The 228,401-nt window shown below is 37.2% G+C and overlaps 5 protein-coding genes and 1 long non-coding RNA gene across 8 annotated transcripts in view; 3 read left to right on the top strand and 3 right to left on the bottom strand.

Annotated features, from left to right (window-relative positions):
* Positions 1-3,287: 3,287 nt before the first annotated feature.
* Positions 3,288-44,155, bottom strand: iqce (IQ motif containing E). Its single transcript, XM_039775654.1, has 23 exons — positions 43,594-44,155; positions 40,451-40,498; positions 36,268-36,313; positions 35,834-35,980; positions 32,432-32,563; positions 30,034-30,104; positions 26,872-26,985; positions 26,691-26,741; positions 20,376-20,446; positions 19,353-19,425; positions 19,210-19,259; positions 18,944-19,098; positions 18,581-18,636; positions 18,011-18,213; positions 16,564-16,659; positions 16,314-16,413; positions 15,233-15,406; positions 14,352-14,390; positions 11,320-11,427; positions 9,784-9,914; positions 7,400-7,533; positions 6,349-6,483; positions 3,288-4,559 (listed from the first exon to the last, which is right to left on the bottom strand). The coding sequence occupies exons 1-23, from the start codon at positions 43,642-43,644 to the stop codon at positions 4,429-4,431; spliced, it is 2,316 nt and encodes a 771-aa protein (XP_039631588.1). The 5' UTR covers positions 43,645-44,155; the 3' UTR covers positions 3,288-4,428.
* Positions 44,156-59,517: 15,362 nt separating this feature from the next.
* Positions 59,518-123,744, top strand: snx8a (sorting nexin 8a). The gene is made up of 13 exons (XM_039773980.1): positions 59,518-59,647; positions 69,971-70,098; positions 83,098-83,227; positions 97,173-97,363; positions 109,299-109,419; positions 109,820-109,956; positions 110,403-110,483; positions 112,599-112,759; positions 113,782-113,914; positions 114,641-114,709; positions 115,890-116,039; positions 117,443-117,592; positions 121,091-123,744. The coding sequence occupies exons 1-13, from the start codon at positions 59,626-59,628 to the stop codon at positions 121,217-121,219; spliced, it is 1,602 nt and encodes a 533-aa protein (XP_039629914.1). The 5' UTR covers positions 59,518-59,625; the 3' UTR covers positions 121,220-123,744.
* Positions 67,510-118,976, bottom strand: LOC120541963. Its single transcript, XR_005636121.1, has 4 exons — positions 118,404-118,976; positions 101,783-101,867; positions 68,934-69,132; positions 67,510-68,587 (listed from the first exon to the last, which is right to left on the bottom strand). It is a non-coding gene; the product is annotated as an uncharacterized LOC120541963 (long non-coding RNA).
* A 6,447-nt stretch (positions 123,745-130,191) lies between the features above and the next one.
* Positions 130,192-146,279, bottom strand: nudt1 (nudix (nucleoside diphosphate linked moiety X)-type motif 1). 2 transcript variants are annotated; one of them, XM_039775103.1, is made up of 5 exons: positions 146,197-146,257; positions 144,423-144,566; positions 143,219-143,377; positions 135,495-135,640; positions 130,192-131,131 (listed from the first exon to the last, which is right to left on the bottom strand). In XM_039775103.1, exons 3-5 carry the CDS (start codon positions 143,368-143,370, stop codon positions 130,959-130,961), a joined length of 471 nt encoding a protein of 156 aa, XP_039631037.1. In that variant the 5' UTR covers positions 143,371-143,377; positions 144,423-144,566; positions 146,197-146,257; the 3' UTR covers positions 130,192-130,958. The 2 variants fall into 2 exon arrangements, with proteins under 2 accessions (XP_039631037.1, XP_039631036.1); XM_039775102.1 differs by lacking the exon at positions 144,423-144,566 and having other exon boundaries at positions 146,197-146,279.
* A 43-nt stretch (positions 146,280-146,322) lies between these two features.
* On the top strand, positions 146,323-162,163 carry mrm2 (mitochondrial rRNA methyltransferase 2). 2 transcript variants are annotated; one of them, XM_039775935.1, is made up of 3 exons: positions 146,323-146,398; positions 156,937-157,239; positions 161,702-162,159. In XM_039775935.1, the coding sequence occupies exons 2-3, from the start codon at positions 156,939-156,941 to the stop codon at positions 162,124-162,126; spliced, it is 726 nt and encodes a 241-aa protein (XP_039631869.1). In that variant the 5' UTR covers positions 146,323-146,398; positions 156,937-156,938; the 3' UTR covers positions 162,127-162,159. The 2 variants fall into 2 exon arrangements, with proteins under 2 accessions (XP_039631869.1, XP_039631870.1); XM_039775936.1 differs by lacking the exon at positions 146,323-146,398 and having other exon boundaries at positions 161,702-162,163.
* A 30,786-nt stretch (positions 162,164-192,949) lies between these two features.
* The window catches only part of mad1l1 (mitotic arrest deficient 1 like 1), an 898,611-nt gene continuing 863,159 nt past the window's right edge, over positions 192,950-228,401 (top strand). Inside the window, exons 1-7 of the mRNA XM_039774048.1 lie at positions 192,950-193,012; positions 199,017-199,190; positions 200,574-200,714; positions 201,640-201,819; positions 207,793-207,917; positions 212,077-212,158; positions 213,178-213,308. Of these exons, the coding sequence (XP_039629982.1) occupies positions 199,053-199,190; positions 200,574-200,714; positions 201,640-201,819; positions 207,793-207,917; positions 212,077-212,158; positions 213,178-213,308 (797 nt within the window). The 5' untranslated portion in view covers positions 192,950-193,012; positions 199,017-199,052. The remainder of the gene's footprint in view (positions 193,013-199,016; positions 199,191-200,573; positions 200,715-201,639; positions 201,820-207,792; positions 207,918-212,076; positions 212,159-213,177; positions 213,309-228,401) is intronic.

The raw sequence follows: 228,401 nt of genomic DNA, 5'->3' as shown, positions 1-228,401 counted from the left end.
CATGGCTGTAAGTCTTTACAACTGCAGGTAAAAGCTGTTTTTTCTAGCACATTGTAGATGACAGCACTTTGAACCTGGACATTGAACTATGATAAAGGTTTGCAGATGACCAAATCATCCAAGTCCAAGGAGAAACAAGCCATATTAGAGAGGAGATGAAGCTGTGCACCAGGCCATCAATCCTATTGACTACTGGACTCCAATTCCATCCAAGGGAACACAGGTTCCTGCTGCTAATAACTGAACTGTGCTGGTGACCGTTGACACCAAAAGATCATCGTGAGTCTACAATTGTAGAGGGCAGCCTGTATGGCATCCAGACCAGAGCCACATTCATTAGATCAAGAGTTCCAGATATTGATACCCTTTGTTTTGGGGCATTGGACCCCAAGGCCTGATTCACACTGTTACTGTGCAGGGTACTATGCTCTTTGCCAGAGCCTGTTTTAACACTCCTTGATTTGCCTTACAATTGTTCCACTTGTTTGCAATTTAATGACATTTGTTGACCAAGTACTTGAATTCTTCTTGCCCTAGGAGTCAGAACCACAACCTAATCTCTATTTGTCTGCAGCAGAGTCTTTAAAGGAAGATTTGAACCATGGAGTTATGGATGGTAATGGAGGAAAAGCTAATTATCTGCAAGCAGAGCAAGGCAAAATGAACTCTTTTTCATAAGCAATATGTATTTATTAAATATTTGTAACTATTGTTTTATTGGTGGAAATACTGCACAATTACTATGAATTTGAATCGCACTGGATTAACCTGCATAGTAATTGGGATAGTATAATTGGACAAACTTAGAAAATGTGACTAGCATAACATGATCAGCACTTAGAGTAAAGGCAATGTTTAAGAAGAAATATTTTTGGATAGATGCATTTAATAAGTCTATTGATACCTGGTGGAAAAATACTTTTAAAAAATTAAGGTTTTTTATGTAATTTGGACTGTTAATCAGAATTTAACACATGATTACTAGCACTTATAACATTACATTATTAATTAACATATTAGCACTTGTAGCAATATTTGCCATTGTTAATATATCAAGAAGTTTTCAACTTAACAATGTCAAATTTTCTGTCACTGGTACAACAGAAAAAAAATCAATACTTGTTTTTGCAAAATGTTACAGCTTGATATACTGTACAGGTATCCTAGGGCAATTCAGTGACATTTACAGATCTATAAATTAAATACTTGCTTTTTCATTCTTAAAAAAAAGACTGCCCATAAAGGAGAATGAGTACCAGACCTAGAGGAAAAATAAACATTTATATACCAGTTTTGTTTTTATGAAATAACTAGGGGGCTTTGCCCCCTGCTCGCTTCACTCGCCAACCCCTGTGTTTGGTTAATTGGATATACAATTAAAATTTTTTTTTCTTTGTAATTGTTTCAATTTCATTATTTGCACTTTTACTTAAAAGCTTCATTAAAAACAATCTTTTTTGGAGACATATTGTGACAACGCAACGTATAACTGCCCATGAGTGACTATTGTTTCTGTTTCTCTAATAAATAATCCGACTTTTTTTAATGTTTGTCCCTGTGATTTATTGATTGTCATAGCAAAAGCTATTCTCATGGTAAACTGTAAACATTTTAATACGAATGGTATCTCACTATCTCCTTTGATGTGTAATGATATTCTCGGAATATATACATTACCTTTCTTTTTGCCTGTTAAAATTTGCATCGCTTCTCCGTGATCATAAATATACACCTGACCGAATTGTGTATTCTTTGAAATTCATCTTGTCGTTGCTTTATCTGTTTCGGGGCCACAGATTCTCATAGCGTATGGTCTATTATTGTGTAAATCCACGTTTTGTGCATTGAATGATACGAATGCAAAATGACTTTGTTGTCCACTCTTTCCTTTTATTTCTGACCTCGATTTGTCCTGCTATTTTTTCAATTACACCTGGTCCTGATGATTAATGTCCTTTTGTTTTTCAGTAATGCGATCTTTTTTATCTTTTCTTTGATACTGTAGCGACTGACGTGATAAAGTGTCACAAAAGTTTTACTTGAACAATCACTGACTTCATAACCCCAAACACAACTTTCTAGCACCCTCTCCAATCCCTCATCCACCGCGACTCCCCCCCCCTTATCGCATCAATCAATACCCCGCTATCAGTCTTCCGTGCTGTACTCCGCCTGTACCGAACAGCCACTTAAAACCAAAAAGGTCTCAACCTGGCTGGTACGCTGCAATACTTTCAAATTTTACGGGTTTCATATTCTGTACCTTTCTCTACATGTATCGAACCATCCTTTGTTTGCACCTTTCGAATTCCACTGCTTTCATAATCTCTTATCTGCCTTTTTTTTCTCTCCAACGCCTTTGGGACTCTATTCTCCGTATTGTCCTTATACACTTTATATGTGTTGAGAGCACATGATTTGTGTGCACTATGTGTTTTTACTGCAACTGACTGTTTTTTCAAGGGTCTCACCAAGTCTCATGTTTAAGGTCTTACTTCTGTAAGAGGTAAACCAACCAGTCAGGTGTAAATCATGCAAACTGCTTACACAGGCTATGCCTGGTGTGGATTTCATACACTGTATTAACAACAGCAATCACTGTTAAACTACAGCTTCAGCTGTTCCCGTCAATGATACTGCACATGGATATGTACATGTTAAAGAAAATAGAGCACACCGATAAAAACAGAGTATTCTAAGTTCACAAAACCTTTTTACATATACAGTAGCTGTGAGCACTTTATTACATTTCAGAACCCCATAGTCTACATTATTTTTATTAAATATGTATGTTATTAACTTACTGTTTACAACCTGAGGCGGCTCAATGTTTCTAAATAATGTTTAATTACCTGTTCTGACAGAGTCAATTCAATTTGCCTCTTGTGTTAAACGGTGCCCAAGGCACAACAAGTTCAACGTCAACTCATATCTGTCCTCTAAGGCTGATCATGATGCCCCTTTACACATATTCCAGTTATACACAAATGCAAACCCTTTGTACAAAGTTCACAGATATTAAACTGTGAAATGTGGACACAGTTTCCAAGTTAATTCATGACCATATTTTCCATCTAGGGTCTAATTTTTGAGGTGGTACAAAATGTAGCCCCGACTTAATCAAACATATGTTGGACATCAATTTATTCAACATTGATATTTTTTTCAATAACCACATTCACACAGGCACCCTTAGCAAAGCACTTTCAATAACAAGTGTAAAGAGTGAATTTGCCATGAAGCAGACAGAAAAGCAAGCAATGAAAACATGGACATAGAAGACATTGTTCAACATTTCTCAACATATTTTAATGTCAATGGCATAACACCAAGTGGCAACAGACCACAGGAATAAATCACTACATATTATTCTTACGAGACAATAATATATACTGTTTTTGTGAAAATCATACATGATGAAGAAAAAAGAATTTATTGAAGGCACATATTGAGATCAACCTCTGAACACAAAGAGTGTGATATATCAGAAGATAATAAATTTATGTCTAAATAAGACATAAAAAGATGATTAATAATGTAATTGTTTTTAAAAAAACATTTTTGATTGGCCCATACACACTGTATATCACATATCATTCTATGTTGTGAAATGAGGAACTGCAGATTGTCAAGGTTAAAATAAATGAGCAATTGCAACATAAGTTACATGTGGATCTTTTCAATAACAGTGAAAAGAAAATTCTCTTTTGTAGAAAATATATGACTGTACTTTTTATATTTTAAATAACAAGAAATTAACAACAATGTTAAAATAGACCACCTACTTGGTTAGGCACTTCCAGAATCACCCAAAATGGTGGCATCTATTAACACCAAATATGACTTACAATATGTGGACGACTAAAATAAGTATCCTCATAGAAAATTCAATAGTTTACTGCTTCATTTTTGATTATTTGCTGAAACCAATTCACTTGTAAATAAAAAGTCCTTAAGCATCATAAAAGTGTGAGGTATATACTGTAATTATTTAAGTGTTAAATTTACACAAAAATAAACTTTATTTATATTTAATTTCATAGTATTGCTTTATGGTATAGTTATATTTATTGTAATAAAACTATGATCCAAGCATAAATGGGACTTGTTTAATTAAAAAGGAAAAATTTGGCCTTGTAGTTTACAGATCGTTAAACAATCTCCAGCTTACCTTATTGCTGTCTTCTGTTAAACAGAATAACAAAAAGGTCAAAATTATGTATATTAAGCACAAAATGTTCCTTTGGTCACATAAACATGTTTTTTTCTGACAAAGCACCTTAATGGTCCACTTGCAAAAGAAAAAAATACACTAATTAAAAGTAGTTTTTTTTTCTTTTTATGTAAGGTTTTACCTGTTAAGTGCACAGCTATGTTTAACACATAGTTAAATGAGCTGGCAGAAATATTTATGGAAGCAAGTCTTTGCTAAAAGTAGGAGTCTCTTCTTTTTAAAGGCCGGACTGGTGATACTATAATGTCATCTGAATCATCTGAGACATCATCTTTTGATGGCAAAATGGGGTCACTTCTAGACTGCTTCTGAATATGTCTTGGAGCTAGAATAAAGAAGAATATTTTTAATTTACATTCAGCTATGATATAAGATTCAAGCAATGAGAAACTAGATGCACAGTAATACATTCAGTATACTGTAGATTCAAATAAGATCTCTATATAAGTAAATAAAAAAAATTGGTTGATTTAAATATATAAGTTAGTGTAAAGTGCACAGCATATATGTAATACAAAAAGACATTTGCAGGGTTAGCCATATAAAATCATTCCATAGCATTTAAAATTGTTACTATGGAGCTACCTGACCAGATTCACTGGCCTAGTTTCTCTATTAAATTTTCAAAATCCAAGTGGACACATTGACCTAGTTTTCAAACATCTTCAACTATGACATGCAAATCAAACTCCATACAGTACTCAAAGAAATAGAAAGTAAGTTAAAGATGCTGAAATAGATTCACACTCGGACAAACAAGCAGACACACAAGCCCTTCAGTAAATGACACCAATCTATTTTATTTAAAAACATTTGTAGGGAAAGCTAAGAAAATGTCTGGCTTTGTAATAAATGGATCAGGTTTCTGACAATTTATTTTATTAGGTACATGCAAAAAGCATATATCCATCGATGAAGACAGATATGGGAAACAACAGCAACTAGATTTATTGAGATAAATACAAGCACGGTACTTCAGCCATCTTTCTCACACTTGTACATCCCTGAATTGCACAGAAGAATCTTGATGGACAACTATTTAAAACTCTTGCCTTTATAGGCTAAAAATGAATGGTCTGCACAATTCCTCCACAAATCATCAACTATCGGATCTTCACGTCTCAAAGAACTTACAAAGGCTACGAATAACAGACCATAAAAAAAGATCACAAGGAGGAAACAGAGCAGACCAAATGAGTAAGTGTAGTTCAAATTTAGCTCACAACATTATACTGTTGTGAAGTGGGAATTTACATAAGTAAACAATAGGTTTTGTGTGTGGAGATGCACACAATTGCCTTAAGAAGTGTATGTTAAAGAGAAACAGTCACATTGTCTATATTTTAATACCAAAAATTTTATGTGGTAGCTGTGAAAAAATATTGGTGTGAAACAATGCAGCAGCATTTGTATAAACCATGAGAAAAGATCGCTTTGGTCATGTCTGCTCCACTGCTCCTCGGTGCTGGTGTTAGAACTCTGAAATCTAGTAATCAACTTGGCAGACAGGAGCAGGCCGACTGTACTCTGCTCAATCCATTCCACCATGTTGATTCTTGGGATTTCAAGTTTTTTCACCAGCTCAACAATATACAAGTGATTTCACCAATCCAGTCTTTTCTGGCACGTTATATGAAAGCAAATGCATCATTTCATGGCATGTTTTTTTACAAAGCTCCAACGTGAAAGATATTGGATATTTGCTATTGAAAGATAAAAAATTGTGACTGTTACTATTTAAAGTAAGAACCAATATAGACTGATTAAATTTTACAAAGAAATGTGATGTAAAGAAAGCAAAAGTCTGACCAAATGACCATAAACATTCTGTAAACTAAACCTTAACCTGATTTGGAGAGTAAAATTAAATTAATTAAAGTGGAGTGCCCTTCCAAAGGAGCAAACCTCTTCTCCTAACCATCAGGTACTATTGCTGATACTTCTGTTTCTTATCTACAGCTCTTTTACGACAGTGTGAAGGTCATAAAAGCTGCACGAGACTTTCCCATAATGATTAATTTCTGCCCAGAACTTACTTTTATGCTAAACTAATTCAGAACAAAAGAGGTAGGACTGAAGTAGGTAGGATGACTTATGTATAATGCAGTTCTTACCTGGAGAAGGCCTCCTGTTAGATGGGCTTGAATTTCGAGGTGTTCCTTTCATATTCAATGTTTTGTTCCCATGGTTGTCACGACTGCTAATTTCTGAAAGATTTTCATCATCATCTTCATCACTTTCTGATAAAGCTATTGAAAACAGAAGGAAAAATACTTCTGTTTTTCTCATATGTAAATGTTATACTGTGGATGATAATGTTAATCTATTGGTTTTTGTTCATGTTACTGTCTGTGTAGACTTTAAATGGTCTCTCTACTTGTCCATTTTTTTAATGCACTGTAAATTTTCCTCTGCACCCCAATTATATGTGTATTTGCTTAAATGGTAGCCTTAAACTGATGTGTTCTGACTGAGTGTGGACATGACCTTAAGTGTATTCTTGTGATGGCATGATAATGCTATACCAAGTTATGTCTAAAGGTTTTATTTCACTTTTGGGCTGTATGATATAAATATGTGTAATCTATGAAAGAAGCCATCACAAGCAGAGGTCAAGAAATGCATATTTCAAAAGTGAGTACAGCCCAGACAGTTTGTCAAATGGGCCTTACCATTAAGAGGTAAAAATTCCACCTAAAGTATCATTGTGGAAATCTGCCATTTTATCATGATGTCTTAAAATTGTCCCTATGCAGGTATGACTGTGAGTTAATTGTGATTGATGATGGGATCAGCAATTGTTTGCATCCCATCTAGAGTTCATTTCTGCCTTTTGTCTGATGAATGTGCTAGGACAGACTGTGGCTCCCACATCCCTGAAATGGATTATTTGAATGGTTTTCAGATCGTTAGGTTACATGTTAATTTACTTACTCTTTCTGAAACATCTGTTAAGTGAAGAATATTGACTATTTTGGTATATCACAATCCATTAAATACATTTTAGTTCAGATTTACTGTTGTATATTAATGTCACATACATGCCACTTACTTATTATTACAAATGTAGACAGATATTGGCAGATTAAAGCTATTAATAAACCAGAATACCGCACTGGCATTCAGGAACAAATGAAAGCATTTTAAAATGTCATTTAGAATTACCAGTTTCTTTGATTTTATAAGATGATGTTAAGGAATTTCTCTTCTGTGGTGTTTGGGATGGTTTTTGGATTTCATTTCTAGAAATTGAAGGGCTCTTTCTTCCATTCCTTCCAGGCATATCATAATCTGATGACCTATGTTAAAAAATGTATGCATACATAAACTAAGCCTTTAATTTTAATATCAGAAACAATAAATAGTGCACTCAATTAAAGCAATGTGCACATACAGGTACAGTAAATCACACTGCAATTAGTCTAATAGCAACAATGAAAAGCCTAAAAATAAAATAAACTCCAAAGTTACTTGTTAGAAATATTATGAGTTTGTAAGGTGGCACACAACATCGATTAGTGTTGAGCAAAGATGGAGAGGTGACTATACAGTAATAGTGAAACTATAATAGTCCAGAGTTGAAAGAAAAAAAAAAAAGAAACTTGATAATATAATATAATATATTAATAACTTGTAATATTACACATTTTTCCCAGAGAGTGTCATTAGAAACAAAACTTTAATAAATTGATTCTTCAGGCAATAGCTCTAAGTTTGGATACTCATTTCATTAATGTAATAATAATAAAGTTCTTCAGGGCCCAACTTAACATAATACTGTAACTGGTTTTGCCATTTTTAAAAGCAAATTCTAAAACTAGACCCTGTCCTTATTTAACATCTTAGAGTGCTATGGAAGAAATTTGTCCCACCCCATAAATCCAGTAGCATTTTAAGTTTGCAGACTACTCACTTCAGGTTCCGCACAACATTTTAACGGGGTTTACAAATGGAAATAGAAAAAGTATTTTCTTCATTATTCTGAAGTAAACTAGATTAGGAGAACAGAAGTACCTGTATTGTGGAAGACCAGTTTGCATTTCTGCTTCAAGTCATAGACAGATACCCTAATATGTAACAATAATGACCCTATAACCAAGAATATTATCTGACAAAAACATTCAATACAGAGTAGAAGTTATTGGTCATCCTATCATTAAAAGTCACCCAAACCCTGATCCTCAAACTTGGAGAAAACAAATGCAAAGACTAGTCTAAATTGCTCCAGTATGAATGAAGGTGGAAGTAGGTGTGTGAATTGACTATGCGCTGTGATGGACTGGTGTCCTCAACCAGTTGCTTCTGATATTTCCAGGATTGGCTTCTGTCCCTCCAGATTTCTGGAAATGGATTAAGGAGGCTGGGGAATGAACAGATGAATTAGTCTGAACTGAAATTAATCTTCATTCTTTGCCTATCATCTCAGTTGCTGCTTTGTGGGGAAGTGGAGATACCGTTTATAGCATTATATTGCCAATGACATTATTTTAAACTTTGGTCACCACTGGCATTACTTTGCCAAGCAGAGCCTCATTTTATTTGAGAAACATTGATTTTATACTTGGTGGCTACTATGACATTAATACCACCTTAATGAATATTTACTCTGAAGCACCACATGAAGCTCTATATAAAAGTAAGAAAGGGAACCTGTATGTGGATAAAGTGCACCCATGAATTATCCTGCGCAGCTATAGGTACCACATTTTATTTGATATAGTTAGTACAGTGTGTTAATTGGAAGTATTCAAATAGTTACAGTTAAGTGCCTTTGCCACAAGCCTGCCTTACTCAATACATATGGTATCATATGCTCAGAATATACTTCAACTTCCAGATGTGTAATAGTGGTACAGGCATTTACAACAATAATTACAACAGTAATTACAACTACAATAGCAATTTTTTCTATAAATGTTTTAGTAACAGCAATTTGTTACAATAGTACAACAGTAAACAGTAACACTTGTATGGTACAATTGCTCTTAGTCTGACAAAGCAAAAGTATAAAGTTAACATCATAATAACATTTCAAAAAATAAATATTTTATGCAAAGAATCATTTAAGTAAATCTGTTAGTGGTAAAATGTTTTGTGATTCCAAAAAATAAAAAATACATTTAGTATAGTGCGTCACATGGCTTACGCCATTCTTAATATGAAGCAAAATGACAATAACTTAATAAAACTGGGTACCATTTCTGTTGGAATTTGTATATTCAGCAGGAAAATCTCCAGTTTATCCAACACCTAAAACAACCCAATGCACAAAACCAAATCTATACAGCAGACATACCAAAAAGGCACTTAATGTTATCAAAAAGGGCCTGCATTATTATTTTATGTCAAAAATGCCTCACAATTTAGTGAAGCAGGGTGAAGTTTCACATTAATGCAATTTTGACATTTTAAACATTTGAATGTTACCAAAGGAAAAAAAATTCTGATTAAAAGTTCACTTAACACTGCATATTTAAAATGTTTTATTTAACAAAATAAGCAGCTCATTACAATTTACAAGATAAAATACTGTGCTTTTTATAATGTACCTGTTTGTTAGTTGTCTGGAGCGACAGAGATGTCCCCTAAGTGCAGACTGCAATAAAGTTACAGTCTCCTCATTGTCTTCTTCAGACTGCGACGAAATGCGATCACTCTGATGCTGAAGTGTCCGTGGACTCTGCAAAACAACAAATATTTTACTATAGCAGGCATGCAAAACACTGGATTAGTTTATTTGTACATAGAAGATAAAGAATTACATGTACAGTGGCTAAGCATCTTCCCAAAGGACTCATCAAGTGGTGCTGGTAATATAATAATACTGTATGTTGACCAAAAATATAATTACCCCAAGTCAAGTCAAGTCAAGTTGGTTAGCATGCACTGGTACAGTGTGTTGCCGCACCCACTTCACGATGAAACAACTCGGGATCCTGGTTAGCAACCCCCCAGGCAGATGCACAGTCCAGTCCCACCCTCCGGAAATGACCCTCTATCTGTTGCAGCCAGGTGTTACATGGGCGACCCCTTGCCCTGGTCCAGCCACTCAGGTCCCCAACAATGAGGATCTTACGAGCAGGATCACCCTCAGGGAAATGCGCCACATGGCCATAGTGCTGTAACTGACGCTCCCTCACAATGCAGGTAATGTGCCTTTGTCTCAGGTCACTGGATAGCGTCCATGTGTCACTACCATATAGCGGGACGGGAAGCACCAGGACTCTAAACACTTGGACCTTCATCCTTTTGCATAGCTATCGGGAGTGCCACACACCCCTTTCCAGCGACCTCATGACCCCCCATGCTCTCCTAATCTGTCTACTGACTTTATAGGAAAAGTCACCAGAATCATGAATGTCACTGCCAAGGTAAGTAAACCTCTCAACAAGGTCAACACTCTCTCCACAAACAGACACACTGCTGATGGCTGTGCCCAAGAGGTCATTAAAGGCCTGGATCTTGGATAATTACCCCAGTAAGGCACTAATTGATAGACATGAATAATAAAATACTGGAATAATTTTTATATTTAAAACCCCAAATGATATGTAAATAACTCCCAAAATTCTGGTTCATTTTACAGAAGCTAAATTCCCTTTTGTTTATTTGTATGTACTGAATGAATGAAAGGGTCCCTCCTGTGGTTATTTTTAGGAACTGCAGAGCTAAGTCACTTAGTTTTTACATAACGTAAATGTGTAAATTAATTTTCCCATGGAGGAATAGATATTGTGCTATTGATATAGTGTGTCAATGATGCATTAATCCATGGACCATTCTGGCAAAAAAAATTTAATCTGTGGGGAGGGGAGAGTGGGGTTAACATAAATAGAAATAACATCGGAAACACTAGAAAATATTTTAAAATAGCCATATCATTTCCCATTCTGCCAAGTTTTATATACACTGAATTTCCATTCATAACATATAGTTGCACTTTTTATTTATTTTTTTAAATGATGTTAAAAGATTTAATTGGTATGTTCACCAGGATAATCACAGACGTTCAGAACTATATTGTGTGCAGAAAGTTGGAACACAATATTAATTAAGTTAAAGATTTACTTTTCTTTTATGATTACCTTGTTTTGAGGTCTCTGGGGTTGTTTTTCAGTTGTTCCCTTAATGCTGCCTAACTGTTTCTGTCTTGTCAAATGTCCCCTGAAAGCAGACTGGATGAAAATTGCAGCCTGGAAAAAAAATAAAAGTATAAAGTGTGAAGCAGAATTTTTTCTCTAAATAAAATTACATGTATCAATCAACTAGCACATTTACTTTTCAAATGTAACCATACTTATCCAATAATTCTATGGTACATATTAAGAGTCACAAAGTAAGATGAATCTTGAATGTTTCAAGTGATTTCTTCATATACCAGCAATGTAATCATCATTTAAAGTCTAAATTGCATAAACCAGGGATGATCTCTCAAATCAACAATATTTTATGTTCAAGCTGGAAAATGCATACCAATATTTTCTAAAGTTAAGCATCTGTCAACTAAGTTGGAAAAAGTTTGTTGGATACATGCAATACTACACATATGTTTTAAATATTACTGGTCAATACATTGACAGTGCCGGCAGTTATTAAATTCACATCTGATTAACATTAGTCAAATTTTACAATTAATAGTGCAAAAATAGAAATATTAATGAGTGTAATAAGCAGCCACAACCACTATACATCAAATAATGTAATACCATAAACTTTAAGTGTTCCATTGTTGTTTTAAATTTCATTTTAAACCTGGTTGTGCAATTCAAGATCAAAAGGGCTAAAATGTATTTCAACAACTTCAATCAGGAGGCAGGAGGCATCCCCAATCGAGATCTACATTTATTCCAAAGTGCTTTCAAATGCAACCATGCATACACTGTCACTGGTGAGGTTCAGAGCTGCCAGCAGGACTGATACCAGACAGAAAAACATGGAGTGCATGCTAATTTCACAGAATAAGGCCTAAAACTGAAACAGGCGCAAAAACATCACACTGAGCAAAATTACAAAATTAAGAAGTCAACGTAATTTGCTGTTAAAACATTTGCATCACACAGATGAGGAGAGACATGTCAGAATGTCTAATTTACTCCTTTTGTGTTAAATGCAAAAACACAAAGCACTTTATCATTCTAACCTCTAGTTTAGAACAATTACAACATATTTTAGTGAGTCTCAAATGACTTATCTTCAGATGTCCCTGCCTATACATTTCAGTCCAATTGCAAAATTACAAAATTGAAGGTTTGTGAGCTTGCATATTTCCAAACCCATAGTGTAGGATGGAGAATGAACATTTGCTAAGTTCCTCAAGTCATGAAGAGGTAAAGAAATAATGACAGAGCTTAAATACTCTTACTGAATAAAAAAATATTTTGTACCAGATAACAAATCATGTTTCAGTTGTACACCTGTAAGTTTTTTTTGTTTATTTTTTTATTGCACTTTTAACATACATTATTGCAAGTGGTTTTGGTGAAGCTCTCGGGATAGTCCTACAGAGGATGTTGTCTGGGTGGAGGATAGAGAAAGTCCTGAGAATGGGATTGCTGTGAATATTCTAAATAACCAGCTGTGGACCAAACACCAGTTTATCATTGGTCTAATCACCCACACAGGCTAAAAATGATTCAGAGACATAAAGCAAATCTCGAAAAACAAATGGTATAACCAGTTACAAACACTGGATAAAGAAAGGTCAACAAATGAAGCAAAAGACAGAAAAAATATACAGTATATCAATGTCTCAAGACCCCAACATCATAAAGTTATAAAGGGAGAAGATAAAGTAAGGTGTGTTTTGGTAAAGACAAGATTTGACACAATCATGTTAATATTTTGTCCTGCCATCTAGTTTGAAGCTTTAATGTTATTAAACTGTGCAATGTTTATATTCTATTTTATTCAAAAATGCATCAATTACAGGTAAAATTTGTTCAAAATTAAATAAACTTGGTTCTAAACAAGAGGGCAATATTTTTGTCTGTCATTGACCACTGTGTTGTTATTAAGAATAGCACTGAATAGAATAAAAAATATTTCTAAATCAGAATTTGTCGTATCTGTCGATATTATGGATTTTCTATTGGTACTTGCTATTAGCTTTGGTAGGTTTTCACCTAGGAACCCATATTTAATATTTTAACCTTTAAACCGCCAAAACCGGCTATAGTCGCCAGCACGCTGAAGCCAAGTATATTTGGAAAAATACATTCGTTGAACGCCGCAACTGGCTAGAGTCGGTTTCCAGTGCAATTTGGAAGCATGTCAAAGCCGAATATATGCGGTGTTATACATTCGGCAACATACATTCATTGAACTCCGCAACTGGCTAAAGCTCTTCCTCAGGGCAATTTGCAAGCACGCCGGAGCCATGTATATTCGGTGATGTATATTCATTGAATGCTGCAACTGGCTATAGTCGTGTCTCAGTGCAATTTGCCAGCACACAGGAGGCCAGTATATTCAGCAAAGTGCATTCATTGAACGCCACAACCGGCTATATTTGCTTCACAGAGCAATTTGCCAGCACGCCGGAGCTGATCAGTCAGTGCCGTATATTCTTTGAGCATCCAGCTCACGACCACTGCCGGCCCCGGCAGAACTGCAGCACCACTGTCTCTGGGATTCAGCTGCTGCACTAGACGAGCCTGCAATCATCAGCATTTACCTCTGTGTGTTTGCGTGCAGCCAGTTCAAGCACAGTTGGCTCGGTGATTTACTGAATTTCATCCATGGTGTCAGTTGCACCTTGTACATATTACTCCAGTAGTTTTTTAGATAGTTTTAACAGTTCATTAGCAGTGTGTAAAATGATCAGTGTTGCAGTAATTGTGATGCTCCTTGCATGAAAAAAAATACGTGTTCCATTAAAATTTCGCATTTTCTTTGTGAATTGTGACATTTGCTTAAAAAGTGCAGCAAAAAAGTATTTGGCGTCCAGGGGTGCATTAACCCCTAAGTATGTGACGGTTTAAGGGTTAATAGTTTCAACAGAGATTTTACAATTACACTGTTACTAGTTTAAAGTACGCTGCTACCAAATCACAGTAAACTCATTAAAAAAAAAACAAATCAAGGTAACAAAATAACAAAACATTGTAAATACACATACTTCAGTACCATCATCATCCTCCTCATCTTCGTCTTCACTCTAAAATGAGAAAAAAATATTTTCAGCCTTTTGTAATAAACGTTTTGCTTCATTAATTAGATCATTTACAAGAACATTGAAATAAATAAATACCTTTCATACACTGTACTTTCTAACACAATACAAATTGTACAGTAGTTAAAAATTGAAATACTGTATATCATGAAACAGTAGATTAGGGGTAAGACCAGTGTTGTGTCATCTTGTATGTAATCATCACAGTGGGTGTGCCAAAACAATATGAAAACAACATATATTGCTTGGAATATCTGCAAAAGATTTAAATATCTTTTTAAATAATAAGATTTCTATTCCTAAAACTACAAAAAGAGAACAGGCAAAGCCAGGAAGTCATATTTTTGCAGATAAGATCTACAAGAGTACAAGATATTTCAAATGCTTCTATCTCAATTAATTATTATATATAACTCTTACAGTATTGCCAAGTCTTAGCTAGGAGAAAAGGCATTTATTACACATGTTTAATCTATAATATTATTATTACCCAGCCATCACAGTACTTTCCAAATGAATATCTAATACAATATGTTAACTTGTAATAAACAGAAATACAGTACATTACCTACAACTAACTGATCAATATGACATATGTATTAAATTCTTAATTTTTAAACTTTAGATAGTGACAAGAATATTTATAGTGCTTTAATAAAAATAGATCACTATATATTTGGTATCTTTTTTTATGTTTTAGCTTTTTTATAGTAATCCTTACCTAGTACTCATGCTTCTGTGTTACAATCAAAGATAGCTCTGTTATTGGAAATTTAAATCACATGAAGACCAGCTGTAATAGTTGCAAAATAACAGGGAAAACATGCCTTATCTTTGTCCTCATGCCAGTGTTTTTGTATAGTTCGAGCAGCCTTTTCCTGTTTTTTGTCTGATTTTTGCTGACGAGTGCGTGCAGAAGATGATCGAAAACTATCGTCCCTCTGATCTTCATTATAGCCATGGAGGGAATTAGCTGCAGGTGAAACAGATCTACTTCTGTCCTACAATAAATAACACAGTTATTAAAGTTAGAGATAAACTGTACTTATTCACAAACAATTAATTAACTTGTATATTTTATACTACAAACTGAACACAATATACTAATTACTATTTTGGAACTTTATACTTTCATAATGCTTATTTAAGAAGCAGAAATGTCAATTTATGGCAGGTAATCTTTAAACTAAAGATACACTCTATATTTGAAAACATTTAAGTCAAGATTAAACAACTTTTTATCTTTTGTTTTCCAGAACTGCTTGTCTGATATTAATTGTCTGTCGGCAATGACAGATGTGTCTTCTTTATCTGAAAAGGTCAACAACACAGTTGCTGTGCTACTAAGTAAAATTGTTTTTAGTGGACTCCACCCTTGATTTTGTCAGTTGATGACAACAAGGACGAGAAATTAAAAACAAAAGATTATGCCTGTTACTTGAGAGCAATCATTAGCACTGTGTGTTCATAAAAACCTGTAGCACAAGAGAGGAATCACTACCTGAATGAATAAGATGTGTAGGGTTTTCATGAAAAGTAGAGATTTGACAGTTTCAGAAAGTTAACAGGGATATTCAAGTACTTGTAGGAATGTCTGTTGGCAAGACTCTCACCATAATAAAGCATTATTGTGATTCAACTAATCTTAAACAGATCATACGCAAGTCATATACGTCTGTATCATAGGACAGGATAGGATAGGTAGACTTCATTATCCCAGAGGGAAATTTGTTAATTTCATAGAGGAAAGTGGTTTAAATTCAACCGGAAAAGTTTTTATTCCATGTGTTTTTTTCTGTTACTAAAAGATCTGTATCACATATGATTGATAAAAAGTGTCACTTTTAGTTACAGTCTCAAATAAACATCTTGTATTGGATTAAGTATGTAATTGTGTCGTTAATTCACCTTGCTAGTAACAAGTAAACTTTCTTCTTTTACTCGTCGTTCCTCTTTTACCTCGGCTTCTGAACGTTTTACTCTTTCAGTAAGTTTTCTGATCTCTTCCCTACAAGACAAAATGTACATACCATATAATTATTACATATTAAAGTACTATATTTTAAAAAAGGTACTTTGTACCCATTACTTTGAAGTAGATGCTGCATCCATGATCTTAGTAAAAAACAAAAAGTGTAGCTAGAAATGACATACTTACTTAGACTCTTGAGTTAATTTCTGATGAGCCAACTTAAGTTTCTGGTTTTCTTTTATCAGTTCGGCTTTTTCATTTGTCAACTGTTTTATCTCCAACCTGGTGAAAAAGAAACCTAGGAGAGGTTTGCAATTGAAGATAAGGGTCTTTTGACATTTGGTTCTATTATATATAGTTTCATTAGTTGTCAGTTATAATCATCAAAATTAAAATAAATAAACATTTGAAATACATCAGTCTGTGTGTAATAAATGAATCTAATATACAAGTTTCATTTTTTGAATGGAATTACTGAAATAAATCAACTTTGTCATGATATTCTAATTTTATGACCAGCACCTGTACTTTTTTGCTTTATATTTCCTTTATATATTTTGGAGTTTCCACTGTATTTATTGCATTCAACACCTTGTCTCTGTTGCTGGTATCAGTGCTTGCCAGTCAGTATACATTGGTCTGTCTCTCTCACCCCCTCTCTCTTTGTCTTTATGCAGTATATGGCTTTATAATTTACATCATTTGCAATGGTATAAATTATATATGTGTTTTCACATTTGCACTTTTTCTTGTTTGTAACAGCTTGTGTGATGCATGCAGGTATTTATTTTATGAGAATTACCATCATCAGCCCCTCTCATTCCCCAGGGAGTTTTTATGTATTGGTTTTGTCCTCTTGTACTGGCCTTCTGGTCTCTAATCTCTTGCTCACTCTATTCAGTGCTATCAGTTTCCATTCATTTCTTGTTGCATATTCCTGTATTTCTAGACCTTTCATGGCTTGCTTTGTCATTGTGCCAACATATTTTTTTATGTCTGGACTCTGCAACTGCTAAACTTCTTCTTGCTTCTGGAAGACCCCTGAGACTAACCCTACCTGTTCTAAACTCTCCCTTATCTGATCCTCACTCCATTTTTTTCGTATGCACTAACACCAGGCAACATGGGCAGCAACAAGGACAATGTCATGTTTACAAGAGCATGAAGATTTTGAACATTTTATTTAACATTTAGAAGAAGTTGTTGAAAATCAAATAAAAGTACTAAACATAACAGTACTGGCTTTTGCCAACTGGTTATCGTTAAATTTCGCATCACAAATCTGATATATTGCCCAGTCCTACATGTTTTGTACTGACCAAGTTAAAATGTGACTTTGTGTCCTGGGTCCTGCCTGTGTGGTGTTTGAATGTTCCTTTTGTGTCTGCATGGTTTCCTCCAGGTGCTCCTCCCACTGACTAAAAACATGCAGGTTAGGTGAAATGGCGATTCTACATTGGCCCTAGTGTGTGCTTGGTATGTGTAGTTGTGTGTCCTATGCTAGCTGGGATAGGCTCCGGCAGACCCCTACAACTCTGCTCATGACAAAGCAGGTCAGAAAATGACTGACTGACATTGATTATGTAAATTGCCCTACCTAATATGAAAACAAAAGCTGACTCTGCTCACTTACACTTTTGCAGAAAGTTGTTCCTGTAAATCACTGCGATCTTCTTTGAGTTTACTAACCAAACCTCGTAGACGAGTACACTCTTGTTGAAAGTCTGTTCCTTTAGACGTTGAGGAGTTCAACTGATCTACAACAGTGACTACTGCATTAGTAACAGTGGTTCGATCACCAGCATTAGAAATATTTGGATTAGTTTGCTCCCCCTTCTAGAAAATAAATAGAAAAGGCAACTAAATCTTCAAATATTAATTTCATGTATTTTTAATAATCTTTATCAACCTGTTCATTTCCCGATTTTCAGCATTTACAGCATTTAATCAACAAAGTTTATTTTGTGGTACAGTGCTAATTGACAGGTCACATCAATGAGCCTGATGGGCCCAACTTAGCTGGTATTTAACCAAAGTATTGTTTAAGGATGTTTGCATAAGTAGTCCTAATACATTTAGTACCACTAGACAATATTAAAATCTCTGCTTCTACACAGAGCTTAAAGTAACTAGCTACACATAGCATACTTTACACATTCTGGAAAACTGCATCTCACAATATTTTATTTAAGGAACAACTTACTTTTTCCAGTTCCACAACACGTTTGATTGATCTTTGTTTGTTCAATTCATTATTATCTATAGTGTAATGAAAAATTATGTTAATACAGCAAATCTCTACAGCCATAAAACTACATAAACAAAAAAGAAAACCATTGGTCACTTTCTTAAAAAAATAAATCATAAAAGTAATTCATTTTAACATTTCTTTTCAGGAGAACTTAAATAAATAAATAAAAACTTATAAAATGTGTGCTAAAAGGTTGTATATGCACATTTGCAGACTGAATAAGATATTTCAAATTAACTGTAAAGATTAAGTTGCACAGATTATTAACTTATATAAATATCAACAATATAGAATATTAATTTACAACTCATATACCTCGAGATGTATTCGGAATGGCTTTGTCTAATGCTTTTTCTAGGTCCACTTTTAGAGATTTATTCTCCTCTTGCAGCTGTTTGATATTTTTGGACAGTCGTAATATAGTGGTGTTTAATAGCTTTTGTTGTTTCTCAGAGTCTTTAAACTCGGACCTGTTTCAATGAAGAAGAGAATATGAAAGTTGGAATATCTATATATTTACAGTGGGACATGTAATATACTATATAGGAACTGTGAACACAGAAATGTGTATATTTATTTACTTTTTTTCAGCTGATTCTGTATTGGCTAATAAAACCCGAAGCCTCTGAATCTGAAAGAAATAAAAAAAAAGCCTTTGTTTATTTTAATATATTAAAGGACAGAAACACTAAAAATGATGAACCTTTATCATCTTTTACACTACCTCATCATAATAAGTTTCCATTGCAATCTTCATTTCTTCAATATTAGTTGTCTTTAAATCTGTCTGTAATTTACTGAAACAAAACAAAAAATACACATAGACATTTTCTGTAGGGTATCTACTATACAGGGTGATCCAGATCTAATTATGCAATTATGAAAAGGCGAGCACATCACACTCGCTGTTCAACTGACAACCATCTCCCCGCCATTTTGTAATGCAGGGCAGGTGCTGCCATCTATAGGCAACAAAAAGAATTTATTGTGAATTCTCTATGTAATAAACTTTATAAGTTATAGCTTAATGAAAATTGCATAATTAGATCTGGACCACCCTATATATTCAACCAAGCAGTCCTTAAATGGTAAATGAATCCAAGCACCAAATGCTCATGGGGCTTTAACTGATAACCGAGTTAAAACAATTCTTTCAATATCATTATTTTAACACTCTTGCCTTAACAGGCAGTTGTATTCTACCTTTATCAGACAAGATGTATACTGTAATAATCTTTAGTAAAAATTAATTTTGGCCAGAAAAATCAAGAAACTGACTCTTTTATGGGTTTCCTCTCCTTAAGAGTTAATTGGGATTTTAGCATATACATTATTAAATATATCTTAACCTGTATAACTGAATACATCAACAATTCATTTATTGAAATACATTTCAAAGAAATTACATTATATTTATGAAAAATCAAATAATGTTTGCAGTAAGTTAGATTGCAAGTTAATAGTGCAAATTTATTTCAAAAAGAAAACTACTATAGGCTAAAAACTACAGTAAATTTGGAACCCAATTTGTAGAAACCACTTTCATTTGGGCATTTAGTCAAGCATAGTTTAGCTTATATTTCTTTTCGCCAACACTGTAGCAAAAATCTTATACTTATTTTTTACTTTTATATGCTCACCATAATTGATGCTGACAGAAGTTTCAATAGTGTCCTGACCAATCCTTACCCCTGAGCCAAATGCAGAACAATTTAACAGTCAAGCTTTTCATCCTCCAGTCACTTACTTAATTACATTGTCCTTTTCTTTACACTGCTGCTCTAGTTTCAAAATCTTCTGTTTAAGTCCATTTGTAATCTAAGAAATGGAGAAAAAAACATGTTTCAAGTCCATCATGCCAGTATTATATTACCTTTCATTTCACACAATTGGTTTCAGTGTCACAAAGTGCACATATCTGATAACAGTTTAAGTTTATCTTAATATCTTACAATAAATGTTCTTATAAAATTTACATTTTATGGAAAATAGCAATGCATGCAGCATCCATGTAATCCAATACTTTTTTTCCATGAACTAAACCCAACTATACATGTAATATTTAATGAATTTTGAATGCACTGCAGACATTCAAATGACTAAATAATTTAGGTTGAAAAGTTTTTGAATCATTATTCTTTCTGGTTAATTAATAACTATTGTTTAGTGATCCTCCGCCTATCCCTGAAGTTACGTTCCAGACTCATCAGCGATAGGTGAAAATCCACGATATAGAAAGATCATATAAATAAACATTTTTTTATAGTTTAAGCCTTAAAATACCCCTCCCACACACTTTAAACACATGTAAACTTATTAAAACACACTTTGTAAACACATATGATATGTGGATGTAGGACTAATGATGTGAATAACATCTCTCTATTATAAAACATTTTAACGTCACGCAAGACAAGGCAGTGAGACAGGATAAGAGCTGCTCTACAGGCTTTTAAATGATCGACACACAGAGCAACAAGCAGAACAGGCATCTTGGCAGAAGCAGCACAAAGCCAGTAGCTGATCCATCCGCTTCTCCTTAGGGTGCATTCAGCTCCCTCCTTCACAACATGAGTGGGAGAGACACGGAGTGGCAGGAGCATAGCGCGCCTCCGGGGGGTTGGGCGAAGCGTTCGAGACCAGATCATCTCAGAGAGACACTTTGACGACACGCAAGACTAGACATTACAACCTTAGGAAGCAAAACCCGTGAGATGGTGACTTTTGCACGTCACGCCCTACTTACAAACAATTTAAAACAAGTTCACTGACATCCAACCTAGCGGTTGTTGAAATGCTTTTGGCAGACAAACTTCAGGTGCTCCCAGCTCTTAAAACAACGACAAGCAGAACACGCAGCTTGCCAGCAGCAGCTGCAGCAACCCAGCAGATGATCTGAACACTTCTCCTTAGCGTGCGTTCAGCCCTCACACACCCCTGGGGCAGGAAATAAAGGACAAATATTGTTTTTACAAAAGTTTTAAAGTAAAAAATGAAAATAATGCATATGTAACAATTCCCATGAAAATAACAATTTCTTTAAATTGTTTATCCGGTAAACTAAACCCGGGGGTGGCCGAGCGAAGCAAGTGGGGGCGGAGCCCCCTAGTAGTAATAATAATATTAAAAAATCCAGGATGTAGCGGGGGCGCGATAGCTGAAACGCAATATAGCGGGGGATCACTGTATTTTATTTTTCAGCCTTCCAACTTTTTTCTGAAAAGAGTACTTTTAACAGTTTTGCTTACAACCTAGCAATTGTGAAGTCATATTTATTTTGACAAACAAACAACAAACTATTTGGGAAAAAAGCGCACTCATTTTAATTTTAAGTCAAATCAAGTTGGGGAACTTGCACTGGTACAGTGTGTTGCCGCATCCACTACACGGTGAAACAACTCGGGATTCCGGTTTGCATCCCCCCAGGCAGACACGTTGCCCAGTCCCACCCTCCGTAAATGACCCTCTATCTGCCGCAGCCAGGTGTTACATGGGCAACCTCTTGGCCTGGTCCAGTCACTCGGGCTCACAACAATGAGGATCTTATGAGCCGGATCACCCTCGGGGAAACGCACCACATGGCCATAGTGCCGTAACTGATACTCCCTCACAATGCAGGTAATACATAATTATTAATTTTAATATTATAATTATTAATTTTAGCTATTAATAATTAACAATTATTAACAACTATATCCAAATATTAACAATTATTAATTTTAATCACACCAAATCAGAAAAATGGAAATTAAAGACAGTTGTTCTCGGGGAATAAGTGCTCATAAGCATAATTTCACAGAAGAAACCCAGGAAGCTGCATACTGCATATGCTTTGCCCCCTGATTTGTCAAAGATCAATATCACAGGAAGTGTAAATCTGGCTCAGTTGCAACTAGCAAAAAGAAAATAGGTTGAAGCCCTTTGAAGAAAATCACACTGATACTACACTAATATATGACAACCAAACAGTTCTCAAAACCTTTTGTCTGTGGGTGGAAAACAATAGACTAAGGGCATGTACCACATTGAGGAAAATGTGTGTATGTTGACCACTATATCTTATATACTTATTCATATAAATCACTCATATACAGTATATTCAAACATATTTTAAACCTGAAACAGTCTCTTTTTAATTGATGGTAACACTACTACAGATACAGTATAAGGACAGTTTTGACAAGGACTCCTCCATAGCAAAACTTAAGATAAGTTACCAATGTTTTCGGTGAACCATAATTATATATTCCCAGTCTTACCACAAAGGCTGCGAGATACACAGAATACATTTACACTGTTACAAAGACTTTTAAATTGAAAGAATTAACTCAAGTTTTTTTCTTATTTGGTATATAACCAACATATTTTTTTCTGAATGTGCACGGTTTCAACTTTTAGTAAACCACAAAACATTTTTAAAAATTGCAATATTGCTGCATTGTGACTCAAATATCATAATATCATCGTACTGTGTTGCCCGTGGCGATTTCCTCCCCTACTGACTAGCCAGAGTAAACTCACAGAAGCAAAGAGAGGAACATGTTTCTGTTAAATTCACAGACAGACTAGATAAGGCAAACTAACAACATTTGCATTTATTAAGCAATGCGTCAAACATTATTAAACTTTGTGAACGCTGGCCCCGGCACAGACAGACGGACATCATATTTTGCTCCCAACACACTTTATTTAACACTCCAAACAGTCACGTGCACTCACAATAACCCCAGTGCCTTCTGCACCGATTCCCCCAAGTCCAGGGCCCACAGTCCTGTGCCTTGCTTCCTGGCCGCCTCCTGTCCACGCTCTCCAGCTCAGTCCTTCTTCCTCCCGACTTCCACCCTGACTGGAGGGAGGCGGCCCCTTAAATAATGCCCCGGATGAGCCCCAGGTGCTTCCTCCATCCTTGGCCACGCCCCAGCGTGGCGGAAGTGTCGGCTGGCCTTCCTGGCGCTCTCCGGGCGCCACACAATGTCTTCCCCCCGGCACTTCCTGGTGTGGCGGAAGTGTCGGGTTCCCGGGATAATCAGGCACCGGGGCGCCGCCTGGCGGTGGCCACGGGTCCCTACAGGGCTGGGCTTCAAAGCCCTGTACCTGAGGCCCGATGCCTAACCAGGACGGACGCCCCACTCTGTCTGGAGGAGGCACTCGCCCTCCTCCGGTCCTCAAGCGCCCCGCCGGGCTCCTGCCCGACCGCAACCGCCGGGATAAACCGGCATCGGGCGCCGCCTGGCGGTGACCACGGGCCCCTACAGGGAAGGGCTTCCATGCCCTCAACCCGTGGCCCCAACAGAACCAGGACGGACGCCCCCTCGCGGTCTGGAGGAGGCACAAGCCCTCCTCACGTCCTCCTGGGCGTCCCGGCCGGGCTCCAGCCCCGGCCGGGGGCCACAGTGCCCCACCGCTAGCGAGGACACGTGGGTCCGAGCGGCACAACCGAAGGGCAGCACGTCCCCAGCGAGGGTCCTACTATGTCCCCAGGGTCCAACACGGCACCCTGGGACATCCGTCTTCGGCACCCTCGCCGGGCGCAAGCGCCCCTGTGGTCTGCGCCGCCTCGCCTCGCTGTTCCCCAGCGGGTCACTGTAGGCCTCCCGGCATGGAGCACTCCAGCGAGCCTCCGCTCCAAGCGGGCAGGTCCCCGCCGGCGTCGGCCTCAGCGCTCGTCGGGCTTGGCCTGTAAAATAAAGAAAAGAGGGCCAGAAGCACAGCGAGGACACTCATCCCGGCGCTCCGTCGGTCTCCGTATCGACCGTGCTTCTGCCCCCTCCGACAGCCCCAACTTGCCTGCTGAAGTCCGCCGCCGCAGGTTCCATGCCCGTCCGCTCGTCCGCGGCACCGCTCGCAGGCGGCTCGCCCAGCCGTCCAGGGATCTCCTCTGCTCGTACAGAGGACGGCCCTTCTCCGGACGCGCGCACCCAGCGCCAGCGCCCTCTCCTATCGGAGGAACCGGCATTCACCCTTCGGTTCCTCCTTCTTTTCTGGCGCTGACGGTCTGGGTCTGAGCACAGCAAAGCTCAAATCCAGCCCGTCTGCGTCCAGGCAGAGCGACAGGAGACAGCTGCGGGCTTGAGCGCAGGGCGCTAGGACCCAGGGCACTCAGCAGCCCCGTTCCTACCAGCCCTTGCGTGTTCGATCTCCCAGCCTCGCTAGCTGTCTGCACCGCCGCATCCGCTGTTGGGAGGTTGCCTACTCGGAGCCGCTCGTCCTGTAAACAGTCACGGCCATGTTCGGCAACCCCCTTGCTTTACGGGAACGGCAACACTCACCACTCCCGCCGTGTTCTGTCTGCCTCCGGTTCCAGCGCCGCGCCGTTCCTCCGTCTCACGCGGTGTCACTCCCGACGCGACCGCCTTCTCCATCAGCTGCTCGCACTGAGCGACTAGAACACGGCAGCAACTCCTCAAAAGCGGCTTGGCGGGCGAAGGACTCCTCCGACGCACGCCGAGCCGCTGGTGGAAAGAGAGACAGACGTCGGTGGGCTTACCTGTCCATCAGCTCCACGCGACGCCTGCCTCCTCTGGGCCACTCCCTCTGGCCCAATCGGGTCTCGGTTTGGCACGAGACTGGCGTTCCTTGGGCCCGCCTCTATCCAATCATCGGCGGGCACGCAAGACACACCGCCAATCCGTGCCTGTCAGCGGGCGGGACTTCCAGCCCGCGGCCATCTTGTCTCCCCTGTTTTGGCTGCGGAGACGTGCCTCTTCGCCGCACCGCGGCTGCGGCTTCGACTTCGCGGTCTTCTCAGCGGCCGTCCGCCGCTGCCGACAGCCCGTGGCCCGGCGTGCTCCTGCCACAGACGCGATCCGTTCGTCCCTCCCCGCGGAGAACAAGGTACATCCAACCCGCAGGGCAGGGTACTCACCTCCCGAATCCCGTCGTGCTGAGGCCCCTGCCTCGTGTGGCCTTCATCGGCCACGCCGGCCTGGCTGTCCGTCTCAACAACGCGGCTCTCGGAGCCCGCTGCGCTCCAGCGAGGTCCGTTCCTCCTCCGCACCCGGGGATGGCCTTTCTTCGGTCCGGCGGCGGTTTCCGGGTAAACGCTCCGCGTGCCGCACGGCCGCTCCTGCGGCCAGTGTGTGGGGTCCGCTGCTGCGCCGGGCCGTTCACAGAAATATTTGATTTTGAAGCAGGTCCCGCTTGTACCAGACGGATCATCCTGCCGGCTACGCCACTGTGAACGCTGGCCCCGGCACAGACAGACGGACATCATATTTTGCTCCCAACACACTTTATTTGACACTCCAAACAGTCACGTGCACTCACACAACCCCAGTGCCTTCTGCACCGATTCCCCCAAGTCCAGGGCCCACAGTCCTGTGCCTTGCTTCCTGGCCGCCTCCTGTCCACGCTCTCCAGCTCAGTCCTTCTTCCTCCCGACTTCCACCCATGACTGGAGGGAGGCGCCCTTAATAATGCCCGGATGAGCCCCAGGTGCTTCCTCCATCCTTGGCCACGCCCAGCGTGGCGGAAGTGTCGGCTGCCTTCCTGGCGCTCTCCGGCGCCACACAATGTCTTCCCCGCACTTCCTGGTGTGGCGGAAGTGTCGGGTTCCCGGATAATCAGGCACCGGGCGCCGCCTGGCGGTGGCCACGGGTCCCTACAGGGCTGGGCTTCAAAGCCCTGTACCTGAGGCCCGTGCCTAACCAGGACGGACGCCCCACTCTGTCTGGAGGAGGCACTCGCCCTCCTCCGGTCCTCCAAGGCGTCCCGGCCGGGCTCCTGCCCCGACCGGCAACCGCACGGGATAAACCGGCATCGGGCGCCGCCTGGCGGTGACCACGGGCCCCTACAGGAAGGGCTTCCATGCCCTCAACCCGTGGCCCCAACAGAACCAGGACGGGCGCCTCGCGGTCTGGAGGAGGCACAAGCCCTCCTCACGTCCTCCTGGCGTCCCGGCGCTCCCGCCCGGCGGCCACAACTTATATTAGATAACAAAATCACTTAAATACGCATCTTTATATCCAATTCAAATTTAAATACAATTTAGTAAATATAGACAATATTTAAATACAATATAGCAAATCTAAACAATATTACATATCATAAACATTATACTCACTACACTCGCATCATTTCTTTTATCAACCAAACTCCTAGTAAAGTCAGAGCCCTGAAAAATTAAAATGCACAACATAAATTACTGTTAAAAAAAAAGTTTGCATTTGACTAGTAATTGACGGCTGTGATTATGTTTAAGATTAACAGAGTACTGTTACAGTTTCATTTGTTTTAAGCAATACCTTGGTTGGATCAAGCAGTTGTTCAATCTGTTTTTCTTTTTTGCTGTTGTCCTCTTCCAGCCGCCGCAACTTGGTTTTCATCAAATCAGCTTCAGATTTCTGGGCCTGTAAAGTCTAGATGTGACATGTATAACGTGAAATCCTAGATCTGAATCATGTGTATTTTGTAATACTGACTTTAATATGATTAGTATGTTAAATTACTATAATTATTATACTACACAATGTAGGGAAAATATTGATTTAATAAAAGTTGAAAGTTACTAATAGAACATATTTAGCTTAAAACATAATAACACAAAATAAATTAGAAAAAGAACATTTGGCATAAATGTGGACATTTGTAATGATAGCTTACAAAGGTTCAATTTTTATTGCCTGAATCAAGACTGATATACAGTAAATAAGTTATGAGAACAAAGAAAATTTCCTAACACCAAAACTTTAACTCAGTATATTACTATACAATGTACTGAACAATGTGTGGGTGTAGAAACATGTTTTTATAAAAACATAATTTACAGCAGAATAAAGGAATAGCAAATCTTTTCTAAATTAGTATACATTTTAAGGCAAAGCAAGGGGTGTAGAGGATATTCACAGCATTTAAAATATAGTACAATACAATACAATTAAAATGTATATATTAGGCCTGGGAAAGTTAACGCGTTAATGTGCCCTGTTTAATGCATTAAAAAATATTGTCACATCCAAACCAGAAACGAGGCAAACGCCTCAGGTGGTGCTTTGGTCAGGGCAGTATTTTCGTGATTGTTTTTTTTTAACTTTACGAAACAGTAATACAAATAAGTTAAGTGTGTACCTAAAGAATGACATACATATTCAGTACCATATTTATATGCCACCTTCAAAAATTTCATAAAATAAAATTTTAATTCAAAGGTTTAACATTCCATATTACATAGTTCACAACAATACACCACAGGTCAATACGTAGCGCTGATGTTCAATGTCTTGATTTATACATACTGACGCCAGTTTAAAGGGGTGGGGGGACGGGTTTATGGCAGTTCTGGTGGAATGGTAGAGAAAAGTTGCGATGGTAAAATATGCTCTCTCTTTTTTTCCATTTCATATTTCTGTAAGAAGATCAAATCAGTGTCATATCACATAAATGCTAAATAAGTTATCTTTCAATGGCACTAAAACTAAAATAAGTCTCTAGTACCTCTGTATTTAACTCGCCAGTCTGACAGCCAGCTTAAAGTGCTGACTGCCCTAATATAATGTCAAAATTCTATGAAATAGAAGTGTAATGATTATCCTTGCCCATTATTCCAGTTTGCAGTATCTTCAGTAATTTATGAAAAGAACGCAATACAATCATCCTAGCAATGTACGGTGTCAGATTTAAAGCAAGATAGCTGCTACGGAGACATTTTTTTAGCATGCCAGGAGTAAAGGTATAGGTAGAGCAGTGTCTTCTGACCATTTTTCTGTGGTGACACACTTTTTGTAACCCAAAAAATCTCAAGGTATACCATGATTCTAGAAACCACAAAATAATTAAATTTATACATGTGCTAAACTGTTTGCAAAACAGAGATTACAGAGCTGCTTTTAAGTTAGCTTCTTTAGGTAGTCCCATCTTTCTTGGACAGATCTCGACCACCTGAGAAGCATGTCTCTCTCAGGTCTGGACACAAGGGCACTACACTATTATTTCCACAGCGCACCAGTTGAAAAACACTTATATTGTGTGTAATTATCAAGTCATTGATGGTGATGAACAACTGTAAATAGTATTTATGGAGTTTTAACACACATTTTAATGTATGCCCATTTAAGAGATGCTTATTCTTTCAATTAAATCAGTCTTCAGCAGTGCATTCAAACTCTACAGTTGTTTTTATAATTTTTTACTTTGACATGTCTGTGTCTCATATGCCATGCCAATCTGAGAATTAATACATTGGCCTTGTTTTCTTATTTTCTTCTTTTCAGCTTGGCTTTTGTAGAGAAAAGCCAACCAAAATGACACCTTTTATTAGGAAGACATTCAAATTGAGGTTGTACTTGGGTCATTGTTTAAGTTTAAACTATGCCAATCATTTTTTTAATTTCTTTTTGTTAATTCTACATTCAATTTGTGATTCAGTGGGTATTTAATTCATGATTTATGTATTGATTATATATTTACATTTTAATGTTAGATGCAATTAATCGAGATAAGTTACATACATTTATGCAGTTAACTCATTTTTAAATCAATTCCCAGCCCTTTATATATATATATATATATATATACACACACACACACACACACCCACCTACCCACACATAACATGTCCAGTATGTCAATCCATACACAAACTGTCATGAAAAGTCATATTTCCACTTTGTCAGCAGAGGGCAGCATAGTCCTGTTCTGTAGCATCTTTGCTAGTACCTTAGTCGAAAGCAAGTCACTGTATTGAATAGTAATTTTAATGTTGTAGTGAGCAGTCAATGATGTGATATAAGCAACATGCCATGATTTACCAACAAATGCAAGTTGTCTATTACTTTGTTAAACTCAAAACAGTTTTTTATAATGCACAAAACACTCAAATGTTATTTAAAAGGAGTTTACAGCCACAAGAATGAACTGCTGCAACATCACAACATTAAGAAACAAACTTTATAAGAAATCATGGCAGCAATTAATAAGTTGTTTTTGTCATAATCTTACTACATCCACTATGCAGTTTAGACTATGTACTATGCAGCTTCAATCTGGAGTTTTATGAAGCCATGAAAGCTTTACAGAACGCATTCAACATTAGCAGATACTGTATATGTTGAGCTATATTATTTTGTGAAAGTCATTTTTATAAGAATCATTTTTTGGGCCTCATGTACTCAAATATCCCTATTTAGTTATAAGAAATTTAGATTTTTGAGTCCACATATATATGTCTAAAATTACAAGCAAGGCTCACACAAGAAAATTAAAAAAAAACAGATCTATCTGTACTATTATAGTAACTGCACAACCTTTTGCTCTATATTCAAAAGCCCAAAGAAGAAGTGAAATAGCCAAATTTATCATTTTCATTTCCTAGCATTCTAATTCTTTGAAATTCTTTATTTAAAACATATTCATGAACTCAGAATCCCATCATGGTAGGTAGAAATCAGTAGACTATTGATTAACTTTACCTTCTTAAGTTCAATAATCTCATCATACATATCCTCCTTCTCTTTATAGTCCGGGGTTCCAGGAACATATCCTTAGAAGAAAGGTGGAAGAGCATTAACACTGAGTGAAACCAAGAGTCGTCAACATTACTATTGTATGATGTTACAGGCCAAAGGCTTCAGACAGCTTGAACTTGGGCCATGTAAATTGAGAAAGCACAAATAGCTGATTATTAAAAGAATACCAAATGTACAACTGTGAGATGATAAACAAATTAATATATTTATATTATTTCCAGCCTTGTAACAGGTATTTGTTAGATGCAAAATACACTATTCTTATTAGTCAAAGAATAATCTTCTATATAATAATATGATGAATGTTCAGCATTGAGTGCACAGCAATAAAAAAGATAAATTTAAATGAATAAACTACACAACACAGGATTTTGCCTGCTCTATAATTTCAAGAATGTGACCACATAGATTAAGAACTATGCACATGCTCTATTCAAATTTCTTTTGTTCTGTTGTTAAGATGAACAGCCCAAAATTAAGATGAAAGTGGATCAAGTAACAAAGAGGCACAGCACAGTCAAATAACACAGTCTGCTAAAGTCAGTATACTTGCATTATTTCTGCTGAATGTCATACAGTTAGCTGTCATACAACTATCAATTATCAATTGCTCCTTGCATCTTGTTTTAAAAATTACTCTTTGACAAAATATTGACCCATTAAGAGAAATACATGCCATCCTCTGCTGGGATTTAAAAAATATGTTACAGAAATACTTCATTTCTTTTATTCATCATATCAATGAGTCAGCTCCCAGTTAGTTCAATGTTGTCTAAAATTATTTGCAGAACCAAATATCCAGAATGATTCAATGCTTTATTTATTCATTAAAAGGTTTATGTCTATTGAGGGGGGTATACTGTATTATATTAATCAGCTGGGATATATTTCACAGTCATTTAGTTTACTAATCCTTGATGTGTAAAGTTGTTGCCTGACTTGGTTCTTGCCAAAGGCTGAAAACAGCATCTTAATTTTGATGATTTTAATTGAAGTTTTGTTCACATTCACTATTTTTCAATTTTGTTTTTTAGATGTTCTCTAAAATGAGCTTTAAAATGAGCACATTTGCATTTACATGAAATATATATTTTCTCCTGGTTCTCTGTTAGAAATGTAGTCGTTTACTAAGGATTGGTTAATCTAGACAAGGCCCCAAACATATTAATTAGGTACTAGTTATACCTGGCTAACTTATAGTCACCAATTAACATAGCAAACATATTTTTGGGATAAAGGGGCTAAAAAGAAAACAAATCCATGTAGAAACAGACAAAACGTGTATACTCAACAGAGACAATAAAATTAGGCTTGGATTCAGCCTCCTCACAATCTGTGTGGTAGTAAAGGAACATGAGGCATTGGTTACTACTAAACCACCATTCAACCTGCACGTATTATGCCTCTGAATTTTGAAGATGCAAGATTAACAATTCAAAAGCTCAATTATTTTGTTATTGAGATAGCTCAATAGAAAATAATTGATAAACAAAAAGTTTTAGCCCACAAATCTAAACCACATCAAATGTAAACAGCTGATAATCCTAATTACAGTAAGTTTTGCAAAGCACAAGTTTTGGATCTGAATTTAATTAGCAAATATGTTATTGTCCAGATGTTTACGTACATATTATCTCATAGTTAACATTACCATAAAATTTACAATACCACTTATTTCTGTACGTTTATCATAAATTGTGAAGCTTTCAGCTCCAAAGGTCTACACAGATACAGCAATCAAAACAAACAGAACAATAATGACAGAACTCAACAACTACAATAAAGGTTTCATGCACTCACAGTATATGTCTGGCAGCTAACAATTAAATAACATTCAGTAAAAAAAAAGTTCAAGAGGCAAAAATGAAAAGGACAATGAAAGTCTGACAAGTATGTGGAATAATAAAACACAGTGACTTAGAATTTATAATAGAGTGAACTGAATAGCCTAAATCATTTAAAGTGAGGTTGTTAATGGTAACATTTCATATTTATAATTCTTAACATATTGATTCTAAAATCATTGGTAAATATCAAAAGGTTTTGTGTGTATTTGCCAAGTATATGGTCTGTTTTTTTATAGACTTGTCTTTTGAATGGGCCAGATCAGTATATAGAACAATAGTAAAAATGAAGTTCATCAAGCTCCTATTTACAGTAATTTTGCACATTTATATTTGTTTTAAGTGCAAACTGAGAAAATGTTTGTTTTAGAATGGAACATTCCTTCACTTTATTTAATAAGTAAGCAAATACAGAGCACTAGAGTGATTTAACACTGCCAAAAACGTAAAATGTTAAGTAAACATACATTACCAGCCAATTAAGTTTTTCAACTCACCAGTGCTGGCAGATCGTGAATGTTTTGGCTTTTTCATGCCAAGTGCTTCTTTTAGATATTCAGGAGTGCTGCTGGAAGCAACAAGTCGGGCCTGAGCATAGTCATATTCTGCTTTGACAGGCTGTGCTGTTGCTGCAAACAGAATAACATGGTTAAGGCTACAACACATTACACTACAGAATGTCCACCAAAGGGATAACCGATAGAAGCTAAAGTAAAGTTAAAAAGTGATTTAATCAGTACAATTACATTATGCAGAAAAACCCTGATAATGACAAAAATACATGTTCTATTATGTTTCAAGCTGTTTTGCCTAGCAGGTAGAACCCTAAAAGTGGCATTCCATGGGACACAGCAACATAAAGGATTCAGGGCATTTAAAATAATAGCAAATTATATAAAAAAACATTCCTCACGTTATTTGTGTCACATAATTCAGATGCCACTTACCCAGTTGCTTGTTCACAGAATACAAATGCATACATTTTTTACTAAAATACTGTTAAGTAGATACTAGGGTAAATCAAAAACTAAAGGCAATTAGAAAATTATGGCGTAACCCTAATGGATATGAAGCAGAAGTAGTACAACACGTTCATGATATCTTTTGAATAGTTCGAACACACACAATGCAGCTCTGTGCCATTAGTCTAGCTGAAATCAATGTCAAATGAACATTGACACTATGCTGCGGGATTGCACCACTGCTTAGCAACACGCTGTTGTGCGATTTCTTTGGGCAGTACTCAACAAAGGTTTACTCAAAGTTTATGAATGATGAACCTCAATCTGGTCAGCTATCAATATCGCACACACAAGTCTACGTCGAAATGGCAAAGCTCTTCATCAAAGAAGACCAATGGACTATGATATCCGCTGTTGCTCTACATTTGAATATCAGCTATGGATCTGCACATGCCATAGTGCATGATGATTTGTTGTACAATAAAGTTTACACAAAATGGGTACCCAGACAGCTTACTGATCTGCACAAGAAACAGTACATTTGAAACAGACTGTAACCAGAAATAAGACATGGGTCCATCACTGTGAACCAGAAAGTAAGAGACAAAGCATGCAAGAAACACCCATCTTCTCCAGTAAAGAAGAAATTCAAACAATATTTGGTCCACTTAAAGAGGTTCTTCACAGTCGCACGTTCATCTTTTATGAGGTGGTTAAGGAAAAGGGGCAGACCAGGAGCAGCCAAAAAACTACTCTCAAGGAATCAAGAAGTTAGTGGAATGACACAAGAAGGGCATCAACCTGCAGGGAGACTATGTGGAGAAGAGATATAACTGTTACGTTCATCTGCTCACAGTTACCAATATTAAAGGGTAAGTTGCCTTTTTCTATTTTCCTTTGTACTTCCAGAAAAATCAGCACACATCATGAATAGAAAAACGCATTCCCGTAATACTGCATTTTGAAATCAACACCAGACTTGATCAGTGAAAGGCAGGGTTGGGGGTTTGTCAGGTGTTAGAAGCAAATCTTCAACACAATTTACTTGGGTTTGACTTTTTGAATTGAAGTCAGGAATCTTGCTGCTGAGTTTTGAATAAGCTGGAGCTGTGATATAAGATTAGAAGGGGCACCTGCCAGTAGGGAATTACAATAATCGATGCAGGATGTGATAAAAGCATGGACAAGTTTCTCACCATTAGAAAAGGAGATGAAAGTAAGAATGTTTCTTAATGTGATTTATGTAGGCGGAATAAGAGAGGGAGGAATCAAAAATGACACCAAGATTCTTTGCAGTAGAGGCAGGTCTGATGAGATCACCGCCAAGATGGACTGGAAAGGAGCTCATTGTATTAAGTTGCACTTTAGTCCCAATTTGCAGGAGATAAGTTTTGTTTCAATTTAATTTTAAAGAGTTCTGCTCCATCCAGGTTTTAATTTCACTGAGGCAGGTTGTGAGTTGAGAAAACTCTGATGAACTTCCACTTTTAACATTGAAATAGAGTTGAGTATAGTCTGCATAAAAATGATAACCCAGTCCAAAGCTATGAATAATATGGCCAAGGGGAAGCATATAAATACAGAAAAGCAGAGGGCCAAGGACAGAGCCCTGAGGAACTCCTTGTATGACTGGCACAGTGCTGGACCTGCTGTTGCCAAGAATAACAAACTCTTGCCTATCAGTCAATAAATTCAATAAATTCCTTGATATTAAAAAGTTCCGGTGAAGCTTATGAAATGTGAAAAATACTATGATGAAACACTGTTAATAGAAACTTAACACAGACAACACATTTTATGAATAATGCACTCCAAACAAGGTAACTGTGTTGAACAAGAGGCTCAGGTTGAATGTTGCAGATTCTACCCTGGCCGTGGAACAAGAGACTAACTAATTACCCCTTGCACTGACACTTCAAGGTTGGATTTGTAGTTAAAATAAAATGGGTAGCCCACTTGAATAAAACGAACGAAGAGAACTAGAACAAGGAGCACCATTAATCTCTCTTAATTATCTTGGGAGAGTGTGAGCATCCTCCGAGAAGGTCTGGAGAAAATTAATTGAGATAGAGAGGCTTGGTTAGCATGTTGCTATCACAACCTTTACCAGCATAGGTGGAAAGTAAATTATTATGATATGGAAAAAAATCCAGATGGCCTCAGAGATGTCTTAGAAAAAATTAGGTCTTCTTCAATGTTAAGACTTTGGAGCCTGCATTATTTGATGGAGATCCACTTCTACTGTCCAAAGGAGCTTCTAGAAACTACATAATATGTCTAAGGCGTGTACTTGTACTAGGAAGCCAAAGGCCAGGTCGGCTGTTACATTTAGTAAGACAGTCAGACAGTCTTGGGAATGTAACTCAAAGTATGTACATTTATCTGTTCACCGAATATGGAAGTCATACTCGTACCAAATTCAGATATTCATTTAATTTTTTACTTTCTAGTCTTCCTTTAACAAAACAGAATCTCTTGACTACTCTCTGAAGCAATTATCAGGCAATCATAATAAATGAAGACTAAAGACTATTCACCATGAAGTTCAGGATCTTTTGTGCGTTCAAGCTATGTCTCTTTTGTAGATATGAACAATATGAAAGCAATTGCACTTTCGAAATGTATATTTGAGTATAACACTCAAAAATGGATCCAACTATCCATCAATTTTCTAAACTTGATTAATCCAAGTTAGGGTTACAGAAAGATCAAAACCTACTGCCACTGTATTGGAGGCAAAGCAGGAAACAACTCTACATGGCATTGCAGGACACACTCATATGCCCACCCAAAATGAGCCAATACACCATTGACAATTAAAGTAGTATGTATATCTATAGGTTGAGGGAGTAAAACCTGTAAACTGAGGAAGTAAAATTCAAATTTATATTTCTTAATTTACTCATAAGTATTTGAAAAGCTAAAAATCTCACATACCAAACCCATTTTTAAGTGAGGCCAGCCACAATTCTCTGGGAGTCCGAGAAGAAGGATTTTCCAGATGCATTGAACCGCTTCCTTTCAAAGATCTCCAAACAGCTGCCTTTTTTGGATGCTGGTATGTGTTTGATAAATATGGTGATTCTAGAGAAAAGCAGCTGGCTTAATACTTGTAGATATCTTGCACAAAATATTAACAACTTTAACTTTCTTTTATGCAATAATAAAAAAATACAATTTAAATAATAAGCCTGGGATAAAACTTAAAATTTGAGTACTTAAAATTAACTTTATAAAGAACAAAATGTAATATGAAGTTAACTATAGTTTTAACTAAGCATTAGAGTACCTTTTAGCAGCTTTCTGATAAAAAAATAAATAGAATATAGAAAATTAAATAAACTGTGCATCCAAAAAAATCTAAATCTTACTTGGAGAACGAGGAGGTTTATGTAAATTCTTTTTTTTCTTTGGTTTCTAAGAACAAGAAATATAAGCAATACATTACAGACTGAAATATTAAAAGCAATAATTCAATATTACATTAAACACAGATTTAAAATATTTTTCATGACATTTAATTTGCAAAAGCAAACTGAAACCTCTGTGATTTTAAAATAAGGTCATCATCCCTCCTGCGTGACAAAAAGGCAACTAAAAAGACTTTAAAAAGTCCTGCTCCATTATGCCTTCAGATGAAAGATGCAAAACATGAGTGGGGGTACATTGATAATGGTTCTAGACCTCATACTTTGTGGGGAGCCCAGTTTGCTACCAAGGGAGATGAAGGAGAGGGAGCAAATAAGACATGTAAAAGAATATGTATGAAAATGTAAAAGAATTGCACCTTGGCATATTGGAGTATGAAAATGGTGGAACGTTAAATGTATGCTGCATACATGAGATAAGACCGACAGTTACAGATGTGACTGCTCAGTAGTGGTGGTAGACAGTAAAGACATTGCTGGGTGTTGAGTACATATTCCAGAAAAGTGGGTGAACAAGGTGATGAAGTTGAAGATGCTATGAGAACGTGTTGTGGTTTTTAAGACGTTTAACTGTATACAGTATTGGCAGAGACCCACAGGCAATAAAGAAGAAGATGAATTTTATGACAGGTTGATGGAGTGATTCTGGGTTGCAGAAGAAAAGGTGAAGAAGATTGTACTGACTGGTGACATTCAGTTTTTTGGTGGGGAATGTTGAAGGCAGTTGATTCTCAAATTTAATGACATGAGAGAAACTGTTTAAGCAAAAAGAAAAGAAGTTGATTGCATTTGAAGCTAGTGGTCTAAAAAACATGATAGAATATTGCTGGTGAGAAGAGGCGATTAGGACATGGTAAAAAGCACAGGTGATATCATAACACTTGGCTGTAGACTGTTTAGTCAAAAGTACCAAATAAAGCAAGAGGCTGAAGTTCCGGAGGCTGACCAAGGAATGTGTGAGATTTGAATCTGCAATTGTGTGAGAACTGAATTGCCGCTATACACATGCAGAGCAGGTTAGAGATTATGAAAGCAGTGGAATTCGAAAAAAAAAAAAAAAGGCGCGGTACACATGTGGAGAAAGTTAAAGAATATAGAAGTAGTAAAATTAGAAAGTATAAAAAAAAAGAAAGTAAAGATCACAGTAGCGCAAACAAACGGAAATTATTACTCGAAAAAGGGAAAATAATCACCACAGACCAGGTGTCACTGAAACAAAAGCAGGACAAAGCGAGTTCAGAAATAAAAGACAGAGTAGAAAACAAAGTAAAACATCATAAAGAGGTTAAAAAACAAGGGGGCCAAACACTTGCAGAGCAGGTTAGAGATAATGAAAACTGGAATTCAAAAGACTCATAAAAAACGTAGGCGCGAAACACATGCAGAGCAAGATACAGAATATGAAAGCAGCAAACAAAACAAAGAAAGTAAACATTGCATTAGCGCAAAGAAAGAGAACATACTACTCGGAGAAATAACAAAAAGGCAAATAGAGATCAAATATATGGTGTGAGAGATGGCCGGCAGCTTATCCTGGCCAATACATCCACACCACTAGATGGAGTCCTCCCTGCAACATGGAGGTGCCCTGGATTCCCAGAATGAGATTATGTAATTAGCATAACGGAAGGAGAATACATGGAAGGGAAAGCCAGTAAGGAAACTCTGCTATTTAAGCACATGTTGAGTGTGCATGAGGGTGACAGGTGCATGAAGAAACTTCTGAGAGGTTTATGACTTCTAAAGGGTCTCTCTGGCAATGAATGGAACATTTTATGAAAGCTGTGAGCATCATTACACTGTATTGGAGTGAGACAAAGATGGTGGAACATGAAGCAAAGATAAAAATAACAGAGGTGAAAATGATTGGGTGAATGTAAGCAGTGTCACAGAATTAAAGAAAGACAAATACCTAGCTGACAGCAGAAAGTCCTGGTGTGGAGGTGACAGATATTGTGCTGGGGAGAAGCAAACTGAGGTGGTTTGGTGATGTGGAGTTAAAGTAGGAGGATGACTGGATAAAAATAAGCACTTTGATAAAGGTGGAATTGATGAGACCCAGAAGATGCACTTGGAGGTGGTATTAGATGACATGAGAAGAAGGAGTTTCACACCAAAGGATGCCCAGACACATGGAAAGTGAAAAAATAAGATCTGGAGGCAACTAGACAACCGGATTAAACCTGCACAATGGCCACTAAACTTGAAATGATAATGATGATGATGATGATGATGATGATGATGATGATATAGACGCTAACTACAATAATACTGTTACACTGACACATATCAGTGTAACAAACCTGTAAAGTCAACAAAGATATACAGTTCCACTGAGGGATATGAAAGTATCCTCAATTTAAAGCATGACTTTAACATGGTAATAAAAGGTGTGCTTCCCTAGATTATTTTATAATGCAGTCCCTATACAAATATTTCAAACCCTGAGGCCTGACAGCCTGAATATCAGACACTTTAAAATACAATTTCTAACCATCTATACCTAAGCATTTTAAAACAGATTGTCCAATTTGAAAAATAAATAATAAAGCAGTGGGAAATGTAATTGCATTTGAAAAAACAAAAAAAAAATGGGTTGGCTAAGCATATCCACCTAAAGGTCACAGCTCCAGTAAATTATGTCTGGTGCAGAAATGATTAACGATGAGGCTGATTAGTGAAGCCACCAACCATCTATTACTAATTTTGAAGAATGTGCAAGCCTTTGTTTAAGCAAAAACTGGTCAACGTGCACATCTTGACGAACACAAGCCAAGTTGTGTCCACCTGTGGACCATCTTTGTGATTAATAAGAAGAAAATCACCAATTAAAAAAGGTCATAGAGATTGCTGGCATCTGTAATGACACTTTAAATATAATAAAACCTTACAGAAATAGTTTTGTGATCCAGTCAAATCAAGATCGAGTCTTTTTTACTAAAATTAAAAAAAAAAATTGTAAAATCCAAATAAGGTATTTCTAGTGAATGCAGCATTATCTTACGGACTACATCTTCATCAGGGTGTGGAATATTTGGCAGGACAGAAGGGAAATGAAAGGATCAACATACACAAAAATTCTATAGGCAAGCTGAAAATAGGAGAAATGTTAAAGGAATACTCCACCCAAAAATGATATATTTTTTTATTAGTTATTTAACCTATGGAGTTTGTAGTAATGACTAAGAAACACTTTTAATCTCATGTTTTCATACAGAATGGAGATTTAAAAAAGTTTCTGACAAAAGACAAGCCAATGGTGACCATGGGATGACTTTTTGAACTGAAGATCTGCCTCTCCCCTCATTCACTGGTCAAGAGTCTTACAGTATCTTCAACGTCACCTACATTTCCTGTGTACGATGTGCGCTGATTTTTCTGAAAGAATCGATTTAAGAATATTTTAGCAATAAATGCATGTTTTGAACATTTTGGGCATATGACTGGATAACTGACATTAGTAATGTGATTTTTTTTTATCCATGAACTTTTTTTTACATTGGTCACTTTTGGCTTGTATTATGTCATAGATTTTTTTTTTTTATCTCTGTTCTCCAAGAAAACATGAGATTAAAAATATTCTTGATTATCACTAAAACTACGTGGAATAACATATAAACATTTTTGGGTGGAGTACACCTTTAATCTTTCAATATGACTTTGATCCTAAGCATACAGTAATAACAGAATAATTATAAAATGCAAAATAAAAAAAAATATACTACATGGTCAAGTCAAAACCCTAACTACAATCAATTAAAAAAGTCCTCAGATTTTTTGAGATGATATCATCTATCAATGGCACATTAGCTGGTACCATATGCACCCAAATAAAGAGAATTAATGCCCATAGTTCCATTAGCCTCTATTAAGTATTGAGTCATAGTGTGAACCCTAACCTAATCTTTAAACTATTTTCTGAAAATGTGAACATTAAGGATTTCACTCAGAATTTGCATTTTTACCATAGATGCAAACATTAAAGAATCTAAAAAAACACAGCGTTGGGCAAAAAAATGACTATCTTTAAAGTAAAAGTGTGGATTTCTATTGGCATCATTTATGACAAAAAGCTTAAAGTCAATTAAACTACTTTTAAGCAAACAATAAGGAACAATAAACTCACCTTATCTGTATCAGATTCATAAGTTGCAACCGACAACACATCATCTCCCTTCAAATACAGAGAAACATTAAACGAAAACAAAGATTCATACTGTGATTTTAAAATGCATCCTCAGAAAGACACACTACATGGAAATAACATTTCCTTTTTTTTTAGATCACATTAGTTTATACAAATGTTATTAATCCCAAGAGGAAATTTAGATGGATACAGCATTAGAAATATAAAAACAAAAATATATACTCACAGGACAAATAATATAATTAATCAATCAATAAACAAATACATATTGTGAAGAAATAGCAAAATAAATACAAAGTGATCTTAAAGAGTATAAGAATTTAGGATGTAGGGAGGAAGCACTGATTTGCTTGATAGCGGCAAGCAGAAAAGATCCCCAGAGGCACTTCTCTGCACACTGTAAAGAAAAGAGCCTGCGGCTAAAAGTGATCCAAGAAAGCACCTCCTGGAGGTGATGGTGGGGATTTTTCATGATGCTATCTAATTTTCCATCATTCCTTATTCCACAGCAGTTTACATTCTCTAACAGACATAAGAAATAATATGATGTGTGGCCTAAAACTGAGTGCTCTGAAAAATAAAAGAAAAACTGGTTATGATGGCTAACCAGTACTATATATACTGATGGGAGATTAGAACTGTTATGATTAACACAGTATCACTCACCATTAAAAAAACATGAGGGACAGAGAAAGAAGCAGCAGGAGATAGACAGGAAGACTGAAGTTGTGAACCCCATTTTTAAAAAGAGATACGGTGCATGTTACAGTTAACAATTAATACAGTTTGCCTGTTTTATTTTGAAACAACTGTGTGGAACTGAACTCTCAATATGTTCTGATGGGTTTTCTCCACTTTTCCTCATAACGGATGTGCAAGTCTTTTCTGTATAGGTGAGTTTTCCATGTGATTGAACCCCATGATGGACTCGTGTTCTGTCCTGTCATACTGTACATAGTACTCAGAGGGTTTGGAAAGTAAATGAGTTATTGTTTAAGTAACTGAAGATATGTGGCTACAAAGCTGATGAATTTGCAATTCTGAAATTACTGTATGTGCATATGTAATACTATATATGCAAGCAAAAATAATTTTGACAAAGAAACCATCCACCTATTTTATGTCACCAGTTTGTTCAATACAGGGTGAAAAGGAGCCAGTCACATTCACTACAAATGGACCTCAAAGACCCCGCAAGAAATCCATATGAACACTGTACAAAGATAACATGAAAATTCAGCAATCTCAGCTGATAATCAGAACACAGTCTAAGATATTTGGTAGCAACATTAAGCAGTGGTCTATGGAGCCATAAATACATATTGTACTTCTCAGATGTTCCTGTCTTTTGTCAGGTTTCATTAATATAACAACCATGTTCTAATTTAAGACATTCTACATTGTTAGATATTGTCTGAAGCTCTTAAAATCAAAATGTTACTAAAACAATTAAGAAAGGATTACAACAATTGAAGACAAGATAGGATCAGACCTACATTTCAAAAATGCAGAATTATGGGAATGCTTTTTCCTATTTATGATATGCACTGATAATTACAGAAGTACAGTATCTATTTGTCCATACAACTAGATAATGGACATTATGGTTACATGAGATTTTTTTTTCTGGGGTTATTTTTCACATCATTTGCCATAGTACAGCATTGGTCACAATTTGATTCTATTATAACATAAACTTTTTTCTCTCAATTCTACATGAAAACATGAGATTCAAATTTTTTTCTTGGCCATTATTGTATAATGTTATGTACAGTATGTAAAAATATAACACAATAGAACACATTTAATCCAATTCAGGGACCAAAGCTGTTTCGGGCCAGTAGGGTCTGTGCATTTCAAGGCCACCTCATATTCAAACCAATGCTCACAGTCAACCAATTAACCTAACCTGCACAGTCCCAGTCTCCAGTGAAAGACACACAGAAACATTTGTAAATTCCACACAGACAGTGATAGGCACAGGATTCAAACCCATGACCTAGAATGCTAACCATTGCACCACATTGCTGACCTGAAAATAACTACTAAGCAATTAAATGTTACATTCTGCAGTGTTGCCAAATATTCATCTAACCATTTCAAACAGGAATTACTTTTAATAATGTAAAAAAATATTGTTTCAAGACATAGGGAGGGTACTAAATAATAAATTCACAATACACTGCTTGGATAGGCTTCAGGTCATCATCCTAAACTGGAATAACCAGTTTTAATAAAAAGAATAGATAAATAATACCAGAGTTGTGTTTATCATGTCATTCCACACAATACACAGAAATCATCCATCTCTTCAAGATATTCACCCAAGGATGAATAAAGTCTAAATCCAAGGTGGCTGTGCAAACAAAGTTCATGCTTTGAATACATGGAAAGCTGGCCAGAATGTTTAAAAGGGACTGTATACTGATAGGTCACAAATAAATTATAGGAAATGAGGAATGAACTTAACTGCAAACTCATTCGTTATAATACAGTATCTGTGATCTTCTAATTGTATAAACCTCTCATTTATAGTACAGTATCTGTGTGCTTCAACCTGTGTGAACTCCTTATTTACAAGTTACAACACATTACCTGTGGGGTTCTACTTGTGTAAACTTCACATTTACTACACAGTAAGCTTGTGCTTGTGCTTGTGCACACACCTTATTTATAACAAAATATCTGTGAGCGCCAACCTGAGTAAACTCCTGATTTACAACATATGATCTGTGATGATTAATTGATGCTATCTGTGAGCTTCCACTTGTGCAAACTTCTCATTTACAACACACTATCTTCGAGCTTCAACTTGTGTAAACTCCATGTTAACAGCACATTATCTGTGAGCTTCTGCTTGTGCAAAACCCTTATTTCTAACAAAACTTGTGTAAACTCATTTACTACACAGTATCTCCGCGCCTCTGCGTGTGCAAAATTCTTATTTATCAATGAGCTTCAACTTTCAGTACTGCAAGTCAAAAGTTATTCATGACATGTATATTTCTAGATCAGTGAGGTATTATGTTGGCCTTGTGATAGATTTACCGGATAGTGCGAACATTAATAGATGTTAAGAAATAAATCAGATTACTTAAATGTGTACCTTTTTATTCACTTACCAGTTCTTCCAACTCCTCGTCAGTGATAAAATCACTGGCTGTCACCGACATTGTGTGATCCTTATTCTTACTTCTTTATTTAGGAGAACAAACACGTACCCCAACCCAGGATAAGCCGCAGAAGCAGACTCAGCTTCACAATGCCACAAACTGCGAAGCTGCATGTGCCAAAAAGTACCAGTGCCGAGCCCTTCACTGGACTTCCATTAGATGTTCCTTTAATTGTTATTTACTGTACGTTAATAAGCACGTCGGAGGATGCATCGGAGCCATGGTTTTACAGGCTAACAACTGTTTGGTAAGGTTTAATCTTAAATTAAAAGTTTAAAATGTAAGAAAGTATATTAATAACACGTAACTTTCTGAAGTAGACAATGACTTTTCACGCCTTCTGACAGTAATAAGGCAGACTTGATCTGCGATGCCTTCTTCTTGAAATTGTTTAAACAATGTGACCAGAAAAGTAAGCTCATCAACAGATTTCAAACTTTGGTAAAAGTTTCCTACTGTTTTTATTATTGAAGTAAGTCTCTGTTCTTCTGCCTGCCTGCGCTTCTCTCGCTTAGCGTCACTGTTGTAGTAGTCTATAGCAACCAAAGACACGCGAGCGTGGCGGGGCAACTAAGTCCTAACACGGAGTTTACACAAGTATTAGCACACTGTGATGTCGTTTATGAGCGGAGATGAGATGCAAAAGTTCAGCGCTAATGGGCGATAAAAGGATTATAATCACGCGATCTTTTATTCATTAACTTTTATCTGTAACACTATTAGAATCTCCGTTTCTTGAAACTGTGGATGCCATAAATTACAATAACATCATTGCATACCTCCATAGGGCTTTACAATACACTTTAAACTATAAGAACAGAAAACACGCCTGCATCGGACTACCGTGGAAGGATTTAATCAGTTTAGCCTGATACGTTAAATTAGGATCCGTAAAGTGTAAAGAGATTATGTTTAGCTATGTTTTCTCCATTCCTTATATTTTTTAATTTTTTTCTTTTTAATATATTCTTCTCAAATTCTGTTATTTAGCACCTTTAACAATCTGTATTACTGTCTCATGGCAATTGTAGATGAAACACGATTGCATTAACAGTAATACTATTTGCAATGAACCTGCTACAACTGGCAGTGTCTTTCTAATAGTAGAAAATAAAGACAGCCGCGCTAATATAAATGAAAATAAGTGTAAACTCTAGTAATAAACAGGAAAATAAAATAATCCATTAATCTATGAACCCACTTAGATCACGTATAATGGTGGGGTAGGAGCCTTGAAAACTGGACAGGATGGCAATTCACCACTGATCACATTCACTTATATACAATATGCCAGTTTATACTGCAGTTCCGAATCCTAATCAACCTATGCACGCAGAACTTTGAAATGTGTGAGGAAAAAGTAATTCAGACATGGGGAGAATGTGCAAACTCTATACAGATTGTGACAAAGCTGAGATTTGATCCCTATCTTTTAGACTCTGGATCAGATAGGTTGCAAATGTCTGGTTTTAACAAGTAACTGCCCTACACAAAGACCTCACTAGGGTCACAAACAAAATTATCAAGGATGCAAGTAGTACTCCCAAGGGTCTGTTTTCTGGAACCTATCTGTAAGTTCCTACTCTTGAAAGACAAGAACAGAGAAGACTCAAAAATCTATCATCTGATTAGAATTTAGAACATGAAACATTTGACAAAGAAGAGGAGAACATTTAGCCCATCAAGCTTGATTGTTTAGCTAAGATTACTGAGATTTCTGTTTGAACTGTCTCAGTAGTTTGTTCCAGATTACCACAACTCTTTGCATAAAGAAATGCTTCCTGGTTTCAGTCCTAAATGCTCTTCCCCTTAATCTTGACTGGTGACCTTGAGTATGTGATTCGCCCTTAAGTTGAAAGAATTTGTCTGGATCTACTTTATAAATGCATTTGAAAATTTTGAAGATGATCTGGATTACATCCCCACACATCCTCCTCTGCTCTAAGATTAAACATTCTCAGAGTCTTTCAGACTACAACATGTCCTTCAGTCCTGGGATGCACTCGGTTGCTTTCATCTGAACAACTTCAAGTCTTTCTTGTTAAGTGGTGACCAGAATTGCACACAATACTCCATATGTGGTGTCACTAGTGCATTATACAATCAGAGCATAACATCTCCTGATTTATATTCAGCTGTCTTTATTATATAACCTAACATTTTATTTGTCTTTTTAATTGCTTCTGCACATTATGTCCAAATAAGCTCCTAAGTCGATTTCAGAGGTTGCTTAATTTAGGTACATTTTCTCCCATTGTGTATTTATAATTAATGTTCTTTTTGCCAACATGTAGCATTTTGCACTTTTATACATTTTCTCAGTGTTCCCCCAGTTCTGAATCATGTTCAAGTCTTCTTAAATTGTTTTTGCTGCCTCCTCAGTGTTTGCCCTTCCTCCAATTTTAGTATAATCTGTGAATTTCTCATGTTTACTAACTATACTGAAATCTACGTCCTTAATATAAATCCGAAAATGTAATGGTCCAAGGACAGACCCCTGAGGAGCTCCACTAATGACCTCACTCCATGAGAAGCATTCTTCTCTTATCTGTACCCTTTGTCTCCTATCAGTTAACCAACTTGTGATCCAGTTTTGTAGGTTATTTCTGATGTCTACAGCTTCTAGTTTTACAAATAATCTTCAGTGTGGGACTACTTTAAAGTATTTTTGAAACTCTAAGTAAATTATGTTATATGCTTTGCTTTTGTCAACTATTGTAGTTGCCTGTTCAAAAAAAATATAAAAGATTGCTTTGTAGAGAAAAGCCAAACAAAATGACACCTTTTATTTTCATAACAGTTTTAATCGCGCCCCCTCCCCAATGTTTTTTGAAAGGAGCCCACTAATACCAATTTGTTCTTTTTTATTTAATGATATATAATAGATGCATATTTTATTATACCTACTTAACTTTTATTGACATTTATCTAACTCTATATTTATTTTTCTAGTATCAGAATGTAGTTTAAGTTAATTTGGTTTGGTTTCAATAGATGTATTTTTCATATTTTTGATTCTTGTTTTCTTTTTTTCACATCTTTGCTCCCCCCCTTTTATTACTTCGTTGCCCCCCTGGGGGGGGGCGCCTCACAGTTTGAGAACCACTGGCTTTGGTAATTATTGCTTAGTATCTCTATATATAATCCTCATTTGGATCTTGATCTTTGTTTGTCCGTGAATGAATTAGAAAAAGAAGCACTAGATGGCAGTAGAGAGACAGCTAAAACATAGGCATTGCATTAAGAATCTCCTCCAGGCTTATACTACTGAAGACTGTAGTACTCCAGTCACACCTCAAAACACAGACATTCAAACTAAACAAATTGTTGTGCTTTAAATTAACTAAAGAGATTTTCATTTAGATCTTGATCTTTGTTTGTCCGCGAATTCCACGCATGCGTAGATCACCTTCCAGTTTAGTACGTTGTTGTTACTCACGGATGTCAACAATGTGCCAGAATAACGAAAGGGGTGGTGGACAGTATTACGCTGGTTAGCTCCCGAGGCCTGGTTAGAGAATGAGATTTCCGAAGATAAAAGGTACGTGCCTACGTAACATATGAGTGAAAGAAAGACAGTGGGCAAAATGAATGACAATGTAACAGCATGTTCCGGAAATTATTATTGTTACATTGTAGCCGGCAAGTGCTGCGCGTCTCACAGTTGTACCGTGGCTTGCTCACATGTAAGTGAAGTGATCCCTATTTATGCTTTAAAGAGCCTGGATACCTATGTGTCCCCCTTTTATAACCATTGCTCCGTGTATATTGCCTTACTCTTTGGATTGCCACAAAGCAACCTGCGAGATTGGAGAAAGATTGAGAAGACATCGTGAGAGGAAACGACAGCGTCGTGAAAACGAGACGGACTGTGAATGGACAGAAGCAGAAATGCTCCTACACCACCACATAATTAAGATTCGGACAGTGATTCCCAGTAGGCAGTTCCTATCGAATCAATGTCCAAGGGTTTTCTTTTGTAATTTTGTTTCCCTTATAAAAAATCATAATGACAACTTTAACACGCGCAACGTAGTTGGGCGCACATGGCTAGTATGATTTTAATATACAATGGGTGATTTTCTAGTTTATTATTTTTTACAGAAATATGGATCCACTTCACCAAAGGCCATTTTTAAATAGGAGCCATTACTATCTAACAATGAATTTCACAAGGTGACTACTTGTCTCCATGGTGTTCTGCCTAGCACTAAAAATTCTGAATTTCCCCATGGGATTAATAAAGTTTATCTAATCTAATCTAATCTAATTCTTGACCAACATGCTGATCTGATACGTTATAAGTGTTGAAGTGTTAAAACAGCTGTTAAACTGGTTTCTTGTCTGTAGTGTTAAACCAAGCTTATAAAAAGTTAAAACAGAAGACTTTAAAACAATAATTTCAGGTAATAGCGCATCTCTCTGTTTCAGAAGGAGAGGTAAGGTTCAAGCCTAAATATATAACAAATGACAGGCTGACATGTAATAAATGAGAAAATGGATTGATCAATGGGTGAATGTCAGTATAGACAGTAGTGTGCTGTGCGTTCACCTACTCCATAAAAAACAAATATTTTCATTTTGGTGACTTTACAATACTGTTTGGAGAAGCCTATGCTTGGAAAAGAAATAGGCAGAATTTTAGTCTGTCAGTCTCGGTTCAAGCCTGAAATGTTTTGCTCCTGGAAAAAAAAAGAGGAGTCAACTGGACTGATTGACCCTTTTAATGAATTGATGAAGATTTGGCATGACAGATGACTGACCTTCTTCTGCATGTGTCATATTTTCTTTTTTCATTATGTTAAGTACATAAAAAACTATTTTACAATATGTATTAAAATTAACAAAGAATCTCATCTTATACTCAAGCTTGATTAATTTAATTTTGGGTCACAGGGGGCCAAATCCTATTGCTACAGAGTGGGACTCACACTTGGGCCATCTTTGAGGATGCTGAAGGAAAACTGATACAAACAAGGGCAGAACATGCAAACTTAACGTGGACTTTAGCACAGGATTTGAACCAAGGATGCCAAATTTGTGAAGCGGCAGTGCCACCTACTGCACCAACATGATGGCTATTTATAAAAAACACCAAGTTTAATTTTGTACTCCAGCTTCTTCACACTTACAATGCAAGTGACCCAAAATTATACACAACTTCCCAGCTGGACTATGCTTCTTCCATTATAATCTAAAATTTAGTAATGGATTCAGTGAATGGAAGTACTGGTGATGGGTTAACAAATTAAATGAATGCAAATACTGAACACATAGTGTATCAAACAATAACAAATTGCTATATGTTTAGTTTAAACAGTATTGAATGTATAAAGTATAACATATACATCAAGAGTTAAAAATTGAATTGAAGAAAACGTACCAGAAAAACTGACATAATAGTAAAAAAATGATAAAGAACAATAGTGGAAAATCTGGAGTGGTTTCCCCTAGACTTTCTTGTATAATCAGAATTGGGGATGAATATTTGAGAAGTAAACCACAATACAATGTTTATATTTTTATATTATGTACATTAAAGAACCATCAACAACAAACCAAATTAATAATATATTGAACAATTATTATAAAAATAAAGTTGAATAAATTGGAGCAGCTGCATGAATAAAAAGTACTGTTTCAGTTAGCGGAAATAGCTCAAAAGTTGATAGAAATCTACATTTTGTACCTAATACTTGTATGCAAAATTATAAATCTATACTGTCTGTAGGTTTAAAAATGGTTGGCAACCGTGCTTCTACCTCACAGCATTATGAACCTGAGCTCCATTTCAAGTCTGCCTACTGTCTGTGCAAGTGATACAGTACATGTTAGCCTTACTGGTGTCTATAATGTTTGTGATTTAATTTCAAAAGGGCCAAACCTGAAACAATAATATAAGTAATCTAAAAAAAATCTAATAAAGGGTAAAAGAATACTCCATCTTTCCTCCATTCCTATATACAAAATCTCAAACTCTGAGCAATACAAACTAATTTCCTACTGTATATCATTTAGAAACAAATCCAGAATATATGTGATAGATAGACTCCAATAACTTCATCCCATGCAATCAGCACCACAAGTTCCTGCATAGTGTATGGAGAAGTTCTAAGTGCAAAACATCAGACTCACCAGTAATAATAAGTCATGGGTCATTATTTTGCAATGCTGCAAGTGCCAGGACTGCATTCTCCCAAATAAGTAAGGCTTGCAAAGATGTTTTTTATCAATGTCTGATGTTGACCACTCCATATAGATGAGACTACAAAATTAAGTTAGGCAGTATTTGAGATTAAACAGCTTAGAGGATTTGCATCTGTAAACTAAAAAAATATATGCTGCTGTAGTTGCTAGCATAAAAAATTTATTTGAGAAGAGGATAACATAAGGGCGGCATGGTGGCGCAGTGGTAGCGCTGCTGCCTCGCAGTTAGTGGACCTGGGTTCGCTTCCTGGGTCCTCCCTGCGTGGAGTTTGCATGTTCTCCCCGTGTCTGCGTGGGTTTCCTCCGGGCGCTCTGGTTTCCTCCCACAGTCAAAAGACATACCGGTTAGGTGGAATGGTGATTCTAAATTGGCCCTAGTGTGTGCTTGGTGCGTGGGTGTGTTTGTGTGTGTCCTGTGGTGGGTTGGCACCCTGCCCAGGATTGGTTCCTGCCTTGTGCCCTGGGATTGGCTCCAGCAGACCCCTGTGACCCTGTATTTGGATTCAGCAGGTTGGAAGATGGATGGATGGATAACATAAGTGAAGATGTATCTAATAAATTTGAGATACGTGGCGATAAAAGAAAACACACCCCTGAATCAGTAGAAAGTAAAGGCCAAATTGTGTTAAGTAGATAAAGGTATCAGGAATAGTAGATGTACTGTCAAGCAGAAAATGTCAGATAGATCAACTGAAACTGAGCAAAATAACAGTTTAGGTTTCTAAATCAACATTTGATGTTACTGAAGACAGTGTTCCAAAAGCCAAAATGGGAATAAGGGGGTAGATCTCTAGCTCAGATTTCACACATAAAGGTTGGGTGACACAAGAAGCTACAAATATGGAATTTTTTAACCTTTTAAGTCCGGACCTTGAGGGAGGGTTTTGAGCCTATCCCAGTTAGCATAGGGTGCAAGGCAGGAACAAACCCAGGCAGAACTCCATCACAAGCAAACAGAAACACACACACACACATCAGACAAACACTGGAGACAATTTAGCATTGCCAATCCACTTAAACTGCATGTCTTTGGACAGTGGGAGGGAACCAGAGCACCCAGAGAAAACTCATGGAGACATGCGGAGAACACGTAAACTCCACCCAGGTAGGTCCAGGAATGCAAACCCTGGTCTCCTTACTGTGAGGTATCAACACTTTCACTGTGCCACCGTACCACCCCAAAGAAGAAAATACTGAGCAGAAAGTAAGTTACTGACAAAAGGTAAAGATGTAAAGTTTGAATAAAGAGGGTGAACAGATAGCAGGGCTATAAAAGAGAGGCCACATGATTTTGGTAAAAATAAAAGGAGAAATGAGAAAAAGGAGCTAAACTTGCCATACCTTGCACTCATGTTGTGGAAAGTTCAGAGAATATGCTGATCATACACAGCATCAACTAAGATATTGATCCCACACTTTGACCAGTGAAAAACTAATCATGGATGTCCACCTGTCAATATTGCATTGGTATTAAAAGAGGTAGTTTGAGAATGATACAGTAGTTTGTTAATGTGCTAGCTTCTTTTCTCCAAGTTGCCAGATTGACAGCACACTTGTTACTTTTGGACCAAAGTAATGCCAATTTTAGTTTATTTAATTCAAATCATGATTTAATTCCAAATGGAAAAAAAACACAATCTCATAAGGCCAATATAGAAAATAAAATTAGTATATTCATGTATTAGCATAAATAAATATAGGAAAATATAAGCATTAACCGTAGTGCAAATATTAATGCAAGTTAGGCCTGCTAAACAAATGGTTAAATAAATGCCCATGCCATATTTCTTTTTTAATTGCAGCTTAGCTCTAGCTGCTAAAAAAAAACCTAGTGAGAGGACCCAGGAAGAGAGAACGATGAGATAACGACAGCTCAAGGATGGAAGAAGGGAAAACACCTGTTGGCTCTCAGCCGACCTAAAAAATAAGCGAAGCAGAAAAATGAAGTTGAATAACAGAAAATAAAAATACCTTGGTCATCATAAAAGAATTTGACAGGCCAGCTACAGGAAAAGGGAGTCAGAATAAGTGGTGAATGAGCTGGTTTGAGCGAGATCAGGATGATAAGAAATGATTATATAAACTGTGATTTTTGGTCTGTTCGGGGCTCAGCTTGATTTGTCCGAATTGGGTTGAGTCTGTGTTATTGTTTTATTGCAATAAAGCTAATTATTCTGTTTGATCATCCTACGACTCCTGAGAGCCTTCCTTCAAGGTGACAATCTTCGGCGTATTTTACACTTCTACACCAATCACACAGGCTCAGTGAAAAAACTGGAAATCAGAAAGGGATTCACCAGCATTATCTCTGCATCAGGATACGTGAAACTCATCAATGACAATTGAAGCAGGAATACTTTTCCTGAATTTCAAATTCCTAAATGCTATGTTAAATTTTATAGAGTGAACAAAGGTAAAAAAAAATGTACACCTTCTAAGACACAGGGCTAAAAGACTTCCAGGAGAAGCCCTAAATAAATAATAATGAGGGAACATGGTGAACCAGAAATCTGGCATGTTGTATTAGAAGGACATTAAGATCTTTTTTTAACACCGCCATCAGCGTTTTGTGACCTTTATCAAAAACTAAAGGACACATACTGTATGATGCAAATTCTGGAACTTATTTTCAAGGTGAGAGATACGAATGTTTAATGTAGGAAGAGATAAAGGAAAACCATATTGCCAAGTAATTTTACAACTGGCTATGCAACAGACTTAAATCTTAACAACAATTCTGAGAAGCTAGGTACAGAAATGTGAAATAAAATAAGTAGGGAATGTTCCAGATGAAGATATACTAAATATTTTTATTTAAATCACTGGCAATACACAAGCAACCATAACAAAATAAAAGAATTATGTTTATGATGGAAGACCACATTAAGGTGAAAATACACCAAGCAAAAAGAAAATATTTTCTGACAGTAAAAAACAGTATTGAACCAAAATATCTCTCTCGCAATGAGAACACATAATTTGATATTTATAATTAATCGTGCAATACTATTTAATCGGAGCTGAAAATAATAACATTACGCAAAAGTGCTTGCTATTGCATCTACCACACCAATCATCTTAAGATGCATTTCTTGAAGCAGCACAACATGTATTTTATTGTGTCTTTCTAAAAAAACAAAGTATGTAGACAGGTGAAAAGGACAGTTCCTGCCTCCAGTGTTACATGAGACAAAAATTAGATCAGCTATACTTTATTACAAAGAGGAAAACAAAGAAACAACTATAAAAACATAAAGATGAAAAAAGAAAAGAGAAAGGGTCTTGGGTTTACAATTCACATAAAGGGACCCAGTATCCCACCCTCACAGCCATGAGACCCCACATGCAACAAATAAATTCCTTTTCTGCAGATTAAATTTAAACAGGAACAGGAATATGAAATGCTAGTGTGAAGCCAAAGGTGAGATCATTCTGTCTTCATGCTAGAATCAAAAACCCTAAATTCACTGTCAAAAGTTTTTAATTCTATTAACAAGGAACACTACACAAAATGCATTGGCAAAACTTAAAGGATCTATCCATAGTCAAGGAATACCAGGAACTGCTTGGCACAACCTTTACACTGTTGCAATGACGACTTCATGTGGCACACACTTCTGATCCATGTTTCTTAGCCATGTAGTAGCAGAATCACCACAAAATACAAACAGCCATGAAAAAAAAAAAATACCATCAGAAGAAGGCATGAATATTTCTTATAAATATTAAAATGAAAATGAAACAACAAAACTAACATCAGAAATTAATTAATTAAATAGATGCAAAAGATCAGAGTAACCAATTGATTATTTAAAGGAATTCTTTACAAAAGCAAGTAAAAAATAAATAACATATAACATTGACAACAATTGCACTTGCTTCAATTCACCTGCCTTAAGAACTGCTTCCTAAAAGCAGTCCTGCTCACAGTTCCCTCCACAACGGCCCAACAAGAAACAACAAATAACAAGATATATCTAAATATTTCCTGTAACAAGAAAAATAGAAAGGGAACACATAAAGGTGAATAAATCACTTGACAATAGACTACATCCAAACTACTGTTTAAAAACACTGACATTAATGTCCATTTTCAACTTTTGTCTGCACAATGCTTAGCTGTCATGGACTGGGAGTCCTAAAGTATATAAGTCCCAATAAATTCCAAAAGCAGTTCAATAATGCCCACTAGAGAGGGTATCACAGTTAAACCCTGGCTAGTAATAAGGGCAAGCACCACATCTTTATAAAACAAAATGGATTATTTCTCAAAAAGCTCTGTGAATATAAAAAGCTCTGTAGAGCACACAAGGCAAAAAGGAGTTGCCAGCAAGAACAATCCAAGGTGAACAAGTTCCAATATGAACTCCCAAGAATAGCAGAAATACAGAGCAATAGGCCAACAAATCCACTAAGCATCCAAAATTCACAAAAAAGCACAAGAACTCACTCCCCAAGACCACATTCATAATGAACCATCAGGGACTGTTGGAGACCCTCCAGTTTTATACAGTGGTGGAGAGTTCCTGGAAGTGATTGGCAGGTGGTCCCAACTCCTGGGGTTCACTCACAAAACACATGGAACATAACACAGGCAGCTTGCATACATAAACAAAATCAAACACAAAGAATAATGAACATAAACAACATAAATTAAATAGTCAAAAATAAACAAAAGAAACATAAAAAATGATTCTGATTTTAGCATTGCATCATGGATGGGTGAAAATGAAGACTTTGAAAACCCAGACTCTAATTCTTTTGCTCTTATAATGTGGCCCTTCCCTGACTGAATCCTGCTCTTTACAACATCTCATTCCTTGATTGGTCACCTTTTGCAGAAGAAAACCGTAATCCAACATTGTGAACACAGAGGAGTTGGTTTCCATGGTGCTTTTTTGTGTTGCTTACCTATATGCATCTAAATTGCGTTTTGTACAATTTGAATGCTGCATACATGCACAAAACACAGACCATTTACCGATTGCTACAGTTTTCCAATAAATCCTGTGAACAGCACTGTTAACATTTCTTCATGGATTTTTCTGTCATTGCACGCATGCCCTTAGTGCAGTGAAACGGTTATATCATATGTGTTTTTGGTCATTTTATTGTGAGAGGAAATACTTTTGTAAACAATGTGAAAATGGCAGTGTGGATGGAGATTGATTGTCTTTATAAGCACCATTTTAAATGAAAATGTATTAGTGTCAATATAGCCTAAGAATTAATCTAACATAAGATGCTTGAGTAACCCTAGCAATGTTTATAACTACCACATTAAAACAACACTGCAAAAGGTATAAAAAAAGACCACAAAAGAGTTCAAGTCTCTGCCACTAGAACATTATAAAAACCTAAAAGGGGAGGAATACAAATGCGACAAAATCATCCACCACTTCAATTGCTTTTCTGGGTGACTCAAATACACTGTGAGCTAAACCATGTTATGGCCTCAATGAGCAAGGAAGATCAAAATATTTTGCATCCAAACAGCTTTAGTCTTCTGTATTACTGGGTTAAATATTTTTCTTCTTAAGCAGTGATCACACTGAAATCACAAAACAGAAAAAAAAACATGGCTCCTTCCCATAATAATTTAAGTCATTAGTATTACAGCTATAAACCTCATTCACATGGCCCAAGCTGGGGTAAGAGATTCACTACCACGCTGCTGTTGCCAGCATATAACATTGAACAACAAAATAGGCTAAGAAGTCAATTTTTTTATTTTTAGATTCTTATTTGGCATTTTTATTATCACTTTATATTTTTTTTCTCAATTTTTACAGTTTTCTTCCAAGTAATATCAACTTGATGGACACACAGATACACAGGCACTTGTTCTTTTATTAAGGTGGATAAGCTGATTGCTGTCTGTCCAGCAGTTGCTCTCTGTTGGACATATTCAGTATTAATGTTTTCAGTGCACGCTCTATTGAAATGTATATTGTAATGCTTGTAGTATTAAAATACATTGTATTTTTCATTCCAACAGATGGAGCATCACAAAATATTAGCACTGTATTTACAAATCCCATACAAAATGGCATATAACAGAGACAAAGCAACAAGATGGGCACACAAATACAAAGACAGACACAAAGACACTTGACCTTTTCTTACATTGAGAAAAGAATATTGAGGAGGGAACTGTCAGACAAGAGGAAAAGAAGAAGGCCAAAGAGGAGGTTTATGAATGTGGTGTGGGAGGATGTGAAGGCAGTCAGTGTGGCCAAAAATGATGTGAAAGACAGGGATAGATGCAGAAGGATGATCTGTTGTGGCGACCCCTAAATGGAAGACAGAAGATTTGGCAAGAATGAATTAATTTTATTGTGATATATCTTGCCAAGTCTTTGCTGGAGTTCCCTGTGTGAAAGTAATAGTCTCAACACACAGAAAAAGGTTTGGGGCAGCCACCCGCATATTGTCCCTGCCTGCAAAAGGGTCTTGTGAAAAGCACTGATGTGCATAGGTCATCTTCCAGACTTAACTGATTTGACTGAGGAAAAGAAGTGACATCTGTCGTGGCGTTGGAAACCAGAAGTGATGTTAAATCAGGCAGGTTTTACTGGATTTGGCCTGCAGAGATAACAGAAGTAGGTTTAGCGCACCCCTGCACCCACTGGCCTGGCGGGTAATTACCTCCACTTGGTCCACTCAGCTCCCTCCTAATTGGACATATATCATACCTGCTATTTTAATATATGAGAAATCACCTTGGGTCCTCTGGTTATTTCATAAAGTTCTCCGATGTCCAGAGAATATGCGTTATATGTTTTCTTTTTGGTGTGATTGTTTATTAACACAATGAGCATACTTGCTTACATGACTGTATCTTTGACTAGTTTTTGTTACTGTATAGTTTGTTCTCTAAAATAAAATTATAATTGTGGCTACTAGTGGGTGTCACAGACTCCCAAACCCCAGACAAAACTGTACTAACTCCAGCTCTGGGTTCAAATATATGTTTTTTTTTTTTGCACAATACCTTTCAACAGGTCACACAATCAACTCTTTCTTTCTTTTCCATCCTTTCCTAACAACTTCCTTTACTTCTCTAGGCAAGCATTGTTCTCCACACAAGTCTAACTGCCCAGATGAGGTGAGGTGGTCCCTTTTATGCAGGACCTGGGAGTACATTCAACATCAGGACACTGCATGGAGGAAGCACTTCTGGGTCAGATGGAAGCCCAAAGAAGTAGGGACTGCTATTCCCCAAGGCTCCCCCTAGCAGCACCCACAGAACCCAACACAGCTGCCCACAGGACTTCAGTTTCCAGTACTGAATGTAGGTGTGTGTATGGGTATAATGTCCCAGAATGTCCCAGAAATGCTGTCACATACAGCATCAGGAGAGCATACAATCTTGGAAGGCTGTCTCCCCCTGTCCATCCATTATGCTGGCCTCCTGACTGGGTAAGGGTCTTCTGTTAAGTCCCAACTCTGGCTCAATGTAGCTTTAAATCTGCCCTCAGAGATCCCTCTCCCACTTGGACAGAGGCAGTGGTGCTGTAAAAATTATGTTTCTGGACTTCTCTAGCGCCTTCAACACCATCCAACCTCTGCTCCTTAGGGACAAGCTGACAGAGATGGGAGTAGATTCACGCCTGGTGGCATGGATCGTGGACTATCTTACAGAGAGACTTCAGTATGTGCGTCTCGTGAACTGCAGGTGTGACATTGTGGTCAGCAATCACAGGAGCGCCGCAGGGGACTGTACTTTCTCCGGTCCTGTTTAGCCTATATACATCAGACTTCCAATACAACTCGGAGTCCTGCCACGTGCAAAAGTTCGCTGACGACACTGCTATCGTGGGCTGCATTAGGGGTGGGCAGGAGGAGGAGTATAGGAATCTAATCAAAGACTTTGTTAAATGGTGCGACTCAAACCACTTACACCTGAACACCAGCAAAACCAAGGAGCTGGTGGTGGATTTTAGGAGGCCCAGGCCCCTCATGGACCCTGTGATCATCAGAGGCGACTGTGTGCAGAGGGTACAGACCTATAAACCCTGGGAGTGCAGCTGGATGATAAATTGGACTGGACTGCCAATACAGATGCTCTGTGTAAGAAAGGTCAGAGCCGACTATACTTCCTTAGAAGGTTGGCGTCCTTCAACATCTGCAATAAGATGCTGCAGATGTTCTACCAGACGGTTGCGGCGAGTGCCCTCTTCTACAAGGTGGTGTGCTGGGGAGGCAGCATAAAAAAGAAGGGCGTCTCACGTCTGGACAAACTAGTGAGGAAGGTAGGCTCTATTGTAGGTATGGAGCTGGACAGGTTGACATCCGTGGCAGAGCAACCGGCGCTGAGCAGGCTTCTGTCAATCATGAAGAATCCACTGCATCCACTGAACAGTGTCATCTCCAGGCAGAGGAGCAGCTTCAGCGACAGACTACTGTCACCATCCTGCTCTACTGACAGACTGAGGAGATCGTTCCTACCCCACACTATGCGACTCTTCAATTCCACCCGGGGGGTGGGGTAAATGTTAATATTATTCAAAGTTATTGTCTGTTTTTACCTGCATTTTTATTCTCTTTAGTTTAATATTTTTTTTGTATCAGTATGCTGCTGCTGGATTATGTGAATTTCCCCTTGGGATTAATAAAGTATCTATCTATCTATCTACTTTTGAGAAAGCCTCACATTCATTTCTATGGACAAGGGCTGGACCAAGTTAAAGCTGCCCCTTGTGGTTCCTGGTAACTCTGTATTCTTTTGTGGTCCATAAAAGTACCAAATCTATTAGGCAGCTTCTAGTTTACCCCACCTAAAGGCAACACAGTCCCATTACTTACAATGTCGGGATGCTGTGCTGCAATTTAACTGGCTAATGGGTTACAACTACCTTCCAGTTTGCTCTTAATAAGGTAACACAGTCCAGCTACCATGTAATACCTTCAATCACTAAGAAGGTATTCTGCTCTTGAATACCAAATGTCTGTAGTGTCATTCTCTATGTGATCATTCATCCTGAACGCTGTAAAGGTTAACTGAATCTTTTGTACTATGTTGCCTACAAACTTATTTCGAGATATCTGTAATTTAATTTTAGATCTCAAAATGTTCAGGATCATTTTGAATCTATAAGTTATCTTTAAAAAAAATGCCGAACCCCCTGCTCAGGATAAAGCGGGTTCAGAAGATGGATGGATAGTGGATAGATGGATGGATATGTTCAAATAGACGTAATCCGTTATGTCTATAGTTCATTTTCAGATATCTAAAAATGCATTTTGATAGGTCTCTAAATGTTAATTCGGCTTACCATAAAATATATTTGTATTTCTTGACGCATGAACTTACGATAGTTCCTTTGGGTTTACATATGGAATTGCTCTTTTAATTGGATAACACAAAAAAAATGTATTACCACCGACTTACAATCTGGAGCGAAAACCACTTATGCGCAGCTGTCCAACTACATTATAAATGCCGATTTACCCTCGTGACTGAGTTTTTGGCAGTGTGGTAAGGTATTTTTTCTTCGGTATGCGTTCGCCAACTCTAATTTAAAGGCAACGTCAGCAGAAGCGGTAGCGTACAATCTGGTGTGTTTCCTGTACAGACCCAAGACGCTCCCCTCGCCTAGTTGAAACGCACATACTTGTATTCTCGTCACTCCGGGTAACGTGTTATTGGCCCGCTGCTCTCATTAGCGTAGAAGAGCGCAGCCGCTGGCCGCTGGCCGCCTGTGTTTCTGTTGGCTGTTCTCTTCGCACGATCACATGGAGGAGCTGCGCGGTTCACATGACTGTTGAACTATGGAGGGGGCTATCAATGAAGGTAAAGTAACTCGTTTTCCGATGCTATTAAGTTGCTTGACGCCATGCATGTGTTGTGGTGAAATTGAACGACACATAGATGTCTGAGCACGTCTTAATTGCTGCGATAATTTACCTGGGAGTGGTAAAAATTATAAAAGCGACATGATTTCTCAGCCTTGGAATGATTAACTGTGCGTGTTTGTTCTCTTCACGTTCATTATTTAATTTTGCTATATAGTCGACAGTACCAGCGCAACACTTGGCAGAATTAAATTGCTTATCATCCCTGGTGTGCTTATGATGGATTCATCGACTATTGACTTCTTGCTGGGGCAGCTCGTCGATGTTTTCGGGGGGAATCCTCTTTTGCTCATCCCGACACATATAACAGTTCTGTGATTAGCTTTGCTGCAGGTTACAATTTTCCTATTACCCGAGTCCGCTTCCCTTCAGACATTCTGAAACTGGGATGGCAATGTGTCGGAGAGGTGAATCGTTAACGTCCAAACTTTTTCTTTTTTATTTACATTCTTATTGCGTTTTAATTAAAACCAAATAACAATCTATGCATTCAAATCAAACTTAACAAACCGAAGTTCAACCCCCTGACCCAAAAAGAAGGAAAGGAGAGCCAAGCAACAAAGCAAATCTTTAAAAGCAGCAAGGAAAGTATCCTTTTCCTCGATATAGAAGCTTATTCTAAAATGTTATTACAGTATTAGATCCTGTCTTTAAACAGACCCTCTGAGTGAGAATTGATTTTTTTGCAATTTTAAATAGTATAGGACATCAGTTACCCACTGACATGAAAGTGGTGGGGTATGGGAAATAGGTCTATTTTCCTAATGCGGTTATTCAGAGCAGGGTCTTTTGGAAATGTATAAAATTGGTCTAGACGAGAGGTAGGTTCATTTCTGTTTTGTTCTGGCTGTGCTGAAGATATTTGATTTCTTGTCTTAATCGATTTGTCTGTTTTAGGTCTAAAAGACACATTTGGGACCTAGATGAGGATATTTTGCACATGTTCAAAGTGGTCTAGGCTGTAGATATTAATGGGACAACTTGGGCTAGCTGGTCCAGCACAGTCACTTTACTATCGTTTGTGTTTTATCAAACTGTAAGGGCCATTATCTCTGGCACCAGTAGATTCAGATACCAGACTTAATCTTCTCTTACATGTATTTGTTGCGTTCATCACTTTTCATTGTGGTAAAATCAACATCAAATTTTGTCTGTCACATACAGTTATACATTGTGCATTATGTAGTGAAATGCATAGTTGCTAAACTCTTAAGTCTGCATTAAAGGATCTATACAAGGACATTTAACAGTAATGCATGACTTTTATATCCCTAAAAATCATTAAGGGACTGCAATAGCATGTATTATATTAAAATTATAAAAGTATGTAATAAGTAAATTATGCATAGGTGTAAGTAGGGCATCATGTAGCTCTAGGCACCATCTTCATTTAGGATGTGGATTGACTGCAGGGGGAAAAAAATCTCCGTCTCTCTGAACTGGTCTTCAGGCAGTGGTGGGGTTTTTCTGAATGTAGCACAGAGAAGAGGTCATCATTGGGATGGATGGTATCTCGTGATAATTTTCATTACCATCGTTTCACATCACTTTGTCTATAGTAAATCTCCTGGAAGGCGGAGAGTGCACACCTAGTGATATATTCAGCTGACAGCACTGTTGTCTGTAGAGCCTTGTGATCTTGCTACATGCTGTTTTCACTTTCTGTCAGGATATTTTTCGATGACAGATACATAAAAGTTCTTTAGGAACTGGAAGGGCAGCCTAAAATCCCTGAGGTGTCAAAGGTGGTAAAGACGTTGTAATGCCTTCTTTGCAAGGTGTCGCTGTGCTTTGGACCATGTCGGGTCCTCTATAATGTGGACACTGAGGTATCTAAAACTGTACATAATGATATGCCTGAACTTGAATTCCAGTATTAAATGCATGTTAAATGCTTACGGAAGTGGTTAGTGGTATCTTGATTTATAATATGATCTTTTTGTTACATACTTGCCCATTGTTTTCTTTAACAAACCGTGGTGTTTCCACCTGTATTAGTTTTGATTTGATCTGTTCTCCATTTGGTTTGTTTAAAAAATAAATAAATACAAGCTACCAATTCTGACTGAAATGCAAGCAACTCAAAATTAAGAGGTGCCACTATTAATAAGTGGGTGGTGCTAAATATGGAGGACAGCAGCAAATGGTGAGTGAAGAAATGGAAACTACAAAGGCAAAAAAAGTCTCACTCCTAAGTGTGCTAATGTAGTGTTGCAGAGAGATTGGGAAAGAGAGTTTAATCCTTGAATTTTATTTTTAGAAAAAGTTCCTTATTTAAAGGAGCATCATTTCTAGATAGGATTCCTGTTCCAAAGTTGCAGATAAGAATTTGTAGTTAAGATTAAAGTGCTCCTTGAAAATCGGCTTCCTTGTAGGTTTTGCACAGGTTAACTGGGGCAGGCTCCTTGCATACATATTCCCACTGTACTACCTAAACAATTAACATAAATTGAAATTATCATGGGAATATATACTTTTTTTTTTTTGTTCTTTTTAAAGCAAAAAAAATTTCAGTGCAGAATGCTATTAAAATCACTTAACAAAATATTCTCATTAACACTGGGCCAACAGAGAGTTGCTAACTGCGTGAGGGAAAACTGGAGACCCTGGATGAAACTGGTGTAACCGCGAGTTTCACATGGGGGGTATCCAGACTCGTATGTAAGTACAGTATATCTATCTATCTATCTATCTATCTATCTATATCACAGATTATTTCTCATGTGATTTGCAGCAAGTCTCACGGAGACGAGGGCAGGACACTTATACTACACGCTTTGGCAACCCAAGCAAAAAGGGTTAACTGAGTGGAATAACTTCTATATAGGCTTTTAACTTCATGGCTCCGTATACTTGAGTACTGTTACTTATGTAACTTAAATCCAATTTTAAAGTAACATTTTGTATTTGCACCTAATAATGCTCCTGCCCAGTGATGGGAGATTCGGGTGTCCAGTGCGATTAAGAATCATTTGGTTCAGTTTACTAAAAAGATTCAAACCTCTGACTCAGTGATAGAATATTTATTTAGTGATGATTTTTATTCCAATCCTACCACCATCCTATAGGGTTGAGGTGACTAAGTACAGGGCTGTGCAGTCGGAATCAAAAGCAATTATTCGGTTCCTGGAATCGGTGTTAGGGGGTGGTGGGGGGAATTATACAGACTCTGACTAAATGTAAATTGTAATATAATGTATGAAAATGTCCAATTTCACATAAACTAATTTAACTGTTTTTTTATTCTAGCCATTCTATAAAAAGTCTCTTTTTTTAAACTTTGTAAGTTTTGATTAATGTTACTCAATGTTTGAAATGTCTTTAATAAATAATATAAAAAGTCGCAACAGCCTTTAAGCCCAAACTTAAATAGGTTACTGTGCTAAAAAGTACCCTAATGATTCATGTTGGCAGTAATATGCCTTGTATCTTGTGTTTATATGCTTTGAATCAAAATAGTAAATATGAGTCGAAGTACAAATTGTGGAGTCAAAGTTGGTACTGTAATTTGATAAATTAATGAGTCGAAGACGCAATGTGCCGAATCCACAGACCTAAGGAAGCAAAAAAGGTTAAAATAGAATCAAACTGGCTGCTTTCCAAAAGAAACTACTTACAACAAGTATGTTAGGTGTGTGATATATAATGTGAGTGCATGTCATGTATGTGCACTATTAATTGGCATGTACTACTTAAGAAAGCAACCTAAATTGTAGAACAGACTAGGATGTTCTATTTGTCTTGTGCAGTTGCACATCTGGGCCTTCCCCTACTAGTAACCTGGTAAGGTCTGGTTTGGCCCCTTGTATCAAGACAATAATGGATACCTTTGTGTGAAATCTTCAGTTTCTTGGCAATCTATTGCAGGGAATAACCTTTATTTTGCAAAGCAACACTCGACTGATTATTTATTGAGGAATTTGAATTGTTTTGTCAATTTCTTAACCCAGAATTGAACTTTGGGAATGTCAGTACCTTGCAACCCAAGGAAAGGCAAGTTACTTGCCATATTATTCTCCTAAAACATGGGAAAAGTGCTATATAATAAGTATTATTATTATTATTACACAGAATTGGCTCTTCTAGCACAATTGCAAAGGTTTGTCTGTTAACCAGTTAGCATTTAAGACGATTAAGCATGAGCTAAGAAAGTTTGCCATTAATACAATGGATTTGTGACAGCTGAAAATGGGACTTTGCAGTCACATAGGAATAATAAAATTTAAAGTGGTCATTTTAAACAGTAATAGTTATTCACAATCTTTTGAAAGCTAGTGTATGTACCCTATGATATATTTTTAGCCCACCGAAGTATTGTTCTTGCTGTGAGCCCTGTACAGCTGGAATGTGCTTGACCCTGCCCTGATCCAAAAATGAATTAAGTGAAATCTGCATATGGATTCATTTATGTATATAAAAGCAAGTTTTTTTCTTTCTGGCCAAGCATAGCAAAATTAGTTAGTTTATATTTCATTTTCTGGATTATTTTATAATTTAGAACACCCCGTCTGTTAGTAAATTAAAAGAGAAACAAAAGTGTCACAGGCTTCTGAAATTTCCAGTATTCCTCACTTTTTTTTTTTTTTTTTTTTATTTTGAGTTTTGATTTCTTCATGGTTCCTAAAGAAAATAAAGCGAGGAACAAATACTTTAAGCCTTGCTGAGTGTGTTGTCTCAGACAGTTGATAAGAAACCATGCCATTCTTTTCACACTCACACAAATGTGTCTTTCAGTTATGGGAAAAGTACAAGTGAGCACAGAGAATACTTGTGAAATCTACACTGAAGGCATCCGAGGCTAAACGTGACTGTGTGTGTGTGTGTGCGCATATGTATTGTGTGTGTGTATACATAAATACAGATATGTAAAAAAACTTGATCACATGTCATTTTCATATTAAATATGCCAGTTGTGGGAGTCTCTCCAAGTAGATGGAAATCGTCGATTTAAAGTTTCTTGTTTAACAGGTTTTAGTTGTTGTGAAGAATGTTAGCAAGATCACTGTTCACTGCAATTTTACATCCATAGATTAAAAATGTTTTTTAAATACCAAAACATATTTCTGCAAGAGATTTTTTAACAGCCTGAAAAAATATATACTTAAATATATCACTAGGTAAGGTAAGCTACTTTTTCTGTTATCTTTTTTTTTTTTTTTCTTCTCCAAAGTAATGCAGTGTCTTTTAAGCTTTTACTTGCCCAACCTTCTTTTATAATTTATTAGTGCTATAAACATTTCTATGTATGTATGTATGTATGCTTTTTTAGGCTTATTATTACCAACAGACACCCTTTCTGAAAGCATTTTATACTTTGTTCGGTGTCCACCAGGTTGATCTTTAATTCTTAAAAGACTTGAAACACAAATCATTCTTGATCATTTCAACTAGATCTGTAAAATGTAAAGTTGCTTGAAATGTATTGGGCAGTGGTTGAGGTATCGGTGTTGCATTTTAAAGTGCAGCCTGTTTTGAAGCCAATGTAAATGAGCCTTATCTGTTAATTTGTATTTTCCTTGGAGAGACTCCTTAAATGCCTTTGGGGCACGTGAGGTTTGTATGCCACTGTGGCCTTGCTTCCCTTATCTGTTGTTACTGGTTTCCTAAAAGAAACCGTTTTTACCAGGGGTTGGCAACCTTTTCCATATTAAGTGTCAATTTACAAGCATTAAACAACTGGTTGCCAGAAGACAATAGCATATAGTTTTTCAGTTTTTGCAGTCATAGTTGTACTATTGATGGCTAGTTAAGCTCATCTTAATTATTACGTTAACTGGTGCACACATAGAACATGTCCATATTTACAATCGGTGTGTTTCTGAATAGTAAATTGGACATACAGTTTTAGTGTGATCCCTATCCCTGTCTTTGACGGCTTAGTTGTCCTATGTCTGGCGTGCAGGATGTTAATTTCAGCTACACACGGACCTCTGAATAATCTGTGTAAGTTGGCTGCAAGTTGGATTTAACCTTGTCTTTCAGGTGTGAAAAAATCTGTTTGCACATATACCGTAAGTGCAGAAATTAGTGCAGTGGCTTCCATTTATAAACATGACAGTTTGTCCGGTAAACTCCAACAGGCCAAAATGGATTCTACTTTTTTATTGTCAGTGTTTACAGGTGGTTTTTGGAGCTCTGTGAATTTACATATCCATAATGAAGATAATTTGAGCCCAGTCTGCTGAATATCAAACTTCACCATCCACTCAGAGGGGTAAAGCCAGATTTTTCTTCTCAAAGTTTTCCATATCTTATAAAAAAGAAAACATTGGGCTGTTTTTAAGACTTTGAGCAAGTCTGGAAGAGAATCCACTCTTAAGTTCTTAAAAATACTTAATAATGACATCAGGGTGGAAGGGCTGATGTAATGACAGTGAAAGAATTACTATTATTAAAACAACAAAGGTTCCAGTTTGATTACTATGAGCGAATACTTTAATTTTCACCAGAAATGCCTTTCATGCATCGAATGAAGCCAATATAGTTTGATAGTGATATGTCCTGAGATGTCCATCAAAAACATAACTGTTACTAACCGTCACTCATTCTCTAGCTCCAGGTAGTTCAAAGCCTCCTCTTCTAAAAATGCGCAGATCACATCAAAGCACTTGACAAACCACTCCAAAAAGTTCCTACCACTGAGCCTTGTCACAGGACAGTGGATAGACAAACGCTTGTAAACAGTGATCATCTCTTCTAGTGGCAGTAGAAAAATGTTTGGTGCATTAATGACAAGCAAGCAATAAGAAAGTTAACAGCTGTGTCCATAACCATGGTTAAAAATCAGGATTTGTTATTTTGGAAAATAGATTTTTCCAGGTGAACAATGCAATGAAACTTTGTGACTAGTTGACCGATTTTTATTTTCAGTTAAGCTCTGAAACCTTCTCTGCTTCCGCACCATCATTTGTAGTGGCAACTATTTTCTTCATGTCTAGACCTCTTCTTTCAAAATGGTCAGTAAAAGCTCTTGCCACATCTTCTCCTTAAGTACTATAGTGCCATACCTAAATTCTGCTGTGTGCCTTATCCTTGAATTTTTTTTCCTCATTCTTTGTTTTAAAGTGACTCCATAGGCTTGAAGTTCAGCGCACATTTTCACACTGCACATATTTATCCCCTCTTCCAGTAAAACTGAACTCCTTCATCCACTCGGGTCAGGAAAAAACTGACTGCTACATTGACTGCCGTTTTCCACAATATTAGCATAAGACCATGACAATGAGAGAGTTTTTCAATGATTACGGCTGCTATAGGTAACGCACACATGCTAAATATTGCTCTTAAATATCATTTTTGATTTATTCTTTTATTTAATATGTAATTACTATATAATGTTTCCACTTCCTAATAGATGATGATTAGCAGACTTTGCTACAGATCTGCTTTAATGAGAAATGTCCAATTTTTAGACATGTATTGATCTGGGTTCGAGTGAAAATGGTACATGTCTGCTATAGCGTGCATGTCTTGAATTGCAGACCCCTGGTTCATACTGTGTGACAGTAGGGGTTGCTGTTGCCCCGTGAAACCCGCAGACAACACGTCCAGACACCAGGTAAATGTATAAGAAATGAATTTAATTTCTGTAATATTGTGCACAAAGCACCTGCACCTCCACTCTCCACTATACACAATAACAATAATCTCAACAATAATCAATAATACAATAAATCCTCCTCTCCACCCAGCAGCTCTGTCACACTCCCTCCCAAGTCCAGCTCGGCTTGCTGGGTTTCCCACAGTCCTTTTTATAGTCTTTGACCCGGAAGTGCTTCTGTCCTTCAGTCCATGTGTTTCCATAGCACTTCCGGGTCAGATGAAAACTCTCTTCTTTTTCTTCAGCCCGGAAGTACTTAATTTCTCCTGTCCCTGTGATGCTCTGCGGGAATTCGGGGCACCTCTATGTTGCAGGGAGGATGCCATCTAGCGGCCTGAGGGTGTTGGCCAGGATAAACTGTTTGTTTGGAAGTTATATATTGCAAAAGTTTAGAAATTAATTTTAAAAGAATTCTGCAGGATGTTTTAATCACATGTATTTTTATGCCGTGACAACTGCCATATTTACAGCTGGAGAGCTCCAGCATATGTGGGGATTGACATAATATATAGTGACAGACTGCTTTTAAAGTTCATATTTGGATTCATCCTTCTAATAGGCATTACAGTTGCCACTTGTGTCTGGTAGTATTGATTTAATTTACACTTCAGTTTTTTAAGCTATGGCAATCCACATAAAATGGAAATACTTTATGTCAAGAGTTACTACTGTGCCTATTATCTTGTCTAATTCTGGCAGAGTGCTTGTTGTTATAACAATTCATTCACCTACCAATCATGATTCCAATATTACATTTGAATCCTCTTGGTTTTCTGTACTCGGAAGTTCAGTTCACTTTAACTTTATATAGCATTCTTCTCTGAAGACTAGCTTAGAGGACACAGACAGATTTATAGATATGAACCAGTAATATCCATCCTTCATTTCTTGCCTAATCCAGTTCAGACTCCCAAAGAACTAAAGACTGTTTCTCTTACATCGGGCCTCACCCATACTGGGTGTCAGTACCTCGCAAAATACAATTCTGCACTCACTCATACAATGTCTGACTATAACTGCTAACACCAATTCCTTTTTTATTTGAGAAGAGAACTGGAGCACCCAGAGAAAACCCCACAGGAGCATGGGTGTCTAGAACAGCATCTTATGTAGCATTCCTGTCGTGATCATCTTCCCATTGGTCTCTTCTTCATTTATATCTCCCAGAAGGAGTTGTTCCTCAGCTTTGTGCCTGATCTTACTTGGCCATGCTGGATTCTCTGGCCTTCAAGCCTTCCTTCTGGGGTATGTCCTAGACTGCACACTTCTATGTTCTGCCTGGGTGGGAGAAAAAAAAAACGGAGAACAGTTTTTGAGTCAACCTGTAGTTCTCGGGGCCAGTTGCTCTTCTTCATGAAGGTTCGGTTTGAGATTCAATAAGATGTGAGAATATGCCTAAACATAAAATAACTATCAAATCAAACAATAAATGACTATGCTTTTCTCAGTTGCCCCCAAAGGAGGGATTCAGGAAACCTTAATCTATTAAATTAAACAACGTTAGGAATGTAAGAGGAAAAAAAATTGAAGATTAGTTCTCTCGAGAAAAGATAAGACAAATTAGTATCAAAAGAAATGGAAGCTGTAACTTAGTTTAAGTAGGTTCCTTTAAAAAAATAACTACCTCTAGATGTACCCACAGTTCTTTGAAATACACAAAGTCAAAATCTGGCCATCTGTATGCTGGTCAGCGATGCTACAATCTGGTACGGCTCTTGTAATTGTGATTTAATCATATAATACATGGTCTCAGTCTTTGCCAAAGGTTCCCAGCCATTCTGCAGTTTCAATATATGTCCAAGGAGAGTAGTAGTGGTTCCAAGCTTAAGAGCAAAAATAAAGAATGGTAAACAGCCCATCATGATGATCACAGCAGTTTTATTTTATTAACTTAAGAGGTGAATGTTTTCTGCCTTAAAAGTAGCTGAGCCACCAGTTACATTAGCAAAGCAGTTTGGAAACCTATATTCTTCATTCTCAAAGTGTGGTCTATAGGCGTGCATCATATGGTCTGGAATTAGACCGTCTGGTACTTGCCGTTTTTATATAGGTATTTTCAACAGTCAGGTTACTGCCAGACATCTGCATTACAAAATGAACTTCAGTTCAACAAGAACTGATCTGAAACAACCATTATAGAGCACACCATCTGACTTTACTTGCTGTTATTAACTGTTGCGTATAATTAAATTTGTCTTGCATGGGCATGTGTTTGTGGAATTTATTTCTATAAAATAAGGGGAATTTTCAATGCAAATGTTCTTCTTTAGAATTGCATCATTATCATGTGACCCATCTTTCATACTCTCTAATGGAGAAGTGTAGGAAATGTAAAGCCTTATGACTGGGGACTTAACGCTGGTGAATTTCCCTTTCGGGGCACACTTTACAATTGATCTTTTCTTTTTTTTCATTGTGTTATTTATCTAACAAAGCTCTGCATAAAATTTTATTACATAATTCTAACTAGTCTCTCTTTCATTTTTAATCATCCTTTTGGTAGAATTAGAAATACTGATCTTAATACTGATGCTGCATACGTAAATTAATATTAATGACAATTGAGAGTACTTAATGAATTGAATTCTGTTTTTTTTTTTTTGTTTTTTTTCTTTCTTTTTTTTGGCACTTTCCATTCTTCCTCCTCCTCCCACCTCTCAGGCTCTGTACCTCCTTATTACCGAGAAGTATATGAGGCAGTCTGCTGCAAGCAGGATGACAGAGTGCAAGCTGAAGTGTTCCATAGATTGTTGAGCAGGACAGACCTCCCAGCTTCTGTACAGACTCAGGTAAAGAAAGAAAAATCACTTGTATCTCATAATTGACTTTTGAGTCTGACTGACATTTTTGAAAATGTAGATGTCTGTTTTGTAATAAACTATATATTTATCAAGTTTATTTTAAATATTTGAGAGCTGTATGAGGATGTGCATTTGCTCTGCTTTTATAAAATGCTTATGTTATACTTTTAAGTTGTTATGTGTGTTTGTGTTTTTCATGAACAAAGGGAAGCACTGGCAGCCAATTTTTTCCAATAATTTATAAAATGTTACTTTTTTAGGTATTTTACATAATACATTTATGAACCTTTCATTAATTTTACCTTTGTAGTAATCTTTACATTTTCACTGTAGTGTGAATAGCACTATAATCTTTTAAACGGGGTTTTTCTGCTGTATAGCACAGATACTGTCTTGATGAGTGAGACAGAAAAAGTTTAAATAAAAGGTAAAAAATTTTGAACAATTTTGCGAAAAAGTTTTGCAAGTTCAATACAATACTGATTGATTACTACTTTTTAATTTTTAAATTACAAAGATATTACAATATCTTTGTACACAATCATTGTATTGTGTACATATAATATCATCAATTGATTATGCTTTAAACAACGGGAATAAATTGGTCAGCCATATTGGTGTCTCTTGATAATCAGGATTTGCTGTTTTTTTATATACACTGATATAACTTCTAATGCTCTTGTGGCAAAGTGCAAAGTTTGCATATAATGCTGTTTCTTCCCAAAGTTGCTATTTTTCTTGTGAGAAATCAGTCTACAATAAAGGACAATAATGTTTTGAAGTGTTTTGTGGCTGATTTCTAAATAACACAGGAATAACAAAACTCCAAAAAAAATTTTCAGTTACAAATCTCAAGTATTAATTTGTAATGTTGCATTTTAAAAGGATTAGCATTCACTGATGCAGTGCTGCTAGAAATGTTTATTTGATTATTAGTAACTAGTTTCTTGGGTGGAGTCTCCATTCTACATTTCTTTTGAAATTATCGCTACTACAATCAAAGCCTTATCATCCAACTTACTACACAATGTGAGAGTTTGACCCAACTTAATTAGGTCCAATGCTTCATTTTACAATTCTTTTATGGCTTCTGAGCTGAACTACTGCCTTTCAACAGGTTACAGTATGTTTAGAATAATGCTGATAAAACCTTGTATGTAATGTAACATTGATGATTTTATTCCTCTTTTGACTTCTCTACTGTGAATTCCTTCTTCATATTTGATAATTTTCAGAACTCTACTGCAGGAATTATAAAGGCTAAGACATCTGAGAATAACCTTCAATGCTCCTTGCTACATAACACCATATTTATATTTTACCTGGAAGCTAGCTTCTAATGGTTTAGGTGAAAACATTCACTGCTTTTTCAAGTGAGAAGGGTTCATAGTCTGTTGCTTGAGTAGTACATAAACAGTGTAAACCTGTCAGTGGCTCTCATCATGAAATTTAGTGATAAGCTGGTCCGCTCCCTCAGTCTTACATCCTCAGACATTTGAACAAACCCCAGATGCCTTCATCTATGCTTACCAAGTTCTAAAGGTGTCATAATATCTTAATGTGGCACCTGCTCAGCCCAGGACAACTAAAGTTTGTAGATTTTGAGGGGGTTTCTATCCTTTATGTTGTATCATCAGTGATTGCATACAACTGAATAAGTGTGCCTAATGTGTGTGCTTGTATGTGTTATGTGATGTATTTAATGTATGATGTTATACTTGTCTATTGGTATTGTGCTACTGACATAAGTCTGTGGTAATTCTACAAGTAAGAATGGCTGTGTATTGTGTGCATGTATGAGAAAATGTGAAGGTAAACTCATACCACTAATAATTAGAATTTAATCAATTAATGTATTTTGCTCCATTTGTGTAAAAGACAATAACTTATGATGCTCTAGTCTGTACACTATGATATTAATAGGTGTAGTTGCAATGCTGATTGTGCTTATTTACATTGAATCAGAGCTCCAGATACTATTTTATTTGAAACCTTTATTATCTAAAGCTGTGTAGAAAAGTATCAATTTTGAATGCCATTAATATCATGTTAATTAGTAAAGCTGCAAATGGAACTCTCTTGACATCTGCACATACTCTACTGGTTTCTTTGAAAATTACATTAAGTAAATAACTATTGCTAAGCAAGGTTGATACCAGGTCAGATTAAACAAGGGGCAATAGTTTTTCACAAAGGGCCAATACAGGATTACAATACAAATAAAGATTGTATTTTCATCTAACAAAAAATATGTCTAAGCAAGTGTATAAGCAACAGATTATAGCAAACGGAAGCTAATATTTTTCTGTGCAGCACTGTAGGATCTCTGTAACAAGCCAAATGCAGGTTACGTTGATCAGATATGTAACGTTTTTGTTATTCATTTGCTTTTCAAATATTTGTTTTGAGTTCACTTGTAATTTTGAGTTCCTAACTGGCAGAAACATTCTTGTGCTCTATTTTGAGTCACCTTCTCTGGCCATATTTTTGATGTTAATGCTGAAAAAATTGTTGTTATAAAAAGCTTGCCAGGTTCACACTAGTTGTATACTAAAAAAGAGATTGGGAAGTGATATTGTGTGATTTAGATTCAGTCGGCACATTGGTGGTATAATGGCAAATTAGAGGGGTCCAAGTTAACTTTGTATGTGTGTTAAATGTCTTTGAGAAGTCATTACTTGAATGTGCCATAATTTTATGCACGCAGAACAGCTGAAGTTCCCCTCTATGTAATGTATAGATTAGTCTTTACCCATTTAGGATCTTTTCATTTTGGCCTTCTTGCTTGAATAAGCTTTGCAACAGCAACTGTCAAGCAAACCATTATTCAGCTGTTTAACTTTTGTTCTGTAAAAATATTGTCCAAGAGTTGATTGTATCTGTTTTGATAGTCAAATTCACATGAAGACCCACCTGTTACTTGGTTTATAACTATTGTACAGTACTACTTGTACAGATTTCTGCCATCTCTTCTGTTCAAAGTAATTGTACTAAAATGGGAGTTTTACCTCCAATTTCTTTTTTATTTTTGCCTCTGTTGTCTTTGCCATGTAATTTTCTTTGACGTTGTAGCTGTTTGGATTGTAAAGTACATTTTAATGCAACTTCCTTTTAAACAGTGTTAATTCTGTTGATAAAAACTAAGATGAAAAATACTCGTCAATGACATTTTTTCAGTGACTAAAACAGAACGAAAAAAATTCACACCTTTTAATGATAAACTAAGACGAATGCTTTTAAAATTATTGTTCATGAAAACTAAACAAAATTAAAATATTGCAGGCAGACAACTGAACTTTGAGCGATGTGAAGCTCATTGCACATGACATTACACAACAAATAACGAGCATGAATGCAGTGGTACAGTTTTAAAAATTTGTAAGCACGCTTGTAATTGGATAACACTAAGTTTGGGTTCCGTCAGGAAATCATATCAGCCAGAATCCCGCTCCATTCTGCTCTACTATGGTTGGCCAATGTGGTTTTCTTAAAAAGCTGACAGAACTAAAACTCAATGTAAGCTGCTGTTTTATCTTGGTAGAGTAATATATATTGCTCTACTTTCCCCTATTGTATTATTAATATGTAGCCTTAGAATACCTAATCTCACAGACTTACCACTGTATATAACTTATCCCCACCTTCCCTTCTATATCTATAACCTCAGGCAATTAGATGTAGTAAAAAGACCAGCAGGAGTTAAGTTACACATAAAAAAATGTATTACTGATAATATTCATAAATAATAACAAAATGCAAAGTACATTTGAACATTGGCAACCATACAACCTGATAAAATGGTGCTGTGTAATTCAGGTGGCACACAGACTTGCAGTTACTTAAAATGTCTCTAGTTAAGGCATTGTTGGTGCTTAGGTTTCAGCCACATGTCTGTTCAATATGGTTGCTGAGCTGTGCTCTTCATTGTGTTGTCTTCATCATCACAGGTTAGCAAGAGAGATGCTTCATCATATGTGGGTCAGAGAGAGAGAATGTGGTTGAGCAAGTACATTTATAGATGTTCTTTCCAATTCCTAGAACCAATAGAATATCATGGTACTTAAAGGCCTCTGAGACAAGCCAATTCCAAACAGCCATATCTCAGACCAATGGGAGAAATAGTACATTTTAACACCTCAACCCCCCAAGACCATATGTTAAGCTAACCTGGCTTTGTGTGGGGGAAAACTGGTTTAAGACATCCCCCAAATCCTGTCATAAAATTACAAAGAGACAGTTGTAAAAAGGGTTTGGGGGGAAGGCAAACATGAATACCTCTAAATTACATTGGTTTGCCTAAATTATAAATAAAGGCATACAAAACATTTATCAAATTATATGCAAAATCCCACATCACAACAGCTGCATGGAAAGAATCTCGCAGGAAAGAACACAACAAACCTGAAGAGTTGTCTAAAGGTGCACCATCCTGAGATTCATGCCAAGGTATATAACATTATCTAGGTGGCGGCTTACCCGATGCCAGTACTGTTACCTCTGGCTCTTGTTCACTCTGCTAATACAAATGTGTCAAGTGCTAATGGGTAAAACATACATATTAATTAAAAAAAAGCCAACCCGCAGACACACACAGGATTTTGTTATTGCCTGTTTTATCCCTTTACGAGTTACTTAAACAGATTTGCATAGCTTTGAGAGCGCAATCAAATGCGCAATCAGATGCGCTTAACCTCAGATGAGTTGTAGCTGTTTAGCTTGTATTGTCTCACATTTGTTACAGTAGATGAACTGACTTGGGGGAGATTAATCGCTCTTAATAGTGTCCTGTGCAGTCCAGATAAAGGAATGGAAGCTTTGCAGTTCTTTGATTGTAATGAGCAACTTACTGCTTTTTGTCCACGTATCCATCCATTTTGTAACTGGTGCATACAGTTCATGGTTGAGGGTGAAACCACCTTGCACAATCCACTTGCACATTGGGGCACAGTCATAGCAGATAAACATCGAGGCAAGTTTCAAATGAAGTGACTTTTTGGCTTGTCTACATCACCGATGAAATGCAGCTGCTCCATTTGTTAATACTAAGATTTCAGTCCTAGAAGTACATCACCCAATTAATACGATATGTGCAGTACGGCAAAACAGAACTGGTTTGTTGCTGAATACAACTCTAAAGACAGTAAATTTGTGTTGGTTGTTTGGTTTTCAAGGGCAAACTAATGTTTATGAGCCTAACCCCTAAAATGTGAATGTAGTAAAAACACTTGCATATTAGAATGGTACATTAGTGAATGTAATGCAATCTCTCGGTTATAATTAATTCACAACAGGTAACTTTTGTAATTGTGGATTTGCACACAGGCTAATAGCAATAATAAAGTGTGATCACTCATGTCAGACACTTTGGAAACAACGCAGCAAAGGCTCTTTCACAAGAGTTCTGAAATATTGGAAAAAAATATATTCTGTAAAAAATGACTCATTCGTTAAATGTTACTATTTAGTAAGTTTAACTTGCTAATTGTGTAAATATAAATCTTATAATAGCAAATGTTGCAAATCTGAGAGATTCTTTGACAAACCAGATTTTAAAAGTATTGTTACAAAAACAAGTTTTTAAATGTAAATATCCTAGAATTATTTTGGAATTTACTAATTCAACAGTACAGCTATAATAATGTTTGAATTTTTATTTTTAGATACTTTATTAATCCCAATTTTTAGTATTATTTTAAGCAATATTTTTCATTTGCTGGAGAAAAATTATCAGAATATAAATTTAAAATGTGCACTTGGTCAGATAAATCAGGTAGTTCATAATGATCTCATTCTTTATAAACCTGATGTCAAAGTGAAATGTGTATTGGTTGGTCCAGCCTTTTTTGATAAAATCTTCTAGCAGCATAACTACGGCATATTGAAGGCCAAGACTTTGATGACAGACCAGAGCTGTCATTATCTGATCAAGAGCTTTTAGAGTAAATGCTTTCTACACCTACTATTCATTTTAGGTTCAATTTTTCACTACATGTGGTTTGGCTCCTTAGTCTACATGTTAGTACAACTGTTTTAGAGGTACAGTATATTCTGTGCATATTCATGTTTTAAACATGATATCCATACAATATTAACTTTCTTTTACTTTTAGTCAACTATAACTGATTTACTTTTTCTCCACTAAAATTAGTTTTGTTGACTAAAACTAACAATAATTAAATGACTAAAATGTGACTAAAACTAAAATGCAGTTTAGTCAGAAGAATAAAACTAAGTCAAAAACAACACTGCTCTTAAAAGATAAGCTTGGTAGTTTTGAAGTTATTTTTTCATGGCCATAATGTACGTTCAGTTTCCACAAGAAATTGTTTTCTACAGTGAAGTGTTTTTTTTTTATGAATTAAAAAAAAATTCAGAGCCTGTGTTTTCATTTTAAAGTAATCAAATCCAAACATAAGAAAAATCTTAACTTGCTGAATGTCAGCTGCTTTTTTTTTTTTTTCCCCAACTCGAAAATGTTCTTGAATATTATTCAGAGCCTTGAACAGATGTAGTAAAACAGGATATTACTGCAATTTTCAGGGGAAAAAATACATTTTTTTTCAATATTCAGGCATTTTAAGAGATTAATGGCAGTGCTGTTCACATCATTGCCCCATCACCCTCTGCAGCGGTCCTTCATCCCTTGTGGTGTATTTCCTGCTGCTTTTAAATGGTAGTTATTTTTTGTGTTTTCAGCAGTTGGAGCTAGATTTCCCCCCCCCCCTTTAAGTTTATGTTTACTGTCACGTACATGTAATACAGTGAATTTCTTACTTGCAGATCTCCTCTGAATAGTGACATTATGCAATACCAATAGAAATAAGCTCATACAACACCACTCATAGAAAACAGCTTTACAGTTATATCTAATAAGCACCAAGGTTATTATAGTTTTGCCTTTTTATATTAGTTTTTATTTCTATATTTTGTCTGACCTTACTTGGAAATTCAGTTTAGTTTTAGTTTTCCTTCATCATGTAGTTTTAGTTTAGTTTTTATTTCACAAAGACATTGCTATTTTATTTTTATATATATATTAGTTTTAGTTTTAGTAATTATGGCATGGAGCGCCTACAGAGTTGGTTTTGTGTCACAATCAGACAGAACTGTACACTTAACAGATTTGGATATGAGTTTAATGTTAGTGGAAGCTTGCTATACTGCCTGGTTTACTATCTGGTTTTGTTTTTGTCTGATAAAAACGAGCATAATCAAAACTAGACACTAAATATGAACGATTTTACATAATTTTATAATTTTTAAAATATCTTTTCTTGAAAATCACAGGGGCTTAGGAAGAACAGTGCTGTTAGACTTGAATCAGTGTGCAGACCCCACTTAGCTGTATTGAGGGAAACAAAGAACAACAAGCATGCAGTGTCAAGGTTAGGGGTGGTGAGTCTTGAATAGCCCACCATAAGAACCGTAAACCCATAATGAGCATGGCAAGAGCAGGTAATAAGAGTATGGACAGGCACAAAACAACAGAGACCGCGTCTGAGATTAAGAACAACATATATACATTATCTAAATCTGTTTATCCAGACTAGGATTGTAGGAAACTTGGAGCCTACCGCAGCAGGTTTGGATGCAAGGCAGGAAAAATCCCTGGCATGCAATGTATATGATATGGCTGATGTTAAAAGCAAAAAGAATATGATATTTCAACTATGTATTTTAAGAGAGAGAGAAAAAAACATTGAAAAAAGGGAGACAAATATTTTAAAATATAATTCTGCTGATGAATTACTTTCACAATATCAGGTATTTTTGAGTTGTGAATATGAACTAAAAATGATAAATGAATAAATATGGAATAAATACAAAAACCCATTATTAGTATTTCATCACTTGTCAGGCCCTACCTTTGTTTGCATCGCATCATTGTTAAATGATGTTTTTAAAGCAAAAGTGATTGGTCAGTAACAATATGCTGATCTTGTATGATGACCTAGTCCTTATCTTGATTAGTGGCATTTTATTTTCAAAAACCGGGAGTGGTCTCCCCTCAACTTTCTTGTATACTCAGATATGGGGATGGATATTTGAGGAGTAAACCGCAAGACAATGATTATATTTTTATATTATGTACATTAAGGAACCATCAACAACAAATCAAATAATATATTGAACAATTATTATAAAAGTAAAGTTGAATAAATCGGACTCTGCAGCAAAAATAAAAAACATTGAGTATGTGTTCAGGTAAAGTACCACTTCCGGGTGATGGATTTGGCCCAAAAGTTAATACACATCTACAGTTATGGTGTAACAGCCACATGCCGAACTTCATCCATCTGCAGTATCTAGTTGCGTTTTTGAGTTATCGTGTATACACACAGACACACGCACACACAATTCCAAAAAACAGTATTGTTGGACACTGGTTAGTCTAACGTTCATCATTCATCAAAATATCGAGGTCGAATTTTTTCATGATTACTATACCTTCTGTATACTTCGTACAGAAAGTAAAAACGATTTCTCATGTGCGAAGTGGCAGGTGAATTGCTGTCAACAAAAAGCAGACGCCTGAGAAATAAACTGAAACGTTACTCACTCGTGATTTTTCTATCCAAATGGTAAACATTTTGTTGACCAGCACATTCTGATTTCAGCCATTTCAATTACATCTTGATATACAACAAGCACAAAGAAAGGCGGCACACAAATCGCTTTCTATTTCTCACACTTTACGCACCTGCACTCGGCTCGCTCTGTCACCGCAAGTGCTGTGTGAACGGCCGCCGTTCACTGGATGAATATGTGCGGGCGGCTCGTGGTGGATGACTCTGTTTTAGAGTTAAAACTTGCAAGGTTTGAAGGCTAACGGTAAGAATATTCATTCAAAAACGAAAACTAAAAATATTTTAGTAAATTATTATTTTATTTCAGTTAGTTTTGTTTTTTATTTTATTTCAGTTTACGAAAATGTTTTTTTAATAATAGTTTCAGTTTTGATTTTAGTTTTCGTTAACTATAATAATGTGATAAGCACATACTGAATTTATTATGAATGGCAGTTTAGTAACCTTAAGGTCTATGGGTAGAAACTGTCTCTAAAACTGCTGGTGTAAGTTTTATACCATCTGTCAGAGGGGAGCAGTGGGGAAAACGACTGTGTTTTTAATAATCCAGTGCATGTTATAGATGTCCTGAGCAGAAGGCTGCTTAGTGCTGGAAGTAATCTCTGACAACTCTTATTTTATGAATTTGACCTTAGTAAGTTCCATAAAACAAGATTTATGCTGCAAGTAAAGATGGACTCCAGTGTGCATTTGTAAATGATGCTTAGAACTGACTGTGAAATACAAACTTCATTGGAATAAAGGTGTTGGTGAGCCTGGTATTTTGTAATTTTATACCAGCAATATGTCCAATTATGAAGACCAGGATACATTTAGCCTTCCTGCTGAACAGATTTTTAAACTAAATTTTGGGTTACACATTCACTGGTTTTGCACATTTGTAAATTTATTAGATGTACAGTACATGCACACCATATTAGATCTTTATGATGGTCATGTTACTATGGCACTATCTTGCATGTTTTTCTTGTGGGCACCACTATCTTGTTATAGTTTTATGCAGGCAAGTACCAGATTGCTTTAAGCTGACGGTGTTTGTTATCAGTCTTGTGATCGGATATCACCGTTATGTATGACTTTATCATGCACTCATTCAAAATTGTGGTGTGGCAAGTACTTTTATCTGTTGATTTAGTAAGCAAATGTTTTTATTTTAATTTTATTAAAGGGAAAGTAAATCTAGATAATGCAAGGACCTTTCCTGCTTGTCATCTTTAAACTTTTTTGTGCATAGGGCATGTGTGAATTGGTACATTATACTACTCTTGGGCATTTTGGCTTTTTTTTTAAACCTACTCCAGATGTCACCTCTGAGTTTTGTGCATTTTGGCACCTCCCTTAGTGTTAGAAGAAGCTAAAATGCAATTCCTGTGAGGCTTTACTGCTAGAAATTTAAAATTTTCCATCCACTAAAATATTGATACTTGTTTCTTTATAGCCAATGTTCTCCTTCATCGTGGTGTAAGACCCTTGCCTGCTTCAGTCACATTTAGTGATTGTAACTGCCTCCTTTTGATCTCCATGATATCATAGGACATACAGTAACTGTACACAGAAGAAAAAAAGAGAGAAACAGAATTTGAAAGACAAAAGGAAGAAAATATATAACCTGAAGCTATATAGAGGCTTCAGACAATAGGTGAGGTCATAAATATCATAAGAGTTGACAGAAAACTTTTTTTTCTTTTCATTTTTTGCATGTTCAATATGCACATTTTCAAAATATTTATTGTATAAAGGCAATATTGCAATAAGCAGCTTGACCTGTTTTTGTGCTGTTTTATTTCTCAGTTTATATGAAAACCGCAACCCACAATAGTCTCATTTGAACAGAGTATATACATACTTGAGGTAAAACAGTACCAATTATCTATAGTAACAAAAATTATTCATAATATGTTTTCACTGTCATCAATGTACCCAAGAAGCATATTTTCTGAAACTTTTGCCGCCTATAAGCACACACATTTGGTAAGTTTTTAAGGCATTTGTTATGCATTTGAGCCCTTTATACTCCATTTTAAATAGCAAATGCTTTTTTTTTTTTAAATTTAGAAAACCTGGTTCACTTGGTACATAATTTCCCAAGTCAAATTATTGTACAACTACACCATATTTGAGAAACAAAATTAACTTTTGACTTGTAAAATAGCGAATGTATAATTTTAAAGCATGCATATGTGTCTAGTCTTGTATGCATAATTTGTCCATTTTTATTACTGTTCTGATCTGTTTGTATATACCGTATTTTCCTATAATCTTGTGTAGTTTGTAATGCACCTTGTGATCGTGAGTGCTAGGTATGGTAATATAATGTAAATATTAAGTTAACTTTCTCAACCTGTAGTTGACTTTTCTCTTAAGCGTCATTTTGCTTAACCTGAAAAAAACATGCCTTTGTTACAAACTCTAATCTTATTGGTAAAACAATCAATTTGTTACTGTGCCTTTATTAATAATACACATATAAGTATTTCTAATTGTAGTGATCTTAACATTTCATGGATGATATCCAGTTAGGTAGATCAGAAATTGATTTTTTGTGTGTAGTGACTGCTACAGCTCAAGTGTTGCATGGCACAATAAGTTGTGCTTTTTAAGATGCTTTTTAATAGGCTTCTCTTTGCACATCTTTCATATTCATCTTCTGACTGTTTTTCGGTCAAATCGGGATCCTTTTAGGCCTTTTAATCAATGGCCTATTTTTGACCATGGGACTACCCGTGCTTGAATATCAGTTTGTTTTTTTTCTTTTTTTTTTTTTTAATGGATCATGGCCTTTTTCTATCCTGTAATTTCCTGATTACTGACATTATCAGGTAACACAGGAAGGGATGGCATTGCATGGCATATTAACTACGTGGACTTGTTGCTAATTATGTGAAGTGTAAAAGGTGAAGTCTGGATTAGTAATTGTGTACTTTTACCTACCTTACCCACACTCTGCTTTCTAACATTAACTATTACATTTATTTGTCTTTTTTTTACCATGGTAGCTCCCAATGACAACGTTCTGGCAGTAATTATGGTGATGGTTATGCAACTTTTGTCAAATGAGCAACCAAAGACACGGGCTACACACAACTGACACATTTTGAAAGCCAAGGATTTTAAAACTAAACATGTCTTGATTCTTTCTGGTTCATTACTGTAAACCTGTGTTAAACAAAATATAAAACTCTGCATGTGACAAATCTGTTTTTTTGACCAATAATTTAGACTGAAGTATTTCATATTATAAGTGTATTAGCTCTATAATGTATCACGTAATGTATTAGTTTAAACTTTTTTTTGCTTTGGCCTCTAACACTCCATTCCCAAAACAACCACTGTGCTTGACTTTTCTTAGAATGCTGGAAGTCTTGTGGTTTCATCCTCCCAGCAGCTGACACTGTGCTTTGTGGTGGCACCTTTGTGATTATAGGTGTAGTAAACTCTCTGTCCCTAGTATAGAATGAAAATGATGTATCTAATGACTACAGAGCTTTTAGATATGCTGTGTTAAATTTCATATCTACACTAGGGCTGGTATTAACTACACTGCCCTTTACATAATTCAGATGTCTCAAAAATTTAAAGTCTTAAGTGATAATTAACCAGTTTACTAACAGCTATGATAAAGAAGTCCAGTTTATACAAAAGCCTAACTATGGATATGATGCCATGCTTGAGATCCCTTTGCCACCGACCGCTCCAAATGAGATTTATGTGTATTTTTTCAAGAGTAAAGGACTAATGTTGAACCTATAAAAACTGCCATATCTTAACTGCTGTCAGAAGTAGAGGTAATGGAGCACACCACTCCTAATGCCAGTGAAAATTTCTTCAGTTTACTAATGTATAAGCAGTTGTGAAATGGACAAGGCATGGCTACATGAAGTAGAAAAATAATTTCTTCTTTGGTTTGGATATAGTTTAGCCCCCTTACAAACATGCTTGTACAATAGATGACATTTATTTCTTTGTTCACTTCGGTTCCTGGTTACGGCATGGGAAATAGTGGATAGACCTTTGCGTCATAAATTGTTTTAAGTGTCCCACAAAATAATTTTATTATCACTGTGCTATGCTTAGATTTTTCTCCATAGCATATGATTTGCACATAAAATAGACATTGGCTTGTCAGGTTTTGTATGTGAACATTTAAACTCATACTTGAATGATCTTCATGTAATTCTTTTTAAGAAAGTTGTAAATACAAGATATTTTGTTTTCTTTGCCAACTTATTGATATTTGGTTTGAGTCCAAAGTGTTACCAAATGTTTCTTCGTCCTTAATAAAGCTTTCAACTGCTTTTTTTTTTCCCATGTCCAAACCAAGATGTAACTTGAACTAAAAGCTGAAAAATATGGACTATGTCGGCATTAAAACCCCAAATATTTATTATTTATTTTCCAGATTGGAAGCCAGCTGGACTGTAAGGAGGGATTCCTTTCAAAACTGTCTCTGTACAAAGGCCTGGCTCTTATTGCATTGGCTCAGCAAGGGAAGCAACCAAGCCAAAAACTCCTGGAGAACTATACGCAAGGTATAATTAGCAAAGACCCAATGTGTACGGTATTGTTCAGTGCCCTGACATAGCCAGTTACTTATTCGGCAAATATCTACAATATTTCTGTCAAAAACAGGACTGCAGATGAATGGAAGTTGGAATGATATTTTTTTTATCTACACGGTGTGTTTTGTATCAAGTTCACTCATAAAAATTTCTCTCTACCTTATTGTATTATAACAAATTATTAGTTTAATAATAAATTATAAAAGGATTCGGCTGCTGTTATAATAAAATAACAGTAAAATCCAGCTAAATTCTGCCCATTTATCACTGTTTTATTATACTGTGCATGCTAGGTAATTGCTGACATTAATTACCAATATTGAGCACTTGGTGTACTAAGATTCATTAAGTCATTTAGTAGGTGCGGAAAACAACTGTTGTGGTGGCAGCAGACAAGTGAGCTATGTGAGGGCCTCAAACAATAACAGCTGTACAGTACAGCATTAAAAAGTGAGCAGAGTTATGGCTACTGCATGTGTGATGTATTCAATACCTTTATGCTTCATTGAGACTGTCACTTCTTTGGCATCATGTTAAAATGGTATAGTTTTCTATGTCCGTGTGGCTGTCAGCTTCTTTTCACGATGGGCGATTACAGAAGCCAGGTTCTGTTCTAACTGCCTGCTATGCACAGTGCTGTGCTGACAAACACAGTTGACCAACAAGTCCCCAAGTCGTATGTAATGGGAGTGCAATGCGCACATTGTGTCGACACTGGAGATTTATTCTAATCCCAGATGTAAGATGGTTTCCTTGGAATTGTTTTCATTTTATATTATTTATTAAATGCATTTCTTTGTCAAGCAACCAGCATTTTCATCATATCTTGATGAAAAGAAAAAAATCCAGCACTATAAAACTAAAATCAGTTGCACTTGCACTTCTATAAATATGGAATTTTTAAACACTCCAATAATAACAGCTCAGATTCCCATTGAAAAAGTAGATGATACTTAAGCTAATTTAGAAATTTTAAGAACTGTAGTTAGTAAATCATACTTTTAGTTCATTTTAATTTTGACTGACCCATTTTAAATTAACGGAGGAGTTGTATCATGTAATTTTCTAACCTGCTTAAATTGAACAGCTTTAAAATAATCATTATATTAGTCAGTTCTTCATGCAAATGAATACATTTTCAAGGATTCTGCAAACTTAAGACACTGCATTAGTGCTTCAGCATATCGAAGCTAAGAAAGAAGTTCTTCATATGCAGATATGACCATTAAAAGTTCAATCAGTAACAATAACACATACACATTTTGGGTGGATTATGTATAGTAAAAATTCAAAACATTCCAACTTATGATTTTCCAGTCTTTTCTTACTTTTAGCAGAATTACTGCTCACTGAAAAAGTACATTTTAGTTTTCTAAGAAAATTTTCAAATTGACCATTTCATTTTTAAAATCTTTTAATAATGATATAGTTGCAAGTAGCATCATTTTTGTGTCATTAACGCACAGCTGAAAATCATCATAAAAGTGAAAACTAGTGTTTTTGAGTAAGACCCTTGTAATGGCCACTAAAAAGGAAAGAACACATTTCTTGTATTCAGAACTGAGTGGGCAGCAGACAAAATAAGAGAATATTGCAATCTTATGCACAGACTCAAACAATGTTAAGTAAATCAAATGATTTTAAAATGAGAGAAATTTAAGGATGCAAAACTTAGATACCTGAATTATGACTTTAGTGTTCAAGCAACAAACCTACAATGGAAATATTGATTCTTCAAAACCAAAGAAATGGGTCCAGCCCTGCATTGGTACTGTTGTATTGACAATGTTAATACATTGGCTTTGATGTTTTCTACAGTCATTTAGAAAAAAGTGGTGAGGATGAGTTTTGGCGATTTTCCCCATTTACTTTATACCTGTAGCCTTGCCTCACATAAGGTGGATTGCACAGGCTGCTCAGTGAAATTATGGATTTGAAGAGAGAGATTAAACCCATCCTACTCTCCCGACTTGCCTACCATATGGCGGCCGCTTGTTTCCCATTCCATTGAGCTACCTCCATTGGACATGTTCTTCCAATGATGATGAAAGTGTCAAATTTGATATAAAAGAGAAGTTGTTCAAGGAGAAAACATTTTATCTGAGAGGCATAGAAAAGCTTTGTGAATGATGTAAGAAATATGTTAGTGTTCATTATTAACATAAATTTGTTTGTTTCACTGTTGTTTCTTTTTCTCAAAATGTATACCGGATAGATCTAATGGCACGTATCCATGGAAGCTCAACAAATTAGACACTTAGATTATTAAGACTACCATGTAAAGTTCAGGGCAAAGTTGTAAACAAATACCAGTACATGATAAATTGGTAAATTATTGTGAAAGATTTCAGAGTTGTTAATAAGTTGGGCGATCACACAAAATGTTAGTGAATATACTATCTCCGTAAAAAGCAGGTATTGTTGAAAGTAGTAAATAAAGGGATAGATATTTACAATATCACAGAGGACAAATGAATACTTCAGTCTAGTACATGTAATAAGAATCACCTACAGAGGTCATGAAAGATGGAGTAACGTAGCTGAGTGAGTGCCAGCAAAGAATTGCAAAACTATGTAGAACAGTAAGAAATACATCATCAGGACTTACTAAGGGTCTAACACCACTGTTGGGCCCTCTGTTAGTCTTTACTACAGCTGATGCTTAGCTAGCTTTTTGAATTTCTGCCTTAGTTCAGCATGGAGATTCAAATATTTTTTTCAGACGTTTGTCCATTCAGGTATGCAGATGGGAAATGGATAAAGAGTTGGCCCAGCTGCCTTTCTTCAGAAACCGGCGCTGCATATTCATCTTAGGCCTGTTGTAGCAGTGAAGATGTCATATGCCACTGATAGTTTAATAATAATAAAAAAAAAAAAGTTCTAAAAGATCTGTAGCCTGTCTTGAACAGATATTCAGGATCCTTTGAGAGTAAAAAAAATACTGGTTAAAAGAAGCAAAATGAAACAAATGTTAACACAAACATTATGCTCATAAACCTTTGAATAAACTTTTTAAATATATAAACTAGTCTTTAAAGGACTAAAAATAGATCCTGAACATTTCAGAAGGAAGCTTTTTAGATATCACTGTTAAAAAGAACAAAGAAACCAAACAAGAATGTGCTGATGCATATTTTTTTTTTTTTGGTGAGAGGGAATTAAAAAAAAATTCCTGGAAACTGCATAAATATCTGGACAAGCTCCAAAGAACATAATCTAATACAGTGTCATACTTCATCTTGAGAATCGACAACATAGCGTTCATTCTCTGAGACTGGAAAGTACTAAATAATTAAAATATTCCTACATATATGTGGAATGATAAACTGCTAAAAGTTTCTAAACCAGCTTTGTTAACTACATATTTGTGGGGAGCCAGAATCTATCCTAACATTGGACAGCTGCTAGGAATCTGTTTAAATGTACAACTGAGCATCGTTTACATGCCATAGCCTACCTGAGTATTGTTGCTGACCATGTCCATCCCTTTATGACCACAGTGCACCCATCTTTTGATGGCTACTTCCAGCAGGATAATGCACCATGTCTCAAATCATCTCAAGCTGGTTTCTTGAACATGACAAGAAGTTCACTGTAGTCCAATGATCTCCACAATTTTGGATGTGGTGGAATGGGAGGATATCATCATGGGTGTGTGGCCGACAAATCTGCAGCAACTGTGCGATACTGTTGTGTTGGTTTGGCCCAAAATTCCGGAGAACCATTTCTAGGACCTTGTTGAATCTATGCCATGAAGAATGAAAGCTTTGAAGGCCAAAGGGGGTCCAACCCAGAACTAGCAAGGTGTAACTAATAAAGTGGCCTGTGAATACATGTGGTATCAAGGACTCCTTCTCTTTTACTCCCATGGGAGTCACGATTGCTACTCCCCCAGGACATGATGCCTTTGTGTTCAGAATTCACAATCGGGTGTATATTATGTTGGTGGACTACACCCCTTTCAATTCTCTTTTACTTGGTGACCAGAGATACTGTATGTATGTTTCACTAGTCAGTAATGGAGATTAGAGTCGCCTATTTAAATAATTGTTTAGATATACGTAAATGTGCATTTTAAAATTCCCCTGGCTATATATTTAAATAATTGTTTAGATATACATAAATGTGCATTTTAAAATTCCCTTGGCTATATAAATGTACATTACCTTGAAGTACAAATAGACCATAAACATGCTGTTCTTTAGTTATTAAACTTTCATCATTGCAGACGAGATTTATAACTACATGGAGATGAACTTTGGCCAGTGATGTCTGGGGCAAATAAAGCATCCATAGGAGCTTCTGCAGACTGTGTTCAAATAGAATACATTCATATAAATGTTCTCTAGCAAATGTTAATAATACTGCATGTACTCCTAAACACAACATAAGAAATTCCTGCTATCCGTCTTCATTGTATCAATCCTATATCTACAAAATGTACAGCAATTCTCTGCTATATTGTTTTTCTAAACAAATGAAAATGTATTGGAGCTTTAGCTTTCCTTTAAGACCTGTATCTAGGCAGTGAAATTGAAAGAATAATTTATGTGAATGTTAGAAAACGTAAAACCAATAAAAGGCACCTTAATCACTTCTGACATTTGATCTCATTGTTTCACTTTTGAGGTTTAGTTTCATTACCTCAAACCATATTTATATCTTTAGTGTTTTGCTGTAGTAGATTGTTTTTTTGTTTTCTTTTTGATGGTGAGATAATGTTTTAAAATTTTTAAATATTAAAAAAAATCTTCCATATAATCTTTAGATATTTTCATGTTCACATGCCATATCAATCACCATCCTTGTCATATTGTTCTTTTAGAGAAGAAAAGTGAAGTAGATCGTTGATGGTGTATTTAATCTTTGGGTTTTTTTTTTTATGGTTGACATTGAGTGGATATTTGTGGAGTATGAATGTATAATGAAGTTACTGAAGTATTTTTTTTTTTTTTTTTGGTCGTCATTGGTCCTTTTTAAATGTTATAAAGAGCCCATACATCAGAGAGTATAACTTCCCATTGAAAATAAAGGGAAGTATAGAACAGGTAAAGTGGGGCTACCTATGTTTAAAAGCTACTTGGACTAAAGTAGATTGTTTAAACGGAAACAAGAAGCGAACATATTTAATTTGATAATTATAATTTGATTTGCAATGATGCATGATTTTTTATGAACTCGTGATTAGTAGAGTACAGCCTAAAGGCATGAGGGAGTTGGTGATTAGAGCTGAAGAAGTCTGGTCTTTTCCCTTCACCTTGTTATCATCATCAGTATTAAGTTCTACAGAAAGTAGCATTCAACTAGTGCTATAAGAAATAGCCACCATTCAGTATGTAACTCGGTCATGGTGTTTTTAACAATAACACCAAGATATGAAGGTTGGAACCAGTCCACAGGGGGAAATGGAGGCATTCCATCACTGGGGTTATTCACACACATATCACACTCACACACACCATGGAACTTCAGAGTTGCTAGTTAATTTACCACCCTCACATGTGCGTGGCAAGCACTAGAAGAAACAACTTGTATATCAGTAAATCTTTTTTTTTTTTCTTTCTTTCATTATAAGAAGTGCTTGTCATTTATTTTGGATTTTCTAGTTGTTGATAAAAGTAACTATAAAAACATAAACATTTAGCTATTAAAACATGCATTCTGCATTTATATATTTGCCAGATAGCTAACTTATGTCAAATGTGCTTGACTTGTGGCTTATTGAATTTAACAAGAGAGTATAGAGGAAGAAAAGTACTAAAGAGGGTTTTCCCACTGTCTGACTTTTGTCAGATGGTTGGTTGTTCCACAATTGCCTATGCCACAAATGAGGAAAAGTATAATGTTACACAGCTGTTTCTTGTATATCTACTGTACTGTGAGGACATAACCAAGAACTTCTCATTTATTAATCTTGTTTTTATATATTCGGAGGCGGGCAGGGTGTTTATAACATATAATGTATCACAAACACTTAATGTGTAGCTTTCCTGTGAAATTTCAAACCCCTTCATCGTTTAATTGTGATGGAGCTACAATTTTGTTTTTAAAAATGGCATATAAATTAAAAAGAGAGAAATGGCAGAGTGAGCAGTAAAATAGAAATGTGGACCAGCACTACTTGTGAATGGTCCTAAGTCAGGATCTGTAATTGCCCCTGAAAGCATCTTGCATAATAAACTGGAATAACATAACATTGCCTGAAGTCGAAGCAACAGTCAATGGTGGGTTATACATGTGACAAATAAGAGGCCCACCCTCCAGAGGTCACCTCCTTGTTCCATGGCAAGTGTATGGAGTGTTATTGTACACCAGAGTGCCATGTGGGTGGTTGCAAAACACAGTGGTATCTCATAGCAGTAGATTTTCTTTTTCTGTCAGTTATTTGCGTTTACTTGCAACCAAAAAAACTTGACTAATATGAAGGCAACATTTATTTTATTTTTTTTTCCCATTTCTCTTAAACTATTTTCTTATTCTTACCATGAAAGCTTCTGCTGTTTCCCTTTAACAAGCTTGAAACTTAATGTTTTTACAGGTGTTACTGGGATATAAACATTCCACTCATTTTAAAATATCCGTGTAGTAACTTTTTTTCCCCTCATTCTCAGTTTTTATTTCCTGTTGGACAAATGGTCTTTACTACAATTTTTTTTTTTTTTTTTTATATAGTTATTGGATAATACCATAGCTTCAGGGTTACCAGTCTTATGACCTATGGGTTATATTCAGCTATTTTCTTAATATGGTGCTGTTCTTATTTTGTTTAAGCATTGTAGACCTTTGTCAGCTTGTTTCTGCTTTTGTTATTTGTTACTTTAACAATTTGTGGACAACATTCTCTCTGATGGTAGCATGTTGGCACAGTGGTTAACACTGCTGCTTCATGAATTCAGTATCCTAACTCTGAATCCTGCTCTCAGTCTTTGTTGTCATGGAATTTTCACATTCTTTCATTGTCTGTGTGGGGTTCTCCCCCTCCCCCCATTCCCAAAGACTGGTGGGTTAGAATAATTGGCAACTCTAAACTGGCCTTGTGAGTATGAATATAGATGTGTGCATAAGGGTGCCCTGTGATTGGTTGCTACCCTATTTTAACGCTGCTTTATGCTTTCTGCCTTATGATGACAGGATGTGCTTCAAACCCCCTTCACTCTGAATGGGATTAAAAAGATTGAAGAATATTTATAATCTCTCAATTTATTGCAAAGAGTTTGGTAAATTGTAGGAGCTGGCTTCTGGTCAAGCGTTTGGTTTTTGAATAAAATCCAGTTGCAACAAGTTTTCCTTAAAGAGAGAAAATGTGTGTTTATATAGATTATGTGTGTGCAAACTATGCAATGCATTTTAATGAACCTAGTCAATCCAGAAAAAAGGTTATATGCTGTGAATAGCACTGTGGCACAATAGTTGGTTTTGCTGCCTCAGTGCTTCAAGACACTTGGTTTGACCTGGTCACTGTCAGTTTGGAGATTGCAAGTTTTTCCAACATCTTTCTGAGTTATTCTGTGGGAACTCTCATTATTGTTTTCCCACATTCTGAAAAGATATGTGTTGGGTTGATGGTTAACTGTAGAAAGTCAGTGTTGTGTGGTTTAAAGTCCAACACTTTAACCATTACAAGGATCATTTCCATTTCCTACTCCCTGTGTAAGCATTAACATGCAATTTAACGTGCCTATACTCCATTGTTTTAGTATAAGTAAATAAAGAGGTTCTGCTGTGTTATGATCTTGTAAGTCGCTTTGGATTAAAACCTCAGCCAAATATAATGTAATATTATAATAGTAAATTGTCAAGAAATTGGTGCCTTTTGTGTGTGAATTGCTATTCTCTGTGATAGACTGGTGTTCTTTCAACAGTTTTGTCCTCTGTTTCCACTCTTATGATATGGAATGGACTCTGGTACTGGTACTGTGTAAACTCATGTGTTATCTATAACACCATACTTGAGATAGTTCTGTGCCTTTTAATTAGAACTAATGTAACTCTGAGGTACTTACTCTTTGGAACTCTACATCTAGGATTATCTGTGAAAATTCTTTTAATCTGTTATGTAATTTTGAGTTAAACCACCTACCTTTTTATCTCGCACTTCCAAAGGTGTTTATATTAGACTTTTGAGTACAGTACTTGCTTTGCTGTCTGTGTCCATTATGATGTAAAGATAAATGTAGTCTGTACATCTACCTCTGGTTTGGAAAGATCCAGTGTACCTCACTATGAAAACTGTTCAGTCCTCCTTTATTTTACATATAGCTATTACCAAAATATACAATAACTAGGCAATTTAATGGACTAAGAAGATAATACACTTTAAAGTTTAACGATTGAAAAGAACAAGATTTAAAAAAAAGTGCAGACATAAGAGTTGCCCCATGGTAGACACCTGAAGGATCATGACAGATTTTATACAGTAAGTTTATAAAAAGGAACTTTACAAATTCATGACCACTGCGGTGTATAATAGAAAAAAAATAGCAATATTTATAGATAAGGTGACATAAGAGTTATGTTGTATTCTTTATCACCATTTTAATGGGGCCAAAATTTTAACTGCTTGTTTGCAGTGGATTTATGTTTCATGCATTCCAGAACATGATTTGACCTTTCCAGGGATGTCTGTGTTAGAGAACATATGTCAGCACGTCTGTGAGTAGATTAGTAGATTGCAGTTAAATTTGGCACTGTTATTACAGGGCTAAATCAGTGTTGATTTCTAACAAGATATGATTACAGGAACACCCGACAAATAACAAATAAGTTTCCTTATGAAAAAGTGTCTGAAATAAGTTATAGAAAATGAGAAAATCAACAAATTTTATTCAAAGCACTTTTCAATGGTTTCTACTATGTAAGTCAAAGTGGGGAAAGGTTAGCAGCTGTTGTGCCTCTGCATTTTAAAAAAAATTTTTTTTTTAACAGAAAAAAAATGTTTCAGATAATGGAGAGAGAGAGATAGGGAGCATGCGCTGCACCCACAACATATATTGGGACCCGAGGACAGTGGGTGACACCTCGGCACCACACTGAAACAGTGTGAGGTGTTTTTTTACAATGGCCGATCCTGCCACCAACCTCCAGGGTTTCCCTGTAAATTAGAGCTGAATGCAGATTAATGTCATACCCAAGATGAAACTGTTCTAGTTTAAGGACTTTACTCAAGGGCCCAACGGAGTAGAGTCACTTCTGGCATGTATAGGATTCAAAATATCCAGTGCAGATCTCCAGCTTCAGAGCCACCACTAAGTCCAGATGATAGTGGCCAGGAAACAAATGTCTGCATTATATGTTTGAATTGTTTAATTCCCAACATTTTCTTGAGCAATGGAAGATGTTAAAAGTTAGTGGCAAGTGGAACCAGTGTGTCTAAACGGCAATGCAATACCCCATCTATCTTCAGTCTCATTAATTTATTGGATGCTTCTACTCGGCTGTGATGGATTTTTTTTTTTTAATTATACATTTTGACTGTGGAGTACAGGTGTACTTGCAATGAGAGCACAGAGAAGGCTGTTTGACCTTGGGCCAGGTTTATATAAAGTTTTAATAAAGTTATGCATAACAACATATTGTATTATTTACCACGCAGAAGAGAGAATGTGGAGAGGAAGTTGGAAGAATGGAGAAGGACTTCAGAAGATAAATAGGAAGAAGACAGAGCACATGAGGTTTAATATGATCAGGGTTCAGAATTTAGGCAGCAGGGAGAGCTATTGAAAAGCATTTATAAGTTCGATCAATGAATACGCTTGGGCTCAACCGTGATGGGAATGGAAGTACAAGGGAAGAGAAAGCAATGGAGGCCAAAGTAGAAATGGGTGGATGGGTAAATTAAAAGAAGATCTGAAGGAAAAGCGTTTGACTGAGGCAGAGGTGCAGGACTGAGCTATATGGAAAAGGGTTCATTAAGCACATTGACTCCACGTAGAAGTGGGAAAAGATGAAAAAGTAGTTCTTAATAGTTAGTCCTAAGTGATTTATTATTATTTGTGTATTGAAGGCAGAAATGTTCTTTTCATAGTAGAGTTACAAATCTGAATAATATTCCTTTTAAGTGCACTCTGTTAATTTGAACTGAAGGTGAAAAGTGCCTATACATAAACCTATTTGATGTTTATTTAAAATGATTCTGCAACCTTGAACACTTCTAACCCTATGACATATATACTGAAAAGCAGAATGTAGTAATGCAGGTATTGGTATGGGATGATACTGCTTTGTTTTTTTTTTTTCTTCCCTCTAAACTCTGTATTTTGAATGAACCACCTTCATCCATCTTAATGTTCATCTAGTTGCAAAGGAAGTTTATAAAAGGAAGGAGAAAAATTCTAATTGTTTTTATTAGTATTTATCTGCAACTTCTCAGCACCATGTAGACTGTACTATCAATTTACTTCCTTCCTTCCTTTAGTCTGTAAATGCACTCTCTTCCTTGAGATGGGGAATATAGCTATGCTTGCCTTTTCCCCTTGACTGTAACTTGGAGCCACAAATCTCTAAATAACTGTTTTAACTTTTAAGTGTCAATACATAGAAACAAATTTCCAAACACTGACTTTAATAATTGATTCAACAAAGTGTTGCAAGTGCCTTTTATTTCACATATATATAATTTTTGATTTTTTTTTTTTTCTTTCAGCTTTTAAACCATCCGTTACAGTTTGTTAAAAATTCTAGTCAAGGGCCTTAAATGGCATATTTATAAGAAGATAATTCTTTTTACTCTACCAGTGTTCACTTATTTATGTTCTTCTTTGTAGCTATAAAAGACTAGCAGAGCATCTTAAAATGAAAATAACTCATTAAAGAAATATTTAAGTTGATTCATGATATGTTTTTCCAGACTCTAAGTGAAGTTGTCTTTAGTAATTTAATTAAAACAAACAATGTACCTCAACAAGTGGCTTAGTATTGCACACAGCAAAACACTAACCTTAAATAAAAATTTTAAAGGTATTCAATGTAATTGCTTTGAAGCAGCAGACCTCCTGGTTTCACAAAACATCAATATTTCAGAGATTTGTGACAGCAAAATTAACAATTTTATTTTTTGCAGATTTTAGGGAATTTGTTTTTTAGATGGAAACATACTAGTTATCTTCTTGGTTCATAATGATTAGCATCTCTGCAAATATTAGAAGCTCAGATTTTATGAATATCTTTTAATGATATAATACATAATGTAACAGCTAAAGTCTCTCAAATCTACTGTTGTAGTGTCATCTCTCTCCACCAAAGACAAATTTTACTTTTATAGCGCATCAGAAAATAACTTTAATTTCTGAATTGAAACTAACTGTCCATTAGATCTAGTGCCATCACTCATCTTTGAAAGGGGGTTAACTGGTGAAAATAATGTAGATGTGAATTTCCCCTTGGGATTAATAAAGTATCTATCGATCGATCGATGTCACTTAATTTGGTAGGCTTACATTCTGGTTTTACTGAAAAGGCACACAATTCAGGTGTTCTCTTTGACACCAGTCTTTTAACTCACACTTTACAATATGATCTAACCTGCTTTTTACAGTTTACTAAACAGAAGAATTAAAATATTCTCCCATGTATAAGCAAACCGTAACTTTTACTTGAAAAAAGTGTATTAATTAAATTCTATAAGGCAAGGCATTATTATCTAAATGTTCAAGTTATTCTATTTCTAAACTTCACTTAATTTATGTTGCTATTCTAAACGTAATTAAATAAAACAAGGAAATGTGAAAACCTGCTGTAACTCCTGTTAAGTCTTTGTATTGGTTTTTGTTTAAGCTTGGGACCAATTGAAAAGAAAAAAAAAAAATCTGCTGCCTTACATATAAAGCTTTAGACAGCCTACTCCCAACTGATCTGAACATGTGATCCATTATTTATGTATTATGTTACAGTCTCAAGATGTCAGTCTACATACAAAACTGATCATTAAAAAAAAAAACATTGCTTTATTAAGGATTTAATTTGGTGAAATTGTAGAAGGTCAGGCTTTAGCTACAGGGCCCCAAAGTTTAATGATTTGCCTGCTCATGTAAAAAGCGCATCACTGCGGTGAACATTTAAATCCAGGTTGAACACCCATTACTTTAGTCTAGCATATCCAAATTAGAGCTGCCGATTAGCTGTTTTATATGGTAACTCTTATTGTGTGTCACACTTATTTTTTTTATGCAAATGACAATCATTTGAACTGTTACTGATTTTCCTCTAGTCTCTTTTTGATATCCTACTGTGGCATGTGGTACTGCTACTGTATTGCAAAGCTACTTCTCCTGCCAATGGAAATGTGATGCTGGGATTCTTGGAATTCAGGAATAAAAATTAACCTTTTAATTAGAGTTGCCAGTACAAACTCCTAATATTTGTATAATGTCCATAGGTTGGTCATTAAAGCTAGACTTTGTGACAGACATAGTTACAGTAACAGTTATTTTCTCCAGTAATGCTGTTTACTACAGACACATCTCCATTGAATAGTACAGTTGGATTGAGTGAGCTTAAGAACGTTATGAAATAAGAGGTTTCAAATCAACAGAATTATAGTTGATGGATACAACAGAGTCAGATGTGCACTGAGGCAGGAGACATCAGAAATTACCTGGAAACCATTATAAGTGTCAGTAGTTATTTTGTGGTATAGCTATAGTGTTTTATAAATGCTCATCATGAAAATTAGTATGCCTTATTTCCCATGAGTGCCACCATTAATTTTGGAACTTGGGAGCTATGAGTAGTTTGGATGTCAACGGAGTCAGTGCAACAACAGTGTTCCAGAATGTGCATTATGGTGCCACTGAGATCTTGCATATGTTGTGCCATATTCTAGCAGGTAAGTAGCCATGCAACCATACTCCAGTTAAAGACAGAAAATTAAATGTATTCTTGTGAAAGCTGGCCATTTTGATTGCTGTAGCCCTGATCATTTCTTCCAATTTGGTTTTGGGGGGGGGGAACTCCTAAATTTGCATACCTAATGATGGCTAGAAGATTATCAGTAACAGAAATTATAATGTGATTGGAGACAGAGGTCTCATGGCTAGATATGTCCATACCTTACAGTGGTGGCAAATAGCTACTGCCGCTCCATATTCATTGCTTTCATTGGGTATTATTGGACTTTTTCCACATGTGCAGTACCGATCAACCTCTTTTACAACAACTAGAGTCTGAGTATCCGGTTATGCCTCTCTTTACTATCTTTGTATTCTGTTTCATATGAGTAATTTCCAATTTTGCAGTGGTACATATCATTGATGTTAGTGACAGTATGGTTGGTGCAGCCTGTTGTGAGTAACACTTAAGGGGTTAATTAGAATCATTAGAATTATTTCAGTTGGGTGGAATCTTATATAAATTTGAAAGGGTTTTGGACAAGCAGTTTTCTAAAAGGTGGGCATCTTCAATAAGCGAATCAACATACAAAATGGATTGATTGAATTCATTTTAAAGCTGCACTTTAATGTTTAGACTACTGCTGTACTAGTTTGTTGTAAGTTGCTCATGTTCTAGATTTTTTTAATTACTAATAAAGTTTCACTTTACAAACAAGATTTAAGAAGTAAATGAAGCACTCAAACTAATACCAAAATTGGTTTCATTTTGATTAGTTCATATGACGTACAAAAAACTGTTTAAATAAAGAAAAGTATATTTTGCTGATAGATTATTTGGCAGTATACTTGTATCTATGGTAATGGTCATATTTAAAAAATGTAAAGCAAAAGTGAGTAAATCAAACAAAATAGACACTTAAGTTTTTAGTTTGAAAAAATACAAAATTACTAAAATTGAGTGTATCAAATGTTATACAGTATTGATTATTGTGACTTTCCAAATTTTCACATAAAATAAAAGTGGTGTTTATGAAATGTATGCTGTAATGTTATATATATTTTTTTCTTTCTAATCTTTCATACTTTAGAGTTTCCAAAACCTCATTTGGGTGAACTGGTTGATCTTCAAGCTCTGAAAATGCAGTCTACTTCTGATAACCCTTTACTCCTTACACAAACACTCCTGGAACTGCAGGATATAGACACCATTCAAGTGGAGCTCATTCCAGAGAAGAAGGGACTGTTTCTGAAACATTTTGAGTACGAGGTCACCAGCCAGGTACAGAAAGACATACTATATACACTGCAAAGAATTGTGCTCTTTACACTATTTGGAACATAATTAAGTCAAAAGTTAGCTTAAGAGTGTCTGATGTAATGTTTAGAAGGTGAACAGAACAAAAAGAGTTGCTTCTAAAGTGCCACTATAATAAGTGGAGTGTTTCATGTTACCTTTTAACCTCCTTGGCATTAATCCCAAGCGTGATTCAGGTTTTGTGTGTTATGGTTATGCCGAAGTCAGACTCGGGGTGACAGTTAATTATTCACTTTACAACATAAAGCCCCAAAAACTCTCAGGAGAGTATTCTGCTGACTTAGAGTGGATGAAATAACATTTTGCTGCAAAAAATCATGAATATTTGTATGTGCTTTGCTACTTTAATGTAACTCATCAATATTCATGAGGAGGGCAGAACCTTTAATCAAAACACAGTGATGTGTAAATGAGAAGCTGTAAAACCAGTTTTATAACAAATTGAAACTGAATCATTAGTCGAATCCAGCCATAGTGATGACAATGTGAATGGATCATCAGATGTTGACACTGATAGTGAAGCTATTGCATACAGTACAGCACAACCAAACCATCCTGATATGTCTGGTAATTCAGTCTCATGAAGCTTCAACCATGGTAAAAGTAGCTTTGTGGCAGAATAGTTGTGTTTAAGTAAAAGGACAAGAAAGACGTTGGGCCCAAAACTGTTCTATAGCAATTCAGTAATTGTTTACTGCTCTGATGCCAATCTTGCTGATCATAAAATATGTCATTATGATAGCAGTTGACAAGAAGAATTCATAACTAATTGCAGAATTACTGCAGTTAAGGGTTCTTCTATAGCAAGAGTTCCCAAAGTGGTTGATATCGACCCCCTGGGGTCGATTTGAACTTTCTAGGGGTCAGTAGTTTCAATAAAAAAATGTGGGGGTTGACGACAGCAAAAATAGACCCCCTTACTACTGCTATTTGTTTGTTACTTCAAAATATCTATGATTCCAATTGGTACCTAATTAAGAAGTAAAATAATTCAAAAAAACACTTTTTTGAAAAAAACACATTACACACCAAACTTGCAAATGAACAGGTAAAATGTGTTGTTATAAGAGTCACACAAGAATGCATGAAAATGCATGTAGCACAAACATGTCTGTGCATTGTCTTATCGAACGTATCAAAGCAAGTGCGGACATGAAAAACCGTTGCATGTCCACACTTGCTCGCGGTGGGATGAGACGACGGGTATTCGATATTAGCAAAATCTATCGGTCTTGTACGGTCATGCTTTCATAAAATACTATAAATTGGTTCGTTTGATGTGACAGGTACTTATTTGTGATTTGAACTTTGAATATAATTATTTATTGAGGAGCAGTACTACAAAAAAGAAAATCCGACACAGGGCACAGTTTATTTATTCGTGTTTAAATAAAAATCTTCTGTTTCAAGTAAGTACATATTTTATTGTTGGGGTTTTTTTTTTTGGTTTTTTTTATCACAGGGGCTGTTGAAATTGTTTGTTGTTAAAAGTTTTTATTTCTTCAAATGATAATATGACTGAACCAAAAAAGAAATGCAGACAGTACAGCTTGGACTTTGTTTTTATTTTGAATTTACGTATTTCTTTCATAAATGTCAAAAATGTAAAAAAACTCTGCTCATATTTTTTTGCTTTAATTTTCGTTAGTGCAGGTTTCGATATTAAATGTTGCACAAGATAATGCCATATTCCGTAGTCCTTTTATCTTTTTCAGTTATTAATTACAAGTGATCAAAATGAAAAGTTTGATATCTAGTGAAATATTTAATATTAAGTGCTGTACAAATGTATTAATCTGAGTAAGTAAGGTAAATGACTAGGTTGACGGTTGTAAAGGTTTTGGTAAAGGGGTCTGCGGCCGAAAAAAGTTTGGGAACTCTTGCATGATTTGGCTCAAAAACTAATCAGCACATTGTCAACTCATAACAAGCTTGAGTTTCGAGTTTGGTATTTTTCCATCCAGCCGTTTTAGCTCTAGACTGTCCTCAAACTGTGACACACAGACACACACCCATAATCGAGATATGGATGTTTTCAAAATCGGGGGCCCTAAAATGTCACAATCCATCAAAAACCCGAGATCATAATTTTTGACAAATCTAAAGCTTTTGCTCCTTCCTCATAGGTGATAAGTTATGGTGGAAGAGGGCTCAAAGCAAAAATATAAGAAAAGTGTACCAAAAAACATGCTTCTACTGTCCAGGTTGTCAGGCAGGTTGGTGACTGTTTCAAAACTTGTTGCATGAAGGATTTGTACTAAATCTGCATCAGTACAGCAATGCACATTAGATGTGACTCTCCTACTGTATTTGTGTTGACCTTTTAGTTTTTACTTGTTTCTGTTGCACATTTTTTCTTGTTGAGCTAAAAACCTTGAATTTTTTTCTTTTTCTATATGGTAAACATAACACTAAGGAGATTAAACTATTTGTATTGTTAACACTTTCTATAGATTGAAGCTAAAGTATTTTTTTATTGTAGTTTTCACATTTTTGAATAACCTGGTAGAGTTCATGTAATCGCACTCAGTGTGACTTCAACATCAGTGTGTCTTTTCATTTTGAGGTGCATTACATTAATATTACCATAGTATTACACATTGGGTGTGATTCTACCTGCTTACCAAGTGCTTTCATACAGCCTCCTGAAATTATTCCTCGATACTTTTAGTTGAGAACCACTAACCTATAATCCTCTATCTGTAAATACTATACACCCCACTGAGTACAATTACTGTTATTACGAAACAGGTAAATGAATAAATAAAGGAAAGTGCCATCCTACAGCAATGCCAATAAGTAAATAAAAATTGTATTATGATTTTTTTGTTAATTGCTATGCAAGCATTTGGATATAGCCAATTTAATATCTGAAAGAATTTAAAACCTTTTCCTCTTTACTATTGAGTAATTATTGCAAATTAAAAAGCAGATGCATGGGGTTTTTTTTTTTTTTGTTTTGTTTTTTTAAAGAAGTCCCTTCACGGGGAATTACTGTAGCATTTCACTTCCTGAAATTCTAAGAACGGGCCATACTTGGGGACCCAGGCAGGATATCCTGAAGAAGACACTGACCCTTGTACTCTGACACATGCAGATCCTGCCAACTGTGCAAAACAGAACTTTTACAGTGTATTTTAAAACCCGTCCTATCAGTGTGCTTTTTTATATAAAGAAAATATTTCTAATTTGAAAAAAGGGTATGTGTGCTTACACAAGTGGAAAAAGGAATCTCCGATGCTTATACAGTGTGATGATGATTGTGTGGTGTTTAATTTTGGATTATTTCCACTGTACATTGGGCCAAATTTGTAATAAACATTTTGGTGCATATTTTATTAAGCTGTATCAGCACTGGAAATGTCTTTATAAATTATACTAAAGAAGCATTTTTTTTTTTTTTTTGCTCAAAACCTTACAATACTGAATGGTTAAACATACCATAGAGAAGATTTATGTAAATTCCTATCCTTAGGAGATGGCCATGCTCAACTTTTGAATAATTGATAAATTGTCTGTGACACAGAAAGAAGTAAGCATCTACCAATACAGACACAGAACTCCAGTGTTGTATTCCTGAAATTATTTTTAAATTAATGACTGTTGTAAACAAGTTCGGCAGTATACGCATGGTGTAATATTACTTGGTTAAATGATTTGAAAGTTGTACCTTTCTCATTTTTAGTTACTTTATGAAAGAGTCTGTTAACACATTTTTGTTAAATATTTTTGTAATGAGTCATATTCAAAGTAACAGCAGTAATACCTGTAGAATACAGTTACTTGCATTAGTATATTTATTTAAATTCATCCATCCATCCATTTTCTAACCTGCTGAATCTGAACACAGGGTCACGGGGGTCTGCTGGAGCCAATCCCAGCCAGCACAGGGCACAAGGCAGGAACCAATACCGGGCAGGGTGCCAACCCACCGCAGGACACACACACAAACACACCCACACACCCACGCACCAAGCACACACTAGGGCCAATTTAGAATCACCAATCCACCTAACCTGCATGTCTTTGGACTGTGGGAGGAAACCGGAGTGCCCGGAGGAAACCAACGCAGACACGGGGAGAACATGCACACTCCACGCAGGGAGGACCCGGGAAGCGAACCCGGGTCTCCTAACTGCGAGGCAGCAGCGCTACCACTGCGCCACCGTGCCGCCCTTATTTAAATTCACGTTTATTAATAGTACTTTAGTACATTACATATTTGAAAACCAAGCAAAATTTTTATTTATTTTTTGCTGCTTTGGACGATGTTTGAATACAGGTCATATTTGTTCATCTAGACTAAAGGACAAGTGCTTACATACTTTAATTCCTTTCCCCTTATATTAATTTCTAGGTAGGTGTCTTTTATGGTTAACTTACCACAAGCAGCAAGAGAAGTAAGCTGGTGTACCAGTGCCTGACTGCCATCAATTCGGTATCTGTTTTACTCGTCTGACAGTCACTCCTGACAGCAAAAGAGGAAAATATACAACATATGAGTGACCATGAAGTGACCTCTCTTAAAAGCTATTTCTGAAGTAGTTAACTAATCTGCAATTGAATTCACACATAATGCTTCTCTTTTTTTTTTTAAGACAGAGTTTGCAAAATTACCAATGGTATTAAATTGGAGGTTTTGAAATTTCAAAACTTCACATGCACAACTTAAGATATCTCCACAAAAATGATACTTTCCTGGCAAATTTCCTTTAGGAGGTAAACATGCCAGATTTCAACAAAATCAGCCCATTTGTAACAAGGTTGTTTCATGCGAACAGACAGACATGGCAGCCGCAGTAGGTGCTTTTCATGTTACATAAAAGGTAATGAGCTTAGGTATATTATGTTCTATGGAAGTTATTTTCTTTTTCCCTTAAAATTTTCTTTGTTTCATCATTATGGCTGTTAAAAGATGAGTTCATAAGTATTAAGAAGTTGTTCCAGGATCTTTGCCTTAACATACAGTTACTGTTAAAACCTTCATGTTCTACCCATACCTGCAGCAAATCTACTGACCTTTTTCTGCTACAGATCTTACATTGGTAACCTGCTTTGAAGGTTACTTACCCATTGCCAGATCATTTTCATTATCTAGAGTTTACAAAGTTGTGGACTTTACCAAATGTGTATAAAATTGTAAAATGCCCCATGGATGGTGTAAGTAGGCTGGTAGCCTAGAGACTTATTTATTCAACCAAGCTACAGAATAGAGTTTTTCCTTCCCACTTCTTATTTGTTAAGTAGTCAAATCTCATTTGTTAAGTATAGTAGCAAAACTTTGCTTGTGGCTGCACAATGTTGCCATGGTTACTGCTGCTGACTCACAAATTTGGCATCCTAAGGCCTCAGATCCCTCACGCAGTCGTTGCCCCTATTGACTTTGCATGCTTGCAGGGGTTTTCCTTCAGCAGCCCCCGAGGTATGTGTTTTAGGTTAGCTGGTGAGTCCAGGTTTGGGTCTGTGTTAGTGTCAGTATGGGTGTGCTCTTAAGTGAACTCTGCAAGATGAACTTGCTTTCTTTTCTTGTGTTTTGAGGTAATCCCAGAGCATATCTGATTTTGCTGGCATAAGTGTCTGGTTCATACTACTTAGAAAAAAACTACAGGGAAAACTGGCTGTTCCACACTCTTTATAGAAATTAGTAAAAAGGGTAGCTCTTCAGACTATAGAACTGTTGCATTAAAATGATTTGAAAGCATACAACTTTTTGGAATTTTTTTTTTTTTTTTTAAACAGTTATTTAAATTTATTATATATAGTGTTAGTCAGTGGTTCTCAGACTTAGTCATGGGAAGCCCAAGTGGCTGTGGGGTTTTCTGTTCCAATCAGCCTGACAATCAAGGGAGTCATTTTACCTTTAATTGTTCTCATTTTGAAGATAGTTGGAAATATTGGTATTTTTGCTATAGCTTACAACCCTTACATTTTTGTTGTTTTTAAAATGATTAGGCTTTTTACTCTGAAGTTTCTTCTGTTAATTGTATTCTAATGATGACAGACAACAATCCGAGCAGATACTCAAGCGAAGGACACTGAATGCTGAAAGGCTGCAGCTGTTTTAAGTGTCAGACTATTGTGCTCTTTAGCAGATCATGGATTAAATGACTATATATATATATATATATATATATATATATATATATATATATATATATATATATATATATATATATATATATATATATATATAATAATATTGTGGTCCGGCCGGGGACGCCCAGGAGGACGAGAGGAGGGCTTCTGCCTCCTCCAGACCGTGAGGGGGCGTCCGTCCTGGTTATGCAGGAGGCCTCGGGTAGGGGGCTTGGAAGCCCAGCCCTGTAGGGACCCGTGGCGCCCCAGTGCCTATTTATCCCGGGAGCCCCGCACTTCCGCCACACCAGGAAGTGCCGGGGGGAAGACGATAGTGGACAGGATGCTCCACCGGGTGCAAGGCGGGGACCTGCATCAATGAGAAATATTTCTGTGAACAGCCTGGCGCAGCAGCGGACCCCACACACTGGCCGCAGGAGCGGCCCGTGCACAACCCCGCGGGAGCGGTTAAGCCCCGAGACCGCCACCGGACCGCAGAAAGGCCATCCCCAGGTGCGGAGGAGGAACATACGTCACTGGAGCACAGCGGGCCACGAGAGTCGCGCTGTCGGGACGGACGGCCAGGTCGGCGATGCAACACAGAAGGCCACACCGAGGCAGGGGCCTTGGCATGACGGGATCCGGGAGGTGAGTGCCCTGCCCTGCAATACTCGGCCCTTTGGGGTCGTACATACCTTGTTTTCCACGGGGGGGACGAACCAGATCCGCGTCCGTGGCAGGAGCACGCCGGGCCACGGGCTTTTGGCAGCACGGCGGCGGCAGCAGAGGAGGCTGCGTATTCGGAGCCGCTGCGGCTCAAAGAATCGGCGGACCTGCGAGGAGGCACGTCTCCGCACCCAGAGTAGGGGAGACAAGATGGCCGCGGGCTGGATGACCTGCCCGCTGACGGGCACGGAATTGGCTGGTGTGTCTGGTGTGTCCGCCGATGATTGGATGGAGGTGGGACCTAGGAACACCAGTCTCATGTCGAAGAGGGACCCGATTGGGCCAGAGGGAATGGGCCACAGGAAGCAGGCGTCGCGTGGAGCTGATGGACAGGTAAGCTCACCGACGTCTGTCTCTTTCTTTCCACCAGTGGCTCGGCGCGTGTCGGAGGAATCCCTTCTGCCCGCTGAGCCATCTTTAGAGCAGATGCTAGGTGATCTCGTGCTCCGCTTGGAGCAGCTGAAGGGGAAGGCGCTAGCTTCGGGAGAGACGCCGCGTGGGACGGAGAATCGGCGCGACGCTGTAGCCTTTGGCAATCGGGACACTGCGGGGAAGGTGAGTTGTACCGTCCCCATAAAGCATGAAGGGGGATCCGCCGAACATGGTCGTGACTTATTTAAGGAGGACCAACTTCGAGTAAGCGATCCCCCCACAGCGGATGTGGCGGTGCAGACGGCCGATCGGGCGAGGAGAGCGAGCACGCAGGCGCTGGCAGGACAGGGGCTGATGAGTGTCTTGGGTCCTAGCGCCCTGCGCTCCAAGCCCGCGGCAGTCACCTGTCGCTCTGCAGGGACGCAGACGAGGCTGGATATGAGCTATTCCCATGCTCAGACCCAGACCGTCAAGGCGTCCAAGAATAGAAGGAGGAACCGAGGGGTGAAGGCTGGGACCTCCATTACGAAGGGGTGTCTCGCTGGGGGCGAGCGCCCGGAGAAGGGCCATCTTCTGCGCGGGCAGAGGAAATCCCCTGGGCGGCTGGGCGAGCCGCCTGCGAGAGTGGTCCCGCGGACATCGAGAGGACAGGCATGGAACCTGCGGCAGAGGACTTCGGCAGGCAAGTCAGGGGCTGTCAAAAGGGGGCAGGAGCACTGCCGGTACGGAGACCGGCAGGACGCTCGGGGTGAGTGTCCTGGCAGTGCTTCTGGCCCTCTTTTTCCTTTTTCCACAGGCCCGAAGCCCCGACGAGCGCTGAAGCCGACGTCGGGGACCTGCTCTCCTGGAACAGGCTGCTCCGTGGGAGAGCTCCACGCCGGGAGGCCAATAGTGACCCAGCTGGGGGGGACAGCGGGGGCAAGAGCGGTGCAGACCAGAGGGGCACGTTTGCGTCGGAGGGGGTGCCAAATGGAGATGTCCCAGGGTGCCGCGTTGGACCCTGTGGACATAGTAGGACCCTCTCTGGGGACGTGCTGCCCTTTCGGGACGTGCCGTTCGGGCCCACGTGTCCTCGCTAGCGGTGGACAATGTCAATCATGTTACGTTATTATTAAAATGTTTCCTTTTCTTTTTACTTCTCCGCTGCCAAGTGCGGGTATTCTGAGATATATAGATACAGATAGATATGAGAACAACACATATCAATGACAAAACAATTACATTAACAATCATGTTACGTTATTTTTAAAATTTTTCCTTTTTCTTTTTCATAACTTCTTTAACACACTACTTCTCCACTGCGAAGCACGGGTATTCTGCTAGTGTGTGTGTATATGTGTGTGTGTGTGTGTGTGTATATATATATATATATATATATATATATATATATATATATATATATATATATATATATATATATATATATATATATAAAAAGAAAAAAAAAAAGTCTAAATTCTCCTTCGATTATCCAAACACAGGGTCACGGGGGGTCTGCTGCAGCATATCCAAGCCAACACAGGGCACAAGGTAGGAACAAACCCCGTGCAGGACGACGTAATATACATAAATGCTTCATACACTTTAATAAAATAAAATTGCTAAACTTGGTTTTGTACTTTCTACACTGACCCCAAACCATAGAATCTGAGAAAGAACAGCTTGCCTAATTAGGCTATTGGTACAATTTAAAGAAGAAGTTGGTTGGAACAAAAAGCTGTGGCCATATGTGGTCTCTAGGACTGAGCTTGGGAACCACTATGTTGGATGTTTGCAAATATACATTGTCGTCTGAGACACAAATGGTTGTACTCCTGACAACCAGTGGAATTCAGCTTCTCTTGTTTTGTAGTCTACAGAACACAGTGCCTTTCTAGGTTTGTCACAATGTGTGACACAATAAACATGGCCAGTTAGGCCAGAACATGTGCTTGCAAATCAGTTTCTGTATTGCTGAAACCCACTTTGTGTCCTTTTACGCTCTGCTGTACAGAGTTCCAGTTGGGCAGGCACAGTATGACTTTGCACTGCTGCTTGGCACACTGTACTTGTTTTACAAACTCTGCTGTCACAGTGGTTTCCACTTAAAGCACACAACATTCGTTCACTCAAAAACCTTTGAATGTACAATACAATGTAATGTAACCAAGAAAGATTTGAAGCAAACACAATATTGATGCAGAGTATACACTACACACACTAGTAGTAATGACATCGGTCATTCTTATGTTAAGCTAGTTATGTTATTAATAAAGCTGATTTAGATCAATGTACCATTTGCAGTTAAAAATACTCTTCAGTTTAACTCATTATTAAACAACTAAATTTAACATAAAAAGATTGCAAAAGAAAATATTTTTTAAGAATAGGCTTGTTTCTATGCATTGCTTTTATTTTGCTTGTCATTAAGGATGCACTTTTACTTTCTCATACACATAGCAGTAAAAGTGTAGGAATCGTGAAAAAATTGGACCTCAAGATTTTGATGAATCTTGACATTTCAGACCTTCCCAAGTCTGAAAATACAATTTTTGAAATTGTCTGTCTGTGTGTAAACATGATAACTCAAATGCTTTGACCTAAGTCAATGAGATTTTTGTACACCTGCTTTATATCAAAAATATGGAATCCTATCAACCTTTGGGCCACTTCTGGCAATAGAATTGGTAAACTGTGGTTATAATTACAGATAAGATTATTCAAATTCTTTAGATATTTATAATGATAAAAAGCAAACTGATATGAAATTTGAGAAAAATTACTCAGTCTGAAGTAGTATTGTATTTAAACAATCATCCAAATTTTTTGTGTCATGGAAATATAAATGTGTACATGTTGTTAAAAGCTGTATTCAATCTAATGCATATTCTTTCAATAACTATTATTTTTTTAATTTATACATCATCAGTTTAACAATAACATGTAAACATTGAACATCCCATGTAAATATAAAGATGTAATGGGAACAATAAGCTGCTACATCCCCGTGGTGTTCCTGGTAATACATACACATTTTTTTTTTATTTCCGCCATCATTATCATAATTAAATTTAGCTAAATGCAGTTTTACCTATAGCAATTTATTGCAACAAATATAAAATACGAACACTTTTTGTGTGTTTTTAGGCGACTATAACTCCTTTTACTTTGCACATAATGTAGGTAATGCATACGTAATTATGAAAAAAAATTCCACCACTGTTTTTGATCTCTCCTAGTGCAAAGATATCATTTTAATATGCAGTTTGATTATAAATAGAGAGAAATGATTGTGTATTGATATTTATCAATTAGTTATGATAAACAGATATGATATTTGAAATATTGCACAACTGGAAGTGGTTCTGATGGCCTTTTCCTCTATCTCAGTATACGAAAAAGTTGAGGGGAGTACACTCCCGATTTTGCTTCTCATCTATGGGAAGACTGGTAATTTAGGTTAACATTTTATCAGCCTAGCTCCTCAGAATGATTTTGTACTTAAATAAGCCATTATTTAAAAAAAAAAAAAAATTGCTTTTATATTTCTTAATGCTATGGGAAGAACTCAGTTGCTTGAACAACAATAAAATGTCAGTCAGTCATATTGTCAATCATATTGTCACATCCAGCTTAAAAAATAAAAAAAAAAAATTGAAGGAGAAAGCGGGTTATAATCTTGATTTAATACTTCGCCAGTCCTGGCGTTTTACAATGAAATTTATGGGGCTCCACAGGAAAATAAAAGCATAAAAACTTAATGAATGTGTCCTCTTTGAGTTTTGATAAAAGAAAACATTCCTTTCTTGTTACCATCGCATGTTTGTGACAACAGGGATCTGGAAATAATCGTAATCATCACGTATTCCTGGTACTATTTTTCTTGACGTAAGGGTATGTTTTCTATTTGCTTGTGTGAGATCTCACATTAATACAGAAGTAAATCGAAACAAAACCAACCACATGGCACAAACAGTTTGCTGTGATTTTTGTCTTTTGAAAGGAAACTATGCCTGGGGTATGATAGGTTATTGTGGAAGAAGACAAATGCTGAGGTTACATACATAGCTGGTCTCTTTTAAAAAGGCTTAATCTTGTAATACTGGGGTTTAGGTTATATAAAAAAATACATATATAAGCTATTTTACAGTGGGTATGTAATCGTAAGATGCGGATCAATACACAACAGTAGTCTTGGCTTGAAAAATGTATATATTCTATGCTTTATGCCCTGTGCCCCACAGGGTACATTGAATAACACCAGGACTTGCTGTGTATTTTTTTTTTTATAATTTATAGAAAACTTTTAAAACACAATTTCACATGACAAGTTCATATATAACATGTTTATAGAAATTTAATTTTGACTTGAAAAATTTTGAACTTGTACTTTAAGATATTTGACATTGAAGACCTGTATGGAATAAGTGAAACAACATAATGCTGAGTATACAGTGAGTGGTGTATTTTGTAAGGGCTTATTAATTTGCTCATTTTCTTGAGGGTTTATTTACTTGTCTTTATCAGTGTACGAATCAACTGAAAAATGTTTGATATGAAGCACACAATTATAAATGTGTGTAAAACATGTTTCATTTGCTAATACCATCTAATAGAGTGATCGTAATTTGTTTTTGACCATTTTGTGTATTTAGTTTTTTTGGCTGCATTAAAAGGATGGTTAAGAATAAATGTAATTAAAAATGTGATTTTCAGATTATTAACATTTGTTTTCATTTCCATGCAGCGTTTTAGAACATCAGTTTACCGTAGATACAGTGACTTTGATGTATTGCATGAAGTCTTACTCCATAGATTTGCCTATCGCATGGTGCCGGCACTCCCACCGAAAAGAGTACTAAAAGGAGGTAAAAAAAAAAAAGATAAATTTACACAAACTGATAAATGAGGTAGAATAATGGTTTACCATCATAAGTCATTTTTGTTGCATTTATTTAATAGTTTTAGGCAATAGAATATACAATAGATGTAACTTTAGATACAGTAGCAGTTAAAGCAGGAAAGGTTTTCACGATTTATGTGTAAATTTATTTTTATAATAAACTGATGAAGTGATGAAACCTGGAGACTTATTATACTACTTACTCTTCTGAATAGAAGTGACCAAAGTGTGTCCATATGTGATGTTTTCTTTAAGAAATGACAGAAAAATAATAAATATGCACAAAATGTTATCTGTTAAGCATTAGTTAAGTAAATAATCCCCAAAGGGAACAAACTGTATTTTGTCTTGCTTGCTGTTAACAGTTTTGACTTCAACATCTGAAAAGGAGTTCATTGAAGGTCGACGGCGTGGTCTTAGGCGTTTCATTAATCTTGTTGCCCGGCACCCTTTTTTTTCAGAAGATGAACTCATAAAAATATTCCTCACATTGAACAGTTCTGTAGGTAACTCTTTTCAATGAGCATTGTATGTGTGTGTATTATTATGGTTGTAGTGGTTAATATTTTTATTATTGTTATTATTAGCTGACTTTGGTTAATAGCATTAAACTACAGACGTGTATATGATGACAATATTTGGAACATGAAGATTGTTTGTTTATTTTTTACTTTTAAGCAGATCTAATATGGTTCATTTCAAAGTGTAAAGATTGAATTAAGCTTTACTATTTCTTTTAAAAGTTTTGTAGCACTAATTTTTACTTGACTGCAAGTAAACATTTTTCCAGTATCTTAAGCTTTTTAAGATGTAGTACAAGTGAAGCATTTTCAGTGTTTTCACAGCATGATTACAGAACTGTCTTTTTGCAGTTTTATTAATAAGTAGTAGCTTAGTTTGATTTTTGGAAATACTTTAGGTTTAATATTTACTTATGTATTCTACTAGGATGTGCAAAACAAACTTCGTGAGTCTATTAAAAGAGCTGGTGATGAATTCTTGACTTGTAAAATTGCAACAAAGGCTAAGGTATTTGTATATTTTTTTTCTTTGTGTTGAAACTTTTAAATGTTAAGTAATACAATGACTTCTGATTGCATAGATTTTGTTTTTGACTTTTCTGTTTTAACCATATTTAAATTTTATGATTGACTTGAGCATTAGTCAGGACAATACGCTGTATTTTTACACTAGGGATATGTTGCATTATATGTAGTAGCAAAAAGTATTTTAAGAGATGTTACAGTGTAAATTATTTTACAGTACATACACTGGCTTCCATTTTATTATCTTCAAAGGAGTTTATTGTCATGTCTTCCTGTTAATACATTTTATTAGATAGTGTTTTCCTTCTTCAGCAACTTATTTAACCTTTAACCAGAAATATACCCTGCTTCATCCTTTCACTTGTGGCTGTGATTGATAAAAAGGAAAAAATATGCCATTCGTTTACTGGAAAAGTTGTTGTGAGTTCTTCCTAAGTGAAAGTTTTCCACCACAGAAGTGACTGTTTCTACTAGGAGTAGATCGGTGTTCACAGAACAGTGTGTTTCTGTTTTTAAAAAAAAAAAAAATGTATACTGTAAATACACATACACCAATCAATACTATACATGTTAAATGCAAAGTTTAACGATTTCCTGTTTAGTTAAGCTGAAATTTGGAAGAATGATTCATCTAGGGAACCCCCTAAAAACTAAATGCCTATAAATCTTAAAAACACCTTGATGGATCTGATTGAAATTTGGTGACCTTCTAGAAAAAAGAAATAGCCAGCAAGTGTTTTTGTGTTTCTCGATATTTGTCAATAATAATGTTGTAGCAAAGGGGCTGTTCTACCTGACCATGTCCTGTTCTCCGCACAATGCCTAGAAGTGATTGCATAGAGTTATGGGGCTTCCCATGTTTGCAAATGAAGGCTGCTGGCAGAACAGCAGCACTAATAATAGGATGGAAAGAGTGAAGAAGGTGAAATGTTCTGCACAGGATAAACAGAGGGGGATCATGGCTTGAAAATGTCTTTGATTTCATATACTAACGTCAGGATGCTCCAGTCTCAAGTCAACCCTCTGTACTATATGATACACTAAAATACCAGGTGTGGCAGAAAAGTCATGAGACTGGCAACACTGCAAGCGATCTGGCAACGCTGCACTGTTGTCCTTGATAGAGCACGTGTATCAGTACCCTCCCATAGCTCAGTGCGAGTTTCAACTCCTTCTGTTAACTACGTGACTCTTGTGAGATCAGACCGTCGTTTAACATTAAGAATGTTGAGTGAACAATTAAATTTGAACAGATTTACCGTTCATCAAATTTTGACTGAACATTTGCACATGCGAAAGGTCTGTGCCAAATTGGTGCAGAAAAACCTCACAATTGAGCAGAAGGACAATCGAAAAAACGCATTCCTGTGGTTCACCTGACCTCAGTCCGTGTGACTTTTTTCCTTTTTCCTAAACTGAAAAATGTCCTCAAAGGACATTAGAAAACATCCAAAAGAGTGTAACAGACATGCTGAAGACCATACCGGTTGAAGACTTCCAGCGCTGCTACCAACAGTGGGAACAACGTCTCCATCGGTGTGTAGCTGCCCAAGGGAACTACTTTGAAAAGGATAACATTGATGTTTGAAAAAAATAAAAACTTTGGTAAATAAAAAATCAGTCTCATTACTTTTCTGCCACACCTCGTATACTACAGCAAATTAAATTTCCCTAGTAGATTATTAATATAGTATCTATTTGTCAATCACAAAACATAAATTTGGAGTAGGCTCCTATGTGAGGCAGGAACGCACTCTGGACTGCATGCTAGGCCATCACAAGGACCACTCCTGCACAGGCACCCACATTCATGCAGAGCCAATTTAGAATTGGTAAATAACCTAACCTGAATTTATCTCCCACATTTCAAAGAGATGGAATCAAACCGGTTGGGAATGTACAGACTACACATAGCAACCATGTGTACAATTCAGACACAGGATACTAGACATGCGAGTTACAAGCACTTGTCACCAGACTGTCAAGATATATTCCTGTATATTCATGTTACTACTTGTCATTTAATTTTCATAATTTTCATGTTTATCCAACAGTAGTTTGCAGAACTTCCTCCTAATTTGTTGTATTGTTATTTTAGGAATATCTACCACCTGATATCCAGGCTCAGTTTTCTGCCAGTAGAGAATTAATACGAAACATCTTCAACAGTTTCCAGAAGCTGCGTGATCGTGCAGAGAGGATGGCTATACGGTCTGTGGAGAATGCAACTGATCTGATGATGTTTGGGAAAGAACTAAGGCATGTAACCCTGAACAAAAATCAATTAGTTTACCTTCCTGCAGCTCTTCTTATTTGTATGTTTGTTAATGATGAGTGTAAGGCTTATTCTGCACAAGCACTAAAACTTAAAAATGCTGTTTTCGTTTTAAAGGTTTCTGATCACACTGGCATTTTCATACCATTTTTATTATCCACACTGAATTGGCTAAAAATGCATAGATCTTTTCTGTTGGTTATATACAGTTTAGCAGCCAAGCATGACATTTATTTATGGAGCAAATCCAGAGTAGATCAAAAACCAAAACAAAATGGACTTCTTTGTGGACAGATGCTGAAGTAAAATTGGCTCCAGTGGTTACACGCAAATATAAGGTTGCCAAAGGCTTTGAAAATAAAGACCAGCGGTCTGGCTAAAATAAATGCAGCAAAATATTCTTGTGTATCAAGGCCCAGTATCCATCAGCTAATGTAGAGAAGCTAGGAAAGAATTATCATGACATTAAAGATGAGATCACTAAGTGAATTATCGGAGCAAACTAAAGTTGGTACCTGGTCACAAAACAATTACAATGTCCGTGTTTTCAAAAAGCTCAGTTTTCAGCAGCCATACTGCTGTGCTAGACCCTGTATTTTTATATCTGCACACTTTGAAGAGCTTTTTGAAATGATACCTTTTTTGGTTGTCTAAAATAATGTTTCTGTATGGAAGAAAAAAATGCTTTTTCAGATTTATCAGTGTTAGTGTTGATTATGGACCATATTCTGATACTGTAACAGTGCTGCCTAGCCCTGAATGTAGTGTGTTGTGGTATGCACACTGCCCAAATAATTGTACACTTAGATTGCAACTTTTGAAATTACTTATCTAAATGCTACTGCTTTCGGTCATTTAGCTGACGAAATTGTGAAAAAGGTGCCTTTTAAAAGTGAGAGAAACTATAAAGTACCTAATAGCAATTGAAATGATGTACATATTATCAGAAGTTGCATCAGAGTGAGATTTACATCTGTACCCTAATATTGATGTTTTAAAATTGCAGTGCTCTGGGGTCAGATACCATTTCAGTTCCATACTGGGCTACCACAAACAACAACACTTGGGGTACCTTGAGACAGTCTTTGAAAGGACTGTCTGTGGAGTTTGCAATATTGGCAGACAAAGCTGCACAGCAGGTATGTGAAACGCTGAAAAAAAATCAATGGATCATAACTATTTCAACAAAAATAAACTTTTATTACATATGTCTTCTGTTGCTGTTCAGGCATATTTATCACCTTTTACGTTTTTTCAGCAATGAAACCTTTTATTTATGATTTGCTTATTCCACTTAGCAGCATTTTCATATCTATTAACTTTTTTTTTTATTTTTACTTATTTATTTTTACTTTTGTTGGTATTGTGAAAATTCTGAAAGAACCACACATCTTTAATTATTTTATTCTGTTATTCTTCAAGACTTTGTTTTCTTTCTGTAAGGTGGTGGTTCTGCCAGTTATTGCAACCCTAGACAAAAATATGAGATGCTCTAACCATACTTTAAGTTGGATATAGGGTGTAGTATGAGTTATGCGACATCAGTACCACACAAATAATTTGGCAGTATAGATTACGTCTGTTAACGTATGGTTTTGCATTACACAAATATTTGCTTTTATCCTTTTGCAAAAGATGAAATTTGATGGGTCTGCTTGCACTGGTGCATCTTAGAATTCATTCTGTGCATAAGTGGTTAGCAGACTTGCCAGTGCTTGCATCTTTTACTGTAAGATTACTAAACCAAGACTGAACGTTAAATGATTGCAGCAGACTTCAATTATATTGATGAACATGAAATCCTGATGTTCATTATGATGACTATTTTTTTTTTAAATTTAACAATATTTAAAATATTTTTTTAGGGTAAAAGGGAAGAGGATGATGTTGTTGAAAAATTGAATCTTTTCTTAGATTTACTACAGTCATACAAGGTGAGTTAGGCTTATTAATGCAGAAAAATCATTTTTAAATAAATGTTTGTCTTTATATTTTTGCATTTATCCCTGAACAGATTTGTGTTTTAACTTTGCTCATCTGATTATATGTTTTTTTTTTCTGTTTTCACTCTACTAATTTATTTATTTATTTAAGAAATTTGGGAACGATGTACATGCGATTTTTACTTAAATGACGAGAGTACATTCATTTTCCGAAGTTCAACAACACCCCCACCCCGCCCCCCTCCAAAAAAACACCCCACAAGCCACCTTCCTAAAGAAAACAATACCATGTTTTTACTGTATGGGATTCTTCTTTGAAAGCTAATAAGAGTTAAATGCACATTTGTATAATCATTTAGTTGAAGACCTCGAGGCATCATCCTGACATATGACAAAATCAACATAAATAGCCTGACTACTAAAATTGTGTGCAAGCATTTAATTGTTTCCCTAATACATAAGAAAAGTAAATCCAATTCTCATTTGCATTTAGTTGTGCATAGCAAGAGGAGCAACAAAACATCCCATTAAACAAAGCGTGTTACTAAAGACGAGAGAGTTTTAATGAAAAAATGATTGTGCATTGTTTAAGCCCAGAATTCCTGTAGACATTCTTATTGTTGCCCCCTATACATGGGCCATAGAGTTAAATGTGCTTATTGTATACAGTAGCACTAAGCAAACAGTTATTCTACACAGATGGAAAAATATGCAAATTTTATTTAAAAAATTACAGCAGTCTTTGACAAAAAACATTTCAAATACAGGTTAACAGTTTGACAGATGGGCATTACTGACAAGACAGTTTTTACTAATCATTGAAGCCTGATAAATGTAACCTTTGTAAACTAACGTGATGAAAGAATTTTATTTACTTCTTCAAGCCAATTCCTGAGACACAAGTTTGCTAAATACTGTCCATGTGGTTACTAGATCCCATCTTACTAAAGTGATTAGGACTGTCAGAATTAATGAAAAATGATGAATTTTGAAAATAAAATATTTCTGCTTCCAAGATTGACTAAACTAAAATGATACAGAGCTTGTGCATGTGTGATAACATCTGTTTTAAGTGTAAATAAACTATCCATTTCTACCTTCTTTGCAATTTATCCATAGTAATTAAATTGTTTTTGAACTGACCAAATTATTATTTTTTTTTTTAAACTAGGATTTATGTGAGAGACATGAAAAGGGCGTTTTGCATGAACATCATCGGGCTTTACAGAAATACAGCCTAATGAAGCGTCAGATGTTATCTGCTACCGTACAGAGTAAGGAGCCAGTGTCTGTTGAACAGCTGGAGTCTCGCATTGTACAGGTACAGCTGGAAAGAGAACTGACAAATACTGGATGCTAGTTTGTTGTTAGCTTGTTTTGTACACAGTATTGGCTTTTTCAGAGCCCCAAAAATGTATAAACACATTTTATACAGAGCAATTTAAAAGATAATCTGGGCCATATTTCCTGAAGAGTTGTTCATTTCCTCTGTTTTTTATCTCTGGTTTTTGTGTTTTTTGTAAACATGCCAGTTCCAGAAGTCAAACTCTTTAGGAAAAAAATGCAGGGTTATGTAAGTATGGCCTACAGCGTTAAGTGTCCAAATAAGAGCTGCTCTTTAATTTTTGTAAAGTAATGTTAAGGTAATATGTTATATAATGTTAAGGTATTATTTTATTATATCTCTAGCTTGTTGCTGAATGCAGAAAATTGAAGCATCTTTTGCATAAGAGTAGTATTCAGCCTCCATTAATAGCAGTGGTGCTAAAATGCACCATCTTGGAGAGGTACAGTAGAATGTTACACAGTCAAGTCTCAAGTTTAATTTATGTTTATGCTAGTTCAGAAATGCACCCTGATCAGGAAGCCAAGCCTACACAGGGCACACATACCCACCTACACTTACTTGCGCATGGGAATTTAGAATCATGAATGTGGGAGAAAATTGTGAGGACTTGGAGGAAATCTGACACAGACACGGAAGGAATATGCAAACCGCATACAGGTGATGGATTTGAACCAAGTACACTGGACCCGTGAGACCGCAGCATTTACCTTTGAGCCACCATACCAGAGGAGAATAATGAGCTTTCTTTTACGGATAATATTTTATGTCCTGAATATCTAACATTTTAAAGATGAGACGACTATTAAATTAGTTCTTTAACACAGTGGACAACGTGCGATGCAGTAAAGGTCCTTTCTTGGATTAACTCACAGAACACACTACGTAGTGAGAATAACAGAGCATGGCAGCCCAATCAAACACATTATTTCTCATATACACAGGATGTATCAAAGTTATAGTCAACCTACAATCCCTCATTTAATACAGTACAATCGATCTATTGGGAGAGCTTGCTGTTCCGTGTTCCCAGGAAACTAAATACAGTATGTATAAAACAGTGCATGCGTCATACTGGTATGTATGTGGCACCAAATCCTAATCCCTGGTAAGGAGGATGAACCAGACCCGAATTAAAGTATAACAACTCAATTAACTGATGAATGTTGCAAAGAAAGGATTAGCCGCAGTGGCTTTGTAAAGCTAAATATGCGTTTTGAGTACTGAAATCTGTATCTCCTGTTGCTCTTCATTATCATATCTAGTAACAGTGGTCAGAACAATAGTGTGGTTAGTAAATAGTGCATTCTGTACAGCTACAATGTAAAACACTTTTGATAGATGTTTTTTTTTTTTTTGTTTTTTGTTTTGTTTTTTAGCAAGAGAATGCAATATTGACAATGGAGCTCCGGAACTACTTTTCCTTGTTCTGCCTTTGCCAGGAGACACAGCTGATATTCATCTATCTTCAGATCACTTGCTACATAATTGGGGCACTTGTAAACTCGCAGATACAAGGACACAGAGAGGTATGAAGACATTGTATTGCATTTATTCTGGATGAAGCACATCATGCTGTATTCTGTAGTGGTGCTGAAAAGAAAAGCTGCCATATAATGTAAAATGTAATATATAATGTCAGTTGGCTCCTACAAAGTTAAGGGTTGCTCCCATTCTTCTTTAGTTTGTTTAGAAAAGTATTCAGACACCAGATGCTGACATAACGACAGACTTGCCCACACCTGCCCATGAAATAGCCTTTGAGTCAATTGTCCAATTACTTTTGAGCCCCTGAAATGAAGGGATTGTGTTAAAATAAATACTTTAGTTGCCTCACATTTTTATGCAATCGTTTTGTTCACCCCACAGAATTAAAGCTGAAAGTCTCCACTTCAACTGCATCTGAGTTGTTTCTTGTAAAATTCATTGTGGTAATGTACAGAACCAAAATTAGAAAAAAGTTGTCTCTGTCCAAATATTTATGGACCTAACTGTATGTGCATGGCAAAAAGTCAAAATAATTGTGATCAAGTAGAAAGTCAAAGACGTTAATAATTGTTTCAAAACATGTCATACAAAGGACATGTACTGAATCCTCATAAGTACAGCAGTGCTCACTCTACATACCTTTCCTACTGTATTTGCATTGGCATTTTGGTATTTACATGTTTCTGTTACACACAGTAATATTTTTAACTCCTTTTTCCAGGGGTAAACATAACACAACAGAGGTTAAACAGCACTCAATTCACCAGAAGGGCAAAGTGAAAAGATAATATTAGAAATATTTACAAATTTGTGAAGGAAACAAAATAATTGACATATTTTTAGACCATTTACCTCATATTTTGTGGAAGCACCTTTGACAGCCATTCCAGCCTGAAGTTCTCTTGGGTATGATGTGACAAGCATCAAATACTTGAATTTGTGACTTTCTAACTTTCTTCTCTAGAAAGGAAGTACAGAAATATTAAAGAAAAAATTCCTTCACTTTTCTAAGGCTTCTTTATCCTTTGTATTGTATTAACTTATTTATGTTCTCATGGTGCAGGATAGCTTGGCCTGGCAGCAGTACCATTCAGTAGTCACTGTGCACCAAATTCACTGTCTTCATTCATCCATACTAGAAGTGTACTGAAGTGCTTAATAAAGATTGATTGCTGTTAGATGGTGGCCAAGCTTCCCCCATCCTTCTCCAGTTTTGTCCTCTAATTACAACTTATCTTCTGTGAAAAGACAGAAGATGCTCTGACTTCAATGTTAAAATACGTTTGCATGCTAGGGCTTAGTGGGCTAATTCTAAAGTCAAATGGTAGGAATAAGCAGCTTTTTGACTTGTGTAACCTTTTTTTTCTCCATGGTACAATTCAGAGTTACGGTCTATGAAAGCAGCTGGACGACGCCTTGAGAGAATGTCATGTAAGACACACAAGCCTCACCGTGCACATCCTGACTTTCTCTGACCATCAAAGGGCTTACAGTGGTGCACTAACTGCAGCTAAGAACACACATGGCAGAATAATAGAAAGTGGCCATGATGACCCAAGGGTTTTGTTCTCTGTAGTTAATAAACTACTTCAACCTGTATCTGGCCCACTTATCTCCTCTACCAAAGTCTGTGAAACGTTCCTCCACTTTTTCCACAATAAAACTAAAGATCTAAATAATTCAACTAACATAAATCCATCATCCATTTATAGCTTTCCCTGTCTTCCCTCTCCATTCAGCTCTTTTTCTAAAGTTTCACCAGTCACATCTGCAGTTGTTAATGGCCTGCTTTGTAAGATGAGGCCCAATATCTGTGTTCTGGACCCCATCCCCACCACATTTCTTAAATCCTGCCTTAATGCCATGATCTCGACTTTTAAGACAATAATAAATACATCCCTTGACACTGGCTTTGTGCCAGCCTCCCTTAAGATCACTTCTTGGGAGAAAAAAAAAAGTCTGGCCTTGATGCTGACAGTCTTAAGTGTATTGTGACTTCCCAGCTCACCAATTACTTAACTTCTAACAATTTGATGGAACCCTTTCAGTCAGCTTTCAGGGCACAGCACAACTGTGAAACTGCTCTACTTCGGGTAACCAGTGATTTGCTTATGGCAGCAGACTTTGGACATATCAGCATATTAATTCTGTTAGATCTTAGTGCAGCATTTGACACTGTCAGACATGACATTCTACTGTCCAGAATGGAGAACTTGCTGGGTATCTGTGGCACTGCCCTCCAGTGGTTTTAGTCCTATCTGACTGACAGGCAAGAGTTTGTTAGTCTTGGCAAAGGCAGATCCTGCACCGGTGTCACAGGGGGTTCTTCAGGACTTTGTCCTCTGCCCTTTGCTCTTCTGTATCTCTATGCTTCCCCTTGGCCATATCATTCATAGCTATGGACTGGGTTATCATTTTTATGCAGATGATACTCAACTCAGCTTTATTTCAATGTTAAAAGTGAAACTTCATCAGGACTTCCTCCGCTCACAACTTGCCTGAGTGAAATTAAAACCTGGATGGAGCAGAACTCTTTCACATTAAATTGCAACAAAATTGAACTCCTGCAAACTGGCACCAAAGCACAACTTAAGAAAATGAGCTGCTTCTCAGTCACTCTTGACTGGGTTCTCATCAGACCTTCTAATGCAAGGAATCTTGGTGTCATTTTGTTATTCCTTCTTTTCTTGTTCCATCCACATTAACCAAATTAAGAAATATTCCTGCCTTCTATAACATATGCCATGTTTGCTCACTCCTCTCTTTTTCTAATGCTGAGAAACTTGTCCATGCTTTTATCACATCCTACATTGATTTTTGCAACTCTCTGCCAGGCTTCTAATCTTATATCACAGTTGATTCAAAACTCTACTGCAAGAGTCCTAACACAGACCAGCAACAGTGAGAACATAACATCCATCCTGCTTCACCTCCACTGGCTTCCTGTGTCTTACAGAATTAAAAATAAAATTCTATTAATAACATAAACCTTTAAATGGCCTTGCACTGGAATATATCAGTGACCTTCTCCATCGCTATGCTCCTGTTTGCAAAGTAAGGTCCTCTGATTCTGCCAATCTTGTTGTGCCCCACACTGACCTGCATTTTATGGGTGACAGGGCCTTTAGCTGTATTGTGTCCTGACTTTGGAGTGACCTCACTAAATTAATTCGATCAGCTGACTCCATTCTTTCTTTTAAAAAACACTTAAAACTCATCAGTTCAGGAAGGCTTTTAACTTAACTTGACATTCTGCCTCCTTAAGTCTTCCTCTCTATCCAGATGTTGAGTATAATTTGTGTGTGTGTTAAATCACAAATGATGTGTTTTGCTAGGCTTTCTTGTAGTATTGAATTTATTATTTTACTCTGGCTTATTGTATTTTATTCTGTTTAATTCCCGTTTGTATATCCTGTATCTATTTTAATGTTCTATCTACACCCAATGTTACATATACCTTCTGTTTCTTTATGAAACTCTGTGAAACACCTTGAGCATGGGAATGGCACTTTTTAAATTATTCTTCCCTCTCTTTCTAGATGAGTGAGGTGTGGAATGATCTTCAGCCTAAACTTGGCTCCCTGTTTGGAGGATGCAGCGGACTACTTTCGCCACCACTGACCCCCCAACAAGGAGATTGGAAAAGCCTTGCATTTTTTACTAATTAAAGCTTAAGACTGTCACCTTCTGATTTCTCACTGCCATGTTGTCCTTTGACCAGAGTTCTGCGCAAGCAGCGAGAAGATCTTAGTGCAGCTCTCTGTGTTCGCAAGGAAAGGACTATCGCATGATACAATGACACAGGTTCTAATACTCAGTTTTGACACATGTTATAATACACAATTTTTCCCCAAACCGCTTTCTCCATTCTAGGAGACAGGCTACAAAATAACATTTGTAAAGCAAGATCGGATTAGAAAGTATGCCTGAATGAAGGAAAATGTACAAAAATGTAAATGAATTCATCATATATTTAGTGAAATACAGAAACGTAAATGTAGCGATTTTCTCCTGTTAGCTGACCAAGTTGCAAGTTTAGAGGTTTTCATAATATTCCATTATGATGATGATTTTTATCCAAATACTTTATTATTTACAATTTACATCATATAGATAATTAAGCAAATAACTGCCTAGTATGAATAAATGTGAAATTGTACATATTGCATTTTTTGGAAATTGGAGGGATTTAGAAATATTTGTAATGTAATTTAGTGCCAACACTAAGCTGAAAAGAAGGCAAGCTAAATACAGGTGTGTGTTAAGTACCGTTTATACCACCCAAGTGTTCACTCTCCTTTTAAAGAAATGGGGTGCCAAGGTTATTTGTCAAGATTTAAGCAGAAATGTCATTTCTGAATGAGCGTTACTCACTAAAAATAATGTGTTGTTGAGTCTTTGTGTATTTATAGTAATAACAAGGCTCAGATCAGATTCATTCAATCATATTTGTCTCTTACTATAGAAAAAAATTAAAGTAATCTGTGTCATTTTTTTTTTTGTCTGAAATCGAAACACATGGAGTCGTGTACTTCACATCATATTGATGTCATTTCAGAGTTCTATTTTCTGTATAGTGTAAAGTTTCAAACAAGTAATTGTATTTTGAATATTTAGAGCATGCCTTTTGAGAAAGCACACAAGGAAAATGCATTTAGCATTCAGAAAAGTGCCTTCACTTGCTGTTGGGTTAGAAGATAAACTGGAATTTGAGTTAATGCAAATGCAGACATACCGATTATGATTAGTTAAATGCATAGCAATGTTCAAACAGCAGCCTCGTGCCAAGAGTGTCCGAGGATGATAGATAGATGATAGATAAAATGTGACCTCATTCCCTGCACTGCAGTGCTTTAGCTTTCACTCCTCAGCAGTGTCTACATTAGTCCAGCAGGTGGCACTGTTGTACAGGAGATTGTAAGATCCTGGCATTAAATGTGAATTGTAGATTGCTTTGGGGTTCACCAATGTTGCGTTTTTATCTAACATGACTTTTGGGGAACTGCAGTAGGTGCAGGACCTTATGGAAATGAAACCATGTTGGTTGATTAACATGCGTTTGGTTTTGGTTGTATTTCATGCTGGAGATCTTGCTCACTTTGGAGCGTCACTCCGACTTAAGGAACAGAAATCTTTCTAACTGCAGTCCAGAGATTTCACCATGCCTGGTCCACTCTCTTTTTTTCTGATCATCTGCACAACACAGAACTAGGCATTGCATGCTTTATTAACACACTATGCATCTGCTTTTCTGGAAGATTTTTTTGAATTTGTTGGTGTGTCGAGTTGGGCTGCCAGACATTTATTGCTTGTATGGTTTTTGTGCATTTATTTTAGTGTGCTGCTTGCCTTTGTTGCTTTTTAACTCCAGTAATAAATACTTAACTCTGGCTTAATACACTCCAGTTTAGACTTTCCACTAATTATGCACCAATTTAATCTTCTTAACTATTGATACCTAACCATGAATTAAAGCAGTTTTATTATGTTTTGCAGACCAATAAATCTGCATGTATACAAAAAAAGAGGAAATCATGATAAGCTATATTTTGAATTTTATAGATAAAAACATCAACCGATGATTTACTGGTTATTTGACTGCTACCTCTTGAGTACATTCCAGGCAGAGATCTGTTTATGGTCATTTTAAACTCCTTGTATCATGTTTCCTTAAAACAGATTGCCACTTACCAAGCCTTTTAAGCACCTTCTGAACAGTAGAACACGTCCAGAGTCAGTCTGTAGTTTTCCAAACAGTAAGAGTGCCACTTTAGTCAAGTGCCGCTGCTTTTTAGACTGGACTTTATGACTTTGATGGATGGGTAATGCACAATGTTATTCTGTACAGATGTGGCAAATGGTTGCATTAACACATTTCTTTTAATCTGCCCTATGTCTGTAAAACGTGAGTAGCAGAGGATTATGGATTTTGCCAAAGTTTCTAATGGAATTACAAGGGTTGGAGCAAACTTTGTAGTTGACCTTCCGGTGTCCAACGGCCTTTAAGCGGCAAATCAGTTTGGGTGCATTAAGATGAGGTAATCCTGAATAGCACTTTATTATGAAAAAAAGAAGGTATTCAAATATATAAATATATAATTGATCATGTAAGCTCTTGATAATGTATTCTTAAAATTTTGAAAGTCATCTGCTAAAATAAACTATATGGAAAGTTCCTGTTTATCTCATTATTTTAAAAAACGCTGTATGTTCTACTTGTTCCAGGAGTACAATAAATTGCATTTAAGAATGAGGCCTTCATTTTAACTTGGTGAAGCTTAGAGATTTCATGTGAATTAATGAAGGTATTGTTCCTCATACTAATATTTTAATTTTGCATTATTTCAGTTCTTTAAGCTTTGAAGGTACCAACCAAAGGACAAACCAGGATAACCGTTTCTTTTAATCCTTTCAAAAGGCTCACAAAGAAAAAGGTCTTTATCTCTGCATTTTTGAAGATGGCATTACTGTGGCAGACGGTACGGTTTATTTGTGGAAGGTATTGTGAAACACATTTTCAGTACTTAACCATTTTTCAAGTTTTAATTAATCTTAAATAAAACAATTATGTATGTTTTAGCAAAATTCTGTCAATCAAAAGTGAAGCCCGATATTAAATCTTTATAAATAAAATGGAATTTTACAAAAGCCGCTGCCTACCTCGGAGAACGTCTTGCTGTATTCTACAAAACACACACATATGAACAAGAATTATTTAATGATCGTATAGTAAGACGGCTAATGCCACTGCCTCGTGTCTCCAGAACATGGTCTCTCTGGGGAGTCTGTATTTCTTCCCCTCTGTTTGCTCTGAAACTAAGCAGGTGAGGTTGTCAACATTAAGGGGGCACCATAGTGTCTATAAATAAAGTATTCATCCACTTGGAAGTTTCCACATTGCATTGTTATACAGCACTGAATCACAGTGGATTTTATTTGGCTTTTTTGACACTGACCAATAAACGACTCTTTAATGAGTGAAAACAGATCTCTACAAAGTGGCCTAAATTAGCTATGAATATAAAACACAAAATAATTGACCACATCAGTGTTCATCTCCTTTAATGTGCCACACCTAAATCATCACTGGTACAGCCAGTTGGTTTCAGAAGTAACAGAATCCACTAAATGGAGACCACGTTTGTCTAGCGGCATTTGTGTGCTAATATACAGTTGAAAGTGATTAGATAAGTTGGAAAAATGTTGGCATTTACAAAAGTTTGGGTACCCTGCTAAGTCAGCAATTGGTAACACACGCCCTTTGGTTAAAAAAAAAAAAAAACGGCTTAAAAACATTTTATGCAGGCAGCCATGACTCTTTGAAGGCTTGTTTTGGAATGAATGCTTTCAGCTGTGGGGAACATCATTGCACATACACCACGTTTAAGGTCTGCCCACAGGTATTTAATGATGTTCAGCTTCGGGGCAGTTCTGCAAGAGCCATTCTAGAACAGTCCGCCTTGTTTTCTTGAGGTACTTTGTAGTAAGTTTAGAAATGATTTTTAGTTTCCTCACTGACTGATATTCTTAAAGATTTGTTGATTATTTTGAGGAATCAATTCTTTCCTGTACCACTATCTGCCATGCAACCCCAAAGCAGAATAGATCCCAACACTTGGCACTGTGTTTCTTTTTGTTTTTTTAACCCTTTTTCCCTTGTTGTGGTTTTGGCGGGAGAGTTTGATTTTTAACTTCATCTGTTTACAGCGCTTGGCTCTAAAGTGCCTCAGGATTACGCAGATGTTGTTCTGCATACTTATGATGAGATCACAGGTGAAGTGTCATGTGGGTGGCTCTTCTCTGAAGGCCATGTCTGTGCACAGTAGAGCAGTGCACCACCACTCAACTAAATCTCCTTGCAGCCATGTGGTGGTTTTGCATAGCCTTCCTGCACAGTACACAAGCTGTATTACCTGTCGGCTTTCTTGGTCTTCCAGATGTTGTCTTGACCCCCATGGTTTTCCTAAACTGCCATTTCTTAATGACATTTCAGACAGTGCTGCTATCTAGAAGTACTTTGATATCTTTTTAACAGCCATCTGCTGCATTGTAGTCATCGGATATTTTAATTCTTAGACCCACAGCTAGTTGCTTAGAAGAGCCTATGATTGTTGGGTGTGGCACAGTGTTTCAAGAATTGTAGAAATTACTAGGCTCTGAAACTGACATCAGCTAACAATTCCTAATGAGGATTTTTGACCTGTATGCCTCCCTGGTGAGGTGTTCCAGGCACGTCTAACCGAGAGGAGACGGCCCTGGGGAAGACCCACGAAACGCTGGAGGAGCTATGTCTCCCGGCTGGCCTGGGAATGCCTTAGGATTCTCCTGGAAGAGCTAGAAGAAGTGGCCGGGGAGAGGGAAGTCTGGGCCTCTCTGCTCAAGCTGCTGCCCCCCGCGACCCGATCTCGGATAAGCAGAAGATGGATGGATGGATGATTTTTGACCTGACTAAACCTAACGAGCTAAGCCAGACAAAACTAATTGCAGAACGAGGTATGAGACTATACAACTGAAAGAGTGCCCACACTTTTGCAAATGCCGCATGTACATTTTTCCCTCTTATTCAATATATTAAATAAAGTGCAACTGTATATTAAGAGTTGTATGTACCTTTTTTTTTTTTTTTTAAAACCATCACGTCAATATAATTTGGCCAGGATATCCAAACGTTTACATGGAACTGTATATTCTGGTACAGTATGGTTGATTTTTACAGTTAAGACAGTAACTTTAGTTATTTGTTTAGGCGTGCAGTTGGTGAGGTGAGGCCTCAACAGCGGTTCTGCTGGATTAGTGTCAGTGTCATTGTGAGGAGGCACATTTACTGCTTCAGACATATTGACTACAGAACTCTGTCTGTCCTTTGGCTCTCCATTTCCAAAAGGAAAAAGGACTTGCTTAACAGTAGTTGGTTCTTTTCTCCTCGTTTTAACTTGTGGGCATACCATTTAGCTTGACTACACCTTTCTGAGCAGGGGTCCTCAATGTTGGTCCTGATAGACTGTAGGTTTTCATTCTAACCAGTTTTGTAAATTAGAAAACCGTCCGCTTTCATTCTTCAAAGACAAACTGTAGATTTTTTATTTTCTTAAAACATCATTCATGTTTTGTGTTCCGGTCTGAATTTTAACAAATAAGCTAACTAAAATTTCTGTATAAAACATTGCTTTAATATTTACAAGGGTTCTAATTAAGAAACTGATTAAAGTAAAAGCCTACAGCCATTGCTGCCCTCCAGGATGTTCATCTTTTGACAGACATGGCTGCCCGCTCTTTGAACATCATATTTACTCCCAACTTTATCTGCGGGACTATGAATGACAACATACAACTGGCAGCAATGCATCATTTACCTTTTCCTTTAATTCAGTGGCTGCAAATGTAAAAGCTTGAATTAATTTTACAGAATGGTTTTTACTTTGCAACAAGTTGTATATTTATATGCTTAATAGGTGTTTTTGAGGGTCTTTTTCATCCATAGACTGTTTACCCATCAAAACCACAGCCAGCTATTGGCTGTATAACATTGACAAGAACACCATCGCTCTTTGCTGTTTAAATCCCCTTGACATTCATGAGGCATTGGATTGGATGGTTCACAGACTGTGACATTTTAAAGCAATTCTTCACACCCGCATTTAAGCTGGACTCACTCAAGGGTATCAACAGCAGGATAATGTGCACTTTTGGCCTTGTGAGATTAGCTATCCCATAATATTATTTTCAGCTGTCCACTGCCACATTCTTTTTATATGTTGGTTTTCAGGATTTAAAATTTTCTATCCCAATCCTAAATGAGCATAGCCACAGCTTATCTAGTGCCCTCCACTATTATTGGCACCCTTTTTGAAAAATTAGTAAAATGGGTTAGGAAAAAAATCACTCTTTGCTGAAGAACAGTCATCTTGCACTGAAAAAATGAGAAACATCTGACTTTTAATTGAACCAAGCATTAATTGGTTGTCAATAGAACACAGCCAATTTCAAGATGAACATTAGTTTTTTTTGTAGAATTCAGTGGAAATGCCATCTGTCTTACATGCAAAGAAAAAGTTGCTGCTTTGAAAGAATATAATCTCAAACTTCATTACTTGACTAAACATGGAGCTGTATGATAAGTATCAGGGAAAAGAGAGGGAAAAACGAGCTACGCGGCTACACAACGGCCTGAAATTACAGCAAAGTCTTTTCCGCAAAGCAAAGAAGGATGCTGCTGATGCAGTGGAATCAAGTTATGTGGTAAATGAGTTAATCGCTAAGGCAGGAAAGCCATTCACCAAAGGGCAGTTTCTTAAGGACTGTATGTTAAAAGTCGCTGAAATATTGTGTCTAGAAAAGACGGGCTTGTTCAAAAATATCTCATCAGCAAACACCGCGGCAGAGCGAATAGGCGAGTTATCAAATGACAGTTATGATCAGTTACGCGAGAAAGCTAAAGTTTTTACTGCATACTTCGTGGCGTTTGACAAAAATACCAACAAAACTGACACTGCTCAATTAATGATTTTCATTAGGGGTGTTAATTCCCACTTTGATGTAAAAAGAATTGCTAAGTTTATGTCCAATGCACGGCCGTACCACAGGCAATGATATACGTGTGACGCGATTGAGCGTGCTGGTTTTCCACGGAACAAAATGGTAGGCATCGCCACAGATGGAGCCCTGGCCATGACAGGCAAACAAAATGGACTGGTAGCGTTGGTTCAAAAAAAATGAGAAGAGGAAAAAGCTGATCTGGTAGTGTTTTACATTGCATTATTCATCAACAAGCACTATGCAGCAAATGCTTCAAATTTGAACATGCCTGTTGTTCTGAAATGTTTTAATTACATCAGATGAAGGAGTTTACAGCATCGCCAGTTCACAGCCTTTTTAGAAGAAATTGAGTCAACTTATTGTGACGTACGTTACTGAGGTGCGCTGGCTGCAGCAGGGAAAATATCCTAAAGAGATTTTTTGTGTTGAGAACAGAGGTGATACATTTCATGGCATATCACAGAATGGATGTTCCCGAGTTGGAAGATCCACAATGGGTCATGGACCTAATTTTCTTTGTGAACATTACACAGGAGCTGAAGCTCCAGGGCCCTGATCAGCTCATCCCTCATCCCAGCAGCTTATGAAAGACTTCACCAGAAAACTGAAATCATGGAAAACACAGTGTTCTGCCAAAAATCTCACTCATTTCCTAACATGTAGATCTTTTGTGGATGATGGCACAGCATTCGGGAGTGATACGTATACATCTGCCATTGAAAACCTACTGTGCGAATTTGATCAGCGTTTTGCCGACTTTAGGTCTCACCACAACACCTGCCAGCTGTTTGCAGACCCCTTTTCAGCCGATGTGGAGAGAGTTCCAAGGTTGTTCCAAATGGAACATCTTGACTTGCAGTGCAGTAGTGAGCTAAAATCTACGTTCAGAGAAGTACAGGGAAAAGCAGACTTGACTGGACAGTTTCTGAGGGAATTACCTCCATCCTCTCCACAATGTTCAGTCGGGTAACGTGCCTTTTTGGAAGCACATCTCTGTGTGAAAAACTTTTCTCAACTATGAACTTTAATAAATGCAAGTACAGGTGTAGGTTTACTGATCCTAATCTTGAATTTGTACTCAGAGTTTCAACTATAGACTCCATTTGGACAAATGTGGTGAGGCTGTGTGAGCAGAAATGCTGCCAGGTTCCTGGACAGAAATGGAATATAAGTTCAAATGTATTCAGGTATTGCACGTGTTAGGTTAAAGCAAAGGCTTGTTAATTTATTTAAGTTAATTTAATGAAAAATGAATTGCACATTTAAAAGTAATGAATTTAGAGTACAGCTTGCTTTTTGAAAAAATGTTAGTAATGGAAATAAAAATAGATTTAAAGAATATTAACAGTCTCTTGTTGTACTTGAACATTCATGTGCCCCCTGTATAACATGATAATACCAACAGGGGCCCGAACCCAATTTGAGTTTGAGACCCCGGAGTTAGAGTATCTGCCGAGTAATGAAAGTATAATCAGATCTGAAGCTCCAAGTACTGCTTGGTCTTAAAACCCATTTTGGGTTGGTAAGGAAATTTCCACATAGTGTATCAGGGAAGTTAAAACTGGAAAGCAGGGAAGTGTATAATGTAAACCGAAACTAAACAAATAAATCACATGTCCTGCATGAACTCAAATATACATAAAACAGCAAAGCAACCCACAGGCCTGCAAGGCAGCGTGTAGTAATAAGATCTTATCAAAGTGTAGTTGGGCATCACCGTTCTCACCTTTGTCTCACCTGTAAAAATGTGATTCCCCATTCAAATCAAGCTTTAAAATTAAATCATTTTTCACAGTGCCATTTTTTTTGTCATATCTTAAATAACATAGATAAGTATTCAAAGGGGCAAAAGTGAACTGTTCTCAAAATTGGATTACATTTTCACAGTTGTGTGGGACCCATTGCCCTACAAATTGTGTTTAATTATTAAACCACTTTATCTTATCTTAGTTTGACTACTTTTACATCTTCTACCTTTTTTTTCCTGCTGGTAAAAAGCTTGGCCCACAGTAACCCCGAATTAAGCAAAGTTTTTATTCTGTTATTAATCTTTTAATTTATGACTTGCATAGTAATAAAAATGATAATTTTCTCAAACTATATGGACTAGATCAAACGACTTGCCATTTTATAGTTTTTATTAAAACCAAATTGAAATTAATACAAATTATGGACCATTTTTCTAACACTTTTCATTTTACAGTTAATTCACCCTTCATAATCACATTTTTTTCTCTTAATTTTATGTGGCCCGTTTGTACTAATTTTGTTTGGCAGCTGAACCTTACTTGGATTATACCCTTAACTACAGAGGCACCTTTTATTTTTATTTTTTTTACAGCACAGTTTGGCGTTGGCCAGGCTTGCCTTAATTTCTAGGTTCCTGCTGGAGTCCAATTTCTATGCTCCCATCTGCTATTAAAGCAAAATTAAAGTCACACTGCGAAACTAATTCAACACCACTTACAGGTGTTAACTGGCGCTTTTTGTGACCTTTGAAGAGTGGACTCCTGCCACCCATCAGTTGGTGTTTCAGCACTTCAGGCTTCATTGCACTATGTAAAATGTTATTTTCTCCAGCTCAAGTGTGAAGTGCTTTAATGACAAATGACTTTACGCTTACTAGTTTTCTTCAATATTTAGTGAAATAAAAGATGCTATCCAAAATTTGCCCTGAAGCCATAACAGGGCAGGCACCAAACACTGGAAATAACTTACAGTTGATGAAAAATTATTAGGAGAGAGCATATAAATGTTTAATTCTTTTTTTTTTTTTTAATTGGCCACTGCAGTATTTTCTAGAGGGCCTGGAATCTAGAAACTGCTTCACCCTCCCACAAATGGTGGAAATCCTTTATATTTTTTTTTATATTAAAGATGTTCTACTTCTTCTAACTTCTGCTCAAGAATGATGTCGTGTCCTTGGAATTTAAAATAGCCGAGAAATTTCTTTTTTTTCAGCATTAAAGGAAACCAATATATGTCATCTGGCCACATCTGATGGAAGGGGATTTTATCACAGTTGAACCACTGTGGCTTCATCTCTGGAAAAGATCAAAAATCAAAATTAGGAAGTAACCTTAGTTCATATTTAACCTGAGACTAAAATGAAGTCTAAAACCATGGCCATGTGAGAGATCTCAGCTTTAAGCTTCATTATGTATAACAGGCATATGAAAAAGTTTGGAAACCCCTCTTAATTCTTTGGATTTTTGTTTCTCATTGGCTGAGCTTTCAAAGTAGCAACTTCCTTTTAATATATGACACTGCTTATGGAAACAGTAGTATTTCAGCAGTGACATTAAGTTTATTGGATTAACAGAAAATATGCAATATGCATCATAACAAAATTAGACAGCTGCATAAATTTGGGTACCCCAACAGAGATATGACATCAATACTTAGTTGAGCCTCCTTTTGCAAATATAACAGCCTCTAGACGCCTCCTATAGCCTTTGATGAGTTCAGTTCAGTTCAATTTGATGGCTGCCGAGCATGGACAGCCTGCTTCAAATCATCCCATAGATTTTCGATGATATTCAGGGTACTGTGACGGCCATTCCAGAACATTGTACTTCTCCCACTGCTTGAATGCCTTTGTAGATTTCAAACTGTGATTTGGGTCATTGTCTTGTTGGGAATATCCAACCCCTGTGTAGCTTCAACTTTGTGACTGATCCTTGAACATTAACCTGAAGAATTTGTTGATATTGGGTTGAATTCATCCGACCCTTGACTTTAACAAGGGCCCCAGTCCCTGAACTAGCCACACAGCCCCACAGCATGATGGAACCTCCACCAAATTTGACAGTAGATAGCAGGTGTTTTTCTTGGAATGCAGTGTTGTTTTTCTGCCATGCAAAGTGCTTTTTGTTATCACCAGATAACTCCATTTTTGTCTCATCAGTCCAAAGCACTTTATTCCAAAATGAATCTGGCTTGTCTAAATGAGCATTTGCATACAACAAGCGACTCTGTTTGTGTCGTGAGTGCAGAAAGGGCTTCTTTCTCATCACCATGCCATACAGATGTTCTTTTGAAAATTGTGCTGAATTGTAGAACGATGTACAGATACACCATCTGCAGCAAGATGTTCTTGCAGGTCCTTGGAGGTGATCTGTGGGTTCTCTGTAACCATTCTCACAATCCTGTGCATATGCTGCTCCTGTATTTTGCTTGGCCTGCCAGACCTGCTGGGTTTAACAGCAACTGTGCCTGTGGCCTTCCATTTCCTGATTCCATTCCTGGCAGTTTAAACCTCAGACATAGCTTTTTGTAGCCTTCCCCTAAACCATGATACTGAACAATCTTTGTTTTCAGATCTTTTGGGAGTTGCTTTGAGGAGCCCATGTTTTCACTCTTCAGAGGAGCATCAAAGGGAAGCACAACTTGCAGTTGACCATCTTAAATACCTTTTCTCATGACTGGACACACCTGTCTATGAAGTTCAAGGCTTAATGAGCTACACAGCCAGTTTTTCACATTTGATTTAATTTCATACAACTAAATACTGCTTCACTAAAAATCTTTGTTCGGAAAACACCCAAGTACTCAGATGTTACTAGGAAATGAAAGACATACCACTGTTATCTTTTTTGTCGAAAGTAGATTATTATACAGGCTGAGAGGGGTTCCCAAACTTTTTCATATGACTATATAACAGTCATAAGAAAATAAAAAATTGTTTTAAAAATACAGTGATATGCTATCAGGTTGAAGCTGGTATCATAAAATTACCAGTACAATAATTCACTACAAATCACAACCTTAATTTTCATATGAAGCTCTAAATTAAGCAGTGTAATAATTTTGACATATGTATAAAGTTACATACATTAGATCCCCAGTTTATCTTTTAAATATTTAGCATTTTCCTTCATTTAATGTTTGCTAATTTTAATATAAAAAAAACACTTTTGTCGGAACTAGTACAGACCTTGGTTACTTCACACTGCAGTGAAAAGTGACATCATTCTGACTTTTGCCTTGTATCTTTTTTTGTTTGTTTGGCTGTTCAGATTAATTTTGCAAGTGATTAGATCTGTCATAAGAGAGTATCCTGAATGTGCCCAACATGCATAAAATAAATAAAACAATTCTGTCAAGCAGATGCGAGTTGCTAAGCAATTTCACATCATTTCGATGCAAAATGTCTGTGAATTCATCAGATCAGGATGGCAACAAAGACGAATAGAAAAAAAAATGGCTGCTGTTGCTTTGTGTGTGGTTATTACTTCAGCATCTGAAAGTAGGAATGTAAGACACACAACAGGACTGGTGTACATGAGATGTTTAGGTGTTGGATGCAAAAAGTGGTGACGAAAGTAGCTTAAATTCTTTCTAAAAAGTTGTAAATTTTATGGCATTTTTCCTAAAATGATCATTTTCATGCCACATATGAGTGAAAAATGGGAACTGAGCTGCACAGTAAAGACAAATTATTTTGTTTTCACTAATCAAGGCTGTACAAACCATACTGCAGCCTGACTTCTTGTTGCCTTAGTTCAACAACAGCACTGTTGCTATCAATGACATGCCTGCTTTCATAAAAAAAGAAATAATTTAAAAATGAAACGGACAACAACAGAAATGAAACAGAACAAAGCAAGGTATATTCACATTGGATATATGAGAGAAAGTGAGAGACAAAAAGGTAAAAAATTAAAGGCTAATCCGATGTCACATTACGTGACTTCTAGTTGCTAGGTCATGCCACCTTAAAAGGGACAGTTAATAATATTGCCTGACAGAGCACGTGATGTACAAAGGGTAAACAAGTACAGTGAGTTAAGCCGCACTTTTTGCCCTTTTGTTCCCATTCTGTCATGGCAAGTAAAACATGAAACACCAGACAAGATTAGCTTCTCTGCTGTTTGCAAGGTCCAAAATGCCTGCGTTCCTTATTCTTCTTTGCTGCAGTATAGGCATTGTTTTCTAGATGAGCATTCATTAGTTATCTTGTAAGCCCACAGAGCCCACATGACTAGAGACGGATTCAAACCTGTTTGATTTTGTTGGGGTGAATGGAGGACTAATTGGACTAAGCTGCTGCTTATGTCAGAATGCACAACTGTCTCAGACTTACTAAAATGATGTAAATAAAGGCTATGACTGAAAATCACTAGTAAAGTTGTCTGTGACATGGCCTACACTCCGTGAACCCTGCCCTATACTAATTATCAAATAACACTTTCCACAGATTTAACTTTTTTTTGGGTCCTAGAAAAATCCTAAACCAGGGTTCTACTCTATATCTCTCTCCTCGCAGTAAAAGGAAAGCCCTCCTTATTAAATAAGTAAATAATAAATGCTAACTTTGCACTCCAATATTTGAATGCACATTACTTGGAAAATGTGAAGAAAGACATTTTCAACCAAAGCGTATTTAGTGTTGAGAGAAATCCAGTACACAGGTTAACATAAAGATGACATCTGAACTTCTGATACATTATCTGATCTCACTAAAAGCCCTACACTCATGACTGGTCAAGTGCTGAAGCTTACCATCCCTATACCATGTATGCTGTTTAATCAGCTGCTATTGAAAACGGATAACAGCATATACTGTTAAAGCAGAATGATCAATAGTAGGGGCATATTTGTTTTTAAATGATGCAGGATATTGGGGAGGGCAGTGTGGTATCAAACAACACTGTATGGCTTATAATGGCTGAACATTCTTTTAACTCACACTGCTTTACATAAAAATGTATTTTTATTAGTGAATAGTACTCCTGAAAAACATAGCTTTAATTCATCAAAGTTAGGCAAAGCTACTATGGACCTGTTTTGATGTACCTGTGCCTTGTAACTGACACTTTACTTATGCCTACTCCCATTCCTCTGTTCTGCAATCTTGACTACACATCCGGGTATTTGTTATAGATAGATATGTAGACGGGTAGGATTTACAGTTGGTCATCAAATGAAATAACATCATTTTGCATTGACATGAATGATTTTTCTCTCTGCTGTAAAAGTAACACACAAGCAAATAGTATTTGGTGTTTACTTTGTGTATCTGAATGGCTATAAAAACTGTAACATATATACTTGTCTATATATATATATATATTGCAGGTTAATACTGTTTTTACTCAAGACATGCATTTTGCATAATTTTTTCCTTTAATTTCTGAGAGTTATTAACACTGATGAAAGCGAAGTGCTGCCATTGTATTCTGACACTACTAAAATGGCATACAATTTTAACAATCGACAAGATACAAGTAACAGCCAAAACTATATTATCATAAGAGTATCGCATGTCAGAATAAGACTGCTTATGCTGAACAAACACGAAGGACTTTTAGTTTGATGGGAAGTACATTTTCTTTGAAGTATCATCCATAAAAACAAAATAAATATTGTAGCACATTTTTTTTTTTTACCCCCTGCCCGTCTTACCGTCTGACTCTGCTGGTTCTCCTTGGTAAGTATCCGCTCTAAAAATGTGAACATCCATTATCTCTGTTTCACCAACAAATTCAAATTTAATCTGTCCAATCTTCTCCAATGTGTCACATGTCAAGCTGCTTTCCTCAAAGAGTTCCCTACCACAGCAAGAGAGATATAGATGAACCATGTTGCTTTGATTAGGGCAAATATTTTTAATATCCCACTCAGGACTAGATTTAATGGAAGCTCTGAGTAAGTAAAGAGAAAAGAGTTCAGGATTGCAAAGCACATGGCAAAAAGAAATACCCTCAGTCTCATAATGGGAGAGAATATCTGAACCTGTTTTATTGCGTTATCAAATAAACTCTTGTGTACTTTTGTTAACACAAAATAGGAAGGAGTGTCAAAACTAGCTATACAACTGTTCCCTGTGAACTCTTACCTGGCTCACCGTCCAGATCTATTCCCACATATTTAACTCTAGTGGCAAGCTAATCGCTCACTGCCAACATCTTTACTTTCAAACCTTTAGTTCAACCTGGTTTATAACCTAAAAGGACATCCCAAAAGCGTCCGCTTAAAACATTGACTTATATTTTCAATTGAAAGTTAAATTTATTTGCATTGAAATCTCATGCAGCAACTATAAGCAATATAAACAATTGCATAATCTGGGGAGGTTCATGCAGTCCCAGATGACTACTTTATAGTTTAAGTGCAAATTATATATCCTTAATCAAAAACTAAAAGAAATATTTCTTGCAAGACAGAGTGCTGTATTTCAAGCAGCAGATTACAAGCTCCATGAAAGTGTTCAAGGCTCCATTCAAAGTGACAATTTTCAGTTGTTGCCAGATAGAGAACAGCTTTTTACAAGTGTCCTTGTTTGCAACTAAATTTAACTCTCTTCTTAAAACAAGTCTAATAAAAGGCAGTCACCACCCCAGAACCTGGCTTTGTTTCTGCCAGGCAGACGGACACTTTCTCAAAACACAAAGAATGGCACCAAGCCATCACCAAGTCAAGTTCGTTTCCCATGGGAATCAAAAGCTGCTTTAAACTGCAGACAGACTAGCTAAACAAAACATTGTAAAGGTCCTGCTTCACTTTCAATAAGCTGAATCATGCATTGCCTTTGAGCTTTCCCAGAGCACACTGCACTTCTATTGAGCATTAGAACTTTCAAGCTAAGGCCTCTTACTTTAATCTTTTCAGGTTACAGAATTCAGGTATCTCCCACATAACATTTTCTGCACAGTTTTATGACCAAGGAATGCTCGCACTTTTAGGTATCATAAAACAGGCAATATATTAACCACAGAATGATTTGCAGAAATTTTGTGTTACATTTGACTAAAGTACAGACTGTTTTGCAAAAACATTTTGGACAACACTTGTAGATGGAAGATGAAAACTCATCCACTACAATTTCTTTCTTCAGGTATGAAAACCTAAATGTTTACCACAAATTTTGCCCTGAGTACACTGTAGTCACTTAACATTTTTGGAAATGTTACAAAAAATACATACAAGCATAAGACTATGGCCTTTTTTTTATTTTGACTTATTCTTTTTATCCATGGTCTAAAACAGGACATTAACAAATTGAACTTGTGTCATTTTGTCGGTTTGAGACTCAGACTACTTTGATGCTATCCATTCAAAGACAACTGAACATTTAATGCCAGTAGGTCTATCAACTCAAACAGGCTTTAAGAGCATTTGTGTTCAGTTCTGGGTTAATAACTTTAACGGTGATTACTCTCCCCCAAAGAACTAATGGAAAATGTAAAAAGTGAGGTAAATCTTAGGCAGTGCAGCAAAATATATAAACTAAAAATATAGGACACAGAACAAGAAAAAAACACTAAATATAATTTAAGAATCTACTGAGAGTATAAAATGTGTGTTTCATAAAATCCAGTCTACAGAAGTACTGTAATTCAAACTAGCATAGACAGAACAGTTTGTGAAATCTGGATCTACAACATATTATAAACATTTTTATTTTTTAAACAAAATAATTAAAAATGTGCCAATTAGGTATGCCATATGCATGTTTGCCATTTATTTTGAACCACAAATTTGCAATTTGCTACTGGTGCAAAGGGAAGTCCCAAGAACTAGATTTTTTTCCTCATGAGAAAATGAACCAAACTACATATTTATATCTGAAAATTAATACCAATTATCAACTAGAGATAATGGAAAGTATTTCCATCAGAGAATTACATTCTTCACACACATCCAAAATAACTGTAGTCTAATTAAGAGTAAATTTCATCTCTGACCTTTACACTCTTGTCAGTTTTAGTTAGAGATCGCTACAGTTATAACCAGGCTGAGTATGTAATTAGATTTTCTGGAGGGTTTTCTTGCTGTTCACATTCAACTACGGTTCTCCTCTTAAGTGACCCCATCTTAAATAATTCATTTTAAAGATATTACATTGATAGTATATTTAAATTACTGGGGCATGAATAAAATACATAGTTCTTAATTATAAAGAGGGAATGGAAAGTACCAAAAAGTTCACAGATACTTTAGCAGAAAGCAAATACACAATTTTACATGTATAGATAAAAGCATGTCAGCCAATCCATTACATACTCTTGATGAACACACCACCTTGGAACTTTACATATATAAATACCTGAGACACATATTATATCATATTTTGAAGAGAAGGAAGGTTGACTGACTAAGCAATGGGTGAGATTTTCAAAAGAACATTTAAGTAAAATGTTAACATGAATTAATTTCAATCAGAATAGTGCCATTACAAGAATGTGTACATTACGGTTACAATGACTAGTTGATCAGTAACCTTGCATGCAAGAACACGTATGGTATTTCTTATTATGATCAGCTGTTTAGTAAACTTTAGACCTGTGGATGGAAACCACGTGTAAATCTAGTAGTACAAGTGTGAATGGGCCCTGTACTGTGTGCGTGAAAGGAGGAGTAAAAGGAAGTGTGTATTATAATTTTTTTTTAAAAGAAGGAAGCCGGTTGTCCATAATATTCTGTGCCACATTTATCATCCTCTGCAGGGCTTTATGATACTCAGCCAAATAGGTGGTGTACCAGGATGTAATGCAGACAATGAAAATAGACTACACTGTACTTATACAGAAGCTAGCTAGTGTGAGTGAATGAAGAAATATTTTTTGTACAACATCTGAGAAAGTAAAGGCACTGAGGAGCCTCCTTGACAAGAACAACAATGTATTGTGCCTTTTGCACTTCATCAGTGATGGTTACCCCAAGACACGATTTAAAAAATTATATAGGTGAAATAACATCATTGATCATATAGCACTTAGCTAAAAAAAATGTTATTTGAATACTAATGGTGTGAATTTCTCAGTAATGTGTCTGTTGCCCTGTTGGTTCTGAATAAACACCAAAGATTTTTGAAGAAAAAAAAAAACACATAACAGTGAAAAATAATTGCATTTTTTGACTTTTCAACTAATGGTGTTTTTGCTGGGAAATCTGAATTCATTCTGTTTTCCCATATGTGAGCAGACATACTGTACAAAGATGCTTTGGCCATTCATTTTTGAAGTGCAGATAGCAACACTGACAAATGATGTACAGTATCTGCTGTGAAGTAGCTTGATATAAAGAAAAGTGTCTCTTTTATCATTGTTTTCTGAAACGGTTTACTATTCTGGTGGTCCTGTCTATGATAACGTATCTACTTTGTCATGTCATGCCTAAGAGTAGATTCCTGTCTCCGTCTTTCTTTGACTCATTTTTCCAATGGAAATTGTGAGTTTAAGATAACTTAATAATTTTCCAACCCAGTCATTCTTATTGATTCTTCAGTGTCATCCTGCAGTGTGCAGCAACATTCTACTTAATTTCTTATTATTAAGAGCACTTCCACTTATGTGCCTGGTATGCTACACGATAATTACAAATATAATATGAAAAAAAAAAAAAAAAGAAATACAAACGTCTTGTCTGTTATATATACATCCACTAGCAAAATACCCGCGCTTCGCAGTGGAGAAGTTTGTTAAAGAAGTTATGAAAAAGAAACATTTCTCTCGCACTTTCTCTGAGTTTGTGCCAAACACTAGACCATCTCATCTTCGTTTGCATAAGCATAGTCCTTCACCCGCGAATATTTACCTTATATGAGCAGGCACTCAATTACGTGGGAGGCGTGATGATGCGGGACGCAACTCCGCCTCACACGGCGACTGAGCTGCAGGCTATGGCTGTATACATGGTCGAAAGTAGGTTCCAGTTATGGCCGTTACGCGTAGAATTTCTCCTGAATGAAACCTGCCTAACTTCTGTAAGTAAGATGTAAGGAATGAGCCTGCCAAATTTCAGCCTTCCACCTATACCGGAAGTTGGAGAATTAGTGATGAGTCAGTCAGTGAGGGCTTTGCCTTTTATTAGTATAGATTTGTGTACCCACTTATTCCAAGACAGAGTTCTGGAGAGCAAACCTTAGCATTGTAGTTAACAGGAAAAATTCAGGAATCAACCTTGAAAAAGTGCACACAATACACACAGAGTACCCAAGCCAAATTTTGAACCCTAAATTATGTGGTTTGTGAGGCAGCAGATATAAAAACTGAACCATCTGCCTTGTGTACCATAATGGTAAGGAAAGCGTACTTAATAGTCAAATTTTCAATTTCTTGAAAAAGCAGCTGTTAGGTATTAAAAACACCACTATCAAATAAGGCACAAAAATATGGTTCAATTGACTCAACTAAATTAACCTATACTGTACAAACTGTTTCACATATGGTTAAACACATGCTACCTACATTTCTTATTACAAATGGAATGCAGTATTTACGAGAAAAAAAATGAAAGGATTTTCAGAAAGATAGATAGATAATTTATTAATCCCAAGGGGAAATTCACATAATCCAACAGCAGTATACTAATACAAAAAAACAATATTAAATTAAATAGTAATAAAAATACAGTGGAACCTCTAGATACAATCACCTCTGTATACGAGAAATTCAAGATAAGAGGAAAGTATGAGCGAAAAATTCGGATCTAAATATGAGCATTGGCTTGCGTTAACGAGCCAGGCTATGGTTATGTGTGACTCGGGGATTCACCCAAGCTGACGCTGCCAGCCCGTACGCTCACTCAGTGTTCCTTGTTCTCCCGTAGCATGAGGATCTACGTGTTTGTGCGCTTGTGATTTCATTGTTTCGTTGTAGCAGTTCGCTGTATAAGCGTATCCAAAAATATCGCGGACATGCAGATGGAGAATAGGAGACGATTGCCCTCAAGAGGAGAGAGAGAGAGAGGCGCGAGCACGCGAGAGAGATAAGGAGAAAGAGAGGCGCGAGTGAGTGATAGAGATAAGGAGAGAGAGAGAGAGAGAGAGAGTGACACGTGCGCGAGCGAGAGAGATAAGGAGAGAGAGATGCGCACGAGAGAAGAACCATCAGCTCAGTTATGCTCACATGACACTCAGCAGACAAAGTGTATCCATACTACTTGTATTGCAAGACAGCGCTCGTTTTATCAAGTCAAAATTAATTTAAAAAATTTAGCTCGTCTTGCAAAACACTCGTAAACCAAGTTACTTGCAAAACGAGGTTCCACTTGTATATATTATTTATCAGTGTTATTTGTTAGGAAAATTGATTTTTATGTTCATATTTTTGGGGATGCGGAACGGATTAACTGGATTTCCATTATTTTCAATGTGGAAGTTTGTTCTAAATACGAGAAATTCGCTATACAAGCTCAGTGCTGGAACGAATTAAACTCGTATCTGGAGGTTCCACTGTACATGTAAAAGCAGGTAATACCTTTGAGTAATGTTAGCATTTACTCCCCCGGGTGGAATTGAAGAGTCGCATAGTGTGGGGGAGGAACGATCTTCTCAGTCTGTCAGTGGAGCAAAGACAGCTAAGAAGAACAAATGAAGCAAAGCAATAATGTGAATGTCATTAGAATACCTTACCATACCTACGGATTAGTGAAATCAGAAAACTTATAATGTTCCTCCTGATCTCCTTTTTACAGAATCAATTTTTTAAACTTTTTTTTGCAAATTCAGTTTAATATGATGTAAAGTTTGTATGTTTCTTAGGAAATTAATGGGACTGTCAAAATCAGGTCCACTAGTTACAATAGACATACACAAAAAGAGACCACTGTAGTTTGAGCACAACTAGGTACCCAAGAAATATATCTTTTATTTTCCCCTGACATTTTCTTTTGCATTGTCTTTCATGTAACAGTATATTAAGTTATAGAAAATTATTTATATAAGTATGTAAACTAAACCATATCACAGTTACTGTCTTAAAGGTGATATGATATCATCACATCACAAGTAAAACAGTGTTGTGACACTTACTTTAAGACCTTGAATATAATGTAGTTTATTTATGTTTGCTTATGTGATTTAACAGCTGACTCTATGCAGCAATGATGTGTTGGCTTTTGGTTTTATTTTTGACAGGAATGCTCAGTACTTACTATGGATTGATTGCTTATATCCCTATGAATAGCCAACGCAGAGGCTGAATGGCCCACACTTGTCAGGAAATCACTTTATGTGAAGATTGTGGGTTCCCCAGGTATTCACATAATCAAGAATTGTATTTCCCTCTCCTCCACAGTCACTAAGACTTTGACTAATTTATTTTTTTTATTTGCTACTTTTTTTATTTGGTTGTCTGCACAGTACTCTAGGCTAGAACTCAGCAAACATATTGCTTCAGATATGACATACAGAATCCTTTTTTGTAACTGTTATACAAATAATGCAAATATTATGTCTGATCTTTTGCTGAACAGATTAAACAACTTTCTATCATTATTTTCCCTTTTAACAATATGGGACACATTGTACAAATAAAAAGGAATGCTCAGATGAAAAGTGTGCAAAAATAGTGCTTGGAAGTAGCTGATACTTCAAAATAGTTACTGAAAATGTTCCTCGTAATTAGCTTACCAAATACAACACAGATGTATGTTTATTCTTACAAGCAAGATGTCTGTATTTATCAGCTCCTATTTGGGAAATCTACAAGGTTCGGTTACTTGGGCATACCCACCCATTCACTCTGCTATGATTTAGTCACATAATGTGGCTCAGAGTTTCCTTCTGCCTAGGTAAAACTCAAAGAAACTTTAAATTATGGGGTTAATAAGAGATATTGATATATTTTACAAGTTTTACGCTGGTATGGGTGAGTGTATATAAAGCAGCAGATCAATCAATAAAGTACAATTTACACATAAATAAGGGAGAGCACATGGGTTAATTGACTTGCTCAGGGTCACCCAGAAAGACAGCAGTGATATTTGTACCTACATCTTTGGGATTTCAGCATAATATGATTTAAGTCTTTTTAAGATTTGCAGTCTTTAATTTTCAATCCTTTCCCATAGGACTTAATCACATTGACTACTTTTACACTTACCATCAATTTAGTAAAAGTATCTTTTGAAAAATGAATATTTATATTTAATTAAATAAAGCATTTGCCTGAATGTGAATTGAATATTACTACAAAAACATGTACTTACCTGGAAAAAAAGAAACCAGAATAGAAGATTTCAGTCAGGGAAGGAATACAATGAAAGAATATGACGTTATATTTAATTTCTTAAAAAAAAATTCTACTGTATGTTTGATGGGGTATACAACATCTGTGGAAACAGATGATAAAAAGAAACAAATAGACTAATAGAATTAAACGTTTTGGTGCAAATAAACCTACCGTTTTGCTGCTTGTTCAATAGTCTCTCCTGGCTGAACTTTTCCTCCAAAACCATTCCAGCGTCCTGCACCAAAGCCTCGCTTTTTCATGCCCAGAAGAACACGACCAGGCTGCACCACCAAGACCAAGGTCAGCAGTTTGTTTGTGAACATATTTCTCCTTCATAGGAAAGATGTCAGATTGATTTACATATTAGACTAGTGCTTTCCAACCCACTACTACTACTACAATATTCTTTAATAGCAGCTAACTTGTTGGAACACAAATGTATGGTTAAAAAAGTTCTAATATTAGGTCATCTGAATCTACACAACCATTAAAAAGGAAATTATTTAAAATTTGTAGGCAGCAATACACAAACCGTGAAATGCTAAAGAAAAAAGTACTATAATTGGTTGTACTGTATTTTTGTATTATAACTTTCAAAGCATGATGATTGGAAACAAGTAGCATAATTGGCAGGTAGGTAGATGTGGCATTCTTGGGGTTTTAAATAACAAATTAATACACTTTTGTGGGATAAAAACATGACTGATTGAATATAACACGGTATCTCTGCATCATTTTTCTTACAACTTGAATAATTCCTAGTGCATAAAAAATAACTGAACACCCTTCTTTATCTGCACCATCAAAACACCAGTAATGCTCCATACTTCTTTAGTTTTAATATTTTAGGCCTGAGGTCATAGCGCATTTCACTTCTAAAGATGCATTGTGAACACAGAAACTGGGTAACTGTTATGAGACAAATGGTTCACTAACAATACATAAGGGAAGGCTGCAATGTGTTTTTTTTTTTTGCAACTACTTCCATGCCTATAAATGAGCTTCTGATCTGATTTGCCTTGCTGTTGAGATGTTGGTAATCACACTACGGCATTACATTTCTATTATTTTTAAAGATCTAAAGTTATTTTTTGTTACACTATGATAAGTGAGGGAGGGTAAGGATGGAAAATCACATATGGTGTCATAAAAGTCATGAAAGAGGGCAACTATAGTTGTATGTTGGTAAATCAAAAAGTAAAGGCAATTTGAAAATTAACAGTAATGGATAGAAGAGGATACAATACAACATGTTTGCGACAGCTTAATGGTATTTCAGACATGCACAGAGCAGCACTTTGCAGTTAGTCTAGTTCAAGCCAAGGTCAAATGAACAATGCCACAGGAACAGACTGCATACTGATTTTATACTGACCTTTAGCCACGACACAATGTCAAGTATTGTTTCTTTACCTCAAACAGGTAAGGACTTGATTTTGTCATTTGTGGGCAGGATAATCCAGAGGTAAACTCCAAGACGAAGAAGTATCAGCTGCATCTCAGCCCAAAGATTACACCACTATTTCAAATTATAAAATGAGCTTGTTAATACTTTCTGCAGTGCATCCCTGAATGGGAAAAGCTGGGCTCTGACAGGAAGTACCGGTTACTAAAGAGATGCTATGCAGTATTAAGAGATCTTTTGTTGCACATCACTTTTAAGACCAGCCTATTCAAATGTTTGAAAGGTTCATTTGGGCTGTGATTAGGAAAATGCACAGCCTTCTGATTCTTAAGTGCACTCCTTCATAATACACTTTGACACAATTTTTTTCTGGCCTACTGCTGTGCTCCTGAATATACAACTGTACTAAGAACAGATTTTAAAATACTTCTCCAACACTCTAAAAATATTATTCTGCTGCTGACCTTGTTCTGGATCATTCTTGAACCTGAGGCTCCCAATGTACTTGGTTATGCTTGAGCATCCATCAAAACAAGCAAAACCTAGATCTATTTCTCATTAAAAGCAATTGAAAATAACTGCCATATTTCTCATTTGTTACTATAACCATTTTAAAAGGCCTTTTTAATGTCAGCTATACTTATTTTACCCACCCGAGCCATCACATAGTGTGCAAATAAATCAGTAGGCTGTTGACTGTACATTTTGGTGTACAGTATATGTAAGGAGGAAATATTTGTATGTTTGTTTTTTCAACTAGCTAATTTGACAGCCTTAATCTTTACATTGTCACAAAGGCAGCACAATGACAATGACAATGAGAGTGAGAGTGGATAGCACAGCTGCCCCACAGACCCAGCATCAAATCATGCACTGTCGCTGACCAGCGATTCTAAATTGGATCCATGCGAGTCTGCGCATGAGTGTACCCTCTACTGGACTAGGCACTTGTCCACGGTTACTTCCAGCTCTGCACCCAGTGCCACTGAGATAGACTCTAGCCACCCACAACCCTAAACTGCATTAAGCTCGTTTTAAAATGTTACATGATTTGCGAGGGAGAGGCTCTCTATTCAGGGACAACTATGAGTGCCATTAGACCAAACATGTCCAGGAGGGGGCCCAGATACTATAACCCAAGAGAGTAAAAAAATTTTAAAAAACTGACCCTTCCATGTAACTTCATCCCGGACGGTGATAAAAAGAGAACGGAAAGACAGAATAGCAGTTAGCCACCTGTGAATAGTAATAAGGCAGGGATTTGAACACAAAACAACTTCTCTTTAAATGCAGAAAAAGGCAAAATACTCTTATAAAGGTGCATAAGGGTTAAGGGTGCTGCTGCCTCAAGGATCCAGCCTCCTGGCTTTAAACCACATTCCTGATTTCTACACACGGGCAGGCCAGGCGACTTACTCATGGTCACACAATGCCAGTAGCGGGATTTGAACCCACACCATCAGGATCTGAAAATGCACAGCCCTAGTCCCTACGCCATAAATAAGATTTTTTTTTATAAAATACCCTTGTTGTGCCTGATACAAACGTTCGTGCCCGTCCATTGTTCATATAAAACTGCAGTCCCGTTATCTTCGGATAATGCTTTTAGATTGAATGGGAAAATATGATTTCCAGCTTTATTACCGTGCAGAAAATTAATCACCTTGTTTAATTAATGCGATAAATGAAATGGTAAGAGAAGTCACTGAAATCTTAAAAGAATGTTCTAACACTAAAATCCTACCTCAACCGTTCAACCACTGAGATTCACCCGCGAAAACAGTAGGCGCGACTGCAACACACGTGCATTTTCCGCAACTACGGAAAATAATAAACGTCACTTCCTGTCAGCCTCTGCTCCCGCCTACTGCATTGCCTCTGTTGATTGGACGCCCTTACTTTCTGCGTGTCGCACCTAAAATGGACCGACAGGGTATATAATAAAAGTAAGATAAATATTTTCATTTATTGATAAGCTATCATAACATCAGAGTTTGACATTGGAAATATACAGTTTATTATATTGTGTTTATACACTTAATACAAACGCAAATTCTGTATTTGAGGAAGTTAATTGCATAAACATTTTTAGTTTAAAATGAGATTGACCAAATACAAAATGTGACAAGCTCGTTAGTTGCGTGGAAATGCGAGAAAGATCAGAGCCTGTTGCAATGTTTGTGGTGTGGAGGTGGTCAGAATTAACTGTATGACAAGTGTGGGTGTGTAGTTAATAAAATGCTCTTCTTTAACACAGTCTCACACGCTCAAATCGCAAGAAGGACTTTTTTTTAACGATAAGTAGCAGTAACTTCTCTTATCTTCTAAAATGACTTTCTGGTGTGTGGCGTAGTGGTCATGGCTTTGACCTGAAAGCCTAAGGTTTTGCATTACCTTTTTACTGACATTGTATGACCATGGCAAGTCACTTCAGTTTTATGCTCCAGTTGGAAAAAACTAAAGGAATGTAACCAGTTGTATTTCAAATGTTGTCTTAGATAAATGTGTTAGCCAACTAATAATACTGTGTTTTAATACGACGCTGTTTGTCACCAGACAGTCCAGCAATGGAATATTGTCAAATAATATTTCAATAGTATATAAAGATGTGGAGTTGTACTCCGGTAAAAAAGGCAATACAACTTATGGCAAAGTATTAGTGCAGCAATAGCTCATTTTTGCACTCCCAATCGATTAACTGATAAGAATATCTCAAAAGAAATGTGTCTTTTTTCGAAACAAGGTAATATTGCAGTTGCCAACAAGAAAACAAGAACTCACTCGTGTTCACTGCTGCCAGTGTGTCGAGACGATACTGGAAGAATAGTCATTTATAATGTGCAAGTACGAGAAGTAATGGTTAATTGATTGATTTTATTTTTTCTCCAGCCGTCTGGAGTTTTTTTGTTTTTCTGTCCCCTGGCCATTGAACCTTACTCTTATTCGATGTTAATTAATGTTGATTTATTTTGTTTTATAATTGTGTCTTTCATTTTTCTATTCTTTAATATGTAAAGCACTTTGAGCTACTCTTTGTATGAAAATGTGCTATATAAATAAATGTTGTTGTTGTTGGATTAAACTATGTATTTCTATATTTCATTTTGTCAATGCTGAAATACAGTAGAGTCACTTTACTGATTTCCCATATTGCACCATTGTGGCGTTGGCAATGAACTGTTTTACTACAAATGTAATCTTCAATAATTTACACAGTTTACTCCAAATGTTGGAAACCAATTGCAACAACAAAAATTATACAAATAAACACTTTCTGGATCACCAGGAACATTCTATGGCATTAAGTGTAACTGCTTTATTTAAGTGTAACTGCTTTATTGATTGTAAATGTATGACTCATTATATCTTCACTTGTTGCAATCAAGTTTTGTTACCTGTCCTATTACACTTGCTGAACAAACAGGCCCTGGCCTAATGTTACACGATTGTTTACCTCTTTTGTAAGCCACTTTGGATAAAAGCATCTGCTAAGGAAATATGTGTAAATGCAATATAAGGGGCCCATAGCCATAGTCAAGGTGGGGGGTGGTACCCAATGAAATAAAAAAGTCAAGTCAAATTTTATTCAATATGTGCAATTATATATAGTATGTAATGAAATGCTTAGTTGCCGAATTCAAGGCTGTAGAAGGATATTGAAAGATAATAATTAGTAAATACTGAACTCTAAATAATAATACATATCAATGGTTACAGTGACAGCATTATAGGCATATTATAAAATGCATAATTAATAAGTAAATAACCTAATGCAGGAGAATTAACAAAGGGCATCATGTACCTGTAGGAGCTATGCTCATTTAGTATGAAGATGAACACTGGATGTAAGGTCCTCCATACTCTGTCTGAACTGCTCCTCATGCAGCAGTAATGTTCCAATGAATGCAAGCATTGTTGGCATGGCTGGTATCTCTGATAATTTTCATTGCCCTTTGCACACATTGCTTGGTATAGATGTCCTGCAATTTGTAGAGTGCCTACCAGTAATGCATTCAGCTGACCATACCATACCACACTCTGCAGAGCCTTTACAGACCTGCTGTGTGCCGTTTCCAGACGAGATGGTAACACTTCCTGTCAGGATACTTTCAATGGTGGATTTATAGAAAGAGTAGTATTTGAGCAGTTGAATGACATTTTCAGATTTTTCAGGGGCACTCACTACTGGAAAAAAATGGTTCCTTTATCTTGCAGTTCACTCCTTGCTCAATAAGCATCTACTCTCAACTAATAACAGGTAGGATAGAACAAAACATGCAAACTTTAGAGGAGAATAGCACTTAACTTGGCTTTTAATGTTGATTTTAGTCTCTGTAGAGTCTCTGGTACTGCAGGAACAGGCCAAGTTTCTTTTCTGTTTCCAAGGCAAACTTTCAGTTATGCTTAGATGACATTGTTCAGAGAAAAGATCCAAAGGTTGGGTGGCTTGACAACAACCCACAAGATGCCATTCAGGTCCTAACCACTGCAACAGAAAAATAGCCAATCAGCAAGTGAAGGGTGTTGTAGCTGTGCTATTTAGTCCTATTACTCAAATATCGCTCACAATAAAAACAGCACAGTAAGCAATTTGATTCCGTATGTATCCATCTCTCCCTTTTTGTCTCTGTAACAAGAAATTTCCAGTGTGTCCTTTGCCATGTGAAATATTTTATGCCTGACTTTCACTTCCTATTTTGCCTTCTAATTTCTCTCTTGATGTTTCCATTTAAATGGGGTCTTGTTCTGCAGCCCTACAAGGTAAAATACAAATGTTCCTTTATATTGTGTAAGTATAGGTACTAATCACATATTTACTTAAAGCCTTAATTATCGCACCCTGCCAGTCATTAAGTACATTAAGCACACTATAGTACAGGTAGTGTGTAATAATAAGAGTGACACACAACACATGTGAAGTAATATAGTGCAAATGTTTGTTTTTTTTTGTTTTGTAAAGCAGATCTACACTGCAAATTCATAAATCAGTGATTTGAGTAGGTCTTTAAAGTTCTGAAATTTCCAGGACATATTTAAAGTATTATTCTGTTTGTTTGAGATGTTAATTATTAGTAATATTTCATTATATTCTTTACCTTTGAACTTACTCTAAATTAGTCATAAGCCAACCTTCTGAAATGTACAGATAATAATTTTATATTTGCTTGCTTGTCCTTCAAAATTGTTTGTTTTTTTTGACAAGTAAATTACTTTGTGTTATAATTGAAAGAAAAATGTGTCTAGACATTAATTTTGGGTTTGCCAGAAGGTGGAAAGGTGAAGGCCCCAAAACAGGTATACCACATAGTACCCCCAAAGGAGTAGAAATGGCCCTGTTTCCGCATACATGCAATTTTCAATTTTTATTTATATATTTTTTTATTTCTAAACCCGTTCTATCATGATGATCTCTTTTTCCTGAGCTAGTTTATTTGCATTTGCACCCTCCACATTACTCATATATTTAAATACAATAAACAATACTCTCTCTCTTAACAAAACCCTCCTCCTCGCCCATACACTTGCTCCTCTACCTCCCAGCTCAGCTCAGTGTCTGGACTGAGGCACCGTTCTTTTATAGCCCCTGACCCGGAGGTGTTCCTGTCCCATCAATCCATAGTTCCTAATTCCTTCCGGGTCAGGGCAATCAGTCCTTTTACTCAACCCGGGAGCACAACATTTCTTCCCGTCACGTGACTGTGATGTACTCCCAGGTCATACGGCCTCACAGGGCCCATAAGCCCCCCCACAGCTACTCCTGGTGGTTCCCAAGGTATCCAGCAGGGCTGTGTATAGACACTCTAAAGTCCATAAGGCCCTGCTGGACCTCGGGGCATGATCCTGCTGTAGGGAGAGCTCCTCCTGGCGGCCTGGGGGTGCTGACCGGCATGGGAAGCCGGCAGTCCTCCACATGTAATTGCTCAGAATAATTTACTAAGTTAAATCTTTGAATATGTTAAGATATCTTAACATTTTTAAAAAACATATTAGCATAATAGATGAAAAAATATTTGCAAATGCATATCTCTCTATTATAAAAAAAAAAAATCCTGGAGAGAAACAGTAAGGCGACGAGACGTGAAACATAAGACTTTGTGCCCAGAGATTGACCCAGGACCGTCTCGCAATGACGTAGAACATGAGATTCTTGCAAGACACGCCCTACTTACAACCAAATAAGAGCGCTAGTAGCAACACACTCAGTCGTGTTTTGGCTGTGAGCACACACAGATCCAGGGCTCTCAGTGCATATAAAACGCATAAGGACAATACGTTATAAATGAAACGTAGATGACTAAGCGAAGTAATTATCAGCCTGGAACAAGTGGAATTGGGGAAAAAAAAAGCACGTCCAATCCAAAACGTTGCCGCTATACACATGCAGAGCAGGTTAGAGATTATGAAAGCAGTAGAATTTGAAAGGCTCAAAAAAAAAAATGTTGGCGTGATACATATGTGGAGAAAGTTACAGAGTATAAAAGTAGGAAAATTAGAAAGTATAAAAAAAAAGAAAGTAAAGATTGCAGTAGCGCAAACAAACGGAAATTATTACTCGAAAAAGGGAAAATAATCACCACGGACCAGGTGTCATTAAAATAAAAGCAGGATAAAGCGAGGTCAGAAATAAAAGACAGAGTAGAAAACAAAGTAAAACGTCATAAAGAGGTTGAAAAACAAGGGGCCAAACACATGCAGAGCAGGTTAGACATAATGAAAACTGGAATTCAAAAGACTCAAAAAAAAACATAGGCGCGAAACACATGAAAGCAGAAAAAAAACGACAGTGTCAAAACAAAAAAAGTAAACATCACATTAGCGCAAAGAAAGAGAAATTATTACTCGGAGAAACTAACGAAAAGGCGAATAGAGATTGAATATATGGACATAGGTGATATGTCAGAAGTATGTAAATATTGTAAGGCTTTGAAGTTTAAGTCAAGAGAATTTCAAAAACTGAGTTTACCTCACATGCATTTATTGGTTACTTTGCAAAAAAATTATTAACTGCTAATGATGTAGATTGTTTTGTCTGTGCTGAAATTTCAAACAGAGAAACCTATCCTGAATTATGGTACAAGGTCATTAAACACATGTCTCACTGACCTCATTAAAAAGATTCAGCACGTTTAGACTCAAAAGATTCCAAATATTGTTTTTATAGAAGTTCTGAAATAAAAGGGAAACTAATGAAATAGCAACAATTCAAAGAAAAAAAAGCTTAAAAGTGTGTATCTGGAAAAACAAAAACGGGGGTTGGCGATCGAAGCGAGCAGGGGGCAAAGCTCCCTAGTACATTAATAATTTTAATCAGAATTTGACCTGATACATTTGTTAAAAATGAAATCATTTTAGCTCTATGAACTAATAATGTATGTGAGAAGCAGAAATGTTTGAGCAAGACAAAAGGATCAGAACTGTATTTGAGTACTGTTTCTGCATACATCATTCACAACAGAATAGTGAGAATTACATAAGGGTTTTTTTTTAAATGAAAATGCACATAAACATATATTTCTTAGTTTAAAGAAACAATAAATATTAACAAAAAAAGGTTGCATTTTAATATGAAAACACAAGCTGCCAATTTTTAGTGACATTTTTCATTACAGCTCTCAAAATCTTTAAGTCTTAAGCTTATGTGTAAGATGACTTTGATCTATGAAAGTTTATAATACTATAATTCTTACAAATTCAGTGTTTTTATTTAAAGTTGCTAGGATATCTTGAGATAATTAGATACCAAATAAAGGTGGCCAAGCTGAAAATACACAAGTGTGAAGGGAGTCCAATTGTATAGATAAGCACAGAACATTGGAGGTGCCTTCATCAGGTAGAAGAATGTATGTTAGCAGCTCTAAGTAGAGTATAATACGTTGCAAATGGAAACTAAACAAGTTATGTCTTGGGACCTTATTTTAGAATTAGTTTGGTGCAGTGTGGTTAGTACTGCTACCTTACAGATCTAGAGTTCAAATCATTTCCTGTTTACTGTGTGGAGTCTGCATGTTCTCCCTCTTTTAGCATTGTGTTTCCTCTGGGTAGTACTCTGGTTTTCCTCACACACTCCAAGTGACTTCTATATTGGGTAATTGGCAACTCAGAATTAAACTGGAATGAGCAAGTGTGTATGAGTGTGCCATTCAGGATTTCTTATTGCTATGAAGTCTATACTGCTGGGTTAGGCTCACGCTCCCAAGAATGCTAAATTATATTCTGAACTGTCAGGTGTCAGATTTCCTTTTCCACTGGCACAGTCACATATGCTCACAGCACACTCTGGTAGCTTTTTTAGATTTTTCACTACCAGCTAATCTGCTAGTATGCAGCATTGTTAATGAATGTTTGTGTATTGCTTTAAGCACAGTAAGGTGGCTGTTTTTGTAAATAAAATGACAAATGAAAATTCTAAGTGAGTAAAATATTTTGAAACACAGGGAAGAAAATGGATTTTAGATGTTGTAGTATACTTGTATTTGTGTCAAGAAGAACAGGATAAAGCCTACACTTTTCTTTGTTGCTGTTACAAAGCAAAGCAGTGAGTCTTTAAGAGCTGTGTCAAAGAACAGCATACTTGAGGAAGGTTACAGACAGTGTGATGCAGCTTAATTCTGTCCTGCTAGCACTCGTTGCAGTCGATAGGCTTCATCCATATATGCCAATTAAAGAAAGTTTTCATGACAGTTGGTTGTTTTACAATTTTTCCATCCTGCTATTATGAACTGTGTTTGGATACCTCAGGAGAAAAAGTTGACTGTTGCCTTTACAAAGTGCATTTAGAATTACACGTCTTTTGAATGTCAAAGCCTTTGATTTTTCCAGGCTTTTAGGTCTTGTGAGATATTCTTATCTGTGACTTATATACTGAATGAGGAGATCTCGGTTTCACTGTTTTTTCACTTGTATCATATGTCACTGAAGCCTAAATGTTACCTGACCATAAAAATAGCCACCATTATACAGTAAGTCTTATTAACTATTAGGAATGCACTATAACATAATCTAGTAGCTGTTAGTTAAATGTGTGAAGTTCACAATAGGTTCATTCTGTTATTAATGATTGAATCGATCCATTAACAAAGTTACTATGTCTAGTACTTTTTACATAAAAGCTGGAAATACTTATATTGTGTTTGTAGAAAGGCATTTGTATGTATAATACATTATGTACATATCAGACAACTAAGTCACCTCTCGATGTGGAAGAAGCTGGGAAATGGTATTCTAATAGCAACACTATGCAAATGATTAATGTACATCTGCATCGGTCCCAATGAAGCTGTTGTTTTAATGCATTTTTAATTTTGCCTAATTTTTATTGATTAAATGCTATATTATCTTGTCAACATTGTACAGTTCTGTTTTTGTGATTTTTACATGTGCCATTTCATTTTTGTTTTTGTTTTTTTTTTGTTTTTTTTTCATTTTTTTGTTTGGTCAGTTTGCCGTCTGTTAGGTTAGAGCCCTTTTTTGTGCATTTGTCATAATTGTTTAATAAGAGTGTTTTAAAGAAATATTTGGGACAAATACAACATTGAGGTAATTTGCTTTCCATTTTCAATTGACATTAATGTCATTTTTCATATTTAGCACTTTTCATTTTGTATTTTATTATGTACTAGCCAACCCACGGCGTAGTATATGCTGCGTAATTATTTATTGATGGGTGAACACTTCCTGAAAGACACAGTTGTCCAAATGGGGTGGGTTTGAGGATACGACTGCGAGTGAATGAAAAGATGGAACTCTGGAGAGATCAACATACAATTGTCCGTGACTGAAAACTGGTTTTGGCAGATACAGGCATATCTTTTTGAAAGGTTGGCCCTGTGCCTTATTAATTGTCATTGCAAAGGCCAATCTAACAAGAAATTGTCAGCGTGTAAAAGTAAAAGGTAAATTTGAATCTGATGGGGTCAGGGAAATCCGGGGAATAAGGACAGTTTGTGAGGTAGCAGCTGCCTTGAGAGTGAGGGTGGATGCGGAGGAGGGTTAGAGTTGGGCGGGCGGTGCTCTGTCGTGCGTTCCCCATGATGCGAGAGGAGGGTTAGATTGGGCGGGCGGGGCTCTGTTGTGCATACCCCATGGTTGGGCGACTTGGTCGATTATAGAAAAGCAGCCAGAACTGAAAAGAACAATCAAAAGTCAACTTGGCACAGAGGTGCATGTGGAATGTAACAGAGACGAAAGCGACTGAGGCTGTGTTTGGTGAGGTGTTGCATGCGGGCACATGAGCAGGCAGTGCGCATGCCTCAAGAACAAGGGTGGACGCGGGAGGAGGGTTAGAGTTGGCGGGTAGGGCTCTGTCGTACGTATCACATGACGCGGGAGGAGGGTTAGAGTTGGCGGGTAGGGCTCTGTCATGCGTATCCCATGACGCAGGAGGAGAGTTAGTTGGTGGGCGGGGCTCTGTCATGCGTATCCCATGGTCTTCAAGGTACTGGACGGGGCTCTGTCGTGTGTACCCCATGGTCGGGTGACTTAGTCAATTACATATATACAGTATATATAGATGTCTTATCATGTATCTTTTGAAAGCAAATCTAAAAATCAATAACATATTGCACTAACCTCTTTTTCTCCCCTGATGAGTGCAATGACTTTTTTTTTTTTGGAAATCCGTAACGAGTTGTTAAAATATGCTGCTGGTACAGGCATGCTTTGATTGTTTTAATGGTGACACATTTGTTATCTCTGTTTTCTCACAGCTAATAGGGCCCAAGTCACTATTCCCAGTCTGCTGACTATCTGTGAGAAGTCTGTATGTTCTCTTAGTAAAACATTGTCAGACTCACTTAATACAGTACAGGGTTACTTGTCACTGCAGCCTATGTGAGCAGCACTGAATTCAGGTGTTGCACAATAAGTAATTTTCGGGTTTTTTCTGGTGCTATAAATTGCACATACTACCTGTTTGTATTTGTCTTCTACACATTTATCACAACATACTTTTGCCGATGTACTGTGCACAAGGCAAAATCAATATGAGCCCTGGACAGGGTGACAGTCTCTCCTAGGGTATACTCATGCACACACTCACAGAGGACCAATTTAGATTGTTCATTTAGCATATCCTGCAGGTTCTGGAGACGTGAGAGTAAAACCAGATCTACCAGGGGAAAACTATGCAGCTTACACACAGACAGCAAACAGACATATAATTTGAACCAAGGATGCTTGAACAGTGAGGCAGCTACACTAACCACTGTGCCACTTATTTTCTCTCATTCCATGAATTTTCTCTAGCTTCAACAGTTTCCTCCAATGACTGAACATCTAGAATAACTAACAAAGGTAAATTGGCTGGACATGATTGAGTTTGTATATGTGTGTGTGTGTGTGTATGTGTGTGTGCGCATGGCTTGAGATGGACTGGAAATCTTGCCCTGAGATTGATGATGCTATCAACATAGTAGAGAATACAAAGCTGTTATTAGAAATATTTGATGATGTTTCCTTTCTGAGTAAAACATTTTTGAGTTCAGACAGAAGTAATCTCACACCAGTACATGTAAATCTTTTCAAAATTAAGAATGCATGCAGTTTTGTTTATTCATCTGTTTGCACAGTTTGGTGTTGTAGTGAGCCAGTGTCTATCTTAGCAGGAACTGAAACAAAGTAGAATTCTAGCATGAAGAAAGTTGCAGTATTTCTTGGCCTGCATTGTTTCAGTTACTGTTGTACGGACCCAAACAGACCATGAGACAAACGTCCCAAAAACGCACGTTTATTTTTGTCTCCTGCACACAGCACCACACAATCAGCACAAGTGGCTCAAAGTCCTTTCTTTCCTTTTCCTTTCTTCTCTACTTCACCTGCCTCCACTCCACTCCCGCAAGCCCTGTCTTCTACCTCCCGACTCTGGCTCCCCAAATGGAATGAGATGGCCCCTTTTATAATGCACCCGGAAGTGCTCCCTGACACTCTTCCTGCAGCACTTCCTGGTGTGGCAGAAGTTCTGCCATCCAAGGCTCCAGGATTGTCTTAAGTGCCCCCTGGCGGAGGCCACGGTCCTCAACAGGATTAAGCTTCCAAGCTCCAGTCCCGTGGCCTCGATGCAAACCGGGGGGCTGCCCTCTCATGTCCCAGGGAAGGTATTGCCTCTCTCCTGGTCCTTCCACTTTCAGGCGTCCTGGTGGAGCAAGGTCCCCGGTCGTCTGCCACACTGTCTTAAAGGAATTTAAAGTCAACCTGTTTATATTGTAAATGAAACTAAGTTTACATTTTTCAGTTTGTGGCACGTCATATTCTCTCTGTTTTTATTCCTGCCTCTTGTGCTGTCCCAATAACTTAAAGTTAGTGTTTTTATGGAAATAATAAGGAATCCTTCCTAAACATGCAGAACCTTAAGAGTAAGAAAGGAAATCTGTAAATCAAAGAATGATTGCCTTATATTTAGTAATGTAATGGTGTTCTAACCTGAGTGAACAATAAATGGCAAAAACTATTATTATAATTTTCCTTATAAATAATTTTTTCTTTGCAGAAATGTTTTCTTCTCATCTGCTGATCAGATCATTACATAGTTCATGCCAGTTTTGGAAGAAGTTCCCACAGTCTTTGAAAGGCAAGTCTGTGGTAGAGCAGCGCTGGTTGGTGAGACAGCTAAATGACCCTTTTGTGAAAGAAGCTAAAGTGAAAAACTATCGCTGCCGCAGTGCTTTCAAACTACTCGAGATTCATGAAAAATATAAAATCCTTCAGCCTGGACTGCGCGTGATAGACTGTGGTGCAGCACCAGGAGCGTGGAGCCAAGTTGCAGTTGAGAAGGTTAATTCTGACAAAGCAGGTACTGTACAGTAGTTGTTAAACTCGGTCTGTCTTTTAATACTATGACTATCATCTCATCTTATTTTCTTATCCACTTTTCCTGGTGAGAGTTGTGGCAGAAACTATAAATGATTTCAGTAAGTGCATGCTTCCCCCCGCCCCCCGTGTAGTGAATGATATCTTTAAACATACATTAACATAAACGTCTTAAGCATACTTAATCCATTCCAGGACATACAGGGTGCCAGTCCATGGCAGAACCTACTCAGTTATACGAGTTCAGTTTTTGAATCACCAAATATCTTAACACACATGCCTTTGGATATCTTAAAGAAAAGTTAGAGTATTCTGAGAAAATCCACACAAATACAGGGAGAACATGCAGACAATACTGTATATATAGTAGACATTATCCCTGTGTGGGATTCAAAAGCAGGGCAGTGGACCTTTGAGGCAGCAGCACTCAATAATGCACCAGTGTGCTGCTCATCCTTAAATTTTATAGATATAACTGTACCAGCTTAATTATCTATTAATACTAAAGTGCTTGATTTGGATGGTTTTCCACTTGTTTTTATAGTAATGGAAATGATTCTTTTTTTTTTCTAAGTCAAATTTGTGTTGTGTTTTTTTATTGGATTTCCACTGCACATGCAGTGTTTTTTTCCTTTTCTTACTTATGCCACCCTTATGAATATGCAATCCATCCGTTCAGTTAATTTTCATAACCTCTCCATTAGTTAAGTTTGAATTGTAAGGTCCATATATTTATCAACATAAACTGTTTATAATGGTCCGGGTAACAAGTTTACTCTGAAAGCAACTGGTGCAACAGTATACAGACAAACACAACAAGTTGTCATTCACATTTAAATAAATATAAGATGAACTTCAACTCATGTGCTTGCCAAACATCAGTTTTGCAAGCATTTTGTTTAGCAGTAAAGTATAATGTGATTCAGATAAAGGCTAATGACTCGCTCCCCCACCATGACCCCATATGGCAAGATTTCCCTGGAGGCCCTCTGGCTTATAGCTTTGCTAAAAACTGACTTCTTAATAAAAGGTTAATTTCAGCCTTTAATTAAACTTCGTGCTCAATTAAGTATGTTGTTTGTTTGCTTTCTTCATTAAGCATGTCAGTTCACAAACTGCCAACATTCTTCAAGCCCTTGAATTGCCTACAAAATCTAGCAAAGGATTCTGCCTGCGAAAGCAAACACATATTTACACTTGTGCATAAAAACAGTTAGGTATAAATAATACTGAGCAGCCTTACTGCTCATTAGGGTAGTAGGTACTAGATAAATCAGTATAAGATTATTAGGAGTAGCAATACCAATGGGATTTTCTCTCAAGACAGGGTCGCAGGTTTATCAAGACTGAGATGACTTCTAAAAACATCCAACTAAAAATTGTCCTGTGGTTACAAATAAACCATTAATAAAAAGGACTTACAAATGCTGGCATGACTTGTGCAGAGCAATAGAAAAATAGGGTTTATCTATTAAAGTGTACATGAAATGAGGGCTGAGAGAGAGATATCGGAATGCACAACTCATTATATCTTGTTATAGGCCAAGGCAACCAATGACTCAATAGAGATTCACTTCTGTCAAAAAAAAACACAATGTTGTATGCTTTAATGAAGCCAATTTTTTGCTATTCCAGATGAATCAGAGTACCATGATATTATTATGTAAACCCTGTGAGTCCCTGGATCCTTCTTATCATTTATCAACAATGTTCTTACACTGCACTTTTTGACATGTTTTTCCCTTTTGGAGATGAATGCCTAAAAACCCATGCACAAACTTTCCGTTAGGTGTAAATAGTACGTCAGCCTTCCAGTTTACACTCTCTGTTTATTGGTTGCAGTTTATTAGCAGTAAACATTGCCCAATTGACATTTTGAGCAACGCATTTTTTTCTTCCGCCATCTTTATTTGTTAGCTATATATATTGTCTTGGGTATATAAACTTAATTAAAATGTAACAGTTACAGTTAACAACAAGCTTCAAAAATTCTGATATCTTATGATTCAGTTATTCAGTAGGGTGTCTTTGTCCAAAGTTTTTCCTATTTTAAACAGTTCTGCTGTTGAAGCATACAAATTAAAGTTTTATTCCAACTTCTGTTGTCCGAAAACATATGAGAAATATGTCTATTGGTCCTACAATGACCATACTAATAAATTCTGTTAAATTAGAATTGTTTATGACATTATTTCCATTACAATTTGTGTGATTACTATTATTTTTTTTTTAGTCTGCGTTTAGTCACCTTTCTCCTTTTTGGGCATCAACATGTTTTCATTTTTTTTTTATGTAAACTATATTTTATTATGGTTATATACAAATGATCATACTTTGTATGTTTCTTGTTAACTTATTAATTATTTGTACACCTCATTATAAGAATCCACTTTCTTGTTTACAGATTCTTTTCTTAATTTCCTTTGTTGTTTTTGCACATAATTCTTTAAAAATAATAGTTAAAACACAAATACAGCATCTACTCAACTGTAAAAGGCTATCTTAAAAAATAACATTTTGAAAGAAATACAATTAAAACCAATCAAGCCCAGAAATTCTGCTGTGAATTTCTGTATTCACATATTAAATATCTGGACTGGTAAATAAGATGTTCCATTAAACCATGTGTAAAATTAATGGATAAAATTGACACTAAAGCAATAACTGCTGTGCACTTTAGGGTTTAGATTGAGGAGCATTGTCTTGGCTTCTATAGACTACATAAACTTTTAATTTTAACTGATTTTCCTTCTTTTCAATAAATCTCATTGTTGTGATCAAATGGAAGAAACAAACCCCCTGTGCAAAGTCATAAAGAGTGTGGACTTACTGCCCCTGTGTTCAGTATGATCATCTTCTTCTTTCAGCTGCTTCAGACAAAAAGACTTAACAATATTTCTCAGAGTTTGAGAATGTTTGAAATTAATCTATGGACTTTTATTTCCTTGACCACCCATGGTTAAAATGAAATATTATATATAAAATAATTTTTATATATACAAAAACGTGCTCCTCAAGGGAGCAAGAGACAATTCTAACAAAGAATCTTTACAAAGGAAGGAACCTAATACAATTTAAGAAAATGACAAAAATGAGGCAAAAAGGGTTTGCCTAACAGACAACCCACAACTAACAAATCCTTGCCCATAGTCCAGAAATGATAATCCAAAGACGCAAAATATTCAGAAACCAGCAAAAAAGATAATGCTCACAAAAATGCACTCTTTGACACTCAACAAAGTATTGAGGGACATACTCCCAGTGGGGGCGGCACGGTGGCGCAGTGGGTAGTGCTGCTGTCTCACAGTTAGGAGACCTGGGTTCGCTTGCCAGGTCCACCCTGCATGGAGTTTGCATGTTCTCACTGTGTCTGCGTGGGTTTCCTCTGGGTACTCCATTTTCCTCCCACAGTCCAAAGACATGCAGATTAGGTGCATTGATGATTCTAAATTGTCCTTAGTGTGTGCTTGGTGTGTGTGTGGCGCCCTGCCCGGGGTTTGTTTCCTGCCTTGCACCCTGTGTTGCCTGGAATTTGCTCCAGCAGACCCCTGTGACCCTGTAGTTAGGATATAGCGGGTTGGATGATGGATGGATGGATGGATGGATACTCCCAGTGTGAAATATATAGGCTGAAGTTGGTCCCTCATCACTGACATGATTGTGGCCCTGCCTCCTGGGGTTCTAAACATAGAAAACAAGACACATAAGGGAACACACAGTACATAAATAATAAATAAAAGTGAATAATATTAGCAAAATATTAATATTAACAAAAATTAATCCATAATTGGCAAAAAAAATACTTCTGAATAAATGAAAATTACTGAAAAAAGGAAAATAAGCTTACGCAATGGTACATACTCTGGCTGTAACACAGGGGTGGGCAAAGTAACTTCTGGAGGGCCGCTCCAAACCACTTGCTTAATAAGAAGCACTTATTGCTCAAGTAACACTTCAGCTTCATTTTAGTTGTATTGCTTGTTAAGATTTTGAACCCTTATTGCTTATTTTAGTCTTAAACAGCTGTATTTTTTGTTGTTATTTTCTCCTTATTAACAATAACATGCAGAAGACAAAATAAACCAGCATTTCTCCATTTAGCTTGTTACCATTTATACCTGTGTGTATTTATTGTGCACTGTTTGATTTAATTAAATACCTGGAACGAAAGTGAAGCGAGCTTTTAAAGACATGATGATTAGTCCCAGCCCAATAAATTATTTAATATGTGTCTATTATTATTTTAGCTATATCTGTTCCATTCAAGAGGATGGCTGTTGGAGAGTGTGAAATAAAAAGATGAAGAAAGAAACATACGGGCATTTATATTCATGAGCAGATGGCAGTGTAACCAGTGTGAACGTGTTATATGCCAGTTTACTACATGATAACACCCTTTCTCATAAATATGTTAATTTTTCTTTTTTCTGTTTTTCTTTTTGCAGATCTGAAAGCCCCTGTTGGTTTTGTAGTTGGAGTTGACCTTCTGCAAATTACTCCACTAGAGGGAGCCCAATTTTTGTCAAATACAGATGTCACCAACTCAACAACCATAAACAAACTCTGTGACCTTCTTCCTTTGCAAAGAGCAGATGTCATCCTAAGCGACATGGCTCCTAATGCCAGTGGAGTAAAAGAGATGGACCATGAGAAACTTATCTCCATGTGCATGTCTGTGCTTGACCTTGCCCATAAAGTACTACAGCCTGGAGGCACCTTTTTATGTAAATATTGGGATGGGTGGCAAGCGCCACTTCTTAAAGCTCAGCTGACCAAGTATTTTCAGCATGTGAAGACTGTTAAACCACAGGCAAGCAGGAAAGATTCAGCAGAAGTGTTTTTCCTTGCATTACGTTATAAAATAAAATAATTTTCTGTTGTATATCTGTCATTGCTGTTTGGACTATGTGAACTTTAAGGTAGGGCCAGTTTGGGACAATATCTACAGCATACCTCGGATTAGTTGGGTAGAAGATGGGCAATAAGGTTCTTCAACAGGAAGTGCATAAGTAATAGCAAATTGAGTAGCTGTGAGCATATAACTAAAACAATAACAACATCTATTTGTATAGCACATATTCATACAAAAGATGTAGCTCAAAGTACTTTACAGGATGAAGAAAGAGAAAAATGATGAAATACAATTAGGGAATACTAATTAACATAGAATAAAAGTAAGGTCCGATGGCCAGAGAGGACAGAAAAAAAAAACTCCAGACTGCTGGAGAAAAAAACAAAATCTGCATGGGTTCTGAGGCTACGAGACGACACAGCCCTCTCTAGGCATTCTACCTAACATAAATGATCTAAATCAGTCCTCGTGGTTTTCAGGCTTCACATGGAAGAATTTGATGATGATGGTTATGTGGACATCTGGCCTTCAATCTTGGGACTGCACAGCGCTTTGATTGGGTGGTGGTGGCACAGATCGCCACCATGGAAAACCGTAAAAAGAACAACAGAGAAAGTAGTGGTTGGTACAGATTTCGGAGCCAGCAAAAATGATAATGATAATGATAATTAAATGCATATACAGAATACCAGGGTTAAACTGAAATGAAGCTAAGAGAAAGCCATGTTAAAATAATGAGTTTTTAACATTTTTTTAAAGTTCTCCACCGTTTTTGCCTGGTGAATTTCTATTGGTAAGCTGTTCCAGATTTTAGGTGCATAAAAAAACAGAATTTTGCTTCACCACTTCATCTATATGGGATGGGACATAGTTCTCCTAACAATGAAAGCATCCATGGAAGAAGTAGGTATTTTGTAGACGGTAAAATATAAGAATGGTGAGGAATCCTTCGGCATAAGAGATGACCACAGGGATGTCTGTTATTTTATGAATGGTATCCTGCTATTGATTGTATTACAGTGGTTGTTGTTCACGATTGCAAGGTCCGTTGTAGCCTTGGGGTAAGTTGTACGAGAACAAATACAGGGATTCCAGAAGACACTCTGGAACCAAAAGAGCTACAGTAGGTAAACCTGGAAATGATTCCAGGTTGGGGGCTTAAAAAACCCACTTAGTTATTGATGCATTGAAGTTCTATTTAGAACAGGAGTTGGTGGCAAGATTTAACATGCAGGAAAAGAGAGGACAAATGTTGCAAAAGAGATACGGAAGGGGGGTGTTGAGTACTAGTGAATTAACCTACTAGGTCAGTATACTCTATGGCAAATCCAATTTGTACCTTACTGAATATACTCTTCTGTCCTTAAACCCTTCCCTTCTTTGAGTGATTTTAGAATAAATCCACATTTTTTCTTCTTTTGATTTATTTGCTTATTTTTTAGGTTCATTGATGACTTAAGACTGTGCACTGTGTCATACGCAACTTGACATCGTTAGTTTGTGAGCAGGTTAGTAAAATTAACTTGTGAAATTAGGTATGAGAGATTGCTGAGATGTTTATTCTGAGAGAAAAAGCATTATTATTGTGTTTTATTATGGCATTTTCCAGTCTAACTAATCATTACCCTCAGAGTTTGTTGTCTTATACATTAATTTTCTTCAACAAATTACCAAGACAAGGACTTGAATTTAATTTTATTAAAGCCTTTTCCCTGTACAACAATAACCTGTGATGGGAGTGAAAGTTCGCTGCTCCATTTCTAGTTTGACTGATATTGAAACCTAGATTTGGCGTCCCATTACTGTACATAAAGTGAAGGATATGTATTCTAATTGGCAGTGTTCACTGATCACTGCTGTTTTTAGCTACTTTACATCTTAATATTGGGGCGGCACGGTGGCGCAGTGATAGCGCTGCTGCCTCGCAGTTAGGAGACCCGGGTTCGCTTCCCGGGTCCTCCCTGCGTGGAGTTTGCATGTTCTCCCGTGTCTGCGTGGGTTTCCTCTGGGCGCTCCGGTTTCCTCCCACAATCCAAAGACATGCCGGTTAGGTGGATTGGCGATTCTAAATTGGCCCTAGTGTGTGCTTGGTGTGTGGGTGTGTTTGTGTGTGTCCTGCGGTGGGTTGGCACCCTGCCCAGGATTGGTTCCTGCCTTGTGCCCTGTGTTGGCTGGGATTGGCTCCAGCAGACCCCCGTGACCCTGTATTCGGATTCAGCAGGTTAGAAAATGGATGGATGGACATCTTAATATTTTATCTACTTACCATATTTCATCATCTGCCTAAAGGTTACACTGGGAAGTCTGGCCTAAAGCCGTTGTCACAAAACAAGGATGTCAAATTACATGATTTGAAATCGCGTATTACACAATTCAGAGATGAGTTTCCAGCATGTTTTCACATTTATAAAGTATTGTTAGCTTGATTATTTTTCTGACAACTAATAACATATTACCTAATAGAGCCAGTCTTGTACAAATGCTTTCTGAGTTTTGCAAGTACAGCTGCAATCCTGTTTGTTTTTCTTTTTTCAATTCTGTCATGGTACATAAAACACAAGACATCAGAAAAAATCTCTTCAGTTTGTACGGTCTAAAACACCTGTGTTCCTTATTCCCTGTAGCTGTGATCATCAGCTCTCGCATGCACACAAGCCCTAAAACTTAAGACAAAATCTTTGTCTGGGCAAGCTGCAGACTTGCTGGACTAAGTTGCTGGGTATTTCGGACTGCATGACTGGTGGTTTTGCTACCATGCCATGACTGTCACTGACTCGCTAAGATTATGTCAATGAAGTCAGAGACTGAAAAATCACTGGAAGAAGTTGTGTAACGCGACAAGGTCTTCACTAAATCAAATGCTCAAGATTGAAGACCACTTGTGTTACTCAAAGAGGGGGGGTGGGAGGTGCTCAACTTAAAATAGACACTTTTACAAATAAAATCATTATCATACTACCAAGTATGAGCTTTGTAACCTCTTGTGACCTGAATGCTTGCAAGTGAAACGTGAACAACATTCTGACTAAGCAAACTTTGCATAACGTGGTCAGGTCTAAGTTGTTGTATAATGACCGGCCTAAGTGTGCTTAATTAGCCAAGCATTTCTCAACCTGAGAAAACCTTGTATCTTTCTCAGCAAAAAAGCCGTTCCCACCATCTCAGTCTGTGAACTGACCTCCTGCTGCAAGATTACAAATGATAATTGTGCTTGTGGGGCTATTGGCCCTAGGCTGTAATTGTAGCAAATATCTTAATTTTAATATGCACATTACTCATTCATAATGAGCTTAGGTACAACAGGGATATAAATGACCTCTAGTTATTAATGTTAGAATGGATGCTGTCATCCTCTCAGTGTGGCACATGTGACAATTTTTAAAAATTCTACTACAGCAATCATATAAACTTTAGTTTCTTTCTGTTTCTTGTTCAACAGTGCATGATGAAGAGTAAACGATGCACAGAGGGAGAAAGGAAACTGTGCACACAATCCAAAAATAGTATTAATCTTGCATTATATTTTTGTTTTTTGTTTTTTTTAAATGTTTTTTGTCATACTGTATTTTTAATTAATTGTATAAAATATTGAGCTGTTAAGTGACAGTGTTAACTTACCAAGAACAAGCTGAACTGAAAAGTGTATTGTCGATGTACTATCCAGATATAAAAATAGGGAGATTAATGATTTTAGCTGACATCTCCATTGATTGCCCAATTTATCCTTTTAAGTATAAGGTGCAAATGCAGGAATGAACTCTGGACAGGGTGCCAGTCTGTTGCAGGGTACTCTCACACAGCTAGTTTAGAGTCATGAAATAATGTATCTTGCATGTTTTTTTGATGTCAGTAGGAAAAAAACAAAGCATTAGGAGGAATGTCCACACAGGCACAAAGGAATTGTATTAGAAGTTGGATTATGACAACCAGCACATAACGTGACAAAGTGGTGTAAGGCCTTTAAAAAACCTGTAAAATAGTCCAGGACCCTTTGTAGCCTGCCAAGAAAAGACCTCACCCAAGGTATCCTGACCCAAATCTCCACAGACAGGATGATAAATATTGCAACCGTAGGTTAAGGTTGATTAGCAGACTCAAAAACTAAGGGTCCAGGCTGAACCTAGAAGTGGAGACCCAGAAAAGGAGTGTAGAACAGACTTGGAGGGCATAGCAAAAGAGAATATTGGGGGCAAAATTTCAACAGTATGCAGGATGGGAGTTTGGAGATCAAATAATGTTTCAGCAAAAACTGGAGTAAGAGGCTGAAAAACCCATACCGTGAGATAGCATACCAGGGTGTAAGTAAACCAAGGTGTGGAAATGTCATTGGAGGAGATGATCCAAAGAATTCAACAGCAAACACTTGGGACTTAGACTTGGGTTCAAGGAAAGTGACTGCAAACACTAGAGTAAGTGGATCATTGGTAGCAACAGAAAACACCTAAACTCTAATATAACAGCAGCAGATGCAGAAGGTTTGGGCTTGGAAGTACTCTGATTGGATTTGAGGTCCACACAGGTCTAAGAGATACTGGATGATTGGTTGACTCATGCATGCGTAACCATTAGTGTCACAGAAGTTGTTATCTTTCATTTATGTGATTTGGCAATGAAAAAAGTTTCCAGTGAGTGTCTTGTCATTAATTTGTGTAAATGTGTAAAATTTGATGACGTCACTTTCAGTCCTGAAGACATCACTTCCGATTCTGGCCCTGATGATGTCACTTCCTCTCTGAGAGGCGGAGTTCAGTCAGCAGGAGGACGGACTTAGATGCTGCCTTCCGCTGAGCGAAGTACTGTGGGTAGCAGGAAGAAAGAGAAAGCATGGTTGATTCCACTGTCTTAAGTATTTGCACTTCACAAAGTTAGAGAGTTCCTTAGAAATAGTGTGTGTCAAACGAAGGAACGTAAGTTCTGTTCATTTGTTTTTTGTTTGTATTATAATAGTTGCGCTTGTAATTTCATTAACTCTAAAACGTTTCTCAATAGTTCCTTTAGTTACAAAGGTGCCACCTCGTGGCCAACTTCAATATCGCAACTTTAAGATTAATAACTGTAAGATTTGCAACGTGATTTTCCTTTATGTGTAATTTGAGAACTAAGAAAAGATCTACTTTATTTTTTATTGTAGACCACACACACACACACTGTCATATGTACAGTACATCTATATCTGCAAATTAAAAGTTTGGATTTGAAATCTACCTTCCAAGTGTTTTTATGGACACTCTACTGTGAATGCCAACTATTCCTGCACAACCAGAAGTCCTTTAGTTGTTTCTCTATTTCACTTCCTGTCCCAGGCTTTAAAGCCGCCATATTTTCACCCTGTAGGCAGTTCTGTTTTGGACTCAAATCTGAATACAACTCCTCAAAATAATCCTTTTGCAGCCAGGGCACAATATATGGATGGCTGCCCCAAACCTTTTTTTATGTATTCGTGTATTTCCTGTGACAATACAAAATGACCAAATGGTATGAAGCCTCTAAAAGACTAAAAAAAAATCTAAAAAATCAGGCCAGGGGTCTCAGACATGTGCAAAAAATGGGATTTATGAAACACAAATATGGCTTAAAGCTATGGAAAGTCTTGACCATCTGTAAACTTTTTAGATGTTTTCATTATAGTGATTCTCTGCAGCAGGACAATAAAGTGAACAGAAAATCTCATTTCATTTCATATTTCAATGACATATCAGTGGCATTCTGGTGTCTGTCCATCAGGTGGTCTGTGAGTGGTGCAGGAGTTCTCCCAGGACTCTTCTCATCCATTCACAAGGATTGTCTTTCTTTAAAGGTGTGTATCATCTCACGTGAGCTTAAGAAAATTCAGATTCGTTCAGGTACTCACAAAAAGCAGTCCTACTGTATGCACTGCTTATATTCACAGCAACTTACAAATCATGCATATGCTATATTCGTGTCCTGATATTTAAGTAATTAGATTGCTGTCTGGTGGACTGACTTGCTCACAGTCACATAGGGAGTCACATATTCTCTCATAAACTTAATGAAGTGCACAGTGGTGCCATTTGGAATAGTCTGTTTTAATTTCTGGAGCATAAATTTCAATGTCATTCTCATACTGAGAGTACTTCATATTTTAGACCATTCACAATTAATTTTTTTAATTGTCCGCTCAGGGACAGATTTTGCACAACTGGACTGAATTTTTATCTTTTATTGTGCATATTTTGTCACCAAGAATATCTGTCCAGAGCAGTAGTTTAATTTCTTGTGGATTCATTTAATGCATGGTAAGTAATTTATCAAACAGAAATAAAAGGAACTGTTCATACTGATTTTAACCAAAGGAAAAAAAAATACAGAAATGGTCAAATGGCTCACACTCATATCAGTTTAGAATTAAACATTTTTATATATGTTTGTGCATTTTGGGAATTTAACCTATGAAGTTTCATCCATCCATCCATTATCCAACCCGCTATATCCTAACTACAGGGTCACGGGGGCTGCTGGAGCCAATCCCAGCCAACACAGGGCACAAGGCAGGAAAAAAAACCCGGGCAGGGCGCACGCGCACACACACACACACACACACACACACACACACTCACTATGGACAATTAAGAATCGCCGATGCACCTAACCCGCATGTCTTTCCACTGTAGGTGGAAACCCACGCAGAAAACATGCAAACTCCACGCAGGGAGGACCTGGGAAGTGAACCCAGGTCTCCTAACTGGAAGGCAGCAGCACTACCACTGTGCCGCCCATGAAGTTTCATATTTTGATTTTTATTTTAATTTGGAATTAAGGTTATGAAGATTCACCTGAGTTCAATTTCCGTAGCCACCCCCAGGCCTGATTACTGCCACACCTGTTTCAATCAAGAAATCACTTAAATAGGAGCTGCCTGACACAGAGAAGTAGACCAAAAGCACCTCAAAAGCTAGACATCATGCCAAGATCCAAAGAAATTCAGGAACAAATGAGAACAGAAGTAATTGAGATCTATCAGTCTGGTAAAGGTTATAAAGCCATTTCTAAAGCTTTGGGACTCCAGCGAACCACAGTGAGAGCCATTATCCACAAATGGCAAAAACATGGAACAGTGGTGAACCTTCCGAGAAGTGGCCGGCCGACCAAAATTACCCCAAGAGCGCAGAGCGACTCATCCGAGAGGTCACAAAGACCCCAGGACAACGTCTAAAGAACTGCAGGCCTCACTTGCCTCAATTAAGGTCAGTGTTCACGACTCCACCATAAGAAAGAGACTGGGCAAAAACGTCCTGCATGGCAGATTTCCAAGACGCAAACCACTGTTAAGCAAAAAGAACATTAGGGCTCGTCTCAATTTTGCTAAGAAACATCTCAATGATTGCCAAGACTTTTGGGAAAATACCTTGTGGACTGATGAGACAAAAGTTGAACTTTTGGAAGGCAAATGTCCGCTACACCTGCCGTAAAAGGAACACAGCATTTCAGAAAAAGAACATCATACCAACAGTAAAATATGGTGGTGGTAGTGTGATGGTCTGGGGTTGTTTTGATGCTTCAGGACCTGGAAGGCTTGCTGTGATAGATGGAACCATGAATTCTACTGTCTACCAAATAATCCTTAAGGAGAATGTCCGGCCATCTGTTCGTCAACTCAAGCTGAAGTGATCTTGGGTGCTGCAACAGGACAATGACCCAAAACACACCAGCAAATCCACCTCTGAATGGCTGAAGAAAAACAAAATGAAGATTTTGTAGTGGCCTAGTCAAAGTCCTGACCTGAATCCAATTGCTATGGCATGACCTTAAAAAGGCGGTTCATGCTAGAAAACCCTCAAATAAAGCTAAATTACAACAATTCTGCAAAGATGAGTGGGCCAAAATTCCTCCAGAGCGCTGTAAAAGACCAATGCAAGTTATTGCAAACGCTTGATTGCAGTTATTGCTGCTAAGGGTGGCCCAACCAGTTATTAGGTTCAGGGGGCAATTACTTTTTCACACAGGGCCATGTAGGTTTGGATTTTTTTCTCCCTAAATAATAAAACCATCATTTAAAAACTGCATTTTGTGTTTACTTGTGTTATATTTGACTAATGGTTAAATGTGTTTGATGATCAGAAACATTTTGTGTGACAAACATGCAAAAGAATAAGAAATCAGGAAGGGGGCAAATAGTTTTTCACACCACTGTATATATATATATATATATTGTGACAGGGCGCTGTCTTCCCCTTGAACCCTCAGATCAGACGTCAGACACCAGATAAAAGTCCAATAATTATTTTTATTCGGACAATAATGTGCACAAAGCACCCTCTACTTCACAATACTCATAAACTATAACAATAATCCAAACAATAATCAAATCCTCCAACTCCCAGATGCGTTGTTGCCTTCCTCCCAACTCAGCTCGCCCGTCTGGGGTCTCCCACAGTCTTTTATAGTCCAGGGCCCGGACCTTTTCTTCATCAACCTGGAAGCACTTTATTTCTTCCATCCTTGTGACATGGAAGTACTTCCGGGCTATATGAAAAATAAACGTCTCTGAGCCTCCCTGCAGCGTCCCCTAGCAGCCCCGACGTTATCCAGCAGGGCTGTGCACTAAAACTACATAGTCCATGATGCCCTGCTGGAATTCGGGGCATCTCCATGTCACAGGGAGGGCTCCCTCTGGCGGCCTGGGGTTATTGGCCGTGATGAATGGCTGGCCATAGTCCACAATATATAGTGTTAGGTTCTTTTCAAACAATCCCCAGTTGTAGGATTGTATTTTTGGTTTCGATTTTGCTTTGCCCCGTTTCACGGTTAACATCTTCTCCCTTTGTTTTCTGGTTGCCTGGTTTGATCCAATCTTTCCATTTTCATCTCCTGGTCATTTTTATGCTCGCAGTGCTCCTCAGGCACACCTTCATGTTCATAATGTAATGGTGCTATACATAAATATTTCCTAGTACTATGATAAGTTATGTGGTCATGCAGTTTTTAGTACTATCACCTCAAACCTCTGGAGACCCTGACTATGTGGAGTCTCTCTCTCTGTCTATTAAGGTCCAGAATGTAATTAACCATCTGGACCCCGCAAAATTCTGAAAATCATACAAGGGGATGGTCTTTGAAAATATTTTTTTACAATACTTGAGTTGATATAAATCAATCTATAACCATTACTGTTTGCAATTTGGGCTCTTTATTATCAAATTAGTGAGCAATACAGTAGCAAAGTAAATCATAATATTACATTAAAATAAAATGAAACCAAAAAGAGAATTGATAACGAAATATAAAAAACATTTAAATAGCAGCAAAAGGAATAAATTAATTAGAAATAAATGAGTCAGGACAACAACGCTGGCTGTCACATAACTGTAAGTAAGTAACTAATATTTCAGTGTTCAGCCAACAGTAGACCCTAACCCTAACCCTAACCCTATATTTTGCACACTGGTGTCTATTTGGAATGTTTCTTCAAATAATTGGGTTTCTTTTTCTTTTTCTTCATATACCCATGATGTGCATGTTAAGTTAATTGTAAACTGTAAGCGGCCCCATGTTAGTGTGTCTTATGATGGACTAATGCCTTGCCCAGATGTGGTTACCACCCTGCAGCCTATACTGCCCTGTTATGATGAACTGCATTAGTGGGTTAAAAATATATTGATAATAAAGAATATATTCTGATAAATGATGCAGAGGCAGCTGTGTTCCAACTTTTTTCCTTTAAGTGCTGCAGATAATCAGCATCAGTTGATATGAAGTAATATTTCAGCACAGCAGGGGAGGATAAGGAGGACCATATTTGAGAACAAGACAGTGTCAAGGAGCAGTTATTAGGTTGTTATACTGTTAGAGGTGACCTTGAGAAGTTTAATTACCAGGTGCAGAGAGTCGAAGTGAGCAAGTCATCTTCACAGAGAGTGTGGGGGAGGCACTAGAAAAAGAAGAAAGTATTTGGATGCAGAAAAGGAAGGTACTTGCTGACCAAGTGACCACTTAATAGACAGTGACAATGCAACTCTGGATGGGGCACACATAGTGATAATAGGGTGTCATGAAAGACCACTGACCACAATGAACATTCTCATAAATTTTCCAAGTGTCTTAAACTGTACCTGAGAGATGTAACACCAGTGTTGTATAACAGGATGTATTATTTATCATGTTGATGATTGTCTTAACTGCTGATTTGATTTGAGATCTATTTACTAGGATGACCCTGATCTTTGGTTTATATTGTGGTCGTGTTCTTCTTTGACTTGTCATACTGACTGTCATCCACAATTATTTTATTACAGAAATGCTTCCTTCATAAATTCTTTGTATGTAATGACTTCAGAGGGAATCAGGTCAAAGCCAAGCCAGGAAAGTGCAACCTTTTGCAAACTAAATATTCCATAAGCCTTAAGAACATAAACATTTGACAAATAAGGGGAGACCATTCAGTCCATCCAATGTGTTGTTTTAGCTAATAGCTATGCTGTCCAAATATTTCATCCAAATACTTCTTAAAGATTGTGAGGGTTTCTGCTTAAACTCCACGTCTCTGTACTGTAGTTTGTTCAGATTCCCACAACTCTTTGAGTAAAGAAGTGCTTCACGGTTTCAGTCCTCCTAATTTCCATTTGGCGTCCTCGTGTATGTGATTCACCAATCAGCTGGACCTACTTTATCAACGCCTTTAAGATTTCTGAAGACTTGGATTAAATGCCCATGCAGTCTCCACAGGCTGAGACTAAACAGGTTTAATTCTCTGAGTCGGTCCGAGTAGGATATGTCCTTAAGTCCTGGGAGCATTTGGTTGCTCTTCTCTGCACATCTTCAAGTGAGGGCCGTTTCTGAGCTATTTGGCGCCCCAGGCAAGAAAATCTGAACCCCCTTACTACCCCTGCTGGCTGCGCATCACATGGCAAGACCAGGGGGTAAGTCCTGACTCCTGGTTCCCTGGTCTTGGCAGCAGGTAACTGCCAAAGTTGAAACAGCTCTGCTGAACTGTCGCACGTGTGGCACACAGGTAACAAGGTGACGGCACGTCGCACGAGATGCCTGGCGCACTACTTGCACTAGTGTGTGCAACAGCACTCAGATTGTGCTGTGCGTAGTGCAGACAGAGCAGGTGCTGCTGAGGTGCACAACATTGACATTTCTTTGTGCTATGCCCTGGTCCAGGCAAATTTTTCTAAACAAAATAAAGCTAGGAATCTCTACGGTGGCCTGCAGTAATGTGCCTTGCCCACTATAGGCCCTTGCCTAGACGGCTAATGCCCAGAAATGGCCCTGCTTCGAGGGCTGCTATGTCTTTCTTGTAGTGTGGTGACCAGAATTTTACACAATAATTCAGATGCATTCTCACTCGTACATTATATAGTCAAAGCATAACATCCCTCAATTCATATTCAGCAGTTTTTACAATATACCCTAATATTTTATTTGCATTTTTATGGGCATTGCTAAGATGATTAACACTTTGTGCCAACATAAGCCCTTAAATCTTTTTTCAGAGGTTTCTTCCTTTAGGAGTGTGTATTTCATGTTGTATTTATAGTTGATGTTCATTTTGCCTGTGCATAACACTTTACACTTTTCTACATTAAACTGCATTTTCGAAGTGTTCCTCTGGTTATGAAACTTATCCAGGTTTGTTTTTGCTGCATCCTTAGTGTCCTCCCTTTCTCCAATTTCAGTACCATGAGCAAATTCCTATTAACTATACAGAAATTAATGCAATTAGCATAAAACAGAAAAAGTAAAGGTCCCATTACAGACTACTGATGACCTCACTCCACGTGAAGCATTCTTCTCTCATCTGTACTCTTTTGTAGACTCCCTTGTTTTAGTTTCAGAATTAATCTTTGGTTTGGGACTCTATCAAAGGCTTTTTGAAAGTCTTAAGTAAATTATCTGGTATGCATTGCTTTTGCCAGTATATGTAAAATATTGGTTTGACAAGATCTTCCTCTCATAATGGACTTTTTTTGCTTGTCGAGAACAAGGTGAAAGTGAGTCATCTAATTAAATACGTTTCTTTCCTTGCTTTCTACATTGCACTGTTGTGATTCAGGGCCCACAATTACAAAACACAAAAGGCCTGAACCTTTTAAATAGATCTGCTTTTTCATTCAATTAAAAAAAAAAAAAAACCTGAATCCTGCACTTAAGGGAGTGGGGAACCACAAAAGCCCCAGACGCAAAACAATTAATACTGTAATTTATTGAATTACGTAAAGAAAATGTTCAAAAACTAGAATGGATTTCAAAAAAGTGCAAAACACCTAAAATTCAAGAAAAGTGTAATAGGTGCAAAAAAAAAAAAAAGAAACAAGATATAAATAGTTAATACTACTTTTAAATAATAGGCAAACTAAATTACAAACTAAATCAATTTCATAATCCAATGTCACAATAACGAGACATCCTCTGATAAAGGTTTGGGGCAGCCACCCGTATATTCTGTTTTTCTCACAATGCACAGCACTGATGTGCATACAAATGAGTCCAAAACAAGACTGAGAGAAAAGGGAAAAAGGGCAGGCTTTTAAAGGGGAAGACAGGAAGTGAGGTCATAAGGATCGGCCCATGTTCTTCAATCATTGGATCGAGCCCGGACGTGACATCACAGGGGCCGGAGCTGGTAAGCTCTACTTCCATTGGCTCGGTCCCAGAAGTGACGTCAAGAGAGCCAGGTGGAATCGTCTACAGGAAAGAGAGAAAAAGAGTCAGTGCACTCTGCCACATCCCAGCATGCCTCAGAACTGCCTTCACTCAAGCCCTTTAGCTGCCTCCCATGCGCACGTGTGTGACACCAATTATCAAAAAACAAAAGGGAGAACAAAAATTCCAAATCCAAAGAAAAAGAAGAAACAAAAGGAAAGCCAAACAATGAGTGTAAAGAAATAGGTAGGCTTTGATGATTAGAACACTGAGAGAATGTGACCAAAACAGAAAAGCATGCGTCAAAAGCCAGGAGAAAGAACAATAAGAAACAACTAAAACCACAGGGTGCCAAGCAAGAGTCAGAGTCAAGAATGGGATTGTGGATCAAAGTGAGAAAATCAAAACCTGCTATTAGAATTGACGCTAACTAATACTAAAACTTATAGTGTTCTTCGGTCGATCTTTGATCATTTCTCAAAAGGTTTACTTTATTTTGACTTTGTTCTGGCATTTTTTGTTTTTTAAGAATACAGTATGTATAAGTTAGGAATTCAGAGTATTGGAGTTTGCATTTTTGCCTTTATTTCTGTCCATTTTTTATTTCTCTATTTTGTTTTATTGAATGGTACATTCTTAAGTTTTAAATTATTGCATGTGTAACTAAATTAATAATTAAATAAATTGATTTAATTAAGCATTGAGTTTGAATTATTTTATGCAGTTCTGATCTTGTGGGAAATATCATAATACTATAGTATCATTGCTAGACACACATGTATACTCACACATTATGACCAGCATGTATTGTATTGTATGTCAGCAATAAATCGGTTACAGGCATTGGAGTACAAAAAAACTCTAAAACTATATAAATATATCAGGGTCAGCTTTACTTTCTTTTTTTCTTATTAGTGCATCCAATGCATGTAACAAATGAACTGATGACTGCAATATCACATCTGTGAGAAATCAACTTTCTTTAGATAGTGCAGTTAACAAACGTAAACATTTCTAAGAGTCTCATGTCATTTTGTAGCAGAAAGGTAATATGAAACTGAACATTCTGGGTTTTCATATTCACATAAAATCAAACAAAAGACTGTAAAAAAAATCAAATTCTCTGATTTGTCGTTGTTTTGTGAATCGTAGCTCCTGCAGTGGTCTTGTTGTCTTCCATATTGTTGTTCACGTTTATGTCGGTGTGATCTGACTGCAGATAGCTGTGATTTTAGCCTTTTCCTTATTAGTCTCATTAGTCTCAACTGTGGTATGTACAACTTATTTAAATTATGGTAAAGGTTTTTTTTCTTTTTTTGAAAGACAGCAGCATTGAAAAAATTGTGTTTTGTAGTTCTCTCTCGTTTTTAAATTCTTTAGCTGAACCGCTTGAGCGTCGTTGCCCAGAGGGGGCTGGGCAGTCTCTTGGTCTGGAATCCCTGCAGATTTTATTTTTTCATTTCAGTTTAACCCTGATAATCTGTATATGCATTTAATTATCATTATCATTTTTGCTGGCTCCGAAATCTGTACCAACCACTACTTTCTCTGTTGTTCTTTTTACGGTTTTCCATGGTGGCGATCTGTGCCACCACCACCCAATCAAAGCGCTGTGCAGTCCCAACATTGATGGATTGAAGGCCAGATGTCCACATGACCATCATCATCAAATTCTTCCATGTGAAGCCTGAAAACCATGAGGACTGATTTAGATCATTTATGTTAGGTAGAATGCCTAGAGAGGGCTGTGTCGTCTCGTAGCCTTAGAACCCATGCAGATTTTGTTTTTTTCTCCAGCAGTCTGGAGTTTTTTTTTTGTTTTTTTTTTCTGTCCTCCCTGGCCATCGGACCTTACTTTTATTCTATGTTCATTAATGTTGATTTATTTTTCTTACTGTGTCTTTTATTTTTCTATTCTTTATTATGTAAAGCACTTTGAGCTGCATTTTTTGTATGAAAATGTGCTATATAAATAAATATTGTTGTTGTTTGTCACATGGGCTTTGGTGAGATTTTGATGGTAATTCTCTGCCTTTCCAGGGGATGGCACTGTACATTAATGCTCTCTCTTTTCCTACCTCTGTAGACCAGAAGATTGAGAGCTCTCCACCACCAATGTCGCTCCCAGTCGCCATATGACTGGAGGAACTGCCATCGTGGGCAGTCACAATAGATCTTCAGTCTGAGAAGACTTGATTTTGCATTTTCACATGCTTTATTTGAATTTATTATTTTTCAATTTTTAACTTACTTTTTAATTTTCAATTATACAGGGCTTGATTAAGGGTGTCCCCAACACTCTGACTGTCTCTGTTCTTGTATTACACTATCGAATCTTAAAAACATCTGAAAATATTTTTAATAAAGTTTTGGTATCAGGCGTGACGTCAGCAGAAGCTGTAACGCTCCACCTGAGAGAAAAACTGTAACGCTAGTCGCCAATTCTGATTGCTGCACAGCCGAACAGGACACGGTAAAAAAAAAAAATACCAGATATTATACAGTAAAATCGAGTCCCGACTTATCCGCAGGAGAACTTATCTGCGAGTATATACGGTAAATAAAATGTATCATATTACATAAAATGTATTAATAAATGTATTATTATTATTTTTATTTAGGTTTGATTGGATAGATTTATAATTGTGAGGATTGAAGAAGGGCAGGGATGAGGGTGAGATAGTGTGAGTACCTGCATATGCTAAGACTCCTTTGTGAGCTGGGCCCCAGCGTTTACACCCAAGTCACCCTGATGGTAGATTCGGCCATGTGTGTGACAGATGACGTCATCAGCATGACCTCCTAAGCATGATCATCTGAGATTTGGATAATACAATAGAGATTACATGTAATTCTCTCAGTGACTCAATACAAGATAATTACTTAAGAATAGGATTTTGAATTTTGGATCAGTGTTAGTTGCTTTGGTGACAGTACTTCTACCTTCCCAGTTTCGAGCATTGCTTTATTTTTGACCACATCTTATCTCTCAGCCCTTCCTTACAGTCCTGCATCATTGGAGGTGTGGCAATTTGTTCATGGGTCGTGGCTACATGTGGAGTGTGATGTAATGGCTGCCACTTTATTTATGTGTAAGCCACATACTATGTTGCTTGTTAAAAGGAAGATCTTGTAGCAATAGAAAATTAAGCTTTAAAAAATTAAGTTGTTTTTATCTTTACTTGTTTTTTTCTGATTTTGAATCTGATTCGTTTTTCCGTTTTTGTTATTCATGTACACAAGCTCAGCTTCCTCCTGTTCATTCAATATCTAAGCTCCAATTATTTGCTTTCTCACTCATAGCAATATTATTCTATGAAAAGGTCGGCCTTGTTGTTGTGAATATTCATAAGGTTCAGTAGTAGTATTACAGAATACAAAAAAAAATCCTACTTTTTTTGTTTTAAATGGGATTGTTTTTTTTTAGAATTGGGTCACATTGCCATTGACAGTTAAGTCTCACTTTTTTTGCATACTTATTATGTCACACATTCATGATTTTTGTTTGCTTGTGCAGGTTGTTATAGTGCTGACCAGTGCTTGAAGATGAATGGTACTCACATGTCTTCCAATTTCAACACAGAGTACCAGTACTTTTTCTCTGCATACCATTGAATACTGGAAATCTTGATGAGGAATCCCCTACCCCCTCCACTGCACTTCGATCATTGATTAACATTGTATCACAACTATCTACATTTCAATGTCTCAGTAACTTTTGAATACATAATGGGAGATGTGAAAATCGAAATTATGAGAAGGATTTAGGAGTCATAGTGGACTTGATACTATCAACTTCCTGACAGTGTTCAGAAGCCATTAAGAAGGCTAACAGAATGTTAGGTTATGTAGCGCCCTGATGTGTGGAGTACAAGTCCAAGGAGGTTCTGCTCAAGCTTTATAACACACTGGTGAGGCCTTATCTGGAGTTCTGTGCAGTTTTGGTCTCCAGGCAACAAAAAGGACACAGCAGCACTAGAAAAGGTCCAGAGGAGAGCGACTAGGCTGATTCCAGGATTGCAGGGGATGAATTATGAGGAAAGATTAAAAGAGCTGAGCCTTTTCATGTTAAGCAAAAGAAGATTAAGAGGAGACATGATTTAACAGTTTAAAATTATGCAGGGAATTAGTGCAAAGCATCAAGACTGTTATTTTAAAATGAGTTCTTCAAGAACACAGGGATACAGTTGGAAACTTGTTAGGGGTACATTTTACACAAACTTTAGGAAGTTTTTCTTCAGACAGAGAACCATAGACACTTGGAATAAGCTACCAAGTAGTGTGATAAACAGTAGGACTTTAGGAGCTTCAAACATCGACTTGATGTTATTTTGGAGGAATTAAGTGGATATGACTGATGAACTTTGTTGGGCTGAATGGCCTGTTCTCATCTAGATTGTTCTAATGTTCTAACTTTTCTTAGAGTAGGAGTAAATACTGACACTTCTTCATAAATCTTCACCGGGGAACCCTCCCTTGTTCTTTGATTGATTTGTATTTTTAGGTATTTTGTACACTGCATTAATCCCACCTAATTTTCACCTAACCTTTGGGGGTCAGCCATTGAACGGTGCCCTTGGAGTAATTTTCAGGTCAAGAGCATTGCCCTGACGGTGTAAGCTCCCTTCTGGCAGTAATGAAATTTGAATGGGCAACCTCCCACATGCCAGCACAGATCCTTAGCCTCAGAACCATAACTCCACCTCAAATGTTTTGTCATTATATTGTCATTATGTAATGATTTAAGATTCATTGTACCAGTACATTTTCTTACACTTCCAGTGTGTACTGACACCTCTTTAGAAATCTTCACTGGGGAAACACCCTCTACAACTATTTGTCACTGTATTGCCAGTAATTTGGTTCTGACTGGTGCTGACTTTGTAAAAGGAGAAATCTAGTATAGATCAGTCACAAATATAATTGATATTGAATATCTGAAACTAATTAATCTAATTCTAGTCATGCAGTTATTTTACTAGCATCATATGCAAGGGAGAGAAAATCCTTGGATGGAGTGCCACTGACACTCACTTGCACCAAGTCAATTTTGAGTCACCGAATCTTTGAGATGTACAACTAGTATCTAATATATAAAGCAGAGTCGATGTATGTATGTGTGTATGTATGTTTGTTTGTCCGCCATACAAATCTGCACCAGGCATCCAATTGCCACCAAACTGGGGATTGGGGCTCCTTTGTGACCAGGACAAGGTCATGGGGTATGTTTGGTTGGGAAAAATGTTCGTGGTGAACCACAAGACACCTTTTCACCTACACAATGTTCTGCACACGTCCCCGTACTTATCATCGACAAAATGGCCGCATGTTGCAACGGACGTTCACCGTAGCGCCATCTAGCGGCAGCTTTGGTCTCTGTGCGTCAATCTTTACCCATGTTTCTTTAAATTGCCAAGAGATGGCGCAAGTGTCCAAGTATGAGAAGGCCGACTGCTTTGATCAGGTGAAAGGGAAATGCCGTATGGATGTAAAACGTGAACGACCTAGTGCGGGTGACCGACTGATAGTGCTGTCTTTCATTCGCCAATGTCCGTTACATGCAAGCACGTTTAAACAGAGACTCAACTTAAAAAGACAACATCCTTCCCTCACCAGTTCCCCAAACACAGCACCAGTGTTATGACATTTCAGCATACTTTGTCAGAATAGCATACCGGTAGTGCAAACTGATAGCTATATCTATCAGTTCAAGATACCTTATCAGAATAACATACCTACCTGTTGTTTTATAAGCGGTATGACGTTCTGATGGCTACATGTACACTGTCAGAATAGCATACCTGTTTATAAGCGGTATGACAGTAGCTATATAACAAATGGACAGTAAAAATGGTACTAATAAGGTATCCTGAAATGATCGACAAGAGCAAAACAAAGCATTAGCCCACAGTATTCCATTCTGACAGGTATGCTGAAATGTCAGAACACCGATTGTATATCACTTCTCTCTGTAGTTACCATCGCCATCGTCCGTTACATGGCAGCACGGTTCAACACAGACACTCCTTAAAAACAGAACACCCCTCCCCACCATTTTTCCCAGTATGGTTTCAGTGCTACTCTTTCTCACTGGCTTTCCATATTTGTTGTGCTATATGCTCGCTTTCCAACTCACAGTACGATTTCAGTGTTGCTCTTTCTGACTGACTGGTTCTATTTGTTCGCTTTCCGACGTATTGTAAATAAGGTAAATTCATCTCACTGTGGTGCTTATTCTGTACGTAATACCATGTCACACATTATAATTGTCCTGCTTTTCGTTAATATACCCATCTCACAGAAAAAAAGACGTAGAATTGGCAGGTCCACTTCAGATGCCGCAAGAAAGTCTATTTCAAGGGCCTCTGAAACACCACAGCGCACAGAATCCATAGTGGAGGAACTTGCAATAAAATGTGAATCAGAAAACGGTTTGTTATATTTCTATGTTCTGTTTCTTTCATTTGGGAAATTCACTGGTTATAGATTCCTGAGCAACGCCGGGTACTCCTGCTGGTACGTCATAAAAGAGACCAAGCCAATGGTGTATAAAACATTTTATCCCACTGCTGTTCTTTGTGGTAGTGATACCTGTATTTGTGATTTGTGGAAATCACTCCCAAACATAAAGGACAGGATTCCTCAGCCATGTAGGGTTGCACATATAATCTTGACAGGCATCATTCTAGTTTTCAGTGAACCCAGCGAGAAAAGTATATGTATAGAAAACCAGAATGATCAGAGAAAGACCTACATGGATGCAAACAGAATATGCAGACTTCACAGAGACAGTGATCAGGTGAAATTTCAACCTTTAATATCTTAATTCCACATTTAAACACATTTTAATTTCTTTATATTCTCTGGTATAACAAGTACTGTGTAGTACATTGAACTGGGTACAATACTGATTAGCCTTAAATGCACATTTAAATGTTCTTTTTTCACTTTCTGTGTGGAGTCTGTACATTCTCAGCCTGTTTCTTGGAATTGTGGCTAATGTACCAATATATACTTGTGGTATTTGTACAATGGGCGGCACGGTGGCGCAGTGGTAGCGCTGCTGCCTCGCAGTTAGGAGACCCAGGTTCGCTTCCCGGGTTCTCCCTGCGTGGAGTTTGCATGTTCTCCCTGTGTCTGCGTGGGTTTCCTCCGGGCGCTCCGGTTTCCTCCCACAATCCAAAGACATGCAGGTTAGGTGGATTGGCAATTCTAAATTGGCCCTAGTGTGTGCTTGGTGTGTGGGTGTGTTTGTGTGTGTCCTGCGGTGGGTTGGCACCCTGCCCAGGATTGGTTCCTGCCTTGTGCCCTGTGTTGGCTGGGATTGGCTCCAGCAGACCCCCATGACCCTGTATTCGGATTCAGTGGGTTAGACAATGGATGGATGGATGGTATTTGTACAGGAAGTTTTTCACTGAGTGACACAAGTTCACAAATCCTTTTACTGGTGACTAGTGACTTCCTGGTCCTAAGAATGGAAGCAGCAGTCCAATGTGAAATGAATGACTCACTGGTAGCACACACGTTTTCCTCTCAGTCATGTTTTATTTCATCCAGGTAGTTCTGGACAGATGCCATCTAGCTTTGTCACACCTTCACAAGTCTACTAATGTACATTAGCCACACACACTAATCTGCAATGTAGTGAGAACGGCTGGAAAAAAATGTAAATGATGGCACATATTGCAAATCAGAAAACAGCTTTGGGAGCATCTCCACAAGTTGCATTACACTGTAACAGCTGAGTATGAATATTGTTATTAATTGGGCAACATTTCTCAATGCATATATTTACATATTTGCGCATTATATAATTCACATTTAGTCACTAAAATAAATTAGGTAGTCTGTAGACTAGCATTAACTAACTAAAAGAAACATCATTAATATGTAACATTTGCCACCTTTGTCCTACTGGCAGAAAAATTTATGATCTGTCATTTGTACTGCTGTTCCCAACAAAATGAATTGCTGAGAACTTTAAAATGATTCTGTTTTCATCCATTCATCAATGAGTTTTATATCCTCTGTTTGTTTAACTAAATGTTTATAGTTTGGCCTGGTAATGTATCAACTTTTAATTTCTCGATTGTCCTTTTATTTGTGGGAAATTAGTTGTGCCAATCCAACACTGAAAGGTGGTTTAGCTACCCTGCTATGTGCTGGATTCAGAAAACATAAAATTAACATTTTATTTATTTGCATTTTTATCTGTTGTAGCAAGCTCTCAGCATAATACATACTGCATACAATGTTTTGAACATCTTATATTATATACAGCTCAAAAAAATGAAAGGAACACTTTGAAAACACATCAGATCTCAATAGGGAAAAAATCCTGCTGGATATCTCTACTGATATGGACTGGGTAATGTATTAGGAACGAAAGGATGCCACATTGTTTGATGGAAATGAAAATGATCAACCTACAGAGGGCTGAATTCAAAGACACCCTGAAAATCAAAGTGAAAAAATGATGTGGTATGAGGCTAGTCCATTTTGCTGAAATTTCATTGCAGCAACTCCAAATCATACTTAGTAGTTTGTATGGACCTCACGAGCTTGTATGCGTGCTTGACAATGTCGGGGGGGTTGTGCATGCTGTTGATGAGACGATGGATGGTGTCCTGGGGGATCTCCTCCCAGATCTATACCAGGGCATCACTGAGCTCCTGGACAGGCTGAGGTGCAACCTGGCGGCATCAGATGGACTGAAACATAATATCCCATAGGTGTTCTTAGGTCAGGTGAGCATGGGGGCCAGTCAATGGCATCAATTCCTTCATCCTCCAGGAACTGGCTGCATATTCTGGCCACATGAGGCTGGACATTGTTGTGCACCTGGAGGAACCCAGAACCCACTGCACCAGCATAGGGTCTGACAATGGGTACAAGGATTTTATCCTGATACCTAATGGCAATCAAGGTGCCGTTGCCTAGCCTGTGGAGGTCTGTGCGTCCCTCCATGGATATGCCTCCCCAGACCAACACTGACCCACCACCAAACCGGTCATGCTGAACAATGTTACAGGCAGCATAACATTCTCCATGGCTTCTCCTTTCACGTCTGTCACATGTGCTCAGGGTGAACCTGGTCTCATCCGTGAAAAGCACAGGGCGCCAGTGGTGGACCTGCTAATTCTGGTATTTTATGGCAAATGCCAGTCGAGCTCCACTGTGCTGGACAGTGACCACAGGAGGACGTTGGGCCACCCTCATGAATTCTGTTTCTGATTGTTTAGTCAGAGACATTCACACCAGTGGCCTGCTGGAGGTCATTTTGTAGGTTATGGCAGTGCTCATCCTGTTCCTCCTTGTCCAAAGGAGCATATACTGGTCCTGATGATGGGTTAGGGACCTTTTACAACCCTGTCCAGCTCTCCTAGAGTAACTGCCTGTGTCCTGGAATCTCCTCCATGCTCTTGACACTGTGCTGGGGGACACAGCAAACCTTCTGGCAATAGCACGTATTGATGTGTCATCCTGGGGAAGGTTTCAGGCATCGCCTCATGCTACCAGTAGTGACACTGACCATAGCTAAATGCAAAACTACTGAAAAAACAGTCAGAAAAGATGAAGATGGAAAAATGTCAGTGGCCTCCACATGTTCAACCTTTCCTGTTTTGGGGGGTCGTCTCATTGTTGCCCCTCTAGTGCACTTATTGTTAATTTCATTCATACCAAAGCAGGTGAACTGATTAACAACCCCCTCTGCTACGTAACTGACCAGATCAATAGCCCAGATGTTTCATTGACTTGATGCTATACTATACTGATTAAAAAGTGTACCCTTAATTTTTTGGGCAGTTTATTTATCATGGAGATATTATACTGTATACTGTATTTATGTTTTTAATAGAAATTCATGCCTTTTTATGAAGGTACCAGTAAATTCATTTAAAAATACAGCTAAGACGTTGCTAATGTTGCTAATGACTATTACTACTTGAAATTACACATTTTGTATTTATTATTTACATATCAATACAGAGCGGCATGGTGTCACAGTGGTAGCGTGGCTGCCTCGCAGTTAGGAGACCTGGGTTCGCTTCCCAGGTCCTCCCTGTGTGGAGTTTGCATGTTCTCCCCGTGTCTGCATGGGTTTCCTCCCACAGTCCAAAGACATGCAGGTTAGGTGCATTGGTGATTCTAAATTGTCTCTAGTGTGTGCTTGGTGTGTGTGTGTGCCCTGCCCAGGGTTTGTTTCCTGCCTTGTGCTCTGTGTTGGCTGGGATTGGCTCCAACAGACCCCCATGACCCTGTAGTTAGGATATAGTGGGTTGGATAATAGATGGATGAATATTATTGCAATGCCCTATTTTCAACAGCAAGACTCTTCGGTGTCCTAATGGTCAACTTTCTTAGCCTATCCTTAATTAGTCATGCTTAAATACTATTTGGTTATTAGAGAAACCATTGTAATTGCATTAGCACCACTGACACCTGTTTTTCTATTCACTTGGGTTGCAAGGTACTGGGATTCCAGGTCTGTGTTCAAAAATGGCCAAAATAAAACAGCTTTTTCAAGAGACTCCCAAGTCTATTTTTTTTGTGCAGAATGAAGATTATTCCATGTGAGAGAAACTGAAGATTTCAGACAAAGAAGGGGATGCTCATGATACACAACTGGATAAGAGGATAAGTACATCAGATTATGTTGTGTGAGAAACAAACACCTTGCAGGTCCTCCTTAAATTTATGCCAAATACCAGTTCACCTGTCCATAATATGCTCTTTCCAGTCTTTTTCCTTCCAACATCTGTGTTCTTTTGCACATTTTCATCTTTTTTGTTTTACTTACCAGTTCCAGATATTGCTTTTTCATTGAAACTCTACCTCTAAGGCCAGCATAAAGTCAGCAGGAATGGAGCTGCAGCCATAAGCAAATAATAATTTAAAAACCAGTCATTTCAGCAGTAATAGCTGATTGGCAACAATAGTAACATCTCATCTGAAGGATGGTACCAATTTTTACATAACAGTGTCCTCATTACACATCCACATAAAGACCACAGGGTAAGCGCCTCCTACTGGGCTCACCAATACCTTTTTCAGCAGCTACCCAGGCTTTTCCTAGATTAGGGGTGTCCAACTCCGGTCCTGGTGGGTCGCAGTGGTTGCAGGTTTTCATTCCAACCATCTTCTTAATTAGTGAGTCGTTTTTGCTTCTGATTAACTTGATTTGCCTTAGTTTTAATTGATGTGATTCACACTCCTTTGTTTTTCTTTTTCCTTAATGAGCAGCCAAATGATAATGAGGCTCAAAGCAAGCTGCCACATGAAAATAAATAACCTGAAAATAAAGAAATGTGAAGGTCTCGGTCATGTTGGTCTGCTCAGGTCACCAAAACATAGAAAAAAAATAAAATCAACAGTCTGCTGTGTCAGAATGAGAGCAGCAACAACTCATGATATTCAATAATTGCGTTAATTAACAACAAGAATTGTCTTCTCATTAAGAAACTGTCAGTCAGTCATTACCCAACCCATTATATCCTAACGCAGGGTCACAGGGAGTAAAATTGGCCGGAGTTTGATGTTCCAATTCAGCTGGTCATCTGTTGGCTCATTTCACATCTCATTTCTGTTTGGTTGCCATTTAATGAACAAAACGAATCAATTCAGAGGACTGAATCCTTAAAACAGGGCTATGAAATGAAGGGAAAAGTAGTTAATTAGCTGTGAAAATTGATTAGGAAAAGGGTTAGAATGAAAACCTGCAGCCACTCCGGCCCACCAGGTCTGGCGTTGGCCACCCCTGGTCTCCTATACAAGTACTGGCTGGGCCCAAATGTGCCTAGCTTCAGGTATATCTCAGTACTTGATCTGAAGTTCAGGTGGTATGGTGTTTCCTGGTCCCAAAAAAGGTCCTTGTTTTGTTTAAATATCACCAAACTACATGAAAATCGACAGAAATAGATTAAAAACAATAGTCATCAACACAAACCCTAATAAGTCATTGCCCTTCATTAAATAGCATTTAATGTAGTTTTTTTCCTACACATTATCATTTCTAGTTTCACATTCAATGACCTTGGGCTTTTCCAAATGTTTCATGATCTACTTTAGTTCCTAGGATACAGTAGCTACAGTGGGAAGTCATGTGAGCGACACAGGTGATAGGATTGAGGATGAACAACACTAACATTCATCCTCATCCCAAACATCTAGCCCCGCCCCTTTGGATGAGGTATACTTGAAACGTAAGATTGCTTAAAAAATCTGGCGTAAGCACTAGTAGTGCACATTCATCTACGTGAAGTTTCGTAAAGCAGTTGTTCTTGAACTTGTATTTTATGTAATTGACTGAGTAAAGCATTGTATGTTTTTGCCTTGTCTTTGTTGTTTTCTGGTTTAATATTGCAATAATGAATGTGCCTAGGAAGATATAGTATATCAGTGTAAAAATTTCCATTTGCATATGAAAATGTGGAGGAGTAAAAGCAAAAGTAGACAGCAATTGTTTTTCTCAGATAAAGTAGAAATATTCTCAGAACATACTCAAATATAACGAAGTAGAAATAGTGGCTATACAAAAAGATATCTGACGTATCTGTAAATGTTAATACATCCTGCCAAAGCAAGATAGCTGCATGTTAAATTAACTGTTGGAAATACATAAGAAAAGTATAACGGAGTTCAGGCTGCAATTACAGTATATGTGTCATATGAATGAATTGTATCGTGTTAAGTGTGGGATTCTGTCTTGCACCTGATGCTGTCAGAGTAAGCACTGTGTATACATAGACAGAACTGATTTTGTCCATGGGGGAAATTAGTCTTTTACAGATGCTGTCTAAATAAATAAATAAATAAACAAACAAAATACGATCTGAACACACGTCAAAATGACTAAAAAGGAAGAAAATTTAAAAAGAAATAAAACTTTGAGGCATTATGCAGGCATATTGCTGTTGGTATAAAAGAACCCCAGTAGCTTTTCCTGACACACTTCTGCAAATTAATTCATTGGCTGAAAGTCCTCAGTGTTAGTGTGTCAGAGAGAGGATATGCAGCATTATTCATAATAGCACTAAGTTTTACTTTATTTCTCTCTTTCACTATGACCTCCAGGGAGTCCACATTACATCCCATAACTAAGCCTGTCCTTTTAATTAGCTTGTTGAATCAGTGGGCCTCTCTTAAAGTTATGTTACTGGCCAAGCACACCACAGTGTAGATAATCACACTGGCCATCACAGAGTTGTAGAAGATATGAAGGATGTCACTTCCCTCATTAAAGGAACATAGTCTCCTAAGGAAAAAGAGTCTGTTCTGCCCTTTCATATATAGTTCCTCTGTGTTATGAGACAGATCCAATGTGTTATTGATGTCGACCCCCAAGTACTCATAAGAGTGGATCACCTCTGCATCCACCCCTTGAATAGTGATCAGGCATAGAGGCTCTTTGGTGTGGGTTGGTTTTGCTGATGTTATGTTGCAGATACTTTTCTTTGCACCACAAAGTAAACTCTCCACATGACTCCAATACTTTCTCATATCCCTGTTACCAATACACCTCATAAGTGCATAATCCTCTGAGAATTTCCGCAATTGACATCAAATAGTGTTTTACTTATAGTTGGAGGTGTATAGAGTTAAGAGAAAAAGAGACGGAACTGTCCCTTGTGGTGCTCCAGTGCTGCTCACATCCATATCAGAAAAAGAGTCTCTGAGCCTCACAAACTGCTGTAATTCTGGCAGATATTTAATTATCCAGGACACCATAGGCACATCCACCTGCATGTATATCTATACTAATAAAAGGCAAAGCCCTCACTGACTCACTCACTCACTCACTGACTGGCTCATCACTAATTCTCCAACTTCCCGTGTTGGTAGAAGGCTGAAATTTGGCAGGCTCATTCCTTACAGCTTCCTTACAAAAGTTGGGCAGGTTTCATTTCGAAATTCTACGCGTAATGGTCATAACTAGAAGCTATTTTTCTCCATTTACTGTAATGGAGTTGAGCTTGAAAGTCGTGGGGGCGGAGTTTCGTGTGACATCATCACGCCTCCCACGTAATCACGCAGTACGTAGAAAACCAGGAAGAGCTCCAAAAACCACTGAAGAAAACATACATTATATAATTAAGAAGGCAGCGAAACAATTAGAAGTGAGCGAGTGACATATAAAACCATATTCAGTGGCTCAAGTGAACTGACGCAGTGCGCAGACAAAAAGCAACAGTTCCAAAGAGTGCTGAACAAAAACTGAATTACACTGCTACGCACAAATAGACAAACCACACGCTGTGGCGCAATAGTAGAGGCTTCTCCTCTAGCGCCGGCTTCCGAGGTTCGATTCCTGAGAGGGGATGCATTAAGTATTTACGCGCGTTTCCCGATACATTTTAGCCTCGCATCCCCTTGGTTTGAGACGTATGAAAAATATGCGGTTAACGAGAAAGACAGATCACCAATTGAAGCTTTATGAATAATGGATACTTTATTCGCCATCAATGATTGTTTTGGTAAAGCCATACTCAGTGTATTCATTAGATGAACGGTAAAAAAGAGCGAGGGGAGGATGACTTATTGAGGCACACAGGCAAAACCACAATAGCATGCAGGCTCGATGTACTGTAGTGCGCGTCAACTCGATCTGAATTGCGCGATCACATTTGAAAAAATATATCTTTTCAAGTTCTATTTAGTCCATATGTGTCAAACTCAAGGCCAGCAGGCCACATCCAGCCCGGCGTGTAATTATATCCGGCCCGCAAGATCATTTTATATATTATTGTTATTAATGGCCGTTGGATATGAAGCGCTGGTAACACAATAAACTACAGATCCCATAATGCAGCGCTTCAGCTGCCTTGCCGAACACTTACGCGTTAATCAAGTCTAGCTTATGATGCTGCAAGTTATTGCGGCTAGCCCACACGATGCCAAAGAGAAAAGGTGATTCTGAACATAGAGCCTTTAAAAACCGATGGGAGGCTGAGTATATGTTTACTGACATTGCCGGTAAACCCGTGTGTCTCATTTGTGGAGCTAATGTGGCTGTAATTACAGAATTTAATCTAAGACGGCACTATGAGACAAAACATCAAGATAACCTGAAAGACCTGAATGCAATGCACAAGATACAGAAAGCAGAAGAGTTAAAGAAGAATCTGACACTTCAGCAGACGTTTTTACCCGTGCAAAATCACAAAGTGATTTCAAGTGAAGCTACTTTTATGGGAGACACAAATGCACCAGTGCAACTTGCCCCACTTTCCCTGTTGCGAAGTAATGTTAAACCAAGTCGGCACTACGGTGTTCCCAAATACACACTTTGTTCATAAACTGAGCGCACTGTGCACTGAGTTCGCTCGGCGCTTTGGTGACTTTGAAGAACAAAAAAGAATTTTCAGTTGTTTCGCAACCCATTTGCTGTCGATGTGGAAACTGCACCTGTGCAGATTCAGATGGAGGTGATTGAGCTGCAGTGTAATGGCACACTGAAGGCAAAGTACGATACTGCACGGCCCGCACAGTTTATTCACTCCATTCCCGCAGAAATGCTCCAGCTCCGTCTACATGCGGCTCGAACCTTGTGCATGTTTGGTAGCACATATCTGTGTGAGAAGCTCTTCTCAGTCATGAAGACTAACAAAACAGCACACAGGAGTCGCCTCACTGATGAGCACCTGCAGTCCATCCTGAGAATCTCCAGAACACAGAACCTCACACCAAACATAATGAACTTGTTGCCAAAAAAGATGCCAGGCTTCCAGCTCTGATAAAATGACATAAGAGCAAAGACAACTGAATGATTTGATTTGTTATTGCTGAAAAGAACAAATTTTATTTATATTTCCAGGTTTTGTTATGCACCATATTCATATCTGAATTTGTATAATTTTGACAGGATATATTTTTATGGAGAGAAAAATATTATGTTATTTAAGGTTTGAGTTGATTTATTCCGGAATAATATTCTGTCGACTAAATAAAAATTCCTTCTATTTAAAATTTAAATAGAACTTGAACATATACGATAGTTGTGTGTGTGTGTGTGTGTATGTATATATGTAGATATGTATGTATATGTATGTTTATATATGTGTGTGTATGTATATATATATATGTATTTGTGTGTATATATATGTGTGTATGTACCTGTATATGTATGTGTGTATATGTAGATATATATGTATATATATGTGGATGTATGTGTATATATATATGTATATATATATATATATGTATATATAAACTGCTCAAAAAAATTAAAGGAACATTTTGAAAGCACATCAGATCTCAATAGGGAAAAAATCCTGCTGGATATCTCTACTGATATGGACTGGGTAATGTGTTAGGAACGAAAGGATGCCACATTGTTTGATGGAAATGAAAATGATCAACCTACAGAGCCCTGAATTCAAAGACGCCCCAAAAATCAGAGTGAAAAAATCATGTGGCAGGCTAGTCCATTTTGCCAAAATTTAATTGCAGCAACTCAAAATTGTACGCAGCACTTTGTATGGCCCCTGTGTTCTTGTATACATGCCTGACAACATCGGTGCATGCTTCTAATGAGAGGACAGATGGTGTTGTGGGGGATCTCCTCCCAGATCTGGACCAGGGCATCACTGAGCTCCTGGACAGTGTGAGGTGCAACCTGGTGGCATTGGATGGACCAAAACATAATGTCCCAGAGGTGTTCTATTGGATTTAGGTCAGGAAAGTGTGGTGGCCAGTCAATGGTATCAATTCCTTCATCCTCCAGGAACTGCCTGCATACTCTCACCACATGAGGCCAGGAATTGTCGTGCACCAGGAGCCACTGTACCAGCATAGGGTCTGACAATGGGTCCAAGGATTTCATCCTGATTTCTAATGGCAGCCAAGGTGCCTTTGTCAAGCCTGTAGCGGTCTGTGTGACCCTCCATGGATATGCCTCCCCAGACAATCATTAACCCACCACCAAACTGCTCATGCTGAATGATGTTACAGGCAGCATAATGTTCTCCATGGCTTCTCCAGACCCTTTCACTTCTGTCACATGCTCAGGGTGAACCTGCTTTCATCTGTAAAAAGCACAGGGCACCAGTGGTGCATCTGCCAATTCTGGTATTCTATGGCGAATGCCAATCGAGCTGCATGCTGCTGGGCAGTGAGCTCAGGGCCCATTAGAGGACATGGGGCCCTTGGGTCACCCTCATGAAGTCTTTCTGGTTGTTTGGTCAGAGACATTCACACCAGTGGCCTGCTGGAGGTCATTTTGTAGGGCTCTGGCAGTGCTCATCCTGTTCCTCCTTGCCCAAAGGAGCAGATACTGGTCCTGCTGATGGGTTATGGACCTTCTATGGCCCTCTCCAGCTCTCCTAGAGTAACTGCTTGTCTCCTACAATCTCCTCCATGCCCTTGAGACTGTGCAGGGAGACACAGCAAACCTTCTGGTAATGACACATATTGATGTGCCATCCTGGAGAAGTTGGACTGCCTGTGCAACCTCTGTTGGGTCGAGGTATCGCCTCATGCTACCAGTAGTGACACTGACTGTAGCCAAATGCAAAACTAGTGAAGAAACAGTCAGAAAAGATGAGGAGGGAAAAATGTCAGTGGCCTCCACCTGTTAAACCATTCCTGTTTTGGGGGTCATCTCATTGTTGCCCCTCTAGTGCATCTGTTGTTAATTTCATTAACACCACAGCAGCTGAAACTGATTAACAACCCCCTCTGCTACTTAACTGACCAGATTAATATCCCATAAGTTTCATTGACTTTATGCTATACTCTGATTAAAAAGTGTTCCTTTAATTCTTTTGAGCAGTATATATGACAGCAACACTCATCACTCATAACAGTGGCAAAACAATTACATTGACAATCATGTTACGTTATTTTCAAAATGTTTCCTTTTCTTTTTCATTGCTTCTTTAACACACTACTTCTCCGCTGTGAAGCGCGGGTATTTTGCTAGTGATATATATTAGGTACTGCCATTTACTTATGCTCTGGTCCACTAAGTGAGTATGATTTTTTTTAATTCTTTTTTTCCTTGTAGAGAGAAAGTAGAGTGTGTGATTTCCCATTAGGTACATATTCTGATTCATTGCAAATAAAAAACATACGCAATTTTATGCCTGCTTTTTATAATGAAAAAGATTGACTATCCTGTTGAAATGCGAAATTACAGAATTGCGCCGATAATACACAAACTAGCTATTATTTACGGTAAACGACAATAGGAATCCACCTATTCTAGTAATTACGGTAAACGTGAAGTAAAGCTCGCGATAATTTGCGTTAGCGAGACATATTTTTGGTAGAGGAGGGAGATCCAAGCCGGGAAGAAGAGGTAAATATGATGCATATTTTGACGCGTGTTGGTTTTGGTTTAAGTTATTGCTGTTGGAAAAATGGACAGGAAATAACTTTGCCTACTGTTAACAGTTTTCAGTTCTCATGTTGGAGTTCAGCAATGGGTGTCTTGTTTCTTGTTTTGGCCTCTCTGTTTCGCGCGTGTTTCTTCCTGGAGATCAGACTTCATGTGACAGTGTCACGCAGTGCAGTTACAAACTGTTTTGCAATGCTTTGGTCGGTACTTCGTCAATGGCCAGACCAAGGGAGACCTCTTGAAATGTGTCTGTAATGCACGTATGCTAATATTGCGGCTGACTGCTAGCTCACTAAATAGGACTTGAGCAGTATCCCGCCGTGAGACACACATGAAGTTATACATAGACACCAAACTCAGCTAGGCAGGCACTGATACGCATAAGAGAGCTCAACATACACGGACAACAGCTTGGCTGATGCTAGGGAGAGGCGATACATACAGATCACGAACACACTGCCCTGTAACAGCGTTGCTGGCAGTAAACCACACTACAGAATCTCCAGCAACATTAGAATCTGTTGGTTTTCAACCCCGGTTAAATGTATTTAAACTTGGCAAGAGACTAATGCCTTTTCGGGCGGCAATGGGCGTAAGGTGGTAACTCGCGGTACACGAGATGGCAGGCCATAGCTGGCTACCGGAGACACCCCACTCAGTCCCCGTTAGGAGTCAGCAAGTTCTAAACTGGCAGAGCCTGTATTATACATGTGCACTGTGATATTAATTGCAGGATTCGATTATGCAGCCATGTGCGTTACGTCTGCTTTTTATGAGATGAGCTTGATTGCTTTGGTCTGAGAGGTGTAAAAGAAAAAGGGGACAATTTAAAAGGTTTTGAGGGTGTTGCACTTACCAGGTGTCAGCGTCTCTCTCTTAGACATAAACGCCTGCTCTGCCTTGTCTTATATAGCACCTCCGTGTTAGGTGACCAGCCCAACCTGTCACTGCTGTGGACCTTAAAGTAACTGTAGGAGTGCACAACCTCCATATCTAATCCCTGAATAGTGAGCGAGTGGTCCAGCGAAAGTCAATAACCGGTTCCTTGGTTGTGCTTATGTTAAGTTGAAGACAATTCTCTTAGTTTCTATTTAGTCCCTGTACGAAGTCTGCACATACTATCCTAGCAGAGCCTGCTCGGTCCTTTTTTATATGGCTTCTCTGTGTTGTAAGACCAGTCCAACCTATAATTTATGTAGACCCCCAAGTAGTTGTAGGAGTGCATTATTCACTTAGTGACCAGATATAGCTGCAGATAGTAAGCCATCATGGGGTCCACAGTAGCATCCATTCAGTCCCTGAATGGAGTCTGCGTGTGCTACCTTACACACACACAAAAACAAGAAAAATACAATAATAAATGGTTAACCATTTTGCCCACATTTAAAACAAAGTTTTGATCAGGTGTTATGTGCTGTAAAATACTGTTTTTATTCATGTTTATGGATTTCACCAAGTCTAAGCAGAATAATCACATACGTTTTTAATTATACATGACATTCATCTAGGGAGGCACAACGTTTATTGCTGCTGCCTCTTTATAGGTGGAGTTTGTCATTTTGTCTTGGGGGAGGCAGTCGAAACTTAAAGCATAATGCTACATACAGCATTTATATCATATGTCAAGTTGCATATCATAAGTTGTTCCGAATACAATCTTATAGCCTAAATCTTAAATTAACATGTATACTTTTCCATAATGGGCAGCACGGTGGCACAGTGGTAGCCCTGCTGCCTCGCAGTAAGGAGGCCTAGGTTCGCTTCCCAGGTCCTCCCTGCGTGGAGTTTGCATGTTCTCCCCGTGTCTACGTGGGTTTCCTCCGGCTGCTCTGGTTTCATCCCACAGTCCAAAGACATGCATGTTAGGTGCATTGGCGGTCCTAAATTGTCCCTGGTGTGTGCGTGCGCCCTGCCTGGGGTTTGTTCCTGCCTTGTGCCCAGTGTTGGCTGGGATTGGCTCCAGTAGACCCCTGTGACCCTGTAGTTAGGATATAGCGGGTTGGAAAATGACTGACTTTTTCATAATTTAAAAGTTCCATTGACAATTTTTTCCCTGCTTTTTAAACTCATGGTAAAATAAACTCATTTTGGAATAAGTTGGAAAATGTGTGCATGGTGTGATATTCGAGACATGCAGGTTAGGTGGGTTGGGGATGCTAGCTTGGCCCTGATATATATGTGTATTCACCATACATTCTTAAAGATAAACCGTTCATCAATAGCACTATACTGGGTTGTGTGGTTCCACAAAGAACCATATCATTCTGGGAAGAGTTCTTTGCATATGAAGTTGGTTCTTTGGGACTTGAAAAGGTTCCTAATATGTGGACAAAATAAATCTTTAATGTATACTAGGCTACCTCAAGTTATGAACAGAGCAAGAAAGGAGGAGCTAAGCTGGCATTATTTTATGTGCCAGATTCTTCTTAAAATTAAGATCTCACTGCTGTTTGACAGTTTTGTTACCATCTATACATTATCATTTATAGATGATCTAAATAAAGGATAGCATTAGCTGATACTGTATGTTTTAGGAATGTCTTAATTGTCTGATACTGCCTAACTTTAATGTTGAAAAGGAAGGAAGGGGAATTAAAGATTCTTGTACATAATACAGTACAGCCAAAGCTTTCTAATATATGGAGGCCAATTTGGATTGGTTGTGTAAGAAAGAAATTCATTATTTTGTTGGTCTTGCAGTTTTGGAGCGACTTAGTATGGCTATGCGTAGTACCTTTTCTTATTGGAGACTGTTCCATATTTTAAATAGCACCAACTTTGCTACAGCATGATATTTACTGATTTTTCTGGGTTATAGCTAATCTTCAGCATCTATTAATTACTAGTCATAGTACTTGTCAAAGACAGGTAATCGCAAATATTTTTAAATTATTCTGTCTCTTGGCTTATGTGTACCTTTTGCCCCGTACCACTGTATTTGTGTGTGTATGTGTGTCTGAACGTGTCTTACCCAGCCCTCCGTTCCTGAGGATGTTCCCATAAAGCCTGCTTCTCAGACTCTGTCATTATTTTCAAGTCACCTTTCTTGCCTCCTGTCCAATTTTATACTTGCTGTCTTTGAATGTGACTCTTTCAGCATGCCTCATATGCCTTTATTCCTTCTTGTATGTCTCACACTCTCTCTTCCTTTTTTGCTACGTCACCAAAGTTAAAATGACCATTCACCTCAAAGCCAAACTGACCAGTCGAATTTCTCCAAGGGACTGGACACACAGACCTTACTGTTTTTATTATGTAGTAGATTCAAACTGCCAAATACATTTGTATCACTGAATCATTATTCCTTCTCTATGTATTTATTGGCCTGTTGATGATTTATAAACTTACTGTGGACACTTGTAGATAAATTGGCTTTTCAAACACATGTGCTTAGATGAATGCAGCAAGTGTGTCACTAATGTAATGTCAAAGGAGTTTTTTTTGCTGATCCCTTTATGCGACCAATTCTTGGGTGTTGCATGTTACGTGAAATGTAGCCACTATGCACTCGCCATTAAAATTCTTAGTGTTAGGTTTTTTTTCTCTAACTACGCTCAGATGGTAAAACCAAAATTTTTTGCAAGCACACATATTCTTATAAAGCAAATAATTGCTTAATTTTACAAACTTACCAAGGCACTCTACACAAATTTACTAAGTGGTATATACTGTATGTATTATGTACTGAAGGTGACCACCTTTTTAAATATGGTTCCATCTGTTATACCAGCTATCTTTTTGAATGACTGGGCACTGCTTTGTTTGCAGCAGTAAGTGGTTGTGAGAAATATATTGCAGTACAGTATTTTCACTACAATTAACTATGGCTTTTTTTTTTATTTTATTTATAATTTTATGCTGTATTAGTTGTATTTCCTGACTTTGCCATGTCAATTTCATAAGACAGTGGATCTCTGTTATAGTGCCATCAGTCAATCAGTCATTTTCCAACCCGCTATATCCTAACACAGGGTCAGCTGGGTCTGCTGGAGCCTTTCCTAGCCAGCACAGGGCACAAGGCAGGAAGAAATCCCAGGCAGGGTGCCAGCCCACCGCAGATAGTGCCATCAGTTAATTGGATATATCAGAAGTATTATGTAAATAACTACGTCCTTTTATCTATGCAATATCTGTATAGATTTTACTCCAGACTGACGTTATTGGCAGACAGTTGGATGTTATAGTTAAGGCTGTGGACCTAGGACTTCAAAGCCTGAAGTTCCGGATTCAGATCCTGCTACTGACAATGTGTGACCTTAAGCAAGTCACTTTGCCTCCCAGTAATCCAACTGGAAAAACCAAAAGAAATTTCATCCAGTTGTATCTCAAATGTTCGAAGTTACCTTGGATAAAGACATCAGTTAAAAAATAAGTAATAATATTATTGTTAGGGCACTGGACCATGAACATGCTATATAACAATTGCAGATGAGTCAAACATACTTGGTTTAAGTCAATTTCTGCTTTTCCTGGAGACTCTGCTTTTGTTGATGGTCATTGCAAAACACAGTTTTACAGGAAAGTGTATTCTTTTGAACTGAAACAGGTAATCAATAGGAATAGTGTGAAACTTGAGCATATATTATCATTATTAGATGTTTGTGATTTTTCACTTGTTTACATCGTTCAATCAAGTATTTCATTTTGTGTTTCTCATAAGTTTTATGTTCAAGCTTCTATTCCAAGCGCCATAGGCAGACAATTATTACAAAGAGCAATGAAGTCCACAGACTACACATTTAGTTGACCCACATGATAAATTGAATGTTTTTACAATACTCTGTGCCATATAGAATCATTAAGGGTTGTGATTTGTCCTGTATTTTTGCACACTTTGTGTCATATGTTCACAAACTCTTTAAAGTCCAGATTGTACCACAAGAACAATTAAAATCAAACTAGTTACACAAGCAGAGCATTTTCATGTTGTGCTAATGTTGCAGACAGGCAAGCACTGCATGCTGAAGGAGATTGTGCGTCAGTGTCATCCTTGCCATTAAACTATGCTTACATATTGACATTTTTTTAAAAAGGAAAACAAAAATCACTTGGTATAGCAGAATGTCTAAAACAAGACGCTTAATGTAGTTTTTTCTGCTAATGCAAGTCTGGCTATGAAAGTTAAAAGAAAGTTAAAAACTCTGGATTTTGAATATAACCAGGCAATTGTACTTTGCAACGATGTGCTTTGAAAATGTAACAAAGTAAGATTATTTCTAAATAAATATACTAAATGAATACAAATTTTAAAGTATTTACATTTAACGAGTATAATTCCTTACATAATCTACTCAAGTAAAGTCACACATGTAAATTTAATTCAGTAAAAATATCCTGTTGTTTATTTACTGTTAGTGATGATATCATCACAACTTTGTCTGCTGCATGGCATCTTGGTGTCATTTTTTTTGATTATTCCTTTTTTTTTTTTTTACTCATCTTGTATATATCACATTAAGAATTTTTCTTACTTCCACCTCTACATATATCTTGTTTCTTCCCATTCCATCCTTTATGTGATCCCTTAGTTCATTGACTTCTGCCGCTTTACAGATGCTGATGCTCCTTTTAATCTTTTATCCCAGCTCCATGTGGTTAAAAACTGTGTTTGTCATTTTTCTTGAAACACTGAGGGAGGTTCATTTGAAGCATGTTGGCACCACAAAGAAATGACAAAAGGCTTCTTTCAGACTTTGAACCTTGGTGCCCATTGAGTCAACAAGCAACGGCCATATTGCTGAGCATCAATCATACTGTACTTCATAGGATGGCTTTATGTGGTATTCCCTATATCATTGTTGCTGCTTCCCAGTGTTGAGTTGAAGTACCTAATTTAATGCATGGTTTTAGAAGATAGCCAGAATGTAATTGTAATGTAATAGCTGCTAAGATTGGTATATGAACAATATTTACCCACAGTTCTGAACAGAAATTTATATTTTTTCATTTTATGTTTTCTGAATAGGTTTTTACTAAACAGCAGGGAATCATAATTATAGACATGGAGAACATGGAAGATGAGACCACAGTTTTTTCTACTTTGAAATCCTTTAACATTTTCTTGTCTCAGAAGACTCAAAAGCAACACAGTGTGTTGGAAGGCAGCGGTTTACAACTTTTCTATCAGCAACGAATGCAGGTTAGTTTGTACATATTGACATTGACAGCATTCATCAGCCCAAGGTGGTTTTCAGAATGGACACAATTACAATATATCATGGGGCTGAATCTCTATAGAAGAAACTAAATAAATAATTATAGAATGCAAAAATGCATTATAGGGAGAAAAATCATTAGGAGGAACTTTGACATGAATTGGTTTGAATACTGGAGAAGAATGTACTGTAAGAAAGTTGATTAAAATGCACTGAACCCACACTAAAGTGTGACGAGTAAATTTAATTTCTGGAATCACAGAGAAAACAAATGGTGTGTCTTCATTAAATACTTAACTAGTATAAACTTGAGTTTAAAGGCATTGGAGGCACAGATTAGCTAACAATCTCTTTGCTATCTAAAACTGATAAATCATTACACATTTCTGTTCAGAGGGTATGTCAGACTTGCCAGCTGCAGGTTCTGAATATGAATTTCAATGAGTGAAAATTACTGGGCCTGGCAAATTTAGTGACTGCATGACGACTGTCCAGCACTTGTTTGCCATTTTTTTCTGAAATCCAATAACGTGCCTCCTGAATGATCCAGTACTGTACAAAGCTTCAATAAGGAGTTCAGCCGCATTTTCATCCCCTTTTTCTATTTTGTCATGGTATGTAAAGCACAAAGCATCAGACAGACAAGCCTCTTTTCTGTTCATCGCTGCATTATATGCATTGTTTCTCCAGATAAAAGGTTAAAATATGTTCCAACTTATTTTCTCTTCTTTAATGTCTGAATCAAAAGAGTAATTTTTGTTTAAAGACATATAATTCTAGATGAATATTTCAAGAAATAATAACTTATAAAAACAGAATCTTTATTAATGATTTATTAATCATAGCAGAAATACTGAGATACAATGAATTTCTGTTACTCATAAAGGATGTATCTCTCTGACCTTGCCCATCTTAGTTTTATATTCTGCTTCTAATTAATTTGTCTATAGCAATGTTTAGATGGCTTCAGGTATGTTTGGATATATCCATTTTGTTTAAGGTTTGCACTGCTCTGCCTACATTCTTCCTGTAAATAGAATATTTTAGTTTGGCATCTTTTATATTATTTACTGCTACCACAATCCTGTCCAGTGTGTTTTGAAATATATTGTTTCATCCTTTGCCAAAAGGTTTGGAAGTTGGCTATGCACTTGCCACCTGCCATTCCTGTTTTGCAGAAAAAAAATCTTTAGATTTCCATTTGGCTATACATAAACTTTGACAAGTTGTTAGTGGAGTTTAATTTGTCAGTCTGTTAAGGACAACTCACTCCACAATCAGTGAGTAGACAATCTATTTTCTTTAGAACATGCATATTTTGGAAAGTGTTAGTGAGTCTTTCTTTTCGGTTACTGTATTTTCTTCAGCTGGAAGAGCAGGCAGAAAAACTGCACTCTAAGTCACAACTTCTGCAAATGGATCAAGAAAAAAAGCAAATGGAGCTTAGCCATAAGCGAGCTCGTATTGAACTGGAGAAAGCAGCACAGAGCAGTGCCATGGATTTTGAGGTATGTCATCTACAGTGATTTTTACTTGATTTGGTAGATTAATTATCTTTATAAGTACACTTGGAGTTCAGGATGTCTAGCTTCCAGGCCTAAAGAATGCGTTTTCTTTTTCCAAATATCGGGATCAGCTTCCTCTTCAATGATATAGAAGTGATGCATGCTCCTAATTGTAAAAGAGATCATACCCTCTGGAGATTGAATCAATGTCCCTTCCAGTTACTGATCCAGTGTCTGCTTACAAATGTCCTTCTTGTCAGTTGGAATTAGAGTTCAGGTTATAGTTGCAAGCATTAATGAATGTCCTTTTGGATATCTTTTTGTTTGCAGGTGTCTTTGTAGACATGAGCACTCATTCTTGACTAGCAATTTTTTGTATCTGATAAAACTCAAAGCTTTATTGGCCAGTGACATTTTTGCCCTACATCAAACTCAAAGCTCAAAGCGTTCTAGCTTGCTGAAGATTATTATTTTTGTTTACAGCTGTTTTTCAGTGTACTACTGTGGGTTAAATATTCAGAGCAGGAAAGACTTGTGCCTTCATGCTCATATTAAATGTGTAGCAGAAAATTCAGTTTCAGTGTTAGAATTTTTTTTTTCTAATTTAAACTAAAATATGAGACTTGTTAACATAGGATTTTTATTGCAAAACAGTTTTTTTAAATATATTTTTAGACAATTCAAGTTTTTTTTTAATGTATTTATGGCCTTAAAATGGGAATTTAAATATGTAGTCAAAATGTCTGTGTTTTTACTTCCCTGATATTAATAGTAGTTATTTTAAGTTATGGTTGATGCATTTTTCCCCTCTTTAATATATTGGCTGAAACTGATGCTATGTTTAATGAACAAACTAATTAATCTTTCTGGTTGTGAAAGTAGTCTGTCATAAAATAATTTTAGCTTATTATGATTTCTTTCTTCACAGCGTGAAGCAGATCGGAACCGTGAACTGATCTCTCGTATTAAGAAGCTTGAGGAGAGAGAAAATGAAATGGATCAGAAGCTAAAGGAGCAAATGGAGCTTAATCAGTCTTTCAGAAAGACGCTTGGGGAGCAGAGCAAAACAATTCAAGAAAAAGAATCTAAGCTTGCAGAAGCCAATGAGGTATATCTCAAACACTCTACTGAATTCAGATTTGCTTTTCAAATCCTATTAATTTTTAAGAGTGATTGAATTGTGGCTTATAAACGCCACCAGTTTACTCTCATTTTCAGCAGATCAATGAAAGTCTTAATTAAATAAATAATAAATCTGTCAGAAAGGAAGGACACAGAGGGTTTGAAACTTGGCACCCAAAATAATAAATTTATTACGCATTTTTATTCCTAACTGATATTTGCGCAATTGTGATCTAATAGCTGAATTTCACTATAGTAACATCTGCATTAGTGTGTCATCCATCCATTACCCATCCCGCTATATCCTAACTACAGGGTCACGGGGGGTCTGCTGGAGCCAATCCCAGCCAACACAGGGCACAAGGCAGGAAACAAACCCTGGGCAGGACGCCAGCCCACCTCAGGGCACACACACCCACACACCAAGCACACACTAGGGACAATTTAGAATTGGCAATGCACCTACCCTGCATGTCTTTGGACTGTGGGAGGAAACCGGAGTACCTGGAGGAAACCCACGCAGACAGAGGGAGAACATGCAAACTCCATGCAGGGAGGACCCGGGTAGTAAACCTGGGTCTCCTAACTGCAAGGCAGCAGCGCTACCCACTGCGTCACTGTGCTGCCCATTAGTGTATCAATAGAAAGAAAATATCTCGTGTTTCCAAAACATTTATGTTCTAAAAAGTTAAATGTCACAAAAATGTTTGTATTTTGGTAGAGAAAGTAACATTTGCTCATTGGAGAATGTGTCGTGCTGATGTCATCCTAACGAGTTGAATTGGAAGAAGTGTTGAGTCTGTGTAGTTTATTGTGCTACTGCTGTGTAAGAGTTAATTTAAAATCTGGCTTAATGGGGATGAGTATAACATAGATAGATAAACATTTCTTAGGAAAGGTAGAACTTAAAAGGAGCTTCACCTTAATGAGGACATCTGAATTTGTTTGAAAAGCATTGAGAAAAGAGGCCTTATTTTAAGAGTAGGTTATAGACTTCCCAATGCAGATAGTATTTTAAATGTGCATCTATTTAGTAATATTAAAAAGACAAGTTTACATGGGGATGTTCTAGTTATGGGGGACTTTAACTACCTGAATATTAACGGGCTACCTTTGCCAATAGTGGAGTACAAGAGCAGGAGTTTATAGACCTAATCAGTGACTGTGTTATAACGCAGCATGTTAATGCATCAGTGTGAGGGGAATCCTGTCTAGATTTAGTATTTTGTAATAAGCAGACTAGAATTGGGGTTGTAGAGGTATTTGAACAGCTAGGGTCAACTGACCATAATACAGTGTATTTCTCAGTGATTTGGCAGAGCACAGATGCAAAAACTTTAAAACTGTTAAGTTTAGCTTTGGTAAGGCAAACTTTAAAGTAATATGGAGAAGCCTAAATGGGATAAACTGGGATATGCTTTTAGGTATGGAGACAGTTAAGGAACAGTGGACAAGTTTAAAAGCCATTTTACATATAATGCTGGACAGATGCATCCCAAAAATTGGAAAATGTAAAAAGACTCTGCAGTGGGCAAGTCAGGAGATAAAAAGATGCTGCAATGGTAAAAACAGCTGTATGAGGAATATAAAACTGATAACTGCAATGTGGATCTTGGGGCGCATGAAAGCATGAGGGTGACCATTAGGAAAGATATTAGAAATGTAAATGGTAGTTAGAGAGGAATATTGTAGATAAGGCGAAAGATAACCCAAAGAGATTCTTTCTGTATTTTTGTTATAAAAGAACAGTCAAGGAGATAGTAGTGTATCGGCCATAGTAAAGGGGAATTAAAAAATGTAGTCAGTGAAATAGCAGATGATCAAAACTTGCATTTATATGAAATCTTCACATGTGAAGAAGTGGATATTCTGCCAGCAGTAAAAGACTACTAAGGTGGTACTGATGGATTTAGAAATTATAGAGAAAGGAGTACAGCTTTGGTTATATTGGCTGAAATCTAACATATCACCAGGACCAGGTAATTTTTATCCTTGACTGCTTATGGAAGTTAGTGAGTACATACAGTGGTGTGAAAAACTATTTCCCCCCTTCCTAATTTCTTATTCTTTTGCATGTTTGTCACACAATATGTTTCTGATCATCAAACACATTTAATCATTAGTCAAATATAACACAAGTAAACACAAATTGCAGTTTTTAAATGATGGTTTTTATTATTTAGGGAGAAAAAATCCAAACCTACATGGCCCTGTGTGAAAAAGTAATTGCCCCCTTGTTAAAAATAACCTAACTGTGGTGTATCACACCTGAGTTCAATTTCCGTAGCCACCCCCAGGCCTGATTACTGCCACACCTGTTTCAATCAAGAAATCACTTAAATAGGAGCTGCCTGAAGTAGACCAAAAGCACCTCAAAAGCTAGACATCTTGCCAAGATCCAAAGAAATTCAGGAACAAATGAGAACAAAAGTAATTGAGATCTATCAGTCTGGTAAAGGTTATAAAGCCATTTCTAAAGCCTTAGGACTCCAGCGAACCACAGTGAGAGCCATTATCCACAAATGGCAAAAACATGGAACAGTGGTGAACCTTCCCAGGAGTGGCCGGCCGACCAAAATTACCCCAAGAGCGTAGAGACGACTCATCCGAGAGGTCACAAAAGACCCCAGGACAACGTCTAAAGAACTGCAGGCCTCAATTAAGGTCAGTGTTCACGACTCCACCATAAGAAAGAGACTGGGCAAAAACGCCTGCATGGCAGATTTCCAAGATGCAAACCACTGTTAAGCAAAAAGAACATTAGGGCTCGTCTCAATTTTGCTAAGAAACATTTCAATGATTGCCAAGACTTTTGGGAAAATACCTTGTGGACTGATGAGACAAAAGTTGAACTTTTTGGAAGGCAAATGTCCCGTTACATCTGGCGTAAAAGGAACACAGCATTTCAGAAAAAGAACATCATACCAACAGTAAAATATGGAGGTGGTAGTGTGATGGTCTGGGGTTGTTTTGCTGCTTCAGGACCTGGAAGGCTTGCTGTGATAGATGGAACCATGAATTCTACTGTCTACCAAAAAATCCTGAAGGAGAATGTCCGGCCATCTGTTCGTCAACTCAAGCTGAAGCGATCTTGGGTGCTGCAACAGGACAATGACCCAAAACACACCAGCAAATCCACCTCTGAATGGCTGAAGAAAAACAAAATGAAGACTTTGGAGTGGCCTAGTCAAAGTCCTGACGTGAATCCAATTGAGATGCTATGGCATGACCTTAAAAAGGCGGTTCGTGCTAGAAAACCCTCAAATTAAGCTGAATTACAACAATTCTGCAAAGAGGAGTGGGCCAAAATTCCTCCAGAGCACTGTAAAAGACTCATTGCAAGTTATCGCAAACGCTTGATTGCAGTTATTGCTGCTAAGGGTGGCCCAACCAGTTATTAGGTTCAGGGGGCAATTACTTTTTCACACAGGGCCATGTAGGTTTGGATTTTTTCTCCCTAAATAATAAAAACCATCATTTAAAAACTGCATTTTGTGTTTACTTGTGTTATATTTGACTAATGGTTAAATGTGTTTGTTCAGAAACATTTTGTGTGACAAACATGCAAAAGAATAAGAAATTAGGAAGGGGGCAAATAGTTTTTCACACCACTGTATATAAGCCCTTGAGATGGTGATTTGGTCAGAAGTAATGGAATCTTCATTTCTGATAAGTACGAACATATGATTCGCAGTCGCAGTTTCATTCGGTAGCAGAACAGTGTCTCAGAACACACAAGTTCAAAAAGAAGTATTTTTTCAGTAAAGAGAACAAGCAGGAGTTTTGTAACAAAACAGAATGTTACCCACACTACCCTGATCTCAACCTCATCTAGGCTGACTGTTATTACCTGTTAAGAAAAAAGCAAGCAAGACTGCCAGAATTTATAAATAACTGTGGCAACTTCTCCAAATATATTTGGAACAAATTACCTGCCAATTTTCTTATACAACTGTGTGACTATGTGCCTAAAGGCATTTGATGCAGTTCTAAAAGCAAGGGATGCTCCCAGGAAATTCTTGATTTGATTTATAATCCTTCACTTAATTATTTTTGAAAGTTTTTATGCTTTACATATTTTTGTTAATTGGTGTCTTTGCCCAGTCCCATGTGTGTGCTTTTGTAGGAGTGTGTATCGGGTAGTTGTCGATAGTTTGTCAGTCTGCTTTTTAAGTAGAGGGAAAATGATTTGTGATATACCATGTATAATAAATTGGCAGACCATTCACACAGTTACTGTTTCTACGTACATTTCTAAGTAATTATTTAATTTTGATTTGGTTTAATATTCAAGAGGTTTCTTTTGTAACTCTAATAAAACATAATCATGATGACAATTTACTCCACATAACAAATATTTTCAGTTTCCAAAGGGAAAGCAGCTTTGTTACCAGTTAAACATTTGTGAAATGTTTACATTTTTGCAATGTTCAGCGACAGTAAATAGAGAAGCCTTTGGCTTCAAATTTGCTTCTATAGTATTACAATGGCTGCAGTTTTATTGTTGTTGAAACAAGTTGTACTTAGAAACCTGTACTTACTATTAAAGGAGTGCTTTGAATTTTCTGCTTTCATTAGGTTTCATCTGTTACTTTTTTGTGAAGGGAATATACTGTAAGTCTGTACAGTGTTTGTCTATTGTGTATTTTTTTTAAATTATGCAATAATCCAATATTTAATACAAAAATGATGACAGAGGTATATCTTAATTTTTCTCTAAGTAAAGATTGTTTTCCTATGTACCATTAACTCGGGTAATTTGATATTGATATAATTTTGTATTGTACAACAAAGTATTATGGCGCTTTCTGTCACACCTTATATCAACATCACATCATACTTCACCTGAGTGCAACTGTATAATTGTGACTTCCATAACCAAGTATTCTGTGAAGGTAAGCTGTTAAAAGAAAACTAGAGGGCAGAGGTAAACAAATCACATTTTTACTTGCGTTGTAGACCACAGATTATCCAAATAGGAGCTGAATGTTTAAAGTAGATGATACTATTGAAATATCCTATAGTATAAATCAATACTATTCTAAGTGAGTTTATTTTTTAAAAGCAGAGAAATAAAAAATATTTATAGCTTTAATTGTTAAGGCATATAATATTTTTTCATGATGGTTCATATTTGTTCTCATCCTGAAAATTTGCTAAGCAGAGTTGCAGGATTGAATGCCTATCAGAAGTGGGTTTATGAGTTTGATTAGCTTATGAAGGACATATGATCTTCTGTAGAGGTTCAAATATTGGGGACACTGTTACCTGGTGTACAATCCTAGAAAGTTATGTGAACATTTCTGTGAGATGTAGATTGTAATGCCACTTGTTATATTGATAATGGTGTTGACTCAGCCACTTGCTTTAGAATAAAGGCTAGTTTGTAAATCTGCTAAAAGAAAATGTATTATTTTCACCCTTTTTCCTTAGGAGTTTGGTTACTCTCATTCTGGTTAAATTTCCAGTTAGCTTTTTTTCTGTACAGCCATACATTATTTAATTTGTATTTTAGTGTAGCATTTGAAAACAAATTACAGTTCCTCTACAGTGTAAACCCATGCTTATTATATAATTGTTTATTAATGTTTTTTAGTTCAAACATTGTATGAACTATATAATGAATAAATCATTTGTCATCACAAAGCACCCCAAAAGCATATTACGTTACATGTATGTCTATCTCTGTTCTGTTTATCTGTGTTCTAAATAGCAATTATATTTCTCTGAAGTTGGAACCCATTTGGGTAAAAAAAAACTTTTTTGTATGATTGTTTTTGATGTGATTTGATATACTTTGTTAACCCCCAATGGGATATTGACTTTTCGCATGATCCTTGAAGTGGAATGAGGAAATGATTGGGATGGATGCCTTTAGCAACTGGGTTACATTTTCTGATCTGTTTTTATATTTTCAGCTTGTAACTCTTCCTTTTCTACTTTTGTATTTTGTAACAAGACAATAGGGGTTTTAAAAGCAGACGTTTCAGAACTACAACGCAAACTCAAAAGCCAGGAGATGCAGTTGATGATAGAAGAAACAGAACGACAGGGACTTCAGAAACAAGTTGAGGTGTTGCAAAAGTAAGGTGGTGGTGGTTTTTTTTTTTTTTTTTTTTTTTTATAATCGGAATTGTTCTTTGGTTTTCCAATTCCATGAATAACTTGGTCTGCATTGTCATTTAGAATACTTGAAGTAGTCCTGAGCTAGTCTGAAAAAAAGCATTTAGAATATGTATGTATGTATTGGTTTCTTTACTTCAAATCAAAACATAAAACTGTTGAATGGAAAATGCGTTTTATTAAAATAAATAAAAAAGCGATGTTTAGATATTCCATACATAAATCTTGTATGGCCACTAAGGAAACTGTATTTTGGTTATTAAAACCTAATTAAAATTATGCTTTTCTGAACAGGAAAGAGTATATGCTTTTTCAAAACATTAATTATATAAATTACAAGTATTCAAATGAGATATTTAAAGTTGAAAAGGTGAGAAGTTAAACATACAGCTCATTGAGATTCATTCATTGTTCTGTAATGGTAAAATGAGTTTAATGGCCACTTAACTGTGACTGGGTTTCATGACATGGTGCTTGTTACCAGTTTCATACTAACTTCTAACTTAGTGTTGTGCAGTGTATTTTATTTGATGTAAGATGTAGCAAGAGGGTGCAAGTTGTATTTCCTCTGTCTGTTTGGTTTAATACATCCTCTTCATTGATAACATATCACATTTTTTCAAGTCTTAAGTACTGTAAATAGCGGCAGAAAATCTGCATTATCCGCAGTATAAAGTGGATAAAATTAATGTCTATACTTAGAATATTTGTATATGTGTGCTAAAGTGCCAAAATTTGGTCATTATCCTTGATGATATTGCTTATAGGTCTTATAAAGTTTTTTTACATAGTTTTTTGGTCAGTTTAGCACTCACAATTAAATGTTATAATAATTGACAATACTTTATTTCACTATTTGATTAACAGACACAGTTTGTTCTGAAACAGTACTGTTTCATAGCTTTCAGAATTATTGTTTTTTGTATCATGTAGGGGAAGACACCTGGCATAGTAGTTAGTATTGTTGCCTCATGGTTTGAATTTAATGCCCAGTCATTGTCTATGTGAAAGTTACATACTTAGCTATGTTGTGTAGGTTTTCTCTCCACATCCTCAAAGGTGCTCGATAGGTTAATTAATGGCTCTTAATTAACCTCACTTTGTGTGAGTGTAGGCTGCTGAGTGTGTATGTCATTTTTTAGGTACACTGGATTTCAGTAAAGTCTTGTTTCATACCGTAGTGCACAGTTAAAAACCCACACACGCACAATCTATATAAATATATTCATCAACAATAAAATGAACATTAGGGGTGTGTGGAATAATTAATGCAGCTGAATAAGAGTAAAGTTGACTGTAAAGGATTGGGCAAATGTGTAACACTATGTTGTCATTACTTATTAGGTTCTCATGCATTCATATTCCTCTGATAAATTACGATGGTCAACATATCCTGTTAGAATATAGTGGTTAAAATGTTTAGTATAAAATTCATTCATTTATTTGCTGAAACTGCTTATTGCAGCACGGGATCAAACTTGAACTGAGTACATCCCTACAGCATTGGACACAAGGCCAGCTTATACCTGGAAATATAACCGTACATTGTTTCAGTTACACATTCTGTAAATAAAACATTGAAACCCAACTCTAAAATAGATCTCCTCACCTTACGAGTGTGGCACCATGAATTCAGAGGCCATCCCTTAAAGTTATAGTGTTTACACATATTATTTAGGTTTGCACAGAAGAATGACTGGACAGGGTTTTTTTTTTAAATGTGTCATGGTTCATATTGTTTATAGCACATTCAGAAATTTATGTGGTGGATTTATGATAAATGGGGAAAATTAGGGTTATATCTTTAAATGTTAAACCCATTTAAAGATATAATTGATACCTACTGATTGAACACTGCTAGGTTTGATTACGTGAGCCAGTCCTGCCAAATGTAAACTTTATGTCTTGTGATAATTATTGTCAGTATAAGGCTGCCAGAACAGGGATTCAAGGAGCATATAATGTTAAGATCACAGTTGGGCTGCATATATATATATATATATATATATATATACACACACACTAATGGTGAAAAGTGGTGATCACTTCTTTAAATTTTGTAATCAAACTTTACCAGTTACAAACTGCTCGAAACAGCAGAAGAGTGTTGTAACCAATCACAGATTGATTTTCTAAGTGTGAGTACATTGGAGAATCTGAGGGACTTGCATCATATGTCTATATAGGTGATTGTGTCGAGTTCCTTTCAAGAGTCTCTGACAACATATTTTAAAATATGTGAATTTTTCTCCTCTGTTTGTAGCCGCCTTCATAAAAACTGTGAAGTGCAGGTAATGTTAAACCTAGATTGCCTATCATTTCTTTTTCTCATTTTAGTAGCAAAAAGGAGACTCATTCATAAATTAGTTTTCAGAAGCTGTCATCATTTCACTTTTCCATTATCTATAAATAAGGTGTTGTTATTGTGTCGCTGTATGTTATCATACATGCAATTTGGCTTTCTTACAAAGCTTTGATCAGTCTTGTCAAAATTGAAATCTGCATGTAACATTCCAGACCAGATGAATGAATTGATTTGACATCTGGGTAAAACTGTGTGAAGAGTGCATACAAGTGCAGTTCTTGTTTTATTCCACAAATTAATTGTGAAGTTACCACAGAGTGGACCAAACAATTTTAGTGGTCACTTGAGAACAAGCTACAACAGACAGAATCTTGAGGGCACATGATGTCTTTGTTTTGTTTTAATAGTAAAATATGCATTTCTCAGCATTAGATATTATGGATGAGCAGTCAAGCTTGTTCTGCTGCTGTTTGGCTGGTGACAATGAGTGAAGGAAGCAGTGAACCTTACCAAGGCAGCCTCAGTGCCCTCTGGGATGGTGAACTCTGCTTTTGTTATTTTCAACGTCTTGCTGGGATTTTTTTTCTTTCTGTCTGTTGGTATTTGAGCTGAAATTTACTGCATTTTACTGAATGTGGCAGAGAGTTCTTAAAAATATATAACTTGAATGTAAACAATAATATGAGTTTGCATACAAATACAGCATTGACTTTGTAGTTAACTCTGTGATGTGAAGATGGCAAGGCCCTGAGAAAGAAAAGAAACACCCAACAGTAATACTTCCACAGTCAGGCTTTACTAATGGTATGAGGTGATTTTGGTGAAATGCAATATTTGGTTTTTTTCAGAAATAAAGTGTAGTGTTTTGTTTGAATGGCCCAATCTTTGCCTCATCTGCTCATTGCACATTGTTTCAGAAATCTTAATCTATACCTATAGAACAGGCATTCTAAACCTGAGGTCCGTGGATGGATGGGTTTCAGGGGTTATGTGATGGTCAGATAAAAATTAACATTTATATTCACTGTACAGCCCGGTACTGTTGATTTAGAGTAGATGTGGCACTAGTAGTAATGGTAGTAGAAAACGTAGTAGTAGTAGATCCATTTTAATTTGCACATTTAATTTGTCATTTGCATTTCATAATTATAACGAGTGGCCATTACTTTTTGCATAAAAAAGGAGTTTTTTTTTGTTTACTTTAAAGTTTAATAATCCTTTGTGTATATTATTTTATATATATATATATATATATATATATATATATATATATATATATATATATATATATATATATATATATATATATGAGACAATCAAATCTCGATAAATTTAAAGTACATTCTATTCATTGCATGCAAAGTTATGTTTATTTGAATATTTCTGGGGAAGGGGGTCCATAGCTTTCATCAGACTCTTAAAGGGATCCGTGACTCAAAAAAGGTTAAGAATCACTTCTATAGAAGGTGATAACTGGAGAACATCTGCTTAACATTTGATTTTCACTTGTAGTTGTTTGCTGAACATGAGTACTGAAGAACAGTAACACATTACTGCAACAAGGGTGTGCTTAGATGGCATCATGTGCTTTTTGTACTTTACTGATATAAAGTAGAAGCAGAAGACTGCCTTCATGAGACAGATGAAGGACACTAGTGATACTTAAGATGCTTATTGCTGTTGTTTTTTTAAATATGGAAATGCATAAAATATTCTGTTTGGCCAAGTAATTTAATGAATATATACGCATGGTAATGAAATTGATCAGAGCCATATAAATAATATGCAGTAATTGCTTCTTTTCTTTCTTTAAAGAAAATGTCAAGAAGTATCTGTGAAAAGTCGAATGCTTCAGGAGTGCCAGTCTGAGATTTTAAAAAATGATCTCAAAATTAAGGTAGGAGAGCGTTTTATATATTGAATAAAGTCCATTTCAGCAATTTCCTTCAATTGATGCTATTTTTCATTGTCCTTGTGTGTGGGAGTTGTACCACTGCTAGCAAATGAAGGTTTAACTTTGGGACTTTGGGATGAAATTGGATTTATTTTACTAACTCTCAAAAGTAAAAATATTACTTGAGACCTTTAGAGAGTTATGATAGAATTATGGATATTTCTTCTGACTTTTGACATCACCAATATAATTGTGGTCATTCAGGTAGATCAGGGAGAGAATGTAAAACAAAGGTTATTGTGCTGTGTACATTTCTGTCTGTGATGCATTGGTTTTTAATAATTAAAATAATAAATTAAATGAAAAGCCATTACTTATTTGTTAAATATACTACAGATCTACAAAACACTTTTTGTCAACAGTAATTTTTGTTTGTTTATTTTTGGAGAATATTTTTTTTTTTTGCCATGTTCATGTACTTTCAAGCTCTAGTCCTTTGGGTAGGTCTCTTTTCTGATTTTAAAATGCTGGTATTTAAGCATTAAGCTTTGACACGTGTTGTCAGTGCTCAAGTCTCAGTCAAAATGCCTCAAAGCAGTTAATTACTGCTAATGTTTGCTTAGTTCCTGTAGTTTCTAATGTGAACGACTCTTGTGCCAGGACCTGGTGGGTCTCTGCTCTATCTTATACTCGAGCACCTGCTTACTTACTGATGCTCAGTTCTTATCCTCCCAGCCGAGCCCATTATCTTGTCTCACTGCAGGTTTTGATTACATTATGAAGTCTTTCTTTGATACTTATGTCTATTCCTAAGCAAATTATCCATTTGTCTATGAAAGTGCTGATTCCGAATGAATCACCCCATGCCGTTTTAATATATTTATTTATTTGACGGGATTGGCGTCTTGCATTGTTCTGATTTACAAGGAAAAGAAATCTCTGTGGTAAGGGAAATGGCTCATTAACTGCTGATCGCTGAATTCCGACTCTCTCTCTCTGTTCTCTGCTTTATTTACCTGCAGGAGTTGGAGAAGACATTGGCCTTACAGGAGCAAGACTCTGTGATTGTGAAAAACATGAGGTCTGAGCTGGCACAACTCCCAGATATGGAACAAGAACTGAAAAAATTAAGACAAGAAAATGCCTATCTCAGGTACATAGACATATTTTTTTTTTTTTTTTTCCCTGCACGAGTTAGTTCATTTAAAACATATGAATGAATCTTGAGAATGTGAGTGGAAAACTGGAGAAGTAAGGGGGCAATGCACACATATTTCACACACACTCATGTGTACACAGAATGTAGTTACAGTAATTGGTTAGGAATGTGAATGGGTGTTTCTATGATAAAGATACTGTAAAACATAAATATTTACTAGAACTATTAGCGAGTCATGAGTTTCTGTGTTCATGAGAGTGCAGGCTTATCTGCACTACAAGCTTGAGAGGGGAGAGAATTAAATTATCTTTTATTTAGGCCATACAAAATATAGAACTGATGACTCAGAAAATGGATTCTAATATCTCTTCCTGCATAGGAAAATGAGGTGTTGCTTGTCTTACCACATACTGTAAAAATGTTAAAAATACATTTGCAGTCTTTTCTCACTATGCTACGCAACTTCAACAGGTGGGTTTACTTCATAGTAACATCCGCATTAACTTTTTGTCTTCAGCATGTAAACATAAACAAATAATTCTAAATTTAAGGAAGATAATGCTCACAATGTGTCTAATTTGCTGTTTTTGTTAATTAATATTTCCAATAAGCAATACGGAAATTGTGATTCATATACTTGTTTATAACATTTTAAATGAACTACAATTTTTTAATAATCTTTAACCATATGTTAGACCACTTGTTACAATTTAAGTAGATATGCAATGGCAGGGCCTGACATAAGCACTTCCATCTATCCATTATCCAGCACACTATATCCTAACTACAGGGTCATGGTATCTGCTGGAGCCAATCCCAGCCAACACAGGGTGCAAGGCAGGAAACAAACCCCGGGTAGGGCGCCAGCCCACCGCAGGACACACACACACACACACACACACCAGGGACAATTTAGAATCGCCAATGCACCTAACCTGCATGTCTTTGGACTGTGGGAGGAAACCGGAGCATCCAGAGGTGTGCCAAACTCCACACAGGGAGGACCTGGGAAGCGTACCCTGGTCTCCTAACGGCGAGGCAGTAGCAGTACCCTCTGCGCCACTGTGCCACTGACATAAGCACTTCATGTGTGAAAACATTTCTGAATTTAAGCAATTCTGCACGGGAGTGTGGGGTAAAATTTCTTCGTAGTACTGAATTGTTATATTGAATTTATGATATTGAATAACCGGAAGTGTATAGTTAAAGTCATTGCAACTAAAAATGGCTCATTTAAACAGAACATTTACAATTTCACTCTGTAATGGTTGGTGTAGGATAACATTGATATTATATAAATACAGTAATCCCTCCTCGATCGCAGGGGTTCCAGAACCCCCCGTGATAGGTGAAAATCCGCGAAGTAGAAACCATATGTTTGTATGATTATTTTTATATATTTTAAGCTCTTAGGTAGTCTCCCACACTGTTTTTAAATATTCTCCGCACAGTTATACAGTAAACCCTCGTTTATAGCGGTTGATCCGCTCCAGACAGATAAATGAATTTCCAAGAAGTAGGATTCTTTATTTATAAATCTAATATTTTCGCAGTTAGAGCATTGAAAACCTGTTTACGACCTTCTAAATACGTTTTTTTAACATTAATAGAGCCCGCTAGACATGAAATAACACCCTTTAGTCAAAAGTTTAAACTGTGCTCCATGACAAGACAGAGATGACAGTTCTTTCTCACAGTTAAAAGAATGCAAACATCTTCCTCTTCAAGGTGCGCGTCAGGTGCAGAAAATGTTGGAGAGAGAGAGTAAAGTAAACAATCAAAAATCAATAGGGCTGTTGCGCTTTTAAGTATGCAAGCACTGCGATAAACCGGTGCAATGAAGGGATCAATGTGAAGGTAGCCTTTCAGCATTTTTTTACAGGCGCGTCCGTATCTTCTAAGCAAATGGCCTCTGCTCACACCCCCTCCGTCAGGAGCAGATAATGGGGCCAATCATATGCCTCCCTGATGGTATTGCATGATGGATAAGTATCTGCCTGTATTTTTCAGAGAGAGTGAGAGACAGAGAAAAGCAAACAATGAGAAATCAATACGGGCTGTTAGAGCTTTTAAGTGTGTGAAGCAGCACGCGGGAAGCATATCGTATATCATTGAGGAGTTTTATTTAATACTAGCAAAATACCCGCGCTTCGCAGCGGAAAAGTAGTGTGTTAAAGAAGTTATGAAAAAAAAGCAAACTTTTTAAAAATTTAACGTAAGATGATTGTTAATGTAATTGTTTTGTCATTGATATTGAGTGTTGTTGTCATATCTATCTATTTATATATATATATATATATATATATATATATATATATATATATATATATATATATATATATATATATATATATATATATATATATATAAAAATACCTGTGATTGGCAGAGAGAAGTAAAAGAAAAGGAAACATTTTAATAATAGCGTAACATGATTGACAATGTAATTGTTTTGTCATTGTCATGAGTGTTGCTGGCATATATATATATATATATATATATATATATATATATATATATATATATATATACACAAACATATATATACATACTGTATATACACACACACACATATATATACATACTATATATACACACACACACATATATATATACATACTGTTTAATACACATATATATACAAATCTACATATATATATATCCACATATATATATATATATATATATATATATATATATATATTAGGGGTGGGACTCGATTAAAAAAATTAATCCAATTAATTAGAGGATTAATCGTATGTAATCGCACACGTAAATTTGCCCCAAATCGCAAATGTTTTTTTTTTTAATTTAAAAGTGTTTTAGTGGGCGACAGAATCAAATAATAGACATGGACATGAATATTGTAAACTGAAGCTGTTTTAATTTCTGAAAAAAAGCCTTTAAACTGCATTTGAATTCAAAACAGAAACAAAAATATCATCCCTGGTTAAAATTGGGCAGACTTAAAAATAAAGTGGTAGTTTAAGTACTTTAAGTAGATTTTCAGAATAGTATTGTCTTTAAATAATAATAACCAAAATTTCAACATAAAGTACAGTTTTCTTCTTAAAAAATAAGTCAGAAACATAAAAGGTAATTTGACCAACTTAATCTTTAAACTCTGAGTAACCTTAGCCAAAATTATTTTGTACATTAGGCTAAAACAGTGTGATCATTGAACATTTTGTAATTAGATGTAATCAGAATTACTAACGGTCACGGAAGTCCAATGATCCCCAGTAAGAGCCACAAAGTCCGCTTTCTGTAATGCATCTAATTTTGCTTGCTTTTCAGTGTGCACAAAACCATGCTTTTATCAAGGCTTCCGGGAAGTCGAAATGATCAGTCGTTGGAACCGCTTTATTCCGACTCTAACATTTTTGTAGCTGTGATGTGTGCATCAGTGTAATGGATGTACCAGGAAATCATGCATTGACAAAAGTTCCCGTTTGCTTGGAATTGAAAGTGTGATTAAATCGTTATTTTTAACGCGTTATGGAGGACATGCATCGAAGCTTCTCAGCTGTGCTTGTGCTAATAAAGGGAAACATTTTAAAAATAGCGTAACATGATTCTGTTAACCGAATATTTTTCATACGTCCCAAACCAAGAAGATCGAAAGGTAAAATGAATCGGATAGCGAGCGTACATACTCAGTGCATCCCCTCTCGGGAATCGAACCTCGAATGTCGCATTAGAGGCGAAGACTCTACAATTAGCCACAGCGTGTGGCTTGTCTATCTGAGAGTATGTACTGTAGATCGGGCTATATATATACATTTAAATATATACCCGCGTATCGTAGTGGAGAAGTAGAAGTTATGAAAAAGAAAAGGGAACATTTTAAAAATAACGTAACATGACTGTCAATATACAGTATTTGTTTTGTGAGTGTTATTGAGTGTTGCTGTCATCAAGGATTTGATTATCATTATTTCTTTCAATCAGGTTTGTATTTGTAGGATGTGTTGTGTTCAAGTTACATTCCGTGTTTGTCAATCGTTGTAAAGATGACAGGTTTCATTCATCGATTAGTTTCTTACTGCATCAATAAACAGCTCGTCTTCTTCTTTATCTGAGACCTGACACACTGCATGCACGGGTTTTTTTACACTGTCTTCCTTTAGCGGGACATTGACTTTTCCACCGTGTGCTTTGTTTCCACAGTAGCAGCATTTATGAATATGCTGTATGTATCAGGCGCTTCATATTTTTGCTGCCTTTTCAATTGTGTAATTCGGTTTTGTTCAGCACTCTTTGGAACTGTTGCCTTTTATCTGTGCACTCGTCAGTTCACATGAGCAGCTCGGTGTACATGCATCGAAGGTTCCCAGTTGTGCTGGTGCCATCTCGTGCTATGTCCATGGCTGTATTTAATGTTACCTTAGTCCTGACACTTAAAACTTTCTCTCGCAGTTTCAGCTGAGTTTGTGTCAAACACCACCCTGACCATCTCATCTTCCTCTCCATAAGCACAGTCCTTAACCCGTGAATATTTAGTGGAGTTTGCTATTGGATTGCCGCTGACGGACGGCCTTATATGGGCAGGCACTAAATTACAAGCGCCAGCGTAGCTTGTCTATGAACTTAATTTAAAGTGTAGGTTTACATGCGTGCTTTGTTTCAGTAGCAGAACTCATCAATATAGTTGTATATGTCACTCGGTCGCTTCTTATTGTTTCGCTGCCTTCTCAATTATATAATGCATGTTTTCTTCAGCGCTTTTGGAGGTCTTCCTGATTTTCTACGTACTGCGTGATTACGTGGGAGGCGTGATGATGTCACACGAAACTCCGCCCCCACGGCGTTGAAGCTTATCTCCATTACAGTAAATGGAAAAACAGCTTCCAGTTATGACCATTACGCGTAGAATTTCGATATAAAACCTGCCCCACTTTTGTAAGGAAGCTGTAAGGAATGAACCTGCCAAATTTCAGCCTTCCACCCACATGGGAAGTTGGAGAATTAGTGATGAGTGAGTGAGTGAGTGAGTGAGTGGGGCTTTGCCTTTTATTATTATAGATGTAATACATGCTCTGATTGGGTAGCTTCTCAGCCATCCGCCAATAGCGTCCCTTGTATGAAATCAACTGGGCAAACAAACTGAGGAAGCATGTAACATAAATTGAAAGTCCCATTGTCCGCAGAAATCCGCGAACCAGCGAAAAATCTGTGATATATATATTTAGATATGCTTATATTTAAAATCCGCAATGGAGTGAAGCTGCGAAAGTCGAAGCGCAATATAGCGAGGGATCACTGTACATTTAAAAAAGTTTTTTTCTGATGGGCATGAAAACATTCAGTGTCAAAATGCCTTTTCATAGCATTGTGTAATTCATGAGTTGATGTTTTTTTATCTTGGATTTTTTAACATAGTTTGATCACATTTGGAAAGATCTTATGTGGTATGTGTGCATGTGCCTGCGTATCACACAAAGGCAACAATCCAAATGTGTACGGACACACAGTATATGTGCAAAATATTTTGAAAAATGTTTAAACGCTAGTAGCCCGTTGATTGTATGCAAAATCTCTTTAATGGTTTAGTCTGTATTTTCTGATTTATTATTCTGTTAAAAGATACTAAAGGTTTTCCTCGCAATTTCTGTTGGTTGTTTCTCACTTGCCTTCTGTCTTTATGATCCTTCTAAGAACTTCAGTATGGAATTATATGCATAGCATAGATCTTTTTTCTTTTTTTTCTTTTGCTGCACTTTAAACAAAGTAGTTCATGTTCATGGCAAAAATTCTATATCTATATCATTGAATATTCTTCAACTTCGAAATCTCCCACTTGCGTGTAGCTGGCCTTCAGACAGTGGCCTTTGTTCTGAAGTTATTCCATTAATGTGTTTTTGTGAAACTGCAACACTTTTTTTTTAATGCAAAGTTCATTTCATCTCCCACCCGAGCTGTGCAACATTATTGCAATTTTAGATCTGGTAACCCTTTTCGTTTTTTTAACTTGGTGCTCTTAAAACTTTGTTACACTTAGTTTTGGATGATGCATTAACTCACATAAATTGTTAGCTATGACATTTCATTATAGTGATGTTTAGTCTGCTTTGAGAAGTGTAATCAATGCCTTTTCTTTAAACTGTCATATTATTATACCTGTTCAGTGCAATTTCCCAAGTTGCAGATTTACTAACCCTTTGCTGTCATTATGATTTTTTTGCTAGGTGTTGTACTGTCCTTTTTTAGGACTCCTAAAGATAGGTGTATTTGACCTACTGTACATTTCTGGGAAGCAAAGTACCTACAAGTTGACTTGATTCAGCTACTGACAATTTTTGACCTTGTTGAATATATTGTATATTATTGCAGAAAAGATGAATAGTTACAGCAAAATTAATTATTAATTTGGATTGATATATAAAATTTTCTTTTCACACTAAAACAGGTTATTGGCAAATAATGGCCTAAAATTCACTTTTACTTTTGTGTTGAAACCCAATTATAGTGTAAATACTACAGCAGAAAAAATTGTATAAATGCATAAAATGTAATTTATGTACAAGAATAGCTTTAGTGTGGTCAAGCACTTCTAACTGCTTAAATAGAGAAGACAATGAAGAACACTATTTAAATAAGAGCAATCACCATGAAATGGCACACTGTATTGTTTTTGTAGAGAATACTTCTAAAATGAACAAGTTAATTCCTTTTTTCCTCCTCTCTCCTCTCTTTCATGCTGTTTGCTAAGAAATAGTATTTCAGAGATTAGTGAAGATCCTTCAGAGAGACATTAAAAAACCAAGGTCAAGAAGTACAGACACATGTTGGAATTTTACTGAGGAGCAATTCTCTCTAATGGAGTCCAAGTCTAAATCGAGTACAGGGAAGTCTGTGATTACGTGGTAGTGTGGAAAGAGGAATAAGGAAGACAAAGGCATAAAAGGTTAATGCATTCAGCAGTAAATCAGAGACCAGCTTTGAACAAAGACAGATGAATATTTTGCTTGATTTTAATATCAGGGTAGGGTGGATGGTAAGTTTTAAAGGGATTTAGAAGCTAGAGGAAAAAAAACCTTTGAACAAAATAAGACATAAATTGTATTAGATTAGAAACATTTGAGAACTTGTAAATTGATATTTCAGGAAAAAGAGATGTTAAAGCTTGAATAGTAATCTAATAGTTCAGATTATTTGTTGCTTTAGTACAGTTTGTCAGTTTTCTGCATTTAAAAGTGTAAACAGACCTATCTGTTCTCCATCCTGCTCACTGACTGCAAAGAGTTCTTGTATATAAAGTGTAAAAAGTAGGTTTATTGCATAGAAATTGTAAAGCGAGTTCATGAGGATTAAATCCTTAATGAGCAGGCACTTCTCATGCTAATTATAGTACTGTCATTCTAGAAAACCTAATCTGTCACAAAATCATTCTATATGTAACACATAATGTATTTAGTGTCATTATAAGACATGTTTAAATGGGTGATGGCACTGTTGTTAAAATTGAGTTAAATTGATTCTCAACATAAACTAACCAAATGCACCAGTTATAACTGCCTATTATTTCAGTTTTACCATTGTATGTGTTTCTCTTTCAGTTTCCCAGGAGAAAACATGTTCTTTTAACCTTAGCATTTTAAGAGTACAGAGCTACCCAGTACTATTAGGAAGCTCAGTGTGATTTCATTTCGCTGACATGCACATTATTTGGAAGGTTATAAAAGAAAATGTAGTTCCTGTTGTTCAGCAGCCTGGCTGTATGTTCCAGTATATTAATAGATCATTCAAGTTGCCAGATGCTTGTTTGTTGCTTACCTTTCTTATTGCCTTCAAAATTATATTTAAATGGATAACATCAATCCATGCATAAATTCATATACCACCAACTTTAAGTCTTGCGAAGCTACAGAAGTTGCCCTGAACACAGTTACTTCAGTAGTACTGTATTGATTGTTATCCAACTGAACAAAACACTATTTTAAATTTAGAGCTACGAAATCGCCAAAATTGGTACTCAAAATATTCTACCCTTTAAATTACTTACATGCATTCACATATACCATCTAGCTTCAGGGAGTGACTCTAATTTTTACTTTACTATTATACAATGCAGTTTAATATATTGTAGCATTTACAAATAGTTTATCTAAAATTCCCACTTCCCAGCTTTAATCTGTTTATAAACCTTTATATTCACGATAACCTCCATTTCTGAAGATGATTCCTAATGTAGTGAGTTTCATGTTGGTATCCCCAGCCACAGGAGATGCACAAACCAGTGTTTCTTTGTGCCGGTTCCAAGCCCGGGTAAATGGGGAGGGTTACGTCTGAAAAAGCATCTGTTGAAAAATTTTGCCAAACCAATATGCGGACAACAATACAAATTTCCATACCGGATCGGTTTAGCCTAAGGTTAACAACGACTGCCACCAGTGCTGTTAGCCAACAGGGTGCTGGCGGAAATTGGGCTGCTGTTGGCTGAAGATGGAGTAGAAGAGGGGGGGGAGACTTGTCCGGAGGCAGAAGGAGAGGAGGAAGGTGAAGAGAGTGGAACTGAGGGTAGGAACTTTGAATGTTGGCAGTATAAATGGTAAGGGGAGTGAGTTAGCAGATAAGATGGAGAGAAGGAAGGTTGATATATTGTGTGTGCAAGAGACTAAATGGAAGGTGACTAAGGCCAGGTGGATTAGAGGTTAATTCAAATTGTTCTATCATGATGTGGATGGGAGGAGAAATGGGGTAGGGTTTATTCTGAAGTAAAAACATATCAAGAGTGTTTTGGAGGTGAAAAGAGTGTCAGACAGAGTAATGATTATGAAGCTGGAAATTGGAGGTGTGATGATGAATGTTGTTAGTTCATATGCCCCGCGAGTTGGGCGTGCGATGGATGAAAAAGAAGATTTTTGAAGTGAGTTGGGTGAAGTGATGAACAGTGTACCCAAGGGACATAAAGTGGTGATTGGATTTCGATGGACATGTTGGTAAAGGGAACAGAGGAGATGAGGAGGTGATGGGTAGGTATGGTGTCAAGTAGAGGAATGAAGAAGGTCAGATGATCGTGGATTTTGCGAAAAGGATGGACTTGGCTGTGGTGAATACGTATTTTAAGAAGAGGGAGGAACATAGGGTGATGTACCAGAGTGGAGATAGATGCACACAGGTAGATTACATCCTATGCAGAAGAGTCAATCTGAAGAAGATTGAAGACTGCAAAGTGGTGGCAGGGAAAAGTGTAGTTACATAGCATAGGATGGTGGTCTGTAGGACGACATTGGAGATCAAGAAGAGAAAAAGTGAGGGCAGAACCAAGGATCAGATGGTGGAAGTTGAAAAAGGAATATTGCAAGGTTGACTTCATGGAGGATGTGAGACAGGCACTGAGTGGCAGTAAAGAGTTACCAGATAGTTGGGCAACTATAGCAGATGAAGTATGGTGCTTGGCGTGACATCTGGACAAAGGAAGGAGGAAAAGGAAACCTGGTGCTGGAATGGGGAAGTGCAAGACAGTATACAGAGGAAGAGGATGGCGAAGAAGTGGGGTAGTCGAAGAGATGAGGAAAATAGACAAAAGTACAAGGAGGTAAGGCGCAAGGTGAAGAGAGAGGTAGCAAAAGCTAAAGAAAAGGCGTGTGATGAGTGGTATGAGAGGTTGGACACTAAGAAGGGAGAAAAGGACCTGTAATGATTGGCTAGACAGAGGGACCGAGCTGTGAAATATGTGCAGCAGGTTAGGGTAATAAAGGATAAAGATGGAAATGTACTCACAAGTGAGGAGAGTATGTTGAGCAGATGGAAAAAGTACTTTGAGAGGCTAATGAATGAAGAGAATGAGAGAGAGAGAGAAGGTTGGATGATGTGGAGATAGTGAATCATGAAATGCAATGGATTAGCAAGGAGGAAGTAAGGACAGCTATGAAGAAGGTGAAAAATGGAAAGGCCGTTGGTCGAGATGACATACTTGTTGAAGCATGGAGGTGTTTAGGAGAGATAGCAGTGGAGTTTTTAACCAGAATGTTTAATGTTATCTTGGAAAGTAAGAAGAGGCCTGAGGAGTGGAGAAGTGTACTGGTACTGATTTTTAAGAATAAGGGGGATGTGCAGGACTGTAGTAACTACAGGTGGATGAAATTGATGAGCCACCGGAAGAAGTTATGGGAAAAAGTAGTGGACGCTAGGTTAAGAAGTGAGGTGATGATTAGTGAGCAGCAGCATGGTTTCATGCTAAGAAAGAGCACCACAGATGCGATGTTTGCTCTGAGGATATTGATGGAGAAGTATAGAGAAGGCCAGAAGGAGTTACATTGCGTCTTTGTAGACCTGGACAAAGCATATATCAGGGTGCTTTGAGAGGAGCTGTGGTATTGTATGAGGAAGTTGGGAGTGGCAGAGTAGTATGTAAGAGTTGTACAGAATATGTACGAGGGAAGTGTTACAGTAGTGAGGTCTGTGGTAGGAGTGACAGTTGCATTCAAGGTAGAGGTGGGATTACATCAGGGATCAGCTCTGAGCCCTTTCTTATTTGCAATGGTGATGGACAGGTTGATAGGCAAGATTAGACAGGAGTCCCCGTGGACTATGATGTTTGCTGATGACATTGTGATCTCTAGTTAGAGTAGGGAGTAGGTTGAGGAGACCCTGGAGAAGTGGAGACATGGTCTGGAGAGGATTGAAGGTCAGTAGGAACAAGACAGACTACATGTGTGTAAATGAGAGGGATGTCAGTGGAATGGTGAGGATGCAAGGAGTCGAGTTGGCGAAGGTGGATGAGTTTAAATACTTGGGATCAACAGTACAGAGTAATGGGGATTGTGGAAGAGAGGTGAAAAAGAGAGTGCAGACAGGGTGGAATGGGTGAAGAAGAGTATCGGGAGTAATTTGTGACAGACTGGTATCAGCAAGAGTGAAACGGAAGGTCTACTGGACGGTAGTGATACCAACTATGTTATATGGGTTGGAGATGGTGGCACTGACCAGAAAGCAGAAGACAGAGCTGGAGGTAGCAGAGTTAAAAATGCTAAGATTTGCCCTGGGTGAGACGAGGATGGATAGGATTAGAAATGAGTACATTAGAGGGTCAGCTCAAGTTGGACGGTTGGGAGACAAAGTCAGAGAGGCGAGATTGTGTTGGTTTGGACATGTGCAGAGGAGAGATGCTGGGTATATTGGGAGAAGGATGTTAAAGATAGAGCTGCCAGGGAAGAGGAAAAGAAAAAGGCCTAAGAGAAGGTTTATGGATGTGATGAGAGAGGACATGCAGGTGATGGGTGTAACAGAGCAAGATGCAGAGGACAGAAAGATATGGAAGAAGATGATCCGCTCTGGCACCCTCTAATGGGAACAGCCGAAAGAAGATGATGATGATATTTTGTGGCTATATAAAACCAATGAGACATTGCTGTAAGTGATGAATTAGCATAATTGATTTAATTTTTTTCAGTTTATTAAGATATTTTACTTTTCTCCTTTAATTTTCATCTGTTTTTCATAGGGAGGAATAATGTGGCAATATGCTGTGCTATATGGACTAAGTCGCATTATACTCTGCGACAATCTTTAATCCCTCATTAGGAATTCCTATGTTCTTTTAAACAAGCAAAGAGATGCAGTCATTTCAACATGTTTTGAATCGGTAGTGAGCCATCTTCTAGTTGGCTATGCCTTGTGCAGCTAGTTTCTAGAGGAACTTGAAGGAATCTTTACAACATATCAAACTGCCTCATTTGTCTTGTCCATGGTCTTCCCTTTGGGTCTTCAACAGCTAAAGTGGTAACAGTTCGGTATAATGTTCATAGAGTATTTGTAGTTGCACCTATTCTTCAGCCTCAACCTGCCAGTACTTGTAAATAAGACCCCAGGGCACATGACTGCCCCTAGCCTATTTTGGGAAAGTACCATAATCTTGGATATGAATGTATTGTTTCTCCCTCTGACCAAGGTATACTCATCTTAAAAAAAATGCTCCAGTGTGCATCAGAAACCACTGCTTAATGAGGTCTAAAGGACAAGAACAACACAAATGCAGCCCTTGGTTCTCAGACTTTGTATATCTTGGTTGCACATGGGCATATTGTCCATAAAAAAGACCTAAGCAATTATGCAGAAAAAACTCTGGCTTCACAAATTAGAGTTCAGATGGCTCACAATAGTAAAGCCCAGAAACCAATACATTGCTTGCACCTTTCAGAAGGTAGAATACCTTTCATGACATGTATATAAATACTGTTACCTGTTGAAGATGAGTAATATCAAATACTGTATTTTTAATATCTTACTTTTTGTGTACCCTCAGCATTCCTCCTACACCTTTACTCAGTACCCTTGTGTGTCTCAACCTGTCTCGCCAGACACTTGCTCTCTTCATTGTGCTCCTGTAAGGCCTGCTTCTCAGACTCTGTCATTTTGTCGTGCCTTGCTTACCTCCTGTTCACTCTTTGACTCCCAATGGTAGATGGGCCCACGTTACCTGCTGTGAAAACATTATTTATATTCTCCTAAATAATTCCCATCTTTGACTGCGACTCTCAGCGTGCTTTCATATGCCTTTTACTATGTTGCATTTGTGGAATGCAACATTAACTTTTTTTTTTTATACAAAAGTTTTCAAACTCCGTAATTTAACTTCACACACCTTCCATCATTCCCCCTACCGAGCCACCAAAGCCAAAGTGACCAATCAGATTGCTTAAAGCGAGATGAATTACACACGCATGCACACATTTTTTATATATATTAATTTCAGTATTGATTCCACATTGATTGCCCTAAAAGACATTATTCAGCAGTTGAACTGGGTATCTGTTCCTTTATCTATACTAATAAAAGGCAAAGCCCTCACTCACTCACTCACTCACTGACTCATCACTAATTCTGCCACTTCCCGTGTGGGTGGAAGGCTGAAATTTGGCAGGCTCATTCCTTACAGCTTCCTTACAAAAGTTGGGCAGGTTTTATATCGAAATTCTACGCGTGATGGTCATAACTGGAAGCAGTTTTTCTCCATTTACTGTAATGGAGATGAGCTTCAACGCCGTGGGGAGTTTCGTGTGACATCATCACGCCTCCCGTAATCACGCAGTACATAGAAAACCAGGAAGACCTCAAAAGCTGAAGAAAACATGCATTATATAATTGAGAAGGCAGCGAAACAATAAGAAGCGAGCGAGTGACATATACAACCATATTCATGAGTTCTGCTACTTCGGAAAAACAAAGCACGATGTAAACCTACACTTTAAATTAAGTTCATAGACTGGCTGCCGCTGGCATTTGTAATTTAGTGCCTGCCCATATAAGGCCGTCCTTCAGCGGCAATCCAATAGCAAACTGCCACGGGTAAATATTCACGGGTGAAGGACTGTGCTTATGGAGAGGAAGATGAGATGGTCAGGGTGGTGTTTGACACAAACTCAGCGAAACTGCGAGAGAAAGTTTTAAGTGCCAGGACTAAGGTAACATTAAATACAGCCATGGACATAGCACGAGATGGCACCAGCACAGCTGAGAACCTTCGATGCATGTACACGAGTGGCTCACGTGAACTGGCGCAGTGCACAGATAAAACCAACAGTTCCAAAGAGCTGAACAAAACCGAATTTCACAATTGAAACGGCAGCAAAAATATGAAGCGTCTGATACATACAAGCATATTCATAAATCCAACTACTGCGGAAACAAAGCACACGGTGGAAAAAGTCAATGTCCCGCTAAAGGAAGACAGTGTAAAAACCCCGTGCATGCAGTGTGTCAGGTCTCAGATAAAGAAGAAGGCGAGCTGTTTATTGATGCAGTAAGAAGCGAATCGATGAATGAAACCTGTCATCTTTACAGCGATTGACAGACCGCGGAATGTAACTTGAATACAACACATCCTACAAATACGAACCTGATTGAAAGAAATAATGATAATCAAATCCTTGATGACAGCAACACTCACAAAACAAATACTGTATATTGACAGTCATGTTACGTTATTTTTAAAATGTTCCCTTTTCTTTTTCTAGCTTTTTTAACACACTACTTCTCCGCTGCGATACGCGGGTATATATATATATGTATATATATGTATATATATAACCCGATCTACATACTCGAATAATGGATACTTTATTCGCCATCAATGATTGTTTTGGTAAAGCCCGGCGTGTAATTATATCCGGCCCGCGAGATCATTTTATATACTGTATTATTATTATTACTTGGCCGGGTATATGAAGCGCTGGTAACACAATAAACTACAGATCCCATAATGCAGCGCTTCAGCTGCCTTGCCGAACACTTACCGCGTTAATCAAGTGTAGCTTATGATGCTGCAAGTTGTTGCGAAGCTAGCTCACACGATGCTGAAGAGAAAAGTTGATTCTGAAAATAGAGCCTTTAAAAACCGATGGGAGGCTGAGTATATGTTTACCGAACCCGTGTGTCTCATTTGTGGAGCTAATGTGGCTGTAATTACAGAATTTAATCTAAGACGGCACTATGAGACAAAACATCAGGGTAACCTGAATGCAATGCAGAAGATACAGAAAGCAGAAGAATTAAATACGAATCTGACACTTCAGCGGACATTTTTACCCGTGCACAATCACAAAGTGATTTCAAGTGAAGCTGCTTTTATGGGAGACACAAATGCACCAGTGCAATTTGCCCCACTTTCCCTGTTGCCAAGTAATGTTAAACCAAGTCGTCACTACGGTGTTCCCAAATACGCACTTTGCTGATAAACTGAGCGCACTGAGTTTGCCGCGGCTTTGGTGACTTTGAAGAACAAAAAAAGTCAGTCTACATGCGGCTCGAACCTTGTGCATGTTTGGTAGCACATATCTGTGTGAGAAGCTCTTCTTAGTGATAAAGACTAACAAAACAGCACACAGGAGTCGCCTCACTGATGAGCACCTGCAATCCATCCTGAGAATCTCCACAACACAGAACCTCACACCAAAGAGAAACGAACTTGTTGCCAAAAAAAGACGCCAGGCGTCCAGCTCTAAAATGACATATGAGCAAAGACAACTGAATGATTTGATTTCTTATTGCAGAAAGGAACACATTTTATTTATATTTCTAGCTTTTGTTATGCAGCATGTTCATATTTGAATTTGTATAATTTTGACAGGATATATTTTTATG

The sequence above is a fragment of the Polypterus senegalus genome, chromosome 13 (assembly GCF_016835505.1).
Source record: "Polypterus senegalus isolate Bchr_013 chromosome 13, ASM1683550v1, whole genome shotgun sequence".
NCBI lineage: Eukaryota > Metazoa > Chordata > Cladistia > Polypteriformes > Polypteridae > Polypterus > Polypterus senegalus.
The sequence above is the reverse complement of the archived record's forward strand: the minus strand, read 5'-3'. Positions and strand labels throughout refer to the sequence as shown.

What these genes read in the sequence shown, in the direction of transcription:
- iqce (XM_039775654.1), bottom strand. Translation starts at nt 43,644, where the DNA reads ATGTCGGTGACAGCCAGTGATTTTATCACTGACGAGGAGTTGGAAGAA. An exon ending in GTGTTGTGGAACTGGAAAAA is followed by an intron (nt 18,214 to 18,580) that starts GTAAGTTGTTCC and finishes TTTATTTTCTAG; the next exon opens with AAGGGGGAGCAAACTAATCC. An exon ending in TCCAGACAACTAACAAACAG is followed by an intron (nt 7,534 to 9,783) that starts GTACATTATAAA and finishes TTTTTAACATAG; the next exon opens with GTCATCAGATTATGATATGC.
- nudt1 (XM_039775102.1), bottom strand. Translation starts at nt 143,370, where the DNA reads ATGTTCACAAACAAACTGCTGACCTTGGTCTTGGTGGTGCAGCCTGGT. An exon ending in ATTGAACAAGCAGCAAAACG is followed by an intron (nt 135,641 to 143,218) that starts GTAGGTTTATTT and finishes TTGCTGTGGTAG; the next exon opens with GGAACTCTTTGAGGAAAGCA. An exon ending in AGAACCAGCAGAGTCAGACG is followed by an intron (nt 131,132 to 135,494) that starts GTAAGACGGGCA and finishes GATCTTTTCCAG; the next exon opens with AGATGAAGCCACAGTGGTTC.
- mrm2 (XM_039775936.1), top strand. Translation starts at nt 156,939, where the DNA reads ATGTTTTCTTCTCATCTGCTGATCAGATCATTACATAGTTCATGCCAG. An exon ending in GGTTAATTCTGACAAAGCAG is followed by an intron (nt 157,240 to 161,701) that starts GTACTGTACAGT and finishes TTCTTTTTGCAG; the next exon opens with ATCTGAAAGCCCCTGTTGGT.
- snx8a (XM_039773980.1), top strand. Translation starts at nt 59,626, where the DNA reads ATGGAGGGGGCTATCAATGAAG. An exon ending in AAATTGCAACAAAGGCTAAG is followed by an intron (nt 110,484 to 112,598) that starts GTATTTGTATAT and finishes TTGTTATTTTAG; the next exon opens with GAATATCTACCACCTGATAT. An exon ending in ATGTTTGGGAAAGAACTAAG is followed by an intron (nt 112,760 to 113,781) that starts GCATGTAACCCT and finishes TTAAAATTGCAG; the next exon opens with TGCTCTGGGGTCAGATACCA.